The sequence below is a fragment of the Pseudophryne corroboree genome, chromosome 2 (assembly GCF_028390025.1).
Source record: "Pseudophryne corroboree isolate aPseCor3 chromosome 2, aPseCor3.hap2, whole genome shotgun sequence".
NCBI classification, from domain to species: domain Eukaryota; kingdom Metazoa; phylum Chordata; class Amphibia; order Anura; family Myobatrachidae; genus Pseudophryne; species Pseudophryne corroboree.
Window position 1 is genome coordinate 835,227,700 of NC_086445.1, and position 288,358 is coordinate 835,516,057.

Here is a 288,358-nt window from a genome sequence, read left to right on the forward strand (position 1 = left end):
CGGCGGCTTAGCATGTGCAATGCTGCTAAAAGCAGCTTGCGAGCGAACAACTCGGAATGAGGGCTAATGTCGGTTCGTGGATACAGAGGAGGTCAAGTTAGAGCAAAAAATGTGCTACTGCACATTTTTGAAGCTATAAATAAAATATTATAAATAAAAAAAAACCAAATACAATACTTTGCTGATTTGTTTATTGGGAAACTCCAAGTCAACTATCGCATGCTCTTTGATGAGACTGTTTCTCCCATTGTTCGCTCCCAGATGTGTGCCTCAGGCCATGAAGGACAAAGTGACAGTGGAGTTAAATCACGACAGCATTGTGCATCATTGTGTCAGTGGTAGAAGCAACATCATGGGTGTTGGCTATGGCTGCTGCAGTAAAAAAAAGATGATTTGGTACACCTCTGCATTAACCCTTTGTCTCTGACAAAGCTCTAATCAGACCTCATCACCCCCTGAGAACTGTGGAGCAATTAATAGCTGATATGCCAGATGCAAAGATATGTACTACAGTACTTTTGATACCAAATGTGGATTCTGGGCATTGGACAAGGAATCATCCATGCTCACCAAGGGGGTAATTCAGAGTTGGTCACAGCAGCAAATTTGTTAGCAGTTGGGCAAAACCATGTGCACTGCAGGTGTGGCAGATATAACATGTACAGAGAGAGTTAGATTTGGGTGGGTTATATTGTTGCTGTGTAGGGTAAATTCTGGCTGCTTTATTTTTACACTGCAATTTAGATTTCAGTTTGAACACATCCCACCCAAATCTAACTCTCTCTGCACGTTATATCTGCCCCCCCTGCACTGCACATGGTTTTTCCCAACTGCTAACAAATTTGCTGCTGCGATCAACTCAGAATTAGGTCCTATGAACCTAATTCAGATCTGATCGTAGATGTGCTAAATTTAGCACATCTACGATCGGTCTTCAGACATGCAGGGGACACCCAGCACAGGGCTAGTCTGCCCCGCATGTCAGGCCCGACCCCTCCGTACAAGTAAAAAAGCATCGCACAGCGGCAATGCTTTTGTACTGGAAGAGTAGCTCCCTACCAGTGCAGCTCCTGCACGCTGGCAGGGAGCTACTCGTCGCTGCCCGGGTCCCATCGGCTGCGTGTGACGTCACGCAGCCGCCGCCCCCCCGCCCCCCCCTTCCACCAACGGTCCAGGCTACGCCTGCGTTGCCCGGACCTCGCTCCCTAAACAGTGGCCAAACACCACCGGCCCGCCCACTCCCGCCCAGCCACAGCAGAGGCGCCTGTCAATCAGACAGAGGCGATCGGAGGGCTAAGACAGCACAGCAGCGAACAGGTCTGAATTAGCCCCTATGTTACTTAGGGGCAGATGTATTAACCTGGAGAGGGCATAAGGAAGTGATAAGCCAGTGATATGTGCAAGGTGACAAAGGCACCAGCCAATCAGCTACAATATGTAAATTAACAGTTAGGATCTGATTGGCTGCTGCCCTTATCACCTTGCACATATCACTGGTTTATCACTTCCTTATGCCCTCTCCAGGATAATACATCTGCCCCACAGTCTCTCATTTTTCAGTTTATATTTGTTCTTTGTTGCACTCTGTCTATGCATCCAACACGTGTTACACAGTCTAACAATCACATACCTGTTTATTGTTTATGTTTTAAAAGGGGGATTTAGATGTATGCTGTATTGTTTTAATGTGAAAGGCAGGAAGTTACATCACTGCTATAAACTTGTTATTCAGGAAATGCCTCTGCAACCATTGTTCAGCATGTATGCAGCTAGTAAAGACACACTTCTGCAGCTCTACAAAGTCCTGTGATTTACACGCAGTACACTTTACAGAGTCCATGCCCCGACGTGTTGCTGATGTTGTTATCTGATTGAAAGAGGGACTTACGAGTTACTAGGGGATGTAGTTATGTGACCAACGGTCACAATAGCTCGCCCTACATCCCTTCCCCTCAGAATCCCAACAGTCGGCATGCCGGCTAGCAGGGACTATTCCCACTCGTGGGTGTCCACGACACCCATAGAGTGGGAATAGAACCTGCACTCACCACTAAGCCTGCAGCGTGGCGAGCATAGCGAGCCCACAAGGGGCTTGTCGCTCTCGCCCCCCCCACGCCAGCCATCCCGATGCTGGGATCTCGGTGTCGGTATGCTGACCGCCGGTCGCGCATACTCAACCCATTACTAGACAGTTGTCTCAGTTTTTCTGGCATCATGTTGATAAGTCTATATGATTCTAAAACATTGACTTTTATTATATTTTATGCATATAATTAAAACTTGTGCTTCATCCAGGGGAAATAAACTATAGTTGCCTTTGATGCAAGATGTGTGCGCTGGACACTTAAACAGTAAGAGCAGGATTCTCTATGTACAGTGCTTGGTTGATACTGCATCTCCATCAAAAATATGTATTAATTTTCTTAATATCAAATGCTTTGTGTATAATGTCAAACTTCTAAAAAACGGTGATACATTCATATGCAAATATATATACAAAAATGTTTAAAAATGAGATATGTAATGAGCTTATATGACACCTAGTGACCATGACAAGTATAGCAGTAAGCTAATGCGTATTACAAGAATAAGAATGTTACTATGCCATATTTTGCAGCACTGTACATTGAGAATTGTAACCACAGTACTTCCTGCTCTAGTCATCAGGCCTACAATCTAATTTCTCTAGCATCCATAAGGGATATTGGGGACAGATTAGTACAATGGGGTATAGACGGGTCCAAAGGAGCCAGTGCACTTTAAATTTTTTCAACTGGGTGTGCTGGTTCCTCCCCTCTATGCCTCCTCCTACAGGTCAGTTTAGAAAAAAGTGCCCTCTGGAGAGGATGCACACTCTGCAAGCTCCAGAGTTTTTCTTCAATTTCTTTTAAACTTTTATTTCTTTCGGCCTCTTGAGGTGCAGAGCCGCATCCCCGCTGCAGGACCACCGTTCTGAGGGGCTGTTTGTTCAGTGGGGCATGGCGCCTTGGCTGTTGCAGCTGCAGCATGTCGCACACCCCTAATGCTGCCTGAAGGTGATCATGGTAGTGAGTACACACCGGGGACCCCGCTAGGGGAATCCCCCAGGTCACTGTGCGGCAAAAGCGCAGATGAGGTGTACGGGTACCTCCTGGGGGGGACCCGCTTTGAGCCCTGCGTGAGACTGGCTTATTACATGGTACCAAGCATTTATGTGAGGTTACTAACATTTAGGAGACCTGGCCAGTATAAAAAAAACACAGTAGCTCCGGTGCCACAGCAGGGGGCAGAGCTACATCAGAGCGAGCTCAGCTGAATTTTGGCGCCTTCCTCAGCATAAGCAGCAGCAGCCTCACACAGCTCCTCCACAACAGTCACATGCTGGATCACTGGTACAAGGTGTAGAAGGGGAGAGACGCTATTTGGTGCACAAATATCATACCTCTGAGGGATTTTTCATTAGATAGACTCACTGTTATATGTTTATAAAACACTAACAGCCTCACTGGGGCTGTGCAGCGCTGGGTGCGCTGGTGTCCTCTCTCCTGTATCTCCTCTCACATGCAATAGGACAGGCTTGTATTGTGTTTCAGGCTGTGTTACATGTGTATTGTACCTGTTTTTCTTTTCACAATGGTAAAACAGAAGTTACAGTATGCAGTGTTTGTAATGCTAGATTCTCTCCTAGTTCATCTGGCTCAATTTCATGTGAGCAATGTAGCCAGTCATCTCAGAATACTGATAACAATGTGGGGAAGAGTCCAGAGCCCTCCTGGCTGGGGGCTATCAAAAGTATGATGTCTGATATGTCATCTCAGCTCACTGCAAATGCCAAAAAAACTCAGGAACTGCAACAAGCAGTGGCAAATCTAGCTGCTAAACATCCCCCTGTCTGCTACAGGTGCACAAAAACATGCTCTACCAGCATTCCTATCAGATACTGATAATGATATACAGGATGATGGGGATGATGTGGACCCCATAAGCGGGGACTCCACCCCTACACAGGGTATTGAACTCCTTATATTGGCTATACGGGATGTGTTAAAGCTCCCCCTGGAGGATGCTACTAATCAGCAGTCATTTTTCCTCCCACAAGACAAACTGTCTGTCAGCTTCCCTGATTGTAAAGAATTGGATGATTTATTTAAATTAGCCTGGAAAAATCCAGATAAAAAATATCAGGTGTCCAAAAGGTTTTTAAATACCTTCCCATTTGCCCCTGAAGACAGCAAATCCTGGGAAGAATCTCCAGCAGTAGACGTCTCAGTCTCTTGCCTTTCTAAAAAGGCGGTGCTCCCTGCTCTGGGCTCTTTTACGGTAAAGGACCCGGGAGATATATTTTAGAGTGGTCTCTATTTTTCTATCTACACTGCTGCAGGTGTAGCTCAAAGGCCGGTCATTGCTGGATGACGCATGCCATTCATACATCCCGAGATGATCTCGCGGTGGGAGCTCGATTACGTCACTACAGCCACATCTGGGACGATTCCTGTCAAGATGCCTGGGTAAGGGACCTTATCTCTCAGGGTTACAAGCTGGAGCTTGACGGTGCTCCTCCCCAATGATTTTTCAAATCAGGCTTGCCAGGTTTGGAAAATATGCGTGTTACGCTACAAATGGCCATCGACAAGTTGGTCCAGTACCAGGTCATTGTTCCAGTACCCCTGCTACAACAAGGACAAGGTTACCACTCCAGTCTGTTTGTAGTGCCAAAACCAGACGGGTCTGTGAGACCCATTTTAAATCTGAAGTCCTTGAATCCTTACATGAAGGTTTTCAAATTCAAGATGGAATCTTTGAGAGCGGTGATCACGAGCCTGGAACAACAGGAATTCCTCGTGTCCGTGGATATCAAGGACGCCTACCTGCATATCCTGATTTGGCCTCCTTATCAGGCCTATCTACGATTCACCCTACTGAACGATTACTACCAGTTTCAGGTGTTGCCCTTCAGCCTGTCTACCGCTCCAAGGGTGTTCACGAAGGTGATGGCGGAAATTATGTTCCAGCTCAGAGTCCAGGGGGTCAACATCGTCCCTTACCTGGATGATCTCCTCATAAAAAGCAAGTTCCAGGGAGCTTCTATTGCTTCATATAGATCTCACTATCCAACTTCTGTCTCACTATGGGTGGCTCCTCAATCTACAGAAGTCTCAACTGGAACCGTCTCAACGGCTCATGTTTCTGGGTATGATACTGGATACTGTAGCTCAAAGAGTGTTTCTCCCAGAAGACAATGTTCTCTGTTCTATGTTACCTGTTCAGCTGTTGCTGTTACTGTTGCCATATGTTGCTGGCCTGGTTATGTTTTGGTGTGCTGGTGTGTAAATCTCACCACCTTTATTGTTGTTATATTCCTTCTCTCAAGTATGTCATTCTCCTTCGGGCACTGTTTTACCTATAACTGACCTGTAGGATGAGGGGAGGAGCCAGCACACCCAGTTGAAGAAATTTAAAGTGCACTGGCTCCTTTGGACCCGTCTATACCCCATCGTACTAATTCTGTCCCCAATATCCCTTATGGACTACAAGAAAAGGATATACCGGTAGGTATTTAAAATCCTATTTTCCTTACAACAGGTTTTATAGTACTGGTTAATGTGCTCAGAATGAACTTTATACCGGATTTGAAGACTTTTTACACAAAGTAAACTCCTGTTGTTGCATGTTTCAATCTATCAGAACACAAACAAAAAGAGCAGCCTCACAAAAACACTATAATGATAAAATCAAGGTCACCTTAATGTACATAGAAACATAGACATTTCTTGGCCCAGCTAGTCTACCCTAAACAGATGTTAATACACACACACACACACACTTACACACTAGGGTTAATTTTTGCCAGTTGACAATTAACCTACCAGTATATTTTTGGATTGTGGGAGGAAAGTAGAGTACCCGGAGGAAACCCACGCAAGCACGGGGAGAATATACAAACTCCACACAGGGATAGCAGTGATATGCGGTGAAGTAAATGGCTGGAGAGGCACTGGCTTGTATCACACAGATTTACACACACATATATGAACCTGAGGGTTCACGTGGGTATTATACAAAGGTGCAGAAGTTTGTACTGCTGGAAATTTGGTGAGTTTTGATCAGAGATGTGCAGACCAGGTAGGCATATGTATTTTTCATATCATTTTTATAGTCAAAACCCTGGAGTACACTGGAGTGTGACAGGAGAGGCTCTGTGTCACCTGACTGCACTCTACTGAGGGTTAGGGTGGGAATCGAACCCATGCCCTCAGTGCTGTGTAGCAGAAATGCTAACCATCACACCACCTATACTGCCCAAACCGGTGATTTCCATAGTGACACACTTCTCTCTCAAACACAACACACACGTGATCTCCACAGTGGCGTGCTACTCACACACAGCAAAACAAGGGCTTCATTATCTATGCCTCAGTTTACTCAAAGAATGGACTTTAGACGGGGGTACTTTTGACTCTTTGTCCTGCATGTCAAAGGAACAGGGTACAGCATGGCCCCAAGTAGGGGTTGCGCCGGAAGGACGGGGTGCCGAGAACTCTGTCCGGCTCCTAAATTGGCCAACTGCTCCTTCAGCAGCCAGGCAGTACTGAAAGAGACTCGGGAGACGCAGCAGGTATTGGAGACCTGCTGCGATCCCTCCTTCTTACATTCGGTGGAAACATAGTATTTGTGGCTAGCCCCTGAAAACATGCGTTTTCGGGGCCATAGCCACAAATATGGCTTAATAAATGGGCCCCTTAGTCTTTTGTTGCCATTGGTTCAGGGACTGCAAAATAGATATCACTACACCAAGGGAGCCTCATCTGGTCAAAATGGAGTGAAATGCAGCCCATTCTAGTGGTGCACTAAGCGATAGCTGGGTTGGGCTACCTGAGGAGATTGCCAGGCATCTAGGGGTTGATCCTCTACAGACTGGCACTGGAGGAGTTAACCACATCTGGAGCCAGATCCAGTTCACAGAGAAAAGAAATAAATAATTATATATATATATATATATATATATATATATATATATATATATACACACACACACACACACACACACACATAGAGACTTAGGGGCCCATTTATTAAAATAAATTTTTTTACTAAAATAATGTGAAAAAGGGTGTTTTCATAACCTTTTCACATTATTTTAGTATTACTTAAGAAAAATTTAAAAAAATCATACTTACCAGTCCAGGAGCCAGTGTCTGCTGCTCCGGTGAGCGCTGCCAGGCGCCAGGTTCTCCATATGCTGCGCTGTGACCCCGGTGCAGTAAAGTGATGCTGCAAAGCGGCAGCGCACTTTACAGCACCGGGGGTCACAGCGCAGAAGAATGACCTGGCACCCGGCAGCCTCCTGAAGCAGCAGACACTGGCTCCTGGACTGGTAAATATAAAATCCGGGGTGGGTGGCTCTTTTGCGCGCGGGTGGGAGTTCCAGCGGTGGCAGTAGAGATGGACGTTGGCACATGCGCAGCAGGACATTGGGGGTTTTCTTTTATGAAAAATACCCCGATGATGCTGCGGAGAAGCTTGAAAGCAACGCTGTCCCTGCATGCGATAATTGATACGTCCATGCAATGGACTCAATTATCGCAGTGCGAGTTGGGTTGAGTTTATCACCTGTACTCTGCTTCATCGGATGCGGATGATGATAAATAGGCCCCTTAAGGAGAACGGTCACTCAAAAGCTGGAGAATGGAGACAAGTAAATGTGATTGTGAGCTGAATGTAGGTAGTGGTGAGGGGTTATCCCGGTTATGGCTCTCACTGCACTGACTGGGGAACTCGAGGTCACAGGACAGGATTGTGAATCTTCTTTTATCCAGGATTCTCTGACGGTCTCTGGTTATTGTTTGCCCTCTGAAACAGGACTGCTGCCTTGCCTGAATCAACTGGAGAGAAGCCTCTACAGCATTAGATCAAGTTCGGAGCAGATATTGCAGAGTACGCTACTAATAGATCGGTGTAATGTATCCCGTATGTTTTATTATGTCCAATATTGTGTTATTATATTAAACATTTACTTCTTAACATTTATTTCTATAGCACCAACATATTGTGATTTTCTTTTGGAATTTCATAAATTAATATCTAGTTAATGCTTTTGTATTAATAAACAAAAATTATTATTTAGCCGGATATTTACCTTTGTGTGGCAGTGAAGCAGGTGGCCAGCAGTCGTGGTCAAGCCCAGCGCTGGGCCAAGGATCAGCACCCACATATGGAAGGAAAATAGTCTCTGTTTTCTGAGCCAGCCATAGAAAGTCACTCATGGTCCTGCTGCCTTCTTGCTTTGGCTTTTATTATCCGCAGCAAGTGGCATTAGGGAAGTGCAGTGGCGAAGGGCTACTATAGATCAAAAATTAGAGAAGATGCCACAGATGGGAGAAGACCAGGCTGGAAGAAGACAGAAAAATATGCAGAAAAGGAAGAAGACGACAGTTCAGGTCTGAAGATTCAAGTACAGGTGGTAAGGGGGCTCTTGAGTAAAGACAGCGTCAAGAGAGGATCTGATCCAAGAGGGATCCCCTCTGTGGCCGCCGAGGTTGGCTGGATCGGGTAAGGCCTCAGTTGAGCAGTTTCTCAGTTATCCAACTAGGCATAGACCCAGAGCCGGCCATAGACATAGGCAAACTAGGCAATTGCCTAGGGCATTTGATATGCCTAGGGGCATCATTAGCTTCTGCTGATTAAAATGATATGCGGCATGCCCATATTCTGTATGTAGCATTTCATATGCAGATACAGCCACAGTCTCACACAGTATATTGGCATGCTGCATATCCGTTTAATCAGCAAAAGCTGCTTGTGCATCCTAGCCACATATCAATGCAAATAAAATGCATTTTCATTAAAAAAAAGGTGCCCGACGTTAGCATTGATGCAAGATTTGTGAGGACACATCTGTATCCAAGCAGAGGCAGAGGTAGTGGAAGTGTGAGTGCTGTGTGCATGTGAGTGGGTTGGTTGTGCAGTAGTGTTCAGAATATGTGTAAGGAACATTATGTGTGTAATGTAAAAATGCATTAATAATGTGCAACATATGTGTAAAGGGCCACTACTGTATGTGTGTCATTATGTGTATAAGGGCATTAATAATGTGCGGCATATGTGTAACAGGGTACTACTGTATGTGTGGCATTATGTGTATAGGGGCACTAATAATGTGCAGCAAATGTGTAGGGGGCACTATGTGTGTCATTATGTGTATAAGGGCATTAATAATGTGCGGCATATGTGTAAGGGACATTATGTGTAAAAGGGCATTAATAAAGGTTGTCATAATGTGTAAGGTGCATTATGTTTATAAGGACATTAATGTGTCTCATATGTGTAAGGGGCATTACTGTGTGGAATTGTGTATAAATGCATTGCTAATGTGTGGCATTATGTGTATAAGGTGCTCTACTATGTGGTGTTGCATATAGAAAGGGCACTACTGTGTCGTCTAATGTGAATAAAGAGCAATAAGGTGTGGTGTAATGTGAATAAGGAGCAATTCAGTGTGATGTAATGTGAATAAGGGGCTCTACTGTGAGGAGTAACGTTTATAAGGTAAAATTATACTACTGTGGGATGTAATATGAATTATGGACACTATCGCAAGATAAAATGTGAATAAAGTTGCAGTACTGTGTGGCGTAATTGGAATTAGGGTTACTATTGTGTGGCCATGCCCCTTCCCAGCAAGAAGATGCCCATTTTTGGGCTGTGCGTCAAATGTGCGAACTGTTCCTATTTAAAATATAGGGGGTACAAGGACTGCTATGGGTGAGGGGTGATGGTGCTGGGAAAGAGATGCAAGGTCAGAGGCAGAACCAGCGGTGGTGCTAGGGGGCACCAGCCAAAATCTTGCCTAGGGCATCATATTGGTTAGGGCCGGCTCTGCATAGACCCAGGCTTTCTGCCATTGCGTGCACATTGAGGGTTAGACAATAGGCTCAGACCCTTTACCAGGCACTGTGAGATCAAACATTCTCTAGTACAGGGTTAAGTAACATGCAACAATCCAGCTGCGGTGGAACTATGGAACTATTTATGCCAGCATGCCATGTCTCAGTTTTAAATTTGTAAAAAAGAAAGAAAAAAAAGAGGTCTGTATTTGATGCACGATAAAGTATAAAATAAAACATTTATTACGCATATCAAAGCAGGGAAAATTTCACAGTATGCAGCGAAATATCTTTAATCCTGTCATGCATGAATTCTGATAATTTAATGCAAGATTTTTTACTATGTTTTTTGATTAGTTTTCAGGGCTTAGAAAAACACAAAGAAGTTTTTTTGTTAAAACTATAAAAATTGGGGGGCGTGGCTTGGATCGGCATGGAGTAGCTGTGTGCAGCCTTAGCTCTCCACTAATATCCTGAGATCCCAACCGTTTTACCCCAGCCCGTGGATCCTGCTCCCTGCCAGCTGGCCCCTGAGTGTGTGCTGCCTCTGCTGCTGCTCTTACAAGTCCGGTGTGCGGCGCGGTTCTGCAGCTGCGGACCTTCCAGCGTGACCCCCGGCTCCCTGCCTCTCTGCCGGCCGGCCGCCGCCGGAGCTCCGGGAACGGCGCGTGACCGCGCGTCCGGCGGTGTCTGTGCGCTGGTCCTCCAGCTGGGGGGCTGCAGAGGAGGAGGCCCTACCATCTGCTGGGTCCGGTGGGGTACATGTCCTGAGCCCCACTGCGGTAACGCTGGAGACCGGGTGCGGGTGAAAAAGCCCGCGAAAACCGCCATTTTCAGTCCTGCAGCTCCCTCCTGGGCTTAATACTTATCTACAGGGCTATACAAGGCCAGTGCCCTTTACATTTGGATGGACTATATATCTTTCACTGAAGCCAGCTGCCCTACATTAGCTGCCTGTTACCCTGCAGTGGCAGCCTGTGTGCCCACGACTCGGCTCTCATTCTGCAGCAATTTCTACAACACACACCTGTTTCCTGACTATTTGTAGTGTGCCCACATACTTGTTTTGTTATCTTGTTGTGCCAACTCTGCCCGGCCCGGGCAGCCCTGACCCCTGTGCTGAACCTATATTGTTGGGGATTTTTTTTTTTTTTTTGCTGTAATATCCCTAAGGTTCTGCCTTCCCGTCCAGTGATATAATGGTGAGGGGGGGGGGACAGATTGCGGCTAACGCTGCTGCGAAATTGGAGAAATTTGCCAGACCACAACAGACATCTACTTCGGCAAAGCGGGGTGATGCCGGCCCATCCTTGCCAGCGGCCGAGGTGGACACTTCCGACCCTGATGAGCAGGTGCATTCTACCCAGCAAATACTGCAGGCAATCTCTGCGTCCGAACAGAGGGTCACGGACCGGATTGGGCAAGTACAAATGGACGTTTCTCTGCTGCGGCAGGATATGCAGAAAATCCGAGAGCGTGTGGGTGAAACTGAACATCGGATATCGGCTTTGGAGGATGCTGCCCCACCCTTACAGTTGAAAGTGGCGGACCTGTCTACCCAAATGACATCTATGCAAGCTAAAATGTCAGATATAGAAGGGAGACTGCGGCGCAACAACGTTCGGTTTGTTGGGCTCCCTGAGAGAGCGGAGGGCACCTCCCCGGAGTCATTTCTTGAAGGTTGGCTTATGGATCTCTTTGGCAAGGAAGCATTTACCTCTCAATTTGCGGTGGAGCGGGCGCACAGGCTCCCGCCTAGGCCGCCGCCGGGGGCCCCGGCTAGAACATTTATTGCACGCTTCCTGCACTTTAAGGTCCGTGATGCTGTGCTCCGTCTGGCCCGGACACAGGGCCCTATCCAACTAGATGGACATAATATATCTGTATTTCCTGATTTTGGCCTGGAGGTGCAAAAGAACCGATCTCAATTTCTTCATGTCAAGCGTCAGCTCAGAGACCGCAATATACAATATTCTATGATGTTTCCAGCCAAGTTGCGGGTGGTGTTTAACAACAACACTAATTTTTTTACATCTCCTCAGGATGCTGGGGCATGGCTGGAACGACAACCTCGTTCTTCTCGATGATATGTTATTGCTCAGATGTTGATTTAATTCTTTTTTTACGGCTGTTTCCATCTATCTGATGCATATTCCTGTTAGTCTAAATGCAATGTGGGGATATGTGCAGTGTAGGGTGTATAGGAGCGGGGCACACTCATGTTACTGTTAGCTGTGCATCGTCTTGGTATAGCGGTGCTGGTCAGCCTCACGTTACTCTATTGCTATCTGTTGTTTTGTAATGGGGCATGTGCCTAGCTATGTTTTTTTCAGGGTTGGGGTACTACTTCTCTCTGCGCGATGTGGAGAGTTCTTGCCGAAGATAGTGTAGGGGCTTTTCCTTGGGCTCTTTGGTTAGGCCCCTATCCCTTAGTTTGGTCACTTAGTGGGAGTCCAGGTATGCCTTAGGTTTGCGAGGTGATACAGGGTGGGTGTGTGTGGGTGGGGGATTAGTTTGTTTTTTTCTAAGCCATCATTTTTTAGTTCTGTGCGTACTTTGCTGTGACACGTTATTTATGTATGATATTGGGGGACTGGTTGCTCCTGTCCCGGTTTACTGTTTGCTCAGCCTTGCTATGCTGCGTTGCCAGGTTTTGATGCATGTCTCTCTGTTCTATCCTGCCGCCCCTTTCCTCTGTGATTTCTATGTCTGCTGTCTCTGAGGGGCTCCGTCTGCTCAGCTGGAATGTTCGGGGCTGAACGAAAAAATTAAAAGATCACTAGTCCTGACTCAGGTTAAAAAATACCAGGCGGACATAATTCGTCTCTCTGAAACTCATTTGCATGGAGGTAGGGTGTTGGCACTTAAAAAACCATGGGTTAGTCACGTGTATCATTCCACCTTCTCTAGTAATGCCAGAGGCGTTTCTGTATTGATTAGAAAGTCCGTACAACTTCACCTGGACGAGTGTGAAACTGACCAATATGGCAGATACGTCTTCTTACGAGCCCATATTAATTGCAGATTGTTTCATATATTAGCCGTCTATGTCCCCCCGCCATATAACAATGAGGTTCTCCGTCATGCTGCCCGTTTCCTGGCCCGGTCCCCTGCTACCCCTGTAATATGTTTAGGGGATTTTAATAATGTTATGGATGGTGTCTTGGACAGGTGGAGGGAATCGGTTACGTCTTCCCCTCCCTTGGCGTCCCCTACTCCGTTCGCCAGACTGCTGGGGGAGCTGGGGCTGGTGGATGTATGGAGATGTCGTAATCCTACAGCTACTCATTTCTCCTGTCATTCCGCTACCCATCATGCTTTCTCTCGTATTGATTTGGTTTTAGTTTCTCCTGGTTTGTCCCCTGACGTGCTGGCAGTGGACTATCTCCCTAGGGGTATATCGGATCACTCTCCTGTCTCCGTTACAGTCAATGTTGGTTGGGAGCGGGGGTGCGAAAATGTGGAAACTTAATCCCTTTTGGTTAACTTTACTAGGGGAGGGTGCGGATCTGATTGCCGCTTGGGAAGGGTTCCAGGAAGACAATTTACTATACAGTGATCTGCCGCTGAAACATGATGCTTTTAAAGCGTTTCTGCGAGGCTCCTTTATAAAACGGATCTCTGAAGTTAAAGCGTTTAGTAAGAGGGAGGAGGTGCGATTGGAGTCTCTGTGCCGGCAGCTGGAATCTCAATATCTTATTACCCATTTGCGGTCTGATGAACTGTTGTGGAGGAGTGCGCAGAGCGAGTGGTCGGATTGTTTATTTGAGAAGTCCAGGCGTAGACTCCTTTTTGCAGGACATGAGCAGTATTTTCGGGCAGAGACGAATGGCAGTTACTTGGCCTCTCTGGCCCAGTCCGAATCCCCTAGAACTGTAATTCAATGTGTGAAAAATTCTGCTAGCCAAATGTGTTATTCTGGCTCAACGGTGACGGAGACGTTCCGTAGTTATTATTCCTCGCTTTATACCTCCCGAGCCAGTTACTCTGGTGATCAGCTTAGGGATTTTTTGGCTCAGTTGACCTTGCCATGTCTGTCCCGGGAGGACTCTGGGGCCCTGGATGCACCTATTACGCTGGAGGAGGTGGAGGCTGCGATCCTGTCTCTCCCGGCGTCTAAGGCAGCGGGATCCGATGGACTTCCGGGTGAAGTCTATAAAAAATACAGTAAATTTTTTTGCCCCCTATCTCTTACAATTGTTTGACTTACTCTTAGAGGGCGGGACTCTCCCACACTCTATGGCCGAGGCCAATATAATTGTCCTGTTGAAACCAGGGAAAGACCCCCTGCTCCCCGAGTCTTACCGGCCCATTTCCCTACTCAATACAGATGCCAAGATACTAGCAAAAATCTTGGCATCTCGATTGAATTTGGTAATTACAACAATAATTCACCCGGACCAGACTGGCTTTATGCCGGGTAAATCCACTGCCCAAAATTTACGTAGATTGTTCTGTCATCTCCAGAGGGGTGATTTGGTGGGGTCGGACGCGGTGGTGGTGTCTCTTGATGCGGCCAAAGCGTTCGATTCCGTGGAATGGAAGTATCTGTGGGGGGCGCTAGAGAAATTTGCTTTTGGCCCTCGATTTATTAGGTTTATCCAGTTGTTGTATTCCTTGCCTGTGGCTCGTGTGACGGCCAATGGTTTCACGTCTGAGATTTTTGCGTTGGGGAGGGGCACTCGGCAGGGTTGCCCCCTATCTCCTGCACTGTTTGCAATTGCCGTGGAGCCATTGGCCGGCCTGTTACGCACTAATAGCAGGGTTAGGGGTGTTGAGATTGGGGGTCACGTGGATGTAGTGGCGCTATACGCGGATGACATGCTTCTTTTCTTGCAGGACTCTGATGACTCCTTACAAGCAGTGTTACAGATAGTGGAGAATTTTGGTATCTTTTCCGGTCTGCTAATTAACTGGGATAAGTCCCACATTTTTCCCATTTCTGGTCTTCTCCCTGAAAATACACAGGGGGCGCATCCTTTGCAATGGACATTGCGGTTCAAGTATTTAGGCATCTGGATTACTCCTATGGCATGTAGCTATGTGGCCCAAAACATCGACCCCATTTTAGCGACATTTAAAGAGAAGGCTCATAGCTGGAAAAAATTACCGTTGACTGTCCTGGGTCGGGTTAACTTATTTAAAATGGTGATGCAGCCAAAATTCCTTTATGCCCTACACAACTCTCCAGTCTACCTCCCCAAGAAGATCTTTACTGTTATTGAGGGCGTTCTGTCCTCATTTATATGGGGTGGCAGGCCGGCGCGAGTCTCTGTCAGGACACTATGCAGATCTCAGCTTTCCGGTGGGGCAAGTCTTCCTGATCTCAGACTATACTATGTGGTGGCTCAGCTGTCACATCTGAGTGAATGGATTGGGGATTCTCTGGGTACCACAATGGGAGGGTTTCTGGCTGAGCGGGCGGAGTGCTCTCCTGCTTTCTCTCTTTCTCCTCTTCAGCTTCTCCTCTCTGGTCTCTCAGCTTCTGGCTTGCCTCCCCTGTTACGTCAAGCCTTGCTTATCTGGCGCTATGCGCACACTTTATATGACTGGGGGGGACACGACACCTGTACTCCATTGTGGTTCAGTAGTGCATACCCTGAGCTATATGAGATGTCGTTAGATAATATATGGATTACTAGAGGTGTCATAGTACTGAATCAACTATACCATAATGGAGTGCTGAAATCATTTCAGCAATTGAGGATCGAATTTGACGTACCTAACACTGCTTTGTTCCGGTATTTTCGGCTTAGGCATGCTGTACAGACCCAGTTCCCTCACGGCCCACCACTGATTGTTGAATCACCCGTTAGGACAGGGGCGGAACTCCCGGAGGCAACGGAGTCCGTTGCCGCCGGGCTCCAGCCCTGAAGGGGGCACCTGGCTCCAACACTGTCCCCCTACCATGCCCTTCTTGCCACCGAGCGGAGGAGCGCTGATCAGCATCAGCGCGGCGCTCCGCCTCTGTGACTGTCGGCTGTGCTGTGTGTGTGGTCGCGGAGGACCGCGACCTGGCAGCTGACAGAGCTTTGATTGAGGAGCCGGCCTGCCCAGCAGACTGAAGACGCACGCAAAGAGGAAGCAAGGAGGGGGATTTGTCGTTTAGAATAATTTACCCCGTAGCTCAGCAAGTCTGCCCGTCCGTCACCAGGACTCCCCAGCAGCCACAGGCAGATTGGCTGGCCCGGCCGTAGACTGCAGATGCCTCCAGCAGCTTAATATACACTTGCGGGTGGTTGGCCACTCCCCTGGGACCAGCGGCCGCCTCATCAGTTCTAATGCCGGATGTCAGACAGAGGGATCTGAGCTGCGGGTGCTGCGCATCACGTTACAGGAACCCCTGCATGGGACACAGGAGGTCGTGGGCAACGGGGCTGGCGTTGCCGCTTCTTCTGTAGGTCAGTCACTGTATGCCAGCTTGCACATCTGCAGGTTACAGCTCCAGCCTCATGTTCTGCGAAATTCTGCATCCCAGAGCTCTCACCTGCTGTGCCCCCTGACTGCTCACTACGCCCCATGATTGCTCCCTATGCCCCTTAACTGCTCATTATTCCCCTGACTGCTCCATATGCCCCATGACTGCTTTCTATGCCCTCTGACTGCTTTCTATGCCCCTGGCTGCCGTTTATGCCCCCTGACTTCCTCTATGCCCCCTGGCTGTCCTTTATGCCCCTAGACTGGCCCTATGCCCCCTGACTGCTTCCTATGCCCCCTGATTGCTCCCTATGACCCTGGCATACCCCTGACTGCTCCTTATGCCCCCTGAATGCTCCCTATGCCCCCTGACTGCTCCCTATGTTCTTGAAACACTGGCGTCGGAGTGCACCTTATGCCCTCTGACTGATCCCTCTGTCTGTGACCGATCCCTATGCCCCTGACACACCTTTGACTGCTCCCTATGTTTCTGAGGCACTGGCTTCTGACTGCACCAGATGTCCCCTTTTTCCTGCACCTCAGACCTAGCAGGAAAACTGCCTGACAGCCTCTCCCTCATTGCCTGTCATCCTCTCTGTAGCGTCATCCACTGCCTCCCCCAGTATCCCACTCCCCGTCACCCAATGCCACTCTGTCTCCGACTATCTATCCATGTCACCTCTTTCTTGCTTGTCAGCCTCTTCCTGTCATGCAGTGCCCCTCCCCATCATCCTCTACATCATCCACCTCCCCCTGGTGTTATCCACTGCATCCCCCTGTCATCCATTCCCTGTTATCCCCCACTGCCTCTCCCTGGCATCACCGACTGCCTCTCCGTCTCCCACTATCTCTCCCTGTCATCCACTGCCTCACCCCGTCATCCTCTACGTCACCCACTGTCTCTCCCTTGGGTCACCCACTGTATCGTGGCGAAAGCATGATGAAAACAAGGGCACTGGGGGAAGGGGGACATGGCTCGTGGGGGGGGGGGCATGGCTCACATGGGAAAAGAGGTGGACATTGCTAAAACACACTGGGGACAGGAGGATATAGCTCACACAGGGGGGAAATAGCTCACAAAAGGAGTAAGGAGGACATGGCTCACACAGGAGAAGGGGCAGCATATCTCACACATGTGAAGGGGGATGTGACTCACAAAAGAGGGAAGGGGTGATATCACTCACACACGGCAAGGGGGGAACATGGCTCACACAGGGGGAAGGGGACATGGCTCACACACGGACCAGGGGAAGGTGTTATATGGCTCTCGCAGGGGGGAAGGAATGGGACATGGCTCACACAGGGGCCAAGGGAGGGGGGACAACACAAGGACCCCTAGTTATAATAAAAGGGAGAGACCTGCCAAGCAGTCATGTGAGGGACGCCACAGCCTCAAACATACAGTAATTGAGTTTGTATGTCTTCATTTTCCTATCAGTGCCGATGTGGGTGTTATTTTTCCTATCGGCGCCATTGTGTTGTTATTTTCTTATGTGAAGCCAATGTGTTTTATTAATTTTGCTGTAGAGGCCTATTTTCCCCCCATTATTTTCACTGTGGTGGCCTGTTTATTTTTGTTCGCTCTGGTGGCCTATGTGCTGTATTATTTTCCTGAGGTGGCCTATGTTCTGTATTATTTTTCTATCAGTGCCAATGTGTTTTATTATTTTTCTACAGGGGCTTATGTGCTTTTTGTGGTGGCCTATGTGCTTTATTTTATATCAGTGCCAATGTGTGTGGTTTTTTTTCCTATCTGTGCCAATGTGCGTGTCTGTGTTTTTTAACTACAATAAGGTCTGCAATGTAGTGTAGAGTACAATGGGGTCAGTAATGTAGTGTAGGGTACAGAGGGGTCAATAATTTAGTGTAGGGTGTAAATGGGTCAATAGTTTAGGGTATAGAGGTGTCAGTGATTTATTGTAAGGTATAGAGGGGTCGGTGATGTGGTGGCGGGTATAAAGAAGTCAGTTAAAATACTATTTTTTTGAGGGGGGGCACAGCATTTTATCTTGCCTCCGGGCAACTGGGATGAAGTTACGCCACTGCGTTAGGACGATGCTTACTTCTCTGAGCCAAAGGGGGAAAATATCTACCATATAATGCTGCTTTGAATAATAGAAGTTACCCTGATCTATTGAATAATCTTCGTACTAAATGGGAGACTAATTTGGGACCTTTGTCCCATGAGCAGTGGCTCCAAATTATGGGCTCCCTTAAATACACTACGCCATGTATAAGATATAAGCAAGTTTTTTTCTATATTCTGCACAGGGTGTATCGTACTCCAGTCACTATGCAGAGGGCTGGTCTTAGGGAGGGTTCTAACTGCCCCAGGTGTCGGGCTGCCGATGCCGGATTCTGGCACCTACTTTGGGACTGCCCTGAGATTTCCCTTTTCTGGCGTAAAGTGTGGTGTGATGTGACCATGACAGCTCCGTCCCTCCCTACCTTAGATCCTGGTATATGCCTATTTGGGTTAGATCTTGAGGAAACGCACACTGTTTTAATGTACAAATATGTCCTGTGTCTCACTACGCTGGCAAAGGTTGTTATCGCTAGGGTCTGGTTCTCAGCTGATATACCTAGGGTGGAGCAGTGGAGGGCGTTGGTGAACGAGGTAATTCGTCATGAGAGACATATGTATAAGGTACGGGGTTCCACCTCTCGATTTACGGAGAGGTAGGATCGCTGGTGTAGCACATGGCTGGGCGGGCCGGTACTGAGCACTTGAGCGACATTCTTGATAATATTGATATTCTTTGTCGTGGATATCTATGCGAAAAGAATCAACACGCACACCGAAATGTCATCTGAAAATGTCTGTTTATTGATGGCAATTGTTACAGTTAATTTTACTGCTGTTGTTTTGTTATGTTTATGAGATGCAAAATTCAATAAAAATCACTTGATTTAAAAAAAAAAAACTATAAAAATTATTTAGTTATACACATGTCCAGTTGAGTGGAAATGCACCTGCAACATAAAAAATTGCCCTATTTTTGTGGAAGTGTTTTTAACAGTGGGGTTTAAAAAAAAAAGAAAAAAAAAAAAAAGGAAACATTAAAAACAAATGGTATGGTTCCAATTTGTTGACTTCTTGACAAAGAGGAGAGAATCCTTGAAACGCGTTGAAGTTATCCATGCTGTGACGAACACCCTTTGACTGCGGGACTTTTTTGTCACGGAATCCATGTTTGCTAATTTTTATGAATAAACCGGTGTATGTTTTTAACTACATCGGTCTATCAGCCTCCTGTCTGCAGTGAATGGGGGATGGAAAAAGAAACCTTTCAGTACACTCGAGACTGAATTTTAATGTAAGTGTGATTCCAATTACCCGTTGTCTTTGAAAAAAATCATCTGGTATTCTGCGATCAATATTAAAGATACCCTTACGTGAATGCGAGACTGAACTTTTATGTGAATGTCTCTCCAATTACGTGGATTTGTTCTGAGGATTATGTTCAGTTCGAGTACATGAAGCATTTCAGGCAGACGTTTTTTATTAATGTTTTAGATTGTTTTAATTTGTTAAAACATCAGTAGCGCTAGTTTGTATCTTCTATTGTACCTAAGTGTTAACGTTGGCCGGAGGGTGTAAAGAAAAGGAGGACTTCGTAGGAAGAGAACTGTAGTTTTAATGAATAATCAGGCTGTACACGAATATTGGAGAAATAGAAGAAACTGGAAGAATTAGAGTCTATGGTTAAATGACTTGAAGAGTGAAGCTGAAGAACTCGGGTAAAGAAGAAATGAAGACTGTGGTTTGTGACTGAAAGACGAGGCTGAAGAACTTGGACTTTGAAGAAATGAAGACGTCTGCGGGAACCGCCGTTAGCACCCGGAGCTCCTCTACGGCCTGAGACCCCGTGAGCGCTTCCACGAGTGGCAACAGACTTAGACAGCAGGACTGCAGCAGCGTTTAGGTAACATAGATGAGAGCAACTAAGACCAGGGAACCAGAAGTAACCTGGGAGCATAGAGCTGGAGAACCTTTCACAAGGAGGTAACTTGACGCACTGGCACTCTCCCTCTGAGCCAGCCCCCTTTTGTAAGGGGAGAACACGCAGGATTGGCTGGACAGAGATTGGGAACTTCATTGGTAATACTCTGGTCTCCAACATGGCTGCCCCCAGCACAGGAGACATACTTAGCTGTTAGCACACAGCTTTAGCCAGCTTCTGTCTCTGACTCACTATACTGTGTCACCACTAGAGGACCTTACTGCAGTGATCCACACCGCAGCGCCCGGCTCTCCAGACCCTCGGCCCTTGGCAGCCGCACATCCGTCCAGGAGGACCCGCCGCCAGCAGCTCTCTGCCGCCGCAGCTGCGCAAACCAGCAGGACGGTAACCCACGGGAGCACCCACCAGAGGTAAGGCTGTGGAGCCTGACATCCAGCAGCCTCATCGTTCTTCGTATTTTTATACTTTTCTAAATGTCCACTAAATTGCTGCAGATATCTATACATATTAGTAGTCTTGTAATTCCAAAGATAGTTCAAATGGATATACAGTATCTGCTAGCGTATTATAGTAAGAACCACTTGGAGGGTATCCAATTAGCTCTAAAAAAAATTTGGCGGCGAACATTTTTTATTTTTGTCCCCGACCATCCAATTATTCCCCATTTTATTCAGCTGAAAATGTTTCTAGTTTTTGGGTAAACCACATAGGAACCAGGATAAATTCCCGGTCTTACATGTTTTTGTGAACGGGGCTGTGAGGGCTGGTTATCGGGGATTTTTTTTTTTTTTGCATGCCTGAGGCACACGATACAAAATCCCCGATAACTGGTAGTATCAGGGCAATTAAATATCACCAAGGGATCAATTAACCACGGTAAATTACCGTGGCTAATTGGATATTGCCCTTTATATTTAATATACAGGCTGCATCTATCTATAAAACACTGTGAGTTTACCTCAATTAATGGGTTTGTATATGCTCCAGTTAATGTAATATTAATATCATGAAGGTAAAAACACTTTGCCTATATAAATAGGCAAAAATATAAGTGCACAACCTTTAATATATTGTTATAAAGGTAAGTTCTGTTAGCCTGTATCATTAGGCAAAAATATGGGAGTAAAACCTCCATGTATTACCCCAGAAGGGGAACAATACTGATATTTATGGGTTCTAAATCACATTCCTAATTCCAGCATTCTCATGGCTACATTTTTACATGCCCTAACAGCAAAACTGTGACAGGACATGCTGGGATGTGTAGTTCCAAAACAGTTGCAGTGCCGGACGTCGCCTTCACGACTTGGTTGCATAAGAAGCAAACATGTCAGACTGGGCTTTCCCTGACACTATCACATTAGGAAGCTAATCTTCCAGCAGCTGCTAGCCTTATCCCACTTGGCCAGACACTCGTTTGCTGCAGCAACTTCCCCGCTGCCTCCTACTAAAAGCATTGCCCTCCCATGGCTGCAGGGAAGCTGTGGTTTCCTATCTAGCCCCCAATTGTTGGAGGATAGCTGCGATAAGTGATCTTTATAGGATAGCCCAGCAGCCCTGTCTCCCTCTCCCAGCCAGTAGTGAATCATGGGTAATCCCACTGCTGGCTGATTTTCTTGCTGTGACTATTTTTTTTTTTTTTAACTGAAATGATACTGAATCTGGGTTAAATAGCTGTTATTTACATCATTTTATTAAAACAAAATACAATTCACATTTTTGTATAAAATATATTAAGACAGCTATGTGGTTAATTTCAAAAGCAGGACTTGGAAGCAGGAATGAAAGTGACTATGGTGGCCAAACCCCAGGATCAGGATCGGCGGGATCCCGGGATTTAGGCCAAAAATTGGCCAGGATTCAATACTGGGATTGGAACTTCGAGAAAAGGAATTACCGGTGGGTATTAAATTCCTATTTTCTCTAACGTCCTACTGGATACTGGGGAATAGTACTTTACCATGGGGATGACCCAAAGACCCAGAACGGGTGGGAGAGTGCCGAGACCCCTGCAAAACCGCCTGACCAAACTGAAGATCATCCTTGGCCAAGGTGTCGAACCTGTAGAATTTAATGAATGTGTTCACACCAGACTAAGTAGCTGCACGGCACAACTGTAAGGCCAAGACGACCCGGGCAGCTGCCCAGTAAGAACCCACCAACCTTGTTGAGTGGGTTTGAACAGAACTCGACAGCAGCAGAGCAGCCGAAGTATAGGCTTGTTGGATAGTCAATTTGAGCCAATGAGCAATAGACTGCTTGGAGGCAGGACAACCAATTTTCATAGCATCATAAAGGACAAAAAGCGAGTCAGATTTCCCGTGTCGAGTAGTCTTTTTGATGTAAATCCTCAAAACCCTCACAACATCCACTTTGGAGCAACGGAAGTGTCGGATAATACTGGAACAATTGATTTACATGAAAGGCCAACACCACTTTAGTAAAAAACTGTGGGCAAGTTCTGAGCTCCGCTCTATCCTCATGAAACAGCAAGTATGGGCTCTTACAGGACAAGACCCCAATTCCAACACTCGTCGAGCCGAAGCCAAGACCAGTAACATAACAGTCTTCCACGTTAGGCATTTTAATTCAACCCTATGAAAGGGTTCAAACCAATCCGACTGGAGAAAGGTCAATACCACATTGAGGTCCCATGGAGCAGTTGGAGGAACAAAGGGTGATTGAATGTGCAACACCCCCTTTAGAAAGGTCTGTACTTCAGGAAGTACCGCCATTTTTTTCTGGAAGAAGTTAGAGAGAGACGAAATCTGAACCTTGATGGAGCCTAACCCTGGGCCCTTATCCACTCCTGCTTGCAGGAACAGTAGAAAACGGCCCAGACAAAATTCCACAGGAGAACATTTTTTACCCTGATACCAGGAAACATATTTCTTCCAAATACGGTGGTAATGTTTGGAGGTAACCACCTTACGGGCCTGAACGATAGTGGAAACCACCTTGGATGGAAGACCCTTCCTGGTTAAAGGTATTGAGCATTGGGTACACATGAGGGATCCCTGTGAGGAAGGTGTAAACCTAGCCTTGCATAAAGCACACACAGACTTATTTGCAGATATGCTTGAGCAGAAAAACACAGTTAGTATGAAAGACAGTGCAGTATTAGTGAGATATGCACACTTATCCCAGACCACCCTGAATGGAGTGACAAAGAGAGGATTGGGACCAGCACACTACACCACAGACCAAGCAGCGCCCCCGCTGGGGTCTTTTTCCACACAGCAGTATAACCGCTGATTATATGCTCCCCCCTTCACTATAACTCCCTGGTACCAGTTACAATGGTGATTCAGTGGGTCCAGTGGAGGAGCAGTCTCTGCATGCAGCCTGTCAGATCATCATCAGCAGGAAATGGCGCGTTTAGCCTCTGGTCCCACTCTCCGGGAAGCCCCGCCCCATAATGGCACGCGGCCCCTGCATTTTATTTATACTGCCTTACTCCATTAAATGTGTAAAACGAGAGTACGCAACTCCCGTTTACCATACTGCCAGTCTGGGTACTCAGTGGGCACCACGGCCATAGCCGGGTGATCACTGTCCCTTCATGCCGCCAATTTGCACCAGGGACCCGCTAATCGGGTCCCCAGTGTAACACCGCACCGCGTCTCTTCAGCATGTTAGGGGTGGCGGCATGCTGCCGGCATGGGCTCACACCCGAGAAGTATGAGAAACATCACCTCAGAAGCTCAGTGTCCTGTCAGCGAGGATACGCACCATTAACTCTAAGGAAGTTGGTTCAGCCACAACCCCCCCCTTCCTCCCCAAGTCCAATGACGCAGGCAGATTGGTTGCCAACCAGTGCTGCCTGAAAATAACAAACCAAAAAAATTTCGGTAGAAAACTCTCTGGAGATCAAGAGAATGCACCCGGCTCCTTGGGCACATTTTCTAAACTGCTAGGAAAGGGCATAGAGGGGAGGAGCCAGCACACACTATTGATTGCTTAAACTGCCAGGCTCCAGTGGACCTGATCTATACCCCATGGTAATATACCATTCCCCAGTATCCACTAGGACGTTAGAGAAAATTCTTTATGTTAAAGGGGACTTTTATGCACTTTGATAAACCACTATGGGCTAAATGTAATAAGCTCCGAGTTGCCGGAGGGACTTTCTGCGAGTCTACCCGTTTTTTATGGCAGCAATCATTTACAAGGCATAACCAGGTTGGTTTTGCCTTCTAAATATTACCTGCTTTAAAAAAATGGGCAGACTTGCAGAAAGTCCCACACCTCCGGGGCTATTACATTTAGCCCTATGTTTCTTTAAACTGTCCTAGGGTTTCCACTATTTTCTTGGGTATTTCTAGCAGGCATATTCTTTGAACATATCAGTGGCTCATATGTTCCTTTCCTTATACTCGTAAATAAACTGAATAGTATATCTGAGCATTGATAGATGGAAGCCATCATACTAAAGAGGTTGAAAATAATACTGTAAACTTTCATTATAATCAAGGTGAAGCATTCTATAACCACATCTTATAAATATAATAAACAATGTGTGTAGATTAAAAGTCATTATTAGATCAGGAAGCAGAACATAAAGGAGTGTTCAACACAAAAAAGAAAATTGGTGTACCTTGACTTTTGGGGGTTATCCAATTAGCTGTTATTTTTCATCCAATAAAAACAGCGATTTTTGACCGATGGTCATTGTTGGGCTATCCAATTCTAAGCGGGTTTTTTTTTAATCGGCCGAAAAAGGACCCGCTATCATGCGATAACACATGGGATTCTGGGATAAGTTCCCAATGCAATAGTGTACATTGTAAAAGACTAGCCATCTTTTTCATACATTGCATGAAAATAAAACATTGATTTGTCTAGAAAATAAGATTTTACTTACCGGTAAATCTATTTCTTGTAGTCCGTAGAGGATGCTGGGACTCCGTAAGGACCATGGGGAATAGACGGGCTCCGCAGGAGATAGGGCACTTTAAGAAAGCCTTGGATTCTGGGTGTGCACTGGCTCCTCCCTCTATGCCCCTCCTCCAGACCTCAGTTAGGGAAACTGTGCCCAGAGAAGATGGACAGTACGAGGAAGGATTTTTGTAAATCTAAGGGCGAGATCCATACCAGCCACACCAATCACACCATATAACTTGTGATAAACTACCCAGTTAACAGTATGAACAACAACATAGCCTCGGTTCAACCGATAAACTATAGCATAACCCTTATGTAAGCAATAACTATATACAAGTCTTGCAGAAGAAGTCCGCACTTGGGACGGGCGCCCAGCATCCTCTACGGACTACGAGAAACAGATTTACCGGTAAGTAAAATCTTATTTTCTCTAACGTCCTTGAGGATGCTGGGACTCCGTAAGGACCATGGGGATTATACCAAAGCTCCCAAATGGGCGGGAGAGTGCGGATGACTCTGCAGCACCAAATTGAGCAAACAGGAGGTCCTCCTCAGCCAGGGTATCAAACTAACAGAACTTTGCAAAGGTATTTGACCCCGACCAAGTAGCAGCTCGGCACAGCTGTAGTGCCGAGACCCCTCGGGCAGCCGCCCAAGAAGAGCCCACCTTCCTAGTGGAATGTGCCTAAACCGATTTAGGTAACGGCAATCCTGCCGTAGAATGCGCCAGCTGAATCGTGTTACAGATCCAGCGAGCAATAGTCTGCTTTGAAGCAGGGCCGCCAACCTTGTTGGCTGTATACAGAACAAACAGTGCTTCTGTTTTGCAGATCCTAGCCGTTCTGGCCACGTAAATTTTCAAAGCCCTGACCACATCAAGGGACTCGGAATCCTCCAAGTCACGCGTAGCCACAGGCACGACAATAGGTTGGTTCATATGAAAGGATGAGACCACCTTTGGCAGGAATTGAAGACGGGTCCGCAATTTCGCTCTATCCATATGGACAATCAGATAGGGCTTTTAGTGAGAAAAGCCTCCAAATCCGAAACTCGCCTAGCCGAAGCCAAGGCTAACAACAATGCCACCTTCCAGGTGAAATATTTCAACACAACTGACTTAAGTGGTTCAAACCAATGTGACTTAAGGAACCGTAAAACCACGTTAAGGTCCCAAGGCGCCACCGGCGGTACAAAAGGAGGCTAAAAATGCAGTACTCCCTACACAAACGTTTGTACTTCAGGAAGAGAAGCCAATTCTTTTTAGAAGAAAATGGATAAGGCCGAAATTTGAACCTTTATCGATCCTAATTTCAGGCCCAAGTTCGCACCAGTTTGAAGGAAGTGAAGCAGACGGCCCAAAAGGAATTCCTCGATAGGAGCATTCCTGGCCTCACATCAGGAAACATATTTTCGCCATATTCAGTGATAATGTTTCAATGTCACTTCCTTCCTAGCCTTAATTAGGGTAGGAATGACCTCCTCCGAAATACCCATTACCGCTAGGATCCTGCGATGAACCGCCATGCAGTCAAACGCAGCCGCGGTAAGTCTTGGAACAGACAGGGCCCCTGCTGCAGCAGGTCCTGTCTTAGAGGAAGAGACCACGGAATCTCTGTGAGCATTTCCTGCAGATCTGGATATCAGGTCCTCCGTGTCCAATCTGGAACAATGATAATTGGTCTCACTCCTCTTTTTCTTATTATCCTCAACACCATGGGTATGAGAGGAAGAGGAGTAAACACAGAGACCGACCGGAACACCCACGGGCGTCCACAGCTTACTGCCTGAGGGTCTCCTGACCTGGCGCAATAACTCTGCGGCTTTGTGTTGAGGCGGGACGCCATCATGTCTATCAGTGGCAGTCTCCACCGAATTGCAATCTGTGCTAAGACTTCCTGATGAAGTCCCCACTCTCCAGGACGTAGGTCGTGTCCGCTGAGGAAGTCTGCTTCCCAGTCGTCCACTCCCGGAATGAACACTGCTGACAGTGCGCTTACATGATTCTCCGCCCAGCGAAGAATTCTGGTGGCTTCCGCCATCGCCACTCTGCTCCTTGTGCCGCCTTGGCGGTTTACATGAGCTACTGCGGTGACGTTGTCTGACTGGATCAGAACCGGTTGGTCGCGAAGTAGGGTCTCCGCCTGACGTAGGGCGTTGTATATGGCCCTTAGTTCCAAGAAGTGAAGACAAGTCTCTTGACTTGACCAAAGACCTTGGACATTTTATTTTTCCCTGTGTGACTGCTCCCTAACCTCGGAGGCTCGCGTCCGTGGTCACCAGAATCCAGTCCTGAATGCCGACCCTGCAGCCACCACAGGAGAGATACCCTGGCCCTGGGGGAGAGGGTGATCAACTGATGAATCTGCAGATGTGACCCGGACCACTTGTCCAGTAGGTACCATTTGAAAGACCTCGCATGGAACCTACCGAAGGGAATGATTTTCCCCGGACGCGGGTGCAGCGATGCCGACACCTGTCTTGGTTTCAATAAGTTCCTGACCAGAGTCATGAGTTCCTGGGCCTTCTCTATCTGAAGGTAAACCCCTTTCTGGTCCGTATCCAGAATCATACCCAAGAAGGGCAGACTAGTCATAGGAACCAACTGTGACTTCAGGATATTGAGAAACTAGCCGTGTTGCTGTGACACCTTCAGCGAAAGTGACACGCTGTTCAACAACTGCTCTTTTGATCTCGCCTTATAGGAGATCGTCCAAGTATGGGATAACTGTGACTCCTAGCTGGCATAGGAGCACCATCATTTCCGCCCATTACCCTGAAATTGGTAATGACAATACTGTACCGCAATTCTCAGGTACGCCTGATGGGGTGGATAAATGGGAACATGAAGGTATGCAGCCTTTATGTCTAGATACACCATCAAATCCCCCCTTTCCAGGCTGGCCATGATCGCTCTGAGCGATTCCACCTTAAGTTTGAACCTTTTCCAGTATAGGTTCAGAGGTTTTAATTTTAAATAGGTGTGACCGAACCGTACGTATCCGGGACTACAGCCAAGGTTGAGTAATAGCTCCTTCCTTGTTGCAGGAGGAGAACCTTGAGCACCACCTGTTGGAGATACAATGTTTGAATTGTATTTAATATAACTCCCCTGCTGGGGGAGAAGCCGGTAGGTCCGATAAGGAAAACCGGCGAGGAGGCACCTTTCGAATTCCTTTGTAACCCTGAGAACAATTTTTATTGCCCCGGGATCCACCTGTGAGTGAACTCAGATGTGGCTGAAGAGTCGAAGACGTGCTCCCCCTGGGACGGACTCCCTTAGCGGAGCTCCCGCATCCTGCGGTGGATGTAGTAGAGGCCGGGGAGGACTTCTGTTCCTGGGAACTAGCTGTGCCCCGTGCCCTTACCTCTGGTAAGAAAGGACGCTCCTCATACTTTCATGTTATTCTGCGACCGAAAGGACTGCATTTGATAATGTCGTGCCTTCTTAGTCTGTGAGGGAATATAAGGCAAAAGATCAGAATTACCAGCTATAGCTGTGGAGACCAGGTCCGAGAGCCCTTCTCCACACAATTCCTCAGCCTTGTGAGGTAAACCCTCCATATGCCTCTTTTAGTCGGCATCACCTGTCCATTGCATGTTCCACAGGACAAGTCTAGCAGAAATCGACATAGCGTTGACTCTAGAACCCAGTAGACTAACGTCTCTTTGGGCATGTCTTATATATATATATATATATATATATATATATGACAACATCTTTTACATATAAATAAATATATATATATCTATATACTAGGGACAATAACATGGCATCCTTATCTAGGGGTTAAACCACCGCTGATAAGGTATCCGACTACGCTGCTACAGCGCTATAAACCCATGCCGACACAATCGCCGGTCTGAGTAGTGTACCAGAATGTGTGTAAATGGACTTCAAAGTACTTTTACTGCATGCTATCTGCAGGATCCCTGAGGATAGCTGTTAAGTCAGCGCTACCTTTTTGGGTAAACGTGTCAATGCCTTGTACACCCTAGGGGAAGCTTCCCATCTTATCCTGGCCCCATTAGGGAAAGGATATTCCCTGAGAATTCTTTTTGGGAAGCTGCAGCTTCTTGTCTGGAGATTCACGCTCTTTTCCTTCATGAGAGGAGGGAAATTTACCTCAGCTTTCTTCCCCTTAAACATGTATACCCAGAGCCGGATTAAGACCATGGGGGGCCCGGGGTACTTAAGACAGTGGGGCCCCTATTCAAAGGGGGTGTGTGTGTGTGTGGGGGGGTGTATATATATATATATATATATATATATACACACACACACACACACAACACATATATATATTCACACACATATATATATATATATATATACATACATACATACACCCACATGTGTATATATATATATATATATATATATATATATATGATATATATATATATATATGATATATTTATATATTATATACACACACATATATATATATATATATATATATATATATATACACGATAAAAAGGGTGCTGGGCTGGCTGCTGCCTCCACAGAGTCCTCACGCTGCTGTCCTCCCTACTCCTTCCTTGCAGCCTGTGCGCCCAGCGGCAGCCAATGTCTGAGCCGCAGGCTGCTGCTGCTCCTCATGTTATTGGACAGCTGAGCCGTCGCTCAGCTGTCCTTCCATCACAGCCTGAGCCGCCAGGGACAGGACAGCCCTGCCGCTGCGTGTGTCGCCGGTTCCCGGGAGCGCAGCGCAATACCGCAGATCGGATCTCTGTTCCGATCTGCGGCGGCGACGGGGGGCCCTTTCAAAAAGGGGGCCCGGGGTACTTATCCCCGGGACCCCCCTCTTAATCCGGCTCTGTGTATACCCTGTCAGGGACAGATGAGTCATCAGTGATATGCAAAACATCTTTTATTACAATAATCATATATTGAATACTTTTCTGCCAGTCTTGGCTGTACTTTGCATTATCGTAGTCGACACTGGAGTCAGACTCCGTTTCGATATCAGTGTCTATTATTTTGGATAGTGAGCGTTGTGAGACTCTGAAGGTCTCTGTGACATAGGGGGAGACATGGGTAGATTCCCTGTCTGTTTTCTAATCTTTTGTAATAAGGTCATCTTAGCACTTAATTTCACATATCCAAGCAGGTGTCGACGGAGAGACCACGCACCCACACAGATTTGCTCCATCCTTCTGAGAGCCTTTTACCGCAGACATGTCGACACACACGTACCGACACACTCCACACACACAGGGAATCTCTTATCTTAAGACAGGTTCCCCCCTAGGCCCTTTGGAGAGACAGAGAGAGAGAATGCCAGCACACACCCCAGCGCTATATAGCCCAGGAAAAAACACAGAATGTTTACCCAGTAGCGCTGCTGTAATGTATAATCGCCAAATATGTGCCCCCCTCTACTTTAAAACCCTCTTCACCGTGTGTCAAGCAGGGGAGAGTCCGGGGAGCTTCCTCTCAGCGGTGCTGTGGAGAGAAAATGGCGCTGGTGAGTGCTGAGGGAGAAGCCCCGCCCCCTCGGCTTCTGTCCCGCTCAAACTTACTAAAATATGGCGGGGGCTCTTTTATATACATGTACAGTGCCCACCTGTACATGTATATATACTTTTTGCCATAAGAGAGGTGTTATATTGCTGCCCAGGGCGCCCCCCCTGCGCCCTGCACCCTTACAGTGACCGGAGTGTGTGAGGTGTATGGGAGCAATGACGCACAGCTGTGGTGCTGTGTGTTACCTCAGTGAAGCTCTGAAGGCTTCTGCCGCCTGAGACGTCTTCTGACTTCGTTTCTTCTGGCTCTGTGAGGAGAACGGCGGCGCGGCTCTGGGGGTGGACGCCCAGTAAGAACCTGTGTTCACCCCCTCTGGAGCTAATGGTGTCCAGTAGCCGAGGAAGCAGAACCTATCTTAGACAAGAAGGTCTGCCCCTCTCTCCTCAGTCCCTCGATGCAGGGAGCCTGTTGCCAGTAGTGCTCCCTGTAAAAATGTAGAAAAAATCCAAACAAAAATGCTTTCTAGGCAGAGAACTCAGGGAGCTCCCTGCAGTGCAACCATCTCGCTCTGGGCACAATGTAAAACCGAGGTCTGGAGGAGGGGCATAGAGGGAGGAGCCAGTGCACACCCAGAATCCAAAGCTTTCTTAAAGTGCCCTATCTCCTGCGGAGCCCGTCTATTCCCCATGGTCCTTATGGAGTCCCAGCATCCTCAAGGACGTTAGAGAAACACAGTTTACGGGGTACAATATATTGCTTCAGGCTTTGTACATTAGGTTGCATCATTGTACATAAAATGACTATTTCTGCTGAGTATTAGATTTATTATCAAACTATTGCGTGTATAAGTTATAATACATATGTTTTTTGGGTGTAACTACTTTAGCAGTGTAATCTAAATCACTGGAAAGTGTCAGAAAATCTTATGATTTGCTGACCACATGTAGACAGATGGTTTATGGTGATGTACAGATAAGGTGATTTTTGTTACTTACCGTAAAATCTCTTTCTCTGATTCCATCTGGGGGACGCTGCGCCATTACTTGTGGGTTAGAGGTGTGTGGTTGTGGAGTTTGGCACAGAACTAATAAAACCTGACTCCTCCCCCCTCTAACCCCTCCCATCTCCTTCCTGCCTAGCCAGTACCTCAGTTAACGTTTAGCCAAGCCAAAGGAGATAGATCAAAGAAAATTAACTGGTTAAACCAGACAAACATCTGGGAGGGATCGCAGCGTCCCCCAGATGGAATCAGAGAAAGAGATTTTACGGTAAGTAACAAAAATCACCTTTTCTCTTTCATCCATCTGGGGGACGCTGCGCCATTACTTGTGGGATTTCCCAAAGCAAGCTAATAAGAGGAGGGAGACGGGGACGGCATAGCCGTCTTTAATATACGACGCCCAACAGCGGCAGTCTCCAAACCAAAAGTATGAAAACGGTGAAAGTATGTGTGAAAGTATGAACTGACGACCAGGTTGCCGCCCTGCACAGTTGCTCAACAGATGCACCACCGCGAACAGTTCCAAGAGGCTCCAACAGCTCTAGTGGAATGAGCCCTAATTGAGTCAGGAACCGAAACATTAGCAGACACGTAAGCCCGTCTTATGGCCGAAGTTATCCAACGGGCCACAGTATTTTTGGAGGCCGGCCAACCTCGTTTCGGAGCATCAATCAAAATCAGCAAGTTATCCGTACGCCGGAATGACTCGGTGCGAGACAAATAGACACGTAAAGCTCGAACCACATCCAGGAGAGCTAAATGAGAGTCCTCCCCAGGAGAAGATGTCGGAGTAAAGGCCGGAAGGACAAGGTCCTGATTTAAATGGAATTTTGAAACAACCTTTGGAAGGAAAGAAGGCTTAGTCCGTAGAACCACCCGGTTCTCATGAAACACTAACAAGGGGGGTCTGCAAGAAAGAGCCGCCAACTCAGATACTCGTCTAGCTGAGGCAATAGCCAACAGAAAAAACAACTTTCTGTGTCAGATAACGGAGTTCAACCGATTCTAAAGGTTCAAATGGAGAGGTCTGAAGAGTCGTAAGGACCAAGTTTAAATCCCAGGGAGGAACCGGAGGGACAAAAGGTGGTTGAATCCGAAGTACTCCCTGCAGGAATGTTTGAACCTCTGGAATATTTGCTAGTTTCTTCTGAAAAAGAACCGATAAAGCTGAAACCTGACCTTTTAGTGAAGAAAGCTTTAGGCCCTTGTCGAGACCCTCCTGAAGGAAAGAGAGTAGGCGAGGTAGCCTAAACAAATGCGGAGTTAGTCTCCGTTTTTCGCACCATGCAATGTAAATACGCCATATCCTATGGTAAATGCCAGAGGTCACCGGTTTCCTAGCTCGAATCATCATCTGAACAACCGATCGAGAAAGACCTTTTGCCTTCAAAATCTTGGATTCAAGAGCCAAGCCGTCAAAGCCATCCGATGTAAATCTGGGTGGCGACAAGGTCCTTGAATAAGAAGATCTGGTCGCAGAGGTAGGCGAAAGGAGTCTCCGACGACCATACTGCGCAGTAGAGTGTACCACTGTCGACGCGGCCAATCTGGAGCCACTAGAATCACTGCGAGACCCTCTCGCCGAATGCGTTGAAGTAGACGCGGGATCAGTGGAATTGGCGGAAACACATATCCCAGTTGAAACTGCCATGGAGCAGTTAGAGCATCGATCAGGAATGCCTGTGGATCCTGAGTCCTTGCGCCGTAGTGAGGAAGTTCTGCGTTGAGGCGAAACGCCATCAGGTCTGTCTGGCATTCCCCATCGGTCCACTAGAGAGAGGAACACCTCCTGATGAAGTTCCCATTCTCCCGGATGAATCGTGTGATGACTCAAAAAGTCTGCTTCCCTCCTGGAATGTGGATCGCGGAGATCACCGGAACCCAACGTTCCGCCCACGCGAGGATCTGAGCGACTTCTCTCATTGCGGACCAGCTGCGAGTTCCTCCCTGTTTGTTGATGTAAGCCACTGCGGTGGCATTGTCGGACTGCACACGAACTGGTTGACCCTGTACCATGGTTTGAATGTGAAGGAGTGCATACCGAATCGCCCTTAGTTCCAGAATGTTGATTTGCAATTTTGACTCCTGATTGCTCCTGATCACTGGAAGTGATGAGTCTGGAACACTGACCCCCAACCACTGAGGTTTGCATCCGTGGTGACCATCATCCAAGACCAGATCGTGAAAGGTGTACCCTTTTTCAAATTCCGACTGTGAAGCCACCATTGAAGAGACTGACGAGTCTTTACCGACAAGCGGATCAACTGTAATTCGAGACGCGGTTCCGTCCGAGTCCAACAGTTGAGAATATGAGTCTGGAGAGGTCGGGCATGAAATCTGGCATATGGAACTGCCTCGAAAGAGGATACCATCTTGCCCAACACCTGCATACATCTGAGGACCGACACTACTGGTAAGTGTAACAGGGTTCGGATTCTGGACTGTAGTCCCTGAATCTTGTCCGCCGGAAGAAACACCTTCTGGCTGTTGGTGTCGAATAGAAGTCCTAGAAAAATCATTTTCTGAGAAGGAAGTAGAGATGACTTTTGGAAAGTTGATTATCCACCCGAACGACTGTAGCGTCTCCATCGTGAGATGCAGGTTCTGAGTGAGAATCTCCGCTGATGGTGCCTTGACCAACAGGTCGTCCAAATATGGAGTGATGTTGACCCCTTGACAACGGAGAACTGCGACTACATGACCTATGACCTTTGTAAAAACCCGGGGAGCCGTAGAGAGACCAAAGGGAAGAGCCTGAAACTGAAAGTGCTCCGGGCCCACTGCAAATCTCAGTAGAGATTGATGTCCTACCCAAATCGGGACATGTAAGTAAGCGTCTTTTATGTTCTTGAATTTTTGGGTTGAGGGATACGGGTTGAGAGCCTTCAGATTCAGAATGGTTTGAAACGAACCATCCGGCTTGTCTACGAGAAAAAGACCTGAGTAAAAACCCCGACCCCTCTGATGAGAGGGAACCGGAATGATTACTCCATTTTGTAAGAGGGTTGTTATTGCCTGAAGGAGAGCTTGACGTCTGGAGGGATCGTCTGGGAGAGGTGTTATAAATAGTCGGGTTGGGACTGTTTCTTCGAAATCCAACATATATCCTCTGGATATGACTCCCATTATCCACCGATCCGGTTTCGATAGGAGCCACACATCCTTGAACTGAAGTAACCGGGCCCCAACCTTCTTTGATCCCTCCAGGAGACCTGAGGCGTCATGGCTCAGGTTTGTCGGCAGGCTTACTGGCCGGCCTGCGAATAGCCTGGGATCCTCTTCCTCTGAAAGACCCCCGTCTTGGAAATCTGTAGGAAGCACGAAAGGATTGGAAACTACCTCTGCCCTGTGTACGAAAGGACCGAAACCTTGTAGGTTTTGGTTTGTGAGGTGCAGATGGAAGGAAAGGACTCTTTCCTCCAGTAGTGTCTGAAATAATCTTCTTTAACTCTGATCCAAAAAGAAACTCACCTTCAAAAGGCACTGCCGTCAAGGTTTGCTTTGAGTCAGAATCAGCATTCCAAACTCTAAGCCACAAGGAGCGTCTTGCGGATACTGTCAAGGCTGAAACCCGAGACTGTAGCGCAACCGAATCCAACCAGGCCTCACCCACATAAGTGAGGGCCTCCGAAATCTGCTCTGCTAATTGGATGGCTTCTGACGGATCGTCCGACTGCATTCCCGATACCACCTGTGCAAGCCATTCATCCACGGCCTTAAGTACCCAGGCACTCGCCAGTACTGGACGGAGGGAAACACCTGATAAAGAAAACATAGATTTTAGTAATGCTTCTATCTTCCTATCGGTAGTGTCTTTTAAGGTCACAGACTGTACCGACGGAATCACCGTAGCTTTTGCCAGATGTGAAATAGGAGCGTCTACCTTTGGGGCCGTCTCCCAAAATTTTGTATCTTCCTCCGTAAAGGGATATAGAAACTTTAACTTTTTAGGCGCCTGAAAACGAGAATCCGGCTTAAGCCAGGGTTCTTTTAAAATATCTGCAAAGTGAGAATAAGAAGGGAAGGCAGTAACCTGTCTCTTCTGTCGTTTGAAAAAAGGGGGAAGGAGTCTCCTCCACCGCCGCGTCCTGAATATTAAGAGTCTGACGAATGGCTTCTATTAGCAATCTAACTTCCCAAGCCGAAACTTCATCCCATTCAGGATCTACCTCCCCCTCCTCCAAAGGAGATGACAGAGTGTCCGCCTCCTTACCTGGAAACGCTATAGCTGGTAACGGCTGCGATCGCTTAGTAGCAGTCGAACTGCTGGCCGCATTTACAAACTTATTTAAGGACTGAGTTAAATCAGTGATACTCCTGCCCATATTCTGGGCCCACAAGGGCTCCACCTGAGTCCGAGCAGATTCAGTCTCTCTAGACTGACGCCAATCTGAAATTGCACCAGAACATGCTGTACATAGGGTACCCGCGTCAGTACTACCTTTTTCTAGCTTTGAGCCACACTGAGTGCAGGAAAATTTAAACCACTGAGGCCGTTTTTCCCTTTGAAGGTTTGTCCGGTTTACTAGTCATTTTCTCTATTCTGAATGTACTAAAGAAAGTAGCATACAATTGTGACTAGTGACCTTTCAATAGGAAATTTATAGCTTGAAGAGATCTCTGGGACTGTAACCCAGTATGCTGGCTCTCTTTGCTAAGTAATAAACAGCCTTAGCCCATTAGCTTGATTGTAATCTCCCCCTATGAATAGCCCCTCTATACTTGCGGTTTTGTAAATAAAGTCTCCCCCTGAGAGGCTCTCCTGTACTGCACAGCGTCCCCCTCGGAAGATGGCGTCAGGCAAAGTGACGCGCGCGCGGGCAGAGCAGGGCGGGAAGCCGTCCCTGCACTCCTGTTACTACGCGATCAACCGGAAGTTCGGGCTGCCGCGCGTTGCTAAGAATAGCGACTTACGCGGCGGCTTCTCCGGGATCCCCGTCCGTCCCCACAGCCCCTCAGACACTACTGGGGGTGTAGGGATACAGGTCTCCGGCATAGCTCCCGCTGGTGGGCTTGCGCCGGGGGAGAGGGGGTCGGGAGAGGGGGTCGGGGGGTGAAATATTAATAATCAATAAAATAAATCAAATAAAAAAAAATATATATATATTAAATAAAATAATAATAATAAAATAATAATAAAAGCAGTTTGGGGACAGCCCAATACTGTCAGTGACAGATTGTGGCTGTCCAGTACCTTTTTGATCTGTCGCTTTAGTGAATAAAAAGGCCCCAGTGACCAAGGTATGGTGGCCCTTTCTGACAGCATCCTTGTTCCATTTATACCTGTCACCTGTAGACAGGGACTAGGTATAGAAAAATAAGAAAGGAAAAAAAAAAAAAAAAAAATCTAAGGAGAAAGAAAAACTGTGTCTGTACTCCACAGGCACAAAACTAAAACTGAGGTACTGGCTAGGCAGGAAGGAGATGGGAGGGGTTAGAGGGGGGAGGAGTCAGGTTTTATTAGTTCTGTGCCAAACTCCACAACCACACACCTCTAACCCACAAGTAATGGCGCAGCGTCCCCCAGATGGATGAAAGAGAAACAGTATCAGATATGCATGCACACACCCAATGTGTAGGAGAAAAAGTACCAATTTGTTTTAGGAAATTACTAATTCTTTGTGCAGAAGCTATACATATACAGAGACAGTGGGGTAAATTTACTAACATTCGTAATTTTCCGTTTGAGGTCAAAGTTCAATCACGAATTACATCGAAAGTGTAAATATGCAACTTTTTGAATTTATTACGACTAATTTACTAAGCTGCCGTATTCTGCATTTTCCGTTTTTCCGATGTCGATGTCATTCGTTTTTTTAGGCAGTGTTTTACGTGAGTGACTTGTAAAACACTGCCGACTTTAATACAATGAATCTCGGCCGGATCTGAGAGATCCGTGATGGGCTTCATTGTGCACCATTGTAAAAAAAAAAAAAAATGTTTAAACTTTAAAAAAAAAATTGCGTGGGGTCCCCCCTCCTAAGCAAAACCTGCCTCGGGCTCTTTGAGCCGGTCCTGGTTGCAAAAATATGGGAAAAAAATTGACAGGGGTTCCCCCATATTTAAACAACCAGCACCGGGCTCTGCGCCTGGTCCTGGTTCCAAAAATTCGGGGGACAAAAAGCGTAGGGGTCCCCCGTATTTTTTAAACCAGCACCGGGCTCTACTAGCTGGCCAGATAATGCCACAGCCGGGGGTCACTTTTATACAGCGCCCTGCGGCCGTGGCATTAAATACCCAACTAGTCACCCCTGGCCGGGGTACCCTGGAGGAGTGGGAACCCCTTCAATCAAGGGGTCCCCCTCCAGCCACCCAAGGGCCAGGGGTGAAGCCCGAGGCTGTCCCCCCCATCCATGGGCTGTGGATGGGAGGCTGATAGCCTTTGTTGAAAGTGTTGAATATTGTTTTTAGTAGCAGTACTACAAGTCCCAGCAAGCCTCCCCCGCAAGCCGGTACTTGGAGAACCACAAGTACCAGCATGCGGCGGAAAACCGGGCCCGCTGGTACCTGTAGTACTACTACTAAAAAAATACCCCAATAAAAACATAAGACACACACCTTGAAAGTATAACTTTAATACATACATCCACACCACCATATACACATACTTACCTTATGTTCACACGAGGGTCGGTCCTCTTCTCCATGTAGAATCCATGGTGTACCTGTTGAAAAAATTATACTCACAAAATCCAGGGTAGAAGGCTCTTCTGCTTGTAATCCATTTGTAATCCACGTACTTGTCAAAATAAAAAAACGGACACCCGACCTCGAACTGAAAGGGGCCCCATGTTTTCACATGGGACCCCTTTCCCCGAATGCCAGAAACCCCCTCTGACTTATGTCTAAGTGGGTTTCTTCAGCCAATCAGGGAGCGCCACGTTGTGGCACCCTCCTGATCGGCTGTGTGCTCCTGTACTGTCTGACAGGCGGCACACGGCAGTGTTACAATGTAGCGCCTATGCGCTCCATTGTAACCAATGGTGGGAACTTTGTAGTCAGTGGTTGACCGAAAGAAACCTCACCGCTGACCACTTAGGCGCTACATTGTAACACTGCCGTGTGCCGCCTGTCAGACAGTACAGGAGCACACAGCCGATCAGGAGGGTGCCACAGGGTACCCCGGCCAGGGGTGACTAGTTGGGTATTTAATGCGACGGCCGCAGGGTGCTGTATAAAAGTGACCCCCGGCTGTGGCATTATCTGGCCAGCTAGTGGAGCCCGGTGCTGGTTTCAAAAATACGGGGGACCCCTACGCTTTTTGTCCCCCGTATCATTGGAACCAGGACCAGGCGCAGAGCCCGGTGTTGGTTGTTTAAATATGGGGGAACCCCTGTCAATTTTTCCCCCCATATTTTTGCAACCAGGACCGGCTCAAAGAGCCCGAGGCTGGTTTTGCTTAGGAGGGGGGACCCCACGCAATTTTTTTTCTAAAAATAAACACTTTCCCATCCCCTTCCCACTGATAAACATGCACGGATCTCATGGATCCCTGCATGCCTATCCAAACACGGGATAAAAAAGCAGGTCTGTTTTTTTTTAGCACTTTTTTACGAATTGTATTTCTGCACGGCAGTGTTTGGCTATTGTCGGCAGTGTTTGTGATTTGCACTTTTTAGTAAATTCCCGATTTCTACCAAATTGCAGGCGTATTTGACCGATGGTGTATTGATTCGTGATTTTTTCCTAGGACTTCCAAAATATTACGAATGCCCTCATCACTGCCGTGATTTTTGCTTAGTAAATTACCGAGATGACACTTTGAAGAAAAAACGGCATCTCGGTCAAAATCGGGACCTTAGTAAATATACCCCAGTGTGTAGTTTCAGACAAGAGAAATAAGAAAAGAGTAATTGCAGAATCTATTAATTGGCTGATTCAATTAGCCAGGATATTAGGGTAGTAAAACATCACTTATCAAAAATAAGCAATGCGTGAACTACTGTAATCCAGGGATGTGCACATAGTGCTCGAGGCTCTAAGCTTGTTTTCGACTCCATGTGCTTAGCTGTCACTGTCTTGGAAGCAATGAAAGGAGAGCTTTGTGTTGTCCACGGGTAAGGAAGGCAGATATTTCCTACATTTTTATCATTCTTCTTGAAAAACCACTGAATCTTAAAAATTGATTGTGGATCATTATTGGACTGCAGAGTACAAGTCCTTCTAGATTAAGGACTGGTATTTAGCTGAGCCACTCAAGGACAGTCACTTTCTTGACTAAGCCATGTCAGTATTGCTGTGAATTTATGCTTAAGTGTGAAACTTCAACTGAAATATTAAAGGACATTGTAATAATTAAAAAGAGATGCCCTAATACAAGCAATGACATTTCCCAGAATCCTTTGTGCACCACATTAACCATGCTTCACCATAAAGGTCACTTATGAATAGCAGAGCAAATACTTTGGTTATGCTAGTATTGAGCAATTGAACTCAAAAGGGTTGTACAGGTGTGCTGAAGTTTTCACTGGTCAATGGGGGACCTTGGTGGATGGTGGTGTTTCTTGCTGGGTGCCAGTTAAGGGCATCAATTCACCTACTTTTTGCCAAAATTTTTCGGGGAAAATTCTAAGCAGTGGTGGAACACCTAGAAACCATGGAAGCATTGGCCTCAGGGTGCAGCTGACACCGATAAATCCTTCATTCTTTGCTAATCTCTGCAGAGGCGCAGGCAGCAGTTACAGAGTGATTGATCTATGCTTTCCAGACAGACACTGTCACTTGCTAGTTTTTATTTATGAAATTTGGCTACATAGGAGCTCGTCTTTATGCAGTTTTTGGACCTGATAATATAACATTTATCGAGCACTGGTACCGCAGCGGAATTTATGTCTATTGGATAGTCTTACCGGCATGATAAGGAAGTTGCTATTAGCCACTATGCAGCTCCTCTCTTGATATTTCTACTAATACATAATACAACTGTTAATTAAATAGGACTTGACAATGGGCCTTATTCAGGTTTGTTAGCAATCCAAAAAATGTAGCAATTGGGCAAAACCATCTTGTACTGCAGGTGGGGTAGATATAAAATGTGCAGAGAGTTAGATTTGGGTGGGGTGGTTTCAGACTGAAATCTAAATTGCAGTGTAGAAATTAAGAAGCCAGTTTTTACCATGCATAGAAACAAAATAACCCACCCAAATCTAAATATCTCTGCACATGGTACATCTGCGACACCTGCAGTGCAACATGGTTTTGACCAATTGCTAACAAACCTGAATAACCACCAGAGGTCCTATATGGTTTGGACCCAAAAGAGCACAATTTCTAGATCTTCAGATAATGCTAGATGTTCTGTAATAATGGTGGTCATTCCGAGTTGTTCGCTCGGTAATTTTCTTCGCATCGCAGCGATTTTCCGCTAATTGCGCATGCGCAATGTTCGCACTGCGACTGCGCCAAGTAAATTTGCTATGCAGTTAGGTATTTTACTCACGGCATTACGAGGTTTTTTCATCGTTCTGGTGATCGTAATGTGATTGACAGGAAGTGGGTGTTTCTGGGCGGAAACTGGCCGTTTTATGGGAGTGTGAAAAAACGCTACCGCTTCTGGGAAAAACGCGGGAGTGGCTGGAGAAACGGAGGAGTGTCTGGGCGAACGCTGGGTGTGTTTGTGACGTCAAACCAGGAACGACAAGCACTGAACTGATCGCACTGGAAGAGTAAGTCTCGAGCTACTCAGAAACTGCTAAGTAATTTCTATTCGCAATTTTGAGAACCTTTCGTTCGCAATTTTGATAAGCTAAGATTCACTCCCAGTAGGCGGCGGCTTAGCGTGTGCAATGCTGCTAAAAGCAGCTTGCGAGCGAACAACTCGGAATGAGGGCCAATATTGGTGACATTGATTTATACGATCTGCTTATTCCCAGCTTCTAATCCACAGGGTTAATTTTGCGTATGCACTTTATTGTTTGGTAATAGTAATGCTTTTATGTTTTTCAGTAAAGTATTGTGATTGTAATAGATATATACCGCTGCCTGAGAGCTCTGCTTTTGTTTGATAGTGTTTATAACATTGAGTGACATTACGGGTGGTAGCCACATCCCCTAGAGAGCTCACGATGCCGGCACTGTAGCGTGTCTTGTGTCATCAGTGGGACCTCCGCTGGGTGCTGGCATGTAGTGTGGGGGAGCACTGCTTATTTAAAGGTATGTCTTTTGTGCACATTAGTGTCTTGATAAAGGGGTTTGCTCCCCGAAATGTTGAAAAAGCTGCCTATGGTGTCTGCATGACCTTTTTATGCTACTGTGAAGTCCTTAAGTGCCAGACATATCTATGCTGCCTTCATATACATATCTAAAAAAATATATCTATCTCTATATATATCTCTATATCTTTAATTAAGGTACCACAGGGGTTATGTAGCAAGCAGTGAAAAGAGTGGAGGAGTTGCCCAGAGCAACCAATCAGCTCTAAGGTAGCATTTATCAAGTACATTCTATAAAATGATGAGAAGATGCTGATTGGGTGCTATGAGCAACTTCTGCACTACTTGATACATCAACCCCCATATCCCTAGGCGACTGAGCATTAAACAATTACAGTTCATGAAATACTGATTATAGCATATTACATGTCATTGTTATTCTGTAACCAGTATCTGTATAATGCATGCACTGGCTTCAGAATCTAAACTAGATATGCAATCATAAAGCCGGCCATCAAAATGTCGACAGTTAAAGATTGACATTGATGATGTCGATATGTGGACATAAAGGGTGGAATTCAAATGTTTTTACCTGCGGCAGCCAGCAGATGGCGGCCAACAGAGCTATTTAATTGTAGCTCCGTTTGGCCGCGAACGGCTGCTGGCTCTGACATTTCAGCGCTGAAATGCATGAAAAATTATCCATTTGGGCACCCAAATGGCACTTTTCTGGATCGTGTCCATTCGTGTAATAGACACGAATGGGCACGATCAGCGCAATAGGAGGATTCAATTGAATATCGCCCCTGCAAACTCCTGTCACTTTAGACGGTCGACCGGGAGGCGATAACAATTGAATTCTGCCCAATGAATGTCAATAAAAATTACCCGCAGATCCAGGCTGGAGTCCCAGATATTCCTTGGTTCCCCACTCCTACTGCAGCAGTAACAAGATCAGGAATAGAGTAAAAGCCCTGAACAGCTGTGCTGGAGGTAGAGGGGGGGGGGGGGGACGGGGGACGGGACAGAACAGTATTAGCAGAAACTGCCATGCTAATTTTCTTGGTGTAGTTTTCTCCATAAAGTGACGGGGAACCCCAATTGGTGCACAGTGTTCGCACGCCATGCTTCGGGCAAGGTGCCTCACTGCGCTCGGCACAGGTTATCGTTCCCAGTTGTAGTCCACGTGGATTGTAAAGTAAAAAAAAAAGTGAAAAATCCGTGTCAACCTTTTTCCACGTCAACCTAGTGACCAAGTCGACCAATAGTGGTCGACCTAATGACTGTCGATATAAGTGCTGCCGACCTAATGACCGTATCCCCAAATTGCGATGTTAGCCCATTTTTGCAGTACGGTAAGACCTACTTACATTAGTCATTTCAACACCAATATATCTCATGAAAGAAGCCTTAAATACCACCTGCTATACAGTGACAGTGTTGCGTATCTTCCTAAAGCTCACAAGTAATTAGTCTTGAAGACTTGCAGGAGACCAAAGCAGAGACACTAAACAATTCAGGCACTTTATTACATTAATACACAAACTTCCCAACATAAACATTTCTATAATCAACAAAAGAAATCGGAAAATAAAACAGAACAAAAATAAAACAAAACATGCTTTTGTTAAGGAAAATGCATAATAAATAAGACACCCCAACATAAGGGATGACCTCTCCTTGAAAAATTTATTTCGTTTACTGTCATGAAGTCTTCTGCTTCTGCCAAAGAAGGGTTATGGGGAAATTAGCAATTTTCCATCTGAATACGGTCATTAAAAAACTTTGAAAACCGTAAAAAAAAGTTGTGCAGCATTCCACTACTGAAAAAATAGGTACTTTTTTATCAAGACTATTGTATCTTCAATGCTGATGCTCACAGTTGCCCAGGAAAGTCAAGCATCTACAAGTACATTAATAGGGTCTTCATCAAGCTCAGGGAAGTGCCTTATATTCTGGTAGCAGGGTTCCCCCATCCCTGCGGAGAGAAATGACAGAGGAAGACATGGCTGAAATGTTTTTCTATTAGGACACTATTGTGACATGATGACTCATACACTGTTACAGACTGTGTCTTCTCTATTAAGGTGTATGCACTGAGGGGGAGCAGGAGCTGGGCAGAATGAGTAATACGAACATGACTAATACCAGCAGCCCAAAGGAACAATGTGTGTTGTAACTGCTATCCCTGTATAAACAACAAATGTGAGACATAATGAAGACACATTACACATTTTTATATAACTCTCTAAGGCCCAGATTTATCAAGCCTTGGATAGTGATAAATTGCACATGATAAAGTACCAGCCAGTCAGCTCTTAACTGTCATTTTGCAAACACAACCTGTAACATGACAGTGACGAGCTGATTGGCTGGCACTTTATCACTCTCCACGCCTTGATAAATCTGGGCCATTTTAATCAGTGTTTCTCAACTGCAATCCTGAGGTATCCCAAACAGTGCACGTTTTCCTGGTCTACTGACAGAATCGCAAGTGGAATAATTAGTACCACATGTAGAACTTATAACATGTATCAGTCAGTGATAAATACACCAGTGCTCCAGCACAGAGTATGGGAAACATGCACTGTAGTGAGAAACCTTGCTCTGATGTGACAGAAACCTTCAAATACAGAGTGATACAGCGGCTAGCATTGCTGCCTCATATCAGTGAGGTCATGGGTTCAACTCCAAGCAGGGCTTTATCACTGTGGAGTTTGTATGTCCTCCATGGCTTCTCTCATGTACTCCAGTTTCCTGCCATAATCCCAAAACATACTGCTAGGTTAAATGGCTTCTGAGACACACACACACCCTAGCGTGCATGTGTGTCCATGTGGTAGTGAATATGGGGGCTAATTCAGACCTGGTCACTGCAGCGTACGCAGGCTGAGGCCCTGTGCTGTGTGCCCACGTGCATCTCAGTTGTGCGATCACCTCTGCCTGATTGACAGGCAAAGGCGGTCACGGGGCGTTGCGGCGGCGTTTTCGGGGCGCGGTCCGGACAATGTAGACGTTTCCAGACAGTTTGCGGGCGGGCCACGGCGGCTGTGTGACGTCAAACGCAGCCGATGCAGCCAAAAACAAGGGCTGGTAGCAGTCTGACTCCACAGCTAAGCTGCATAGGCAGAGAGCTACTCGGCAGGTGCGAAAGCATTACCGCTGTGCGATGCTGTCGCACGTCTGTGGGGAGGGGGGCTGGATTCGGCATGCGGGGCAGACTTAGTCTTTGCTGGGCGTCCCCCCGCATGTAAAAGATTTTGTTGTAGATGTACGTTTTTTCAAACATCTACAATCAGATCCAAATTAGGCCCATGGATTGCAAATTGCACTGGGATAGGGACTGATGTGAAGGATTACATATTAATAAACATACTAAAACCTAGACATTTGTCCCTTGCCAGTATGGCGACATTACTGCAATCATTAATAATGATCTCACTTGCTACATATATTGGAGTGTATGTATCCTAGCTGTGTGGAATGACAGCTACCCCGGCTGATTTACATAAACAAAAAGTTAATAAAGAAAAAGGTTCTTTCTTCAGGACAAATGTATATACATACATTTACATAAATGCTCTTTTTCAGTTCCATTTAACAATTCTACAAATCTGCTTTCAACTTTTACTAAATTATTTATACGGCTGTCTGCTTGCTGTGCTTTTCAGCTACGACTTATACAATCAGGCAGACTGTTCATATGACACAATGCTGCAATGTGAATACAACCGTATGCTAAGTACATAATACAGCAGACCTTAGTAATAAGGACAGAAAGATAAAAGTTTATAAAATGGGATAGAACAATTTCCAGCACAACAGATCCAGCTGTGAAGCTTGTGTTCTCTGCAGGCCGGAATGGACTGTGCGATGATTGCTCCATATTAGCTGTGACCCCCATGTCCTTCACACAACAAATCTCTAAATCCCTCTGTGATTCACTAGTCATTCAAAGAAAAAAACATGCTTTACAGGTACTGTATAATGTCCCTTAAGAAGTATTGTACATACAGTATGTGGAATATATTTTACAGGTACTTTAGCTTCCTATAGTCTTATTTAGCATTTGTAGAGATATTGATTGCAATAGTTTTCTAGCAAAGCGGAATGACAGGGAACATACAGTACAGGTATCTGGCAGTCAGCACAACTTGGCCTTCAGACAAGACCCTAGCTTGGCTTTTAAAATGTTTGAACACAGTGCCATCTACTGGCAACATATATCTACAGCTGGTATTGTCTCCTCAAACAATCTTGACATTATTATTGCCCTTTTTGAAGTGCAAATTCACACTGAAATGTGAGAACATCTTCCCTTCATTTGTTATATTATGTAATATTTTATGTAATCTAATGTAAATGACAAAGATATGAGTGAGAAGTTCTACAACAAGAAGACATTTATAGTATTTGTAGTAAAGCAATGGCAATACTACAGAAGGGACCTGGAACACTTCCTGTGCTGTTGGTATGCCGCAAAGTATGGTATAATACTGTAATCAATGTGTTTTCCAGACTGCTAATTTACTACACTGGTAATGGACGACTATCTCCCTACATAAACCTGCTTATTTGACACTGCATTTGTCAGGATTCTGCTTGTATTATCTTTATTTATAGGGAACTGTCCGCACAGTTCAAGTCTTGGTATTCTAAATTTAGCTTTTTCACATGGCCGCCACCCACCCAGGACAAACCCTGTCCAATGTCGGACAAAACCATCGGTCGGGAGTCAGATCTCCCGGGGATTGGACAAGTGTGTACCCAAGCTTAAGATCTGAGTAACCAGGAGCATGGTGTGTTTATTTTCTGACTAGGCTATAAATGAGCACTAGCAATACACAATGAGATTACAGGGCCCATATAGTTTTATAAACGCTAGAATGTTTTTTGAGCAGAATATTGTAATAAATTTTGCTTTAGGAGTAGAAATCTGTAGAAGAGACAGACATTGTCTAGTCCAGGATCCCAAACTGCACCATTACAGTCCAGGGTTTAAGGATTTTGATGCTTGAGAAAAGGTGACAAAATTAGTACCTCCGTCAATTTCATTTAACCAGCTGGACTTAAGCATGGACACTGTGCTGGCTTCCAGGTACGTTCGATCGGAGCGGCTGTGTGGGGTGCTGGGGTTTTAAGGGCGGCCGGCCATTTCTTATGTGGTGCCGGCTGTTAGCCAATCAGAGCTAGCGGACTGGCAGCGGCGGCTCCTAAATGGCTGCTGTATCACGAGCTTTGATTGGCTCATGTACCGGGCCAATATTTGAGATGGCCGCTGCCAGAGATAGAAGACCGGACTGAGGGACAAGAGAGATGCGCGCTGCGCTCTTCTCCCTTTAAACACGGAGCCCAGAGCAGCAGGACCCAGCAGTGGTGGTGGTGAGCAACACTACTGGGGGCATTGTGTGTAACTGGCACTACACTGGTGGCATTGTGTGTAACTGGCACTATACTGGGGGCACTGTATCTGGCACTACACTGGAGGCATTGTGTGCATCTGGCACTACACTGGGGGCATTGTGTGCATCTGGCACTACACTGGGGGCATTGTGTGCATCTGGCACTACACTGGGGGCATTGTGTGCATCTGGCACTACACTGGGGGCATTGTGTGCATCTGGCACTACACTGGGGGCATTGTGTGCATCTGGCACTACACTGGGGGCATTGTGTGCATCTGGCACTACACTGGGGGCATTGTGTGCATCTGGCACTACACAGGGGGCATTGTGTGCATCTGGCACTACACAGGGGGCATTGTGTGCATCTGGCACTACACAGGGGGCATTGTGTGCATCTGGCACTACACAGGGGGCATTGTGTGCATCTGGCACTACACAGGGGGCATTGTGTGCATCTGGCACTACACAGGGGGCATTGTGTGTATCTGGCACTACACTGGGGGCATTGTGTGTATCTGGCACTATACTGGGGGCATTGTGTGTATCTGGCACTACACTGGGGGCACAATGAGTAACTGGTACTACACTAGGGGAACTATGTGTATCGGGCACTAAACCGGAGGCATTATGTGTATCTAGCACTATACTGGGGGCATTATGTGTATCTGGCACTATATTGAGGGCATTATGTGTATCTGGCACTATGCTGAAATGTTATGTGTATCTGTCACTATACTGGGGCATTATGTGTAAGGCTGCTAATTGTGCGTGTGTGTAGAAGGGTTGTGATAGATGTGTATATATATATATATATATATATATATATATATAAAATCTATATATATATATATATATATACATACAGGTTGAGTATCCCTTATCCAAAATGCTTGGGACCAGAAGTATTTTGAATATCGGATTTTTCCGTATTTTGGAATAATTGCATACCATAATGAGATATCATGGTGATGGGACCTAAGTCTAAGCGCAGAATGCATTTATGTTTCATATACACCTTATACACACAGCCTGAAGGTCATTTTAGCCAATATTTTTTTTATTTTATTTTTCCAAAAACTGTTTTATTATAGTTTTTTGTCAGGTTGAATGAGTACTTATACATAATGATAGTTTTAACAGTAAATAAAGGAGATCATAACAGACATAAACGAATACTCAGTGAGATTGGGCCACAACTGGCCAATAACAATAGTGTACAACTAGGGCTGTCTTGGCGAAGACAAGCACAATACTAAATTGAAAAAGGGTAAGGGAAGGGATGGAGAGAGGGGGTGGAGAGTGGAGAAGGGGGAGGGGGGGGGGGAAGATGGGGCTACCAGAGTATGTGTGCACGGTGAGTAATATCATAATGAAGATAGCAACATGTGCATTAATAAAACATATTGAAGGCAAAAAAAATGTAAACAAGCATCTGTAATACGGGAGTCGGTCTGAAACCAGAAAGTAAGTGGAAGGAAAGAGAAAAGAGGACGCTCTGGAGGGGAATCAATACAATTTTACCTAAGTTTAAGTGACATTGCATTTCTCCTGTGATAGGATTGTGGGCGGCAAAGATCCGCTGGGGAGGGAGAGAGAGATAGATAAATATTGAAGAGGGATAGAGGAGATAGAGGGGAGACATGAGGGGGGCTGAAGCTCTGAAATTATCTGGCTATTGTCCAGGAAGTGTTTTCAAAGGACTGAGTAAACGTGGCGTAGGTCGGGGGGTCTAAGGTGGTGATATAGGGGTCCCATTTCCTATGATAGCTCACAAGACCTGGGTGGTCAGGGAGCTGCACGGTCCTACGGTCTTGGTAGAGGTTTTGTAGCATAATTTTTAAAACTTCACGTAGTGATGTGGCAGAGCTAACAATCCAGTGTTTCAGGATTGTCTTTTTCGCGACCGTGAAGAGCATAGTGATCATGGGGAACAAGGGTTTGAGGCCCTTGACGTCATGCCATATTTTGAAGTTTATGCAGAGACACGCCAGGGGGTCGGGTTTCAGGGAAAGCGAGAAGTGGCTGTTAATAAACCCAAAAAGCTTATTCCAGAAACGCCTAAACTTGGTACAATTCCAGAGACAGTGAAAGAAATTCGCTCTTGCTCCCTTGCTTTTTGGGCATCTGTCAGAGACAGTTGGGTCGATGTAGGATTGGGTACAGGGAGGGAGGTAGGCTCTATGTATGGATTTGAGATGTACCTCTTGCAGGTAGGCTGATCCCAGGGTGGACATGGTAGAGAGAAAATGTTGGGTGACAATTTCATATGGAGGCATTTCAGGAATATCTGTCTTCCAGGAGGCAGTCAATTTTTGTATGTAAGGCGTGGCGGGGTCATTTACTATAAGAGTGTATATGTTTTTCAGTTTATAGGGGTGAGATTCCCAGTATCTGAGGACTTTTGCTAAGGGGGAAGTAGGGATAGGGATATAGGACTCGAGAGGTAAGGAAGAGATATAATGTCTAGTTTGTAGGAACATGAAGAAGTGTGAAGAGGGGAGGGAGTACCTGTCTCTCAGTGTGGTAAATTGTGAAGTGTGGCCCCCAGGGTCAAATACCTGGGTGGCTGTACACAGTCCCATCTCCCTCCAGCGGGTGAAAAGAGAGTTGTGAAGAGATGGGGTGAATGAAGGGTTTCCCCATAGGGTTACATATGGAGAGGCTGTATGGTCGCTGCGCAGTTTTTTGTGAAGTTTCACCCAGCTAAGGTAGGTGTCTTTGAAGAGAGGGTGTTCCATTATGGAGGGTGGGATACAGGGTCGTTTAGAGTGTAGTAGAGCACAAGGGGAGAGGGGGTGGAAGATGGCAGAGTCCAGGGCTAAATCAGTATATGTGCTTCGTCCGAATAGCCAGTCTGCAGCGTACCGGAGAAACACCACTAAGGAATATGAGAGGAGGTCGGGGACGCCCGCTCCTCCCACAGCTCGATCCATCACAAGTTTAAGGAAAGCAATTTTAGGTTTCTTCCCTTGCCACAGAAAGTGAGTCATCGCCCTCCGCAATCTGTACCCGTCTGTATCCCGTAAGCGTATCGGGAGGGATTGGATGATGTAGAATATTTTCGGGAATATAACAGATTTAAGGACTGCGACTCTGCCCAACAGTGAGAGGGGCAAGTTAAGCCATCCCTCTAATCTGGTAAGTGTATCTTTAATGACTGGGGAGAAGTTGAGATCGTAGATCTTAGATATATCACAGGGTATGTTAACACCTAGGTATTTAAAATGTGACTGAGTAATCTTGAATGGGGTGGTAAGTGTGAGGGAGGAGAGGTCTGGAAGGGGGATGTTGATTGGTAGCATTTCAGATTTAGTGACATTGATTCTGTAGCCTGCCGTCTTCCTGAAATCTGAGATCAGGTGCATAATTTCAGGTATGGAGGAGAGCGGTTTAGAGATGAATAGCAGCATGTCGTCTGCAAAGAGACCGACCTTTAGTTCAATGTCACCAATATGAATGCCGTTATAAGATTTAGACTGCCTGAGGGCCAGGGCTAGGGGTTCTAGTGCAATGGCGAAGAGGAGGGGAGAGAGAGGGCAACCCTGTCTCGTGCCCCTTCCTATGGGGAAGGCATCAGAGAGAAACCCATTGCAAGAGACATATGAGGTGGGGTTAGAGTAAAGGGCCTTGATTGCTTGGATGAAGGAGTCTGGGAAGAGGAATTGACGCATGGTGGAATAAAGGTGAGGCCATTCAACGAGATCAAAGGCCTTTTCGGCATCCAGGGAGAGTATGGCATACCCTTCGGGAGACGCATGCTTGTTGCAAGTATGGAGGGCCGCGATCACTTTTCGTACATTTACTACAGAGTGTCTGCCCGTTATGAAACCAGTCTGGTCTGGGTGGATGATGTGGGGAAGTAGTACCTTGAGGCGTTCCGCTAGTATCTTTGCCAGGAGTTTGTAGTCGAGGTTTAGTAGTGATATTGGGCGATAGGAGCCCGGGAGCGAAAGGTCTCTGCCTGGTTTAGGGAGGACTTTGATAACGGCCGAGTTAAAATGTGGGGGAGGGGAGTTCGATGTTAATATTGAGTTGAAAACCGCAACAAGGATAGGGCTGAGGCGGGTAAGCAGCAGCTTGTAAAAGTCACCGCTATAACCATCAGGGCCTGGAGCCTTGTTGAGTTTTAATTGCTTAATCGCTTTTTGGACCTCAATGGAGGTGATAGGGGCTTGGAGTGTTGTGATCATGTCAGTCCCGAGGGTGGGGCGGGGGAGGCTGTCCCAAAAAGAGGGTAGGGATCGGGTATCCGTGGTGGTAGGAAGAGTAGAGGATGCGGCGGCGGGGGTGGGGGGTGGGGGGGGAGTCCAGCCGTTTATAAAAATTTTGCATGATGTGAGCTATTTGTTTGTTGGTTGTGGTTAACGAACCCTGGGGATTGCGTAGGGGGTGCACTGTGGATGGGGAGTAGGTTCCTCTTAGTAAGTTAGAGAGCAGACGTCCCGTTTTATTTTCGAATTTGTGAAACTTGTGATGGATCGAGAAGAGATATTTGTCACCCATTTCGGTCAGGTATTCCTCGAAATTAGTTTTGGACAAAAGATAGGCTCGTTTTGTAGAGGGAGATGGAGACAATTTGTAGGTTTGGAATGCCGCAGACAAAGCATCCTGCAGTGAGAGGTAGCGGGTTGAGTATCGTTTGTTAGAGGCTGCGGTGAACGAGATAATCGCCCCCCGGAGCACAGCCTTTGCCGACATCCAGAATAAAGAAGGGTCGGTTTCAATGTGCTCGGAGTTAGACGCGCTAAAGTCATCCCACGCAGCCTCCAACATGGTTTTAAACGTGGAGGAGCGGTTGAGTCTGGAGGGAAACTTCCATAGTTTAGGGGAGTTCTGCTCATCAGGGAAGTGAATTGTGGTGGAGACCAATGCGTGGTCAGAGAGAGAGATGGGAGCTATGTTGCAATCGGTGATGAGGGGGAACAGAGCATGGGAGACAAAGAGGTAGTCTATGCGGGAAAGGGTGCCATGGGCCGCTGAGAGACAGGTGTAATCCCTATCGGTGGGGTGTAAGGCTCGCCATAAGTCTACAACCTGCAGTGTTTTTGAGAAGAAAGGAACGCCTATTTTAGGGAGGGATGGTGGGGTACCGCGTGACATGGATTTATCTAACAAAGCTGAGGAGACCAGGTTAAAATCTCCCCCAATTATTAAATTATCGCCCATGAAGGGGGTCAGGAGAGTCATCAATTGTCGAAAGTAGGTCCTAGAATATGGGGTGGGGGCATAGATATTGGCTAGTGTGAGTTGTTTGCCCAGTATTGTGGCAGACGTTATAACGTATCGGCCTTTGGGATCAGGGGTATTGTGTGTAATCTCAAAGGGGAGAGAGCGTCGGATTAAAGTAACTACCCCACGGGCTCTGGAATTGTAAGAGGACGAGGCCATAACAGACCACCCAAACATGCCCAGCTTAGCAGTTTCCACAGTGGTCAGGTGCGTTTCTTGAAGGAATGCAACATCTACTCCGCTCTTCTGTATAAACAACAGAAGTTTTCTCCTCTTGGCCGGGGAGTTAATGCCTCCAACATTCCAAGTGGCGCAGCGTAGATCAGGCATGATTCAAGGAACTAGTGGGAAATGTAAGTAGGCCGCCATAACATAGAGCCAGCATGTTCCATCCTCATCATGAATATCTGGAGAGCATTGGACAGCGCATAAGGAGAGAGGGGAAGAGAGGGGAAGAGAAGGGAGGGAGATTGGAAATGGAAAAGAAGGGGGGAATAGACACCAATGAGAGAGAAAATCGGCACTCCAAGTGAAGTGCCGATAGACTTTCTAGACTTATAAAAAGCATCAGAAAAACATTATTACGAAACATCCAGGGGGAGAGTAGGCGCCCCAATCCTCTCCCTCGGGCACTTGAGAAAGATAACTGAGGCTCGGAGGCCTCCACACTAATAACTGTAACAAATACAACGAAATAAATAAGTATCGATATGAATTCCGTTACATAACATCTTGCTTCAGTATGAAGGTTGAGCTTACAAAATATGCAGAAAAGGTATTGTGAAGATGTTCATATCTTTGCAGAGTAATAAGGGTAAACTGTGATAATCCGAGAGAACATCTAGCATGCAGGTAATAACTTCAGCATATAGAGAGTAGTCAGAGGGTTTCTTTTACGTCAATCCGCAATGTCATTTATATCCGAGACTGTCGCATGAGCAAGTTCTTGAAGAAACGCCATAGCATCAGAGGGATTGGAAAAATCCTTAAAAGAAGTACCATCATATATGCGTAGCCTTGCAGGGTACAAAAGGCCAAATTTGCGCCCTTCCGCTACGAGGCGGGAGCAAACAGGGGAAAAGGATTTTCTGGCTCTAGATAGCTCGGCAGAGTAGTCCTGAAATATATGAAGTTTGTGACCTTCCCAGGATAGTGATTTCGTCTTGCGGGATGCTGACCAGATTTCTGTTTTGTGTAAATAGTTTAAACAGCGGAACAGGGTAACACGTGGTCTCGGCCTGTTAGGGGACGGTGTCGGTCCTACCCTATGGACCCTCTCGATAACCATGTCTTGGCAAACCGCTTCTATGCCTAGGAGCGAGGGGAGGGTGTTGCGGACAAAATGCGACAAAGCAGTACCCTTGATAGATTCAGGGAGGCCGACCAATCTAATGTTGTTACGACGCGAGCGATTTTCTAAATCGTCGATCTTGTTCCAAAGCTGATAATTTTCATTGGTAAGGCGTTTAACTGAATGGTGTAGGTCTTCAACCTCATGGGAGACTCCAGCAATGCGTTGCTCTGTTTCAGATACCCTGTGTGTGAGTTGCTGCAGCTGGCCTGTTATATCAGCCACTGCTTTAGATAATAGTGGGGACATTGTGGCTGTAATGGCGTCTACCACATCTTTATATGTAACTGGGCATCAGAGCCCAGACTCACATGACCGCTTGTGGAGTATCCCTCTGCTGCGGGCTTCTTATGTAGAGGGAGAGCGCTCTCTGCAGCGGTGTCTCGTTTCATGTTCTCCGCAGCGCGCCTTTTCTCCTGGCGTGGAGGCTGAGGCGGTTGCTGGGGAGACAGTGCGGGCGGCGTCGGCGGTGCGGCGGACCGATCCATCCGGATCGTAGGTGAAGCCGGAGGTAGTGTGGAGGACCCCGGGGTCAAATGGAGGCTTGAGAGCCTTGTAAAAGGTATGTGCCGTGGGGTGAGAGACGGAGCTCAGACACGGAGCTCCTCACTCCATGAAGCCGGAACCGGAAGTCTAGCCAATATTTTTAATAACTTTGTGCATTAAACAATGTGTGTCTACATTCACACAATTCATTTATGTTTCACATACACCTTATACACACAGCCTGAAGGTCATTTAATACAATATTTTTAATAACTTTGTGTATTAAATAAGGTTTGTGTACATTGAGCCATCAGAAAACAAAGGTTTCACTACCTCACGCTCACTCAAAAAATTCTGTATTTCGGAATATTCCGTATTTCGGAATACTTGGATATGGGATACTCAACCTGTAATATAAATATATATATATATATATATATATATATATATATACATACACACACACACACACACACACACACACACACACACATATATATATAAAAAACATCACATAAAGTTGCGAGGCCATGCGCACTTTCCCACAAGCGCATTAAGGGGGCATAAAAATTTCTCACTCAGGGTGTTAATAGGCCTGGGACTGGTCCTGCATGGACAGCCTTAAAACCTGGGCTGTAATGGCGGCGTTTGGGAACTCCGCAACACTGACACAGAAGGAGAAATTTTCTGTATGACTTAATGGAAGAACACTCTTTGGTTCAGCAAGGAGTTTATTTTCACTTTAAGGGGGAGATGTACTAAGCAGTGATAAAAGTGGAGAAGTTGCCCATGGCAACTAATCAGTTGCTCTGTATACTTTTATAGCATGCAAATTATAAATGTTACGTCAATGCTGATTGGCTGCCATGGGCAACTTCTCCACTGGCTCACTTCTCCACTTGTATCACTGCTTAGTACATCTTCCCCTAAGTGCCTACACATGTTCACAAAGGCTATATAAAGCTTTAAAGACAAAAATTCCAGTTTGTGTAGGCTGCCATCTTGATTTTTGGCAAAGCTACAATGATAAATCATCAATAGAGTGCAACAGAGCAGTGACACCCAAATTACCAAAATATTATGTCAACCGTGTTGCTTTTCCATCAGTATAGATGAATAGAGCATTTCTCAGACACTGGAACACCGGATAGTTTCAAGACTGCCAGTGATCACATTTATAGTCCTTTCATATGCCTAAAACTTTTATTTAGTTGTCATTACTCTTCGAAAATAGGCTTCAAAGATTTTTTACTTTCTTTATGGATTCATTTTGGCTTTTCCTTCTCTTCTTGGCTAGGTCTGTGAAAGCCTATACCCATAAGAGTTTCATGAATCACCACCTCCATGAAACGCTAGACATATTGTGGACAGCTAACAGCTAATAAAAATTTACATGTTTATGGTTATTTTGTTTTTATGTTAAAATGAGCTGAAAGTAAGCTTAAGAAATGTCTAAGCAGGTGAACGTAATGTCTGTGTGGTTACTAGTGGGTGTGGATTGTATTCCTGCTAAACAGCTATAATAGCCCAAAAAAGTGGCTATGGAAATGGAGAGAACTTGGGACATCTGTAGCAAGTGTTCTATTTGGAAGAGGGAAAAACATTACTCTTTATATAGGAACTCTGGCAGTTTCCCCATGATCGCTACAAGGAACTGATAAGCCACTGTACATTACGGCCATGTGCCTTCATTTGTTCACTACATACATTCACATTCCCTCACACCACAGTGAACAAAGCAAAAGTGACTGCAACATGTAAAATGTATTAGAGATCACAGGGAAAACATTCCGCTATCTGTGTTTGTCACAGTCTCAATGATATATGTAAAGTAAGTTTAGTTGCACCCCCAAAAAAAGACTGAAACATAGGCCACACTGCATGGTCAGAGCATAAATGTGCCTTATTAATGAATAATGTATCAGCGTATGTCTCCAATACATGGCTACCACACCAGCTTTAGATATCGCCATATCATATCACAGGGCCAGATTAACAATGCCTCTCCATAAAAAATAGGCCCATGGTTATGACAGAATAACAAGCCACACGATCAGCCATAAATCATAAGTATTAATATTGTATTTCTAGTTCTCTCACAATATTCTGGAATTTTTCTATTTTTTATGTATTTTGTGAGACAATGGGTCTGACAGTGTAGGGAGTGTACACACCTACATGGTACTGACCACACCCACACAGCACTGATCACAGCTCCTCCCCTTCTCAGTATAGGCCCATAAAACAGCCCCGGACCCATGTGGCCCTTCATTCAGCTCTGATCAAATCTGTTTCTTAACCATACTCTACAGGATAAAGGAGCAGATTTATCAAAGCTCGGAGAGAGAAAAAGTGGAGATAAAGGGGGTAATTCCAAGTTGATCGCAGCAGGAAATTTTTTAGCAGTTGGGCAAAACCATGTGCACTGCAGGGGGGGGGGGGGGGGGCAGATATAACGTTTGCAGAGAGTTAGATTTGGGTGGGTTATTTTGTTTCTGTGCAGGGTAAATACTGGCTGCTTTATTTTTACACTGTAATTTAGATTGCAGATTGAACTCACCACACCCAAATATCTCTCTCTCTGCACATGTTATATCTGTCCCCCCTGCAGTGCACATGGTTTTGCCCAACTGCTAAAAAAATTCTTGCTGCGATCAACTTGGAATTACCCCCAAAGTGCAAACCAATCAGCTCCTGTCATTTTTAAAACACAGCCAGTAACATGACAGCTAGGAGCGGATTGGCTGGTACTTTAGCCATCTCCAAGCTGTGATAAATGTCCTCCCAAAGAGAGACCTAGGGGTAGATTTACTCAGCCTCGGTGTGTAAAAACTGCCAATGATTGGCAGCTTTGACATATGGATTTAAAACGGCAACTGTAATAAATGCAAACATGCCATAATTAACATTACAGTTGATGTTTTGGCAGTTTTAACAAACTTTTGTTCAGTAAATCTACCCCCTTGTGTCCTTAAGCTCCTGACAATGGTTCTGGATCGGTAGACAACATGCTAAAAGTGAATGCACTCGAAAAGCCTATATTGTTATAAACAAGACAAATTCATGGACCCCTAAAATGTATTGGTGAGTTACCATAGGCAAATAAGCAACATGAAAAAGATCAACAGCTACCCTCTGAGTGACACAGCTTTGTAGTAGATAGTGACAAACACATTGTATGTACATGACTGACAAAGAACTAGCACTGAGGAGATATTGAGGCCTTCCAACAACAGAATTCTAGAATTTTGGCTTCAAAATCTCCCTTGGGTGCTCCACCTCACAATTTCTCCAACATTACATTGTTGGAAGCACTAAAGTCAAGACAGAAACATATACATACCTTTCCCATTTCACACATATTCATACTACTTCAGACTGGCCAGGCATAATTAATATATTGGTTTCAAACTGCTTTGGAACAAAGCTGTTGCTAGTCCTCTGGTAGGTACAGTAAATAGGAGGCTTCGTCCATTCCGGGAACTCACAGTCTCTCAGACTGTGAAATGCTACTAAACTGAGCTTTTTTTGATTAGCCTGGGATATCTCTACTTGCTTGTGGGAGAACCAACTCCCTTCTGAGGTCCTATGTGTATAGCTGTAGAGTGCATAGCAGCTTTCCTTATCCATACACAAGTTTCTAATTAAACCTACTCCAATAAGTCCTCCACACTGTGCATAAGCCTGGGAGAGTAATTTAGTGCACCAAAACGTTTAAAAATTACCCTTGCCCATTATTCTGGCACCCCAGTAGTGGAGAGACAGAACAAATACAGCATACTAAACTCCTCCTTTCCATCACTTCCAAATTCATGTTGGAAATGTAGTAATCTACTGGTACCCAATTTAACATCTGCCAGGAGTGCCCAATTTGAATAAGTCATCTTAGAGAAGTCATTAAAACCTCAACAGAATTCCAGACACTTATTATTCCACACTCCTCTACACTTCCTGAATCACCTGGTTCCCATCCACTAACATTCTTTTCTACTCTAATTAATGAGCAGCCAAAAATATATTGAAGCTGCCCTGCTTGCACCATTAATAAAGTAGTACCCATGGAATAAATGTAGCAGGGTTGTTACTAACCGAATATCATGGACATAGCAAACATTAGATACATTCCAGAATTGGTAAGACATGTAAACACAATAGAATAAATACTGCGTAAAAAAATTACGTTATTACCAGTGATCGCAAAGCAGCCACTTAATCGCCGGACTGATTGTCCTTATAGATGTTACTGGGTGCCAGACCAGCTTTCCTGTATAGTCAAGGATCATCCTAATATATCCCTTGAGGCATTAGTATCGCAGGATGTTATTTCAATGCAAGCAGTCCAGTATCTCATGTTAATATGCACGTCCTGCTGCATTAGTATTGGCTCTATAATTTATGCCTTACTGCCCCACCTCCCTTGAATTACACGGTCTGATCCAAAAATGGTGAATCATTTTATTATAAATGCCTATGTATAACAAATCTTGTACTGCAGACTTAGAAAAATGTATTTAAAGAATGAACTGGAGTTATCAGAGAGCTTACCTTATAAGGCCTTTTCATCTCATCAGTGTTTTCAAAATAGCTCTTTGAAGTGCCAAACTCATTAGGGTTTCCTCTATAAAATGAACCCTGCAATGGTAAACAAGGAGATTTATGGTAGACTTACCATGGTTAAATCTTTCTGCGAGGTACACTGGATTCCAAAGGGAATAACATCGGGGTGTAGAGTTGGATCTTGATCCGAGGCACCAACAGGCTAAAGAGCTTTGACTGTTCCCAGGATGCACTGCACCGCCTCCTCTATAGCCACGCCTCCAGGCACTGTAGCTCAGTTTCGTTAACCAGTGTAATGCAGCAGCAGGTAAAATAGAGACAGTAGAGGTTAGCCACATAGAACCACATTTTCACGACAGGAGAAGGTACCAGCGGCTAAAGCCATACAAACCCAAAGAAGCGAAGTGCGTCAGGGTGGGCGCCCTGTGGAATCCAGTGCACCTCGCAGAAAGATTTAACAAAGGTAAGTCTACCATAAATCTCCTTTTCTGCAGCAGAGTACACTGGAATTCCACAGGGAATACCATCGGGGATGTCCTAAAGCAGTTCCTCATGGGAGGGGACGCACTATAGCGGGCACAAGAACCCGGCGTCCAACGGAAGCATCCTGGGAGGCGGAAGTAACAAAGGCATAGAACCTGATGAACGCGTTCACTGAGGACCATGTAGCAGCCTTGCACAATTATTCTGCGGATGCGCCACGGCGGGCCTCCCAAGAAGATCCTTCAGACCGAGTAGAATGGGCTTTGATAGCAGCAGGTGCTGGGAGCCCAGCTTGCGCATAGGCTTGTGCAATCACCATTCCAATCCATCTGGCCAAGGTCTGCTTATTCGCAGGCCAGCCATGTTTGTGAAAACTAAAAAGTACAAAAAGAGAATCAGACCTGATGGAGGCAGTCCTCTCCACATAGATACGGAGAGCTCGTACCACATCCAAAGATTTTTCTTTGGAGGACAGACCAGAAGAGTTGAAGGTCGGAACCACAATCTCATGGTTAAGGTAAAAAATGACACCACCTTAGGCAAAAAACCAGGGCGAGTTCCGAGTACAGCCCGGTCACTGTAAAAAATCAGAAAGGGTGGACGACCGGATAAAGCGCGTAAGTTCGACACCCTCCTAGCAGAGGCAATAGCCAACAGGAAAACGACCTTAAGCGTAAGGCATTTAAGGTCCACAGATTCAAGAGGTTCAAATGGAGACTCTTAAAGGGCATTCAATACAACAGACAGATCCCATGGAGCCACAGGAGGGACATAGGGAGGCTGAATCCGTAGAACACCCTGAGTGAAAGTGTGAACGTCAGGAAGAGAGACAATTTTCCTCTGAAACCACACCAACAAGGCAGATACATGAACCTTGAGGGAGGCCAGGCGAAGGCCCAAGTCTAGGCCTTGCTGGAGAAAAGCCAAAAGTCTTGAAGTTTTGAAAGTATACACATCATAACTCTTAGCAGCACACCAAGTGAAGTAAGAATTCCAGACCCTGTAATAAATCCGAGCCGAAGATAGTTTACGGGCCTTCAACATAGTTTGAATGACCGCCTCAGAGAATCCATTTGCTCTCAGGAGTGATGCTTCAAGAGCCACGCCGTCAAAGCCAGTCTGGCCAGGTCTGGGTAGACACACGGGCCCTGAACGAGGAGGCCTGGGCGTTGAGGAAGTAGAAGAGGACGCTCTGTCGAGAGAACCCGCAGGTCTGAGAACCAATGCCGTCTGGGCTACGCTGGAGCGACTAGAAGTAGTACTTCTCCTTCTTGCTTGAACTCCCGTATTACCCTGGGCATAAGTGACCCTGGAGAGAACACACATGGCAGCCGAAAGTTCCATGGAATTGCTAGTGCGTCCACGAACGCAGCTTGAGGATCCCTTGTCCTTGCTCCGAAGACCGGAACCTTGTGATTGTGACGCCATCAGGTCTACATCTGGCAGGCCCCACTTGTCCACTAGGAGTTGAAAGACTTTGGGATGAAGACTCCACTCTCTGGTGTGTACAATACGTCCTGACGACTGAGGAAGTCCGCATCCCAGTTGAGGACTCCCGGAATGAACACTGCCGATATGGCTGGCAGATGGCGTTCCGCCCATTGGAGAATTTTTGACACTTCCATCATTGCCATGCGACTCAGAGTGCTGCCTTGATGATTTATGTACGCCACCATGGTGGCGTTGTCTGATTGTACTTAAACAGGCCTGTTCTGTACCAGAGGCAGGGCCAGTGTCAACGCATTGAGCACTGCCCACAATTCCAGAATGTTTATCGGGAGGAGAGATTCCTCCTTGGTCCACGGACACTGGAGAGAGTGTTGCTCCAACACTGCGCCCCAACCCCGCAGACTGGCGTCCGTTGTTAGGAGAACCCAGTTGGAGATCCAGAAGGGACGGCTCCTGCTTAACTGTTGGTCCTGTAGCCACCAGCTCAGTGACAGACGAACCTCCGGAGTCAAGGAGATCATTTGAGACCTGATCCGGTGAGGCAGGCCGTTCCACTTGGAAGGATTAATTGTTGCAGAGGGCGGGAATGAAATTGAGCGAACTCTACCATGTCGAATGCAGACACCATGAGGCCTAGTACTTGCATTGCTGAGTGTACTGACACTCTTTGGCGAGAGAGGAAGTACCTGATCCTGTCCTGAAGTTTCAGGACCTTCTCTGGAGACCAGAACAATTGTTGGTTGTATGTAACCATGCTCTGAGCAGGAACCAGCGAGGACTTCTTCCAGTTGATGAGCCACCCGTGGGCTTGTAGGAATTGGACCGTCAGTTCCAGATGACTGAAAAGAACCTCTGGGGAGTTCGCCAGGATCAGCAAGTCGTCCAGATACGGCATGATCCTGACACCCTGACGGCAGAGAAGAGCCGTCATGACTACCATGACCTTGTTAAAGTTCCGAGGAGCTGTGGTCATTCCGAAAGGGAAGGCCTGGAAATGATAATGTAGGTTGCCAACAGCAAACCGCAGATCTTGCTGATGCGACATGGCAATAGGTATGTGCAGGTAAGCATCCTGTATGTCCAGGGATACCATATAGTCCTTGGGCTCCATAGCGAGTACAATAGAGCACAGAGTTTCCATACGGAATTTGTTCAAAGATTTGAGGTTGAGTATAGGCCGGGAGGATCCATTTGGTTTGGCGACTAGAAACAGGGTTGAATAGTAACCCCTACCTCTTTGAGACAGAGGTACCGGCACAATATCTAGGAAAGATTGTACAACCAAGTGTAGAGTTTGTGCTTTCAGCGGATCCGAAGGGATAACAGTCGAGCAGAACCATTGAGGGGGGCGTCTCTTGAAAGAGATCGCGTACCCGGGAGAGACAACTTCCCGTACCCAGGCGTCCGAAGTGGTCCTTAACCAGGCCTGGGCGAATTGCAGAAGTCGGCCTCCCACCCTGGGGTCCTCCAGGGTGAAGCCCGCCCCGTCATTCTGCAGACTTGTCCTGTTTGGAAGCAGGCTGACGGGCGGCCCAAGATTGCTTAGACTTGGGCTTGGTGGTTTTGGAAGTACGAGCCTATCCCGGATACGCCTGACCCTTTGCTTTACCTGGAGGTCGAAAGGAACGAAAAGTGGTACTCTTAGCTTTTGGAGCAGAAGGATTGGTACTTGGGAGACATGCAGTCTTGGCTGTTGCCAAGTCAGTCACGATCTTGTTCAGATCCTCCCCAAATAGTATGTCCCCCTTAAAAGGGAGCACCTCCAAGGTCTTTTTGGAGTCCAGGTCCACTTTCCAGGACCTTAACCACAAAATCCGGCGAGCCAGGATAGACGTAGTAGACGCCTTGGCCGCCATTACACCAGCATCAGAGGCCGCCTCCTGAATATAGTGAGAGGCTGTGGTAATATACGACAGATATTGTCGGCAGTGTCAGAAATATTTAGAGGTAGCTCATCCTCAACTGCCTGAACCCATGCTTCAATAGCTTTTGCAGCCCAAGAGGCTGCCATAGTGGGTCTATGTACAGCACCGTTAAGTGCGTAGATAGACTTCAGGCATCCTTCCACACGCTTATCCGTCAGTTCCTTCAGTGAAGTGACAGTGATGACAGACAGAGTAGAAGACACCACTAGACGGGCGACATGAGAGTTCACCGGCGGTGGAGTTTCCCACTTGTTACTCAACTCCACAGGGATAGGATAATGAGCCAACATCCTTTTAGACAGGGAAAATTTCACTCCTGGAGAAGACCAGGCTTCTTGGCGTATGTCAATTAAGAGGTCAGTATGAGGTAAAACTACTTTAGCAACCTTCTGACGTTTAAACTTATCAGGTTTCTTAGACATAGTAGGAGGTTCAATCTCATCAATATGGAGAATCAGCTTGATAGCCTCTACTAGTTCAGGAACATCAACCTGAGTTGTAGATTCCTCATCAGAAACAACTGTACCTGTATCAGAAGTTTCAGTATATTCCCCATCCTCATCGGAGGAATCATCCGAAATATTAGTGGATTGTGAAGAAGAAATGGCCCGCTTAGGGACCCTTTGGTGATGCAGGAGCGCTCAAGGAATTCCCGCCCTGTGTAGCAGACATTAGAGGGAATGTAGCCTTAGGGCGCAACAGTACAATATAGCCAGACAAAAACAATACCTGCAAAAAAACAAAACCCTGTATTATGTGACATCAAATGTAAAGCACAAACAGAGGATTTAAGCGGTGTGAGGTGACAAACACATAGTGAAAATACAAAACAGTATATCCTGTGGAACACTATATGGTATATGAGGCCCTGACGCACTTAGCCCCCCAGGGTACAGAATATAGTGGTAGCAATATGTGTGATACACAGAATAGAAACCACACAGCAGATATAGGCACACACAGTCACAGGTACAATGCAGAAATTATTACATATAACCAATTCAACTGCACTGGACTAGTAATACTACATATAGAAATGTATGTATACAGATATAACAATGCACAGTAAACACTGAATGTATATCACAGAATACTTGTACTAAATATTCATACCGTAGTGCACTTGTTCTTAACTAACGCAGTCTAAACGACACGTAGAATACTTAAGTGTCCTGTAAATGCACAGCGCTGATGAGGCAGGCAGCTTTACAGAGGAGACAGTGCCCAGCAGTCCCAGGATCAGCATAGCTATGTGAAACGCTGACAGGGAGTGAGAGAAATGCAGCTCCAGGGCGGGATCACCTGCTGTAGATGGCGCCTCGAGCTGGGGGAGGGGCTACAGGTCAGCACCTTATTCCCTCTGCTGGACTTCACCACCGGGTACTATGGAGCCTATAACAAACGGATTTTTGTAAATCCGACCTGTGCTCACTGCCCTGGTGGATATAGTGGGGTTCCTGCACGGCCATAGTGTCCACGCCAGCGGCGCGGTCCATCTCCTGGGACCGGATCGTGATTTACCGGCAGATTCCACCTGGGGGACCCTCTTACCTCCTCCCTGAAGTGCGGCCACGCGATCCAGGAGAGCAGCAGCGGTGATGTGTGCCTGATGACCGGAGCGCCTCCGCTTTAAGTACCCGGGAACCAGGCCGCGGAAGTATACAGCGCCGCTGAGGGAGGTGGTGGAGCCGCAGCACAGAGTGTCAACATGACATACACTGCAACTAGTGCTTGTGCTGCGGCCCTTGATGTCTTCTAGAGGAGCTCCTTTCAGGGCTGCCTAGCGCAGCCCCCCCCGTTAGTGATCTGCACTGCAGGCACCAACTTACAAACTGCGCTCCAGTGCCTGGAGGTGGGGCCATAGAGGAGGCAGTGCAGTGCATCCTGGGAAAAGTCAAAGCTTTAGCCTGTTGGTGCCTCGGATCAAGATCCAACTCTACACCCCGATGTTATTCCCTGTGGAATCCCAGTGTACCCCGCTGCAGAAATACAGAGTATAAGTATATATTTTATATCACTACGGTTTATTTCAACAAGTACAGACAGTTTGGGCCTGGCGACTCTTTACTGTCTGGAACTAGGGTCACTAGGTTCATAGGGCCCATATAGCACCAACCTAGATGATTTAACAATTCTCCAAACACCCAATATGCACCCATACGTTACTGATATTTTTGGGGAATTTGCAGATCATTTTCATCCAATGATTAGATCTGACAAGTAGCACCTTTTGCTCAGCTTTTCTCCATGTCAATAACCCAGTCAACAGCTGACATGCCTAGATCACACTGCTTTCTCCCTCCCCTGCTGCCTACAGACACGGGGAAGACATTGCGGTACCGCCCCAGTGTGGTCGTAAGTGCTGTAGTAAACATGACATGCATCTGTTGATGAGGCCCATGGTGCGCACCACATGGCACTTCTCTGGTTTACAGATACACAGCTTAATGCTGATATTATAGAAGCAAACATTACTGCAAAGTGGAAGGAGTGTTAGTCCCACCCACCCCAAACACCCACTTACTGAAGTACACTTATCTGGAACATCTTATTCCTAACTTGCTGCAGACTGGAAAGAGTTGCCTGTCTGGCCAATTTATTGGATGAGCTTAAGACTTCCATACAGAGACAGCTTTTTCAAAGCCACACATCCAACATGTCTTGTTTATGTTCCTGATCTATTCGAGGCTACAACATAGGGGCAGTTATGCTGTCGTGGTTATCTGAATTTTGGACCTTATTCAGTAAGGATTGCAATTTCTTCTAAAAAGCACTTGCTGCGATCAAATAGTTGCCGCTCAGGTATAGAGAAAAAACTCCCATTGCAGAAACTGCGAATGCAACGAAATATGCAGCCTGATCGCAAAACCATACGCAATTACCAGAACATCGAAGATTTTTCCTATCTGCGCCAGGCAAGGTCATCCATAATTCTTGCGACACAAGAGGTTGGAAGTGGTCTGCGCTGACGTCAGAGGCCCTCCTTAAAAACACCTGGGCACGCTTGCGTTTTTTTAAGTCAGACCCAGAAAAGGCAGGTTTCTGCCCAGAAACGTTGGCTTCCTGTCAGTCAAACAGCAGCTGCATTGTTATCACGATGTGTACGCAATTTCTGTCGCTATTCTCATGCGTGTGCAATGCGAACGCTGCACATGCGCAGTCGTTCGATAATCGGATGGATTGCGAAACGCAATGCATTCCTAGATAAGCTTCGGACACTGGATGAAATGACAGAGGCCAGTAGAGGCCTCATTTGAGGGGAGATTTATCAAGTTTTGGAGAGAGATAAACTGGAATAGTTGCCCAAAGCAACCAATCAGTGTATAACGGTCATTTACAGTAAGAAGCCGACTGGTTACTTTGCACAACTTCTTCACTCAATCTCTCTCCAAGGCTTTAAACATGACCCAGTTAGAGTTAGGAGTACATCCAGCTAGAAGGAGTAATTCTGCAGCCTGGTAAAACCATGTTCAGCACATCAGAGTTCAAAATGTAAATGCAGCATTAAAAATAAGAATTTACTCACCGGTAATTCTATTTCTCGTAGTCCGTAGTGGATGCTGGGAACTCCGTAAGGACCATGGGGGAATAGCGGGCTCCGAAGGAGGCTGGGCACTCTAGAAAGATTTATGACTACCTGGTGTGCACTGGCTCCTCCCACTATGACCCTCCTCCAAGCCTCAGTTAGGACACTGTGCCCGGACGAGCTGACATAATAAGGAAGGATTTAGAATCCCGGGTAAGACTCTTACCAGCCACACCAATCACACTGTACAACTCGTGATACTATATCCAGTTTGACAGTATGAAAACAACTGAGCCTCTCAACAGATGGCTCAACAATAACCCTTTAGTTAACAATAACTATTTACAAGTATTGCAGACAATCCGCACTTGGGATGGACGCCCAGCATCCACTACGGACTACGAGAAATAGAATTACCGGTGAGTAAATTCTTATTTTCTCTGACGTCCTAGTGGATGCTGGGAACTCCGTAAGGACCATGGGGATTATACCAAAGCTCCCAAACGGGCGGGAGAGTGCGGATGACTCTGCAGCACCGAATGAGAGAACTCCAGGTCCTCCTCAGCCAGGGTATCAAATTTGTAGAATTTTGCAAACGTGTTTGCCCCTGACCAAGTAGCTGCTCGGCAAAGTTGTAAAGCCGAGACCCCTCGGGCAGCCGCCCAAGACGAGCCCACCTTCCTTGTGGAATGGGCATTCACAGATTTTGGCTGTGGCAGGCCTGCCACAGAATGTGCAAGCTGAATTGTACTACAAATCCAGCGAGCAATAGACTGCTTAGAAGTAGGAGCACCCAGCTTGTTGGGTGCATACAGGATAAACAGCGAGTCAGATTTTCTGACTCCAGCCGTCCTGGAAACATATATTTTCAGGGCCCTGACAACGTCTAGCAACTTGGAGTCCTCCAAATCCTTAGTAGCCGCAGGCACCACAATAGGCTGGTTCAGGTGAAACGCTGACACCACCTTAGGGAGAAATTGGGGACGAGTCCTCAATTCTGCCCTATCCATATGGAAAATCAGATAAGGGCTTTTACATGATAAAGCCGCCAATTCTGACACTCGCCTGGCTGAAGCCAAGGCCAATAACATGACCACTTTCCACGTGAGATATTTCAGATCCACGGTTTTTAGTGGCTCAAACCAATGTGATTTTAAGAAGCTCAACATCACGTTGAGATCCCAAGGTGCCACAGGAGGCACAAATGGGGGCTGAATATGCAGCACTCCTTTCACAAATGTCTGAACTTCAGGTACTGAAGCTAGTTCTTTTTGAAAGAAAATCGACAGAGCCGAGATCTGTACTTTAATGGAGCCTAGTTTTAGGCCCATATTCACTCCTGCTTGCAGGAAATGCAGAAATCGACCTAGTTGAAATTCCTCTGTTGGGGCCTTTTTGGCCTCGCACCATGCAACATATTTCCGCCATATGCGGTGATAATGCTTTGCCGTAACATCTTTCCTCGCCTTAATAAGCGTAGGAATGACTTCTTCCGGAATACCCTTTTCCTTTAGGATCCGGTGTTCAACCGCCATGCCGTCAAACGCAGCCGCGGTAAGTCTTGGAACAGACAGGGCCCCTGCTGTAGCAGGTCCTGTCTGAGCGGTAGAGGCCACGGGTCCTCTGAGAGCATCTCTTGAAGTTCCGGGTACCACGCCAATCCGGAACCACGAGAATGGTGTTTACTCCTCTCTTTCTTATTATTCTCAATACCTTTGGTATGAGAGGCAGAGGAGGGAACACATAAACCGACTGGTACACCCACGGTGTCACTAGAGCGTCCACAGCTACCGCCTGAGGGTCCCTTGACCTGGCGCAATATCTTTTTAACTTTTTGTTGAGGCGGGACGCCATCATGTCCACCTGTGGTTTTTCCCAACGGTTTACCAGCATCTGGAAGACTTCTGGATGAAGTCCCCACTCTCCCGGGTGGAGGTCGTGTCTGCTGAGGAAGTCTGCTTCCCAGTTGTCCACTCCCGGAATGAACACTGCTGACAGTGCTAGTACATGATTCTCCGCCCATCGGAGAATTCTTGTGGCTTCTGCCATCGCCATCCTGCTTCTTGTGCCGCCCTGTCGATTTACATGGGCGACTGCCGTGATGTTGTCTGACTGGATCAGCACCGGCTGGTGTAGAAGCAGGGATTTTGCTTGACTTAGGGCATTGTAGATGGCCCTTAGTTCCAGAATATTTATGTGAAGGGAAGTCTCCTGACTCGACCATAGTCCTTGGAAGTTTCTTCCCTGTGTGACTGCCCCCCAGCCTCGAAGGCTGGCATCCGTGGTCACCAGGACCCAGTCCTGTATGCCGAACCTGCGGCCCTCTAGAAGATGGGCACTCTGCAGCCACCACAGTAGAGACACCCTGGTTCTTGGAGACAGGGTTATCAAGCGATGCATCTGAAGATGCGATCCGGACCACTGGTCCAACAGGTCCCACTGAAAGATTCTGGCATGGAACCTGCCGAAGGGAATTGCTTCGTAAGAAGCCACCATCTTTCCCAGGACCCGCGTGCAGCGATGCACTGATACCTGTTTTGGTTTCAGGAGGTCTCTGACTAGAGATGACAACTCCCTGGCTTTCTCCTCCGGGAGAAACACTTTTTTCTGGACTGTATCCAGAATCATACCCAGGAACAGTAGCCGTGTTGTCGGAACCAGCTGTGACTTCGGGATATTCAGAATCCAGCCGTGCTGGTGCAGCACCTCCTGAGATAGTGCTACTCCCACCAACAACTGTTCCTTGGACCTCACTTTTATTAGGAGATCGTCCAAGTACGGGATAATTAAAACTCCCTTTTTTCGAAGGAGTATCATAATTTCCGCCATCACCTTGGTAAATACCCTCGGTGCCGTGGACAGTCCAAACGCCAGCGTCTGGAATTGGTAATGGCAATCCTGTACCACAAATCTGAGGTACTCCTGGTGAGGATGGTAAATGGGGACATGCAAGTAAGCATCCTTGATGTCCAGGGATACCATGTAATCCCCCTCTTCCAGGCTCGCAATAACCGCCCTGAGCGATTCCATCTTGAACTTGAATTTTTTTATGTATGTGTTCAAGGATTTCAAATTTCAAATGGGTCTCACCGAACCGTCCGGTTTCGGTACCACAAATAGTGTGGAATAGTAACCCCGGCCTTGTTGAAGTAGGGGTACCTTGATTATCACCTGCTGGGAATACAGCTTGTGAATTGCCGCTAGCACCGCCTCCCTGTCTGAGGGAGCAATCGGCAAGGCAGATTTTAGGAACCGGTGGGGTGGAGACGCCTCGAATTCCAGTTTGTACCCCTGAGATACTATTTGAAGGATCCAGGGATCCACCTGTGAGCGAGCCCACTGATCGCTGAAATTCTTGAGGCGGCCCCCCACCGTACCAGGCTCCGCCTGTGGAGCCCCACCGTCATGCGGCGGACTTGGCAGAAGAAGCGGGGGAGGACTTTTGCTCCTGGGAACCTGCTGTTTGTTGCAGCCTTTTTCCCCTACCTCTGCCTCTGGATAGAAAAGACCCGCCTTTTCCACGCCTGTTTTTCTGGGTCCGAAAGGACTGAACCTGATAAAACAGCGCCTTCTTAGGCTGTGAGGGGACATGGGGTAAAAATGCTGACTTCCCAGACGTTGCTGTGGAAACTAGGTCCGAGAGACCATCCCCAAATAATTCCTCACCTTTATATGGCAACACTTCCATGTGCCTTTTAGAATCTGCATCTCCTGTCCACTGGCGAGTCCATAAGCCTCTCCTAGCAGAAATGGACAATGCACTAACTTTAGATGCCAGTCGGCAGATTTCCCTCTGTGCATCTCTCATATATAAGACTGAGTCTTTTATATGGTCTATGGTTAACAGGATCGTGTCTCTGTCTAATGTGTCAATATTTTCTGACAGTTTATCTGACCACGCAGCGGCAGCACTGCACATCCAAGCTGACGCAATAGCTGGCCTAAGTATAATGCCTGAGTGTGTATATACAGACTTCAGGATCGCCTCCTGCTTTCTATCAGCAGGTTCCTTGAGGGCGGCCGTATCCGGAGACGGTAGTGCCACCTTTTTTGACAAACGTGTGAGCGCTTTATCCAGCCTAGGAGGTGTTTCCCAACGTGACCTATCCTCTGGCGGGAAAGGGAACGCCATTAGTACCTTCTTAGGAATTACCAATTTTTTATCAGGGAAAGCCCACGCTTCTTCACACACTTCATTTAATTCATCTGATGGGGGAAAAACTACGGGTAGTTTTTTCTCCCCAAACATAATACCCTTTTTAGTGGTACCTGTATTTATATCAGAAATGTGTAACACCTCTTTCATTGCCTCAATCATGCAGTGAATGGCCTTAGTGGGCATCAGATTAGACTCATCGTCGTCGACACTGGTGTCAGTATCAGTGTCGACATCTGGGTCTGCGGTCTGAGGTAGCGGGCGTTTTAGAGCCCCTGATGACCTGTGCGACGCCTGGGCAGGCACGAGCTGAGAAGTCGGCTGTCCCACATTTGGCATGTCGTCAAATTTCTTATGTAAGGAGTCTATACGTGCACTCATTTCTTTCCATAAGCTCAACCACTCAGGTGTCTGCCCCGCAGGGGGTGACATCCCTTCTAAAGGCATCTGCTCCGTCTCCACATCATTATCCTCATCAAACATGTCGACACAGCCGTACCGACACACCGCACACACACAAGGAATGCTCCAACAGAGGACAGGACCCACAAAAGCCCTTTGGGGGGACAGAGTGAGAGTATGCCAGCACACACCAGAGCGCTATATAATGCAGGGACTAACTGAATTATGTCCCCTATAGCTGCTTTTTTATATATAATTTATACAGCGCCTAAATTTAGTGCCCCCCCCCTCTCTTTTTTTACCCTTTTCTGTAGTGTAGACTGCAGGGGAGAGCCAGGGAGCTTCCTTCCAGTGGATCTGTGAAGGAGAAATGGCGCCAGTGTGCTGCAGGAGATAGCTCCGCCCCTTTTCCGCGGCCTATTCTCCCGCTTTTTTCTGGATTCTGGCAGGGGTATTTTCCACATATATAGCCTCTAGGGCTATATATTGTGGTATTTTTGCCAGCCAAGGTGTTATAATTGCTTCTCAGGGCGCCCCCCCCCCAGCGCCCGAAGTGTGTGTGAGGAGCAATGGCGCACAGCTGCAGTGCTGTGCGCTACCTTGGAGAAGACTGATGTCTTCTGCCGCCGATTTTCCGGACCTCTTCTTACTTCTGGCTCTGTAAGGGGGACGGCGGCGCGGCTCCGGGACTGAACACCAAGGACTGGGCCTGCGGTCGATCCCTCTGGAGCTAATGGTGTCCAGTAGCCTAAGAAGCCCAATCCGGCTGCAAGTAGGCGAGTTCGCTTCTTCTCCCCTTAGTCCCTCGCTGCAGTGAGCCTGTTGCCAGCAGGTCTCACTGAAAATAAAAAACCTAAGTCTATCTTTCTTTCTAAAAGCTCAGGAGAGCCCCTAGTGTGCATCCAACCTCGGCCGGGCACAAAATCTAACTGAGGCTTGGAGGAGGGTCATAGTGGGAGGAGCCAGTGCACACCAGGTAGTCATAAATCTTTCTAGAGTGCCCAGCCTCCTTCGGAGCCCGCTATTCCCCCATGGTCCTTACGGAGTTCCCAGCATCCACTAGGACGTCAGAGAAATAAAGCTGTCCCATATTTGTATGCTGTATGTAAATAGCTGGCAATAAATGCATTGCACCATGGCTTCTCCAAGTGTATACTGTAGTTGCATCTTTAAGTAGAATTTGTTCAGGACGGTTAATGAGGCTATGGTGAGAGCGTGGTGTTTTCAAGATCTGTGAAACCACAAGGTGACCCCACTTGGCATCCCCTCGTGCTAGCCACTTCTAAATCGCTAATACTACAAATTTATTACATACTGTACTGTGTGCATTACATTAAAAAAACACTTATTAAATGTTGGCAGGCGATTTCCATAAGTGTGACCTTATTCTTCTTATCGGTACTACAGCGTGACCGGCATAGTACTGGAAATGAGGTAACTGTATTTAGATACTGGTAAATAAGGGGTCTGCATATTGAAGGTCATGTTTAAATTGGCTTATCTACTGTAATATGATTAGGAGAAATGCATCAACTTATCTACATTCCTTCACACATCTTTTTTCTTCTTTTTTTCCCTGCACTTTATAAATGATATAGGGCGTCTAAATTTCTCGCCGTCTATTGGTCCTATTCAACTGCTGCTCCGACAAGACGCCCATTAGCCCTGGCAGTCACATTTCAGCTTGCACCCTATAGACATGTAGATCATCATTTGATCCTGCAGTGCAGATGGACAGTCTCAGCACTGTGGCCAGGCTATTCAATGCATATCAGTTATATTTCTCCACTCCCCTTTGTGGCCAGAACATTTAATTGTTTGCATCATGCAACGTAAGTGTTAAATAATGACCGTAAAGTAAAAAAAATAAAAACACAAAAAGTACAAAAAAAAAAAAACTGCTGCGACTCATGAAGAGGCGGCATCCAATGTTATTTTAATTCTTCCGAGACACTAATCCCCGTAATGAGGTTCTCCATCATAAAATACAGAAAAAGTCAGCACTGAGTAGGAAACGATGAGGCCACTTATAGGTCAGAGCGAGGGGTTTTACTGGGAATCTTATACTGAAATAAAGTACATAAGTGTAATGAAATGTATTTGGGTGTAGTTCACAGGGCTGTCATCAACGGTCTGACAATCAGGTCTACAAATTCAGTTTTAACATGCTCAGACCTGAACAGTGAAATGAAAGCATGATTTCCTATGTTAATTAGCGTTTCTTTACAGAGTCAAAAGGATAAACACAGAAGTTCATTGTTTTAGGCTATAGGCATTGCAAAGTAACTTGTACAAAAACACAGGTGATCTTATGTGATACCCCACAGGCAGGGAAGATGATGTAATGTGCTGCAAAGGAAAACAAGATTTACTAGTGGATTAACACAATTAGGTGCCGTTCCAAAGAACACAGTTTGCCTGGAATTGGTAAACAGGACAAACTTTCTCCAGACTAAACTTGGTTTACAATACATGAAAAACACTGTACTGTATACTCAAACACTGAAAATATAAAAACCTGCTAATTGTCAACTGTTGTAACATCCATTAAATACTTGCACCTTTATCAGATGTTCAATATGCAAGGAGTCCTAGTTGAACAAGTGCAAATATTAATCTGATATTAATTTACTACCGGTAAATCCTTTTCTCGTAGTCCGTAGAGGATGCTGGGGTCCACATTAGTACCATGGGGTATAGACGGGTTCCTTGGGAGCCATGGGCACTTTAAGAGTTTAATAGTGTGGGTTGGCTCCTCCCTCTATTCCCCTCCTACCAGACTCAGTCTACAAACTGTGCTCGAGGAGATGGACATACTTCGAGAGAAGGAAATACACAGATAGGGGTGAGATTCACACCAGCTAACCAGCTTGAAACAATTCAGCAACGGCTGAATAACAGTACTTAGTTAAGTACTGCATTGTTACTTGGTTAAGTGACAAATGCAGGAATATGAAGCGCTGGCCGGGCGCCCAGCATCCTCTACGGACTATGAGAAAAGGATTTGCCGGTAGGTAATTAAAATACTATTTTCTCTTACGTCCTAGAGGATGCTGGGGCCACATTAGTACCATGGGGATGTACCAAAGCTCCCAGTACGGGAGGTACAGCGCGGAGGCTGCTGCAGAACCGATTGACCAAACTTTAGGTCCTCAGAGGCCAAAGTATCGAACTTGTAGAACTTCGCAAACGTGTTCGATCCTGATCAAGTAGCTGCTCGGCAAAGGTGTAAAGCCGAGACACCCCGGGCAGCCGCCCAGAAAGAACCCACTTTTTGAGTACAGTGGGCCTTAAAAGATTTTGGACATAGCAAGCCTGCCATAGAATAAGCATGCTGGATAGTACACCTGATCCAGCGAGAAATCGTCGGCTTAGAAGCAGGCCACCCAAACTTGCTGGGATCATAAAGGACAAACAGAGCGTCAGACTTTCTGTGACGAGAAGTTCTCTTCACATAAATCTTCAAAGCCCTTAAAAAATCCAAGGATTTTGAAATAATTGAGGAGTCAGTAGCCACTGGCACCACAATAGGTTGGTTGATATGAAAAGCAAACACAACCTTCGGAAGAAATTGCTGAGCTCAGCTCCATCTTCATGGAAAATCAAGTAGGGGCTCTTGCAGGACAATGCCCCCAATTCCGACACACGTCTAGCGGATGCTAATGCCAATAGTGTGACCGCCTTCCAAGTAAGGAACTTGACATCAACCTCCTGTAAAGGTTCGAACCAATCCGACTGCAGGAACTGCAGCACCACATTAAGATCCCATGGTGCTGTAGGAGGCACAAAGGGAGGCTGGATGTGCAGAACCCCTTTCATGTCTGAACCTCAGGGAGGGCAGCCAATTGTTTCTGGAAGAAAATAGACAAGGCCGAAATCTGGACTTATATGGAGCCCAACCTCAGGCCCACATCCACACTAGCTTGCAGAAAGAGGAGAAACCACCCTACTTGAAACTCCACCGTAGGAAACTTCTTGGATTCACACCAAGACACGTACTTTTTCCAGATTCGATGGTAATGTTTAGACGTTACTCCTTTCCTAGCCTGTATCAGGGTAGGAATAACCTTGTTCGGAATGCCCTTCCGAGCTAGTATCTGGTGTTCAACCTCCATGCCGTCAAACGTAGCCGCGGTAAGTCTTGATAAGCGAACGGCCCCTGTTGCAGAAGGTCCTCTCGAAGAGGAAGAGGCCTCGGATCTTCCAGCAGTAACTCCAGAAGATCCGCGTACCAAGGCCTTCTTAATCCTTCTTGAGAATCCTTGGGATGAGTGGAAGCGGAGGGAGCACATACACTGACTTGGACACCCACGGAGTTACCAGGGCGTCCACCGCCACTGCCTGTGGGTCCCTCGACCTGGGACAGTACCTCCGAAGCTTCTTGTTGAGGCGGGAGGCCATCAAGTTTATTTGAGGTACGCCCCAAAGACTTGTCACCTCTGCGAACACCTCTGGGTGGAGGCCCCACTCTCCTGGATGGAGATCGTGTCTGCTGAGGAAGTCTGCTTCCCAGTTGTCCACTCACGAAATGAATATTGCTGACAGCACCACTGCATGCTTTTCAGACCAGAGGATGATTCTCGTTACCTCTGACATTGCAGCTCTGCTCTTCGTTCCACCTTGTCGTTTTATGTAGGCCACTGTCGTTACATTGTCCGACTGAACCTGAATGGCCTGATCTTTCAGAAGATGTGCCACTTGCAGAAGACCGTTGTACACGGCCCTTAGTTCCAGAATGTTTATCAGAAGGATGGATTCCAGATTTGACCACCTTCCTTGGAAGGTTTCCCCTTGGGCGACTGCTCCCCAACTTCTGAGACTAGCATCCGTGGTTAGGAGGATCCAATTCTGAAACCCGAACCTGCAGCCCTCTAGTAAGTGAGAAGTTTGCAGCCACCAGAGGAACGATATTTTGGCTTTCGGTGACAGACGTATCCTCTGGTGCATGTGAGATGAGATCCCGACCATTTGTCCAAGAGATCCAGTTAGAAAGACCGTGCATGAAATCTTCCGTACTGTAGAGCCTCGTAGGAGGCAGCCATCTTTCCCAGAAGGCGAATGCACCGATAGCTTGGCAGGCTTCAGGACATCCCGAACCATTGCTTGTATCACCAACGCTTTCTCCTCCGGTAGAAACACCCTCTGTACTTCTGTATCGAGGACAGTATACTTGTCGGCTCCAAATGCGACTTTGGAAGATTCAGGATCCATCCATGTTCCTGGAGTAGTTGAGTTGAGAGAGCAATGCTCTGTAACAGGTTCTTCCTGGAAGACACTTTTATCAGCAGGTCGTCCAGATAAGGAATTATGTTCACACCCTGCTTGCGGAGGAGTAGCATCATCTCCGCCATGACCTTGGTGAACACCCTCGGTGCCGTGGAGAGGCCAAACGGCAGTGCCTGGAACGGATAGTGACAGTCCAGCAGTGCAAATCTGAGATAAGCCTGGTGAGGCGGCCAGATCGGAATGTGAAGGTACGCATCCTTGATATTCAGGGATACTAGAAATTCCTCCTCCTCCAGACCTGAGAACACCGCTCTCAGAGACTCCATCTTGAATTTGAATTACCTCAAATAAGGGTTCAACAACTTTAGATTCAATATTGGCCTGACCGAACCATCCGGTTTCGGTTCTACAAACAGGTTTGAGTAATAACCCTTGTTTGATAAGTGAAGTGGAACTGGAACAAAAACATTTGACTTTAGCAATTTCTGAATGGCTTCCTGTAGGATAGCACAGCACTTTCTGTCAGCAAAGCTGGTAAGCCCGATTTGAAGAACCTGTGAGGTTGGAGTTCTTGAAACTCCAGTCTGTACCCCTGGGTAACAATATCTTGTACCCAGGGGTCTAGGCCTGATGACGCCCAGACATGACTGAAATTTCTTAATCTTGCTCCCACCTGCCCGATCTCCAGGCTGGGAGGTCCACCGTCATGCCGAGGATTTTGAGGAAGCGGAACCAGGATTCTGTTCCTGTGAACCTGTTGGTGCAAGCTTTCTGGATTTCCCCCTTTCTCCTCTAAAGAAAGTGGAAGGGGGTTTGGACTTTTTAACTTTCACGGTCCGAAAGGACTGCATTGTAGATGTAGGATAAGATTTCCTAGTAGGTGGTGTAGCTGAGAGAAGGAATGTTGACTTACCAGCAGTTGTCGTGGAGATCCATGCATCTAATGCTTTCCCAAACAGAGCCTGACCTGTGAAGGGTAGGTTCTCCGCACTCTTCTTGGATTCCGCATCCGCAGACCATTGGCGCAGCCAGAGTCCCCTGAGTGCCGAGACAGCCATGGAAGATGCCCTCGCATTGAGATGGCCAAGTGCCTACATGGCCTCCGCCATGAAACCTGCAGATTCCTGTATGGGACGTAAGAACAATTCAACGTCACTTCTATCCATAGAATCTAATTCCTCTAGTAATGTGCCTGACCACTTTACTATGGTTTTAGAAATCCACGCATAAGCAATAGTAGGCCTTAAAGCTACGCCAGTAGCTGTGTATAATGATTTGAGGGTAGTCTCAATCTTACGGTCAGCCGGCTCTTTTAAAGCGGTGGACCCTGGGATAGGTAAAACCACTTTTTTAGACAACCTAGACACAGAGGCATCTACTACAGGCGGGATTTCCCACTTTTTCCTGTCCTCCTCAGGGAAAGGGAAAGCAATGAGAACCCTTTTTGGGATCTGGAATTTTTTCTCCGGGTTTTCCCAGGATTTTTTCAAACAATGCGTTTAATTCCTTAGACGCAGGGAATGTAATAGAGGATTTCTTATTATCAGTAAAGTAAGTCTTCTCTACAGGCTCAGGTACCTTGTCAGTAATGTGTAAAATGTCCCTAATAGCCTCAATCATGAGCTGCACCCCTTTAGCAAGGGATGCATCTCCCCCTATACATCCCCATCCCCTGTATCAGAGTCGGTATCCGTGTCAACTTGCATTATCTTGGCAAGAGCACGCGTCTGAGGATAAATAATTGGGGTCTTTGAAGAGGTAGTGGGAGCTGAATACGACAAAACCTCAACAGACTTTATCAAAACCTGTGTTTCAGTCTCATTTTGAGCTATCCGAGATGAAATCTGGGATATCATTCCCCTAATAGAATCCACCCACGCGGGTTTGGATTCAGAAGGCTGAGATAGTATATTACAGTCCTGAGTACAAGGATTAGACTCTTCAGGAGAAGATACACACTCTGCAGTACAGGATACAGAGGTCTTAGACATGTTTATGTGAGCTATACAAACACACACACACAGGAAAATGCAGACACAGTTTCCCCCAGAGTACCTTCAGAGAGACACAGAGTATAAGGAGCCAGCCACACAGTGCCCCAGTAGGCAGTTTATACAGTAAACAGCCAGCGCTTCCTGAATAACCTTAATAGATTAAACAGTTAATATCTCACTCTCACCACCTGTCTATAACACCCTGGTACCGCAGAGGTATGCTGGAGTTATGTGGAGGGCAGCGCTCCCTGTCAGCGTCTCTTCAGTGTGATCTGCAGGGAGAAAATGGCACTGGTGAGTGCTGGATCCGCTCTGACGAAGAAGCCCAGCCCCCTATAATGGCGCATCTTCCCGCTTTCAGTGTTTATACTGGCCTGAGGTGATTTGGCTGCTAACAGTGGGATTAGCCCCTGATTGCATCTGTGACCAGTGTAGGGTATATGCGCTAGCCCAGGGCGCCCCTCACAGCGCCGCACTACAAGTACCACTGAGCCCTCCGGAGCGCAGCCTGTCAGAGCTGCGCTCCTACCCTTGTGCCGCCATTTCCCGCCGGTGACCGGCTTACCAGAGCACCAGCGTCATATTCACCACTCTGTTGGCTCTGTTAGAGGGTGGCGGCCGTGCTGCGGGAGTGACCGGTCGCCTCGTTGGCTTGCGATCAGCACCCTCAGGAGCTCAGTGTCCTGTCAGCGGAGACAGAGAACCATTAACCTCTAGGGTTGGTTCCTACTCCCCCCTAAGTCCCACGAAGCAGGGAGGCTGTTGCCAGCAGCCTCCCTGTACCTATCTCTTTTTAAAAAAATAATAAAACTAGAAAAACTCCTAGGAGCTCCCCTAGCTGTGACCGGCTCCACCGGGCACATTTTCTAAACTGAGTCTGGTAGGAGGGGCATAGAGTGAGGAGCCAGCCCGCACTATTAAACTCTTAAAGTGCCCATGGCTCCCAAGGGACCCGTCTATACCCCATGGTACTAATGTGGACCCCAGCATCCTCTAGGACGTAAGAGATAATAATAATTAACACAAGAATAATAATTAACAAAGAAATTGTGGTGAAATGTATTTCACCTGGAGAAATGGACACAGCATTTGTAGTTGGCGCGGTCAGAGCATGTCTGACAGAGTGCTGATTGGAGGAAAGCACAGGGGGTGGGGCATCTTCTCACAGACAGGGCAGTGGCCACTGTGTTCCCACTGCTGGAAATGATTTGTGTGCAGGTGTTGATATTGTAGAATTATATAGGCATACACCACTGGAGGGATCTGGTCATATGACCGGCGCTCGGGATCCCGGCGGTCACCATGCAGACGCTGGGATCCAAAGCGATCAAAAGACCTACAGTCTACATGCCAACTAACAGGGACTATTCCCACTCATGGGTGTCCACAACACCCATAGAGTGGGAATAGCACCTGAGGTAAACGAAGCGAGCCACCGAGCATACAGCACGGCTAGCGCAGCAAGCCTGCAAAGGGCTTTGTTGCGCTTGCCCCCCTCCGGTGATCTAAAGCTTGGGATCCCGGCGTCGGTATGGTTTCCGACGGGATCCCCATCGCTGGTCACCCAACCCCAACCTCCACTGAATGACAAACCATGAACAGCCTAGTTACTTAACCAGTGGTCTAAAGGTAAATGGTGGAAAGACTATGGTGGAAAGACTAGCACTTCAATAAAAAGCTAAGGTGCTCATCCATGCCTGCAAAAAGACAAAGCAAAGACTGAAAATGTAATTATGCACACCCTATAGGATACTTGATATTTCTTATATAAGTACTTCAACAAATATTAGAAAGGACTAGTTCTCTCAGTCCATAAATAGCCAAAGGGAATTTCATCAAAATCTTCAAAAAGGTAAATGTCCAATTCATATATACACCCACAGAGGTAATAATTCCCTTTTTTTTTTAAATTGCTCTGAAAGCTTCTGTTTGGTCATGTACTAATTATCTGTGAGACCTCTCAGAAACATACATTTTCAAATAAACTTAAACACTTTAATTGTGCAAAGGTCATACGGTCAATTATCTAACTACTTAAGAGAGAATAATATGTTTAGGGGTTTCTACTTACGCAACCATATTTTTTGTTAATATATGCTATGAACAGGCATAGTTCATGATAGACAGTACAAGCAGCCACTACTGCATACATATGTAACTTATCTTTTCACTTGAAATAAGGTAAACATTTTAGGGTACATTTTGAATATGAAGTATTTTGTATAGATCAGGCTTAAGAATTCCCAAGTAAATTTCTATTGAATAAATAAATGTGAAACTATATGTTAAAAATAATACTGTTTCAATAAAACACATTTATAAAAATAATAATAATGTTAAAAAAATCCAAAAGGCACGAGATCCTTTTAAAACTACTTAACTACAAGTCTCAATGAAAATGCATGAAAAAAAACTATACTCACTGGAGGTCTGCCTGGCTTTCGCAACGGTGGCCTAGACGACTTCTGAAATTCTCCTGCTTCATTGCCCTGTGATCTGTAATAGCTGCCAGTAGCATCACTGCAGGACACAAAAAAAAGGATTATTTTTTTTGACAATATAATTATTTAAAAAGATTTCCAGGATTATTAAAATTGTGCATAGATGTTTTCAGTTCAAAGCAAAAAATCGGAATGATTACAGATTACAACCAACGAAGATGAAATGGTGTTCCAGCTACAATTGGCGTAATGAATTTAATGACTGAAACAACAGAATTAATTTTCTTACATGGGATCCGGAATAACTTCCCTATTTCATGTGGTATCGCGGCTCTGACGGCTGCTAATCTTGGATTATGCTTCGGGTGCCTGATGCACCTGAAGCATAATTTTTGATAAATGCCGGTTTATGGGGCTAACTGGATAGTCCCCAGGCGTCTTGTTTGCCAAAAAGTTGACTATGACGCACCAGGAGACTGTGCTGATTAATGTGATAGGTGGCATTTGTATATCTGTGTGCACCTGTATCTGTATACGAAGCACAACACAGGTTGGCATGGAAAAAAAGCCATGGCCGCTGCATTGTAGAACTCCGTATACAAGTTCAGAGACTCAGTCGCACACAGATATACGCGTGTTGTATATCAAATTACTCAGCACAGTCTCCTGGTGCATCCTAGCAACTAAGACGCATTTTCAGCAAAAAAGTCACCCAACACTAGCAGAGTCTCACAGGACCTGGCGTGCCAAGAAGAACTGTTTGGCGTGAATGCAGCAATGATGTATGACATATCTGTAATGTTAATAAAATAATTTAATGTGAAAAGATCTTTCTGCTTCATCAACACTGCTCGTCTGAGGTCTTCTCACTGCAAACTGCTTTGTTTTGAGCCTTTTATCTTTCATACTGTCAACATAATTGATTATTTGCCTAATCCTTACTGTGTAGGGATTGGCTTTTCCACAGTGGAGCCACTTTAGCCCAGCCAAACGTAGCTCAGTAAGGCGAGTGACAATCAGACAAGAACACTCAATACAAGCAGTGATATCTTACACAGGGATCAGTATGATATCCTGGCAGGAGATTGACGCCACGCTTCAGGCCCGGTGGAGACTTTGGTTGACACAGGGTTATATTCCCCGAAGTGGGGATTCCAGCCAGCGATCGGGATTCCGACCGCAGGTATTTCACTGGGTGTCAGGGTTTCAGCGTCAGTATTCTGACAGCCGGGATCCCGACAGCCGGTAAATTGACTGCCTTCCCTTACACAACATGGCATTTATTTTAACACCAAAACTGTGATTTACATTTATGAAAATATTACAAATAAGGAAAAATGGGCTTGATGCAAAGCTGCTTTCAAGTCAGATGTAATTGGCATACACAGCACTAAATGCTTATATACATCTGAATGCAGAGCTCTGTAGGTGAATTGTGCCAATCCATACCTTCAGCAGGGTGCACTTGCACCAGTCTGTGTTTGGTGCAAATGATACTCCTGGAAACAGGTATATTTATGCGCCTATCTAAGTATGCATGGCCGCAATGCTGTCAGCACCCCATCAGTGGACATTATCTACATGAGCACGCTCCATCACAGCCTAGTTACGCCCTCTCAATTGCAAGTGAAGATGCAAATGAAATGGGTATAACTCTGCAGCACCCATACTTCCATATGCTTGGTTCCGATGCATAAGGAATGCATAAACACTGTGGGCTGGATGTACAGGTGCCCGAGTTTGGCAGCCGTACGTGATGCTGGGTGAACTTGGATGTTTTTTTAAAGGGGCAACCACTTACAAGGCATGGTTTTGCCTTGTAAGTGATTGCCCCATTAAAAAACGCCCAAGTTCGCTCGGCATCCCGCACAGCCGCCAACCTCGAGCGGCATTACATCTGGCCCATACACTGCAAAGAGACGTACGTTCAATTCTGCATCAGCTCCAGTACGAATCACTCGAGAGTGAACTTCACGCATAGTGAAAGAAAGGACACAATGTGTTGATTGTGGATTAACACTAACCTTTCATGGAAGTCAACATTAGTGGCACTGCCTTCTTCAGAGTGCAATCTCTGCCTCCTCCGCCTTTCAATATCATGTCTTAAATCATTTGGATCTTCAATTACTTTCTGGTTGAACTGAGAAAGGAAGAGAGGAAAAAAAATAAATAAATAGAATTTTACATAACTACAGGTTGAGTATCCCATATACAAATATTCCGAAATACGGAATACTCTGAAATACAGAATTTTTTGAGTGAGAGTGAGATGGTGAAACATTTATTTTCTGATGGCTCAATGTACATGAACTTTGTTTAATACATAAAGTCATTAAAAATATTGTATTTAACAACCTTCAGTCTGTGTGTATAAGGTGTATATGAAACAAATGAATTGTGTGACTGTACACACTTTGTTTAATGCACAAAGTTATTAAAAATATTGGCTAAAATAACCTTCAGGCTGTGTGTATAAGGTGTATATGTAACATAAATGCATTCTGTGCTTAGACTTGGGTCCCATCGCCATGGTAGCTCATTATGGTATACAATTATTTCAAAATACGGAAAAATCAGATATCCAAAATACTTCTGGTCCCAAACATTTTGGATAAGGGATACTCAACCTGTACCTGTAGTCTAAGAAACATGCGCAGGTTTTTACTTAGATTCCAGGCCCCATATAAGTGTGCCGGAAAACCTGCAATGTTCAGGGTATGGTACATGGTGAATATGTGCGCAGCCGCACATCGGTGTAATGTTTGGTGCATATAACAATGAAATGAACTGAAATCATAAAATATAAACACTAAGTAATGACAACTCTAGCTGAGAGTAGGCCACTGGGTAGTGTTGCAGCTATACTATATAAAGTCTCAGGCATTTATCTGCATTACTTAACTGACATTTAACATTTTAGTGCACTACAAGAAAAATTACCATTAGAATTCTCAAGGAGAAAACAACAACAGTGTATAGTTAAATTGTATTGTGTATCTGTATTTGTACTTGACTACATTTTATAAAGTAAAAATGCTTTGACATTTATTATTAACACAAATGGCACTATTTTCTCTTCTGTATATAACATTTCATAAATTTTTTTACATTGTGTATAAATTGTGTAATGCGGCTGTAGCATTTACTAACACTATTATGACGTGCAAGTACACACACTTTTTCCATCGGACACAAATGCTGCCTTGTTGGTGCTCAGGATGCATCTCACTGAACACATTAACGTTAATACACTGTTACTTGATGGAATGTTTTCCTGCGTAAGCTTGGGGTGCACTTGCATGCAACTGTAAATGAGCGTGCGTATATAAATTTTATTTTTTTAATTAGAATTGTTTTTCTTTTCCCATTTCAAATAGAGCTGAAAGTTATTAGATCTCTAAAGAGAGACACAGACTGTGACCTGCCTATTGAAGGGCAAAACAAATTATGTAATGGTATAACACTATATCCTGCTGTGTCATACTTGCAACCAAATGGAATGAAGAAAACTATTTTTCTAGAACTACACGTTCCTTACTTAAGCTGATTAACCTTAGCGGCAATAATCAGTTAATTGCTGGCTGCAGTCAAATTACACGCGAGCCCGGGTTCATAAAAAAAACTAAACAAATATTTATAAAGAGTTTCCAGTAAGTTCACAAAATGTCTGATCATAGCAAAATCACTACAGAAGAAAATCTATTTTACAAATCATGTAATTGGCATCATCTCTGTTTATACATAAGCTGGCTAAAACAGTATGTACTCACGTTCTATAAAATAATATATTGCAGTATGAGCAAAGCTCTGTTTTACAAGCAATGTGTTCTGTTCTAAACTGCGTTCTCCTGATATTTCACACATAGAAGAGGAGTGCTCCAAGGAAAATAAAGCAAATCCCTAATAACGGCATCACTACACACACACATTTACACTTTCTAGCACTACAGAAATAACTCCTATTTACCGGAGTGACTTCAGTTGTTTTGTGAAGAGACTTGTTGTGAAGATCTTCCAGTGAGATATCAATTCTCCTGCCATGAAAAAAATAAATAAAATAAATCTAAGAAAACCCCAAGAGGATTATATTTAGCAGAATAATGAGCATGGGTATATCCCGTCTGAGCATAACGAGACTGTGGTAATTAATTATGGCACAACCGGTGTCCTGTCCAGGCGATATTACACAATTACTCAGATACCTGACTTTTCTTTTTCCCATAATCTAAATGGTTTTCTCAAACTTAATTCACAATTATAGGTTTATTACATGAAAATTAATTTCTACTACGCAAAACATGGATATTGTGTGGATGGGAGTGATATTGTTCTGGACTATTCTTGCATCTATTGCCTTAGCAGTACATATTATAGATGGATGAGGTGTAATTATTTGTATCCGTAACATTATAAAGGGGCCTAGTTACATTTGCAAGGCTACCTCATATTGGCTTATTTTATAGAGAGCAGTCTGGGGTCCACTACAGATGTTGCTATGCTCATTTATGACCACACACACTAATGTATTATGACATGGGGGCACATTATTACGTAGTGGGACTGGCACATACTAGCTTACAGCTGCAACCCAAGAGGAAGGGAAGAGCTAACTAGCATTGCAGCCAGTGCTGGGACAGGGCTGTAAAAAATCATTACACCATACAGATGTGTCCTCGTACACCTAGCCTCAATAAACCATGTATTGGAAGATGCCTAGCGTAAGTGAGCCACCAGGTCCCATGCAACCCTGCTAGAACAGGCGTATTATTTTGCCACAAATGCAGTTTAGTAGCAAGACTGGGCTGATTGGTATGATATGCAACACTTTCATATCTGTGGGCAACTGAGTCTGCATACAGTATGAAGCACAACGGAACTTGGCAAACTAGCCAAGGCTGCTGTATCATAGCACTAGGTATGCAGATTCAGACTCAGCCGCACACAGATATACAAATGTTGCATATCAAATTACTCAGCAGTCTTCTAATACGACCTAGCTGCAATGCGCTGCGATTAAAACGCATTTTTGGCAAAAATGACTGCAGCAAAGATGTACGAGAAAACCTCCATAGTACCCCCTAAAAGGGTGTGGGAAGGGAAAATAATCTTTTATGTATACGTTTTTGACTTTATAAAATTTACCCTCATAATACAGTTAATGAGTTTTATATTTACTCTAGTCCAGTGCTTAGCCCATATTTACACATATATAAGATGAGGGTAAACGATACATCACTAAGAAAAATAATTCCGACTGCCAAACTACTGTCAGGTCCACTCAAAGTCATTTTCAGAGACCGTACGGCCAAGTGAAGGCAGACTGAGCAAACAGGACCCAGCCTGTGACGACATTAAATAGCTTGTGCCTGTCACATGGACAAATCTGCAGCTAGACCAGTTTACCTGTGAATCTTCGGATTGCTTAGTGGGGCAGGTATGTTAAGGTTCAAATCCGGCTTATTGCTCTCTGCTTGCAGCTTGGAAAAGCGTTCATGAAGGGACATTTCAGCTGACTTAAAATGGTTAGCTATAAATCAAAGGCACACAAAATATTAATTATAATTATTTCCATTTGAATTAAATGTCTATATTATATTTAAATGAATGGTTCACACATAAGAGCACTTTACAAATATCTATGATGTATTGAATCGGACTTCATAAAAAAGTGAACATTTAGAGCATGTGAAACTAATAAATCCACAACTAATAGTGAAGTTTATTTTGTATTATCCTGGGATCTATAGTCTATTATAATGTAAGTAAGCCAAGCTGAGTTGTCCATTGCCATATATCATGTATAAGTTACAAGGTCTTGTCAGGGCTGGAAAAAAAATAGGATTTTGGTTACCTACCGGTAAATCCTTTTCTCGTAGTCCGTAGAGAACGCTGGGGTCCACATTAGTACCATGGGGTATAGACGGGTCCACCAGGAACCATTGGCACTTTAAGAGTTTTAGAGTGTGGGCTGGCTCCTCCCCCTATGCCCCTCCTACCAGACTCAGTCTAGAAACTGTGCCCGAGGAGACGGACACTTTCGAGAGAAGGATTTAACACAGATAGTGGCGAGATTCACACCAGCTCACACATACAAGGCACATCAAGCTAACGTAGCTTAAAAACTCAGCAACCGCTGAAAACATTACTTACCAAGTAACAATGCAGTACTTAACTAAAACAAAGTTGTACTGAACCAGATAACAATTGCAAAAAACCGAAGCGCTGGGCGGGCGCCCAGCATCCTCTACGGACTACGAGAAAAGGATTTACCGGTAGGTAACCAAAATCCTATTTTTTCTTACATCCTAGAGGATGCTGGGGTCATCATTAGTACCATGGGGATGTACCAAAGCTCCCAGAACGGGAGAGAGAGCGCGGAGGCACCTACAGAACTAATTGGCCTCTGATGATCTGAAGTTCAGTCAAAGTATCGAGAACTTGTAGAACTTTGCAAACAGGTTCGACTCAGACCAAGTTGCAGCTCGGCAAAGTTGTAATGCTGAGACACCCCAGGCAGCTGCCCAGGAAAACCCCACCTTACGAGTAGAGTGGACCTTGATAGACGTAGGACATGGCGAGCCTGCCGTAGAATACGCATGCTGGATAGTGAACCTAATCCAGCGAGAGATTGCTTAGAAGCAGGACACCCAATTTTCTTGGGCTCATACAGGACGAACAGAGAGTCCGATTTCCTGTGATGAGCAGTCCTCTTCACATAAATTTTCAGAGCCCTTACAACGTCCAAGGACTTTGATGGAATTGATGTGTCAGTAGCCACTGGTACCACAACAGGTTGGTTGATATGAAATGCCGACACAAACTTCGGAAGAAACTGCTGACGTGTCCGGAGCTCAGCTCTATCTTCGTGGAAGATCAAGTATGGGCTTTTACATGATAAAGCCAACTCCGAAACACGTCTAGCAGAAGCTAAAGCCAACAAAGTGACAGATTTCCACGTAAGAAATTTTACTTCAACCTCCTGTGCAGGTTCAAACCAGTCCGATTGGAGGAACTGCAACACCACGTTAAAAGGTCCCAAGGCGCCGTAGGCAGTATAAAGGGAGGTTGGATGTGCAGAACTCCCTTCAAAAAGGTCTGAACCTCAGGGAGGGCAGCCAATTGTTTTTGGAAGAAAATGGATAGGGCCGAAATCTGGACCTTCACAGATCCCAACTTTAGGCCCATATCCACACCAGCTTGTAAGAAGAGGAGAAAACGTCCCAGTTGAAACTCTACCGCAGGAAACTTCTTGGACTCACACCAAGAAATATATTTTTTCCAAATTTGATAGTAATGTTTAGACGTTACTTCTTTCCTAGCCTGTATCAGGGTAGGAATAACCTTTTTCGGAATACCCTTCCGAGCTAGTATTAGGCGTTCAACTTCCATGCCGTCAAACGTAGCCGCGGTAAGTCTTGATAGGCGAACGTCCACTTTAAGCCACTGTTGTCACATTGTCCCACTGCACTTGAATGGCCCGATGTCTCAGAAGATGGGTCGCTTGGAGAAGACAGTTGTAGACGGCTCTTAGTTCCAGAATGTTTATCGGCAGGCCGTCTTCCAGACTTGACCACCTTCCTTGGAAGGTTTCCCCTTGAGTGACTGCGCCCCAGCCCCGGAGACTTGCATCCGTGGTCAGAAGGATCCAGTCCTGAATCCCAAACCTGCGGCCCTCCAGAAGGTGAGTTAATTGCAGCCACCAAAGGAGTGAAATCCTGGCCTTTGGCGACAGACGTATTCTCTGGTGCATGTGTAGATGGGATCCCGACCACTTGTCCTGGAGATCCAGTTGGAAGGACCAAGCGTGAAACCTCCCATACTGCAGAGCCTCATACAAGGCCACCATCTTCCCCAGAAGGCGAATGCACTGATGACTTGACACCCGGGCTGGCTTCAGGACATCCCGGACCATCGTTTGAATCACCAACGCCTTGTCCTCTGGGAGAAACATCCTCTGCACCTCCGTGTCGAGGATCATTCCCAGAAAGGACAACCTTCTGGTTGGTTCCAAATGTGTCTTTGGAAGATTCAGGATCCAACCATGTTTCCTGAGAAGCTGAGTCATGAGTGTTATGGACCGTAACAGCTTCTCCTTGGACGATGCTTTTATCAGCAGATCGTCCAGATATGGAATTATGTTCACACCCTGTCTGCGAAGGAGAATCATAATTTCCGCAATCACCTTGGTGAAGACCCTAGGTGCTGTGAAGAGACCGAATGGGAGGGCCTGGAACTGAAAATGACAGTCCAACAGCACAAATCGAAGATAAGCTTGATGTGATAACCAGATCGGAATGTGGAGGTACACATCCTTGATATCCAGGGATACTAGAAATTCCCCCTCCTCCAGACCTGATATCACTGCCCTTAGGTACTCCATTTTGACCTTGAACTCCTTTAGAAAGGGGTTCAGTGATTTTAAGTTTAGAATGGGCCTGACCAAACCATCCGCTTTCGGTACCACAAAAAGGTTTGAATAGTAACCTTTGTTCTGCATGTGAGGTGGTACAATGACCTGTGCACAATGGCACAATGTCCTGTGCCTCCACCAACTTCTGGACTGCTTCTTGCAGGACAGTTCTGTCTGCCAGCAGAGCTGGCAAGCCTGATCTGAAAAATCGGTGAGGAGGAAGATTGTGAAATTCCAGCCTGTACCCCTGGGACACAATATCTTGCACCCAGGGGTCCAGGTCAGAGGACACCCAGACATGACTGAAATGTCGGAGTCTCGCTCCCACTGGCCCCACCTCCGGGGCGTGCAGTCCACCGTTATGTGGAGGACTTTGGTGTACCTGAAGCAGGTTTCTGTTCCTGGAAACCTGCAGCCACAGGTTTCTTGAACTTAGGCCGATCTTCCCAAAAGAAGGTGTTGGACGGCTTTGCCTTTCTGGGCTTGTTAGACCAAAAGGGGTGTGACGTAACTGAAGAAAAGGGTTTCTTCAGAGCAGGTGTAGCTGAGGGAAGGAAGGGTGACTTACCAGCCGTAGCCATGGAAATCCACGCATCTAACGCTTCCCCAAAGAGAGCCTGACCTGTGTAGGGTAGGGTCTCCACTCTTCTCCTGGATTCTGTGTCGGCAGACCACTGGTGCAACCACAGCCCTCGACGAGCCGATACTGACATGGAGGAAATCCCCGCAGCCATGGAACCCAGGTCCTTCATGGATTCTACCAGAAATTCTGCCGAATCCTGAATGTTACGTAAAACAATTCAACATCACATTTTTCCATAGTATCCAAATCCTCAAGTAACGTGCCTGACCACTTTACTATAGCTTTGGCAATCCAAGCACTGGCAATAGTGGGACGTAGTATTGCCCCAGAAGCCATGTACATGGATTTGAGCGTATTATCAATTTTTACTATCAGCCGGCTCTTTTAAGGCGGTAGATCCTGGGACAGGTAAAACCACCTTTTTTGAGAGTCTGGATACTGAGCATCAACAATAGGCAGGTTTTCCCATTTTTTCCTATCCTCTGCTGGGAAAGGAAACGCTACCAGAACCCTTTTAGGTATCTGGAATTTTTTATCCGGGTTTTCCCAAGCCTTTTCATATATAGCATTTAATTCCTTTGACACAGGGAAGGTTAGTGAGACTTTCTTATTTTCAGTGAAGTAAGCCTCCTCAACCTGCTCGGGTGTTGTATCAGCAATATTCAACACATCCTTAAGAGCCTCCATCATCAACTGCACCCCTTTAGCAAGTGATGCAGCCCCCCGCAACCCATCCCCGTCACCGTCTGTAGTATCAGAGTCGGTATCGGTATCATCCTGCATGATCTGTGCAAGAGCACGTTTATGTGAATATACAGCAGGGAGCCCTGATGTACCAGAACTGGGCCATACTGCCATAGAGTTCTGTAAAGCCTGAGTTGCAGATTCATTTTGTGCAACCCTATTTGAAATCTGAGAAATCATATATTTGATAGAGGATAACCACTCAGGCTCCCTTGCTGGAATCTGAGCTAAACCAGTGCAATCTTGATTACATGGAATGGGATCATCCTGAGAGGACACATCCTCTGCAGCATATGACACAGGGTCCCTGGACATTGCTTAATGGAGACCACAAACACTCCACACACACACACACACACACACACACACACACACACACACACACACACACACGGGAGGGCAGACAGAGTTTCACCCCCAAGAATGGCAAGAGAGACACAGAGACTGGAGCCAACCCACACACAGCGCTTTTAATACAAAGGGAGACCCTTTATCAGCGCTGACTGTGTACCTTAATAGGTTAAACAGTCGTTTTGCAGCCTCTCCCCCCACCCCCCTTCTACAACCCCCTGGTATCGTGATAGCTAGCTGGAGTTGCTGTGGAGGGACTTGCTCTTCACTGACAGCGCTGTGCAGGCAGGAAAATGGCGCTGAACGCTGCTGGGTCCGCTCTGAGGAGAAGCTCCGCCACCAAAATGGCGCAGTCTTCCCGCCCTTCCCAGGATTAGACTAGCCTGAGGATTGATGCTGGCTGAGATCCGGGGACCCCGACAGGCTGTGTGACCAGTGTAGGGTGTAGGTGCTGGCTCAGGGCGCCCCTCACAGCGCCGCACTATGTACCGCTGAGCCTCCTGGAGCGCGGTTAGTACTGCGCTCCTACCCTAATGCCGCCATCTTCACACTGGCCCTCTGCTTGTGAGGGGGGTCGGTGACTCAATCGCCACAATCTTCAGCTCTGTAAGGGGTGGCGGCATGCTGCTGGGGTGAGCAATCCCCTGCGGCGGAGAACCATCTGTCCCCTCTGGAGCTCAGTGTCCAGTCAGCGGAGACAGTGACTCAGACCCAGCAGGGCGGACACTGCTCCTCCCATAGTACCTCGCTGCAGGGAGGCTGTTGCCAGCAGCCTCCCTGTAAAATAATAAACTCTAAAACTAAACTTTAACTAAAGAAGCTCTGTAGAGCTCCCCTAGCTGTGACCGGCTCCTCTGGGCACATTTTCTAAACTGAGTCTAGTAGGAGGGGCATAGGGGGAGGAGCCAGTCCTCAAACTCGTAAAGTGCCAATGGCTCCTGTTGGACCAAGCTATACCCCATGGTACTAATGTGGACCCCAACATCCTTTAGTACATAAGAGAAAATGTATATTTTGTTTAAATTCTTTTGTTTAAACCAGTTTATTTAATTGCATTATTTTTATGAAGATTTTTTTTTTTTAAATCCTGCTTATTATATTAATACTGTGAGACATTGCTATGTATTAGAAACCTTGATCAACCAGGTTTTAATGGTTTCTAACATAAAAAATCCAAAGTTATTAGGCTTTGATAGAGTTATTTTACATCTTACAATAAAACCATCTTTTTACATCTTACAATAAAACTGCTTATAACTCCTGTTACATCTGAATAAATGTAGATAGACTAAACATTTTAAAACATACAAAGTACACTCAGATACATCTCAATAGGGCTGAAAGTTTGAATTGAAATAAACCTGAAGATTAAAACCATGAAGTGTTCTCTATGTATTGGCTCTTTAATGTGTTGGAGTGGTTTACCCTTTAAGATTGAGAATGTCAGTTGTGGTTTCCTCCTGTCCTATAGAATTGTTAGGGTAGGCATTTGTGGAATCTTAACTGAGGCTAGGCAGATTTACTACCTGTATTTTTGCTCTACCTGCATTCTTGCTCTCACAAGAATGCCAGCGCCAGGTAGTAAATATGCCTAGCATCAGTTAAGATTCCACAGTAGCTGACAAGACTTGCAAAGGATCTGTTGGTCTTATCCAAACCAGAAATAAAAATTGCCAAAAGTATTGCCCTATTACATTGCTATATGTGGAACGATTTTATAATCACTTAATTGTGACCTTAAGGTAATATACCTAAGCAGCAGAATATTTTGTATGAATTTTTCTGTTTTTATTAACCACTTAACGGACGATTTTTCTCATAAAAACCCTTCAGAAAATATTAAAAGATAATATTATGCATATCTGCAAAACTGATCACCTCGTCAAAAACTGGGGGACACGGTGGGGCTGCACGGTCGCATGTGATCTGACCATGCCAGCTAAGTAGTAAATGTTTGTGTACACGGTAAATATATTTTTTTACTTGATACTTTTAAGCGCTCCCCCCGTGTAATAATAGCAATATTGTTACTAATTAGTAGATAGACGGGCAGATTTATTAAGCCTGGTGAAGTGATAAAGTGGAGGGTGATAAAGTGCCCGCCAAATCACCTACTAACTAACATGTTACAGGAAGGTTTGAAAAATGACAGTTAGGAGCTGACTGGCTTGTGCTTTATCACCGTGCAATTCATCACTTCACCAGGCTTAATAAATCTGCCCCTTAATACTTCTTTGATCTGGTTCAACCTCCCACCCTCCCTATATCTCGGGTGTGTGTAAATTGACCGCATTGGTTCAGCTCACTCAAATGAAGACCACAAGCAACACAAATGTGGAATAATACCAGGAAGATTTCATTATAATAGGCTTTTTTTTTTTTTTTTAAAGAATTCACAGCACGGTGCCTGTAATCACAGCATAATAATAATACTTTAAAAAAATTTTGGTTTAAACCAGCCAACCCTGGTCAGTGTCAAAATAATTCCAGAGAAACAGAGCCACATGCTGGATTTCTGGAATGTCTGAATGCCACTTATAGCAGCCATAGGCCAACAGCAGGAGGAGATATAAGAAATGTATAAACATCTAAACAACATAAGTAAAGCATAGAGGGAGAAAAGGACAAATAGCTGTAGTGATCTATTAAAGATTCAGAACCCTTCCATTTCAAAGACATTTGTAATGCACATACTGTACATCTTATTTATCTATATATATCATGTAGCAGATTTGATCCTTTTCTAAATGCAGTTTAGAAAATGTATGTAGACATATGATTGGCTATTTAATACGGCATATTTTTGCTGTGCACCACTTTCCATAATTATCTTCCAATATATACAGTATCTAAGGAAGGACACTGCTACATTACTAAGATGGATGGCAGAGGCACTCCTTCATTAACCTTGTGTAAAAGTCAATTCACAATACAGATTCCTTTACTAGAAGACTACTGCCATAACTTGGATGGCATATGTACTCCTTCATTAATCTTGTGTAAAAGTCAATCTACAATGTGGATAGTGACATTTAAATTAAGATGTGAAATTGCAAAACTGAATACGTTAAAAAAAAAAAAATATTTATAAAAAAATACTTTTAAACACAAATGTATATGTATTTATATGGATTTCTTATATACAGAAATCCATACCAAATATTATTCAACATCGCCTAAGACTCTTTTGTTTTATAATCAAATGTTTAGAAATAGATGTTTTAGAGGAGGTCATGTAAAACGAAACATCTTACCTTTCACTTCATGGATGATGGTAATAATTTCCTGAGTAAACTCACTGTTTGGAGCATTAATCCCACTTTGCTTTGAAAACTCAAGGTGTTCAAACACTGGGCGAAAATCCTCCTTTCCACCTATGGCTACTAAATCCTGAGACATCTGTCTATCATTGGAAGTTGCACTGTTCCTGAAATGGTGAGAGTAGGTATCTCTTTTATTATAAAACAAATTTTGCACCCCAAAAATAGCTCAATTAATTTCAGTAAAAAATTAGGCATCATCATCTTCTACTTTTATAGGATCTGTGTAGTTGCCACTACTCCTAAATTTCCATTTCAGTCTCTGATATTTTTTTATCATTAAAAATATCCCCTTGTTTCTGTTTTGCAACTTAAAAGGGGTAAAACATATCCAGATATGGCATTCAAGTAGGCTCCTCAATTACCCCGAAGGGATTTGCAACACCTTTCGTACTTCGTGTACAGCTTTATGTCCAGTTGGCAAATAATACCTTGAATTGTAAAATGGAATCGTTTTCAGTGGTAACCTGAATTAGAAAATATAAATGCCTCTTAAATCTACTTTAAAAGAACGTGGAATGCTTATATTTAGAGAAACTTGAAGTCATCTAGAGTGTCTCTATCTTGTCTCTTTGTAGGGTTGTTTACATTGTACAGAGGTCCAGAATCTAGCCACCGTAACTTCAGATAATATTTTATGGCACCCATAAAATGGGTACCCAGATGTTGGGCCTTCTACTAATATAAGGAACTTAATAAATGAAAGCACTACTTTTTATGAATGGTTACTTGAGAGGGTTAATGTATGTAATTATAATCCGTGACTAGCTGCAACAAATGTGTCAACCACAAGTGACAGCCTTAAAAGGAAAATAGAGAGGCAAAACATCCTCCCAAAGACTGCACATAATATGTTCCTCTTGCCTCTGTATTAGTTCATTATATCACATTCTGTAATTAGTATTCTACTTCAATAACTTTGCAGAGAAAAAAAAATCCTAAATAGAATGTCTGATTAATGTGTGCTGGGACAAAAGAAGTGGTAAAACAAATTAGCATACTCACATACCTTATTTTAGTGATGTGATAGTGAAGTAGGGTAATGTAATTAAAGGGTAATGTAATAGTCCAAAAAAAAAAAATGTTTTAATTCTTCGGGGCTCAATCTACTATTAAAGATCTGTCCGTGATTAAACCCACCACCATTGCAGCATTTTCATGTTTATCTTATGAAATGGTTTTGCAACAATATTATTATTATTATCCTTTATTTATATGGCGCCACAAGGGTTCCGCAGCGCCCGATTACAGAGTACATATGCACATAATCAAAACAGAAAAACAGTGACTTACAGTTGAAGACAATATAGGACAAGTACAGGGTAACTAAGCATAACTACACCAGTAAATGACAGAGATAAGTTCCAGGTGGCCAAAAAACTGCGTGATTTGGGCAGTTGAGGATTATTAAAGTAAGAAAAGGATAAGCACATGAGGGAAGAGGGCCCTACTCGTGAGAGCTTACATTCTAAGGGGAGGGGTAGACAGACAGGGGTGACACAGATGGGGTACATAGAGAGCGTGGAACAGAGGGTTAGGATGAGATTTGGCTGGGTTTGGTAAAGAAATGGGTCTTAAGAGCCCGTTTGAAGTTTTGTAGAGAGGTGGAGAGTCTGAGGGGGAGAGGTAAAGAATTCCAGAGGAAGGGAGCAGCACGTGAAAAATCTTGGAGATAGGAGTGGGAGGAAGTAATCAGAAGACAGGAGAGCCGGCGTGCATTAGCAGAGCCAAGAGGACGGGTGGGAGAGTAAAGGGAGATAAGGTCAGAGATGTAAATGGGAGAGGAGTGGGTGAGTGCTTTGTAAGTGAGTGTGAGAAGTTTGAATTGGATTCTGAAAGGGAGGGGAAGCCAGTGAAGAGCTTGTAGGAGAGGGAGGTGGACGTAGTGCGTTTGGTGAGGAAGATAAGCCAGGCAGCAGCATTGAGGATAGATTGGAGTGGAGAGAGATAATTGTCAGGGAGGCCAGTTAGGAGGAGATTACAGTAGTCCAGTCTGGAAATAATCAGTGAGTGAATAATGATCTTAGTGGCATCCTGGGTGAGAAAAGGTCTGATCCTGGAAATGTTTTTGGATGAAAATGACAGGTTTGTGTGAGGTGCTGAATGTGTGGTTTGAAGGAGAAGGAGGAGTCAAGGATTACACCAAGACAGCGTACTTGGGGGCTAGAGGAGATAGTCGTGCCATCAATGGATAATGAGATTGTGGGAGGTGAGGTTGTGTGGGAGGGTGGGAAGATGATCAGCTCAGTCTTAGACATGTTGAGTTTAAGAAAGCGCTGGGACATCCAGGAAGAGATAGCAGATAGACAGTTAGAGGTACGAGTGAGGAGATCCGTGGAGAGATCAGGGGAGGAGAGGTAGATTTAAGTGTCATCAGCATAGAGGTGATACTGGAAGTTAAAAGAACTAATGAGTTCACCTAAAGAGGACATATAGAGAGCGAAAAGGAGAGGACCAGGAACAGAACTTTGGGGGACACCAACAGTTAGTGGAAGTGGGGGCGAGGTAGCATCATGAGAGGAGACAGAGAAGGAACGATCAGAGAGGTAGGAGGACAGGAGAGGACAGTATCGCGTAGACCAAGAGAATGAAGGATTTGCAGAAGGAGAGGGTGGTCCACAGTGTCAAAAGCAGCAGAGAGGTCAAGAAGAATAAGCAGAGAGTAGTGGCCCTTAGATTTGGCTGCATGGAGGTCATTGCAGACTTTTGTGATGACCTGTATGTCTTTTTTTGTTGTTATAATGTATGTACATTAAGCATTGTGACTTTCTTTGTCATATTAATAAACTTGTGTTCTTAAAAAAATCATGTGCTTGCTGTTTTTTATATAAATCTATATTAAAAAGGCAAATAATTGGCTTGTTAACAGTAATGGATTAAAGAAGGTTGAGATTTTATGTTGAGATTGGTCAGGGAGTAACTGAATACCTCCACTAAGTGTCAGCTTTGGAACCAAATCTTAGTGGTGGCAGAACTGGTTAGATATTAAGGAGTGTGAAATATCACTTTTGGGGGATTTAATAATTTGTAAACAAAGTTTTCTTTTACACCCCTGTCAGACTTTCTTAAGGTGACTTTTGTTATGAAAAGTGGTAAAATGCAGAAAGTTGTTGCAGGACAATATAAAATAGGAAAACAAGACTAATTTATTAAAATGTTTGTATGAATACCTTGTTGGTATTGTTAAATAGTTCACTATGCCAACTGCCAGTTATTGAAAATTTTCATGGGATTAAAAGAAAATACCTTTTTTGCATGTCATCACCCAGCCTCTGCTTTCCTTCATAATGCTTCTGGCCTTCAACTGCTTCTGGCTTTGATGGAATTTCTTTATAGGTATTCCAGTGTTCATGGGGCAACCTAGAAAACAAGGGGCAGGGACAATGACTTCTGAAACTTTAAGGAACTTGTAAAATAAAGCACTGCCTAACATAGTGGGTTGGGAAGGCGTAGAGATATTAGGAAGGCTGTATAATAGTAGCATCATCAGGAGTTTGAGAGCCATTATGTTACATAGCTACAAAAGCAGAGGCGGTGGTAAGGCAGGAGAATGGCAAACAAAAATAACTTTGTTTAACCATTTGAGAATTGATAGAGAAATTATTATATAAGGGAACAACATGGCATCTCAACATTAAAATTTCATGATATGCTTTAAAACAAATATATAAAGTTTACAAAAATGAGTATGGTGTATAGCATGGAAGCATCCCCTTACCTTTTCGGCAATTCTTTTGCTCTTTCAGGTCATAAACAGGATCCAAATTGTTGCTGTAAATCTACATAGCAATATATGAAGCCACCCAATCATCAAATACTATATTATGCTTTTCCTCTTGAAATATACATTTCAGTAGTTAGGTTAGATTACTTTGTGCTACCAAAAATGTGTGAGGCGAGAAAAATTTCATGCGACTTTCCATACAAGGGCTGTTTTTAGAAAGCAGCTGACTTCGTCATCATCAAGTAGATGAATCTAACTGCAAAGTTGACCTCTTGTAACATTTTCATCATAAACTTCTTTAAAATTCCTTTGTTATTTTTATACAATATTCTAACTTGCTTAGCAGTTGATTTTCTGTATCCTCTCCAATTTAACAGATGGACTTCCATATTAACAGGGAAGTTATTATTATCAAAACTGAAGCCAAACATCGACTTAACTGATCCAACATAATTATTCGGTGACACACCCAAAGGCAAGAAACACTCCTTGTCCAATCCTGCTGTCTCTCCATACACATTCATATTACAGGCTCCTCCCACTTGTGTTGTCTTATTCTTTTAAACTGTGTTCTGTGAAGGACTGTATAGCAGACCTGCTGACATCCAAAATACTCACGACTAATAACTGCTAGATAGGAGGAAACCATCTTGTAGTTAATGAAGTAAATTTTAAACAAATGCAGGGGCTTCAAACTTAAATTTCTTTGTCTAAAACACGGTTTGTGCTTGTCACGCAGAATCGGATTTGACATGGCTAAGAATAAACAACATAATTAACTTTGATGACTGTAAAGAAATTAGAATTCTGTTTTTCAAATAATATGTCCATGGCATTTGCAGCACATCACTAGTTTCCACATAACAGTGACTATTTTGATTGACAGAGGCAACAATTTCTGTTCCAGTAACGTCGGTCACATGGAAAGTTTTGTAAAATTTCCCCTTGCTTTCTTTGGGGAGTAAAAACATTTATTCAATCATCAAAATCATCTAATTAGTTTCCACAGATTAATTGGAGTGTTTAGTCACTGGGCGCATTAACGATTACCAAGGATGATTTCTGCGAAAAATATTAGGCTTGGAAGAACAGTGTTCATATGATCCGTACGTCTGTCACGTATGATGGGAGCATGACCTTTTAAGCAAATATTATGATGATCCGGTTTCAGTTCCTTTTTTTTACTGGTAGGACTTTCATTTTTTTTATTTTCAACTTTTTGCAATGTGGTTATTTTTGTGTTCATGCACAACCCTACAATGATCAAATATCTATGAACAGCAACTACTTTGCTTCTCCAATTCCACAAATACTGAATTTTATTCCACATGTGAACAATTCTGGGCCGTTCAAACACACTTCAGAATCTGTGACTTTTCTCCCGCTTCCACAGATGAAAGAAGCATGAACATTTACCTCTGCCTCACAGAACCCCCCAAAAATATATATTCAAGAAAAATATTAAGTAAACACAATACCTATAATTATCTGTCGGATTCTTCAAAGCCAAATTAACCGTGATAGTTTCCTTTTCAGGACTGATCTTCGATTGGACTTTTTGGTTTGGAGATTTGGGGCTTTGGTTTCTCAGGTGACGTGGAGAACGCGGTTCCTTCTGGAAGTCATCTTCTTTCCTTCCTCGTTCTTTGTGCTTATGATTTGGGTGCCTCATATCAAAATCATTTTTGAAACTGGCCCTATCGTGACCCTTTCTTTCACTGTATTTAGTGGATGGCTCGCTTGAACGTTCAGAGTATTTTTCCCTTTCTTTGCTTTTTATATCTAGTAATTTGCTTTGATGGGAAGTTCTGGTAGGAATGTTTTTTCTTTCTTCATGCCAGCTGCGTTTCTCACTGCGGTCACTTGACAAAATCGGCTCAGCTTTTACATAGGATGGGGACCTGTGGCTATAGTCATATTCTATTTTTGTAAATTCTCCAGACGGTGTCTGGTACACAATAGGGCTAGGAGCTCTCAAATCCGTGTCCTGTGACCATTTCTTGTCAGGGTATGATTTTAATGACTGGTCATCCTTCCAAGTCTTGTCAGGGTATGGTTTTAATGAATTGTCATCCTTCCAAGTCTTGTCAGGGTATGGTGTTAATAAATGGTCATCCTTCCAAGTCTTGTCAGGGTATGGTGTTAATGAATGGTCATCCTTCCAAGTCTTGTCAGGGTATGGTGTTAATGAATGGTCATCCTTCCAAGTCTTGTCAGGGTATGGTGTTAATGAATGGTCATCCTTCCAAGTCTTGTCAGGGTATGGTGTTAATGAAGGGTCATCCTTCCAAGTCTTGTCAGGGTATGGTGTTAATGAAGGGTCATCCTTCCAAGTCTTGTCAGGGTATGGTTTTAATGAATGGTCATCCTTCCAAGTCTTGTCAGGGTATGGTTTTAATGAATGGTCATCCTTCCAAGTCTTGTCAGGGTATGGTGTTAATGAATCATCCTTCCAGTGTGAGTTTCTCAGCGATGGCCGACAATCAAGTCTCTCTGTTTCTCTAGTTCTCTTAGGATGTTGCTCCTGTTCTTGGAGATCACGATCCTCAGGATGCCTGTTGATGTAAATCAAAATTACAATTGTATTTGGAAATAATGTGAGCCATTCACAAATTCAACATAATATCTGCATTACTTTACAAGACTAGACTGAATTAGTAACATGCATTTTCAACATGAACAAAAATATCTATAAAAAACAAATCGAGGCGTAGCTATACCTAATGGAGCCCCATATCAAACTTTCAGGCCTAAACTAGCCCTCTTCCCTTTCTCCACACCGGAATACTTTGTGCAGGTTGGGCTACCCTCCTGAGCCCCGTGGCTTCTTCTTCTTTAGAAGGGTCCTGCTGCAGACGCATCTGCTGTCAGTTTTCAGGGTGACTTCTTCTCCCTATCCTCAGGGATGCTGATGCAGTGAGTACAGAGGGATGGAGCTGGCCAGCACACGGACAGAAAAGGTTTTGCAGTGAGGACATAGATACAGAGCTGGCCAGGTCATGGACAGCAGATGTGCCTGCAGCAGCACAATACTAAAAAAATTAGAAGTATCAGACTCAAGAGGTGAGTGCATCTCAGTCAGTGCGGATGCAAGCGTGAATGGATGCAGGGGGAGTGCCTGGCGCCAGCAATCGCACCCCCTGCACATACTATACCTACGGAAACAAACATGTTTACAAAAACATTAAATACAAGCCTCTACCTTTTCTGAAATGAGTTGCGATCGACAAACTCTTTGGATCTTCTTCTGGGTGGAGGCAAATAACGTTGTGTGTGATCTTGATGCTTCCACTGATTTTCAGATTCATGCCAGTCCCTATCATGTTCTCTATGGTATGGACTGTGAAAATTGTCCTCTCGCCTGGTTGATTTAAAACCATTTGCATCATTATGTGCATTCCTTACGTGATTTCTATGGTTATAAACATTTCTGTTGTGGTCTCTGTGAGGAGGATCTTCAGGATACTTTGCTGGGAATCTCCTACTGCCATCTCCTCGCCTTTCTGGTGAGTGTGTTCTCTTCGAACGATTGGATGCGTCAAAGGGAGACTTTCTTAAATCTGAAGCAAATGAATCAAGTTCATGTGATTTATCATTTAAGCGATTATATGGAGCGGTTTTAGAATTGTTTTGTCCATGTCTGTCTTCTTCCCAGTGTATTGGTCTTCTTGGATCTCTATGGAATCCATCATGATCTGGGTAATTATCTTGGACGCGTCTATGTCTCTTGTGCTCTGGACTTCTGTATGGCAGCGGTCTATAAATAAATAAAAAATACAATTGGACACCTTCTGTATGTACCATAAGCACGAATGTACGTCGCAATCGCTGTATGATTGTTTTTGTGGCATGAATAATATTTTGTTAGAATATGCGATAGCTATATAGCCTGAATCTGCGAATGGAGTAACTGCAATCCATCTCTTAGGCTTTCACATAGCATAAAATAGCAATATAAAAATAATTAACAGAATAACAAAAAAGCAAATCGTGTAAAAAATACATATTTTCCAAAAACTCTGAATAACAGATGGATCATATATATATATATAATAAGAATTTACTCACCGGTAATTCTATTTCTCGTAGTCCGTAGTGGATGCTGGGGACTCAGTCAGGACCATGGGAATAGCGGCTCCGCACGAGACAGGGCACAAAATTTAAAAGTTTGACCACTAGGTGGTGTGTACTGGCTCCTCCCCCTATGACCCTCCTCCAAGCCTCAGTTAGGATACTGTGCCCGGACGAGCGTACACAATAAGGAAGGATTTTGAATCCCGGGTAAGACTCATACCAGCCACACCAATCACACCGTACAACTTGTGATCTGAACCCAGTTAACAGTATGATAACGTAGGAGCCTCTGAAAAGATGGCTCACAACAATAAACAACCCGATTTTTTTGTAACAATAACTATGTACAAGTATTGCAGACAATCCGCACTTGGGATGGGCGCCCAGCATCCACTACGGACTACGAGAAATAGAATTACCGGTGAGTAAATTCTTATTTTCTCTGACGTCCTAGTGGATGCTGGGGACTCCGTCAGGACCATGGGGATTATACCAAAGCTCCCAAACGGGCGGGAGAGTGCGGATGACTCTGCAGCACCGAATGAGAGAACTCCAGGTCCTCCTTAGCCAGGGTATCAAATTTGTAGAATTTTACAAACGTGTTCTCCCCTGACCACGTAGCTGCTCGGCAGAGTTGTAATGCCGAGACCCCTCGGGCAGCCGCCCAAGATGAGCCCACCTTCCTTGTGGAGTGGGCATTGACAGATTTAGGCTGTGGCAGGCCTGCCACAGAATGTGCCAGTTGAATTGTGCTACAAATCCAACGAGCAATCGTCTGCTTAGAAGCAGGAGCACCCAGCTTGTTGGGTTCATACAGTATAAACAGCGAGTCAGATTTTCTGACTCCAGCCGTCCTTGAAATATATATTTTCAATGCTCTGACAACGTCCAGCAACTTGGAATCCTCCAAATCGCTAGTAGCCGCAGGCACCACAATAGGCTGGTTCAGGTGAAACGCTGATACCACCTTAGGCAGAAAATGAGGACGCGTCCTCAATTCTGCCCTGTCCGAATGGAAAATCAGATATGGGCTTTTATACGATAAAGCCGCCAATTCCGACACTCTCCTGGCTGAAACCAGGGCCTTTCACAAAAGTCTGGACTTCAGGAACTGAAGCCAATTCTTTCTGGAAGAAAATCGACAGGGCCGAAATTTGAACCTTAATGGACCCTAATTTGAGGCCCATAGATAATCCTGTTTGCAGGAAATGTAGGAATCGACCCAGTTGAAATTCCTCTGTCGGGGACTTCCTGGCCTCACACCATGCAACATATTTTCTCCAAATGCGGTGATAATGTTGTGCAGTCACCTCCTTCCTGGCTTTGACCAGGGTAGGGATGACCTCTTCCGGAATGCCTTTTTCCCTTAGGATCCGGCGTTCAACCGCCATGCCGTCAAACGCAGCCGCGGTAAGTCTTGGAATAGACACGGTCCCTGCTGAAGCAGATCCCTTCTTAGAGGTAGAGGCCACGGATCTTCCGTGAGCATCTCCTGAAGTTCCGGGTACCAAGTCCTTCTTGGCCAGTCCGGAGCCACTAGTATCGTTCTTACTCCCCTTTGCCGTATAATTCTCAGTACCTTGGGTATGAGAGGCAGAGGAGGGAACACATACACTGACTGGTACACCCATGGTGTTACCAGAGCGTCCACAGCTATTGCCTGAGGGTCTCTTGACCTGGCGCAATACCTGTCCAGTTTTCTGTTGAGGCGGGACGCCATCATGTCCACCATTGGTCTTTCCCAATGGACTACAATCATGTGGAAGACTTCTGGATGAAGTCCCCACTCTCCCGGGTGAAGATCGTGTCTGCTGAGGAAGTCTGCTTCCCAGTTGTCCACTCCCGGGATGAACACTGCTGACAGTGCTATCACATGATTTTCCGCCCAGCGAAGAATCCTTGCAGCTTCTGCCATTGCCCTCCTGCTTCTTGTGCCGCCCTGTCTGTTTACGTGGGCGACTGCCGTGATGTTGTCCGACTGGATCAACACCGGCTGACCCTGAAGCAGAGGTTTTGCCAGGCTTAGAGCATTGTAGATTGCTCTTAGTTCCAGTATATTTATGTGAAGAGACGTTTCCAGGCTTGACCACACGCCCTGGAAGTTTCTTCCTTGTGTGACCGCTCCCCAGCCTCTCAGGCTGGCATCCGTGGTCACTAGGACCCAGTTCTGTATGCCGAATCTGCGGCCCTCTAACAGATGAGCACTCTGCAACCACCATAGCAGAGAGACCCTTGTCCTTGTCGACAATTTTATCCGCTGATGCATCTGCAGATGCGATCCGGACCATTTGTCTAGCAGATCCCACTGAAAAATTCGTGCATGGAATCTGCCGAATGGAATCGCTTCGTAAGAAGCCACCATTTTTCCCAGGACTCTTGTGCATTGATGCACAGACACTGTCCCTGGTTTTAGGAGGTTCCTGACGAGTTCGGATAACTCCCTGGCTTTCTCCTCCGGAAGAAATACCTTTTTCTGAACAGTGTCCAGAATCATCCCTAGGAACAGCAGACGTGTCGTCGGGATCAGTTGGGATTTTGGAAAATTCAGAATCCACCCGTGCTGTTGGAGCACTACTTGAGTTAGTGCTACTCCGACCTCCAGCTGTTCTCTGGATCTTGCCCTTATCAGGAGATCGTCCAAGTAAGGGATAATTAATACGCCTTCTCTTCGAAGAAGGATCATCATTTCGGCCATTACCTTGATAAAGACCCTGGGTGCCGTGGACAATCCAAACGGCAGCGTCTGAAACTGATTATGACAGTTTTGCACCACGAACCTGAGGTACCCTTGGTGTGAAGGGCAAATTGGGACATGAAGGTAAGCATCCTTGATGTCCAAGGACACCATAAAATCCCCTTCTTCCAGATTCGCTATCACTGCTCTGAGTGACTCCATCTTGAACTTGAATTTTTGTATGTACAGGTTCAGAGATTTCAGATTTAGAATAGGTCTTACCGAGCCGTCCGGCTTCGGTACCACAAATAGCGTGGAGTAATACCCCTTTCCCTGTTGTAGAAGGGGTACCTTGATTATCACCTGCTGAGAATACAGCTTGTGAATGGCTTCCAATACCGTCGCCCTGTCTGAGGGAGACGTTGGCAAAGCAGATTTTACGAACCGGCGAGGGGGAGACTTCTCGAATTCCAACCTGTAACCCTGAGATACTACCTGCAGGATCCAGGGGTCCACCTGCGAGTGAGCCCACTGTGCGCTGAAATTCTTGAGGCGACCACCCACCGCCCCTGAGTCCGCTTGTAAGGTCCCAGCGTCATGCTGAGGCCTTTGCAGAAGCCGGGGAGGACTTCTGCTCCTGGGAAGGAGCTGCTTGCTGCAGTCTCTTACCCTTTCCTTTGCCTCGGGGCAAATATGAATGTCCTTTTGCTCGCTTGTTCTTATAGGAACGAAAGGACTGCGGCTGAAAAGACTGCGTCTTTTTCTGCTGGGAGGGGACTTGAGGTAAAAAGGTGGACTTCCCGGCTGTTGCCGTGGCTACCAAATCCGATAGACCAACCCCAAATAATTCCTCCCCTTTATACGGCAATACTTCCATATGCCGTTTGGAATCCGCATCGCCTGACCACTGTCGTGTCCATAGACTTCTTCTGGCAGATATGGACATCGCACTTACTCTTGATGCCAGAGTGCAGATATCCCTCTGTGCATCTCGCATATAAAGGAATGCATCCTTTAATTGCTCTATAGTCAATAAAATACTGTCCCTATCCAGGGTATCAATATTTTCAGTCAGGGAATCCGACCAAGCCACCCCAGCACTGCACATCCAGGCTGAGGCGATTGCTGGTCGCAGTATAACACCAGTATGTGTGTATATACTTTTTAGAGTATTTTCCAGCCTCCTATCAGCTGGATCCTTGAGGGCGGCCGTATCAGGAGACGGTAACGCCACTTGTTTGGATAAACGTGTGAGCGCCTTGTCCACCCTAGGGGGTTTCCCAGCGCGCCCTAACCTCTGGCGGGAAAGGGTATAACGCCAATAACTTCTTTGAAATTAGCAGTTTTTTATCAGGGGTAACCCACGCTTCATCACACACGTCATTCAATTCCTCTGATTCAGGAAAAACTACAGGTAGTTTTTTCAGACCCCACATAATACCCCTTTTTGTGGTACTTGCAGTATCAGAGATATGCAAAGCCTCCTTCATTGCCGTGATCATATAACGTGTGGCCCTACTGGAAAATACGTTCGTTTCTTCACCGTCGACACTAGATTCGGTGTCCGTGTCTGGGTCTGTGTCGACCGACTGAGGCAAAGGGCGTTTTACAGCCCCTGACGGTGTTTGAGACGCCTGTACAGGTACTAACTGGTTTGCCGGTCGTCTCATGTCGTCAACCGACTTTTGCAGCGTGCTGACATTATCACGTAATTCCATAAACAAAGCCATCCATTCCGGTGTCGACTCCCTAGGGTGTGACATCACCATTACCGGCAATTGCTCCGCCTCCACACCAACATCGTCCTCATACATGTCGACACACACGTACCGACACACAGCAGACACACAGGGAATGCTCTGATAGAAGACAGGACCCCACTAGCCCTTTGGGGAGACAGAGGGAGAGTTTGCCAGCACACACCAAAGCGCTATAATTATATAGGAACAACCTTATATAAGTGTTGTTTCCTTATAGCTGCTTAAATATATATAATATCGCCAAAAAATGCCCCCCCTCTCTGTTTTTTACCCTGTTTCTGTAGTGCAGTGCAGGGGAGAGCCTGGGAGCCTTCCTAGCAGCGGAGCTGTGTAGGAAAATGGCGCTGTGTGCTGAGGAGATAGGCCCCGCCCCCTATTCTGGCGGGCTCTTCTCCCGGTTTTTCTGAGACCTGGCAGGGGTGAAATACATCCATATAGCCTCAAGGACTATATGTGATGTATTCTTTTTAGCCAGAAAGGTATTAACATTGCTGCCCAGGGCGCCCCCCCCAGCGCCCTGCACCCTCAGTGACCGCCGGTGTGAAGTGTGCCTGAGCGCAATGGCGCACAGCTGCAGTGCTGTGCGCTACCTCATGAAGACTGAAAAGCCTTCAGCCGCCGGTTTCTGGACCTCTTCTTACTTCGGCATCTGCAAGGGGGTCGGCGGCGCGGCTCCGGTGACCCATCCAGGCTGTACCTGTGATCGTCCCTCTGGAGCTAGTGTCCAGTAGCCTAAGAAGCAAATCCATCCTGCACGCAGGTGAGTTCACTTCTTCTCCCCTAGGTCCCTCGTTGCAGTGAGCCTGTTGCCAGCAGGACTCACTGAAAATAATAAAACTATCAAAACTTTTACTCTAAGCAGCTCTTTATGAGAGCCACCTAGATTGCACCCTTCTCGGCCGGGCACAAAAATCTAACTGAGGCTTGGAGGAGGGTCATAGGGGGAGGAGCCAGTACACACCACCTAGTGGTCAAACTTTTACATTTTGTGCCCTGTCTCCTGCGGAGCCGCTATTCCCATGGTCCTGACGGAGTCCCCAGCATCCACTAGGACGTCAGAGAAAATATAAATTATGTATTTGTTGAAAAATAAATCCACCCAGTATCTTGTCTCATTCACTTACGTAAGGGAAATAGTGAATTTTGTGCAGGAAGTTCAGCTTTCCTACAGCATATGACATCATTCTGGAATTGAGGAATGAAGGGTGCACTCTCAGGTCGGAGTAACTGGCTAGTCATGTGTACAACTGGGTGGGCGCACGGAAAGGGGGGTGGTTAGTGCAGGGAGTCTGAATGCGAATAGCAGAAAATGACTGCGTGATGGGTACTGCAATTTGTGGGTTTTATTACAGGAGAACATACTGTACTTTTTAACAAAGCCGTGATAAAAACTCAATGTAAGGAAACATTCCAATAACCCTAGAACACAGATCCTATTCCATCTATAATCTCTGCGGTCGCTTGTCATGATATATTATACTGTTATGGTGTACAGTATGAGAAAAGAGGGAACATTTTTGGCTTCCAGCACATGACTACTGACGATCAGCAATGGCTGAGTAGGCAGAATTTACTTTTTCGGCTAAATTGTTGACATCAGGCTATTACATTTACACCTATACTGTATATTTACCTGGGTTTCCACCTGGGTGACCTTGACCGGGATTTTGCCATAGTTTATTCTGTGACCTAAAAAGTAACAGGCAAACCTTAATGATTAATTCATTAATTTAAGGCCAGCTAAATGGCCTTTCACTCTATTACACACAACTCTCATAATTTCTGTGCAAAACAGGTTAAAATTTCTTGATGAACTGGTGTTCGGAACATATTATGATTAAGTACGTGTAGTAATAATAATAATAATAATAATAATAATAATAATAATAATATGGTTTTACCAAACTTTGTGGGTTTACAGTAATCTTCTATGGTTTGTGGATCATCACTTATTCCGCAGTGCAGGTGCATACACATGGTGCGATGTAACCTTACGATTTTGACTATATAGGGGGTATTAAATTCTTGTCGGAAACTGCGGTCGGATTTCCCCGCTCATTGAATACTCAGATGTCGGATCCTTTCCGTTGGAAAGGATCCAACATCTATTGAATACACCTCATAGTCAAAATCGTAAGGAAAGTTAGTGCAAATTGCACCGTGTGTACACAGCTTGCGATACCGATGTGCACGGCCGTGGGGTTGGTATCGCTAGAAAAGATAGACTATATTGTGCACAATCTAGTACATATTATATTCAAAACTAGCACAAAAATCTCACATAGCCAAAACCTCAATTAAAGATAGTCAGTATTGGTGGTTCTGGGCTCCGGGAAGTTCAAGGGAAATCGCAAAAGTCACACTTGGAGACTGTGTGCTGTACATGCTACAAATGCCCACTGATCACACTGTCCTGCATGAAGGAGCTTGTGCAGGTGATACAGTGTTTCCTCACTGGTGTGCAGCATCAGTGATCTGTGCATGCCATAGGTAATGTATTTGAATGTTACACATCATATTTGTGTCTTCTTACTTCTATTGACAATTTCAGATCAAGCGTCCAAGCTGCCCAGATGAATTGAGAATAGTTCACTTCCTTCACCCAAATGCTGCGCAACGTATCATTCTTCAGGTTCACAATGTCAGACGTTTTGGGAACACGATAACCACATGGGCCTTACTGTTTTCTAGCACGGCCTATGTAAAAGAGCAGAAATAGTTATTTAAATTCAAAACATGGTTTTTACAGAAAAACTATCTATACAAAACACATACATATTTATTAAAAAGTACCATTCCCTATTTACACACTAGTGCAAGGATTCTCAAACTTGGTCCTAGGGACCCAAACAGGTCATGTTTTCCAGGTCACCCAGCAGGTGCACAGATGTACTCAATGATCACTGACAAAATTTTAAAAGACCCACAGGAGGAGCCAATTAATCACTTGTGATTTTGTGAGGAGACCTGGAAAACAGGAACTGTTGGGGATCCTGAGGACTGAGAGGCAGATTTATTAAGCTTGGTGAAGTGATAAACTGTAAGGTGATAAAGGACCAGCCAATCAGATCCTTACTGACATTTTTCAAACACAGCCTGTGATATGGCAGTTAGGAGCTGATTGGCTGGTCCTTTATCACCTTCCACGTTACCACTTCACCGAGCTTAATAAATCTGACCCTGAGTTTGGGAACCTACGGACTAGTGTATAAGCTCTGCCTACCCTGCACAGTGAACACAAGCATTATCATTTCATTGTGCTATGCAAGCGTCTGCCAAATTGGAGAAGTTTTTACTATTTGTTTTCTTAAGGCACAACATATGTTCTGCTTTCACACAGGATTGACAGTATGATCTGAAGATTAATACTGCTGTTTATTTATATAATGCTACATTAAGAAAAGATATAGAAAAAATATTTCAACATTCACACATGTCCCTTCAGAACTGGAGTTTAAGCCAATATGATATACCACATATCATTAGGGTACAAATACAGCATTGAAACCATGTTTTTGTCAGGAATATAAAAAAAAAAGCTTTCCTTGGCTTAAACACTTTTTTTGGGGGAAAAGGGTGCTTTAAACCAGTTTTTTTTTTGCATTAATGTTTTAATGAAGAAAGAAATTCAGTTATGTATATGAAACCTTGATCAACCATGTTAAATGCTTTCCAACATTAAAAAGGTTGTTAGGCCTTGATTTGATTTATTTTACATCTTTCATTAAAACCATTTTTCTTATGTGTCCACTAGGGGGCACAGGAGGTGCTTCTACGCTGGGTATTGGTGGTGTGGAGAGAGCAGGCACCAAAGAGTTAAATGAATCTTCAAGCATGACTCAGTCCCCCTTACCCTATACCCCGCCCCTCCGACCTGGGCCTGCCAGTTTTTGTCTTTGGTGCTAGCAGGAGCGGAACAGTTAAAAGTGGGGCTGGTGTTCAGCCCTAAAGTTTTTTTCCCCACTGAGCATCGGTATAGGCAGCCAGGGGAGGCACATACATCAGCTCCAACACCCGGTGGCGGCAGCCACGGGGAATCTCGGGGGGAGAGCACACACTTCTGGGAGACCCCACAACCGTAAACGGCTTATTGTTACCAGGGAACATAGCAGCAATACTCCCCACTGCGGAGAGACAGCGGGGCGGCAGGTGTGGTGGGGGTAAAGGGTACTGTGCAACGCCACTAGACCATCAGGGCATATGCTACAGGCCGTTGCAGGTCCTTGGGGGTTAAATTAGAACCTTAGGGAGAGTGGGTCAGGCTTGTAGCCCCTCCCCCGTCCCCGAGGCTCACTTGGAGCCTGAGATAACTGCCTGCCTCAGGGTGAACACGCCTCCCTCTTGTTCTCCGCCTTTTTAAGGCTAAGTAGACATTTTTTTTTTTTTTTAACACATGCTGTTGCTGCTTTGGTTTGGCAGAGAGGGATGCTCAGGGCTTTCTCTCTCCTGTACCTTGCTCCCAGAGCCTGGTCTTTTGCTAGACTCCTGCCTGCTTTACATGGCTGGACAGTTGAGTATGATTGCCCACTTCTTTTAGTGCTTTGAGAGTTATGTGTGCTTGTGGATTGTGCATGTGAATTTTTTCTTTTGCCACTCATAATATTTGAACAAACCTTGGAAAAAGGTGTAAAAATCTGAGGTGTTACTGCACTATCTGGTGTTGTTATAAGTTACCACACTGCTTGCAATTTGGGGTAGCTGTAATCTCTGGCACTACAATTGCTTCACTCTCAGCTGGGTCTCAGTTTGTGAAGTTTTTTTTTGTGGGGAAATATGCCTCCTAAAGTCAGAGTTGACAATGAGGTAACGTTACCTGTGCCACGCACTCTCAGAGTTTGTTGCAACATTCACTCCTCACAGGATCCGGACAAGGATAGCATGATCTCCCGATGTTTTACGGTTCCAAGGCGAGAGTCGCCAACAGTGGCACAGGTGCCTGAAAAACCAGCTTGGGCTTCTGCATTGACGCAGGTGATGTCACCAACAGTGGCACAAGTACCAGAAAAACCAGCTTGGGCTTCTGCACGGACGCAGGTGATATCCCAATTAGTGGATCCGTCAACAAGACCTGCTGCTATGACTCCTGGTACACCAGTAGACATGGTAGAGATTGCACAGCCTTTCCAGGCTTATGCTGAGCCACCATGGGTACAGTCGTTTGAGTAGTCTGTACAACGCTTGGCAGATATTTCAGCTGGAGCACGGTCTCTGGGTCAGAGATCCAGGAACAAGTCACTGACACAGGTGAGTTATCAGAGGGAGACTCTGAACCGAACTCTGAACAGGAGTCCTTTTCAGACCATGGGTCAGCCGGTTCGAACAGAGTTCACTACGGTTCCTGAGGACTCCATGTCACTCACAGATGTAGAAGCACTGGTCAGGGCAGTGAGAGCAGTACTTCAGATTGAAGAAGTAGACCGATCACCCTGGGATAAGGCTCCGCTTTTCAAACGTCAAAGGAAGGAAGCTATCATTTTCCATCATCGGCCCAGCTTGATGATCTTTTGGAAGAAGCATGGGCCCAGCTAGCTAAGAGGGTACAGTTATCTAAGCGTATGGCTTCCTTTTATCCTCTTCCACCTAAGGAGAGGTCTAGGTGGGAAAACCCTCCCCTGGTAGATGTGCATGTGGCACGCTTGGTTATATCCTCAGTGTTGCCTGTCCCAGATTCATCTTCATTAAAGGATCCCACAGATAGGAAGCTGGAGAATTTCTTAAAATCTGCTTATTCTCAAGCTGGACATATTACTCGCCCGGCACTGGCATCAGCCTGGGTGGCTACAGCTACTGGAGTATAGGCAGAGAAGTTGGAGCTTGGGCTTACAGGAAACTACTGACGCATGTATTGAATATTCAGAGGACAAGTATCTATTTGGGTGAGGCAGCTATTGATACCGGAGTATTAAACATCCAATGTTTCAACTTCTATGATAGCAGCCAGAAGGGCACTATGGCTACGGTCCTGGCGAGCAGACACCAGTTCCAAGAAGGCTCTTTCTAATGCAGGCGATACACTGTTCGGGAAGGAATTAGAAAAGATAGTGTCTAATCTGGCAGCATCCAAGTCAGCCTTCTTGCCTTCAGCAACACCTTTGCAAGCCATAATGACTTTTCATTCCTTTTGCCCACAGGGTAGAGCAAGGGGACAGGCATCCTCTAGTTAGCAGCCTCCTTCCAAGGGTTCCAAAGAAGCCCAAGGTAAACAATCCTGGGCTACCAGACGTCCAGCAGCAAAGAAGCCAAAAAAAAAGTCCACTGCCTTATAGGATGGGTAGGAGGCAGACTTCTGTCCTTCGTTCCAAGGTGCATAGATACCACAATAGATGCATGGGTCAGAAAGGTCATCTCACAGGGGTACGCACGTGTCCGGCCTACCTACTCAAGTTGGTTTCTGGGTTTCATGTAAACCAGAAGATAGTGGTCCCTGCATTTGTGGAGAGGTTCACGGTAGAGGCAAATCTGGATGTTGTCTGAGCTCTTTGGGTTTATGTAGAAAGTACTAAGGAGGTTCGTAAGTCGGACTTATTTGTTCTCTATGATTGTCGCAGATGGGGATTCTCAGCTTCAAAGCAGACCTTTGTCAGATGGCTTCGGTCAACTATTCGTCACGTCTATTTGGCGGCAGACCTTCCGGTCCCTTCAGGGGCCACAGCTCACTCCACCCGTTCGGTGGGAGCTTCTTGGACAGCTAGCCATGGAGCCTCTGCGCAGCAGCTTTGCAAGGCGGCCACATGGTCTTCTGCTCAAACCTTTATTAGGTTCTACGCCTTTGATACTTTTGCGTCAGCAGATGCAACATTTGTGCGTAGTGTGCTTAGTGTAGTCCAGGAGAATGCCCACCCAAGAGGGAACAGCTGTAGGATGTCCGAGCATAGAAGCATCTCCTGTGCCCCCTAGTGAATGCACAAGAAAGTTGGATTTATGATCTTACCTTGATAAATCCTTTTCTTGTAGTCCATTAGGGGAACAGGATGCCCTCCCTTACGCACCTGACTTAGAGGATCTTGTCCCTATACCAGTGAATATATGGTGTTTATTTACAGTAAGGTTGTTTCTGTCTGTGTATGGGTCTTCCTTCCTCTTTCTTCGCTCGTGCTTTGGGCTGGCTAACAAAACTGGCAGGACCGGGCCAGAGGGGCATGGTATAGGGGAAGGGGGACATTTGTTTATCTCTTTGGTGCCTGCTCAAAATAAAACCACTCATTTTTTTTTAGTATAACAGACTTTTTTTTTTTAAGAAGTCATGGCGATGTGGTAGTAGTTACCGCATAATGGCCCTCATTCCGAGTTGTTCGCTCGGTAAAAATCTTCGCATCGCAGCGATTTTCCGCTTAATGCGCATGCGCAATGTCCGCACTGCGACTGCGCCAAGTAAATTTGCTATGCAGTTAGGATTTTTACTCACGGCTTTTTCATCGTTCTGGCGATCGTAATGTGATTGACAGGAAATGGGTGTTACTGGGCGGAAACAGGCCGTTTTATGGGCGTGTGGGAAAAAACTCTACCGTTTCCGGAAAAAACGCAGGAGTGGCTGGAGAAACGGGGGAGTGTCTGGGCGAACGCTGGGTGTGTTTGTGACGTCAAACCAGGAACGACAAGCACTGAACTGATCGCAGATGCCGAGTAAGTCTGAAGCTACTCAGAAACTGCTACGAGGTGTGTAATCGCAATATTGCGAATACATCGTTCGCAATTTTAAGATGCTAAGATTCACTCCCAGTAGGCGGCGGCTTAGCATGAGCAAATCTGCTAAAATTCACTTGCGAGCGAACAACTCGGAATGAGGGCCAATATTAGAACCTGTGGTTTTGGGTTTTTTTTTTTTTTTTAAAACAACCCCATGTGGTTTAAACCAGCCAATCCTGTTTTTCGGACTGTGGGAGGAAACTTGAGAACCTGGAAGATACCGACGTATACATGGGGGAAGACATACAAACGCCTCCAGCGTTGTAAGAGCACACCAACTGTACATCCTGATGAACATAGACAAGCTTATAGTGATCATCTCTCAACCACATTTACCAATCTGTTAGATAATAAAGTGGTTGATTTCTAGGATAATTATCAGGCATTGCGATTCTTTGTAATAATAAGACTGCTGTAAGATACTGTCTGCAGCCAATGGAACCTAATATAAAAAGAGAGGGATAGACTTCGAGCTGGGGCTTTGTACCCAAACAGTACAAATTCCAGATGGCTTTATGCATCGAACAAAAATGTAAGACAAGAGTTGTTTAACAAAATGAAAACAGCATACACTTCCTTCTGTGCAGCCACTGCTGCTGAGCAAGCCAAAGGAACTGATCTTCTCTGCAATGCTTTTATTCAAAGAGTATTATTCAGCAAATCCACACACATGTGCCCTAAAAAATTTCAATGATAATTTTAATATCATCTTGGTCCAGCATTTTCAGGGCAGCAAAATAAAAGATTCTACTACTATTATTTTCAAATTTATTAATATCTATTATTATTGTTTAAGGTGTAAAAGCATCTCGGGTAGTGCTGAACAGAATAAATAAAACATACAGGGAATTCTAACAATAACAAACACCTTCTAAACAATTTACCCGCCATGTAGAACAATAGGAAAAAGAGGACTCTTGATGCAAGCGCTTCCAACATATTTAATAATAATGGGGCAGATGTATTAACCTGAGAAGGCATAAGGAAGTGATAAACCAGTGATATGTACAAGGTGATAAACGAACCAGCCAATCAACTCCAATATGTAAATTAACAGTTAGGAGCTGATTGGCTGGTGCATTTATCACCTTGCACATATCACTGCTTTATCACTTCCTTATGCCTTCTACAGGTTAATACATCTGCCCCAATGTGTGGTGATTTATAACAACCAGATTCCAGCTTTAGGACCCATCACACAAACAATAGTTATCCAGCTTGTAAGTGTAACATTCATCCATGTGTAACCACATCGCTAATATAGTACAGCATGGGGATCACTGACAACTTATCGGAAATAGTCCATCAACAGACAGCACAGTAGATGGGATTTTGAGAAAATGCATTCCAGATTATTATCAGTAGAAATCAGCATGCATTTTTCTAAAACCCCAAATACTCCGACTGCTGTGCGATTCTTCATGTATACTTTAAAATATATACAGTTTGTGCAAATACAAAGTTTTGTGCAGCCAGATCAATGAATAGCCAATATCTTATTTTTTTTACAAGTGATTAGCTCCATTTAAACCATTTATGAAATAAGAATTAAAATGAGAAATTAACTGAATAGTACGCAATCAACAGCAAAAACAACAAAATTGCTTATGCAGATACACTTGTTTTACAAGCGATTCCATACAAGCAGGGGTTTAAGATAAAGGAAACATGTTACATTCTTTCTTTACTGAATAATTAAACTGGAAGTTCCACCCAACATGTTTTGCTAATGAGGCATTAGATTTGAAGTAGAATGGGTTTGCCTTATGACCTGCAGTGGAATGGTTGATGGGATCATACACATGTCCTAGGAGAAGGACTGGTTGTTATCTAGTACACCCCAATAAGTCAGTTCTAAAGCTTTGTGTTTTCAGTAGGAACACACCTTTCTTGATCAAGGCTGACTAGGCTACAGTGTACTACAATTTTGCTAATTACAGTATATTTCACAATTTGTCAGAAGTCATAAATGTCTGACACACCCAAGAATGTGTTTATTTCCTGGTTCCTTGATAAAAACATCAAAAACAACTCTGTATTTATAAGTATGATTATTTCTGTCCCAAGTAGAAGGGATATGTGACCCCAGTAGAGATGCCCCCTGTAGATTTGCCTTCATTAGATGTGCCGCCAGTAGAGATGCCCCTGTTGCTATGCCCCCTAGTAGCGCCGCTTACAAACACAAAAAACAAACAAAAAACAAAACAAAAAACAACAATACTCACCAGCCCCGCTCCCCGACCGCTGCGGCTCCGTCTCTGGCCGCCCGATCCTCTCTATGGGAGAGACGTCATGACGTCTCTCCCATAGCGCCGCACAGACACTAGAGGTCAATTAAGACCTCTAGCATCTGACAATGGCGCTGGCTGCAGCAGGCGCCCACGGCGCTTGCTTCAGCTGGAGTGCCGGATGCGGGTGGGCAGCGTGAGCCTGTGTTTGTGGGCAGCAGCGCCCTGGGCGCCTGCCTTGCTTGCCCGTGACTAGATCCGATCCTGTTTATACTCTATAAATAGAATTGAGTAAACAACGATAATGTCAATTAAATTCAGCCCTGTGGTATGGTTCGGCTATAAGGATGATGTCTGGGTGGAACAAAAAAAAAACACATGGAATCGCTCTAATCTGACAAACAAAATGGCCTCTTCTCAGCTCAGACGGCAATTTCTATATACTTCCTGTTCAAGGCAGTGGTTAATTTCCAAGAAGAAGATTGAAAAATCAGAAACATTTTCTGCATGTTTTATTATACAAGTCAAAGGCAGAACCAAGGTAGTTGATGTTCATTACAATTTGCCCCTGGGCAAGTAAAACATTTATTTTGATTTACCGAAACTACTGGTTTAACATAGCTATAAATCACAGAGAATTTTCAGATGTCATCTGTTGTGAATGTACAGTAAGTGTTAAATATTTCTAAAAGCCCATACACATTAGACGATGTTGCTCTGTGAGCGACATCGTCTAATGTTTCCCCCTCCCGGGCCGGCCGGCGGCCGACTATACACACTGAGCGATATGACCGCTCATATCGCTCAGTGACGTCACGCCCCCGCCAGCCCTGCATGAAGGTCGTGGACGACAGTCCACATCCTTCATGCATGCCCTACCGACAGCGACGACCGTTGCCGACCCGCGGGGCTGCGCATTGGTCGTCGCTGGCGGTATACACACTTGACGATAAAATGAGCGACGTCGCTCAAGGAGGGGGAAAATGAGCGACGTCGCTCATTTTATCGTTAAGTGTGTACGGACCTTTAGTGTTGATTTTTCCAGGACCCCAAAACAGCAGGCTCTTTTTGTATTTTAGTAATAACAAAAACATAATTACTTCTATAGCAAAAATAAATAAGAAACTATAAAAAAAAAAGTTATGAAATGTTAACCAACCTGATTCATGTGTAAAATCTGTAAGTCTTTGCTCATTATAAAACAGCTTACACTCTGCTATTAATGTTATGTAATATCATGATGGTTTTGGATTGCAACAAACTGGTTAGAAATTACACATCCTAACTTTTACTAAGCTGCATATTTAAGGGTTTTTCTAAAATCAATAAATACTTATCTACAGTTTATCATTTTTTTTCTAAACCTCAACATATATTTTTAAACATTTATGGACTAAAAAATAAGATTTTACTTACCGATAAATCTATTTCTCGTAGTCCGTAGTGGATGCTGGGGACTCCGTCAGGACCATGGGGAATAGCGGCTCCGCAGGAGACAGGGCACAAAAGTAAAAGCTTTAGGATCAGGTGGTGTGCACTGGCTCCTCCCCCTATGACCCTCCTCCAAGCCTCAGTTAGGATACTGTGCCCGGACGAGCGTACACAATAAGGAAGGATTTTGAATCCCGGGTAAGACTCATACCAGCCACACCAATCACACTGTACAACCTGTGATCTGAACCCAGTTAACAGCATGATAACAGCGGAGCCTCTGAAAAGATGGCTCACAACAATAATAACCCGATTTTTGTACCAATAACTATGTACAAGTATTGCAGACAATCCGCACTTGGGATGGGCGCCCAGCATCCACTACGGACTACGAGAAATAGATTTATCGTTAAGTAAAATCTTATTTTCTCTAACGTCCTAGTGGATGCTGGGGACTCCGTCAGGACCATGGGGATTATACCAAAGCTCCCAAACGGGCGGGAGAGTGCGGATGACTCTGCAGCACCGAATGAGAGAACTCCAGGTCCTCTTTAGCCAGGGTATCAAATTTGTAGAATTTTACAAACGTGTTCTCCCCCCGACCACGTAGCTGCTCGGCAGAGTTGTAATGCCGAGACCCCTCGGGCAGCCGCCCAGGATGAGCCCACCTTCCTTGTGGAATGGGCATTTACATATTTTGGCTGTGGCAGGCCTGCCACAGAATGTGCAAGCTGAATTGTACTACACATCCAACTAGCAATCGTCTGCTTAGAAGCAAGAGCACCCAGTTTGTTGGGTGCATACAGGATAACAGCAAGTCAGTTTTCCTGACTCCAGCCGTCCTGGAAACCGATATTTTCAGGGCCCTGACAACATCTAGCAACTTGGAGTCCTCCAAGTCCCTAGTAGCCGCAGGTACCACAATAAGCTGGTTCAGGTGAAACGCTGACACCACCTTAGGGAGAAACTGTGGACGAGTCCGCAGCTCTGCCCTGTCCGAATGGACAATCAGATATGGGCTTTTGTGAGACAAAGCCGCCAATTCTGACACTCGCCTGGCCGAGGCCAGGGCCAACATCATGGTCACTTTTCATGTGAGATATTTCAAATCCACAGATTTGAGCGGTTTAAACCAATGTGATTTGAGGAATCCCAGCACTACGTTAAGATCCCACAGTGCCACTGGAGGCACAAAAGGGGGTTGTATATGCAGTACTCCCTTGACAAACTTCTGGACTTCAGGAACTGAAGCCAATTCTTTCTGGAAGAAAATCGACAGGGCCGAAATTTGAACCTTAATGGACCCCAATCTGAGGCCCATAGACACTCCTGTTTGCAGGAAATGCAGGAATCGACAGAGTTGAAATGTCTTCGTGGAGCCTTCCTGGCCTCACACCACGCAACATATTTTCGCCACATGTGGTGATAATGTTGTGCGGTCACGTCCTTCCTGGCTTTGACCAGGGTAGGAATGACCTCTTCCGGAATGCCTTTTTCCCTTAGGATCCGGTGTTCAACCGCCATGCCGTCAAACGCAGCCGCGGTAAGTCTTGAAACAGACATGGTACGTGCTGAAGCAAGTCCCTTCTTAGCGGCAGAGGTCATGAGTCCTCTGTGAGTATCTCTTGAAGTTCCGGGTACCAAGTCCTTCTTGGCCAATCCGGAGCCACGAGTATAGTTCTTACTCCTCTACGTCTTATAATTCTCAATACCTTGGGTATGAGAAGCAGAGGAGGAAACACATACACCGACTGGTACGCCCACGGTGTTACCAGAACGTCCACAGCTATTGCCTGAAAGTCTCTTGACCTGGCGCAATACCTGTCCAGTTTTTTGTTCAGGCGGGACGCCATCATGTACACCTTTGGTCTTTCCCAACGGTTCACAATCATGTGGAAAACTTCCCGATGAAGTCCCCACTCTCCCGGGTGGAGGTCGTGCCTGCTGAGGAAGTCTGCTTCCCAGTTGTCCACTCCCGGAATGAACACTGCTGACAGTGCTATCACATGATTTTCCGCCCAGCGAAAAATCCTTGCAGTTTTTGCCATTGCCCTCCTGCTTCTTGTGCCGCCCTGTCTGTTTACGTGGGCGACTGCCGTGATGTTGTCCCACTGGATCAATACCGGCTGACCTTGAAGCAGAGGTCTTGCTAAGCTTAGAGCATTATAAATTGCCCTTAGCTCCAGTATATTTATGTGGAGAAAAGTCTCCAGACTTGATCACACTCCCTGGAAATTTTTTTTTTTTTTTTTTTCTGTGTGACTGCTCCCCAGCCTCTCAGGCTGGCCTCCGTGGTCACCAGCATCCAATCCTGAATGCCGAATCTGCGGCCCTCTAGAAGATGAGCACTCTGTAACCACCACAGGAGAGACACCCTTGTCCTTGGAGATAGGGTTATCCGCTGATGCATCTGAAGATGCGATCCGGACCATTTGTCCAGCAGATCCCACTGAAAAAGTTCTTGCGTGGAATCTGCCGAATGGAATCGCTTCGTAATAAGCCACCATTTTTCCCAGGACTCTTGTGCAATGATGCACTGACACTTTTCCTGGTTTTAGGAGGTTCCTGACTAGCTCGGATAACTCCCTGGCTTTCTCCTCCGGGAGAAACACCTTTTTCTGGACTGTGTCCAGAATCATCCCTAGGAACAGCAGACGTGTCGTCGGAAACAACTGCGGTTTTGGAATATTTAGAATCCACCCGTGCTGTCGTAGAACTACTTGAGATAGTGCTACTCCGACCTCCAACTGTTCTCTGGACCTTGCTCTTATCAGGAGGTCGTCCATTTTCTTCGAAGAAGAATCATCATTTCGGGCATTACCTTGGTAAAGACCCGGAGTGCCGTGGACAATCCAAACGGCAGCGTCTGAAACTGATAGTGACAGTTCTGTACCACGAACCTGAGATACCCTTGGTGAGAAGGGCAAATTGGGACATGGAGGTAAGCATCCCTGATGTCCCGGGACACCATATAGTCCCCTTCTTCCTGGTTCGCTATCACTGCTCTGAGTGACTCCATCTTGATTTGAACCTTTGTAAGTGTTCAAATATTTCAGATTTAGAATAGGTCTCACCGAGCCTTCTGGTTTCAGTACCACAATATAGTGTGGAATAATACCCCTTTCCTTGTTGTAGGAGGGGTACTTTTATTATCACCTGCTGGGAATACAGCTTGTGAATTGTTTCCAATACTGCCTCCCTGTCGGAGGGAGACGTTGGTAAAGCAGACTTCAGGAACCTGCGAGGGGAAACGTCTCGACTTTCCAATCTGTACCCCTGGGATACTACTTGTAGGATCCAGGGGTCCTGTACGGCTCCAGCGTCATGCTGAGAACTTGGCAGAAGCGGTGGAAGGCTTCTGTTCCTGGGAATGGGCTGCCTGCTGCAGTCTTCTTCCCTTTCCTCTATCCCTGGGCAGATATGCTTATGGGGACGAAAGGACTGAGGCTGAAAAGACGGTGTCTTTTTCTGCATAGATGTGACTTAGGGTAAAAACGGTGGATTTCCCAGCAGTTGCCGTGGCCACCAGGTCCGATGGACCGACCCCAAATAACTCCTCCCCTTTATACGGCAATACATCTTTGTGCCGTTTGGAATCTGCATCACCTGACCACTGTCGTGTCCATAAACATCTTTTGGCAGATATGGACATCGCACTTAGGGTGCATACACACGGTGAGATTCGGACTTATCCGATTCTCACCGTGCGACAGGGGGCCGGGTCGGCACTTAGCCAGTATCGCAAGCACATAATAACTGTGCTTGCGATGCTGGCTATGTGCGATTTCAATCCTGACTATCTCTTCTATAGAGATAGTCAGGATTGACTTGCCTGCACAGCCTATTTTTTCTTCCGATGCCGACCGCGCGGGGCCGCGCATCGGCATCGGATCGGGATCGCAAGGTGACTGTCACCTTGCGATCTGCACTATATTTTCTTCCGATTCTGACTATATAGTCAGAATCGGAAGAAAATATCTTACCGTGTGTACACACCTTTACTCTTGATGCCAGAGTGCAAATATCCCTCTGTGCATCTCGCATATATAGAAATGCATTCTTTAAATGCTCTATAGTAAATAAAATACTGTCCCTGTCAAGGGTATCAATATTTTCAGTCAGGGAATCCGACCAAGCCACCCCCGCGCTGCACATCCAGGCTGAGGCGATCGCTGGTCGCAGTATAACACCAGTATGTGTGTATATACTTTTTAGGATATTTTCCAGCCTCCTATCAGCTGGCTCCTTGAGGGCGGCCGTATCTGGAGACGGTACCGCCACTTGTTTTGATAAGCGTGTGAGCGCCTTATCCACCCTAAGGGGTGTTTCCCAACGCGCCCTAACTTCTGGCGGGAAAGGGTATACCGCCAATAATTTTCTATCGGGGGAACCCCGCGCCTCATCACACACTTCATTTAATTTATCTGATTCAGGAAAAACTATAGGTAGTTTTTCCACACCCCACATAATACCCTTTTTTGTGGTACTTGTAGTATCAGAAATATGTAACACCTCCTTCATTGCCCTTAACAAGTAACGTGTGGCCCTAAAGGAAAATACGTTTGTTTCTTCACCGTCGACACTGGAGTCAGTGTCCGTGTCTGTGTCTGTGTCGACCGACTGAGGTAAAATGGGCATTATAACGTCCCTGGCGGTGTTTTAGACGCCTGGACAGATACTAATATGTTTGCCGGCCGTCTCATGTCGTCAACCGACTTGCAGCGTGTTGACATTATCACGTAATTCCTTAAATAAGCCATCTATTCCGGTGTCGGCTCCCTAGAGAGTGACATCACCATTACAGGCAATTTGCTCCGCTTCCCAACATCGTCCTCATACATGTCGACACACACGTACCGACACACAGCACACACACAGGGAATGCTCTGATAGAGGACAGGACCCACTAGCCCTTTGGGGAGACAGAGGGAGAGTTTGCCAGCACACACCAAAAACGCTATAATTATACAGGGACAACCTTTATATAAGTGCTTTTCCCTTATAGCATTTTAATATATGTAGTCATATCGCCAAATCAGTGCCCCCCCTCTCTGTTTTAACCCTGTTTCTGTAGTGCAGTGCAGGGGAGAGCCTGGGAGCCTTCCCACCAGCATTTCTGTGAGGGAAAATGGCGCTGTGTGCTGAGGAGAATAGGCCCCGCCCCCTTTTCAGCGGGCTTCTTCTCCCGTTTTTCTGAGACCTGGCAGGGGTTAAATACATCCATATAGCTCCCAGGGGCTATATGTGATGTATTTTTAGCCAGAATAAGGTACTATCATTGCTGCCCAGGGCGCCCCCCCCAGCACCCTGCACCCTCAGTGACCGCTGTTATGAAGTGTGCTGACAACAATGGCGCACAGCTGCAGTGCTGTGCGCTACCTTATGAAGACTGAAAAGTCTTCTGCCGCCGGTTTCTGGACCTCTTCATTTTTCGGCATCTGCAAGGGGGTCGGCGGCGCGGCTCCGGGACGAACCCCAGGGTGAGACCTGTGTTCCGACTCCCTCTGGAGCTAATGGTGTCCAGTAGCCTAAGAAGCCAATCCATCCTGCACGCAGGTGAGTTCACTTCTCTCCCCTAAGTCCCTCGATGCAGTGAGCCTGTTGCCAGCAGGACTCACTGAAAATAAAAAACCTAACAAAACTTTTACTCTAAGCAGCTCTTTAGGAGAGCCACCTAGATTGCACCCTTCTCGGCCGGGCACAAAAATCTAACTGAGACTTGGAGGAGGGTCATAGGGGGAGGAGCCAGTGCACACCACCTGATCCTAAAGCTTTTACTTTTGTGCCCTGTCTCCTGCGGAGCCGCTATTCCCCATGGTCCTGACGGAGTCCCCAGCATCCACTAGGACGTTAGAGAAAAAATCAATAAAAAAAAAATCAATATTTCTCTTTTTTACACTATATTTTCCAACTGTCCTGAAACATTTTTTCATACTTGACCACCCCCTGAAGAGAGTTCAATTTGGGCGTAACAGGTGCACAAGTGAATAACTGCGGCATTTACACTGCATACACAGAAACGCAGAAGTTGCAACCCCAGTAGCGGGCGGCCATTAGAAGTGGTATTTGACATACAGGGGTAGATGTATTAACCTGTAGAAGGCATAAGGAAGTGATAAACCAGTGATAAAGCAGTGTTGAGTGCAAGGTGATAATGCACCAGCCAATCAGCTCCTAACTGTTAATTTACATATGGGAGCTGATTGGCTAGTATGTTTATCACCTTGCACATATCACTGGTTTATCACTTTCTTATGCCTTCTCCAGGTAATACATCTGCCCCACAGTAACTGTTGAGACAGCTATGCAACATATGTATGTGCCTGCAGCTTTTTTAATGGTTGTCTTGTCATTGTATTTTAATGTCATTCAAAAAAATTGAAAATTACCTAGGTGTATTCTATGTTCTAAAGAAAATAAAAAAAAATCTCTTATAGCTGCTAATATTGTAATGTTTTCACATATACATAAACTGTCTTTACATCTACCATTCAGTCCCCCCAATACCCCTTTTCTACTTTCCTTTCTGACTATCTCCATACCCAGGGTCTGATTCATGTTTGTAAGTAAAGCAAAGAAGCAAGCAACTGGGCAAAACCATGCTGCACTGCAGGTGGGGCAGATGTAACATGAGCAGAGGGGAAGCAGTTAGCTTCCCGAAGGAGGATGCAATCCCGGTGTATAGATCCCTACAACTGCATGGGATACTGGCATCACAATACCGTCAGCCGGCATCCCGATCGTCCAGACATCCTACCGTAGGGTGGGGATGGGGGGGTGGGGTGGGGGTTAAGTTTAGGTAGGAGAAGGGGTGTTAGGGTGCGGGGCCAGGAAGATTGGGGTTAGATATTGGAGAGGGAGGGTTAGGTTAAGGCACATAGAGGGGGAGGTTAAGGTTGGGCACCAAGCAGGGAGGGTTAGGTTTAGGCAGCGGGGAAGGGAGGGTTAGGTTTATGCACCACCCGGGAGGTTTAGTTTTAGGCACCCACAAGGGAGGGTTACGGAAGGGGGCAGAGGAGGGTTGGGGTACTTTAGAGGGGGCTGTCAGGATTCTGATGGACGGATTGCCATCCATTGGAAAATCAGACCAAACCTGTGCAGAGAGAGTTAGGTGGGGTGTGTTTAAACTGAAATCCAAATTGCAGTATAAAAATAAAGCTGTCCAGTATTTGTGGGCTACATGCTAAAGCAGCCAGTATTTACCTTGCACAGAAAAAACAAAACGGATTTGCCCCCATTGTATGGCAACATAGTATGTTCCAGGTATAAAGTTACATGCTTTTTTTTTTGCTTTACTTACAAACATGAATCAGGCCCCCAAGTACTGTCCTATGTTTTCTTATTACTTCAGTAAAAACGTCACTCTCTCACCACCGTATTGTCCCTCTGTTCATCACCCTATCTATACACTGACTACCCACCACGCCTGCTCCACTTCAGTCTGACTTATGTGCCACACAGCTCCAGAGTTCAATATCAAAGGCATCCAGTTACTTCCCACAGTGCCCCTAGGCTACAAAGAGCTTAGTATCAACCATTCTGTAAAGTGTAGCGAATCGCAGCCCTGGAAATTTTTATATATATATATATATATTTGTTCAAACATCGATCGGTAACATCGCGCCTTTCATTTTCAAAGCTGGGACAGCCTCCAGGTACACAGGGGAGTCTGGGGGTGGCTTGGGAGGGTTAATTTACACTCCCCAGTGGCTGCCATTGTCTGCAGCTGCTGGAGGGGGGGTCCTGCTGTGCTGACCAATCAGCAGTGATCGGCAGCACCGCAATCAGTTCCAATCCCTGTGACAGCAGCAGTGGAGGGAAGTTTCCCTTCCCTGCTACAGCTAACACTCTCTGACTGGTCGCATCGGTGCGACCAGGTCAGATAGAGCACTTGCAGGCATGGTCGCATCTGATGCGACCATGCCAGTTAAGTGGTTAAGAGTCGAGAGGACCTGCGTGCAGGCTCTGTGTTGGCCCCCTCCTTTCTGACAGTGCAGTAGACTCTGGCATGTGCAGGTCTCCGAGAACATGGCAACCACGCCTTGTTCCTGGGGACATAATCTATAGCACACGCACAGCTCATAGTGTAAATGGCCGCCGCACTATTTTCCCGGTGATTTCTGTCTGCAGTACCGGCCACCTGTAGAGGCAAATATAATTATATGGGTGCAGGATGTGCTATGTGGACCCAGGGGCCTGTGTGCCCCACCGCATAGATACACCAATGCTTTGTGCTTGAAGTTGGGATTAATGAAGCAATCGCTGGCTGCAAACAGTCGCAGCCTGGCATGCCATGCAGCAAGCCGTGTTGCATCGCTACATCTGCAGTTGCGTATAAAAGACACCCATAGGACAGTCCCTGCCTGCAATTCAGCGAGAGGAGCACCTTGCTAGGGATGTATTATAGTATTGAGCTACTTCTTCTAGATGTGACATTGGTGATCAACTAAAACCAGGGACACATTTACATATTTCATAACTGGATTCATATTTAATGATACATGAGGAGATTTGTTTTTTTATTATGTTGCCTAGACACTAATAAATAGCCCAGTTAACGAACATGTACTTGTTTAGTTAAGATTCCTCTTAAATGTAAAACAACTGAACTTCTTGTTTTCTTTAGGTGTAATTATGTGTGCATAAGAACTTTAAAAGCACACTGCTACTAATGAAATGATAACACATTACATAGTGTAGGTTCAGTGCTGGGTCATACACACCTGTATAATTATTTAAAAAAGGAATGAAGTCAATGGAATGCCACCAGGGCATCTGTTAGGGTCTCCTGCCCTGTGCTGCCACGTCGTCATGGCAACCGGGAGACAAGTGCTAGCGGAGTAACCTGAACGCAGCTGATACTCCGGTTCGGGTCTTTTGCTGTGCAGTGGTTACAGGCAGGGGATCCGGTGCTGGTTTTTGTGCTCACAGTCTGTGAGGTCTGAGGGGGGCGTGGACAGCACCTGCTTTATAAGGCCTCTTCTCAGGTTAAGCAGATGCTGCTGAATCTTTGTTGGTTAGTCAGTTCCTGAAAGTTAGCCAGTACTGTGTAGCTTTGTATTTGTTGTTGCTTACTGCAAATAGGCCTGGGGATTTGGTACTACACTCTGCCAATCCAGACCTAGCAGTAAGACTGGAGTCAGTCGTTTAGCCTGCTGAGGTTCTTTTGATATTCTGTGAACCCAGCAGGTTTGTGGCTGTACTTTCAGACCTGCCTGCTTAATCCTCTCTCACTGTGCAGGGTGTCCATGTGTCAGTTTAGTGGCAGTAAGCTGTACCTGGGCCCTGCAAGTGAGAATTAGGATTGTGGAGACTCTCCTTGTGTCTATTATTCCATCTCTGACCAAGGAGTTTACTGCCACACCCGTTGGTAACCCTTTAGGGTTTTGCTGTTGCCCTTAGCAACAGCATTTCGGGTTCTCTACGTATTAAAACACAACATCTTGCTTTTTCCATCTGAGCATTTCTAATACTAGGGAGACACCCAGTTTCTTAGCCTCTGGGCTTCTCTGTTCACTCTGTGTTGGTTTTGTTACCCTATCACCTTCTGTGTACGTTATGTCATATTTCCCAGTCTGTCTGTGAGTTCATTTGTTTTGCATCCCTCTCTGTTCAGACACCAGTACATTCCTGCAGGCACTGGTGTGCATAACAGTTCAAACACCAGTACATTCCTGCAGGCACTGGTGTGCATAACAGCATCAGAGACATGCACTATGAGAATGGTACTCTGCACTAATAAAATGAATGGTGGATAAAACAGAACAAGACATTTTGAAAACAAACAAATAAAATTGCTATTGCACAATGGTTATGTAATAACATACCGCCAGAGTCCTATAAGAGAAAGAACGCTATATTAATAACATTTTTATTAATGTTTACTCTACTGAAAAGCCCAAATTTTAGGGAGTCCTCGCAGATGAGCAGGCCACAGTCACTACTCTTGTGAAGTAGCCAATCATATAATCATGGTCCGACCTCCCACTGTGTGATGCCATAAATTGCATCATCACACTAGTTGCTATCTGTAGTTACTTGCGGCAGAGGTCCATAAAGTAGGTTCAGTATGTATGAGTACAGATCACTAATGCCCGCCAACAATCACTATAAACAGCATTACTTAATAAGTAGGAAAGAAGTTATAAGCTTTTATCAACCTGTCCACCAATGTGACTTATTTAATGGCCAAGAAACTTATTCGGGGAAAGACACAGCTTGACCTCAATGTACTGTAAGAGGGGTTCGGTTTTTCGTGGTTAGTATCTACTGCTGTTAGTATGTATTTGATTTCTTCAGAAAAATAATGAGGTAAAGTTGGGAAAAAAACAAAACAAAACACGTAGGGTAATTTACTTAACACTGGATCTGATTCATAGAGCTACACTATTTCCACCACTGTTGTGTCTTTGTACGCAGTGGCTGTACTGAAATATACTAAAGCCCAGGAGGTGTCTAAAGTAAAAAGAGACTCACTGTCGGCTTCTGTGATCTGCTGCTGCTTCCGATCAACTGCATGAACATCTGGTTTCTCAGGTTGCCTGGCGAATTCACACTGATGGGGCGAGTGAAGACAGTGAGTGACGTTGCAGGAACAGATCTGTACATACGCAGTGTGGCTCAAAAGATTGCGCAAATCTTAAAACACTGGAGATTCGCATAAATCTCTGAATCAGACCCACTGATCGCATGTGCATATCGCTACAAAAAAATTGCACACAATGGGGACTTGCTTTCATAGTATAAAGGGGGGTACTCACAGAGCGATCGCTGCTTAAAATCTAAGCAATCTGACTAGATTGCTTAGATTTTTAGCATGATCTCTCCGTGTGTACCCCCCCACAGCGATAGCTCAATCTGGCAGGTCGCTCTTTTCACCCGCTGGTTGAAATGTGCGCCCCCCCCCCCATCTCCCCGCACGCTCAGCATACATCGTGCTGTGCTGAGCGGGGGTAGAGATGTGTGCCGAGTGGTTCGCTCAGTACACATCTCTCCCCGAATCGGGCCGTGAATGCGGCCCTTAACTGGCACAGGTAGATTGTGAAACGCTAACGCCCTGATAGTGTTGATTCTGTGAGTGCATAGCAGAGCCCCAGGTGTTCGCATACTATCCTTTACTGAACAATATATTTTGTTAGGGTGACAATTGTTTGGGCAAAACACCAGAGTATTGAAGACATGTGATCTAAGTGAAATTGGTTGTGAAATTATTGTTAGCGTCAGACAGTGTCGTTTGAGAATCTTCAAAAACTGCAGACCTGCTGGGAATTTTATTCACTACGGTCTCTACAGTGTACAGAGAATGTAACTAGTCACAGGCAGGGCTCTCTTTCCTCTTGCTCTCTCCACTACCAATGCAACCTGTACACCTTGTCCTTTTTGCCCTTATAGGGACTCTAATACTGTATGCTCTTCCCTTACCCTCTGTATCTGCTCATTAAGTTCCGAACTGCCTACCCTCCCTGCACTTACCCTGCAAGATAGCAATTTGCCCTATACTCGCCACGTGTCCTTGTCCTGCCTAGACTAATTTTGTTATTGCATGTTGTTCCTATATAAGTCAATTTACACTGTAATGCACTTATGTCAAGTTGCACACAAAAGAAGAAAGCACGGACAGTGTAATGGTTAGTATTACTGCCTCACAGCACTTAGGTCATGTGTTTGATTCCCACCATGGCCCTAACCGTGTTGGGTTTGTATATTCTACATGTGCTTTCATTGGTTTCCTCCCACAATCCAAAAATATACTCAATTGTCTCCCAACAAAATTAACCTTAGCGCATGTTTGTGTGTGTATGTGGTAGGGAATATAGATTGTGAGCTTCACTGCCCTGAATGACCACATCAGTCCCTGCGCTGTGGAATATGTGTGCGCTATATAAATAACTGGTAATAAATCATACTATAGTACCAGGCACTGCTAATCAGAATAATTGTAATAAACGCTATAATCTAACATAGAAGAAAATGGAGGTTCTTACCATAATTGTTAGGCAAATAATATGGGCCCACCAACCACGACTAGATGATCTCATCTGGTGGATCCCTAACACTAAGGTCAAAGTCTAGGTATAAATTTATACAATTTGTCTATTTTAGAGAAGAGTTTAGGATGCGGGGCCCCCGGGATTGATGCGGCCAGGCTACTTAGGGGCATCACACCTAATTATTTTACTACCTAACACTTTTCAACATTAATTACTACCTCTCACCCATGTAACACTCTTAAAACAGCTTATGCTTCTTACTTATTAACACTTTAACCTCTCCCTACTGTGGTGTCTTGGGGAAGTTTGCCTGTGCTGACTTGAGGGGTCCCATGGCCTGGACTTGAACCTTAGTGTTGGGAACCCACCAAATGCGGTCACCTGGAAGTTGATTGGCGGGCCCATATTTTTTTAGGTAAAAATTATGCTAAGAACCTTTATTTTGCTCTATGTTAGATTACAGCATTTATTACAATCATTCTGATTAGCAGTGCTTAGTATTATAGCGTGCATCTGCAATATTTCTTCTGTGTGGAACCACAAGTCTAAGCATGATAACACCTCTCACTATGTTTGAAATTAGGGTATGCAGTTCAAGGTCCCCTCCAATATGTCAAGCTGCACTGGGCCTGATTTAGAGGTGGACGCATTTAAAACGAGAGAAGGTTTTACGAGAGAGGTCTTGAAAAAGGCTTGTTGCGACTATGGTGAATTCATTTTTCCATTTCCTTTTTCATGCCTGGCGAGTGACCTAATTTTACGGATGCTTACAGAAATTAAGATTGTTATAGCAGCTTCTACGTTATTGTATCGATGATCACAGTTGGTCCTATACTTTTAATGGGACCTGTTTTGCTCATCCATGTTGTACTTTGGCAAAAAAGTGCATTTCAAGGTGCCCTACAAGCAATGTAATAAAATAATTACCACACAAAATACTGTAATAAAGACAGACAGCACCCATGTGCTGACACATATAAGAGGCTAAACCAATAATTATATTTAGGAGTACACGTGAAGAGTTTATGAGATTTAAAGCGAGATTATGTCCAAAGTTCAATTGAGTGTGGGTGAAAGGTCTGCTTTAAATACCAACATGAACCAATATATTCTACAACTCCAAAAATGTACGTCAGGGAACTATATATAAAAAAATTAAAAAAAGAAAAAGAAAAAAATAATAATAATAATAATAATAGGGCACAACTGCTGAGTAAACATAAGCTCACTGTCTTTCTGCAAAGGGCAAATGAATTATCAAATACATTCTGGCCACGTACAAAAGCAGAGGATGTGTGCGGTAATCATTAGTCAGCAGTATATAAAAATAGGACAATTAAATTAACCCATAATACTATTTCACTATTTAAATGTCATTTATGCCAAACAATTTCAAATCTAAATAAAAAATGTAGGCTCAGATTGATCAAGCCTTGGAGAATGATAAATTGTACGGTGATAAAGTACCAACCAATCAGCTCTTCTCATTTTTCAAACACAGCCTGTAACTTAGCAGCTAGGAGCTCATTGTTACCACATCAGGATAAAAATAGCTATAAATAGAAAACTTGTGCTTTTACATTAATATACTCAAAGTATCTTGGAATTTCATAATTTCCAGCGGCTGCAAAACGATGGATAGGTATCATGTCTTACATCTGTAGTGTTTACTCACACGTGTACTAGCCAAATGCACATTGCCCTTGGAAATATTTTCCAATGTTGGCAACAAACTTGGCACACAGTACTGAGAGTCGGATTATAGCCTCTGCTGTTCTCACCAGTAATCCTATATCCTTGAGTCTACAAAACAGATCATTGCAACTCAGCAATCTGCAGAAAGGGTTTGCACCTCCGCTATCATGTTCATAGTTTAATTAATAAAATTTCTGACAATGTCTACTGTCTACATCAGTGATGGGCAATCTGATACACTTCAAGCATGTGCAGCCCTCTAACCTTTAAAATGGCTGCATGTTACCCTTAATTAGCAGTAATTAGAAGAAAAAAACAACTCCAAAATGACCACCGTACACCCACCCAGCTTGCCACAAAATCACCCCCACACATCCCTTAGATCTGTCTGCATTTTATTGGGGAAGTCGTGGGATTCAACAGTACCTTCACATATGGATATAGATTTACTAAAAATTCTAAGATTGGAAAAATGGAGGTGTTACCCAAAGCATCCAATCAGATTCTAGCTACCATTTTCCTATTACAAACTAAAACATAATAGCTTTACTCCGATTGGTTGCTATGGGCAACACCTTCAGATTTCCCTTTCAGAAGCAATAGTAAATCTAACACATATTGGGAGATGTAAAATATTAAGCTTCTTTTGAAACTCAGAAGTTGCACACAGCAGCCAACCAATCAGCTTCTACCTATCATTTCATACAAAATAGGATTTTAAATACCTACTAGTAAATCCTTTTCTCGTAGTCCGTAGGGGATACTGGGAATCCATTTAGTACCATGGGGTATAGATGGGTCCACTAGGAGCCATGGGCACTTTAAGAAATTAAAAGTGTGTGCTGGCTCCTCCCTCTATGCCCCTCCCACCTGACTCAGTCTAGGAAACTGTGCCCGGAGGAGACGGACATACCTTGAGAAAAGGAAACAGATAAGAACAGTGGTGAGATTTTGAACCAGCACACCCATAACAAGAGGATAGGTATGCGAACCAGAACGTGAAAACAAGAACAGCAACAGCTGAACCAAACAACAGTTAACAAGTAACTTAGCAGGAAGAACGAAGCACTGGGCGGGCACCCAGTATCCCCTATGGACTACGAGAAAAGGATTTACCGGTAGGTAATTAAAATCCTATTTTCTCTTACGTCCTAGGGGATACTGGGAATCCATTTAGTACCATGGGGAAGTACCAAGGCTCCCAAACTGGGTGGGAGAGTGCGGAGGTTCCTGCAGAACTGATTGACCAAACTGAAGGTCCTCAGAGGCCAAGGTATCAAACTTGTAAAACTTTGCAAACGTGTTCGAACCCGACCAAGTAGCTGCTCGGAATAGCTGTAATGCCGAGACCACCCCAGGCAGCCGCCCAGGAGGAACTCACTGACCTAGTAGAGTGGGACTGAATAGATTTAGGAATCTGCAAACCTGCTGTAGAATAAGCATGTTGGATAGTAAGCCTGATCCATCTTGCAATTGACTGCTTTGAAGCAGGACACCCAATCTTGTTGGCATCACAGAGAACGAACAGTGAATCCGATTTCCTGGTACGAGCCACTCTCTTCACATATATCTTCAAAGCCAGCACCACATCCAAGGACTTTGAAACAGTAGAGGTGTCCGTAACAACCGGAACCACAATCGGCTGGTTGATGTGAAACGCCGACACCACCTTAGGAAGGAATTGCTGACGAGTCCTGAGTTCAGCTCTGTCCTCGTGGAAACTCAAGTAGGGACTCTTGTGCGACAACGCCCCCAGCTCCGAGACGCGCCTTGCCGAGGCCAAGGCCAACAGCGTGACTGTTTTCCACGCAAGACATTTTTCTTCCACCTCCAGTAACAGTTCAAACCAGTGCGATTGGAGGTACCATAGAACCAACTGGAGATCCCAAGGTGCCGTGGGAGGCACAAAGGGAGGTTGGTAGTGAAGCCAATTGTTTCTGAAAGAAAATCGACAAGCCCGAAATCTGAACCTTTAAAAAAGAGCCTAGGTGTAGGCCCACATCCACTCCCGATTGCAGGAACAGCAGGAAACATCCCAGATGAAATCCCACTGTAGAATATCGTCTACTTTCACACCAAGAGACATATTTCTTCCAGAAACGATGTAATGTTTCAACGTTACCCCCTTCCTGGTTTGGATCATAGTCGGGATGACCTTGTCAGGAATCCCTTTCTGAGCTAGAATCAGCCTCTCAACTTCCATGGCGTCAAACGTAGCCATGGTAAGTCTTGATAGACGAACGGCCCTGTTGCAGAAGATCCTGTCGAAGAGGCAGAGGCCATGGATCTTCGCTTAGCATCTCTAGAATGTCCGCATACCAGGCCCTTCTCGGCCAGTATGGAGCAATCAGGATTGCATGAACTCTTTCCCTTCTTATTCTTTTGAGAACCCTTGGGATCAGAGGAATCGGAGGAAACAAGTATACCAGTTGGCATCCCCACGGAGTTGTCAGGGCGTCGACCGCTACAGCCTGTGGGTCCCTCGACGTGGAACAATACCGCCTGAGCTTCTTGTTGAGACGAGAGGCCATCATGTCAATTTGTGGACAACCCCACCGATATGTTAGGCGCTGGAACACCTCTGGGTGGAGGCCCCATTCTCCTGGGTGCAGGCCGTTTCTGCTGAGGAAATCTGCTTCCCAGTTGTCTACTCCCGGAATGAAGATTGCCGACAACGCCACCGCGTGTTTTTCCGCCCAGAGGAGAATTCTTGACACCTCTGACATTGCGGCTCTGCTTTTCATTCCGATTAGTGTGGGTAGAGATATCATAATGGCACTAACTAAGCAGCAACAATTCTCTGTCGTGGTTATACCCTTTAACCAAATAGGGTACTCAAAACATGGGGTAGTGACAGAAAATAATAAAGATTTCTTGTTCCCACATATACGATTGAGATTGGAGCCGTTGGAAACAATATTGAAGACCTATGCATTAATGACATGCTTGAAAACTACATTTATCTGGTAAAGCCTCCAATTAAATATTCAACGTTGGGGATATACACCGTTTATCACCACACGTTTCTCGGCTTTTCTCACCATATATGGGACTTAGTTGAAACAACATTACACTATGTATATTGTTCTTATTTATTTACTTACATGTCTATTGATGCTTGGTGTACAAGAAGCATATTCGTTTGAATCACCCATCTCTACTACGAATTTAGCGCTTGGTTTGAGATAAGTATCAACATCATATTAAGGGTTGCATGCATGCACCTTCCTTGATAGAACCTTAGCGCACTTTATTTTCTGTCACCACCCCATGTTTTGACTGCTTTTCGTTCCGTCTTGTCGGTTTATGTATGTCACCGCAGTCACACTGTTCGACTGAACTTGAATGGCCCGATTTTGAAGAAGATAAGAGGCCTGCAGAAGGGCATTGTAGATTGCCTTGAGCTCCAGGATGTTTATGGGAAGTGTGGCTACCAGACTTGACCATCTTCCTTGGAATTGTACCCCCTGGGTGACCGCTCTCCAACCTCTGAGGCTTGCGTTGGTGGTTAACAGAATCCAACTTTGAATCCCGAACAGTCGACCCTTCACCAGGTGAGAAGTTTGTAACCACTACAGGAGGGAAATCCTGGCCTTTGGCAACAGACGAATCATCTGATGCATGTGTAGATGCGATCTGGACTATTTGTCCAAAAGATCCAGCTGTAAGGGCCTTGCATGAAACCTTCCGTACTGAACTGCCTCGTAAGAGGACACCATCTTTCCCAGAAAATGGATGCACTGATGTACTGAGATTTGGTTTGGCTTCAAGACAGCCTGCACCATCGAATGGATTACCATTGCCTTTTCCAAGGGAAGGAACACTTACTGAGACTCTGTGTCCAGGATCATTCCCAGGAAATGCAGCTTCTGCGTTGGTTCTAGGTGAGGTTTTGGCAGGTTCAGAATCCACAAATGATCCAGGAGCAATGTGGTTGTGAGACTAACACATGTTCCCTGGATGCAGCCTTTATCAGAAGATCATCCAGGTAAGGAATATTGTTCACTCCTTGTTTTCGGAGTAACATCATCATCTCTGCCAACACTTTGATGAACACCCTCTGTGCCATTGAGAGACCAAAAGACAGGGCCTGATACTGGTAGTGACAGTCCTGCAGTGCAAACCGCAGGTAAGCCTGGTGAGGCGGCCAGATTGGAATGTGAAGGTACGCATCCTTGATATCCAGAAACATAAGGAACACTCTTCCAGACTTGAGATCACCGCTCTCAGTGACTCCATTTTGAACTTGAATACCCGTAAGTACGGGTATTCAGAATCGGTCTGACCAAACCATCCGGTTTCGGTACTATAAACAAGCTGGAATAGTATTCCCTGTTTTGTAGATGAGGTGGAACTGGAACAATGACCTGAGTCGGTAACAGTTTTTGAACAGCTTCTTGTAAGGTTATTCTTGCTTCCTGGGAAGCTGGTAAGCCTGATTTGAAGAATATGTGAGGTGGGAGATACTGGAACTCCAGCCTGTAGCTCTGAGAAATAAGGTCTAGGACCCAGGGGTCCTTGCAAGATCTCACCAACGCGTGACTGAAGAATTTTAGCCGGGCTCCCACCTGCCTTGCTTCCAAGCATGCGGAAGGCTTTGAGGCAACAGAGCTGGAGCTAGGTTCCTGAGAACCAACAGTGGTTGGCTTGCGTGATTTCCCTCTAGCACCTCTGGCGGCGGTAGAACCACCTCTGGCTCTGCCCCAAAACTTCGCAGTCCGAAAGTTGGGTCCCGAGTAGGTCTTCCTAGCAGGACGTACTGCAGAAGGCAGATAGGTGAATTTACCAGCAGTAGCTTTTGAAATCCACTTATCCAGTTCATTGCCAAATAAGGCCTCACCTGAGAATGGCAGGCCTTCCACACCTTTCTTGGAGTCTGCGTCGGCAGTCCACGGACGTAACCATAAACCTCTGCATGCTGACACTGCCATAGCGGTTGTGCGTGCATTTAGCAAATCTATGTCCTTTGTGGCTTCAACCATAAAGTTTGCAGAAGTAAAATAATTTCACCTCGAGGTAAGGTGTCAAAACCCTCTATGATATTATCAGACCACTTTGCAATGGCTTTTGCAATCCATCCACATGCTCTAGTGCAGTGGTTCTCAAACTCGGTCCTCAGGACCCCACATGGTTCACGTTTTCCATGTCACCCAGCAGCTGCACTGTGTATCACCAACTGTCACATTTCAAAAATCTACAGGTGACCTGCCAAACATGAACTGTGTGGGGTCCTGAGGACCGAGTTTGAGAACATGTGCTCTAGTGGGTCTCTGAGCCACCCCTGCAGCTGTATACAAAGATTTCAGGGTACTCTCAATCTTCTAATCAGCTGTGTCCTTTAAGGAGGCTGCACAAGGAACAGGTAAAACAAATTTACGTGAGAGCCTGGAGACTTATGGATCTACAATCAGATTTTCCCACTTTTTCCTATCCTCGGGGGGGAAAGGGAAAAGTTGACAGTAACCGCTTAGATATCTGGAACTTTTTTTCTGGATTAACCCACAGTTGGTTCAAACAGGGTTTTTAGTTCTTTTGACACAGGAAACGTAGCGGAGGATTTTTTCTGTACATTAAAGTAAGATTCCTCACTCTCCTCAGTCACCTTGTCAGGAATATTGAGGACTTCCCTGATAGCGTCTATGAGCGCTTCAACTCCCTGAGATAGACTACCCTCCCCTACCGCCATGTGCACCTCACCTTCCTCCATTTCTGACCCTTCTTGATCAGAGTCAGAATGCAGGAACTGGGCTAAAGTACGTTTTTGTGAACAACCGGCAGAGGACCGAGACGCTGGTCTGAGTACTGAGTCCTTTTGCATAAACTCAGTCATAGACTTTAAGTATTGCGTCTCTTTCTCATTTCGAGATAATTTAGTAGAGATGGTGATCATCCCCCTAATGGAGTCCAGCCAAGCTGGCTCTGCTTCCTTTGTCTGAGAAGGGACACTACACTGAGTACACACTAGTGAACCCCCAGGAGAGGAGGAACACTGTGTCTTACATGTAACACACTGCTTGCTTTCTGACATCCTTGCAGCAGAATGGCATAAACACAGGAAATAGTTAACAGCACAATTAAACCCACAAAGAGTCCTTCATGAGAGACACAAAATGTAGAGAAACCAGCACACGGCGGCTAATATCGCTAAAGTAAGCTTAGCTGGGTCGCAGACTAAGTACCCTAATTGGGGACTCAGCTCCCTCCCTGCTATAACCCCCTGGTGCCACTGAGGTAAACTGGAGGCTTTATGGAGGAGCTGCGCGTCCCTGCAGTCAGTGTATGTGATGATGCCGTCTGTAAAATGGCGCCTGCGAGCTGCAGGATCCGGTCATAGGAGCTATGTCCTGTCATCGGGGAACAAGACCATTAACCCTTTGGGAGGTTGGGCCATCCCGTCCACCCTAAGTCCCACAAAGCAGGCAGGCTGGTGCTATCCAGTCCTGCCTGAATATAACAAACAGAGAAAATAAATGCAGAAAACGCTTCAGGAGCTTCCAGAAACGTGACCGGCTCCTCCGGGCACATTTTCTAAACTGAGTCAGTTGGGAGGGGCATACAGGGAGGAGCCAGCACACACTATAAATTTCTTAAATTGCCCATGGCTCCTAGTGGACCCATCTATACCCCATGGTACTAAATGGATTACCAGCATCCCCTAGGACGTAAGAGAAAGTACTTTAGAAGTGCTAGCAAGAGGGTGAATGGTTGCTATGGCCAAATTCCCCAAGTGTCCTCTTCTCCATTCTTTTGGAGGCTTGATACCTCTCACCCCAGGGTTGATGTTAATTTTGCCATGTAAATGATTGACACTTTAAAGATACGAGCACACTCACAGAAAGTCCCACACAGCCTGCAACGCGCAGGCTACTAAATTTCAGTGCAAGTCACCTTCTTTGCTTTATAATACACAACTTCAAATTCAGTCCAGGTCCTATTCAATAAGAGTTGGGACCGTAGGTGAAGCTAAGTGGGGCATAAGGTACAGTAATAGTCAGAGTAGAGTCACTAAGGCTAATTCAGCTAGCGTTGAGGCTCTTTTGGAGCTTTACACGCTACTACAATGTGAGTTGTCCGAGCAAGATAACTTTGCTTGTTTTGCTCACACACATAGAAGCTTGAGGAATACGGAGCAATGTTTGTCCCTCCTGTAATTACCCATGGGCATGATCATAATGTACTTATTTAAGGGTGTAGTATGGTATGCCGGCGGCCGGGCTCCCGGCGACCAGCATACCGGGGCCGCGAGCCCGACCGCCAGCATACCGACAGTGTGGCGAGCGCAAAGGAGCCCCTTGCGGGCTCGCCACGCTGCGGGCACGGTGGCGCGCGCCACGCTATTTATTCTCCCTCCAGGGGGGTCGTGGACCCCCATGAGGGAAAATAGCTGTCGGTATGCCGGGTGGCGGGATCCCCGCGCCGGTATACTGTGCGCCGGGATCCCGACATTCGGCATACTGAAGACCACCCCTTATTTAACCATTTGCTGCTCTTAATACAATGCAATTCATGGCAGAGCAAAATAAACAAATGTCTGCATACCCATATAATTATATACTACACACACACACACACACACACACACACACACACACACACACAATTCCTGTATTAGCGGAGGCTTAGCTAAAACTTCCTTGTTGAGGAAAAAACAAACAATAATGTGAGCAATGAGTGATGACTGGTTATAGGAGTTGCCTGCACAACAATACTTTAGCAATGAACCCTTATTATCTGACATTTACAACAAGGCATTGACATAAAGAGGGACTTCATTACAGGTGTATAAAGTAGTGTTCCATGCAAGATCAAAGCAAGGACGTCAGAGCTTGATGGATGGATGTCATTGGTATTTAACTCTGCTTTGGCCAGAAAATAAGAATTTACTTACCGATAATTCTATTTCTCATAGTCCGTAGTGGATGCTGGGGACTCCGTAAGGACCATGGGGAATAGCGGCTCCGCAGGAGACTGGGCACATCTAAAGAAAGCTTTAGGACTATCTGGTGTGCACTGGCTCCTCCCCCTATGACCCTCCTCCAAGCCTCAGTTAGGATACTGTGCCCGGACGAGCGTACACAATAAGGAAGGATTTTGAATCCCGGGTAAGACTCATACCAGCCACACCAATCACACCGTATAACCTGTGATCTGAACCCAGTTAACAGCATGATAACAGAGGAGCCTCTGAAAGATGGCTCACAACAATAATAACCCGATTTTTGTAACAATAACTATGTACAAGTATTGCAGACAATCCGCACTTGGGATGGGCGCCCAGCATCCACTACGGACTATGAGAAATAGAATTATCGGTAAGTAAATTCTTATTTTCTCTAACGTCCTAAGTGGATGCTGGGGACTCCGTAAGGACCATGGGGATTATACCAAAGCTCCCAAACGGGCGGGAGAGTGCGGATGACTCTGCAGCACCAAATGAGAGAACTCCAGGTCCTCCTCAGCCAGGATATCAATTTTGTAGAATTTTACAAACGTATTTGCTCCTGACCAAGTAGCTGCTCGGCAAAGTTGTAAAGCCGAGACCCCTCGGGCAGCTGCCCAAGATGAGCCCACCTTCCTTGTGGAGTGGGCATTTACAGATTTTTTGGCTGTGGCAGGCCTGCCACAGAATGTGCAAGCTGAATTGTACTACAAATCCGACCAGCAATAGTCTGCTTAGAAGCAGGAGCACCCAGCTTGTTGGGTGCATACAGGATAAACAGCGAGTCAGATTCCCCGACTCCAGCCGTCCTGGAAACATATATTTTCAGGGCACTGACAACGTCTAGCAACTTGGAGGCCTCCAAGTCCCTAGTAGCCGCAGGCACCACAAATAGGTTGGTTCAGGTGAAACGCTGAAACCACCTTGGGGAGAAACTGAGGACGAGTCCTCAATTCCGCCCTGTCCGAATGGAAAATCAGATAAGGGCTTTTTCAGGATAAAGCCGCCAATTCTGACACGCGCCTGGCCCAGGCCAGGGCCAACAGCATGACCACTTTTCATGTGAGATATTTTAACTCCACAGATTTAAATGGTTCAAACCAATGTGACATTTGGAACCCAAAACTACATTGAGATCCCAAAGTGCCACTGGAGGCACAAAAGGAGGCTGTATATGCAGTACCCCTTTTACAAACGTCTGAACTTCAGGGACTGAAGCTAGTTCTTTTTGGAAGAAAATTGACAGGGCCGAAATTTGAACCTTAATGGACCCCAATTTCAGGCCCATAGACACTCCTGTTTGCAGGAATCGACCCAGTTGAATTTCCTCCGTCGGGCCTTACTGGCCTCGCACCACGCAACATATTTTCACCAATTGCGGTGATAATGTTTTTGCGGTTACATCCTTCCTGGCTTTGATCAGGATAGGGATGACTTCATCCGGAATGCCTTTTTTCCTTCAGGATCCGGCGTTCAACCGCCATGCCGTCAAACGCAGCCGCGGTAAGTCTTGGAACAGACAGGGTCCTTGCTGGAGCAGGTCCCTTCTTAGAGGTAGAGGCCACGGATCCTCCGTGAGCATCTCTTGAAGTTCCGGTTACCAAGTCCTTCTTGGCCAATCCGGAGCCACGAATATAGTGCTTACTCCTCTCCATTTTATCAATCTCAGTACCTTGGGTATGAGAGGCAGAGGAGGGAACACATACCCTGACTGGTACACCCACGGTGTTACCAGAGCGTCTACAGCTTATTGCCTGAGGGTCCCTGGACCTGGCGCAATACCTGTCGAGTTTTTAATCATGTGGAAGACTTCTGGGTGAAGTCCCCACTCTCCCGGGTGGAGGTCGTGCTGAGGAAGTCTGCTTCCCAGTTGTCCACTCCCGGAATGAATACTGCTGACAGTGCTATCACATGATTTTCCGCCCAGCGAAGAATCCTTGCAGCTTCTGCCATTGCCCTCCTGCTTCTTGTGCCACCCTGTCTGTTTACGTGGGTGACTGCCGTGATGTTGTCCGACTGGATCAACACCGGCTGACCTTGAAGCAGAGGTCTTGCTAAGCTTAGAGCATTGTAAATGTCCCTTAGCTTCAGGATATTTATGTGAAGTGATGTCTCCAGGCTTGACCATAAGCCCTGGATATTCCTTCCCTGTGTGACTGCTCCCCAGCCTCGCAGGCTGGCATCCGTGGTCACCAGGACCCAGTCCTGAATGCCTAATCTGCGGCCCTCTAGAAGATGAGCCCTCTGCAACCACCACAGGAGGGACACCCTTGTCCTTGGTGACAGGGTTATCCGCTGATGCATCTGAAGATGCGACCCGGACCATTTGTCCAGCAGGTCCCACTGGAAAGTTCTTGCGTGGAATCTGCCGAATGGGATTGCTTCGTAGGAAGCCACCATTTTACCCAGAACCCTTGTGCATTGATGCACTGAGACTTGGCTCGGTTTTAGGAGGTTCCTGACTAGCTCGGATAACTCCCTGGCTTTCTCCTCCGGGAGAAACACCTTTTTCTGGACTGTGTCCAGGATCATCCCTAGGAACAGAAGACACGTCGTCGGAACCAGGTGCGATTTTGGAATATTGAGAATCCAATCGTGCTGCCGCAACACTACCTGAGATAGTGCTACACCGACCTCCAACTGTTCCCTGGATCTTACCCTTATCAGGGAATTGTCCAAGTAAGGGATAACTAAAATTCACTTCCTTCGAAGGAATATCATCATTTCGGCCATTACCTTGGTAAAGACCCGGGGTGCCGTGGACCATCCATACGGCAGCGTCTGAACTGATAGTGACAGTTCTGTACCATAAACCTGAGGTACCCTTGGTGAGAAGGGTACATTTTTGACATGAAGGTAAGCATCCTTGATGTCCCGAGACATCATGTAGTCCCCTTCTTCCAGGTTCGCAATCACTGCTCTGAGTGACTCAATCTTGAATTTGAACCTCTGTATTCAAAGATTTTAGATTTAGAATCGGTCTCACCGAGCCGTCCGGCTTCGGTACCACAACAGTGTGGAATAATACCCCGTTCCCTGTTGCAGGAGGGGTATCTTGATTATCACCTGCTGGGAATACAGCTTGTGAATGGCTTCCAAAACTGTCTCCCTGTCAGAAGGAGACATCGGTAAAGCCGACTTTAGGAAACGGCGAGGGGGAGACGTCTCGAATTCTAATTTGTACCCCTGAGATATCACCTGAAGGATCCAGGGGTCTACTTGCGAGTGAGCCCACTGCGCGCTGAAATTCATTGAGACGGGCCCCCCACCGTGCCTGATTCTGCTTGTAAAGCCCCAGCGTATACTGAGGGCTTGGCAGAGGCGGGAGAAGGTTTCTGTTCCTGGGAACTGGCTGATTTCTGCAGCCTTTTTCCTCTCCCTCTGTCACGGGGCAGAAATGAGGAACCTTTTTCCCGCTTGTCCACGAAAAGACTGCGCCTGATAATACGGCGTCTTCTCATGTTGAGAGGCGACCTGGGGTACAAACGTGGAATTCCCAGCTGTTGCCGTGGCCACCAGGTCCGAAAGACCGACCCCAAATAACTCCTCCCCTTAATAAAGCAATACTTCCAAATGCCGTTTGGAATACGCATCACCTGACCACTGACGTGTCCATAACCCTCTACTGGTAGAAATGGACAACGCGCTTAGACTTGATGCCAGTCGGCAATTATTCCGCTGTGCATCACGCATATATAGAAATGCATCTTTTAAATGCTCTATAGGCAAAAATATACTGTCCCTATCTAGGGTATCAATATTTTCAGTCAGGGAATCCGACCACGCCAACCCAGCACTGCACATCCAGGCTGAGGCGATTGCTGGTCGCAGTATAACACCAGTATGTGTGTAAATACCTTTTAGGATACCCTCCTGCTTTCTATCAGCAGGATCCTTAAGGGCGGCCATCTCAGGCGAAGGTAGAGCCCTTACAAGCGTGTGAGCGCTTTATCCACCCTAGGGGGTGTTTCCCAACGCACCCTAACCTCTGGCGGGAAAGGATATAATGCCAATAACATTTAGAAATTATCAGTTGTTATCGGGGGAAACCCACGCATCATCACACACCTCATTTAATTTCTCAGATTCAGGAAAACTACAGGTAGTTTTTCCTCACCGAACATAATACCCCTTTTTTGGTGGTACTCGTATTATCAGAAATGTGTAAAACATTTTTCATTGCCTCAATCATGTAACGTGTGGCCCTACTGGAAGTCACATTCGTCTCTTCACCGTCGACACTGGAGTCAGTATCCGTGTCGGCGTCTATATCTGCCATCTGAGGTAACGGGCGCTTTAGAGCCCCTGACGGCCTATGAGACGTCTGGACAGGCACAAGCTGAGTAGCCGGCTGTCTCATGTCAACCACTGTCTTTTATACAGAGCTGACACTGTCACGTAATTCCTTCCAACAGTTCATCCACTCAGGTGTCGACCCCCTAGGGGGTGACATCACTATTACAGGCAATCTGCTCCGTCTCCACATCATTTTTCTCCTCATACATGTCGACACAAAAGTACCGACATACAGCACACACACAGGGAATGCTCTTATCGAAGACAGGACCCCACTAGCCCTTTGGGGAGACAGAGGGAGAGTTTGCCAGCACACACCAGAGCGCTATATATATACACAGGGATAACCTTATATAAGTGTTTTTCCCCTTATAGCTGCTGTATAGTTAATACTGCGCCTAATTAGTGCCCCCCTCTCTTTTTTAACCCTTTCTTTAGTGTAGTGACTGCAGGGGAGAGCCAGGGAGCTTCCCTCCAACGGAGCTGTGAGGGAAAATAGCGCCAGTGTGCTGAGGAGATAAGGCCGCCGATAAGGGGGCGGAGCCTATCTCCCGTTTTTCTATGTATTCTGGCAGGGGTTAAATGCATCCATATAGCCCAGGAGCTATATGCGATGCATTTTTTGCCATCCAAGGTGTTTTTATTGCGTCTCAGGGCGCCCCCCCCCAGCGCCCTGCACCCTCAGTGACCGAAGTGTGAAGTGTGCTGAGAGCAATGGCGCACAGCTGCAGTGCTGTGCGCTACCTTGTTGAAGACAGGACGTCTTCTGCCGCCGATTTTCCGGACCTCTTCTGCCTTCTGGCTCTGTAAGGGGGCCGGCGGCGCGGCTCTGGGACCCATCCAAGCTGGGCCTGTGATCGTCCCTCTGGAGCTAATGTCCAGTAGCCTAAGAAGCCCAATCCACTCTGCACGCAGGTGAGTTCGCTTCTTCTCCCCTTAGTCCCTCGATGCAGTGAGCCTGTTGCCAGCAGGTCTCACTGAAAATAAAAAACCTAAACTAAAACTTTCACTAAGAAGCTCAGGAGAGCCCCTAGTGTGCACCCTTCTCGTTCGGGCACAGAGATCTAACTGAGGCTTGGAGGAGGGTCATTGGGGGAGGAGCCAGTGCACACCAGATAGTCCTAAAGCTTTCTTTAGATGTGACCAGTCTCCTGCGGAGCCGCTATTCCCCATGGTCCTTACGGAGTCCCCAGCATCCACTTAGGACGTTAGAGAAAATATGACAATGAGAGAGATTAAGAAAACAGGTCCATATCTGATCAATAAAAACGAACAGATTCTATGGCTTCATAGCATAGTTCCAGCTAAGACAGAACTACAGATGGAGCATCCTCTCATCATTGCTGTTTCTCCGCCTAAATGGAGGATTAGTCACGCCTAAGCGATAGCTCAGGTTGTTCAGGTGTTGCATGGACAGGCGCACCGAGGCATGACTACATACGCAGCATGCAATACACATCTGTCACGATCCGGTTAACTAGACGCCATTTCTTACCGGTTAAGTGCCTCCTGAGGTTGGCTCAGCGAGCCAGGGCCGGCCTGTAGTTTGTGTTGCCTGCAGAGCTGGCTTTAGCAGGTCTCCTCAGTGTTTGCACTGGTGGTGGTGCGGCATTCTCAGTCCCGTTGCGGCTGTCGCACCCGTGGTTCCCCGTCGGATGCGTGTCCCCCGACCGCCACTTCCATCTCTGTGGCCGCTGAACGCGTTGGGCACATGGACTTCTGCTGTTGCGGCCTCCGCCGCCATTGTTACCTCACACATGGGTTCTAAGTTCCTAATTCCCCTTCTGCATTCGTCTATGGGCGCAGCCATGTTGGGTTTGCATCACATGATACCGTTTCACCTATCCACAGTGCTGACAGAACCGGAGCCTAATTGCCCACCAATCCCAGTTATCCTACAGGTATAAATATCCTGTCCCAGCGCTTGGAGGGTTGTCAGTGCTTCAATTGTCTCCTGTGATTCCAGTGTGCAGTTCTCTGTGGACTCTCTCTGCATTAGCCTGACTCCCTGGCGGTTTCCTCTCCGGTGATATTCCAGCTCCCTGTGTTCGTGCCCTGTGGTGCACCCTGTCACCATTGTTCCTGCACCCAGTGCTAATAGCATTACATGCTCCGGCTTCCTAGTAGCCACTTCAGTGATCTACAGTCTTCCATCAAACCCTAGTTTCAACTACAGTTTTCAGGCGAACCCTAGTTTCAACTACAGTTTTCCGGTGAACCCTAGCTTCAACTACAGTTTTCCAGCGAACCCTAGCTTCAACTACAGTTTTCCATCGAACCCCAGCTTCATCTACAGTTTTCCAGCGAACCCCAGCTTCATTTATATTTTAACAACGATCTCCAGTATTATTTACAGCTTCACCTACTGTTCCCAACATTACGTTATTTCCTCACTTGGGCCCCCAGGCATTATACAGAACTTTCCTTCACATTCCGGATTACTGGTCTGACCAGTTGTGCTCCAAATAACCACTTGTGACGTTTTATTATTCTTTTGCACTTTATATAACTTTTATTTAATAAAATCCCTGAAAGATACTTTCAGTTGTCGTGGTCATGCCTTCGGGCATTCATTGCTACTGTCTTAGCGCATGTCTAGGAGTCTACTCACACCACCCAATTTCCGGTATCCGTCAGCCCCTACAACTGAGGCTTCCAGATACCCTCACCAGCCCTCAGTTGTGACAACATCTTCACCACTGGGTGGCTAATGCTCCACTAATCCAGTACTGTAGAGTGAATAGCGGCGGATTGATCTACAAGCTCTGGCAAATGGTCAGACGACCGCAATGTTACTGTATACTGTACACACAGATCAATGGTCAGACAGAAAGAGTACATTTTAAAAAAGAGAGACAAATAAATCAATCAATAAAAATAGTGTATACAGAAGCAAACGAACATGTTGAAGCAATGGTCCATTGACGTTAGGCATACAGTACTGTATATGAGCGTCCTAGTCCCGTAGCCAATACAGCAAAACCCATGGGATCACTTCCTACATTTACACATGAGCTTGTGTCTCTATCACCAGGCATCGTGGACAAGCGGTGAAGTGTCCCGCACCCCATGCTCAGAGTCCAGAGTTGGAGTCCCAAAGTGCGAATTACTTTTTTTTTTTTCTTAAACTTTGTTATTTATTTTTTATAACATTCATATATAAGAACCTTACATTTAATAGAATTATGCACCCAGGAAAAGACCTGTTTCCATAACTAACTGTTGGGGCGTCCGACCCGCAAATCCATAGCACAGCACAGTACTGTTTAATGTACATTCACTCTGGCCCTCTCTAGCCCTTTCCCCCAACCAAAGTGACTGTAGTATCAGCTCTTCATTTACATACTGTGTTGGCCACTTTGAAAAAAATTCAGTATCTCGGGGGAGGGGGAAGAGTGAGTGAGGAGATGGTGAGTTCAGAGACGCTGTCAAAAATATTTATTCTCTGTCGGGACCCAAAAAAACAAACCAATAAATAATAATATATACATACGCAAACGAATGTGTTAAAGCAATGGTCCATTGACATTAGGTTTATGTGAGCTATTAAATAAAATTAAATTAAAATGGGCTTAAAGCTTAGTATCTCCGGTTCTTGGGGTATGGAAGGGGAGATGATTAGCTACCAGATGATACCAACCCCAAGTTTGTATGACCCCCACAAGGCTAACAGCAAGCGTCGGAGCCCATGGTGGGCCTGCATTAACAGGCCCATTATAGTCTATGGGAAAATGGGTCCACTTTGCGCCCCGATATCTCCGGTTCTGGATGTCCCAGAGAGCCGAGACCAGTACCAAACGAATGAAGAGACTCTTGTCATTCGGAGCAGACCAGCTACTAGTTTATGTGACACTGCAAAAGAAAACAGCAAGCATCCATCCGTATGTCGGATCCCCTCCAATTGTCCGCACAGCTTGCACGGGGTGCGGGGATTCTGGCTAGATAGAAAATACTGTACAGAGATGCTAAGCACAGTGTTTTGGCATCCAGGAACTTAGGGAGGAGCTGTTCTCTCTCCCCATTATACTTATAAGGTTTTGGCACATAGAAAGGGAGGTTAGGGTTAGGCATCAAGCAGGGAGGGTTAGGCACCACCGGGGAGGGGTAAGGTTAGGCACCACTGGGGAGGGTAAGTTTACGAACCCACAAGGGAGGGTTAGGGTAGGAGGCAGAGGAGGGTTAAGGGACTTTACAGGGAGCTGTTGGGATTCTGATGGACGAGATGCCACTGTCGGGAAATCATACCCTGTTATGACTATAAGCCTGCCAGCCAGATAGTATAATACATGTAATGTAACATTATGTACATGCAGTCTTATAATAATGCACATATAAGGATTTAAGGGGAGATGTACTAAGCCTTGGAGTGTGATAAAGTGGACAGAGATAAAGTACCAACCAATCAGCTCCTGTCATTAATCAAACACAGCCTGTAACATGCCAGGTAGGAGCAGATTGACTGGTACTTTATCTCTCTCACGCTCCATGGCTTAGTACATCTCCCCCTTAATGTTGTCACAAAAGGAGAGACAAAATCTCACACTACAAAACATGTGGGAACACGAGACATTTAATTAGTTGCAGTAAATTTTCAAGATAAAAATAAGTTTTTGTTTATTTTGCCCGATGTTCATCATCAGGCAATTCAATTACCTCCACATTTTTATTGCGCAAAACACACAGATTTTGGGATAAGTTCCTGAATCCATGTGTTTTTTTCGATCACAGCCATAAAAGCACATCTTATCGCAGATTTTTTTTTCTCCTGCCTGGCAGTTGAAAAAAAAAAGTCAAGATACTGCCGGCTGTTGAGGCTAACTGAATAGCCCCGGAGGATCAATTAGCCACGGTAAATTATACCCCTTTTACACTCGCAGAAAAATCCCGGGATATTGCACATGAATGCGCATCATCCCGGGATTTTCCTCAGTGTGAAAGGGTAGAGGGACAATTTCCCGGGATGAGCATCCCCGGGATATCAACCCAGGTCTCGACCTGGGTTGAATCCGGGACCGTCCCGGGAAGCTGGGTAGTGTGAAAGGGCCCGTCCCGGGATTTTAAAAAAAAACCAACAACATGAAAACTTCCTAAGAAACATGTGTCGACCATATGTGTGTTGACCATTTGCATGTTGACCTTTTCAACCTGTTGATCTATTGTACCTGTTGACCATATGGTGTCGACCTATCACCCGCCATCGGTTACTACAAGTGAACCACACTGCCAGAAATAATAATAGTATATTTTCCATTTAATTGTGTATATATGGTAATCAGCTTCCAGAAGGAACTATCCAACACAGGGTGTCATTCAGACCTGATCGCACGCTAGTTTTTTTTTGCAATCAGGTCAGAACTGCGCATGCGTATGCACCGTAATGCGCAGGCGCGTCACACGAGTACAAAGCGGATTGTTGCTGTGCGATGGGTTGTACGAAGAATCCATTCGCACAGCCGATCGCAAGGAGATTGACAGGAAGAGGGCATTTGTGGGTGGCAACTGACCATTTTCTGGGACTGTTTGGAAAAACGCAGGCGTGTCCAAGCGTTTGCAGGGCGGGTGTCTGACGTCAATTACGGCCCGGACAGGCTGAAGTGCTCGCAGCGGCTGAGTGAGTTATGGGCAACTCAGAAGCTGCAGAAAGTATTTTTTATGTACCGCTCGGCTGCACATGCGATCGCACACTTGCACAGCTAAAATACACTCCCCGGTGGGAGGCGACTATGCAAACGCTGGACTGCAAAAAAACACTAGCGAGCGATCAGGTCTGAATTAGGCCCAGTCTTTAAAGGTCACAATGACCTCAAATCAATATGGTACAGAAGTGATAATAAATTTGATGAGCCTAATCAAAAATTGCTAAGGGGGATATCAGATTACAACTAGCGATACACTTACCACGTGGCAAATAAAGTGTACAATATTCAACCAGTAAATATTTGCACGTTCTGTGAGAATATTCTGTGATTTAATATGTTGCTACTTCCTATTTTTTGATATTTGATATGGCTGCCACGTGGCCCAAGTTAAACAGAGAGACTCAAAACCAAAACAAACAAGAGGAGAAAAGAAATTATTCACTAAAGGAAATGCTACAACTGGTAAAAATCCCAGGTTAAATATTTCCTTATTGTCATCACATAAGCATACTCAAAGCATAGTTAGACAAGTCAGTCAAAGCTATAATGCATTTAGGAGTTGTCCAGACAAGGAGTGTCACCCAAACAGAATGATGAATTAGAACAAGCTATACTGTAGGACAGAGGTGGCCAACCCGCGGCTCTCGAGCCGCATGCGGCTCTCTCCTTGTTGTGATGCGGCTCCCGCTCTCTCTCATTCAAGTGATGCGGCTCTTGACTCGCACCGGCACTTGTCTCAGCCTTCCAACAGCCTGCCTCCGTCACAGGAGGCTTGGGAGGCGCCGGCACTGCTCCGCTCTATGCGGGATGTGAAGTTAGGACGTCACATCGCTTAATGAGAGGCGGAGCCGCTGCCACAGGAGAGGATGCAGCTGCGGGACTCGTGGACGCCATTGTAAGTATGCAGTCTAGGCTGCGGCTGGTGTCTAAATGCCACAGCGGAGGAGGGGGTGGTGGTGGAGCCTGCCATGAGAGCCTGTCTGCATGATGAGGGGGACCCAGGTGCCGCTGTCATCTGTGCGGTGAGGGGGACCCAGGCGCCGCTGTCATCTGTGCGGTGAGGGGGACCCAGGCGCCGCTGTCATCTGTGCGGTGAGGGCGGCCCAGCCAGCACCACGCGCCGTGCGGTGAGGAGATCAGATGCTAAATACCTGCGGGGAGTGAGAGGGGAGGAGGAGGGAATACTCGGGTCTTGGATGTTATGCTGTGTGTGGAGCTGGGGGGAATGCTGACTACTGTGTTTGGATCTGGGGGGGATGCTGGGAACTGTGTTTGGATCTGGGGGGGATGCTGGCTACTGTGTGTGGAGCTGGGGGGATGCTGGCTACAGTGTTTGGAGCTGGGGGGAATGCTGACTACTGTGTTTGGATCTGGGGGGGATGCTGGGAACTGTGTTTGGATCTGGGGGGGATGCTGGCTACTGTGTGTGGAGCTGGGGGGATGCTGGCTACAGTGTTTGGAGCTGGGGGGGATGCTGGCTACTGTGTGTGGAGCTGGGGGGGATGCTGGCTACTGGGTTTGGAGCTGGGGGGGATGCTTGATACTGTATGTGGAGCTGGGGGGATGCTGGATAGTGGATACTGTGTCCCCTGTCACCCCACCTATAATCTGTCCCTGGGCTGGAATGACATGGGAGGGGCTAAAGTGACACATGGAGACGTGTACTATGTGAATCTGACTTTTTCAATTAATTTATGTGGTTTTGAATTTAAAAATTTATTTTATGTTTGTGGGTTTTAAAAAAAACATTTTATGTGGAAGTGTATTTTTCCAGTGTATTTTCTTGTGGAGTGTATTTTATGTGAAACTGGCTTTTTTCGGTGTATTTTCTTTTGATCTGGCTTGTTTCAGTGTATTTTATGTGAATATGGCTTTCTCTATGTTTGCAAAGTAAAAAGGTAAACAAAGTTTTATACTGGGAAGATTGTGTGCAGATGATGTGTTATTTTCTATGTGCTGGGCTCACCACCTGCGTGATTAAAAATGGGGGAGAACGATACACACGGTCATGCTCCTACGAACATCATACTGAAGGCATACACACAAAAATGGGGTGTAGCCTTGTGCCAGCTAGGCCACGCCCCATTTTTTGGGCGCGCCTTCGGCGCGCACATGACAGTGACTCTTTCGCTTGACTACAGATATTTTTTGGCTCTTTGCCTCTAACTGGTTGGCCACCCCTGCTGTAGGATCTAGGGATCTCTATGTTATGCCGTGTTTGCTGTCCACAAGTGACAGTAATGAGACACATTATGGACAGGAACCTGGGAAAGTGATGCTTGTCTGGACAAGTCTTTATATAGTTCTCGAAAAACCTGCTTCATATAACTGTGCATGTAATCTGCACTAAGAGCTGAGCTGCCATGGGGAACGCATTTATTGTCCAGTGGTCTTAACGCTAGGCTGGATTTTTAAAGGGCAAAATGCGCCCTGCCCCCTTAGTCGCACCCTGCCGAAACAGCCACGTAAATAGATTGTGCACGGCACCTATTCACATTAAAGGGTGGATGCCCAGCGCACGCCCCCATCAGTGCTTAGAAATTAAGTAAAAATTGCTCAATGTGTACCCCCCTTAGCTATACATGCTCAGAACTCTTTTCACAGCTACAGCAATTTTCTAATATGGTACTCATCCCAGCAGTCTACCAATAACTGTCACACAGCAGTGTAACCTTTCCTGTTCTAGGAGTGGAATCAACCCTCAATTCACAGACTAATCTTTACCTTCTCCTTACTTGGACCAGCAAGGAGAGAGATACTGAAGTACCATGGAGGTTTGTGTGAGTAAGGGGCAGCAAGGTAAGGCAAGTGTTTGCATACAAACATATTAAGCAAACAATTTGCTTTTAACAAGGATCTGTGCCTGCAAGCAATGTTTACATACACATATATATATTTACACACCTACATACATGCAAATAAGATCGGAATATGGATATATGCATTCTCCCATCTACATGAAAAACACACATTGAACTCCACGCATGAACAGACCAGTCATTTTCCAGCACTGTAGATACAATTAAATGTCATGATGAACAAGAGTTGGCTGGGTTAAACCAAATGTTTTTGTTTTGTTTTCAAAACACTCTGGTTTTTTTTTTTTTTAGTATGCTATGACTACAAGCAGAACGCTGTGACTTCTTAAAAAATAAAAAAAAGCCTATTACAATAAAAAAAAAAAATAAGGTTTTTATTCAAAATGTTTTATGCCAGTGGCATGCCCAGTGCGGATACATAACCGCGCGTGCGTGTGTGTGTTTTCTCTGAAAAGTGCTTTTGCACTTTCCATTTTGTATTACTATTCAGATGCATTTAATTAGAAGTTGGCTTACCATAATATCCCTTTAAAAAGTGACACTCATGAATTACACCAGTTTTTTGGCTGGCTGATTTCAAGCCTGCATTTATGCTGGTTGTAGTCAGCTACAGAACCTGTTTAATTCATAAGTGGGCCCCACTGGAGGAAGGCAATGGTAAGTTCCCATGCTTAAAGGGTGTGACCAGCAACCATAGAGGCTTGACTATAACCATTATAGAGGACATAGGGGGGTACTCAATTGAGTGAATTTTTTTTCCCAACTGTTTGAAAAACCGGCACTAATTCGACACAGGGTATTCAATTGCGGACATTTTCTCACTTTTTTTAATCCATTTTCGTCTATGCTGTTTCACTTTTGTTTGTCGAATTGGCATGGGCAAAAATTGCAACGAAAATGGTCAAAAAAGCCCATGAATTCGCCAAAACACGTGTATTAGTGGCGAATTTGCCGATACACGTGGCTTTCGCCAGTGCTGGATTTTTCAACCAGTCAAAAAAACTGCACGGGAATTGAATAGGTCGAATGTAAATTCGACCTAAAAACGGTCAAAAAGTGCAGTTTTTTTTCAACTTGGCGAAAAAAGGCACTAATTGAATACCCCCCACAGGCTGCTGACAACATAGATACTACATCGAATGGTCTGTTTAAAGTTGCACTACCTCCAAGTAAAAGATTAGCTGGAGCAGTAGAGGCTGTTCCTTGTAGCATTTCATCCCAAGGCTCTTACATTCCTCTGGAGGAAAATCAGGTGTAGAAGGTGGGTGAGTGGGAGTATCAATGGACCGTTTCTCCAGAGCCTGTGGTTTCAGTCTTTCTGCCAGGAACAAGTTTGTAGGGTGTGGTATATTTTGTAGACATTCATCACATTGGCATGAGAATATGGCTGCAATGCCAACATGCAGCATGTCGATACTAATGAAGTGTCGGCATGACTAGTATATTAAGAAAACATCCCATGTGGGTCCGGTGTCTCCAGCGATGTTTTCCGGGTCAGCTGATAAGAATTTCCTGCTTCCGGCAGCGAGTATCACTAACCCTAACCCTCTCCCTAGTGCCTAACTCTAACCCTCCGATGCCGGCCTATGCAGAATGTTGGCGTTTCACTTTTTTCGACATTGTTAAAATGATGACATGTGCAGAATGTGGACATCATTACTGGCAACATTGTGAATGTCAATATTTTGACTACATCCCATTTATACATTTAGTATAGGATACTATTCACAGCATTACCGAGGGAAATCCTGTGATGTCACATTATTTCATTAGTAGGACATCATCGTACGGAGAGGCAGGCCAGGTATGTGCAGATGATTCTGCAATCCATTTTCCTCTGCCAGCAATGATAATAATAATAATAATAAGAGGTTTCTCCACTTAATAGTCTTGGTTATACTAATGGAAATAGATTTTTTGAGTGACTGTAGCCTTTAGAGTATTGAGAAAGTGATGCTTTTTATGCCCTCTCGTTTATGCCGTTTACCGGTTTTATTACAATTTAAATAAAAATCATTCTATTCCCCAAGTCTACCATAAATGTCCTATTAGCCACCCAGCAAAAAAAAAAAAATACAAAATTGACAAAAATTTTTTTGCTTGGGTACATTGAGGGGAAAAAACAATAGAAAGTAATTGCCTATGACACAAGCGCATCAGAAATATGTGAGAATTGATTTCATCCTTCTGGTTCTAGTCACTGAGGAGATAATGTTGGGCTGTGGTAGTAGACAAGGTTTTGACACAACGTGATTACCGTTTCACCATGTACATTTTCAATCTGACAAAAATACACAGACACACTTTACAGGAGCAGTATTGTGTTAAATACAATACCATATGTATGTGCTAACTAGAGGCTTAGGGCAAAAATGTTTTGAAACTATTAAATATGCATGTGCCACACTAAAACCCACCACCATCTTTACTCACTGCTGCACTAGAGTGCAAGTTGTATCAATTTGTTTGGGAAACCAGGTACGCGACATTTATCTGTGTCCTGGTCCAGATCTAACATTAAGCATACAGATATGTCCTCATATGTCTAGCCTTAATACGGTAAGCAACCTGAGAAGCCTGGTGTGAGTGAGCTGACCGGTCCCGTGCAGCTCTAACATCGGGAGTCTTTTTTTTGCTAAAAATGTGTCTTAGTCGCAATGCAATGCGACTAGGACGCCAGTATGAAATGGTGCTGATTAATTTGATATACAGATGGAGCCGCGTTCAACTGAGGTGGCTCCATCGCAAACGGGCACTCCCGGCGTGACTAGGCGATCCAGCTTCCTAGTCATGCTGGGAGTGCACAGAGACACTCCCGGGGCGCGTGGACGGAGACGCTCTCCATTCAAGTGAATGGGGGCGCCTTTCCGTCGTGGGCACGGGCGCCCAGGCGGACAGTGACGCTCTCGGCGATCGGCGTGCCCGCAGCCAGCGTGGCTCCATCTGTAGGACACTCATTGTGTGTATTGTGTGTGACAGAGTCTGTATGAAGCAGACTGAACATGTATTAGAAAAAAAAGCTGCGGCTGCTACATTGTTGCATTTCGTATACAGATTCAGAGACTCAGTAGCACACAGATATACAAGTGTCATATCAAATTAATCAGTATAGTCTCCTCGTGCATCCTAGTTGCAATGTGTTGAGACTAATGGGCCCCACACACTTGGCGATTTAATTGATTTTGATGACCAACGATATTATCGTTGTGCAGATTTTTTTCATCAACGATTTTTGCTTACACACTGGACGATATTGATGGCCTATTTGGACGATATGACAGTACATACATCTATATCGTCCAAATTGACTTGCATGTATAAACGAGGATAGATCAACGATGAATGACTGCAAGGCCGCCCATCGTTCATCGATGCGACGCATACACACTGAACGAAATAAACGATTTATCATTCATTTTTTAACAATATCGTTTATATCCTTAAGTGTGTAGGGCCCTTTAGAAGCATTTTCAGCAAAAAATGGCAATATAAGATTCTCACACCACCTGGCGTGCCAAGAGGGACTGTTTGGCGCGACTGCAGCAAAGATGTTAGGACACATCGGTACTAGGCCTGCACCAGATGACAGCTGGATTACTGCCTGTACACCATTAAGATCAAACATACTTTCTATAGTCAGCAAAAATAAATGTAAATCTGAAGGAATGAAAAAAAAATAAAAAATTAAAAAAATCAGTAGACACAGATGTCTTGGATGTTGTATAGCAGTAATACATTCTGCCTGGCAGTTTACACACTAATAGAATGCTCTATATTAGGGGTGGGCAATTATTTCAGCAGAGGGGCCACTTGACACTTTCCTGTCAGTATTCGAGGGCCGCACACAAAATAGCAGCTCCCCCCCCCCCTCCATGCGACAAAAAAATAAGAATTTACTCACCGGTAATTCTATTTCTCGTAGTCCGTAGTGGATGCTGGGGACTCCGTAAGGACCATGGGGAATAGACTGGCTCCGCAGGAGACTGGGCACTCTATAAGAAAGATGTAGTACTATCTGGTGTGCACTGGCTCCTCCCTCTATGCCCCTCCTCCAGACCTCAGTTAGGATACTGTGCCCGGAAGAGCTGACACAATAAGGAAGGATTTTGAATCCCGGGTAAGACTCATACCAGCCACACCAATCACACCGTATAACTCGTGATATTATACCCAGTTAACAGTATGAAATATAACTGAGCCTCTCAACAGATGGCTCAACAATAACCCTTTAGTTAGGCAATAACTATATACAAGTATTGCAGACAATCCGCACTTGGGATGGGCGCCCAGCATCCACTACGGACTACGAGAAATAGAATTACCGGTGAGTAAATTCTTATTTTCTCTGACGTCCTAGTGGATGCTGGGGACTCCGTAAGGACCATGGGGATTATACCAAAGCTCCCAAACGGGCGGGAGAGTGCGGATGACTCTGCAGCACCGAATGAGAGAACTCCAGGTCCTCCTCAGCCAGGGTATCAAATTTGTAGAATTTAGCAAACGTGTTTGCCCCTGACCAAGTTGCAGCTCGGCAAAGTTGTAAAGCCGAGACCCCTCGGGCAGCCGCCCAAGATGAGCCCACCTTCCTCGTGGAATGGGCTTTCACTGATTTAGGATGCGGCAATCCAGCCGCAGAATGCGCCAGCTGAATTGTGCTACAAATCCAGCGAGCAATAGTCTGCTTAGAAGCAGGAGCACCTATTTTGTTGGGTGCATACAGGATAAAAAGCGAGTCAGTTTTTCTGACTCCAGCCGTCCTGGAATCATAAATTTTACATGACAAAGCCGCCAATTCTGACACACGCCTGGCCGAAGCCAAGGCCAATAGCATGACCACTTTCCACGTGAGATATTTCAGATCCACAGTTTTAAGTGGTTCAAACCAATGTGATTTTAGGAAACTCAACACCACATTGAGATCCCAAGGTGCCACAGGAGGCACAAAAGGGGGCTGAATATGAAGCACTCCCTTTACAAAAGTCTGAACTTCAGGCAGTGAAGCCAGTTCTTTCTGGAAGAAAATCGACAGAGCCGAAATCTGGACCTTAATGGAACCCAATTTTAGGCCCATAGTCACTCCCGACTGTAGGAAGTGCAGAAAACGACCCAGCTGAAATTCCTCTGTAGGGGCCTTCCTGGCCTCACACCACTCAACATATTTTCGCCAAATGCGGTGATAATGGTTTGCGGTTACTTCTTTCCTGGCTTTTATCAGCGTAGGAATGACTTCCTCCGGAATGCCCTTTTCCTTTAGGATCCGGAATTCAACCGCCATGCCGTCAAACGCAGCCGCGGTAAGTCTTGGAACAGACAGGGCCCCTGCTGCAGCAGATCCTGTCTGAGCGGTAGAGGCCATGGGTCCTCTGATAACATTTCTTGAAGTTCCGGGTACCAAGCTCTTCTTGGCCAATCCGGAACCACGAGTATCGTTCTTACTCCTCGCCTTCTTATTATTCTCAGTACCTTTGGTATGAGAGGCAGAAGAGGGAACACATAAACCGACTGGTACACCCACGGTGTCACTAGAGCGTCCACAGCTATCGCCTGAGGGTCCCTTGACCTGGCGCAATATCTTTTTAGCTTTTGTTGAGGCGGGACGCCATCATGTCCACCTGTGGCCTTTCCCAACGGTTCACCAACAGTAGGAAGACTTCTGGATGAAGTCCCCACTCTCCCGGGTGTAGGTCGTGTCTGCTGAGGAAGTCTGCTTCCCAGTTGTCCACTCCCGGAATGAACACTGCTGACAGTGCTAGTACGTGATTTTCCGCCCATCGGAGAATCCTTGTGGCTTCTGCCATCGCCATCCTGCTTCTTGTGCCGCCCTGTCGGTTTACATGGGCGACTGCCGTGATGTTGTCTGATTGGATCAGAACCGGCTGGTTTTGAAGCAGGGGCCTTGCCTGACTTAGGGCATTGTAAATGGCCCTCAGTTCCAGAATATTTATGTGTAGGGACGACTCCTGACTTGACCAAAGTCCCTGGAAATTTCTTCCCTGTGTGACTGCCCCCCAGCCTCGAAGGCTGGCATCCGTGGTCACCAGGACCCAGTCCTGTATGCCGAATCTGCGACCCTCTAGAAGATGAGCACTCTGCAGCCACCACAGTAGAGACACCCTGGTCCTTGGAGACAGGGTTATCAGTTGATGCATCTGAAGATGCGATCCTGACCACTTGTCCAAGAGGTCCCGCTGGAAGGTCCTTGCATGGAACCTGCCGAATGGAATTGCTTCGTATGAAGCCACCATTTTTCCCAGGACTCGTGTGCAGTGATGCACCGATACCCGTTTTGGTTTTAGGAGGTCTCTGACTAGAGATTACAGCTCCTTGGCTTTCTCCTGCGGGAGAAACACTTTTTTCTGTTCTGTGTCCAGAATCATCCCCAGGAACAGTAAGCGTGTGGAAGGAACCAGTTGTGACTTTGGAATGTTTAGAATCCAGCCATGCTGTTGTAGCACTTCCCGAGATAGTGCTACTCCGACCAGTAACTGCTCCCTGGACCTCACCTTTATTAGGAGATCTTTCAAGTACGGGATAATTAAAACTCCCTTTTTTCGAAGGAGTATCATCATTTCTGCCATTACCTTGGTAAACACCCTCGGTGCCGTGGACAGTCCAAACAGTAGTGTCTGGAATTGGTAATGGCAATCCTGTACCACAAATCTGAGGTACTCCTGGTGAGGAAGGTAAATTGGGACATGCAGGTAAGCATCCTTGATGTCCAGGGATACCATGTAATCCCCCTCGTCCAGGCTTGCAATAACCGCCCTGAGCGATTCCATCTTGAACTTGAATTTTTTTATGTATGTGTTCAAGGATTTCAAATTTAAAATGGGTCTCACCGAACCGTCCGGTTTCGGTACCACAAACAGTGTGGAATAGTAACCCCGTCCTTGTTGAAGTAGGGGTACCTTGACTATCACCTGCTGGGAATACAGCTTGTGAATTGCCTCTAGTACAGCCTCCCTGCCCGAGGGAGTTGTCGGTAAGGCCGATTTGAGGAAACGGCGGGGGGGAGGCGCCTCGAATTCCAGCTTATACCCCTGAGATACTACTTGAAGAATCCAGGGATCCACCCGTGAGCGAAGCCACTGATCGCTGAAATTTTTGAGGCGGCCCCCCACCGTATCTGGCTCCGCCTGTGGAGCCCCACCGTCATGCGGCGGATTTGGAAGAAGCGGGGGAGGACTTTTGTTCCTGGGAACCTGCTGTGTGTTGCAGCTTTTTTCCCCTTCCTCTGCCTCTAGATAGAAAGGACCCGCCTTTTCCCCGCCTGTTTTTCTGGGGTCGAAAGGACTGTACCTGATAATACGGCGCTTTCTTAGGCTGTGAGGGGACATGGGGCAAAAATGCTGACTTCCCAGCTGTTGCTGTGGAAACAAGGTCTGAGAGACCATCCCCGAATAACTCCTCACCCTTATAAGGCAAAACTTCCATGTGCCTTTTAGAATCTGCATCCCCTGTCCACTGCCGAGTCCATAAGCCTCTCCTAGCAGAAATGGACAATGCACTTATTCTAGATGCCAGCCGGCAGATCTCACTCTGTGCATCTCTCATTTACAAGACTGAGTCTTTTATATGCTCTACGGTTAGCAATATAGTGTCCCTGTCTAGGGTGTCAATATTTTCCGACAGGGAATCTGACCAAGCAGCAGCAGCACTGCACATCCACGCTGAAGCAATAGCTGGTCTCAGTATAACACCAGTGTGTGTATATATAGACTTTAGAATAGCCTCCTGCTTTCTATCAGCAGGTTCCTTTAGGGCGGCCGTATCCGGAGACGGTAGTGCCACCTTTTTAGACAAACGTGTGAGCGCTTTATCCACCCTAGGGGGAGTTTCCCAACGTGACCTATCCTCTGGCGAGAAAGGGAACGCCATTAGTAATTTTTTGGAAATCACCAATTTTTTTTATCGGGGAAAGCCCACGCTTCTTCACACACTTCATTTAATTCTTCAGATGGGGGAAAAACTATTGGTAGTTTTTTCTCCCCAAACATAATACCCTTTTTTGAGGTACCTGGGTTTACATCAGAAATGTGTAATACCTCTTTCATTGCCTCAATCATGCAACGAATGGCCCTAGTGGACACTAAATTTGACTCATCGTCGTCGACACTGGTATCAGTATCCGTGTCGACATCTGTGTCTGCCATCTGAGGTAGTGGGCGTTTAAGAGCCCCTGATGGCCTTTGAATTGTCTGGGCAGGAACGAGCTGAGAAGCCGGCTGTCCCGCATTTGGCATGTCGTCAAATTTTTTATGTAAGGAGTCGACACTTGCATGTAATTCCTTCCATAAGTCCATCCACTCAGGTGTCTGCCCCGCAGGGGGTGACATCACATTTATAGGCATCTGCTCCGCCTCCACATAAGCCTCCTCATCAAACATGTCGACACAGCTGTACCGACACACCGCGCACACACAGGGAATGCTCTTAAAGGAGACAGGACCCCACAAAAGCCCTTTGGGGAGACAGAGAGAGAGTATGTCAGCACACACCAGAGCGCTATATAATGCAGGGACTAACTGAATTATGTCCCCTATAGCTGCTATAATATTTACTGCGCCTAAATTTAGTGCCCCCCCTCTCTTTTTTACCCTTTTCTGTAGTGTAGACTGCAGGGGAGAGTCAGGGAGCCTCCTTCCAGCGGAACTGTGAGGGAGAAATGGCGCCAGTGTGCTGAGGGAGATGGCTCCGCCCCTTTTTCGGCGGACTTTTCTCCCGCTTTTTTCTGTATTCTGGCAGGGGTAATTACCACATATATAGCCTCTGGGGCTATATATTGTGGTTATTTTGCCAGCCAAGGTGATTTTATTGCTGCTCAGGGCGCCCCCCCCCCAGCGCCCTGCACCCTCAGTGACCGGAGTGTGAAGTGTGTATGAGGAGCAATGGCGCACAGCTGCAGTGCTGTGCGCTACCTTGGTGAAGACTGAAGTCTTCTGCCGCCGATTTTCCGGACCATCTTCTTGCTTCTGGCTCTGTAAGGGGGACGGCGGCGCGGCTCCGGGAACGAACACCAAGGACGGGTCCTGCGGTCGATCCCTCTGGACCTAATGGTGTCCAGTAGCCTAAGAAGCCCAAGCTAGCTGCAAGCAGGTAGGGTCGCTTCTTCTCCCCTTAGTCCCTCGTTGCAGTGAGCCTGTTGCCAGCAGGTATCACTGTAAAATAAAAAACCTAACATATACTTTCTTTCTAGGAGCTCAGGAGAGCCCCTAGTGTGCATCCAGCTCGGCCGGGCACAGAAATCTAACTGAGGTCTGGAGGAGGGGCATAGAGGGAGGAACCAGTGCACACCAGATAGTACTAAATCTTTCTTATAGAGTGCCCAGTCTCCTGATGAGCCCGTCTATTCCCCATGGTCCTTACGGAGTCCCCAGCATCCACTAGGACGTCAGAGAAATCAATGTGTACACACTCACTGCGCCTTAAAAGTGCCCCCCCCCCTCTTTTCAGCCCTCTGTCACCGAGTTCAGCAGGGGAGAGTCCGGGGAGCCAGCTTCTCTGCAGCGTTCTGTGGAGAAAATGGCGCTGTTAGTGCTGAGGGATCAAGCTCCGCCCCCTCCAGCGGCGGGCTTCGGTCCTGCTTCAATATACAAAAAATGGCGGGGGATCTCTGCATTTACTGCCTCCGCAGCCTAATGTACCCTTATTGCCAGTCCAGAGGTTTATTGCTGCCCAGGGCGCCCCCCCTGCGCCCATCAGTGCCTGTTCCGTGTGTGTAGTGTGTGGGAGCAATGGCACGCAGCGTTACCGCTGCGCGCTTACCTCAGTGAAGATCTGAAGTATTCTGCCGCCTTGAAGTCTTCTTTTCTTCTTTTACTCACCCGGCTTCTACCTTCCGGCTCTGCGAGGAGGACAGCGGCGCGGCTCTGGGACGAACGGCGGGGTGAGACCTGCGTTCCGACTCCCTCTGGAGCTAATGGTGTCCAGTAGCCTAAGAAGCAGAGCCTATCATTTCAGTAGGTCTGTTTCTCTCTCCTCAGTCCCACGATGCAGGGAGCCTGTTGCCAGCAGTGCTCCCTGAAAATAAAAAACCGAACAAAATTCTTTTTCAGAGAAACTCAGGAGAGCTCCCCTGTAATGCACCCTATCTCCTCTGGGCACAAAATCTAACTGAGGTCTGGAGGAGGGGCATAGAGAGAGGAGCCAGTGCACACCCATACTAAAAGTTCTTTATAGTGCCCATGTCTCCTGCGGAGCCCGTCTATACCCCATGGTCCTTACGGAGTCCCCAGCATCCTCTAGGTCGTAAGAGAAATATAGGGGCGTGGCTTCATGTGGAAGGGGCGTGGCCAAAAAATCATACAGATTCATATTAGGCTGCACAATAGTCTCCATTATTTAAATTACGCCACACAGTAGCACCACTTACACACATTACACCAGGTAGAGCCCCCTTTTACATTACAGCAGGTAGAGCTCCCTTTTACACATTACGGCAGGTAGAGCTCCCTTTTACACACTGTGGGGGGGGAGGGTTTGGGTTAGGCTGCGGGGAGGTTAGGGTTCGGCACCGCCCTCGGAGTGTTAGGGTTAGGCAGCCATGGGGGGTGGCTAGGCCTAGGCACCAAGGGAGGAGGTTAGGGTTAGGTTGCGGCGAGGGAGGGTTAGGTTGCGGGGAGGGAGGGTTAGGGGGTTGGGGAGAAGGGAGAACACCCCTTACTCACCCCTGTCAGTTTTGAGATATAGGGATCCCAGCGTCGGTATTTTGACCGACGGGATCCCAAGCGGCGGTGAATCATACTGATCCAACACATACACAGAGCTACATATACATAGTTACACAGAGACATATACAGAGCTACAGACACACATACAGAGCTACAGACAAATATAGAGGCATATAGGGGTCGATTCTATTCGGCAACTAATGAATAGCGCCGGGAATTAGCTCCCGACGCTATTCAATTCAGCAACTAGTTACGTCGGCGATGGCCCGTTCTCGCCGACAAAACAGGTTGAATTGTCGGGAGAACGGGCATTCTCCGACTTAACTCCCCGGCGCGAGGCTGATTCCCGACAGAATCAACCTCGCGCCGGCCGCGAGGCAGCACTTTTGTCGGGTTTCTCTTCTCATCCCCCGGGGATGAGAGAAGAATTCCCGACAATTGCAGGTAATTAGTTGCTGAATTGAATAGCGTCGGGAGCTAATTCCCGGCGCTATTCATTAGTTGCCGAATAGAATCGACCCCATAGAGACATATACAGACACATACACAAAGTTACAGGCACATTATCATATACAATTACACAGACATAGGGGTATATGCAATTGCGGTCGAATTCCCGAAATTGTCGAAAAACTGGACTTTTTCGCCAAAAAAAAAAAAAAAAAAAAAATCGACAATGCAATACAGTACTTTCCGTCAAAAAAACGGACTTTCCAAATTCGACTTTTTGAAATTCGACTTTTGTCAAATTCGACTTTTCTGCAATGGTACAAATGCGGCAATTCGACAAAAGTATATTCAATTGAAGTTTGGAAATTCGACAACAGTGCTTTTAGACAGTAAATTCGTCATTTTCAATCCGCCACACTTTGGTGGGTGAAACTAATAAAAAAAAATTAAAACGTTTTTTTGGTGTTTTTTTTATTGGTAATAGCATATATATTTATATTAGAAGGGATTAGGTACTTGGTTTGTCTTTTTGGGAGGCACAAGTATTATTTATATATTTTTTAAAATATATATATATATATATATATATATATATATATATATATATATATATATATATATATATATATATATATATATATATATATATATATATATATTTTTTTTTTTTTTTTTAGATGGAATGGTAAAACCACGGAAAAAAATGGCGTGGGGTCCCCCCTCCAAAGCATAATTAGCCTCGGGCTCTTCGAGCCGGTCCTGGTTCTAAAAATCCGGGGGAAAAATGGACAGGGGATCCCCCGTATTTTTAAAACCAGCACCGGGCTCTGCGCCTGGTGCAAAAAATACGGGGGACAAAAAGAGTAGGGGTCCCCCGTATTTTTTACACCAGCATCGGGCTCCACTAGCTGGACAGATAATGCCACAGCCGGGGGTCACTTTTATACAGCGCCCTGCGGCCGTGGCATTAAATATCCAACTAGTCACCCCTGGCCGGGGTACCCTGGGGGAGTGGGGACCCCTTCAATCAAGGGGTCCCCCCCCCCAGCCACCCAAGGGCCAGGGGTGAAGCCCGAGGCTGTTCCCCCCATCCAAGGGCTGCGGATGGGAGGCTGATAGCCTTGAGAAAATGTAAAGAATATTGTTTTTTCCTGTAGTACTATAAGTCCCAGCAAGCCTCCCCCGCAAGCTGGTACTTGGAGAACCACAAGTACCAGCATGCGGGAGAAAAACGGGCCCGCTGGTACCTGTAGTACTACTGGAAAAAAAATACCCAAATAAAAACAGGAGACACACACCTTGAGAGTAAAACTTTATTACACACCTGCCGACACACACATACTTACCTATGTTGACCCGCCGACTGCCACGTCTCCTGATCCGACGATCCGGGGTACCTGTGAATCAAATTATACTCACCTCAATCCAGTGTCCAGATATAAATCCACGTACTTGGCAAAAAAACAAACCGCATTTACCCGAACCAGCGGACTGAAAGGGGTCCCATGTTTACACATCAGACCCCTTTCCCCGAATGCCGGGACACCACGTGACTGCTGTCACCGAGGTCCCTTCAGCCAATCCGCGAGCGCAACGTCCTGGCACTCTGCTGATTGGCTGGACGTCTGAGCTGTCAGACAGCGCCTTGCAAAGCCTCTCCATTATACTCAATGGTGGGAACTTTGCGTCAGCGGTGAGGTCACCCGCGGTCAGCGGCTGACCGCGGGTAACCCCACCGCTACCCGCAAAGTTCCCACCATTGAAAGTAATGGAGAGGCTTTGCGATGCGCTGTCTGAGGTCACACGCGCATACAGCCAATCAGGCGAGTGCAACGAAGTAGCGCTTCCCGATTGGCTGAAGGGACCTCGGTGACAGCAGTCACGTGGGGTCCCGGCATTCGGGGAAAGGGGTCTGATGTGTAAACATGGGACCCCTTTCAGTCCGCTGGTTCGGGTAAATGCGGTTTGTTTTTTTTGCCAAGTACGTGGATTTATATCTGGACACTGGATTGAGGTGAGTATAATTTGATTCACAGGTACCCCGGATCGTCGGATCAGGAGACGTGGCAGTCGGCGGGTCAACATAGGTAAGTATGTGTGTGTCGGCAGGTGTGTAATAAAGTTTTACTCTCAAGGTGTGTGTCTCCTGTTTTTATTTGGGTATTTTTTTTCCAGTAGTACTACAGGTACCAGCGGGCCCGTTTTTCTCCCGCATGCTGGTACTTGTGGTTCTCCAAGTACCAGCTTGCGGGGGAGGCTTGCTGGGACTTGTAGTACTACAGGAAAAAACAGTATTCTTTACATTTTCTCAAGGCTATCAGCCTCCCATCCGCAGCCCTTGGATGGGGGGGGACAGCCTCGGGCTACACCCCTGGCCCTTGGGTGGCTGGGGGGGGGACCCCTTGATTGAAGGGGTCCCCACTCCCCCAGGGTACCCCGGCCAGGGGTGACTAGTTGGATATTTAATGCCACGGCCGCAGGGCGCTGTATAAAAGTGACCCCCGGCTGTGGCATTATCTGTCCAGCTAGTGGAGCCCGATGCTGGTGTAAAAAATACGGGGGACCCCTACTCTTTTTGTCCCCCGTATTTTTTGCACCAGCACCAGGCGCAGAGCCCGGTGCTGATTTTAAAAATACGGGGGATCCCCTGTTCATTTTTCCCCCGGATTTTTAGAACCAGGACCAGCTCAAAGAGCCCGAGGCTGGTTATGCTTTGGAGGGGGGACCCCACGCCATTTTTTTTCCGAGTTTTTCCCCGTTTTTTAAAAAACGGAACAAATCCGTCAAATCGGCCGTTTTTTCGGCAGCGGGACTGCCGAATCCGTTTTTTATTGCATATGGTCAATTTCGGCACCCACTTGCCGAAATTAGACTGTCGAATTGTGTCGAATTGAAAAACGGCCGATAATTTGCCGCGATTCGCCGCTAATTGCATATACCCCATAATATCATTTATGGTCCCTCATACCTTAAAATTAAAGACTGTCACTGCATGAAAACTTTGACTGCTTTGAAAGTCCATCATCCTACCTGCCATGCATGATAACGTGCAGGAGCATCAGGGCTGTGCTCCGTGCTGGGTAGCCCCGCCCCCTGCTGGGACACTACTTCCTCCTTCTTCCTTCCGATAATCAGGGATGGCCCATTGAAGGAGGGGGGCCCAGGACACATGCCCCGAGAGACCCATGCTACAGAGAGCCCACCACTCTCCACACGGCAAAGCAAGCAGTCCTTCCCCCTGTCTCAGAGGCGGAGCTTTGCCTGGCTGGCTGGGAGGGTGAGTGAGAGTAGCAGGGGGAGGAGGAGCTGCGCTGACAGGGGGCAGGGATCACATATGGGTGGGATGTACTGTACAACACGCACATTATCCCGCAACTTGTCGGGTACAGACCAGTGTTAATGGTGCCAGGGGCACGGACAACTGTGAAGGGACCAGGTAATATGAGGGGGCGTCACCAATGCAGTGATGTGTGGCCAACCCCCTCCTTTGAAAATATTTAAAAAGTTATGTTTCTGTGCAGCCGCGGAGCGGGCAGACACACTGGACAAGGGGGAGGGTAGTGGTGCTGGTTGAACAGCAGGTGGCGGCGGGGATGGCTGCTTGGGGGAATTGGCAGCCGAAATCACTCACCTCCCCCGCACGTCAAGCAGGGAGAGAGAGAGAGGACACTGTTGCAGCTTCCTCTCCCCAGCACAGCACACAGTAGCGGCTCTATGCCAGCGCTGTCTACATTGGGGGGGAGGGGAGGGGGTCAGCGAGACCTCAGTACATCCAGCCGATAGCGCCGGCTGCGGCTAATAGAGCCGCGCTGCCGCAGGCATCAGTTCGCAGCAGCTGCCGGTGACCTAGGCTGGAAGCTGGCCGGGACAATGACATTGCACGCGGGTGGGAGGCAGCGGGCCGGGCAGGATCGGTTCGCGGGCCGTATTTTGCCCACCTCTACTCTATATATTATGTGTATCTAGTTGATAGGGAGGTGCAGGGAACAAAAAAGTTTTGGAGACTACTGCCCTTATTTATCAATGAGTGATAAATTTCACTGTGAGTGATAAATTGCACCAGCCAATCAGCTCCTAACTTCCATGTCACAGGCTGTGTTTGAAAAATGACAGTTAGGAGCTGATTGGCTGGTGCAATTTATCACTCACAGTGAAATTTATCACTCATTGATAAATAAGGGCAATAGGGGGACATTTACTAAGCAGTGATAAGAGCGGAGAAGTAAGCCAGTGGAGAAGTTGCCCCATCAACCAATCAGCATCTCTGTATAATTTTATAGTATGCAAATTATAAATAAATGTTACTTCAGTGCTGATTGGTTGCCATGGGCAACTTCTCCACTGGCTCACTTCTCTGCTCTTATTACTGCTTAGTAAATGTTCCCCTTAGTCTCAAATGATGCATAACGTGCAAGTCTACATTTTAAGTTTATTCAATAGAATTTACAAAACAAAACAATAAAAGGTGTTACGCGAGTTTATTGTGTGCTAAACAAAAGCAAAAAACAGCAAATAGAACTTAGGCCTGTAGATCAACTACTCCCTCAGCCTAATAGAAGTCACTTTAGGTTATGCAACCTGCACTCAAGTCTTATCAACAATACAGTAGGTGACATGTTATTTTTACAAGACAGCCTTTTATAATGCATCTATAAAGCAACTTACGTCGGAAACATTGTAAATATAGTTGTGAGGTAGGAGCGGCCTAGTCCAGTTCTAAAAGGAAATGTAAAAATACAGCTGGCTAGGTTTTGCGTGCAGCATGCTGGATATTCCCCATATGCAAATATAATGCTGACCTTTGTATCCCTTGCAGTGCGTAATGGTCGCATCTAACTCTAAATTAATAGCTTTATTCACTGACCCACCATTTATATGAGCCAGGCCTATTAATTCTACAAGAACTAGTATAAGATCATTGAGGCGGTGCCTCATGCCTCAGTGGCTATAGTCTAATGAATTGATTGGCTGCATTTGATACATGTAAGAAGTTACATGCTAGACTCGCATTAGCACTTGTAATTTTACAAAGTTTAAGGCCACCATAGCCATAGGGAATGCATATATTCATGTATATCAATATACATGCAATCAATTATTTACTGCGATTTACAACAACCAAGCCAATATTAGGAGTATAGAAATCACCTTGGAGCTAAAATTCTACATTTAAAATCATTTACTGATGCCAGTGAAAACAGTGTAAACCTAAGTGCACCAAATAAGACTGTGTGTATTTGCACTTTTACATGTGTTTCAGTTCTGTTGTGCTGCAGTTTTTTTATTTATATTTACATGATTCTTGTTCCTTGTCAGACCGTCATTTTTTACATACACTGCTCAAAAAAATAAAGGGAACACAAACAACACAATGCAACTCCAAGTCAATCACACTTCTGTGAAATCAAACTGTCCACTTAGGAAGCAACACTGATTGACAATCAATTTCACATGCTGTTGTGCAAATGGAATAGACAACAGGTGGAAATTATAGGCAATTAGCAAGACACCCCCAATAAAGGAGTTGTTCTGCAGGTGGTGACCACAGACCACTTCTCAGCTCCTACGCTTTCTGGCTGATGTTTTGGTCACTTTTGAAAGCTGGCGGTGCTTTCACTCTAGTGGTAGCATGAGACGGAGTCTACAACCCACACAAGTGGCTCAGGTAGTGCAGCTTATCCAGGATGGCACATCAATGCGAGCTGTGGCAAGAAGGTTTGCTGTGTCTGTCAGCGTAGTGTCCAGAGCATGGAGGCGCTACCAGGAGACAGGCCAGTACATCAGGAGACGTGGAGGAGGCCGTAGGAGGGCAACAACCCAGCAGCAGGACCGCTACCTCCGCCTTTGTGCAAAGAGGATCAGGAGGAGCACTGCCAGAGCCCTGCAAAATGACCTCCAGCAAGCCACAAATGTGCACGTGTCTACTCAAACGATCAGAAACAGACTCCATGAGGGTGGTATGAGGGCCCGATGTCCACAGGTGGGGGTTGTGCTTACAGCCCAACACCCTGCAGGACGTTTGGCATTTGCCAGAGAACACCAAGATTGGCAAATTTGCCACTGGCGCCCTGTGCTCTTCACAGATGAAAGCAGGTTCTCACTGAGCACATGTGACAGACGTGACAGAGTCTGGAGACGCCAAGGAGAACGTTCTGCTGCCTGCAACATCCTCCAGCATGACCATTTGGCAGTGGGTCAGTAATGGTGTGGGGTGGCATTTCTTTGGGGGGCTGCATAGCCCTCCATGTGCTCGCCAGAGGTAGCCTGACTGCCATTAGGTACCGAGATGAGATCCTCAGACCCCTTGTGAGACCATATGCTGGTACGGTTGGCCCTGGGTTCCTCCTAATGCAAGACAATGCTAGACCTCATGTGGCTAGAGTGTGTCAGCAGTTCCTGCAAGACGAAGGCATTGATGCTATGGACTGGCCCGCCTGTTCCCCAGACCTGAATCCAATTGAGCACATCTGGGACATCATGTCTTGCTCCATCCACCAACGCCACGTTGCACCACAGACTGTCCAGGAGTTGGCGGATGCTTTAGTCCAGGTCTGGGAGGAGATCCCTCAGGAGACCATCCACCACCTCATCAGGAGCATGCCCAGGCGTTGTAGGGAGGTCATACAGGCACGTGGAGGCCACACACACTACTGAGCCTCATTTTGACTTGTTTTAAGGACATTACATCAAAGTTGGATCAGCCTGTAGTGTGTTTTTCCACTTTAATTTTGAGGGTGACTCCCAATCCAGACCTCCATGGGTTAATAAATTTGATTTCCATTGATAATTTTTGTGTGATTGTGTTGTCAGCGCATTCAACTATGTAAAGAACAAAGTATTTAATAAGAATATTTCATTCATTCAGATCTAGGATGTGTTATTTTTGTGTTCCCTTTATTTTTTTGAGCAGTGTACATCTCAATGGAAGTGCTTTGTAAATACAATGAAATGCGGTGAAGAAACAATTGCAATCATGTAAAAATAAACACAAAAACACAGATTGAACGCATGTAAGTACATCTAAACCCACGTCAACTGCACATTAAACGCATAAATAAGTTTAAAGCGGTTACCTTGGGGGTAATTCCAAGTTGATCGCAGCAGAAATTTTTTTAGCAGTTGGGCAAAACCATGTGCACTGCAGGGGAGGCAGATATAACATGTGCATAGAGAGTTAGATTTGGGTGTGGTGAGTTCAATCTGCAATCTAAATTGCAGTGTAAAAATAAAGCAGCCAGTATTTACCCTGCACAGAAACAAAATAACCCACCCAAATCTAACTCTCTCTGCACATGTTATATCTGCCCCACCTGCAGTGCACATGGTTTTGCCCAACTGCTAAAAAATTTCCTGCTGCGATCAACTTGGAATTACCCCCCTTATTTTTTTAAACATGCAACAAATGCTTTGCAGTTGCCAGAGTGTACGTACAGGTAGTTTTACAAAGTGTTTGCATGTAAAGTACACAATGTGAGATTGCTCCTTTCCCTTTAAATCAGCCACTGACAAGGATACAAAGGTCATTATGAATTTAGAGATTTGCCTGCACTACCTGTACTGTGCATACAAGCAGGTGAGGAACTATAGCTGTCCCATTTTTATTAATTATCAGTAGTGCTTAAAGTGGCCCTAGAGAGGAGGTGTCAACACTCCTAGCCCCTCCCCTACTTGCCCACCTGATAGATGCTACGCCCTTAGTCACTCTACTTCTCGCAAAACATTTATCTTCTGCTTCTACCCTCTGTCACAGTTCCTCCTTTGGCTGCCTGTATTTCCATATAAAATACTTCCACATAATTCCATTAAACCATACTACACCAACATAAATCTTTTCTTTTATCCCACAATAAAACCAAGCTCACCCTTCTCTGCTGCACAAGATCTGCATCTCTCATACAGGGTTGTCTTCAGTATGCCGAACGTCGGGATCCCGGCGCACAGTATACCGGCGCCGGGATCCCGACACCCGGCATACCGACACATTCTCCCTCGTGGGGGTCCACGAACCCCCTGGAGGGAGAATAAATAGCGTGCCGTGCCACCGTGCCCGCAGCGTGGCGAGCGCATCGAGCCCGTAAGGGGCTCCTTTGCGCTCGCCACACTGTCGGTATGCCGTCGGTCGGGCTCCCGGCGCCGGTATGCTGGTCGCCGGGAGCCGGCATACCATACTACACCCCTCATACACACCCATTACCTGCTCCCAGTCACAGTTACTGGACTTTTTTCATGCAGCACCCACTCTGTGCAATGCCCAAGAGCGTAGCTACCATAGGTGCAAGGAGTGCAGCTGCTATGGGGCACAGAGCTGAGAGGGGCCCACATTCCCTGGCAAAGTTACATGTGTTATGCACGTTCCACCACTGGAAGTACATAGTGGTCCTTACAAACTTCTGCCTTGGGGCCTACAAACATCTACTTACGCCCCTGGCAATGCCCTCCCATGCACAAGACTTTCCTCTAGGCTCCAAATCTTTAAAGCATTGACTGAGAATTCATCACTTCAAGCAGCTTATCATATTCCAGAACCACCCATATTACCTCCATTAGCTATCCGACACAATTACATTCTATACAGTCCATACATACCTTTAAATATTTTCTCTTTCTTCACCTACACATCCCACCATACCTAGGTCAACATTGTGTGTGTAACTGGATCATACAGCTCTGCCCCATAACACAACTCTTCCCTCACACTGCTCTTCCCCCTGACACATCTTACTCCTCATGCGGCTCTTCCACCTTACCCCTCACGCGGCTCTTCTCCCCGACTCCCCCGTCATCCCTCACGTGGCTCTTCTCCCTGACTCCCCCTTATCCCTCGTGCAGCTCTTCCCTGACAGTTTATACTTCACAGATTTATCAACATTCACAAAGCTTTCCCACCTCTCCTCTAATACAGCCCCCCCCATGTAGCTTATCACCCCTCATGTGCACCGCCCCCCCCCCCCCCCCCCATGTATTTTATCATCTCTCATGTGGCTCCCCCCCTTGTGTAGCCAATGAATGACTTCAGCAATTGGTAACACAGAATAGGGTTTGCACTACAACTCAATGTAATTATGGAAGGAATGAATGCTATTATTTACTTCATTATTATTAGAAAAATGTATACAGAGGGGCTAAAACGGTCCCAGTTTTAATATAACATTAACATGTTGGCATCCTGACTGTCAACATACTGGTGGTCAGAACACCGGCGCCAGAATCCCAACAACGCTGAGAATCTTGATGCCGGAATCCTAACAACCAGAATCCTGAGTATGCCGAGGAGGAGAGGGTTATGCTGCAGGAGGAGAGGGTTATGCTGCAGGAGGAGAGGGTTATGCTGCAGGAGGAGAGGGTTATGCTGCAGGAGGAGAGGGTTATGCTGCATGAGGAGAGGGGGTTATGCTGCGGAAGGAGAGGGGGTTATGCTGCAGAAGGAGAGGGTTATGCTGCAGGAGGAGAGGTTTATGCTGCAGGAGGAGAGGGTGTTATGCTGCATGAGGAGAGGGTTATGCTGCAGGAGGAGAGGGTTATGCTGCAGGAGGAGAGGGTTAGGGGACGGTAAGGGATAGGGTCCGCTTACCTTGTAAATCATCATCCCGACCGTAAAGATCCCGTACCCAACCCGGTCTACAAAATGCCCCCCCCCCCCAAAAAAAAAAAAAATATAGGAAACCTAGTATTCTTTGTGATCAAATCATAAGCAAATGCAAGGTGGGGTTCAAGGTGCCCCGGAAACACCCCTTCCCCACAGCCTAGCCGCGCCTACTACATGCAGTATAAAGGCCGGAATGGAGCTGCTGCATATGCCCAATGGCAGGAGATTTTCCTAACAAGTGTGTTGTGTGTGTGTCTGTGGATCAGAGTGCTCAATCATCGCACCAGAGAGAGAAAATCTAGTAGGTGGATTACCGTGATCATTGAGCCTGCATATGTCTGAATCACTATATTACATAGACTGCACTTTGGAGTCATTTAAAAATTCAGGAAGTAGTACCCGGAGCTATTCACTTAAGCACCCCACCAGAGGATTTCTGCTCCGAATAAACTTGTAACGCAAATTGATTTTTGCCATTAGCGTGGCGCAAACAGCATTGCGGCCGACACTTAAGTTGGAGAAAGCACGTTCTTGTAATAAAACACCCAGTTTAAAGGCACGAGAAACTGCATTTTCCGAAATAACAGCGTGGTCAATTGAATAGCTCTGGGACCTTCTTTCCAGGCGCTATTTATATCGCGCTTAATTGAATAAGGCCCTTTGTTTTGGGCAGACTATAATAAGCATCTTTCTTGGGCTCAAACATTTGGAAACCCCCCACCAGAAATCCTGCATTTTCCCTAGTAAATATTGGGCCGGATGTAATGACGCCCGAGATCGCCGGAGGTGCGAGAAGCCGGCCGATCTTGGATTTTTTTTTAAAGGGGCAATCACTTACAAGGCAAAGCCATGCCTTGTAAGTGATTGCCCCTTTAAAAAAAAACATCCAAGATCTGCCGGGAACCCGCACCTCCGGCGATCTCAGGTGTCATTACGTCCTGCCCATTGATGTCATTTTTTTTCTAAAATTGATATTTGTTATTAACTTGCCCTTCACAAGACTGTACAGGCCACAAACAGTGACGTTAGAATGTCTAATAGTGCTCAAGAGATATCTGTCATCAAATTTAAAATGTGCTCCGTCTTGTAACCTTAAAATAAAAACATGCTTCCAAAAACACCAAAAATGGCAAACAGAAAAAGCTGCTAAACTGATAACACACTAACAAACCTGCAATCTACCTTCATTCCCATAACGTCAGGCACACACCGAAACACATGACTAGGGAAGAATAAGAGTGGATTTTATCTGTCATGCAAAGTCTTCAAATGGCACTACCTACAAGGTAAACAGACACGCAAATGAAAGGTGTGATCTACAGTACCGAGTATGCTCACACTCCCAAATGGTCTCCAATATACAGGAAAGATGTTAAGTAAATAAAGCTTAATGTCAGATTCTTCGTACAAATAAAAAATATTAAAACCCATGAAAAGACTCAGGTTTGTCTGAACATTTTTTATAAGACACAACTATACACAATTATAATCTCTCCCATTTATCATTCAGGAGTTTAAAAAAAAATACATAAAAAAAATCCTTAAACCCTGGAGGGGTAAAACCTGTGCGAAACTTGTATACAAATAAACCAAATACATATATATCACCGTGGCAGGCGATAGTCACTTGTGGCGCAGAGTGCGAGTTACCGGGTGCCTATTACTATTTGCGCATGTCATATCAAAAACACACCAGGTTTAGTTGAAGAAAGATGTTAAACCCAGGCAACTATTCGGCGCGATACATTTGGATGCACAAAAGCTGGACTTTGGGTGAATTTCTGCTTGCCACTTAAGGACGGTGCAAGCAGAAAAAATTATCCCTGCGGCACTCGCATCCAGTGGCGCAAACAATAGCTCCCTGGGAGCTGCAGCTGTAATAAAACAATTGAATTCTCCCTTAAAAAAACTAAACCTATACCAGTAACCCGTTTTCATTCCCACTCAGGTCGTTACTGACACCCACTCCTGCATGAATTACAAATCACATACACAGATGCACACAGTGATCACATTGATCTCTATCGGTACAGGCATCTATGACGCCTGACAAAATCCAGACATTCTTTAGAATCCTACTCATTTGAATTTCTATGCATTCTACAAAGCAGCATCTAATTGTATACAGTACTTTACATGTTGCTTTTTTTGTAGCTATCATTTTAACACTGTGAAATATAAATATAGACTCATGTGTTGACTTTGAGATATCTAAATAATGTTTCTATTTACTTAATTTGGAGCATGTAAACTATACCAAATTATTGGTCAGCATCAATTTGTGTCTACCCCATCCCCGGGTAAACCCCCAGTCGCTGCTCATCTTTCCCCTAACCCACTAAGGGTTGATATCGATATCCCGGAACACAGGATCCAATGGATTTTGGCAAGTATTTTAATCCTAACCTTTACTCAACCCTCCAGCAGCCTAACCCTAAAGGGCCCCATACACTAGGGAGATGCATCTCAGCAATGACTTCCATGCAATTTTCCTGCAATCTGGCTGGGAGCTTCCCAGGAGGCCTGCAATTGCGATTTCATACTTGAGTGTATTTTTTAGTGTTGAGCGGATTCGGTTTTACTCGGTTCTCAAAACCGAATCTTATTGACTCACTGATGTCACGTGTTTTGGATAGCCAATAAGATTCGGTTTTGAGAACCGAGTAAAACCGCGTAAAACCGAATCCGCTCATCACTAGTACTATTTTTACATGTGATTTATCTCAGGCAATCTAATGTTATTAAACCTATTGCCATGCAATTGAGATAAATCTCACGTGCAGCACGTGTGATCTGCGATTGCGATTGGTGACACATGGGAGCGCGCAATCGCAAGAAAAGTACATGCAATTTGAAATTTTTCATGCTATTCATTTCAGGAACTCATCGCAATTGCACGAAAACGTGCAATATCGCACTAGTGTATGGGGCCCTTAACTCTCCCCCTGGTGCCACACCCTAACACTAACCACAGTACTTGCAGTCAGGATCCATTGGGATTCTAACCCGCCGGGATGCCGCTGTTTGCATTCTGACTGTCGGGATACTGAGCACCAGGATATTAACTACATCCCCCAAGGTCTTCCTTACTGGAGCATGATTTAGATTTGCTACATGTATATATTTCGTTCAAAATTTGTTACACAATTGATTAAGAAATTACTACTTCTATTTGTTGCTGTATTTTTAATCTTCTACTGTGTTGGTGGCCAACTGTCTTATGCGTTAGTATTAGAAAATTTGAAATAAATATAATAATCAGTTTTAAAAATGACCCTATTAGACTAAACAAAGGAAATATTTAAAGTATATACTTTATAAACATTGTACTTTATAATTACAACAATGTCACCTGGCTCAAATATCTCTTCATTTGACCTCACTGTCCTGCTGAAGAACTTTTTTTATTATTTGCATATGTACCACAACCCATAGACACATGCATTATCACACATATAACTTTTACACCCACACAAACACAGGGATGCGGTTATGTGACCGGCGGTATCGACGCCAGGATCCGGAACACTGAATAGCCCGCCGGTTGGAATGCCAACCAACAGGGACTATTCCCACTCGAGCCCGCAAGGATCTTTGTTGCGCTCAACCCCCCACCGACCATCTAACAGCAGGGATCTCGGCGTCGGTCACACGAGCACAACCCCAAACATACATGTATAGTTAGATTGGTACAGAGAAGGGAAAGGAAGGGCTCTATAGAAACTTTAAAATATAAGAAGGGTTTTAACAAGGTCCAGGAGGGAAACATTCTTCAAAGGAAGTATTATAACACGAGGACATGTACTGAAACTGGAGGGAAACTTGAGGAAAAAATATTTCACAGAAAGGGTAGTGGATAAGTGGAACAGCCTCCTATCAGAGATGGTAGAGGCTAAAGGGCCCCATACACTAGAGCGATAATGCCCGATTTCAGGCATTCGGCCCAATATATCGGATGAAATCGGTCATTTTGGAGGTGTTTCTGATCCGATGCACGTTCCCGTGAGCATCGGATCCTCCAGATTGAATGTGCTGCATATTCAATCAGGTCCGACCTGGGGGCATGGCTGGGATCGCCCAAGATACTGTACATCGTATGCAAAAGGACAGCATACGATGTATCTTGGGCGATCCTGCCCCCCGGGAGGCTGCCGGGGTGATCGCCTGCGACATGTGGTCGCATAAGTGTATGGGGTCCTTAAGACAGGAGAGCAATTTAAGCATGCTTGGGATAAGGATAAGGATATCTACAAAGAACGAAGTACAAACAGGTTTTGTGGTTATTATAAGGTTAAAAAAAGGCAAACTATACGGGCCAGGTGGTTCTTATCTATAGTCAAATTCTACAGTTGGCAAACACATCAGGAGGTGTTGCTGGAACAAGAAATATTCTCTCAGTAGGACACGGTGCCTTATTCTGCTTCAGTTGCAGTTTAGCAAAATCGCAAATTGGGCAATTATCGGATGACTGTGCATATGTGCTGCCACATTGCGTGTGAAGGCAAAAATGGGCCAGCAATCTGCGATCGCATAGCGATTGCCAGGAAGTATCCGTTTGTGGGAGGTTACATGGCGTATGCGGAGAGTGGTTGAAAAAATGCAGGCATGTCATGGCCATTTTCAGGGCATGCATCTGATGCGACTGCAGCCACGTATATCCTAGATAGGCATGGGTCAACCGATATTGTCAATGGTGGTCTATGGTTTCTGTGTATGCCGTCGCAAATTTGTGAATGCATCAGTAGGCGTCTTACCGTTCTGGGTGGCATTTCAAATGCGTTTTTTTAGCAGGATTGGGAAAAAACACAATTTCTGTCTTAATAGAGAACCAATTTCTGTCTTAATTAGGCCAACTGTCTATGATCGTAAGTCAATTATATATTTTTAATTTACTAAACAAACATTGTATTAACAAAGTATATGAATAAAGAAACTACATAAACATGGAAGATCGCTATGCACAAAATTTGGGCTAATAAATTATTTTTAACAAAAATAAAATCGTGTGAAAAAGGATCAGACTTATCCTATTAGCCAAGTTAACTTTTTGCAGAAAAACTGCCTCCTATCGCAATGTATGCCCATCTAATCAATTATAGTCCGTTTTTTCTGTTCAAAACATTACCCTTTTTCGTGCAGAAACACATACGGTCAGTGAAAAGCACTGATTAGGGAAAATAAGGCTTCTTATTGGGAATTTGGTTATGCCTGCTTCACCAAATCCCGATAAGAGTTAGCCCCGGGTGAGTCAATTAGCCACGGTAAATTATCGTGGCTAATTGGATACTGCCCTATGAGACAGTTATGAGAACCAGGATGTGCTGCCTACAACACCAGTCTGAAGCTATCATTTTCTCACGCGGTTTAGAAAAAGAAAGCTAACCTCTGATAGCATTATAGCAGTTGTTTGCGCTTGAGAGGGTTAACCTATGATGATGCTCTTATGAACGTCTTTGGTTTTATATTGTATGTAATAATATAATTATTAGCATTTAATAATAATGATAATAAATAATTTAATAAATATATTTTTATTGGCAACATCAGAGCTTTAAACACCTCTTAGAGGGCAAAATACAACGTTGCATGTAACGCCACAGATGCCCACGCTTTACATGCTTACTCATGGCGATGTGACTGAAAAGTGTATGTACGATTGGTCATGGACATGTGCAGTGTGATAAAACGCAAAATACTCTCCGCTGGCAGCATACGTTCAATTCTGCATCAAAGTCTAGTCGTTTATCAGAATATATGCCCTGTTATTTTGTGGTTTGTTTAGTAGATTGAAGGGGTTTTGGTAAATACCTACTGTCTGGCAGCTGCTTGAATCACTGTTTAAACAAAAATGATATACGAGGACTGAACCCAAATAGTGCCAGGACTACTCTTTTTGTGTAATGGACTGTATATGTAACTGTACATAACCTACTGGAGCATGCCATGCTATCTAATCCAACACTACATCACTCATTTTCGGACACAGGGCCTAATTCAGATCTGATCGCTCGCTAGGGTTTTTTGCATTGCTGCGAGCAGATAGTCGCTGCCCATAGGGGAGTGTATTTTTGCTGTGCAAGTGTGCGATCGCATGTGCAGCCGAGCGGTACAAAAAAGTTTTGTGCAGTTTCTGAGTTGCCCAGAACTTACTCAGCAGCTGCGATCACTTCAGCCTGTCTGGGGCCGGAATTGACGTCAGACACCCGCCCTGCAAACGCTTGGACACGCGTTTTTCCAAACACTCCCAGAAAATGGTCAGTTGACACCCACAAATGCCCTCTTCATGTCAATCTCCTTGCGATCGGCTGTGCGAATGGATTCTTCGTACAATCCATCGGCCAGCAACGAACTGCTTTGTACCCGTACGACGCGCCTGCGCATTGCGGTGCATGCGCAGTTCTGATCTGTTCGCAGAGCAGCGAAAAATCCTAGCATGTGATCAGGTTTGAATGACCCCCCTAAGCAGTTACCTGTCCCCGCCGTGGAAACACATTTGGAGAAGAAGTCACATTGGTGGTGTGTGAACATGCATATACGGCAGTACAACAGTGATGACGGAAGCTAAAGAGTGTCATTTCTAACTAAAACTTGTGGGAAAAGTCTTGTTATCTTAGGAGACAAGATCTCTCATGGGTGACTTCAGTGTGAGTGATGTTAATTATACTTCCCGTCAATCTTTTCATGAATAAGTCTGTCTGCGCTCTCTCAGTTTTGGGTGTGTCAAGTGCAGAAACTACATAAGCAACCAAAGAAGCCAAAGAACTCAGCTAGGTGTTCCTCTGGTAGTATATTGGACTAACACTCTCTATTTAATCAAGTCAACATAGCCCTTACACACACACACACACACACACACACATACAGTATATTTTATATATATATATATATATATATATATATATATATATATATATATATATATATATATATACATATACACATACATACATACATACACACACACGCATACATATACACACACATTGTATGTATGTATATGTATATAGAATGTGGTTGCGGGCGGCACTCTCGGCGTAAATGAAGACAGACACGTAAGTCTTTTAAGTCATCAACGTTTCAATGTCCAAAGTGACATTTTCGTCAGGATAAAACTTTTATCCTGACGAAAATGTCACTTTGGACATTGAAACGTTGATGACTTAAAAGACTTACGTGTCTGTCTTCATTTATGCCGAGAGTGCCACCCGCAACCACATTCTATACATCAGGATACAGGTGCACTGTATACCTCTGGGAGGGCACCGGCATTTAAACCATCGTTACATTTATTTAGGGGACTTGGGAGTGCCGTCGACTTTGCTTACCTGTATATGTATATATATATACTTAACTTAACCAGTATAGTATAGGACGTCAGGCCTATAAGGACGTTGCAGTGGCTAGTGTATAAAGTGGCTAGTTATTAAGTGGCAGCTAATATCAATAGCAGTGTTATACCTGTGTTAAACCGAAGGAAAACAGAAGTCAAACAAACTTACAAATTAACAGAAGGACTGCATTACAACCTAAAAACTCTGGAACTTTATGTGGCCTCTCCTCGCCTCAAACATGAGAACACCAAGACCAGGCTTACCACCTCTCTGGCTGAGAACATCAAGTCTGCCCCTGGGCCTAACCATCAAGATGAACAGGGAACTGTGGGGGCAGAGCACCAGGACCAGGATCAGCAGGGACATCCCCATTGCGTCTGAGTATGCCCCCCTCATTCTCCTACCCACCCGAACTAAGATCTGATCAAAATGTTATCCCACTCCTACTTCTGCCACTAGTTACCTGCTATTATGTTTTTTTTTTTTTTCTTTCCATTGCTCGCTTCACCCCACCATGTGTTTTTCCTGTAATGTTTACCTCCACTGATTGCACACTTTGCCATTGTGCCCTACATGCAGGGTACATCATACTACTACATAAGCATCAGTTTTCCCATATATGAACTTGGCCCTTGTATGGCTCACCTCCCACAGTGTAACCTTCAAAGTGCGCCCAACATGGCTGCCCCATATGGTACACTTGTGGATGGGATGAAAAATACATGGACCTTGTGGTTTTGTTGGAACCCTACTCTAAACTGTAGGACTCTGAAATCACCCCCATTTTGTGTCATCTCTTCTAGGGGTGGACTATTCCACCCTGGGTAATCCTACGCTTAGCGCCCAAGACGGCTGCTGCACTTGGTACCTATAAGGGTGGAATACACAATCCCTTGGAAGTTATTACCCAAAATGCCTGCACCAATCCTGCGTTATGCTTTCTGTGGGCTTAAGGTTTTCTTTTATGTCTGTGTTGCTTGTCTATTGTTGTATTACTCAAATCCTCTGTATTATGTGCATTGTTTTTGATGTCCGTAAAGCGCCTTGAGTCCTGTTGGAGAAAGAGCGCTATATAAATAAAAATTATTATTATTATATATATATATATATATATATATATATATATATATATATATATATATATATATATATATATATATATATATATATATATAGACACACACACGCAGAGTTAAATGCACGATGGCTATAATGCAGGGTGTGATACAGCAGATAGACATTAGTTCTACACCATAGGGTCGACACAAAAGATTTTTTTTAAACATTTTGTACCCAAATTTGTTGAAATGTTTTACTCGCCATGCCTCGGACTTGATTGGTTGCTCGCTCCGCTTTGTTCGCCACAAGGTTACTAAAGGTAATAGTGTGACATGGATAGTAAATGCAGCAAGACTTGTAAAAACATTAACAAAAAATAAGAATTTACTTACCGATAATTCTATTTCTCGGAGTCCGTAGTGGATGCTGGGGTTCCTGAAAGGACCATGGGGAATAGCGGCTCCGCAGGAGACAGGGCACAAAAGTAAAGCTTTCCGATCAGGTGGTGTGCACTGGCTCCTCCCCCTATGACCCTCCTCCAAGCCAGTTAGGTACTGTGCCCGGACGAGCGTACACAATAAGGGAGGAATTTTGAATCCCGGGTAAGACTCATACCAGCCACACCAATCACACCGTACAACTTGTGATCTAAACCCAGTTAACAGTATGATAACAGCGGAGCCTCTGAAAAGATGGCTCACAACAATAATAACCCGATTTTTGTAACTATGTACAAGTATTGCAGATAATCCGCACTTGGGATGGGCGCCCAGCATCCACTACGGACTCCGAGAAATAGAATTATCGGTAAGTAAATTCTTATTTTCTCTATCGTCCTAGTGGATGCTGGGGTTCCTGAAAGGACCATGGGGATTATACCAAAGCTCCCAAACGGGCGGGAGAGTGCGGATGACTCTGCAGCACCGAATGAGAGAACTCCAGGTCCTCCTTAGCCAGGGTATCAAATTTGTAGAATTTAGCAAACGTGTTTGCCCCTGACCAAGTAGCTGCTCGGCAAAGTTGTAAAGCCGAGACCCCTCGGGCAGCCGCCCAAGATGAGCCCACCTTCCTTGTGGAATGGGCATTTACATATTTTGGCTGTGGCAGGCCTGCCACAGAATGTGCAAGCTGAATTGTATTACACATCCAACTAGCAATAGTCTGCTTAGAAGCAAGAGCACCCAGTTTGTTGGGTGCATACAGGATAACAGCAAGTCAGTTTTCCTGACTCCAGCCGTCCTGGAACATATTTTCAGGGCCCTGACAACATCTAGCAACTTGGAGTCCTCCAAGTCCCTAGTAGGTGCAAGGCACCACAATAAGCTGGTTCAGGTGAAACACTGACACCACCTTAGGGAGAGAACTGGGGACGAGTCCGCAGCTCTGCCCTGTCTGAATGGACAAACAGATATGGGCTTTTTTGAGAAAAAACCACCAATTTGACACTCGCCTGGTCCAGGCCAGGGCCAAGAGCATGGTCACTTTTCATGTGAGATGCTTCAAATCCACAGATTTGACTGGTTTTAAACCAATGTGATTTGAGGAATCCCAGAACTACGTTGAGATCCCACAGTGCCACTGGAGGCACAAAAGGGGGTTGTATATGCAATACTCCCTTGACAAACTTCTGGACTTCAGGAACTGAAGCCAATTCTTTCTGGAAGAAAATCGACAGGGCCGAAATTTGAACCTTAATGGACCCCAATTTGAGGCCCATAGACACTCCTGTTTGCAGGAAATGCAGGAAACGACTGAGTTGAAATTTCTTTGTGGGGCCTTCCTGGCCTCACACCACGCAACATATTTTCGCCACATGTGGTGATAATGTTGTGCGGTCACCTCCTTTCTGGCTTTGACCAGGGTAGGAATGACCTCTTCCGGAATGCCTTTTTCCCTTAGGATCCGGCTTTCCACCGCCATGCCGACAAACGCAGCTGCGGTAAGTCTTGGAACAGACATGGTACTTGCTGAAGCAAGTCCCTTCTTAGCGGCAGAGGCCATAAGACCTCTGTAAGCATCTCTTGAAGTTCCGGGTACCAAGTCCTTCTTGGCCAATCCGGAGCCATGAGTATAGTTCTTACTCCTCTACGTCTTATAATTCTCAGCACCTTAGGTATGAGAAGCAGAGGAGGGAACACATACACCGACTGGTACACCCACGGTGTTACCAGAACGTCCACAGCTATTGCCTGAGGGTCTCTTGACCTGGCGCAATACCTGTCCCGTTTTTTGTTCAGACGGGACGCCATCATGTCCACCTTTGGTATTTCCCAACGGTTTACAATCATGTGGAAAAAACTTCCCGATGAAGTTTCCACTCTCCCGGGTGGAGGTCGTGCCTGCTGAGGAAGTCTGCTTCCCAGTTTCCATTCCCGGGATGAAACACTGCTGACAGTGCTATCACATGATTTTCCGCCCAGCGAAAAGTCCTTGCAGTTTTTGCCATTGCCCTCCTGCTTCTTGTGTCGCCCTGTCTGTTTACGTGGGCGACTGCCGTGATGTTTTTCCCACTGGATCAATACCGGCTGACCTTGAAGCAGAGGTCTTGCTAAGCTTAGAGCATTCTAAATTTACCCTTAGCTCCAGTATATTTATGTGGAGAAAAGTCTCCAGACTTGATCACACTCCCTGGAAATTTTTTCCTTGTGTGACTTCTCCCCAGCCTCTCGGGCTGGGCTCCGTGGTCACCAGCATCCAATCCTGAATGCCGAATCTGCGGCCCTCTAGAAGATGAGCACTCTATAACCACCACAGGAGAGACACCCTTGTCCTTGGATATAGGGTTATCCGCTGATGCATCTGAAGATGCGATCCGGACCATTTGTCCAGCAGATCCCACTGAAAAGTTCTTGCGTGAAATCTGCCGAATGGAATTGCTTCGTAGGAAGCCACCATTTTTACCAGGACCCTTGTGCAATGATGCACTGTTTTTAGGAGGTTCCTGACTAGCTCGGATAACTCCCTGGCTTTCTCTTCCGGGAGAAACACCTTTTTCTGGACTGTGTCCAGAATCATCCCAAGGCACAGCAGACGTGTCGTCGGGATCAGCTGCGATTTTGGAATATTTAGAATCCACCCGTGCTGTTGTAGCAGTATCCTAGATAGTGCTACTCCGACCTCCAACTGTTCCCTGGACTATGCCCTTATCAGGAGATCGTCCAAGTAAGGGATAATTAAGACGCCTTTTCTTCGAAGAAGAATCATCATTTCGGCCATTACCTTGGTAAAGACCCGGGGTGCCGTGGACAATCCAAACGGCAGCGTCTGAAACTGATAGTGACAGTTCTGCACCACGAACCTGAGGTACCCTTAGTGAGAAGGGCAAATTTGGGACATAGAGGTAAGCATCCCTGATGTCCCGGGACACTATATAGTCCCCTTCTTCCTGGTTCGTTATCACTGCTCTGAGTGACTCCATCTTGATTTGAACCTTTGTAAGTGTTCAAAAAATTTTTTTTTTTTTTTTTTTTTTAGAATAAGTCTCACCTAGCCTTCTGGCTTCAGTACCACAATATAGTGTGGAATAATACCCCTTTTCTTGTAGTAGGAGGGGTAATTTAATTATCACCTGCTGGGAATACAGCTTGTGAATTTTTTTCCCATACTGCCTCCTTGTCGGAGGGAGACTGGTAAAGCAGACTTCAGGAGCCTGCGAAGGGGAAACGTCTCGACATTCCAATCTGTACCCCTGGGATACTACTTGTAGGATCCAGGGGTCCTGTACGGTCTCAGCGCCATGCTGAGAACTTGTCAGAAGCGGTGGAACGCTTCTGTTCCTGGGAATGGGCTGCCTGCTGCAGTCTTCTTCCCTTTCCTCTATCCCTGGGCAGATATGATCTTATAGGGACGAAAGGACTGAGGCTGAAAAGACGGTGTCTTTTTCTGCAGAGATGTGACTTAGGGTAAAAACGGTGGATTTTCCAGCAGTTGCCGTGGCCACCAGGTCCGATGGACCGACCCCAAATAACTCCTCTTCCTTTATACGGCAATACCCTTTGTGCCGTTTGGAATCTGCATCACCTGACCACTGTCGTGTCCATAACATCTTCTGGCAGTTATGGACATCGCATTTACTCTTGATGCCAGAGTGCAAATATCCCTCTGTGCATCTCGCATATATAGAAATGCATCCTTTAAATGCTCTATAGTCAATAGAATACTGTCCCTGTCAAGGGTATCAATATTTTTAGTCAGGGAATCCGACCAAGCCACCCCAGCTCTGCACATCCAGGCTGAGGCGATCGCTGGTCGCAGTATAACACCAGTATGTGTGTATATACTTTTTATGATATTTTCCAGCCTCCTGTCAGCTGGTCCTTGAGGACGGCCCTATCTATAGACGGTACCGCCACTTGTTTTGATAAGCGTGTGAGCGCCTTATCCACCCTAAGGGGTGTTTCCCAACGCGCCCTAACTTCTGGCGGGAAAGGGTATACCGCCCATAATTTTCTATCGGGGGGAACCCACGCATCATCACACACTTTATTTAATTTATCTGATTCAGGAAAAACTATGGTAGTTTTTTCACATCCCACATAATACCCTCTTTTGTGGTACTTGTAGTATCAGAAATATGTAACACCTCCTTCATTGCCTTTAACGTGTGGCCCTAATAAGGAATACGTTTGTTTATTCACCGTCGACACTGGATTCAGTGTCCCTGTCTGTGTCGACCGACTAAAGTAAACGGGCGTTTTAAAATCCCTGACGGTGTTTTTGAGACGTCTGGACCGGTACTAATTGTTTGTCGGCCGTCTCATGTCGTCAACCGACCTTGCAGCGTGTTGACATTATCACGTAATTCCCTAAATAAGCCATCCATTCCGGTGTCGACTCCCTAGAGAGTGACATCACCATTACAGGCAATTTGCTCCGCCTCCTCACCAACATCGTCCTCCTACATGTCGACACACACGTACCGACACAGCACACACACAGGGAATGCTCTGATAGAGGACAGGACCCACTAGCCCTTTGGAGAGACAGAGGGAGAGTTTGCCAGCACACACCAAAAACGCTATAATTATATAGGGACAACCTTATATAAGTGTTTTCCCTTATAGCATCTTTTTTATATATTTCTAACGCCAAATTAGTGCCCCCCCTCTCTGTTTTAACCCTGTTTCTGTAGTGCAGTGCAGGGGAGAGCCTGGGAGCCTTCCCTCCAGCCTTTCTGTGAGGGAAAATGGCGCTGTGTGCTGAGGAGATAGGCCCCGCCCCTTTTTCGGCGGCCTCGTCTCCCGCTCTTAACGGATTCTGGCAGGGGTTAAATATCTCCATATAGCCTCCGGAGGCTATATGTGAGGTATTTTTAGCCAAAATAGGTATTCATTTGCCTCCCAGGGCGCCCCCCTCCCAGCGCCCTGCACCCTCAGTGACTGCCGTGTGAAGTGTGCTGAGAGGAAAATGGCGCACAGCTGCAGTGCTGTGCGCTACCTTTAGAAGACTGAGGAGTCTTCTGCCGCCGATTCTGGACCTCTTCTTACTTCAGCATCTGCAAGGGGGCCGGCGGCAAGGCTCCGGTGACCATCCAGGCTGTACCTGTGATCGTCCCTCTGGAGCTGATGTCCAGTAGCCAAGAAGCCAATCCATCCTGCACGCAGGTGAGTTCACTTCTTCTCCCCTAAGTCCCTCGTTGCAGTGATCCTGTTGCCAGCAGGACTCACTGTAAAATAAAAAACCTAAGCTAAACTTTTCTAAGCAGCTCTTTAGGAGAGCCACCTAGATTGCACCCTTCTCGGCCGGGCACAAAAATCTAACTGGCTTGGAGGAGGGTCATAGGGGGAGGAGCCAGTGCACACCACCTGATCGGAAAGCTTTACTTTTGTGCCCTGTCTCCTGCGGAGCCGCTATTCCCCATGGTCCTTTCAGGAACCCCAGCATCCACTAGGACGATAGAGAAATAAGAATTTACTTACCGATAATTCTATTTCTCATAGTCCGTAGTGGATGCTGGGGACTCCGAAAGGACCATGGGGAATAGCGGCTCCGCAGGAGACTGGGCACAAAGTAAAAGCTTTAGGACTAGCTGGTGTGCACTGGCTCCTCCCCCTATGACCCTCCTCCAAGCCTCAGTTAGGATACTGTGCCCGGACGAGCGTACACAATAAGGAAGGATTTTGAATCCCGGGTAAGACTCATACCAGCCACACCAATCACACCGTACAACTTGTGATCTGAACCCAGTTAACAGCATGATAACAGAAGGAGCCTCTGAAAAGATGGCTCACAACAACAATAACCCGATTTTTGTAACAATAACTATGTACAAGTAATGCAGACAATCCGCACTTGGGATGGGCGCCCAGCATCCACTACGGACTATGAGAAATAGAATTATCGGTAAGTAAATTCTTATTTTCTCTAACGTCCTAGTGGATGCTGGGGACTCCGAAAGGACCATGGGGATTATACCAAAGCTCCCAAACGGGCGGGAGAGTGCGGATGACTCTGCAGCACCGAATGAGAGAACTCCAGGTCCTCCTCAGCCAGGGTATCAAATTTGTAGAATTTAGCAAACGTGTTTGCCCCTGACCAAGTAGCTGCTCGGCAAAGTTGTAAAGCCGAGACCCCTCGGGCAGCCGCCCAAGATGAGCCCACTTTCCGTGTGGAATGGGCTTTTATAGATTTTGGCTGTGGCAGGCCTGCCACAGAATGTGCAAGCTGAATTGTACTACAAATCCAACGAGCAATCGTCTGCTTAGAAGCAGGAGCACCCAGCTTGTTGGGTGCATACAGGATAAACAGCGAGTCAGATTTTCTGACTCCAGCCGTCCTGGAAACATATATTTTCAGGGCCCTGACTACATCCAGCAACTTGGAATCCTCCAAGTCCCTAGTAGCCGCAGGCACCACGATAGGTTGGTTTAAGTGAAATGCTGAAACCACCTTAGGGAGAAATTGAGGACGAGTCCTCAATTCTGCCCTGTCCGTATGAAAAATTAGGTAAGGGCTTTTATAGGATAAAGCCGCCAATTCTGATACACGCCTGGCTGAAGCCAGGGCTAACAGCATTACCACTTTCCAAGTGAGATACTTCAAGTCCACAGTGGTGAGTGGTTCAAACCAATGTGATTTTAGGATCCCAACACTACATTGAGATCCCAAGGTGCCACTGGAGGCACAAAAGGAGGCTGTATATGCAGTACTCCCTTGACAAACGTCTGAACTTCAGGTACAGAAGCTAGTTCTTTTTGGAAGAATATCGACAGGGCCGAAATTTGAACCTTAATGGACCCTAATTTGAGGCCCATAGACAGTCCTGTTTGCAGGAAATGCAGGAATCGACCCAGTTGAAATTCCTCCGTAGGGGCCTTCCTGGCCTCGCACCACGCAACATATTTTCGCCAAATACGGTGATAATGTTGTACGGTTACATCCTTCCTGGCTTTGATCAGGGTAGGGATGACTTCATCCGGAATGCCTTTTTCCTTCAGGATCCGGCGTTCAACCGCCATGCCGTCAAACGCAGCCGCGGTAAGTCTTGGAACAGACATGGTCCCTGCTGGAGCAGGTCCTGTCTTAGAGGTAGAGGCCACGGGTCTTCCGTGAGCATCTCTTGAATTTCCGGGTACCAAGTCCTTCTTGGCCAATCCGGAGCCACGAGTATAGTCTTTACTCATCTCCTTCTTATGATTCTCAGTACTTTTGGTATGAGAGGAAGAGGAGGGAACACATACACTGACCGGTACACCCACGGTGTTACCAGAGCGTCCACAGCTATTGCCTGAGGGTCCCTTGACCTGGAACAATATCTGTCCAGTTTTTTGTTGAGGCGAGACGCCATCATGTCCACCTTTGGTTTTTCCCAACGGTTTACAATCATGTGGAAGACTTCCGGGTGAAGTCCCCACTCCCCCGGGTGAAGATCGTGTCTGCTGAGGAAGTCTGCTTCCCAGTTGTCCACTCCCGGAATGAACACTGCTGACAGTGCTATCACATGATTTTCCGCCCAGCGAAGAATCCTTGCCACTTCCGTCATTGCCCTCCTGCTTCTTGTGCCGCCCTGTCTGTTTACGTGGGCGACTGCCGTGATGTTGTCCGACTGGATCAATACTGGCTGACCCTGAAGCAGAGGCCTTGCCTGACTTAGGGCATTGTAAATGGCCCTTAGTTCCAGGATATTTATGTGAAGTGACGTTTCCATGCTTGACCACAAGCCCTGGAAATTTTTTCCCTGTGTGACTGCTCCCCAGCCTCTCAGGCTGGCATCCGTGGTCACCAGGACCCAATCCTGAATGCCGAATCTGCGGCCCTCTAGGAGATGAGCACTCTGTAACCACCACAGGAGAGACACCCTTGTCCTTGGAGACATGGTTATCCGCTGATGCATTTGAAGATGCGATCCGGACCATTTGTCTAGCAGATCCAACTGAAAAGTTCTTGCGTGGAATCTGCCGAATGGAATCGCTTCGTAAGAAGCCACCATCTTTCCCAGGACCCTTGTGTACTGATGCACTGACACCTGGCCTGGTCTTAGGAGTTTCCTGACTAGGTCGGATAACTCCCTGGCTTTCTCTTCCGGGAGAAACACCTTTTTCTGTACTGTGTCCAGAATCATCCCTAGGAACAGCAGACGTGTCGTCGGAATCAGCTGCGATTTTGGAATATTTAGAATCCATCCGTGCTGTCGTAGTACTATTTGCGATAGTGCTACTCCGACCTCTAACTGTTCACTGGACCGTGCCCTTATCAGGAGATCGTCCAAGTAAGGGATAATTAAGACGCCTTTTCTTCGAAGAAGAATCATCATTTCGGCCATTACCTTGGTAAAGACCCGGGGTGCCGTGGACAATCCAAACGGCAGCGTCTGAAACTGATAGTGACAGTTCTGTACCACAAACCTGAGGTACCCTTGGTGAGAAGGGCAAATTGGGACATGGAGGTAAGCATCCTTGATGTCCAGAGACACCATGTAGTCCCCTTCTTCCAGGTTCGCTATCACTGCTCTGAGTGACTCCATCTTGAACTTGAACCTTTTTATGTAAGTGTTCAAGGTTTTCAGATTTAAAATGGGTCTCACCGAGCCGTCCGGCTTCGGTACCACAAACAGCGTGGAGTAATACCCCTTTCCCTGTTGTAGGAGGGGTACCTTGATTATCACTTGCTGGGAATACAGCTTGTGAATGGCTTCCAATACCGCCTCCCTGTCGGGGGTAGACGTTGGTAAAGCAGACTTCAAGAACCGGCGAGGGGGAGACGTCTCGAATTCCAATTTGTACCCCTGAGATACTACCTGCAGGATCCAGGGGTCCACTTGCGAGTGAGCCCACTGCGCGCTGAAATTCTTGAGACGGGCCCCCACCGTGCCTGAGTCCGCTTGTAAGGCCCCAGCGTCATGCTGAGGACTTGGCAGAAGCGGGGGAGGGCTTCTGGTCGTGGGAAGAAGCTGTCTGTTGTAGTCTTTTTCCCCTTCCTCTGCCCCGGGGCAGATATGAGTGGCCTTTTGCCCGCTTGCCCTTATGGGGACGAAAGGACTGAGCCTGAAAAGGCGGTATCTTTTTCTGCTGCGAGGTGACTTGGGGTAAAAAGGTGGATTTCCCAGCCGTTGCCGTGGCCACCAGGTCCGATAGACTGCCCCCAAATAACTCCTCCCCTTTATACGGCAATACTTCCATATGCCGTTTGGAATCCGCATCCCCTGACCACTGTCGCGTCCATAATCCTCTTCTGGCAGAAATGGACATCGCACTTACTCTTGATGCCAGAGTGCAAATGTCTCTCTGTGCATCTCGCATATATAGGAATGCATCCTTTAAATGCTCTATAGTCAATAATATATTGTCCCTGTCCAGGGTATCAATATTTTCAGTCAGGGAATCCGACCAAGCCACCCCAGCACTGCACATCCAGGCTGAGGCGATTGCTGGTCGCAGTATAACACCAGTATGTGTGTATATACTTTTAAGGATATTTTCCAGCCTCCTATCTGCTGGCTCCTTAAGGGCGGCCGTTTCTGGAGACGGTAACGCCACTTGTTTTGATAAGCGTGTGAGCGCCTTATCCACCCTAGGAGGTGTTTCCCAACGAGCCCTAACCTCTGGTGGGAAGGGATATAGTGCCAATAATTTTTTAGAAATTAGCAGTTTTCTGTCGGGGGTAACCCACGCTTCATCACACACTTCATTCAATTCATCTGATTCAGGAAAAACTACGGGTAGTTTTCACACCCCACATAATACCCCTTTTTGTGGTACTTGCAGTATCAGAGATGTGCAAAACCTCCTTCATTGCCGTGATCATGTAACGTGTGGCCCTACTGGAAAATACGTTTGTTTCTTCACCGTCGACACTGGAGTCAGTGTCTGTGTCTGGGTCCGTGTCGACCCACTGAGGTAACGGGTGTTTAATAGCCCCTGACGGTGTTTGAGACGCCTGGACAGGCACTAACTGAGCTGCCGGCTGTCTCATGTCGTTAACAGTTTTATGTAACGTGCCGACACTGTCACGTAATTCCTTAATTACGGCCATCCATTCAGGTGTCGACTCCCTAGGGGGTGACATCACCATTATAGGCAATTGCTCCGCCTCCACATCATTTTCCTCCTCATACATGTCGACACACACGTACCGACACCCAGCACACACACAGGGAATGCTCTGATAGAGGACAGGACCCACTTAGCCCTTTGGGGAGACAGAGGGAGAGTTTGCCAGCACACACCAGAGCGCTATATATGTATAGGGACAACCTTACAATAATACCCCTTTTCCACTTACGATCACGGGTCGCAGCCGGGAGCCTGACACGGGAGCTGCCCCCTGCTGCGACCCGTGCTCGTCCCCTTTCCCATCAGCAGTCACAACCCGGCATATGCCGGGTTGGTGACGCTTCTAGTGACGCGGCAGGGGCGGCGCAGGGAGATCACATGATCTCCCAGCGCCGCCCTTCCATACAGTGTAAACGGGAGCCGTGTCGCATCGACACGGCTCCCGTTTACACTAGAACACTACCCGGATCATTCCCGTGTCCTACCCAGGCAAATAGCCGGGTAGGATTCACGGGTCACTTGATCCGGGTTGACCCTTTTCCACTTGCCAAAAACATGGGTAAATGCGCGCCCCCGTGCATTTACCCGTGTTTTTTGAGCTAGTGGAAAAGGGGTATAAGTGTCTATCCCTTATAGCTGCTTATATCTGTTATTTTGCCAAATAAGTGCCCCCCTCTCTTTTTTACCCTGTTTCTGTAGTTGCAGGATGCAGGGGAGATTCTGGGAGCCTTCCTACCAGCGGAGCCGTGTGGGAAAAATGGCGCTGTGTGCTGAGGAGATAGGCCCCGCCCCCTTCACGGCGGGCTCTTCTCCCGCTTTTCTCTGGAAAACTGGCAGGGGTTAAATACATCCATATAGCCCAGGAGCTATATGTGATGTATTTTTCGCCAACTAAGGTAAATTCATTGCTTCCCAGGACGCCCCCCCCCCAGCGTCCTGCACCCTCAGTGACCGGAGTGTGAAGTGTGCTGAGAGCAATGGCGCACAGCTGCAGTGCTGTGCGCTACCTTATGAAGACAGGAAAGTCTTCTGCCGCCGATTTATGGACCTCTTCTTGCTTCAGCATCTGTAAGGGGGCCGGCGGCGCGGCTCCGGGACCCATCCATGGCTGGGCCTGTGATCGTCCCTCTGGAGCTAATGTCCAGTAGCCTAAGAAACCCAATCCACTCTGCACGCAGGTGAGTTCGTTTCTCTCCCCTAAGTCCCTCGATGCAGTGAGCCTGTTGCCAGCAGGTCTCACTGAAAATAAAAAACCTATTTAAACTTTTACTCTAAGCAGCTCAGGAGAGCCACCTAGATTGCACCCTTCTCGTTCGGGCACAAAATCTAACTGAGGCTTGGAGGAGGGTCATAGGGGGAGGAGCCAGTGCACACCAGCTAGTCCTAAAGCTTTTACTTTGTGCCCAGTCTCCTGCGGAGCCGCTATTTCCCATGGTCCTTTCGGAGTCCCCAGCATCCACTAGGACGTTAGAGAAATAAAAAATAAATGAAAAACGTGTCGACCATATGTGTGTCAACCTTTTGACCCTATGGTGTCAACCTTTTAACTATCTATCAACCACTTCCTGTAATGCATATACAGTGGAAAGTCAATTGTTTTGCCCTGTGGCAGCGTCCATCTAAAGCGACGAGCAATATTCAATTGTCAGTTCGCAAGGAACGAGTACCATGGACACCCATTAATTGTGTTCGCACCCTTCTGAGGTGGCAAGCAGAAATCTGCCCAAAGATGGGCTATGAGCTGCAGTTTGGGCAGCACTCCCAGTATTTTACACGGGTTTAACCATTTACATGGCTAATCCCAGGGTATTTGGGTGCAACATGCAAGATAAGTAATGGCCGCCTCTGGCACTCACACCCAGCTACACATATAAATATTGCCCGTCACTTTAGATGGGAGCTGCGGGCGCAAGAAAACAATTGATTTCACCCAATAGAATGAAATGCCTTTAGTCCCCCACATGCAGAGCTGTTTGACTTATTCCACAGGAGGAGGGCGAACCTATGGCCTGGCACATCACTGGAGGGACTATCCACCTGTCTGCACCTGTCAGCGTGCTCTGGAGGTAGGGAGTGGATACTTGTCCTGAGCAACTCTCTGCAGCCGCTCCTTCAGGCAATCTCTGTGGCAGCACTTCAAACTCTGCCCAGCGCTGCATATCAGTCTTTCTGGCCCCTGGTTGACAGGCAACTGTCTGCCATCTCAACCACCAAGGTATAGACCGGCCGGCTGCTGCTGTGGATCTTTCCTTAGACAGCTCTCTCCTCTCCTTAACAGACAGCTGCGGCAGTTAGCTCTGATGGCTGTGCCAGTTAACCGTCCTTTAGCCGTTAAGCTGGGTACACACTTGTCCAATATTCGGGAGATACGACTGCCGACCGATTTGCCAGACATTGAACATGCGTGTGTACCCTCCGCCGACCAACCCGCACATCCGATCCGGTCCCCTGTCGGGTCTCCTGGTTTCTGAACCTACTTAAAAACTAGGAGACCCACTCGCCGACCAATATTATATTGTATAGCCCATTACACTATTAGCGCGCCGGCGATGCAGGATCCCGGCACCGCTCGCCACTGCTGCGGAAATCGCGGAGGGCAAGAGGTGCCGTGGGGTATGGCGGTGGGACCAGACACTGCTCCTTTGCAGAGCTTGGTCGCCGGTAGAATACTGGTGGCTGCAGTACCATTTTTTAAAATCCAAGATGGCTACAGCAAGCCAATCGGGTCTCATTACGTCAGTGTCCCGTTCCCTTGTACCGGCTAATATTAGCCAGTGCGAGGAGACAGTCCAACTACTACAGAGGAGCAATGAAGAGCTCCTGAAGAGAGAAGACATTGGGGAAGTCCTGGATGGGCGGTGGCCATGCAAAAGAGCTTTAAGGTCTCTACCCCCTAGGTGAAGGTGCTGGCTAATAAAATATTAAAACATTCAGTGTCTTTTCTTTATTTCAATATTTATTTTACAGGGGGACTGTAGGTACCAGTGAGCCCTTAATGCCCTGTCTGCTGGTACTTGTTGTTCTCCAAGCTACGGCATGCAGGGGAGGCTTGCTGGGAACTGCAGTTTTGCTGTAAGAGACAATATTATGCCATCACAAATGGACTATCAACTCGGCAGCCACAGCCCAGGGGTGCCGGGGATAGCCCCGGGCTTCAGCCCTGACCTTGGGTGCTCTGGGGAGGAGGGTCCCCTTTATTTGTGGTGCTCCCCACTTCCACTTGGGCTGCCTAGCAAGGGAGGATTAATGCTTCGGCCAAGGGACCCCGTCAAGTGTGTCCCCTGGCTGTGGTATAACCACCCTGCTAGTGGACCCCGATGCTGGTTCTGAAAATACGGGTACACCTACTTTTTTTTGTTCCCCATATTATTTGGACCAAGGCTGGCTCAATGAGTTTCATCACTCGTTGATAAATGGGCCCCTTAATTTGAATAATAAGTATGGTGAAAATAATAGATCAGATGCAATTATATGCAGATGATTATAAAAGTAATTTAATGACTAATAGTACCCAGACATTACAGTACTGGACAACTAGCTTCTACATCAATGCAAATGGATACTTTTAATATAAGATTTATTATTTATGGGTGCAGCACCCCAAGAGGGAGAATATTTGTCGGTATGCTGGCTGTCGGGATTCCGGCGCCAGTATGCTGAGCGCCGGGATCCCGACAGCCAGTATATCAAATGTCTCCCATTATTTATATAGTGCCAGCATATTTCACTGCACTTTACAATTGGGAACAAACACAATAAAGACTGTGTAATAATAGATAGACATAAGTCTAGACAGACATAAGTTAAATTGCTCATAATCGTGTAATGTAAACAATAACTGGAGTCTAATATATGAAGATAAGTGCTACACATTGCATATAGGTCTAGCAAGATTGCAAAGGTTCAAAGTGCTTGGGTTGTTTAAGTATAGTAAAAGAATACATGGCAGTTTTGTGTGAACTGTGCAGAGGCCTGGTATTGAGCTAGAATAGCTCAAGGAGGTTAAAAGAGGGTTCAGGAAATTGATAAACTTGTTTAAAGAGGTGACCTTTCAAGGAACGATTACAGACTAGAGGAAATTCTCATAGTGTGAAGGAGGGACTTCTGTAGACGTCCTGTAACTGGGAATGGGAGTATGAGGTATGTAAACCTTGCGTAGAGTGTTGGGGTTGAGTTGGGAGATATTTAGAATTCAGCAAAGAGATTTATGTTGGTGCAGTTTGGATGATAGTCTTGTGTTAGTAAAAACATATGGTAAACACAAGCAGCCAGTGTAGAGACTGACATAATGGAGCAGAAAAATGTTAGGTGAATAAAATCAGCCTCGCCGCTGCATTCAAAATAGGTCAGTGGTTTCCAACTCCAGGTGTCACGTTCCCCCAACGGGACACATTTGGGGGATTTCTGTCTGTGGTAACAGGTGGGATAATTAGAGTTGGGAATCTCTGAAACAGAATGCAGCAGTGAAATCAAGATTAGAGGAAAACCTGCACATGAATTAAGCTTCTGTAGTGTCTTTGTCTGGTATATGTATCTATGATGCACGTAACAGAATTGGAATAAGAATGTTGTGAGCAAGGATACCATGGGCAGCAAGCGATTATTCTGTTGTCAACAGAAATAGAAACATTAGGTAGGCAACGTCCGAAATGTTATTAGCAGTTTTTGAAAGACTGAGTTTGAGCTGGTGAGATACAGCCAAGATGAAGTGGCAGAAAGACATTAGGGTAGGTTTGAGTATCACCTGAATGGAGATGATAGTAAATCCAAAAAGGCTTATTAGGTTTCCAAAAGAAGTGTTGCAGATGGTGAAGAGCAGGGGGCCCTCGGACTGACCGATACCTGGAGTACTCTCACTGATAAACGAAGCAGAGAGGAGGTGGGCCCAGAGAAACAAGATCTACAACATCTGAAAGTAGGATGAAAGCCTGGATTGAATCAGATCCTGGAGACCAAGGGATTATAGCGTTTGTATAAGAAAAGAGTTATCAGCTTTAGTGTTAGTGTAGAGCTGTGCAAGTGTACATAAAAAATGGGTTTTACTAATGTTAAAGGATGCTCAACTTACCTGGCTGCTTACAAGACCCTGGGTCATAAAAGGGGTACGCACGGAGAGATCCGTGCTTAAATTCTAAGCAATCTGACTAGATTGCTTAGAAATTAAGCACGGAACTCTCCGTGTGTGCCCATAGAGATAGCAAAGTGCGGCCCAGCACGTCGCTATCGCTGACTCTAGATTTGGCAGGCATGCTAAATTTAGTTATATCGCTTATTTCATTGCCGGGTGAAGTGAGTGCGCCCCTGCCTCGCTCAGCACACATTGCGCTGTGCTAAGCAGGGGGAGAGATGTGTGCTAAGCAGTGCAATGGTATTAAATGGGGATCCCTATGTGAACTAAAATTTGCAGTTACTACTTCCATGAATTAAGTAATATATGTTTTATTTAACATTTAAAACATATACTCTCGCATATAATAATAACCATATATATTTATACTATACCCAGAAACACACAGTCTCACACATTATATGGTACCCAGAAACGTGCAGTCTCGCACATTGGGGGGTCATTCCGACCTGATCACACGCTAGATTTTTTTTCACTGCGCTGCGATCAGAACTGCACATACGTATGCAGCGCAATGCGCAGGCGCATCGTACGGGTACAAAGCGGATCATTGCTGTGCGATGGATTTAACGAACAATCCATTCGCACAGCTGATCGCAAGGAGATTGACAAGAAGAGGGCGTTTATGGGTGGCAACTGACCGTTTTCTGGGAGTGGTTAGAAAAACGCAAGCGTATCCATGCGTTCGCTGGGAGGGTTCCTGACTTCAATTCCGGTCCTGGACAGGCTGTAGTGATCGCAGCGGCTGAGTAAGTTCCCGGCTACTCAGAAACTGCACAAATCTTTTTTGTAGTGCTCGGTTGCACATGCGTTCGCACACTTGCAAAGCAAAACAACACTCCCCTATAGGCGGCGACTATCTGATCGCAGCGCTGCTAAAAATAGCGTGCGATCAGGTCAGATTGACCCCCATTATACTGTACCCAGAAACGTGTAGTCTCGCACATAGGGGGTAATTCAGACCTGGTCGCACGCAGGCTATTTTTTGCACTGCTGCGACCAGGTAATCGCCACCCACAGGGGGGGGGGGGATTTGCTGTGCAGCGCTGCAAACGCTTGTGCAGAGAGCTGCACAAACAAAAAGTTTGTGCAGTCTCTGCACAGCTTAGGACTTACCCGCTGCGATGGTCCGTCCTCGAGCAGACACTCCAAGAAAATAGTGAGTTGACACCACCCGACGGCCTCTTCCTGTCAATCTTCGCCGCTGCGAACGCTTTCTTTGCTGTTGCCGTCGCCAGCCAGAGGCGCGCCTGCGTATTGCAGCCCCCACACATGCGCAGTTCAGATCCGATCGCACAGCTGCAACAAACTGAGGCGTGCGATCGGGTCTGAATGACCCCCATTATACGGTACCCAGAAACGTGCAGTTTCACACATTGGCCCTCATTCCGAGTTGATCGCTCGCTGGCTACTTTCAGCAGCCGTGCAAACGCATAGTCGCCGCCCACAGGGGGAGGGGGGGGGAGTGCATTTTCGCTTTACAGTAGTGCGAGCGGCTGCAAACACATTTTGTGCAGAACAAGACCAGCCCTGTAGTTACTTATTCTGTGCGATGATTGCTGCGACGAATGACACGGTAATGACGTCAGATAGCAGCCCAGCCACGCCTGTGTTTTTCCAAACACTCCCAGAAACTCCCACTTTCTGTCAATCTCCTTGCGATTGGCTGTGCGACTGAAAGCGTCGCTAGAACCTGTGCAAAACCACTATGCTCTTTGTACCCGTACGCCACGCATGCGCATTGCGGTGCATACGCAGTTTTGACTTTTTTTTAACTGATCGCTACGCAGCAAACAACGGCAGCTAGCGATCAACTCGGAATGAGGGCCATTATACGGTTCCGAGAAACGTATAAGCTCACAATACCAAACACATCTTTTTAAAACAATGAAAAAGTAAAATTACTAGATTTAGTGTTTACAACAGGAAGGGAAATAAAAAAAAAATACATTTGTGAACTATGATTATGTGTGATGAACTAAACTGTTCCATTAAACTAAACTCTGGGGAAACTTAATTTGCCTGCATTTAGCAACAGCTATCAATATCTACATACAATTTCCAAGGACACTTTGATGTACCGGATACGCTGACAAATAAATCTTTCTAAATTAAGTGTATTTCTGAAGTATAAACAGTAAGTTATTAGAACGGATATGTACATCCTGAGCAATAAATCCAGAATAAGAGAAGTGGTGCAATTGCAAAATGGACCTTGCAACAGTGACAATCACAGATATCAAAAGAAAACTGTCACTGTCTCTACACATTAAGGAAAATGTTATTTATTCTTGATAGACATCGTTACATGTCTTCATCCAAAGAAATGAAGCTGTGTATATATGTTCTAATGATGTACTTTTCAGAAACGATAGCTGCAGTTACTAACACGGACAGCGTTCACTACTGTATACCAAAAAGGAAAGTGATTATTGCTGACACTGTACAAAGTGTGTCTCCAGAAACAATAAAACCATTAGTGAACAGGGGACATATATCAGAATGGAGAACAAAGGGAAACTGAGCAATGATGTGAAAAGAGGAGCAAATAGTGAAATCTTTCTGAGCTGCTAGAGGAGTAGGAAGAGGAGGGGGATTACAAAGGAAATACTAATAGCCTGGGCACATAGCATACCAACACTGTGCCTAATGAGCTTAGGAGGGGAGGCCTTGCCCAACACCAGCAGCACAAGGTGCTTTACCCTCACTCACCCCTCACTACTGCAGCAGCTGCTACTGGCACACACTGCAGGCGAGATCAGCACCATCCTGCCCATCTGCTGCAATGCTGATCTGACCCACTGCCACCACCTGGGCCCATAAATACACACTGTCACATGTCTTCCCCTATTGCCATGGGTGGTCTCCCGCAATCATCTCTTTCTTCCATAACGTGCACGGCGAGCCCTCCCCCTCTAACGCCAATGAGGGCTCACTTACCTGTGCGGCGGCAGTGGGTGCTCCCTATGCGGGGTGCTGCGGCAGTGGCGGTGTGCGGGAGAGAAGTGTGTTGCGGTCACCCCATCCGAGCAGCTGCTACTACTGGCACTAGAGCTGCTGCTATCGGCTGCTCAGTCAGTGTCCTCCCCCGGAAGTGAAAGCAGAGCTCAGCCCCGCACTCACACCAGCAGCGTGCTGCGGCTCCGGCCGGGGCTCACACTGTACTCACACTGCCTTGGGCACCGCTGCTGCCTGCTCGCTGTAGCTGGGATGGCACATTGCACACAGTCCCCGGCTCAGCTGACTTGGGGATACATGTGGAGGGGAAATAGTTGGTTTCCAAACGGTTAGCTGAGAAGACTGAACTAAGGGTTAATATTTAAAGACTACATCTATAATAAAACTGTAAGGGTAGTGTTTGTACATAGCATTTTATTTTTTGGGGGGGAAATTTACACCTAGGAGCCTTTTTGTTCATTCTGGTATGCCGCAAAAAGTACGGGATGAATTTGGATGGCGTTTTCACTGTATAGCTATATTATACCCTTTTCAGACAGCCAACAATAGCATGGTTTATTGCCCATGAGCACGCAGGAACCTGGGTTGGTGTGCTGTCTGAAAGGGTCCAGTTGAAACAATCTTGGTTATGCGACCCGGTATTTCAACTTGGGTCGAAACCAGGGTTAAGCACGTGTTCAACCCGGGTCACAGTGTGGTGTGAATGGGTCAGCCGGGGTCGATGCGACCCAGCATCTGTTGACACTATAGGAAGAGGCGGTGCTTGGAAATACTCAGCGCAGCCTCAAGGACGCATCACCGGTGACGTCACTAACCCTGGTCGGGCCGCCAGTCTCAAGAAGAAGGACCGGTGTACAAGTTCCGGGTGTGACCCGCTTTATGCGCTCTGAAAGGGGTATAAGTGACCTACTGTAGAAAGAAACTGAGGTATGTATTATCTCGATGTGACGTCATTGGGAGAGGAGCAATAAAGGGAAAACCAAACACTTGGCGTGCAGTGTGCAGGCTTCTCAAGTTCAAAATGACTAAGGCAGTGGTTCTCAAACTGTGTGCCGTGGCACCCTGGGGTGCCTCGAGACACTTGCAGGGGAGCCCTGTGTTGGTGTTCCATGACCAATTCAAATTATCTATATATTAGCCCAGATCTGTGACTCTGTGACTGTGTATATATCGCTGGGCGGAGTCACAATGTTGGGCGGAGTCAGGGTGGGATGTACTTACTTCTACCACTGTGGTATCTGGCTTAACGCATCCTGTGTGTTCTTCCCGGTAATAGGATCGCCGCCCGTCACTACCCGTAGTTTTCTCCTCACTGTTCTTCCGCCTCATCACCGCCGCGGCCACTCAGTCCTGAACTCTCCGTAGTGGTTGATCAGCCCTGCGCTCCCCCTGTAAGTCGCGCATGCGCACACCGGTTATGGCACACAGCAGAGACAAGTGCGCATGCGCGACTGACAGGGGGAGCGCAGCGCTGATCAACCGCTACGGAGAGTTCAGGACTGAGTGTCCACGGCGGTGATGAGGCGGAAGCGCAGTGAGGAGAAAACGACAGGCAGCGATCCTATTAATGAGATGCAATAAGCCTTCCGGCTTCCGCTCCTCGGCACTATGGGAGAGACGTCATGACGTCTCTCCCATGGCGCACACTGACAGAGCCAAGAGCCGGAAACCGGAGCTCAGTAGTGAGCTCCTGCCGCCGGCTTCCGCTGTGGAGAGGGAGTGGGGCCCGCGGGTAACACAATCCATAATCTCAGGAGGGCGCCTGGCATCTCCCTGCGGCGCCGGGCACACATCAGGTTAGGCGAGCTGGAGGAGGTGGAACTGCGTTCCGTCTCCAAGTGGGGCTGACAGAACACAGTTCCGCCTCGTTCCAGCTCACTTTAACCTCTGGTGAACACACAGAAGCAAATCCTGTCCCTCACCACACAACTGACCCTAAGGATGACAAATAAACACTATTTACTTAATTTAATATTTCTTTCTAAATTTCTCAATAATAAATTTTTGGCCTAGGTGTGGTGAGAAAACAATTTTGATACTCTAGGGCGCCGCGATTAAAAAAATGTTTGGGACCCACTTTGGACTAAGGGCCTAATTCAGACCTGATCGGTGCTAATCGGGATGGAGGGGGCGGGCCGGTGGCGTTTGGCTGCCATTTAGGGGGGGTGGTCCGGGCAACGCAGGTGTGCCTGGACCATTGGGGGGGCGGGCTGCGGTAGCGGTGTGATTTCACACGCAGCCGCTGCGACCCTTGCAGCGACGAGTAGCTCCTGCCAGCGCACAGAAGCTGTGCTGGTAGGGAGCTACTGTACTCTTCCAGTACAAAAGGTGCTTTTGTACTTGTGCGGCAGGGTAGGGCCTGACATGCAGGGCGGACTAGCCCTGTGCTGGGCGTCCCCCCCCCCCCGCATGTCTGTGTGACTGATCGTAGATGTGCTAAATTTAACACATCTTCGCTTCGGCCCGCCATTTCCATCCCTCTACCTCCCAGAGCGGAGCCCATTAGGTTGATTACCAGGGGTACTATGGAGCCTGGTATGGTTATTCCTGGGTCAGACTCTTCCCTTGATTATTTGGAGATTGCAGGTGTAAAAATAGGGACAGAGGGACCTGGTCCCCAAGTTATAATGTCTGACCCTATGCTGAACACGTTATGTCCCCAATATGTTCCTGATGGGGAATGCAGAACTTGTGGGACGTAAGACACTGCAGATGGTCAGATGTTCCCTTGTGCTGCAGGAGTTAATGTCCATGCATCAGGTCCTGATGTAAGGAGAGTGGCTGTGTCAGAGTCTCAGCTTGCACAGGTGAAAGCCCCGCCCCTTGCGCTGGCAACCCTGAAAGATGACCACAATTTTAAAAATATGGTGTCTGATGGTACTCTCTGGATGTAGGTAACAGGGGAGTAGATGTATACAGTGTTTATTCACAGAGGTTGTGTATGGAGGTGAGCGACCCCAGTCTTGTGTAGATGAGGCAGAGTGACAAAGGCCCTAGCTGTGACGCAGCTATAACACATACAGTGACAGCAGAGATAGCAACACAGGGAGCACAGTGTACGAAGGAGAGTGTTCCCATCACAAAACATATATTTGTCCTGACAGGTGGAACATTAACCAATGCCCACTATAGCCAGAAAGTAACTGAGGTGTAGAGGAGGCAGGTAGTGGACGCACTGCATCCCTATCAGGCACCTTTCCCAGGGAAATTAGAGAAATGCCAGTTTGGAATGGGAGATCCTGGGCTCTGTGTAGGAGGGAGTCCCTTTCCCCGAGAACTGGACTGTGAAAGAGGTTCATGGTATAGACTGATGCGCCTAACTATGGGTTAGGCGTTGTGCACAGTCTGGTTAATGAGCAGTAAGAAGAATATCCTGTCTTTTTTGTAAGTAAGAAAGTGCTTCCCTGGGAAGTGGCCTATGCCACCATTTTAAGGGAATGCTTGGGGATTGTGTGGGCTCTCCCAACAACTACAGCTATCTCTGTATGGACGAGACTTCACAATAATTACGGACAACAATCCACTTGTTTGGCCAAACAGTGAAAAAATCCAGCAACTTTTTTGATCTCTAGGTGTACGCAAGTTAATTGACAGGAAGCCGGCGTTTGAGGGTGATAACTGGGTGTTTTCTGGGAGTGTCTGGAAAAACGCAGGCGGGCACAATCGTTTTCAGGGAGGGTGTGTGTGATGCCAGCTCCGGCCCTGATCAACCTGATTCCATCGCACTGTAGGTGTAGGTCCTGGGCTATGCACAGGCTGGAAAAATCATTCGATGGTGAGTGAGTTGCGAAGAGATTTGCAGCTGGCCGTCGTTCGTAGAGATTTGCGCAAAGCGTACGCAGACTTGCATAGGGCGGGTTTTCAATCTGTCTGGGCGGCGGCTATCTGATCACAATTCGCAGAGGAGCGATCAGGTCTGAATTACCCCCAAAATCGCTTACAGTGTACCAGGTACACTAGATTAGTACTTTTATTGCAAAGTCTCAGATTAAGCGTAGCAATATGTGGCGCAAGGTATGGCGCAGTCACTTATTAGAGCTCTGTCTTTTGCCTTTTTACACAGTTTAGCGAGTCACACACAGAAGCTGCATGAAATGCCAGCGTCAGTAGTTAGTACCCTTGCATTGCACTTTTGCCACATTAGTGATGCAAATAGTACAATGGTAAGAAAAAGTCTATGATGGGATGCTTGGCATGGCTAAATCACAAAGGCCATTGTGCACCCAACAAGGCTATTTGTTACGATATGAACAAAGTGTATATGGGCATAGCTGTAATACCCGCCCCAACAATACCACTTTGAGTGCTCTGTCATGCTTCTTGAGCACTAGGCTGTGGATACAGCTATATCCCTACATGCATGCTCCCTACTTATATTCATGGGTTTAAATGTTGGTAGGTATGAATTGTAGGGTCAAGTAAATCTGTCCTTAAAATATGCAGAAATAGCTGTTTTTATATGTTTAACACAGAATTAATTATCACCCGTTTAAGAAAACTATAATGTTGGTTTAGCTGCGTAACGGGTTGGGTGCCCTTGCTACCGCGGGGAAAGCAAGCTGAAATAATTATACCACGCCCGTCAGCAGAAACAGAACGGTGTGGAAGGGGGTGAAAAGAATTGAATGCCGCCCTTTATCCGTCTCCACCTTATCACATGTTAAGGCTTAATACATTTGGGCCACAGTGTCACTGGCCCCAGAAGCTTAGTTGCAGCAGACATTCTGAGCGACTTTAGGGTTGATCAAAGGTCCAATGGTGCGACCGATGTTCAGCCGATGCTGCATCTTCATACTCCAGCAGTGGATCTGAGGAGCTTCTTGCAGGGATGTGCAGTCAGGGGAGGCAGTGCCCCCATAATATAAAGAAGATACTTATGACACATATTCTGTGTCATAAGTATCTTCTTTTATTTCATTCTAATAATTTTCCTGGCTTAAATGTGTTTGGGAAGCACTGATAGCAGTGCCTCCCAAACCTAATGTAAACGGGACAGAGCAGGGTGCGGGGCCAAGCACTGGGCTGTAAAAGCCCATTCAAATGAGATGGGGAAAGCGGCACTTCTACAAGTGCCTCACTGACAGGGACACCACCCCCATGTCAGCGAGGCACCTGTGATTGGACAGCGGATCCAGTGCTGGATCCGCTGTCCGATCACCCACACATGGCGCTGGAGGTGGCGGGTCCCGGCAGTGAGTGGCGTTGGAGGTAGCCGGGAAGAGCAGTGGGCCTGCAGTGTGTGCGGCTCTCCCCGACCTCCTCCTCCCTCCCGCTGCCCCGAGCGGCGGTGTGCGGCTCTCCCCCTCCTCTGCCGGCTCCGTCCTCCCACTGAACGGATCGACGGTGTGCAGCTCTCCCCCTCCTCGGCCGGCTCCGTCCTCCCACTGACAGGAGCAGCGGCGTGGCCCTGCAGTGTGTGCGGCTCTCCCCAGCAGCAGCAGGTTAGTGTGTGTCTCTCTCTCTCCAGTAACACAGTGGTAAAACCTATTACCAGCTCAATATCTTTTCCCCGTATGTTCAATTAAACCTCGTCAGTTGCTTCCGCATCTCCTGTTACACGTGACTTCTTCTGCACGATACCTGCTCTCATGGGCAGCCTATTGGTCCATTCCACCGCAGGCACTGTATGTACGAACGTATGGGACCCATCTCCTCACATCATTAAACAATGGCACATTGGAGGAGACGGGTCCTGTCCGTTCGTACATACGGTGCCCGCGGTGGAACAATAGGCTACCTATGAGAGCAGGTACTGTGCCGAAGAAGTCACGTGGAACAGGAGATGCGGAAGCAACTGACAGCGCAGTAGGCTGGCGATTAATAGAACATATACGGGAAAAAGACATCGGGCTGGTAAGTGGTAACAGGTTTTACCGCTATATTACTGCTTAGTACATCCCTCCCTCACTCACTCTCTCTCTCTCTCTCTCTCAGTTTGTAAGTATAATGTTCATTTTTACAGGTACCTCTACCCTATTGGATTCTACTGGACAAGTGGACGTGATCGGTGTGGGATGTAGGTAAGTATGTGTGAGTGTGTAAGTGTGTTTTAATACATTTTTACTTTCACGGTGTGTGAGTTGTGTTTTTATTTGGGTATTTTTTTGTTGTAGAACTACAGGTACCAGTGAGCCTGTTATTTCCCCGCATGCTGGTACTTGAGGTTCTCCAAGTACCAGCAAGCGGGGGAGGCTTGCTGGGCCTTGTAGTTCCACAACAAAAAACTATTTTCTTTTTTTTACACACATGGCTATCAGCCCGGCACCCACCGCCCAGGGGTGCTGGGGACAGCCTCGGGCTTCACCCCTGGCCCTTGGGTGCCTGGAGGGGGGTGACCCCTTGATTTACGGGGTCCCCACTCCTCCAGGGAACCCCGGCCAGGGGTGACTAGTTGGAGGGGTAATGCCACGGCCGCAGGGACCTACATAAATGTGTCCCCCGGCTGTGGCATTATGTCCCTGGCTAGTGGAGCCCGGTGCTGGTTTTTAAAAATATGGGGGACCCCTACATCTTTTGTCCCCCGTATTTTTGGAACCAGGACCGGACTAAGAGCCTGGTGCTGGTTGTCTAAATACGGGGAACCCGGGGGCGTGGCTTGTGGCCTGACTGAGAGGACGTGCCCCTGGAGAGCTCCTGCTAGTACAAGCTTCTATTTAACTTTAAAATTGCCCTCACGCTGCCTACAGATCCTAAATACTGTCCCACACTACTATCTACACATAAGGACACGTTGGGAGTGAGCTGCGGAGCCGGAGCACAGGCCTGCCCTGTGCTTGCAGGTTGCGGCCCTCCCCATGAGGTGAAGCCGGGACCTCAATTTCCGTCCACCCCCGCCCGTGTGAGATCGACCTCCGGCCGCCTTAAAATACTGCACCGAACCTACCCCGCCGTCCTGCTGGATGCCCCTTGCCTGGAGAGCCTTGGAAGTGGGGCTGAGGTGAGCCGGAGAGCCCCAGGAGCTGCGAGGCCGGAGACGAGCGGCGCTGAGAAGGTCCGGTGGCGGCGGCCATCTTGGTTGTGGCGTCTGCCGGAAAGCAGGCGCCGCACTGAAATAGCTAACCGGCGGGCCGCGGCGGTGACAGAGGGGACTTAGCGGAGGGTGCAGAGGACACCCAGTGATTAAATAGGGTCTGGCCCCACGGAAAATTGGATTAACTAAGTAGGGGAAAAAAAAAAAAAGCTGCACAATACGGACGGCGGCCATCTTGGAGGTGGCAGGTTAGGCCCCTCTCCCCTGAATTGTGCTGCCCCCGCTGGAGATAAATGGAAATACGCTCCTTATACCACCAGATCTACTTCAATTGATTTATCATCCCAGATCCCTCACCCTGCAGCTGCTGCTATACCTTTCCATAATTCCATAATTCCAGAGAAAGAGGTGTGTTAAACCGGGACGCTCTCCTGGGGATCCCTCTCACTGATCTCACAGATTATTAGGACCTAGGTCCTGTAAACGATGTAGCACTACGGATGCCTGACTTCCTCCCTCACCCGGACCAATTGTTGAACACGTAACATCCACGTAAACCTCTCTCGACACCAATCCTTAAACGGACGTTTTTATACTACCAGATATTATGAGCAGAGCGAACACCAGAGCAAAAAAACCGGGAGCTTCACAGGATATCTCGCAACATTTCTCACGCCGGGAAAAACTGTCTGAAACCTCATCTCCACCCCCATCAATGCCTACCCCCATCATGGATCAGACGGAAGCACCTTCAACCAAAGCGGATATTCATTCCCTTCAAAACATGATCTTAGACCTTAAAAACTCCTTCACGACAGCTCTTCAATCAGCGATCGGGGAAATAAAATCAGATATGGCGGCTCTAGACTCCCGCACAACCGCGCTGGAATCAAGGGAAGACCACCAACAGAACTTCCGTAAACAAGTGGGCGAAGACATGAGCTACCTATCCAGCGAGCTGGAAATCCTCAAGGATAAGGTTGAGGATAGCGAAAATCGCGAAAGACGGAACAATTTACGCGTCCGCAATATTCCAGAATCTGTCTCAACTTCCGAACTGGAACCATACCTCCGACGCTTGTTCCTGCAATTGGTCCCGTCGCTTACGGATTCAGCTATTTTGATTGAGAGAGCGCACCGTGACCTGAGACCTAAACCGAAGGATTCGGACCCTCCTCGCGACGTCATCCTACGGTTTCTGTCCTTTAAGATCAAAAATAGTATCACACTGGCGTGCAGGAATTCAACCACAATTTTATTTGAAGACTCCCGGATTCAGATCTACCAAGACTTGTCACCGGTGACCATTGCCAAGCGGCGTGATTTACGTGCCGTCACCTCTACACTGCGCGACAATGGATACAAATACCGCTGGGGTTTTCCTTTTCGCCTCATTGTGGAGATTGATGGCAAAGTTCACACCATCCGCTCTCCTGATGAAGGGGACAAGCTTCTTCGAAAATTGCAGTTGTCCCCGGTTGCTACTTCATAATTCTGCTGCTCATTACGTTTATGTTTGAACGCTGCGTTTTTACAACGTCTAGTATGATTGATTTTGCTCTCAACTTTGCTCAAATGCCATGTAATCCATGTTTTAGATATCGTATTAGTATATTGACGACCCTTTTACTGTTTTCACACAATGCTTTTGTTGGCGGACTTTTATACTCCGCGTAAAGCAGCGTTTTTGTTTGGTTTCGCCGGTCTGGCCGGCGGCTCAGAGACATGGCCCGGTGGCTGGTGTCCTGGATTGACCCCATTTTTGACGCCATGGAGCCTGTCTCCGGGTGCCGACCTGTTCGGCGACGTTACTGTAAGCTCTATTGTTATTAGGTTATTACCCTATTGATACTAGCTGTAACATGCTTACTTTTTTGCTAACATTTGGTATCTGGGACTGATCCGCCCCAGAGCTAAGTCTTGGATAGCTACATATAAGTCCATTATTATTATTTTTGGTGCACTTATGGTCTCGGGTGGGGGGTGTCGGGACTCTGTCTTGACACATCCTCCCCCGACTCATAGGGATCAAAGGTACATTCAAACATAGTGGGTTGATACCCTCTTTTGCTATACTGCATTTATATCCCGCAAGTGAGCTCTTTCTCTCATCTAGAGCTCAATCTTGGCAGTCAAGTATCCTGCCTACTGGATACTACGCCTGCTTATTTCTTTTCTTTTTCTCCTTTGCTTCTCTTTCTTCTATTATCTTCCTCCCTTAGACCCCCATCACGAGACAGTGGCAAGCTGACATATCTGTGTTCACCGACACATAGGCCTAGTTATTAAGTACTGTTCGTGTACAGTAACATACATTTTCATTCTCCTCTTTATATCTTTCTCTTTGGTTCTTCTTGTCTACCCTAGCAGAGTCCGGGATCTGTCTCTATTTAGATGGTATGTTATGTACACAACCTGTAACCATGTTTATGCCCTCAACCTGTACAACCTAACTATTGTTCATGTTATGGACACTGTTCATTCTCAATAAAAAATTCTAACTTTAAATACGGGGAACCCTTGTCCAATTTTTTCCCAGTATTTAAACAACCAGGACCAGCTCAAGGAGCCCGAGGCTGATTATACTTAGGAGGGACCTCACACATTTTTTTTTACATTTTTTAACCCATTCAGACCCTTCTCCATTAAGTTAATGAAAGCCCTGGACAACAAAATTGCATTCATGTCCTCCTCCCACTCCCAAACACTAATTATTATTATTTTTTTCTATAAAAATTTACAATGTACAACAAGTATGATGAGCAGGCAGGCAGTGGGCATTGGCGGCATCGGACTGAGATGCAAATTAGTGGCGGAGGGCTGGGTCAGTCGATGGTGGGCGAGTTTGTAAACCATAGGCGGTGGCAGCAGGCATTGGCTCAGAGGCAGTAGCGGGCATTGGCTCGGCGGCGGTAGGGGTCATCGGCAGGATTCGGCGGACATTATGGCTGTAGTGCATCACCAGCCACTGACCTCACCGCACGCCACTGGCTTCTTGTGGGAGTGTTACTGCAAAAGATGGCTCCTCCAGCATTTGCATATGTTCTCAGATACGCTGCACATGAAGACGCAGCACAGATTTGCATGTATCACTGAATCAGGCCTAACATAAGGTTGTTCCTGAATGTGGCAGATATAATGTAAGGTTATGGTGTAATGTTGAAAGTGTAAAGAAGTATATTGTAACGCTGTTCAATGTGTGAAGTACAGTGTAAGTTTGTTGTTGAATGTACAAGGTACAGTATAAGGCTGTTGAATACAGCTGATTGGCTAGAGATTGCTGCCAGCCAATCCACTATGGAGGTATTTGCTGCCAACTAATCTGCTACCAATGGAGGTATAGCTTAGTATATGTAGATGTTTGTACAAGGATTGGCTGGACCGAATTAAGCCTCGGGGGTGCCCAGGGGCCAGGGCCCTTAAGACAGGGGGCTCCGATGAAAGGTGGGAATGTATTTTAAATTGTGCATACCTCCCAACATGTGACATTCAAGGAGGGACAAAATGCTGTCTACCTGGACTTCCCACTTAATATACTGTATGATTGGCGTCACCTGTGTTGAACTATTTAATTGATAAGAAAGGTACTTCAACACACTGCAATCATAAATTAAGAAGGAAGTCCAGGTAGAGAGCATTATGTCCCTCCTAGAATGGGTCATGGTGGAAGATATAGATTGTGTATATGAAATTTAAACCAATGGTGTATATTAGTTTTAACCAAGTTTAATAATGCCTGAGTCCACCTAGTTGAAAGACAAATATTTTATAAACTTTTCTTGTAGTGGAACAAAGACAACTTAACCTTAAAATACACATAGAAAAACAAAATAATTTATCTTGTCACATGCAAGAATAGCAACAGCCTCTGTATTACTTACACACTGGGACAGGACTCAAGAGGACTTTCTGTGTGTGTCTATCTCTAGACCCAAATGGTTTAGTTGCATAACAGTTTATGCAGGACTCAGACACCCTGGCGGGGAGGAGGAGAAGCTGGGATCCCTGTGTCACTTACAGCTCTCTCCACCCTCCTATCTCTCCTCTGGTCAGAAAGCTCTGTCGGTAGCTCATGAAACATGATTTTCCTGTATCTCTGCCTGAACTGCATACTGTCCTGCTCGCATTCTGGCTGCCGGTTCTGCTGCTGCTTAAGAGGGAAAGCTAGTGATGTTAGTGTGCTCTGGCTGGGGGCCCCCTGACCAAAGGTGGGCCCAGGGTACAGTATGCCCTGCACCCCCCCCCCCCCCCCCTCTTCCCTTAATCTGGCTATGACTATTGGTCATGTATATCCTTCAGAGTACCTGAGCTAGCACTCATATACATGTGCATATTATTTACATTCAGTAAACCATGGCTATATTTTACATTTATAATATAGTAAGACTAATAGCATTCCTATTGGACAATAGAAATGATTCTGTGAAGTTTCAGTGACATTGTATTTACAGGTCGAATAAATGGATGAATACATAAGTGTCTAGGCAATACCTGATATTAAGCTCGGTACACGCCCTACAATTGTCGTGCCGATAGGACGATAATTGTATGATCGGACCAATAACTGTATGGTGTGTATGCAGGAGCACAAACAGTCGGATCAGGAGGTCGCATATTGGGGGTCATTCCGAGTTGTTCGCTCGCCAGCTGCTTTTAGCAGCATTACACACGCTAGGCCGCCGCCCTCTGGGAGTGTATCTTAGCTTAGCAGAATAGCGAACGAAAGATTAGCAGAATTGCGAATAGAAAATTCTTAGCAGTTTCTGAGTAGCTCCAGACTTACTCACAGATTGCGATCAGCTCAGGCCGTTTCGTTCCTGGTTTGACGTCACAAACACGCCCTGCGTTCGGCCAGCCACTCCCCCGTTTCTCCAGACACTCTAACGTTTTTTCCTGGAATGCCTGCGTTTTTCCGCACACTCACAGAAAACGTCCAGTTTCCGCCCAGAAACACCCACTTCCTGTCAATCACACTCCGATCACTTCAACGATGAAAATTATTTGTTCGGACATGAGTAAATCTACTAAGTTTTGTGCTAAAATACCACATGCGCACTGCGTACCATGCGCATGCGCATTTTTGCCTTAATCGCTCGCTCCGTTGTGAAAATCGTCAACGAGTGAACAACTCGGAATGACCCCCATTATGAGCTGCTCTCCCGATCCCATGGATGGAAGTACACACTGAGCTAAAAATAGCGGTGTGTACGGGCTTCACACTGACTAGATAATCGCTCTGAGGATCAAAGCAGTGGTGTTACTCCCAGAGACAATGGAGACATTTGCCATCGGGCACCAGCTGTCTGATGGACTCTAAGAAAGAAAGACCAAGGGGGCTTCTGAACTAGAAATGATCTCTCTTCACTCATTTCATAGTGACTTGCTGCAATCACTGCTGACTCCTGTATAAGCTCAGAAACATCCTTCGAAGACCCCTTCAGCTGAAGAGTCTGGAATGTGAGGCTAATTCAGACCTGATCGTAGCCGTGCAAAATTTTGCATGGCTACGATAAGCCACCCTGGCATGCGGAGGGACGCCCAACACAGGGCTAATCTGCCCCGCATGTCTGACCCTCTCCCCATCACATGGGCGTGATAGCATTGCACAGCGGCGATGCTATTGCACCCGGCAAGTAAGCACCCTACCTGCACAGCATTGCAGCGCTGGTAGGCAACTTTTTGCCGAGTCGCAGCATCTGCGTGTGACGTCACACAGCCGCAGCGGACCATCCCGCCCCCGCACGGTCCAGGCATGCCTGCGTTGCCCGGACCGAGCCCCCAAAATGGCGGCTGAATGCTGCTGGTCTGCCCCCTCCCGCCCAGTGAACGCCTCTGCCTGTCAATCAGGCAGAGGCTATCGCTGGGCTGAGATGCCGATTGCATCTCTGGCAAGCACATGCGCACTGCGGCGCATGCGCAGTTCAGACCTGATCGCCTGCTGTGAAAACGCACAGCAGCGATCAAGTCTGAATTAGCCCCAGTGTCTAATAACAGATCATAGTGTGTACAATAATCTACAGTTTTGTTGCTGTGTCTTATATGAGGAAAGAAAGAAAAGCAGAAGTTGATTATAAGAAAATGCACTAATTATTCTAATAAAACTTTTAAGGGGGGTATTCCTCAGAGCTTGAAGAGAGATAAAATTATGAGAGATAAAGTACCAACCGATCCGCTCCTATCAATTTTCAAACACCTGGTACTTTATCTCTCACAATTTTATTTCTCTCTGAGCTTTGATAAAACCCATCCTCAGGGCTCTATCTCTTATATAATAGCCCTGTGACTCTGTGCCTGGCGCTCTAACGCTGGGTGGAGTCACAGGGCTGGGTGGAGTTAGCAGCTCCTGCCCTGTCCCAGCACACCACTAGCAGAACGGAGCAGCAGCCACAGAATCCACCCACCATCCCCAGACACAAGCCACCAGGGGACGGACCCACCACAGTGCCAGGTAACCATGGACCCCTCCCTTGATTTCCCCACAAACACAGCCACCTACACCCCAATGCCACCCGCACCACACAACCCTAAACCCACCCTCCACCAGCTCCCACATGCAGCCACTGACGGCCCAGACACACTCGACGCATAACGATCCCACCCGCCGCACAGGCCCAGCATCTCCCACAGCCATCCGCAGCACGGACACGGTGGCCGGGCCCCGCCGGACGCACCACGGACGACCAGACAGCCGCAGGACGCACCACCCCTCCCGTCCTCCGCACACCCCCAGCGCCAGCTCCCGCACTGCAGACGCGCCTGGGACCCACTGTCCCGGCAGACACCGTCCGCACAACGGACGAAGACAGTGCAGTTACGGCGCAGCATCACCCGCGCCTGACTGCTGCCGCCTCCATACACAGGAGGGATGGGTGGCGCAGGAGAAGGCTTCATAGCCCTCCCTGCGCTGCGTACCGACACCCGCCACCTTCTCCGCACACCTAAGACAACGCTGCCTCCCACCATCCCCAGAGACCCGGACTGCACACCACAGGGACTGCGCTGCCGGCTCCACAGGCCAGAGACAGGGGACAGCGCTCCTGGTACTTTGGACGCTGCAACAACTGCACAGGTGAGAGTGTACAGGCAGCACCCTCCCTGCCGCCCCGCCTCTCTGCGTTCCCTCCCTGCCGCCCCGCGTCTCTGCGTCCCCTCCCTGGCGCCCCACATCTCTGCGTCCCCTCCCTGGCGCCCCACGTCTCTGCGTCCCCTCCTTGGCGCCCCACGTCTCTGCGTCCCCTCCCTGGCGCACCGCGTCTCTGCATCCCTTCCCTGGCGCCCCACATCTCTGTGTCCCCTCCCTGCCGCCGTGTCCCCTCCCTGCCGACCTGCCTCTGTGTCCCCTCCCTGCGTCTCGGCATCCCCTCCCTGTCGCCCCGCATCTCTGCGTCCCCTCCCTGCCGCCCCACGTCTCTGCTTCCCCTCCCTGCCGCTCTGCGTCCCCTCCCTGCTGCCCCGCGTCTCTGCGTCCTCTCCCTGCCGCCCTGCCTCTGTCTCCCCTCCCTGCCGCCGTGTCCCCTCCCTGCCTCTGTGTCCCCTCCCTGCGTCCCCTCCCTGCCGCCGTGTCCCCTCCCTGCGTCTCTGCATCCCCTCCCTGCCGCCCCGCGTCTCTGCGTCCCCTCTTTGCCGCCCCGCGTCTCTGCTTCTCCTCCCTGCCTCCCTGCCTCTGTCTCCCCTCCCTGCCGCTGTGTCCCCTCCCTGCGTCCCCTCCCTGCCGCCGTGTCCCCTCCCTGCCACCCTGCGTCTCTGCTTCCCCTCCCCTACCGCCCCGCGTCTCTGCTTCCCCTCCCTGCCGCCCGCGTCGCTGCGTCCCCTCCCTGCCGCCCAGCGTCCCTGCGTCCCCTCCCTGCCGCCCCGCGTCTGTGTCCCCTCCCTGCTGCCCCGCGTCTCTGTGTCCCCTCCCTGCCGCCGTGTCCCCTCTTTGCCGACCTGCCTCTGTGTGCGTCCCCTCCCTGCCGCCCCGCGTCTCTGTGTCCCCTCCCCCCCTTCTCTGCACGGGTTAAAGGGGTGCAGCCCCTTCCGACGGTGTGAAGAGCGCCCGTAGGGTGCGATGAAGCACCTAGTTTATTATCATTTGCATTCAGCATCTGAAAATAAAGATTCCATATTGCCACAATTAGCTGCAATAAGGGAATCTTTTTTCTCCCAGATGTAACATTGGCAAGTCACTGGGATGTCAGCACATGTGCAAGCCAGAACCACTGGGGTGGCACCACCTTCTTTTTAGCCTCCGGGCGCCTGGCATGAACTTATGCCCCTTAATCGAAGCATTTATCTGATCTGTAGAATTTATCTGCTAGTATGTACCTGGCTTTACTTATACTTTTTCCCCCTCTAGTGGCCAAGGATGGTAAGAAAAAATACGCTGCAAAACTTCACACAAAGGGCCTGGCGTATGTATAACCCACCCCTTAGTACCAGGGATATATGTGAGTTACTGATTAACTTAAGTGCCTCCACCCAGGTATGATAGTGTTGCTGTACACTAGAAAGGTTAGCCTGGGAAAACCCTGATGCATTAAATGGTGCCCAAATAATACCTAAGAATTGCATGTGATATAATTCAAAGAGTCATCAAATGAAGTTACCACTTGCTCAACTGGATACGGATCCCCAGAAGACAAGTTTATTTTTTATGAATACATCTTTGCAGTTCGAGTCAACATGAATAACAATAGCATCTACAATATACATTGACTTAGCAAACGGTAACTACAACAACTTTCTATGTTACCCCTCCCTCTACATATGGCTAACATCAGGGATTTTGCAGGTAATAACCCTGGGAGATAAAAAAAAAAAACCTGAAACGGTTATTGAGACTTTACTAAATGCCCACTTTAGTCACTTGCAGGAATTTCAGTTGTTAACAAGGAGTGTAAAATGTTACTTAGCTGTGCACAGTGTTGTTGACACTAAACATGTTCTAAACATCACATGGTATACGGACATATATCGTTTGGTGATAAAGTGGAGCTATATTATATGTGTGCTGACACAGCTTCTTCCCTATGTATTAAATTAATGCAGCTGTGCATGCTGAATGCATAGTTGCCTACTCTCCCTCATTCTGCAGGAGACTCCCTGAAATACCAGCAATCTCCCTGACTCCCTGAATAGATCAGCAATCTCCCTGATTGCACCTTAACCCCATTATGTAACTGTTATATTCTTGCGGGGGGGGGGGGAAATAAATCAGAGCTACATACATTCAGATGGGATCCTCAGTGCCATTTCCCTGCATTGCTTATAAGGCACAATCATCCCTATGGCTACATGCATTTTAAATAAGGTTTCTTGTGGCCACTTACAGTATATGGAGCCTCTTGTAAAACACAATACATGAACAAATTCTGAAAAATATCACTGTCTTTTCTTCAATAAGTACTTTGGGGCTCATTTACGTTTGGATGTAAGTCATTTTCATGACACGCCTCTCAGATGTAGCAGTACACGTCCGCACTGATAGATGTTACTTTCACAATCTCCCTGAAATGCTTTTTCAAAAGTACTCAAGTATAGCTGAATGACATGCATGCTGTATTTTGCCTGGCACAACACTGATTTGGGCATGAAATAGGCTGGCACAGTGGGCACGGACACCAGATTTTATCTTCTTGAGTAAGTAGCTGTAGTTTTGCAATGGTTAAATAGGTTTAGGCCACAAATTTGACACCTGAAACCAACAGAGAGTGGTCACTTACATACAGACGGAGCCACGCTAGGACTCAGGCGTCTCCATCCTGTCTGGGCGTGCGCACCCGTGATGGAGAAATGCCACATTCACTAGAATGGGAGAGCGTCTCCGTCCGGGCAGGTGTGTGCGCCCAGACGGAGACGCTCTCCTATTCTATGAATGGGAGAGCGTCTCTGTGCACTCCCGGCATGACTAGGTGGACAGATCGCCTAGTCACGCCGGGGGTGCACACCTGCGATGGAGCCGGCACAGATGAGCGCAGCTCCATCTGTATGACCCACTTGTATTTTGCCTTGCCCATCAATGCTTTTGGTCACAGAATAGTCTGGCAAAGTGGGCACATGTACTATTGATTTGAATAAGTAGCTAAAGTTTTGCAAGGGTTAAATAGTCTTAGGCCACAAATTTGACACCTGAAACCAACAGAGGTTGGTCAACTGGCGTCACTGCGTTAATAAGCATTTGGTCTCCAAACACCCAAACTGTTAGTCTATTTACTATGCACAGCGATGGGAATAAACTAACTGATAAATATACTGCAACATTGACTAATGTGGGGTTGGAATGCTTTTGAGATGTTTTTGCAACAATAAAAAACAACAATGGATATACCTACTATATCTTAATACAAGCTAGCGCAAATACGACGTAACTAATACAAGCTAGAGCCTATTTGGATTGTCAGCAGAGATTAACTATAAAGAAGGGATTCTGACAATATGAAAATCTTGACGTAAAAAAAAATGTAATCCCAAATTTTGTGGTCCATTTAAGGGAAAAAATATGAAGCACATTTGAAACTAACCAGGCTTGTCGATTAAGAAAAACAAAATAGATTTTTTTTTCTATTAGATTGCAAATTACTGGGTTACTCCCAAGTCGGCACAGAGGATACCCTGAGGATGTTTGTAGGGTGCTGAAACCTGGCTTTTGTAGACCTACTGTAGCCGTGTCTGTAATAGCGGATTCCCCTCACCCAATCCCCATTTACTTCTGCTGCTGGACCAGAAACTGATCACCTTATTGATAAACTGAGCCCCTTAGGGAACTACATGTTGCCCCAGGTTTATGATGTACTAGTTACTGGATTTCCTAATGCGACCAGCCATCAGCATGTGTATTGTGTAGGTGTAATTGTATCAGAAAAAACCTATGGCTCAGCAAGATAATTCCAATAGGTGTATATTTATTAACTGTTGTAGTGATGGTAAAAGGAATGTGTCATATACAGTAGAGAATGGTCACGTGGAAATATAGAGCATAGTTGCCTACCCTCCCGCATTCTGCAGGAGACTCCCTGAAATAGCAGCAATTTCCCTGACTCCCTGAATAGTCCAGCAATCTCCCTGATTGCACCTTATCCCTATTATGCAGCTGTTACATTCTTGGGAGGGGGAAAGACATCAGAGAAATGTACATTCAAATGGAATCATCAGTGCCATTTCCCAGCATTGGTATAAGGAACAATGGGGCAGATGTATTAACCTGGAGAAGGCATAAGGAAGTGATAAACCAGTGATATGTGCAAGGTGATAAAGGCACCAGCCAATCAGCTCCAATATGTAAATTAACAGTTAAGATCTGATTGGCTGGTGTCTTTATCACCTTGCACATATCACTGGTTTATCACTTACTTATGCCTTCTCCAGGTTAATAAATCTGCCCCAATGATCCCTATGGCTATATGCATTTTAAATAAGGTTTCACATGGCCACTTACAGCATATGGAACCTGTCAGTATTGTTCTAGCTGTGACTGATGGTTCCAAGCTGGGCTGTAGTTGGGAGACAGACTCTCTGGGATGGAAATGGCCTGAAGGGCTAAAGTTCTTAGCTACCCCTGAGGTGATGGCTGGAATTGGAGTCACTGAACTAAGTTCCAATTGAGAGACGGGGGTATATTTACTAAGCTCCCGATTTTGACCGATTTGGTGTTTTTTCATCAAAGTGTCATCTCGGGAATTTACTAAACTGAACTCTCGGCAGTGATGAGGGCCTTCGTATTTTTTTGGGAAGTCAAAGAAAAAAAATACGAATGAATACACTATCGGTCAAATACGCCTGTTATTGTATACAACTTGGTAATTTACTAAAAATTGGAATTCACAATCACTGTCGGCAATAGCCAAACACTCTTGTGGTTGGCCCCACTTAACCTCGCGGTCTACCGCAGACCGCAAAAAGTTCCCACCATTGGATACAATGGAGTGCCTATGCGCTACATTGTATCTACAGTGTGCAGCCTGACTGACAGCTCAGGAGCGCACAGCCAATCAGGAGAGTGCCATGACGTAGCGCTCCCTGGTTAGCTGAAGGGACCCTCTTTGACAGCAGTCATGGGGGGTCCCGCCAGTCGGGGAAAGGGGATCCATGTGTAAACATGGATCCCCTTTCAGTGCGTGGTTCGGGTAATCCGTTTTTTTATTTTACCAAGTCCCTGGATTACAAATTTAAAGAAGAGGACCGATCTACACAGGATTTGTGAGTATAGTTTTTATTTACAGGTACCCCGTGGATTCTACTGGAGAAGAGGACCGACTGCTTTGTGTCAACATAGGTAAGTATGTATGAATGTAAGTGTGCATGTATGTTTAATAAAATTTTACTATCACGGTGTGTGTGTTTTGTTTTTATTTGGATATTTTTTTTGTAGTAGAACTACAGGTACCAGCGGGCCCGTTTTCCCCTCGCATGCTGGTACTTGTGGATCTCCAAGTACCAGCTTGCGGGGAGGCTTGCTGGGACTTGTAGTTCTGCTACAAAAACCAATATTCTTATTTTATACACAAAAGGCTATTAGCCTCCCATCCGCCGCCCTTGGATGGGGGGGGGGGGGGGACGACACAGGCTCGGGCTTCACCCCTGGCCCTTGGGTGGCTGGAGGGGGGGACCTCTTGATTTAAGGGGTCCCCACTCCTCCAGGGTATCCCAACCAGGGGTGACTAGTTGGTGATTTAATGCCAGGGCCACAGGGACCAATATAAAAGTGTCCCCCGGCTGTGGCATTATCTCTCTGACTAGTGGAGCCCGGTGCTGGTTTTAAAAATACGGGGGACCTCTATGTTTTTTGTCCCCCGTATTTTTTGCACCAGGACCAGGCGAAGGGCCCGGTGCTGGTCGTTAAAATATGGGGGAACCCCTGTCAATTTCCCCCCCGTATTTTTACAACCAGGACCGGCTCAAAGAGCCCGAGGCTGGTTATGCTTAGGAGGGGGGACCCCAAGCAATTTTTTGGTGGGATTTTTAACACTTTCCACATTTCTTTTAATGTACACAATGAAGCCCTGCACAGATCACACTGATCCGGCCGGGATTCATTGTGTTAAGTCCGGCAGTGTTTTACTAATCACTCCCGTAAAACACTGCCTGACATTACGAATGACATAGACATCGGAAAACACGACAATGCAGAATACGACAGCATAGTAAATGAGGCGTGAAAAAAACAAAAAGTTGCAAATTATCACTCCCGATGTCATTCGTTTTTAATCTTCAACCAAATTACGAAAATTACGAATTTTAGTAAATATACCCCACGGTCTCTCCAGGATGGAAGCGGGCTGGTCGAATAAAGTTTCTTCGCATGAAGTGTTGACAACTTGATAATGAAGGAAAGGAGAATGACACTGGTTCTGGAAGTTCAGAGGAGAATCCCTGGAGAACCGTGGTATACCGTGATCTTGAGCAGATTCACCCTTAGCGGACTGGAGCGGCGACAGAGGCAACTGTAGCGAGGCGGTGTCAGCTGTTGGACTTACACGGTGCTGGTACAGAGCAGGGAGTGTTCGGACTTGGACAGGTGGATACGCTGAGAAACAGAGCCGCTATTAATAACTAGAGATGAGCGGGTTCGGTTCCTCTGAATCCGAACCCGCCCGAACTTCATGTTTTTTTACACGGGTCCGAGCGACTCGGATCTTCCCGCCTTGCTCGGTTAACCCGAGCGCGCCCGAACGTCATCATCACGCTGTCGGATTCTCGCGAGGCTCGGATTCTATCGCGAGACTCGGATTCTATATAAGGAGCCGCGCGTCGCCGCCATTTTCACACGTGCATTGAGATTGATAGGGAGAGGACGTGGCTGGCGTCCTCTCCGTTTAGAAAATAGATAGGAGAGTGAGAGTGAGACACTTCATTTACTTACTGGAGCTTAGGAGGAGTTATACTAGTGACTGATGACCAGTGACCTGACCACCAGTGCAGTTTTATAATTTATTATTATTTAATAATCCGTTCTGTTCTTGTTCTCTGCCTGAAAAAAACGATACACAGTGACTCAGTCACATACCATATCTGTGCTCAGCCCAGTGTGCTGCATCATCTATGTATAATATCTGACTGTGCTCACACAGCTTAATTGTGGGGGAGACTGGGGAGCAGTTATAGGTTATAGCAGGAGCCAGGAGTACATATTAAACAGTGCACACTTTTGCTGCCAGAGTGCCACTGCCAGTGTGACTGACCACTGACCAGTGACCTGACCACACTGACCACCAGTATAGCATATTGTGATTGTCTGCCTGAAAAAGTTAAACACTCGTCGTGTGACTTGTGTGGTGTTTTTTTATTCTATAAAAAACTCATTCTGCTGACAGACAGTGTCCAGCAGGTCCGTCATTATATAATATATACCTGTCCGGCTGCAGTAGTGATATATATATATATTTTTTATATCATTATTTATCATCCAGTCTATACTAGCAGCAGACACAGTACGGTAGTTCACGGCTGTAGCTACCTCTGTGTCGGCACTCGGCAGTCCATCCATAATTGTATACCACCTACCCGTGGTTTTTTTTTTCTTTCTTCTTTATACATACATACTACATCTCATTATCATCCAGTCTATATTAGCAGCAGACACAGTACAGTACGGTAGTCCACAGCTGTAGCTACCTCTGTGTCGGCACTCGGTAGTCCATCCATAATTGTATACCACCTACCCGTGGTTTTTTTTTTCTTTCTTCTTTATACATACATACTACATCTCATTATCATCCAGTCTATATTAGCAGCAGACACAGTACAGTACGGTAGTCCACGGCTGTAGCTACCTCTGTGTCGGCACTCGGCAGTCCATCCATAATTGTATACCACCTACCCGTGTTTTTTTTTTTCTTTCTTCTTTATACATACATACTACATCTCATTATCATCCAGTCTATATTAGCAGCAGACACAGTACAGTACGGTAGTCCACGGCTGTAGCTACCTCTGTGTCGGCACTCGGCAGTCCATCCATAATTGTATACCACCTACCCGTGGTTTTTTTTTTTCTTTCTTCTTTATACATACTACATCTCATTATCAACCAGTCTATATTAGCAGCAGACACAGTACGGTAGTCCACGGCTGTAGCTACCTCTGTGTCGGCACTCGGCAGTCCATCCATAATTGTATACCACCACCTACCCGTGGTTTTTTTTTCTTTCTTCTTTATACATACTACATCTCATTATCAACCAGTCTATATTAGCAGCAGGCACAGTACGGTAGTCCACGGCTGTAGCTACCTCTGTGTCGGCACTCGGCAGTCCATCCATAATTGTATACTAGTATCCATCCATCTCCATTGTTTACCTGAGGTGCCTTTTAGTTGTGCCTATTAAAATATGGAGAACAAAAATGTTGAGGTTCCAAAATTAGGGAAAGATCAAGATCCACTTCCACCTCGTGCTGAAGCTGCTGCCACAAGTCATGGCCGAGACGATGAAATGCCAGCAACGTCGTCTGCCAAGGCCGATGCCCAATGTCATAGTACAGAGCATGTCAAATCCAAAACACCAAATATCAGTAAAAAAAGGACTCCAAAACCTAAAATAAAATTGTCGGAGGAGAAGCGTAAACTTGCCAATATGCCATTTACCACACGGAGTGGCAAGGAACGGCTGAGGCCCTGGCCTATGTTCATGGCTAGTGGTTCAGCTTCACATGAGGATGGAAGCACTCAGCCTCTCGCTAGAAAAATGAAAAGACTCAAGCTGGCAAAAGCAGTAGCACCGCAAAGAACTGTGCGTTCTTCGAAATCCCAAATCCACAAGGAGAGTCCGACTCCAATTGTGTCGGTTGCGATGCCTGACCTTCCCAACACTGGACGTGAAGAGCATGCGCCTTCCACCATTTGCACGCCCCCTGCAAGTGCTGGAAGGAGCACCCGCAGTCCAGTTCCTGATAGTCAGATTGAAGATGTCAGTGTTGAAGTACACCAGGATGAGGAGGATATGGGTGTTGCTGGCGCTGGGGAGGAAATTGACCAGGAGGATTCTGATGGTGAGGTGGTTTGTTTAAGTCAGGCACCCGGGGAGACACCTGTTGTCCGTGGGAGGAATATGGCCGTTGACATGCCTGGTGAAAATACCAAAAAAATCAGCTCTTCGGTGTGGAAGTATTTCAACAGAAATGCGGACAACATTTGTCAAGCCGTGTGTTGCCTTTGTCAAGCTGTAATAAGTAGGGGTAAGGACGTTAACCACCTCGGAACATCCTCCCTTATACGTCACCTGCAGCGCATTCATAATAAGTCAGTGACAAGTTCAAAAACTTTGGGCGACAGCGGAAGCAGTCCACTGACCAGTAAATCCCTTCCTCTTGTAACCAAGCTCACGCAAACCACCCCACCAACTCCCTCAGTGTCAATTTCCTCCTTCCCCAGGAATGCCAATAGTCCTGCAGGCCATGTCACTGGCAATTCTGATGATTCCTCTCCTGCCTGGGATTCCTCCGATGCATCCTTGTGTGTAACGCCTACTGCTGCTGGCGCTGCTGTTGTTGCTGCTGGGAGTCGATGGTCATCCCAGAGGGGAAGTCGTAAGCCCACTTGTACTACTTCCAGTAAGCAATTGACTGTTCAACAGTCCTTTGCGAGGAAGATGAAATATCACAGCAGTCATCCTGCTGCAAAGCGGATAACTGAGGCCTTGACAACTATGTTGGTGTTAGACGTGCGTCCGGTATCCGCCGTTAGTTCACAGGGAACTAGACAATTTATTGAGGCAGTGTGCCCCCGTTACCAAATACCATCTAGGTTCCACTTCTCTAGGCAGGCGATACCGAGAATGTACACGGACGTCAGAAAAAGACTCACCAGTGTCCTAAAAAATGCAGTTGTACCCAATGTCCACTTAACCACGGACATGTGGACAAGTGGAGCAGGGCAGGGTCAGGACTATATGACTGTGACAGCCCACTGGGTAGATGTATGGACTCCCGCCGCAAGAACAGCAGCGGCGGCACCAGTAGCAGCATCTCGCAAACGCCAACTCTTTCCTAGGCAGGCTACGCTTTGTATCACCGCTTTCCAGAATACGCACACAGCTGAAAACCTCTTACGGCAACTGAGGAAGATCATCGCGGAATGGCTTACCCCAATTGGACTCTCCTGTGGATTTGTGGCATCGGACAACGCCAGCAATATTGTGTGTGCATTAAATATGGGCAAATTCCAGCACGTCCCATGTTTTGCACATACCTTGAATTTGGTGGTGCAGAATTTTTAAAAAAACGACAGGGGCGTGCAAGAGATGCTGTCGGTGGCCAGAAGAATTGCGGGACACTTTCGGCGTACAGGCACCACGTACAGAAGACTGGAGCACCACCAAAAACTACTGAACCTGCCCTGCCATCATCTGAAGCAAGAAGTGGTAACGAGGTGGAATTCAACCCTCTATATGCTTCAGAGGTTGGAGGAGCAGCAAAAGGCCATTTAAGCCTATACAATTGAGCACGATATAGGAGGTGGAATGCACCTGTCTCAAGCGCAGTGGAGAATGATTTCAACGTTGTGCAAGGTTCTGATGCCCTTTGAACTTGCCACACGTGAAGTCAGTTCAGACACTGCCAGCCTGAGTCAGGTCATTCCCCTCATCAGGCTTTTGCAGAAGAAGCTGGAGACATTGAAGGAGGAGCTAACACGGAGCGATTCCGCTAGGCATTTGGGACTTGTGGATGGAGCCCTTAATTCGCTTAACAAGGATTCACGGGTGGTCAATCTGTTGAAATCAGAGCACTACATTTTGGCCACCGTGCTCGATCCTAGATTTAAAGCCTACCTTGGATCTCTCTTTCCAGCAGACACAAGTCTGCTGGGGTTGAAAGACCTGCTGGTGAGAAAATTGTCAAGTCAAGCGGAACGCGACCTGTCAACATCTCCTCCTTCACATTCTCCCGCAACTGGGGGTGCGAGGAAAAGGCTCAGAATTCCGAGCCCACCCGCTGGCGGTGATGCAGGGCAGTCTGGAGCGACTGCTGATGCTGACATCTGGTCCGGACTGAAGGACCTGACAACGATTACGGACATGTCGTCTACTGTCACTGCATAGGATTCTCTCAACATTGAAAGAATGGTGGAGGATTATATGAGTGACCGCATCCAAGTAGGCACGTCACACAGTCCGTACTTATACTGGCAGGAAAAAGAGGCAATTTGGAGGCCCTTGCACAAACTGGCTTTATTCTACCTAAGTTGCCCTCCCACAAGTGTGTACTCCGAAAGAGTGTTTAGTGCCGCCGCTCACCTTGTCAGCAATCGGCGTACGAGGTTACATCCAGAAAATGTGGAGAAGATGATGTTCATTAAAATGAATTATAATCTATTCCTCCGCGGAGACATTGACCAGCAGCAATTGCCTCCACAAAGTACACAGGGAGCTGAGATGGTGGATTCCAGTGGGGACAAATTGATAATCTGTGAGGAGGGGGATGTACACGGTGATATATCGGAGGATGATGATAAGGTGGACATCTTGCCTCTGTAGAGCCAGTTTGTGCAAGGAGAGATTAATTGCTTCTTTTTTGGTGGGGGTCCAAACCAACCCGTCATATCAGTCACAGTCGTGTGGCAGACCCTGTCACTGAAATGATGGGTTGGTTAAAGTGTGCATGTCCTGTTTATACAACATAAGGGTGGGTGGGAGGGCCCAAGGACAATTCCATCTTGCACCTCTTTTTTCTTTAATTTTTCTTTGCGTCATGTGCTGTTTGGGGAGGGTTTTTTGGAAGGGCCATCCTGCGTGACACTGCAGTGCCACTCCTAGATGGGCCAGGTGTTTGTGTCGGCCACTAGGGTCGCTTATCTTACTCACACAGCTACCTCATTGCGCCTCTTTTTTTCTTTGCGTCATGTGCTGTTTGGGGAGGGTTTTTTGGAAGGGACATCCTGCGTGACACTGCAGTGCCACTCCTAGATGGGCCCGGTGTTTGTGTCGGCCACTAGGGTCGCTTATCTTACTCACACAGCTACCTCATTGCGCCTCTTTTTTTCTTTGCGTCATGTGCTGTTTGGGGAGGGTTTTTTGGAAGGGACATCCTGCGTGACACTGCAGTGCCACTCCTATATGGGCCCGGTGTTTGTGTCGGCCACTAGGGTCGCTTATCTTACTCACACAGCTACCTCATTGCGCCTCTTTTTTTCTTTGCGTCATGTGCTGTTTGGGGAGGTTTTTTTGGAAGGGCCATCCTGCGTGACACTGCAGTGCCACTCCTAGATGGGCCAGGTGTTTGTGTCGGCCACTAGGGTCGCTTATCTTACTCACACAGCTACCTCATTGCGCCTCTTTTTTTCTTTGCGTCATGTGCTGTTTGGGGAGGGTTTTTTGGAAGGGACATCCTGCGTGACACTGCAGTGCCACTCCTAGATGGGCCCGGTGTTTGTGTCGGCCACTAGGGTCGCTTATCTTACTCACACAGCTACCTCATTGCGCCTCTTTTTTTCTTTGCGTCATGTGCTGTTTGGGGAGGTTTTTTTGGAAGGGACATCCTGCGTGACACTGCAGTGCCACTCCTAGATGGGCCCGGTGTTTGTGTCGGCCACTAGGGTCGCTTATCTTACTCACACAGCTACCTCATTGCGCCTCTTTTTTTCTTTGCGTCATGTGCTGTTTGGGGAGGGTTTTTTGGAAGGGCCATCCTGCGTGACACTGCAGTGCCACTCCTAGATGGGCCCGGTGTTTGTGTCGGCCACTAGGGTCGCTTATCTTACTCACACAGCTACCTCATTGCGCCTCTTTTTTTCTTTGCGTCATGTGCTGTTTGGGGAGGGTTTTTTGGAAGGGACATCCTGCGTGACACTGCAGTGCCACTCCTAGATGGGCCCGGTGTTTGTGTCGGCCACTAGGGTCGCTTATCTTACTCACACAGCTACCTCATTGCGCCTCTTTTTTTCTTTGCGTCATGTGCTGTTTGGGGAGGGTTTTTTGGAAGGGCCATCCTGCGTGACACTGCAGTGCCACTCCTAGATGGGCCCGGTGTTTGTGTCGGCCACTAGGGTCGCTTATCTTACTCACACAGCTACCTCATTGCGCCTCTTTTTTTCTTTGCGTCATGTGCTGTTTGGGGAGGGTTTTTTGGAAGGGACATCCTGCGTGACACTGCAGTGCCACTCCTAGATGGGCCCGGTGTTTGTGTCGGCCACTAGGGTCGCTTATCTTACTCACACAGCTACCTCATTGCGCCTCTTTTTTTCTTTGCGTCATGTGCTGTTTGGGGAGGGTTTTTTGGAAGGGCCATCCTGCGTGACACTGCAGTGCCACTCCTAGATGGGCCCGGTGTTTGTGTCGGCCACTAGGGTCGCTTATCTTACTCACACAGCTACCTCATTGCGCCTCTTTTTTTCTTTGCGTCATGTGCTGTTTGGGGAGGGTTTTTTGGAAGGGACATCCTGCGTGACACTGCAGTGCCACTCCTAGATGGGCCCAGTGTTTGTGTCGGCCACTAGGGTCGCTTATCTTACTCACACAGCTACCTCATTGCGCCTCTTTTTTTCTTTGCGTCATGTGCTGTTTGGGGAGGGTTTTTTGGAAGGGACATCCTGCGTGACACTGCAGTGACACTCCTAGATGGGCCAGGTGTTTGTGTCGGCCACTAGGGTCGCTTAGCTTAGTCATCCAGAGACCTCGGTGCAAATTTTAGGACTAAAAATAATATTGTGAGGTGTGAGGTATTCAGAATAGACTGAAAATGAGTGGAAATGATGGTTTTTGAGGTTAATAATACTTTGGGATCAAAATGACCCCCAAATTCTATGATTTAAGCTGTTTTTTAGGTTTTTTTGGAAAAAAACACCCGAATCCAAAACACACCCGAATCCGACAAAAAAAATTCGGTTAGGTTTTGCCAAAACGCGGTCGAACCCAAAACACGGCCGCGGAACCGAACCCAAAACCAAAACACAAAACCCGAAAAATTTCCGGCGCTCATCTCTATTAATAACAGGAACCAGGATCAAGAGCACACTCTGGAACTAAGAGAACAGAGCACTAACATGCAGACTGGGCTGCATCAGACATTGCACTGACACCAGACTGCCCCAGAATGCTCCCAGAAATACCCTGTGATCTCCTGGGATTGGTGCAGCCTGAATTGCTAGCCTCTGCCCTCTGATTGATCCTTAGAGATCATGTGCCATCGAAGATGGTGGCACCCACAGTCCAGCGCTGCCGGGAGAGAGCTACACAGCACCCGCTTCTCCCCTCTTGCCTGAAGACCTCAGACCAGCCAGCCGCCGCCCGCTCCCGCCAGCCGTCTTCTGCCCACTGCAGTGCCGCCAGTGAAGGAAGCGAAGCGTCCAGAGAGGTAAGCTCCGGAATCCCCGCCGCCAGAGTCCCGCGGCCCATGACAGAACCTCTTGTAAAACACAGTACACGGGCAAATCTTGAAAAATATCAGTGTCTATTCTTCAACAGGTAGATCTTACTAAGTTTGGGGCTCATTTACATTTGGATGCAAGTCATTTTTATGACACCCCTCTCAGATGTAGCAGTACTAGTCCGCACTTATAGGTATTTCTTCACATCTGTCAAAAAAATTCCAGGGATATAAATGAGTAAGCATTAAGGCCATATATATTAAGACTGGAATATCAAAGGAAAGATAGTTAAATTTAGGTATACAGGTTGAGTATCCCATATCCATATATTCCGAAATACGGAATATTCCGAAATACGGACTTTTTTGAGTGAGAGTGAAATAGTGAAACCTTTGTTTTTTGATGTCTCAATGTACACAAACTTTGTTTAATACACAAAGTTATTAAAAATATTGTATTAAATTACCTTCAGGCTGTGTGTATAAGGTGTATATGAAACATAAATGAATTGTATGAATGTAGACACACTTTGTTTAATGCACAAAGTTATAAAAAATATTGGCTAAAATGACCTTCAGGCTGTGCGTATAAGGTGTATATGTAACATAAATGCATTCTGTGCTTAGATTTAGGTCCCATCACCATGATATCTCATTATGGTATGCAATTATTCCAAAATACGGAAAAATCCCATATCCAAAGTACCTCTGGTCCCAAGCATTTTGGATAAGGGAGACTCAACCTGTAATAAGATTGTAAAGAAATGAAACTCTTACAGTACTACATACACCATTCATATGAGGAATGTAATGTGTCTAGCCTGTGTGCGGTGTCTATAAGGAGTTCCGATGGTGTGTCTAGCCCTACTGGATGTTGGGGTGTTTCCACTTTTATTTTGTAAATGTGCTGTTCTCTAAAATGCTGCTTAGGTCTCTCCAATTCAAAATGCAATTTAAAATGTTGGTTATTTTCATTGAGAGATAGCTACACTTAAAATGGAACCATATTGTCACGATCCGGGTATCTGGACGCCATTACCTGCCGTTTAGGTGTCTTCTGAGACTGGCCCAGCGTTCCAAATCCGGATCTCATCTGTGTCAACACTCTGCACATCCCTCCTGTCATTCTGAGACACTACCACAGCGGCGCCATGTTTGAATCCAACATGGCGTCTCCCGTCCTCCGCGGCCTCCGCCACCGTTACTGTGTTATTGCTGCAGGTTCTCAGAATCATGTATCATGCCTGCCGCGGCCTCTGCTGCCCTCCAAGTGTCTCAGCATATAACTGTTATATAGCGTCTCCTGCCCTCCGCGGCCGGCGCCGCCATTATCACTATGTTTGCATATATCATTCCAAACCAGGTTTTCCCTCCAGGTTCCAGCATGGGCGCAGCCATGTTGGATTTGATCACATGCTCCAATTCCTCCAATCCACCATCTCTGGAATCTGCATAATTGCCCAGCCAATGCCTGCATAGCAGCAGGTATAAGTATCCTGTGTCTGGGCCAGATAGAGGTCAGTGCTTTGAATGTCATACCTTGTTCCAGTCTCTCTCTCCTGTGGCTTGTTTTTCCAGGTTCCAGTTCCTGTCTCCAGCATCCACAAAGAGACCCGCACCTGCTTTCCATCTTGCAGTGCAGCCTGACTCTACAGCCTTCCGTGGCTGTCCAGTTTCCAGCTATCTACTATCTGCTTCCAAGCAGCCAGCTTTCTACTGATTCCAGCTTCTACCAAACACCGGTGCTGATCCAGCGGATCCTATCTTACCAGCAGTATCCACTACCACCGGTAACCATCTTTCAGCTATTCTGTTTCTACGCTCCCTAGCATCTCACATCATTCACTCTGTGTTTTATCACCTGGCTGATTCCATTCAGCATCCACTCTGCATTTCATCACCTGGCTGATTCCACTCAGCATCCACTCCGTGTCTTACCACCTGGCTGGTTCCATCCAGCTGATACAGCAGCATACTCAAGTTACAGATTCACCTGCTACAACTACTGGCATGTTCCTTGGCTATTTCTACAACTACAACCAGGCCTGGTAAGGTGATTCCATCAAAGGACTTTTACATCTGTTCTAAACCTACCAGTGCTCTGAGAAACCTTCTATGGTTATGTATTCCAGGAACTGTGTTATTTGCCACTGTCTTTGCTAAACTTGAATACTGCTTGTTATCACACGGAGTCTGTTAATAAACTTTTATTTTGAATTTTAAACTGGTTGTCATGGTCACACCTTCGGGTAATCATTCTGCACTTACATGTCCAGGGGTCTGATTAAACCTCCCAGGTTTAATTTCATCTCAGCCCTACAACTGAGGCTTCCTCTCGTCAGCCTAAACCCTCAGTTGTGACAGTAAGCACTGACCATATGAATCCAGCCGGAGACCAGGATCAAGCGGCTAGACCTATGCAAGAACTGGCAGCCAGACTCGAACATCAGGAGGCTGCACAAGGTCACATCATCCGCTGTCTCCAGGATTTCTCTACTCGGCTGGATGGGATTCAGACGACCCTCCGTGGACCTGACACGTCTGATGCGTCCACCACAGTGACTCTAGCTGTAACCCCACCCACCTTACCCATTTCCATACCACGTCTTCATCTTCCAACGCCAGCAAAATTTGACGGATCTCCAAAGTTCTGCAGGGGCTTTCTCAACCAATGCGGAATCCATTTTGAGCTTCAACCTGGCAACTTCCCCAGTGACCGTACCAAAGTTGCTTATATTATTTCTCTCCTCAGTGGCTCAGCCCTTGATTGGGCATCACCGTTATGGGAGAAGTCTGATCCCCTGCTGTCCTCCTATACTGACTTTATAGCATCCTTCAGGCGCATCTTCGACGAGCCGGGCCGGGTTTCCTCTGCTTCATCTGAGATTCTCCGTCTACGCCAGGGAACACGTACTGTGGGACAGTATCTTACACAGTTCAAAATCCTGGCATCTGAACTGGCCTGGAACGACGAGGCCCTGTATGCTGCATTCTGGCATGGCTTGTCAGAACGCATTAAAGATGAGTTAGCTACCAGAGACTTACCTTCTAAGTTGGATGAGCTAATTTCACTATGCACGAAGGTTGATCTACGGTTCAGAGAGAGAGCAACCGAGCGAGGAAGATCATCCGTTCCTAAATCTTCTGCTCCTCCTCCTCGTCAACCATCTCCATCCAAGGATGAGCCTATGCAAATTGGTCGTTCCCGTCTATCTCCCGCTGAGCGCCGAAGACGCCTCTCCGAGTCTCTATGTCTCTACTGTGCAGCTCCGTCGCACACTATCAACGCCTGTCCCAAACGTTCGGGACTCCAGATCCTAGCTCGCCAAGGAGAGGGCAGGCTAGGAGTAATGATCTCCTCTCCATCTCCTCATGATTGTAACCTCCCAGTGTCGCTCCAAATTGCTCAACGTTACAGGAACGTCATTGCCCTCCTTGATTCCGGAGCAGCTGGGAATTTCATAACCGAAGCTTATGTTAAACGGTGGTCCCTACCCACCGAGAGACTGTCCTCGTCCATCTCTTTGACTGCCGTGGATGGCAGCAAGATTTTTGACGCAGTCATTTCCTTAAGAACTCTTCCAGTTCGTCTGAGAGTGGGAGTTCTTAATTCTGAGTATATTTCTTTTCTAGTGATTCCAAGAGCCACACATCCAGTGGTTTTAGGCCTTCCATGGCTCCGTCTCCACAACCCATCGATTGACTGGACGACTACGCAAATACTGGCATGGGGTCCCTCCTGTGCTGAGACTTGTTTAGCCAAAGTTCTTCCTGTTTGTTCTTCCTTCCCCAGGTCATCTGATGTTCCACCTCCTCCATATCAAGACTTCACGGACGTGTTCAGTAAAGCCTCTGCTGATATCCTTCCTCCTCATAGAGAATGGGACTGCCCAATCGACCTCATTCCAGGGAAGGTTCCACCGCGAGGCCGAACTTATCCGTTGTCTCTGCCTGAGACACACTCCATGGAAGAGTACATCAAAGAGAACCTGGCGAAGGGTTTCATCCGACCATCTTCTTCTCCAGCCGGCGCAGGCTTCTTCTTCGTTAAGAAGAAAGACGGTGGTCTGCGTCCGTGCATCGACTACAGAGGTCTGAACGACATTACTGTCAAGAACCGATGCCCTTTACCCCTGATTACAAAGCTCTTTGATAGAGTTAGTGGTGCAACCATTTTCACAAAGCTGGACTTGAGGGGTGCCTACAATCTCATCCAAATCCGTGAGGGCGACGAGTGGAAGACCGCCTTTAACACCCGTGACGGACATTATGAGTACCTCGTCGTGCCCTTCGGATTGAGCAACGCTCCAGCAGTCTTCCAGCACTTCGTGAATGAGATCTTCAGGGACATCTTATACCGCCATGTCGTGGTTTATCTAGATGACATCCTCATCTTTGCTAATAATCTAGAAGATCATCGTTTCTGGGTAAAGGAGGTCCTTTCCCGTCTCCGTGTCAACCACCTCTATTGTAAATTGGAGAAGTGTATGTTTGAAGTTAAAACCATTCCGTTTCTAGGTTACATTGTGTCCGGTTCCGGACTAGAGATGGATCCTGAGAAACTCCAAGCAATCCAGAATTGGCCTATACCCTTAACCCTCAAAGGGGTCCAGAGGTTCTTAGGGTTCGCCAATTATTATAGAAAGTTTATACGAGACTTTTCCACCATTGTGGCGCCTATCACTGCATTTACCAAGAAAGGTGCTAATCCGTCCAAGTGGTCCGAAGAAGCTACGCAGGCCTTTCACCTTCTGAAGGAACGGTTCATCTCTGCACCAGTTCTGAAACAGCCCGACACCGACTCTCCTTTTATCTTAGAGGTAGATGCCTCCTCCGTTGGAGTAGGAGCGGTGTTATCCCAGAGGGCCAAAGATGGACATCTACATCCTTGCAGTTTCTTCTCCCGGAAGTTCTCCCCAGCTGAGCGCAACTATGCCATTGGCGATCAGGAGTTGCTAGCCATCAAGCTCGCTCTGGAGGAGTGGAGATACCTGTTGGAGGGAGCTTCTCATTCAATCACCATACTTACTGACCACAAAAATCTTTTATATCTCAAAGGCGCACAATGTCTGAACCCTCGTCAGGCCAGATGGGCACTTTTCTTCTCTAGGTTTGACTTTAAACTCCAGTTCTGTCCGGGTTCTCAGAATCGTAAGGCCGATGCCCTTTCCCGCTCATGGGAGCAAGAAAATGAGTCCGAGTCTGCAGACAAGCATCCTATTATTAATCCGTTGGCATTCTCCACGGTAGGGATGGACTCTATGTCCCTGCCAGGGAAAAGTTTTGTTAAGCCAGTTCTAAGGAAGAAGCTCATGCATTGGGCCCACGCTTCCCGCTTTGCTGGACATACAGGCATTCAGAAAACCCTGGAGTTTATCTCTAGGTCCTACTGGTGGCCAACTCTGAAGAAGGACGTTATGGAATTTATTGCCTCCTGCCCAAAGTGTGCCCAACACAAAGTCTCCCGCCAGTCGCCTGCGGGGCAACTGGTTCCATTATCTGTTCCCCGTCGACCATGGACCCATTTGTCGATGGACTTTGTTACCGATCTACCTATCTGCAACAAGTTTAATACCATCTGGGTGGTAGTTGACCGGTTCACCAAGATGGCACATTTCATCCCTCTCACCGGTCTTCCGTCAGCTTCCAAGTTGGCTCAAGTGTTTATACAAGAGATCTTCCGACTTCACGGTCTTCCTGAAGAGAGTATCTCGGATCGTGGAGTACAATTTGTAGCCAAATTTTGGCGAAGTTTGTGTCAAGCCCTCCAAGTCAAGTTAAAGTTTTCCACAGCTTACCATCCTCAGACCAATGGTCAAACCGAGAGGGTGAATCAGGACTTGGAGGCCTTCCTCCGTATATATGTGTCTTCCTCTCAAGATGACTGGGTTCAACTCCTTCCTTGGGCCGAGTTCAGCCACAACAATCAATACCATTCCTCATCTTCTTCGACACCATTCTCCATTAATTATGGATTCCACCCTAAAGTCCCAGAATTTTAACCGCTTCCCGCAACTTCTGTTCCAGCAGTGGATGTCACCTTGCGTCAGTTTTCAAATAACTGGAAGAACGTCCGCGCAGCCCTGCTTAAAGCCTCATCCAGGTATAAGAAGTTTGCTGATAGGAAGCGTAGAGCGGTTCCTGCTCTCAAGGTGGGTGATCGTGTGTGGTTGTCCACGAAGAATTTGAGGTTGAGAGTTCCCAGCATGAAATTTGCACCTCGCTACATCGGTCCCTTCAAGATTGAACAAGTCATCAATCCTGTTGCCTACAGATTACAGTTACCACCCTTCTTGAAAATACCCAGGACATTTCATGTTTCCTTGTTGAAACCGCTGATCCTGAATCGGTTTCATTCCGCACTCCCTCCGGCTCCCAAAGTTCAGACTCAATGGGGAGTCGAGTACGAGGTGGCCAAGATTTTGGACTCACGTTTCCGTTACGGTCAGTTACAGTATCTCATTGACTGGAAGGGCTATGGTCCTGAAGAACGCTCTTGGACCAATGCCTCAGACGTCCATGCTCCTGCCTTGGTCCGAAATTTCCACTCAAAGTTTCCTTTAAAGCCTAAGAAGTGTCCTGGGGCCACTCCTAAAGGGGGGGGTGCTGTCACGATCCGGGTATCTGGACGCCATTACCTGCCGTTTAGGTGTCTTCTGAGACTGGCCCAGCGTTCCAAATCCGGATCTCATCTGTGTCAACACTCTGCACATCCCTCCTGTCATTCTGAGACACAACCACAGCGGCGCCATGTTTGAATCCAACATGGCGTCTCCCGTCCTCCGCGGCCTCCGCCACCGTTACTGTGTTATTGCTGCAGGTTCTCAGAATCATGTATCATGCCTGCCGCGGCCTCTGCTGCCCTCCAAGTGTCTCAGCATATAACTGTTATATAGCGTCTCCTGCCCTCCGCGGCCGGCGCCGCCATTATCACTATGTTTGCATATATCATTCCAAACCAGGTTTTCCCTCCAGGTTCCAGCATGGGCGCAGCCATGTTGGATTTGATCACATGCTCCAATTCCTCCAATCCACCATCTCTGGAATCTGCATAATTGCCCAGCCAATGCCTGCATAGCAGCAGGTATAAGTATCCTGTGTCTGGGCCAGATAGAGGTCAGTGCTTTGAATGTCATACCTTGTTCCAGTCTCTCTCTCCTGTGGCTTGTTTTTCCAGGTTCCAGTTCCTGTCTCCAGCATCCACAAAGAGACCCGCACCTGCTTTCCATCTTGCAGTGCAGCCTGACTCTACAGCCTTCCGTGGCTGTCCAGTTTCCAGCTATCTACTATCTGCTTCCAAGCAGCCAGCTTTCTACTGATTCCAGCTTCTACCAAACACCGGTGCTGATCCAGCGGATCCTATCTTACCAGCAGTATCCACTACCACCGGTAACCATCTTTCAGCTATTCTGTTTCTACGCTCCCTAGCATCTCACATCATTCACTCTGTGTTTTATCACCTGGCTGATTCCATTCAGCATCCACTCTGCATTTCATCACCTGGCTGATTCCACTCAGCATCCACTCCGTGTCTTACCACCTGGCTGGTTCCATCCAGCTGATACAGCAGCATACTCAAGTTACAGATTCACCTGCTACAACTACTGGCATGTTCCTTGGCTATTTCTACAACTACAACCAGGCCTGGTAAGGTGATTCCATCAAAGGACTTTTACATCTGTTCTAAACCTACCAGTGCTCTGAGAAACCTTCTATGGTTATGTATTCCAGGAACTGTGTTATTTGCCACTGTCTTTGCTAAACTTGAATACTGCTTGTTATCACACGGAGTCTGTTAATAAACTTTTATTTTGAATTTTAAACTGGTTGTCATGGTCACACCTTCGGGTAATCATTCTGCACTTACATGTCCAGGGGTCTGATTAAACCTCCCAGGTTTAATTTCATCTCAGCCCTACAACTGAGGCTTCCTCTCGTCAGCCTAAACCCTCAGTTGTGACATATAAGTATGGCCTTCATATACGTATATATAAAAAATTGATGGGTATAAGTATGTATTAATATGAGCTGTAAATAGTGGTTTCATGTATAAGAATCAAACTGTAAGAAATGTATTTCAGTTATAACGTGTAAGTGCTTTTAATGATTGCTTTCCAGCAAGTTGAAACAGCTTCATTAGTAACAGATGCTGTGTAAATAAAACAATGAGTAGCGCACGGAAGGGTGTATATAGGGGATGTGTAACGCCAGGAAATCCAGCCCTCTGACAAAGTGTATGCGAAATGCGTTAGGGCGAGATTCCCTGAAGTCACCAGGTGCAATGTCTTTCACCCAACTCACTCCTACTGTGGTCAGACATATCCGAGCCAGCTGTGAGAGAGCTGGCAGCGTGGTACAGGTATCCGGGAGGAGGAAAGCGGGGAGTGATTGGAGCATTGCCTGGTGCAGTATGATGTTTTAGCCATGTGGTAATCAGCCCACAGAGATTGTTTTTACGCTACGGGAGAGGATAACCCTGAGAGATTATTTACCTGTAATTCACAATAAATCTTTTAAATGCACAATGGAGTGCTACCTCTTCTGTTTTTACCAGAAATTGTCACCGTTTGGACATCAGGTTTGAGGAGGTTTAGCTGCGGTTTACCTGCTTGATTGAATATCGGATGGACATTGTGCTTTATAAATTGTAAAAAGGTGGAAGGACGTCTTTTGCCACCTTACTGTGATTTTATATTGTTCCTTTAAGCGCATTATTGGGCGCAGAGTAATTTGTTTAAAAGTGTGATTACTTTCTCATCTCCCTGAAATGCTTTTTCAAAAGTAGGCAAGTATGATATAGAGACTCTAGAGCAGAGGTTCTCAAACTCGGTCCTCGGGGGCCCACACAGTGCATGTTTTGCAGGTCTCCTCACAGAATCGCAAGTGAAATAATTAGCTCCATCTGTGGACCTTTTAAAATGTGTCAGTGAGTAATTAATACACCTGTGCACCTGCTGGGTTACCTGCAAAACATGCACGGTGTGGGCTCCCGAGGACCGAGTTTGAGAACCTCTGCTCTAGAGTATATGACAGGTTAATGAGGGGGATACATATAGTAATTAGAATTACACATATAAGCATAGATATGTAAAAAAAATGATACATGTTGAGAACTAGCTAGTTCCTATGTTTTAAAAATACTTTGAGATTGTTTCAAGCTTTAAATATTTTGGTTCTATTTTAAATAGGTGATTAAAACTTGTATTAATAATGCAGAGCAACCTACTACACCAGTAGTTCCCAAATGCGGTCCTCAAATTAACCCAACGGTTCTAAATTAGTGTTATTTAATTATCAGGTACCATAGTGAGAACCAACATTATACAGTTATACTCCAAATGGGTTAGTCTACTTACTCTGTTGGTGGTGCACCCTAGAGTTAGAATTGTAACTGGCAACAAGGAAAGTAAAGGAAAACTCTTTTTGTTGGGGCACACTTGGAAGCAGGGACAATTATTCCTACTTTTATCTATATCATGACTATTTTATACCATTTAGCAATTTGATATAATTTTATTAAAAAGTTTCTAAAAGAGAATATTAGAAATTGTTTCATTAGAACTATTTAAGTAAAATCCTCTTGACTTCAGTAAACAGTACATTTTATTTGGGTTTCAGAACCTTAGACAGGGATACTATATACAGTTCTATCCCAGAACATATCCCAAATTACTTAAATTAGCCATACACTAAACAATTATCATTCTAGTTGGCTGGTTGGAAGGATAATCTGTTGGTGTTTGAAAGTGGATGATAATCTGTTGTTTGCTGTCACATGCTGGAGAATGGATACTCCAATTAGCAGGAGTAATGGCTTGTTTGATTTCTCCCAACTACAGTAGTTGGACAATAATCGTTTCAGTGTAGCAGGAAAATTGGACACTGGCCTGATGCTGGAAGGTATTGTGGAGGGGGACCTCCAGTTTGCGGGGACAATGTCTATGATTTAAGCAACCCAGGGTGGTTTCCCACACTGATTTTGTGGTATCCAGTAGTGGGCTGTTACGCGCTAGTGCTGTTTAGAAAATTGGTGGGGGACAACCATACATTATTTTTTCAAATTACAGGTCCCAGCTGGCCCTGATGCCATTAACTCAACCATCAAACTGTTCAAGCTGTAATAGAAGAAATTCCATAGACAAATTGTTTTACTAATGAAATACCAAGTGCCTTATGTATGTGAGATGCAGTCATGGTTCCGAGCCAGGTGAGTTAGCCCTATTTTACATGTGGTGATAATTTAAAAGGCAAAACCAACCTGGATAAAAATATGTGTTAACCCCATCACTGCTGAAGGTTTTCTCACATTTGTGCTGAGACCATCAGAATCACCTTTAGTAATGTACTACCTACACAAATTATACCTTTTTTTTTTTCCGTAAGACTTGGTATTTTCAGTAAGTACCATTAGTCCTTTTACCATACTTCCCAACTGTCCCGATTTTCGCGGGACAGTCCCGTTTTTTTGGGACTGTCCCACCCACGGGCCGCAGTGTCCCGCGGTGGGGGTCAGTTGGGAGGCTCTGTCTCTCGCTGCCCTGCTTAGCAGAGCAGCGTCTATTCACGAAAACGGGGAGTGACTCGCGATCACGGACCCTCCGCAAAACCACGCCCCTTTCCCATAGGCCATGCCCCTTTCCCATAGGTCACACCCTCTTTTTGGGTGCGGGCGCGCTGCGCACGCCAAAATATCCCTTTTTCAAGTTCTTAAATGTTGGGGTGGTATGCTTTTACTCATTGTAACCTGTTAAACCCCATTGGACAAAAAATAGTTTTTTATGGAAATTTCAAGAAAGGGAACCAAAAGTAAACTTTATTTTCATCTTATTAAAACCACGAAGAAAAACTTTGTGGTTTTCATTTAGCCAACAAACTACCTTTACAATATAGGAAAAAGCAGGATTCTATGGGCCGAATTCAAATGTTTTTTCCAAAGCATTGGGCAATATTGTAGGTGATAACCAGACAGTAGCTGCTAAAAGGGCCACATAATATTATATGTGATCGAAGATAACAAAAATGGCAGCGCTTAAAAGAGAATGATTGGATTGATATAGGTTAAAATATATAACAATTTATTTTCTCAATGAACACAATTTCATATTTAAAAGACCATTATCGCATCTTTGTGCCAAAGTAAATTAAAAATATATATAAAATACAATGTAATATACACCTTTTCCACTACCTTATATATCTGTTTGTATACAGACCAATGGTGTCTGTTCCTAATAATTGTCCCTCATATGTCCACAAGTCTTTGTAAGAGGCATAAAGTGCGACACAGTTCGATAAGGTTGATATATTTACCGGTCACCATTTAGAGGTAGGAAAGTTTCCATTAAAGTGAATCTTTCTTGGATTATTCAGCTCTGGCCTCATTGGATAGGTGAATGCCACTGTTGTCCTCTTTGGTATGTGCTATAAGTGGAACGCTGTTAGTTGTAAATCCGGGGCTGGTTCAGACACCTGAAGTCGCGGCCCGTGGAGTTTGGATGGTGATAAGGAGTACCCCGTTTTGCGAGACTCTGTAAACAAGAAATCTTCTGGATGTTTAAACTGGATTCACTGTATCCGAATGGGTTAAATGAATCAGTGGAACTTAACACAGTACTTTAGAATACTCCTTCTGCTCTATTTGTTGCTAGTTTTCTGGATTCGATGCCTTTGTAGCCCCTAAAACTCCCTATGCCCCTCGCTATGTCTCCAGATTTATTTTAATATTTTCATCATTAAAAAGAGCTACTGAACTTTAAAATAATATACAAAAAAAAGCTGTAAAATGTGTTGAAGTATGATAGAGATATAAATAAACATATCCTCTGTTTATAATTAATAATTTTTTAATTGTTTATTAATAAAATGTTTTATTTCAATATGTTTAGGGCATTCACATGATAATATCTGTTTGCCTTGAGTTGCCATAAGATAAGGGCGGAAGCGAGATGGGATGAGCCTTTGTTTTTGAGTTACTTTCGCCCTCATAGACTCAGAACATTCTCTTGAGAAGTTATGACAACAAGAGCGGAAATGAGACCGGGATATTGTCCCTCCCGCTGTTAGAGATCTCCAACCACAGAGTTATTGTAGAGATGTGGGCGGAAGTTAAATCAGTATACGGCTTGCGCTGTTTCCTTCCGCCCTTAGAAATCACTACATACGTAAACCCATCGGGACTGTTTTGTTCTCTGCTTGCAATCGATGTGATTATGAGGTCAAGTTATAGATATTGTTTTTATTTGAATTGGATCCCCTTCTCTCCCAGTTCCCCTTTTCCCTTTCTCTATTTGTTTCCCCTCCATGCATCTGATCATGTGATCCACAAGCACCTGATCATATGACCAATAGGATCGGTGGCTATACATATTGGTTGTATTAGAGGTATTGTAAACTGTTGAAACTGCTAATATTATATAAAATACACAAACCAGTGATTTATAACCTCTCTCCACTAGTTATAAAATCATTGTTTCTAATGTGTTTTATGTCTCCAATGAAATATCTATTGTTAGAGTAATCATGGAGTCATGCGTCTGGATTACTAGGTCACATGACCGCTACAATAAGGATAATAATAGTAACTCAAATGAATGAAATATATGAAATTTTATTATTTTAATAGTGATTTGTGCTATACATACATGTTTGCCTCCATTTACTGTATATATATATATATATATATATATACATACATACATACATACATACATGTGTGTGTTTGAATGTATGTATACATGCTGAAGTGGAATTTAATTCCAGGTGTAACAATTAGCAGCCATATTGTTTTAGGTACCCCAGTATCTGCACCAGCATGACACCTTTGAAAAAGCTGGGAACCCACAGCGAAACGCGTCAGACACGCTGCACCCCAAAATTTGATTGGATTTCCACTTGAACTTTCCTTCTGGACCCTTTTCTTATTACCTTAACCAGACCTGCACCAACATGTTGAATATGGATGGAAAAATCCAGGGTCACCACTAATACAGCTGCAGATCCATTGCTACAGGGGACTCCTGCTACTACAGCTTTTGCCATCTGTTGTTTGCAGACACCCCATTTCCCAAGTTGGGTAAGCAACGCACAGCCAGGACCCACCATCTGCAACTTGTGTTTTAATTCACATCCCAAGGTCTTATTTAAAGGAACACTGCCAATAATTCCGCCAGAGTGTGGATGTGGAATTCTCCAACAATAAGGGGTGACTATTACATGCCATTGCTCATGCACTTTGTTTTCATACCTTTTTATTGGTTGCTTCATACATAATTTTATGTATGCATAGATTTCTTTCATGGATACTATGTATATCATACACTAAAATAGTATTTTAAGAAAAATGAAATTACTTTTTATTCTTATTATTTTTTAATAAATATTTAAATTCAATTTCACTTCACTGTAAATTCAGTTCTTTCCTCAAGGAAGCTCTGTGTTGTGTTTGTTTTTGTTGTTTACATTTTACAGGAGTGACTATCCCTTTGTTTTACACAGCAGCTTGGAGAAGTGAGCCCACTGTAGCGCCTGTCTTTGAAATACCAGCTTATTTCTCTCTTTCCACACTCACACGGGGAGGATGCTAGGGAAGTAATGAGTTAGGAGTGTAATGGGCCGGACAGTGAAGGAAGGTGGAGGCTGGACTATTAGTTCTCTACCAGCCTCCCAGAGGGAAGATGCTAGGGAAGTAATGAGTTAGGAGTGTGATGGGCCGGCTAGTGAAGAAGAGGTGGAGGCTTGGCTATTACTTTTCTACCATTCTCTCATGGGGGATAATGCTAGGAAAGTAATGAGTTAGGAGTGTGATGGGCCAGCTAGTGAGGGGAGGTGGAGGTCAGACTATTACCTCTATACCATCCTCCCATGGTGGGAGGTCACTAAGGAAGTATTGAGTTAGGAGTGTGATGGGCTGGCTAGTGAGGGGAGTAGGAGGTCGGACTATAACCTCTATACCATCCTCCCATTGGGGGAAGATGCTAGGGAAGTAATAAGTTAGGAGTGTGATGGGTTGGCTATTGAGGGGAGGTGGATGCTGGACTATTACTTTTCTACCATCCTCACACGGGGATAATGCTAGGGAAGTAATGAGTTAGGAATGTGATGGGCCAGCTAGTGAGGGGAGGTGGAGGCCAGACTATTATTTCTAAACCATCCTCCCATGGGGGGAGGATGCTAGGGAAGTAATCAGTTAGGAGTATAATGGGCCAGCTAGTGAGGGGAGGTGGATGCTGGACTATTACTTTTCTGCCATCCTCCCACAGGGATAATGCTAGGGAAGTAATGAGTTAGGAGTGTGATGGGCCAGCTAGTGAGGGGAGGTGGAGGCCAGACTATTATTTCTAAACCATCCTCCCATGGGGGGAGGATGCTAGGGAAGTAATCAGTTAGGAGTATAATGGGCCAGCTAGTGAGGGGAGATTGAGGCCAGACTATTACTTCTTTAACATCCTTCCACAGGGAGGATGCTAGGGAAGTAATGAATTAGGTGTGTGATGGGCTGTCTAGTGAGGAGAGGTAGAGGCTGGACTATTACTTCTTTACCATCCTCCCATGGGAAGCATGCTTGGAAAGTGATGAGTTACAGTAGGAGTGTTATGGGCCGGCTAGAGAGGGGAGGTGTAGGCTGGACTATTACTTCTCTACCATCCTCCCACGGGGAGGTTGCTAGGGAAGTAATGCGTTAGGAGTGTGATGGGCTGGCTAGTGAGGGGAGGTCAAGGCCGGTCTATTACATTTTTACCATCCTCCCACAGGGGATAATGCCAGGGAAGAAATGAGTTAGGACTGTGATGGGCCAGCTAGTGAGGGGAGGTGAAGGTTGGACTATTACCTCTATACCATCCTACCATGGGGAGGTCACTAGGGAAGTAATGAGTTAGGAGTGTGATGGGCTGGCTAGTGAGGGGAGGTGGAGGCTGGATTATTACTTTTCTACCATCCTCCCACGGAGGAGGATGCTAGGGAAGTAATGAGTTAGGAGTGTGATGGGCCGGCTAGTGAGGGGATGTGAAGGCCAGACTATTGCTTCTCTACTATCCTCCGACGGGGGAGGATGCTAGGAAAGTAATGTTAGCAGTGTGATGCTCCAGCTAGCAAGGGAGGTGGAGGCCGGACTATTACTTCCCTACCATCCTCCCATGGGGGAGGATGCTAGGTAAGTAATGAGTTAGGAGTGTGATGGGCCGGCTAGTGAGGGTAAGTGGAGGTCAGATTATTACTCCTATACCATCCTCCCATGGGGGAGGATGCTAGGGAAGTAATGAGTTAGGAGTGTGATGGGCTGGCTAGTGAGGGGAGGTAGAGGATGGACTATTATTTCTTTACCATCCTACCACGGGAAGGATGCTAGGGAAGAAAATTAGTAAGTAGTATGATGGTCCGGCTAGTGAGGAGAGGTGGAGGCAGGACTATTACTTCTCTACCATCTTCCCATGGAGTTGGATGCTAGGGAAGTAATAAGTAAGGAGTGTGATGGGCCATCTAGTGAGGGGAGGTGGAGGCCGGACTATTACTACTCTACCATCCTCCTACAAAGGATAGAGATGTAATAAGTAGAGAGTGGAAGGGATGGTTATAAATAAAGAATTGTATTGTTCTCAAATATACTAGATACTGTATAACACTTTAATTATAAAATAAGTTTAATTTATTATAAAGATTTTGAGGTAGTTGGAGTCTTTTTAACACTTCTAAAGGATATTTGCAATAGTATTTACTATATCCATGTAGTTAGAAGTAGGTATATGATTTCTAACTTTTTCAGAGTTAAATGTAAAATACGGTCCAGTGGTACTGATGATGGCACTTGCAAGCACTGCCTACCTTCTCCTGTATTCAGGGTGTCCATTGATCTTCTTGATGTGCCATAAAGATCTAATTATGCCTGTACTTGAGCAGGTTTGCTTGTAAGAGAGCTCCAGGATCCAAAATATCCTAACAAAATAACAATTGTGACTTATTTTTTTTTTAAAGTAAAAGGAATGCATCAGGACACAATGATGAAACTTGCTTGTACACTGAGGAACTCATTAAGGATTCCTACTAATCAGGTCAAAATTTCCATCACCAGAAATGGAAAACAAATGTCCTTTAGTCCCACAAAGCAGGGTATGCCCTCTGAATGTATATTTTCCATCCAATTAACTCATTTAAATAATTCAAGTCCCCCCAAAAAAATATATGAATGTGTGTGCAAAACCGCAGTCGGTGCACTTAGACCTTATTCAGTAAGAATTGCCTTTTCTGCTAAAAATCAGTTGCTGTGATCAAGTAGTTACCGCCCAGAAATAGAGAAAAAAATGCCTATTGCAGAAATTGCAAATGCATCACAATATGCAGGCTGATCGCAAAAGCATGCAAAATTACTGGAGCATCGAAGATTTTTCCTATCTGTGCCAGGCATTGTCGTCCACAATTCTTGCGAAGTGGAAGTGGAAATCGCTGAAATCAGAGGCCCTCCTTAAAAACAACTGGGTTTTTCAGACACGCCCAGAAAACGTCAGATTTCCACCCAGAAAACGTCAGATTTCCACCCAGAAAACGTCAGGTTTCCACCCAGAAACGCTAGTTTCCAGTCAGTCAAACAGCAGCTTCTTTGGAATCACAATCTGTACACATTTTTGTTACTATTTTTGCACACGTATGCGCAATGCGAATGCTGCACATGAGCAGTCGTTTGATAATTGGGCAGATTGTGATTCTCAAATTTTACAATCCTTAGTGAATAAGGGGTCTAATTCAGACTTGATCGCTGTTGTGCGAAATTGCACAGTGGATGATTATTGAATGACTGTACATGCATGTGCAGCACAATGCGCAGGCGCAAGCCCAAACAGCGACAGAACGGTGCAAAAATTTTGATCGCTAGGCGTACACAAAGTGATTGACAGGAAGTGGACGTTTCTTGGTGGTAACTGGCCGTATTATGGGAGTATCAGGAAAAACGCAGGCGTTCCCAAGCGTTTCAGGGACCCTGTGACGTCAGCACCGGCCACGATCAGCCTGTTTGTATTGCACTGTAGTAGTAAGTCCTGAGCTATACACAGACTGGAAAAATTATTCGATGGTGAGTGAGTTGCGAACGGATTTGCAGATGTCCACTGTCTGGCGAAGTTTTCGCATGGCGTACGCATGCATTCGCACACATGCACGGGTCAGGTTTTCACTCTCTATTGGCTGCAACTAGCTGATTGCAGACCTCTGCAAATTTGCAGAGGAGCAATCATGTCTAAATTAGGCCCCAGGTCCTTAATCTGCTTTCACCATTAAATGCTCCCCACTGGCCCACATCACAATCGTTGTGTGCTAAGCCATCTCGGCTGCAAATATTTGCAAATTGAGTACAAAAACAGGCATGACTTACTAACATCATTTTCACTGTGTGTTTGTAAATCTCTTAGGCTAATTAGTCATAGCAATACAACTGCACATATAACATGTGTTGGTAATGCATGTTAAATCCATGTAAACATATGTGAAAATAAGTCATTGTACTAAGCAAGACTACACACATTCGCATACCTCCCAACAAGAAAAAAAAGGGGATGTTTAAAGAAGCGCCATCCATAAAGAAAAGGTGTAATTATTTGATTTATTCAATAGATCACATATGTATTGACATACCACAAATATTAATCGCAATATCCCCCCCAGCAATAGACATGTATTAAGCAATTAAAAAGGTCACGTGCATTAATAACTGATTTCAATTTATCCAATGATAACTGAACAGCTGTGAATATATAACCAGGAGGAAAAGCGCTTTTCAAAAATTAAAATGAGTAAAAAATAAAAAAATAAAAATGATAAAAGGTCTATAATGATAAGACTATCCGAAAGGAGCCAACACTGCACCAGTCTTTTTTGGTTCCACAATGGGCTTGAATCAGACTCTTTATGATAGGAATTACAATGTGGCAAGCATTTCCAGGACAGTTCAATTTAAGCAGATTCCTGCTTCAACAGTTCCATATGTTAAGATACCCCTCACCTGTCGTTTAAAGATGAATACAAGTGAATTGCTGTATCGGGGTTAGAAATCTCCTATGCAGGAGTGATGTACTTTAAGTTGAATGGAGTCGTGGTTAGCAGATGTCTGTAAGAAGCTGGAATGATGGAGCTAGCCGCATCCGTATGTGATGACTGGCAACCACCTGTGTCTACTGGTCTGCTCGTGCTGCTGCACTGACGCCAGCTGTCAGTACGGAGCGCTAAAAGCCTGTGCTGTGGCTCTGGGTGCAGGGTCAAGAAATCGTGAAAACAGGGCACTGCTTGACCGGTTTCTCAGCCTTGGTAATGAGGCTGTTTCATTGGATGGCGCTTCTTTAAACATCACCTTTTTTTTCTTGTATAATATTGAGATTTAGCAAACTCAATTTAGTAGCTGCAGTCCGGGGAACAGGTGTAATTTATTGACAAATACCTATAGACAATTGTGTAGTAGTTTTTTAAGTGTCTCCAAGTCATTTCACTAGCGCCCACACTCTCTTCCATTACCTCCCAACATGACCCTCTCCAGGAGGGACAGAATGCTCTGCTCTTGGACTTCCCTCTTAATTTATGATTGCCATCACCTGTGCTGAAACACATTCTTATACACTAACCTGTTCAACACAGATGCAGACAATTATAAATTAAGGGAAAAGTCCAGAAGCAGAGAATTGTGTCCCTCCTGGAGAGGGTCATGTTGGGAGGTATGCATTTGCACTTTGCAGTGCCATAACTAGACATTTTAGCACTGTGTGCAAGAAACAGCATCGGCGTCCCCCATATACAAAACAGGGCAAGTGTGCTCCATAGGGGTATGGCTTCATGGGGCAGGGGTGTGGCCACAGAGCTCCCTTTTACACATTACAGCAGGCAGAGTCCCCTTTTACACAGTACGGCAGGCAGAGTCCCCTTTTACACAGTACGGCAGGCAGAGTCCCCTTTTATACAGTACGGCAGTCAGAGCCCCCTTTTACACAGTACAGCAGGTAGAGTTCCCCTTTTACACATTAGGCAGGTAGAGCTCCCTTTTACACATTACTGCAGGCAGAGTGCCCCTTTTTACACATTATGGCAGGCAGAGTCCCCTTTTTACACATTACAGCAGCAGAGTCCCCTTTTTACACATTACGGCAGCAAAGTGTCCCTTTTTACACATTTCAGCAGGCAGAGTCCCCTTTTACACAGTATGACAGGCAGAGTCCCCTTTTACACAGTACGGCAGGCAGAGACCCCTTTTTTACACATTACAGCAGCAGAGTCCCCCTCTTTACACATTAAGCAGGCAGAGTCCCCTTTTTACACATTAGGCAACATAGTCCTCCTTTTTTACACATTATGGCAGGCAGTCCCCCTTTTTTACACATTAAGGAATGCAGTCCCCCTTTTTACACATTAAGCAGCGCATCCAGCACAACTGCACTATGTGCCAGACACCACTGTCACAAACCTAGTTACGGCCCTGGGTCACGCATGCGCACTGAAGCCAGTGCGCATGCACAGACCCACCAAATGCAGCTGCTGCATACAGACGCGAGGCTGCATTCAGCTCTGAATAGCCCAAATAGGTGTAGATTGACAGAGGATGGTGCTGCAACACTCTGCAATATGTGCATCCATCCTCACTGGTTCCAGCGAGCAGGCAGTTGCTCAAAATTTTCTGCCACAGCTCCAGAACACTGTTAAAATAGTGCATACAAATATATAAAATATCTCAAACAACATGAATTAATCCCTGCAGGTTCCGGCCCCAGCTCACACAAGTGTATCTCCAGCCACCATATTTACCATCTTTGATGTCTTCTGGCCACCTGCCACTGTCTTCTGACTGACCACCCCCATGGCTTCACTGCTCTGCCTTTCTCATGGGTGCGGCATGATATCATGACATCACGTATGCTGCACCGCAATGAACAAAAACAAAACTTTATTGCACCACTCACCACAAGTGCAATGAAGCTAACATCATTTTCACTGTGTGTTTGTAAATCTCTTAGGCTAATTAGTCATAGCAATACAACTGCATATATAACATGTGTTGGTAATGCATGTTAAATCCATGTAAACATATGTGAAAATAAGTCATTGTACTAAGCAAGACTACACACATTCGCATACCTCCCAACAAGAAAAAAAAGGGGATGTTTAAAGAAGCGCCATCCATAAAGAAAAGGTGTAATTATTTGATTTATTCAATAGATCACATATGTATTGACATACCACAAATATTAATCGCAATATCCCCCCCAGCAATAGACATGTATTAAGCAATTAAAAAGGTCACGTGCATTAATAACTGATTTCAATTTATCCAATGATAACTGAACAGCTGTGAATATATAACCAGGAGGAAAAGCGCTTTTCAAAAATTAAAATGAGTAAAAAATAAAAAAAATAAAAATGATAAAAGGTCTATAATGATAAGACTATCCGAAAGGAGACAACACTGCACCAGTCTTTTTTGGTTCCACAATGGGCTTGAATCAGACTCTTTATGATAGGAATTACAATGTGGCAAGCATTTCCAGGACAGTTCAATTTAAGCAGATTCCTGCTTCAACAGTTCCATATGTTAAGATACCCCTCACCTGTCGTTTAAAGATGAATACAAGTGAATTGCTGTATCGGGGTTAGAAATCTCCTATGCAGGAGTGATGTACTTTAAGTTGAATGGAGTCGTGGTTAGCAGATGTCTGTAAGAAGCTGGAATGATGGAGCTAGCCGCATCCGTATGTGATGACTGGCAACCACCTGTGTCTACTGGTCTGCTCGTGCTGCTGCACTGACGCCAGCTGTCAGTACGGAGCGCTAAAAGCCTGTGCTGTGGCTCTGGGTGCAGGGTCAAGAAATCGTGAAAACAGGGCACTGCTTGACCGGTTTCTCAGCCTTGGTAATGAGGCTGTTTCATTGGATGGCGCTTCTTTAAACATCACCTTTTTTTTCTTGTATAATATTGAGATTTAGCAAACTCAATTTAGTAGCTGCAGTCCGGGGAACAGGTGTAATTTATTGACAAATACCTATAGACAATTGTGTAGTAGTTTTTTAAGTGTCTCCAAGTCATTTCACTAGCGCCCACACTCTCTTCCATTACCTCCCAACATGACCCTCTCCAGGAGGGACAGAATGCTCTGCTCTTGGACTTCCCTCTTAATTTATGATTGCCATCACCTGTGCTGAAACACATTCTTATACACTAACCTGTTCAACACAGATGCAGACAATTATAAATTAAGGGAAAAGTCCAGAAGCAGAGAATTGTGTCCCTCCTGGAGAGGGTCATGTTGGGAGGTATGCATTTGCACTTTGCAGTGCCATAACTAGACATTTTAGCACTGTGTGCAAGAAACAGCATCGGCATCCCCCATATACAAAACAGGGCAAGTGTGCTCCATAGGGGTATGGCTTCATGGGGCAGGGGTGTGGCCACAGAGCTCCCTTTTACACATTACAGCAGGCAGAGTCCCCTTTTACACAGTACGGCAGGCAGAGTCCCCTTTTACACAGTACGGCAGGCAGAGTCCCCTTTTATACAGTACGGCAGTCAGAGCCCCCTTTTACACAGTACAGCAGGTAGAGTTCCCCTTTTACACATTAGGCAGGTAGAGCTCCCTTTTACACATTACTGCAGGCAGAGTGCCCCTTTTTACACATTATGGCAGGCAGAGTCCCCTTTTTACACATTACAGCAGCAGAGTCCCCTTTTTACACATTACGGCAGCAAAGTGTCCCTTTTTACACATTTCAGCAGGCAGAGTCCCCTTTTACACAGTATGACAGGCAGAGTCCCCTTTTACACAGTACGGCAGGCAGAGACCCCTTTTTTACACATTACAGCAGCAGAGTCCCCCTCTTTACACATTAAGCAGGCAGAGTCCCCTTTTTACACATTAGGCAACATAGTCCTCCTTTTTTACACATTATGGCAGGCAGTCCCCCTTTTTTACACATTAAGGAATGCAGTCCCCCTTTTTACACATTAAGCAGCGCATCCAGCACAACTGCACTATGTGCCAGACACCACTGTCACAAACCTAGTTACGGCCCTGGGTCACGCATGCGCACTGAAGCCAGTGCGCATGCACAGACCCACCAAATGCAGCTGCTGCATACAGACGCGAGGCTGCATTCAGCTCTGAATAGCCCAAATAGGTGTAGATTGACAGAGGATGGTGCTGCAACACTCTGCAATATGTGCATCCATCCTCACTGGTTCCAGCGAGCAGGCAGTTGCTCAAAATTTTCTGCCACAGCTCCAGAACACTGTTAAAATAGTGCATACAAATATATAAAATATCTCAAACAACATGAATTAATCCCTGCAGGTTCCGGCCCCAGCTCACACAAGTGTATCTCCAGCCACCATATTTACCATCTTTGATGTCTTCTGGCCACCTGCCACTGTCTTCTGACTGACCACCCCCATGGCTTCACTGCTCTGCCTTTCTCATGGGTGCGGCATGATATCATGACATCACGTATGCTGCACCGCAATGAACAAAAACAAAACTTTATTGCACCACTCACCACAAGTGCAATGAAGCTACAGTGCTGCAGTAAATCTAGAGCCAAAAATTGCTAATTAGAATGTAGATATCCAGCCTGCCCAACTGCTCGTAGGCTTTTCAGATGCTCCTAGGCATTTGCCTATACAACTTATGCCTAGGACTGGCTCTGTGCCTCATGATCCTACTATCTTTAAATAATCTAGCAAGGGGCAATGTGATTTTTAATACTTCTGGGAGGAAATTAATCTCTTGTTGCCTGAATAGTGATGAAATTCTGAAACTCATTAAATAATTAATGGCCCCCTAACTGTTGTATTTTTATTCTAATACACTTTTATCTGCATTCCCCATAGTGTCCTCTATGCTGTTTTTAGCATAAATGTGTGCATACAGTATGTGTATAGACAGACAGACAGACAGACTCTGTACTTCACAATATAGAGAGATGAGTGCTGCTGCTGTGTGAAAGGGAAAAGAAGGTACTGTATATAACTGCTTAGTTTCCATGTTGCAGTTTATTTATGAGCTGTAAAACCCTCCTTGTCAGAGATAGCCACTATCTCTACTTCTGTGCTGTAAGTCACTAAACATGCTACTGTTGTGTTACAATATTACCTGCGTACCAGCATGCAGTATCGAATCTCCACTGTGTGAGTGACATAAGTGGAAGAATTCCTATCCACACAACATTATAGCCTTCTCCCTCAGGAATTAGTAGCCTCATACATTACATGTTTCTGGCCTACAGCTGGGTACACACTAGCAGATAGATTCTGCGGGATCCGGTCTGAAGATCGACAGTGTCTAGGTCGACAATGTTTAGGTCGACAGTCACTAGGTCGACATGTTTTCAAGGTTGACAGGGTTTCTAGGTCAACATGTTATAGGTCGACAGGTCACAACGTCGACATGAGTTTTTAAAAAAAATTCTTTTCTTGAACTTTTTCATACTTAACGATCCATGTGGACTACGATTGGAACAGTAACCTGTGCTGAGCGCAGAGGTAGCATAGCGAGGCACCTTGCCCGAAGCATGGTGAGCAAAGCAAGCCATGCGAGGGGACACGGTGCACTAATTGGGCTTCCCAGTCACTGTACGGAGAAAACGACACCCAAAAAACATGAAAAACTCATGTCGACCTTTTGACCTGTCGACCTAGAACATGTCGGCCTAGAAACCCTGTCGACCTATAGTGGTCCACCTAAACATTGTCGATCTAGGCACTGTCGATCTAATGATCCACACCCAGATTCTGCAGATCAGCAAAATACTCAGACCCGACAGAGCGATTATCGGATCTGTGTGCATCCGTACACACTGAGCAGTTTCTAGCTGTGTGTACTTCCTTAAGTTCTTTTCAATGGTATCCATAGGCGTGCGCAGCACATTTTATTAGGGGGTGAACGACTGGAGTGGCGTGGCGTGCCTAGCATTGCCTACCGGGCGGGTCTGGCATTGCCTACTGGGCTACAGTGTGTGTATGTATATATATATATATATATATATATATTTTAAAATAAAAAGTAGCCATTTTTCTGCGCTATACCACTAGTCTCAAACCACTGAGAAATACCTTCTGTCAGATGAGGTATAAAGAATAGATATGAAAAGGAAAAAGGTTCTAGTGGGAGCCAATACGCCTTTAGAATAACTATGTTTAAAAGTTTTTATTCATACACAAACCGACGACATTTACAGCCTAAACATTCGTCTTTGGTACAAATTACTAAAAATTCAGTAAAATGATATAACAATCTTATATAAACACATATTTCAGTTGATGTGAGGATTTTACAATCAGGTGATCACAATCAGAATTGTGAAGAGATATATCTCCAACCAGAAATCTGTGGTGAAGGCTTTATGAATCCAAGATCGCGAAAGCCAACGCGTTTCGTCCATTAGGACTTCATCAGGGGTTAACAATCAGTTCTTACAATAGATTGGATTACCACTGGTTATGAACGGCTAGGGTTCTCAATGTTATATCCAATCACAAGTATGTATTCAATTAATTTGGTATCTAAATAGATTTCATCATAACAGAGAATGGCATTTTAAGTCGAAGTTAGGTGATGTTATATTCCCTAATCTCATCAGGGGTAATGAAACTCTACAGTCCACCTCGGCTTCAATAAGTATCACCAAAAGGGTTTTAATAAATTCCCAATCCTGAACAGTAGTTTGTGGTTGTGATCCTGTGAGGGTGTGCATGTCCCAGTAAGAAGGTACAGTACTGTTCAGGATTGGGAATTTATTAAAACCTGCCTAGCGGAATCGCTCTGTTTTAGCTCCTCCTTCAATGCCTCCAGCTTCTTCTGCAAAAGCCTGATGAGGGGAATGACCTGACTCAGGCTGGCAGTGTCTGAACTGACTTCACGTGTGGCAAGTTCAAAAGGTTGCAGAACCTTGCACAACGTTGAAATCATTCTCCACTGCGCTTGAGACAGGTGCATTCCACCTCCTTTGCCTATATCGTGGCCAGATGTATAGGCTTGAATGGCCTTTTGCTGCTCCTCCATCCTCTGAAGCATATAGAGGGTTGAATTCCACCTCGTTACCACCTCTTGCTTCAGATGATGGCAGGGCAGGTTCAGGTGTTTTTGGTGGTGCTCCAGTCTTCTGTACGCGGTGCCTGTACGCCGAAAGTGGCCCGCAATTCTTCTGGCCACCGACAGCATCTCTTGCACGCCCCTGTCGTTTTTTAAATAATTCTTCACCACCAAATTCAAGGTATGTGCAAAACATGGGACGTGCTGGAATTTGCCCAGATGTAATGCACGCACAATATTGCTGGCGTTGTCCGATGCCACAAATCCCCAGGAGAGTCCAATTGGGGTAAGCCATTCTGCGATGATCTTCCTCAGTTGCCGTAAGAGGTTTTCAGCTGTGTGCGTATTCTGGAAAGTGGTGATACAAAGCGTAGCCTGCCTAGGAACGAGTTGGCGTTTGCGAGATGCTGCTACTGGTGCCGCCGCTGCTGTTCTTGCAGCGGGAGGCAATACATCTACCCAGTGGGCTGTCACAGTCATGTAGTCCTGAGTCTGCCCTGCTCCACTTGTCCACATGTCCGTGGTTAAGTGGACATTGGGTACAACTGCATTTTTTAGGACACTGGTAAGTCTTTTTCTGACGTCCGTGTACATTCTCAGTATCGCCTGCCTAGAGAAGTGGAACCTAGATGGTATTTGGTAACGGGGGCACACTACCTCAAGCAATTGTCTAGTTCCCCGTGAACTAACGGCGGATACTGGACGCACGTCTAACACCAACATAGTTGTCAAGGCCTCAGTTATCCGCTTTGCAACAGGATGACTGCTGTGATATTTCATCTTCCTCGCAAAGGACTGTTGGACAGTCAATTGCTTACTGGAAGTAGTACAAGTGGTCTTCCGACTTCCCCTCTGGGATGACGATCGACTCCAAGCAGCAACAACAGCAGCGCCAGCAGCAGTAGGCGTTACACTCAAGGATGCATCGGAGGAATCCCAGGCAGGAGAGGACTCGTCAGACTTGCCAGTGACAAGGCCTGCAGGACTATTGGCTTTCCTGGGTAAGGAGGAAATTGACACTGAGGGAGTTGGTGGTGTGGTTTGCGCAAGCTTGGTTACAAGAGGAAGGGATTTACTGGTCAGTGGACTGCTTCCGCTGTCGCCCAAAGTTTTTGAACTTGTCACTGACTTATTATGAATGCGCTGCAGGTGACGTATAAGGGAGGATGTTCCGAGGTGGTTAACGTCCTTACCCCTACTTATTACAGCTTGACAAAGGCAACACACGGCTTGACACCAGTTGTCCGCATTTCTGTTGAAATAATTCCACACTGAAGAGCTGATTTTTTTTGTATTTTGACCAGGCATGTCAATGGCCATATTCCTCCCACGGACAACAGGTGTCTCCCCGGGTGCCTGACTTAAACAAACCACCTCACCATCAGAATCCTCCTTGTCAATTTCCTCCCCAGCGCCAGCAACACCCATATCCTCATCCTGGTGTACTTCAACACTGACATCTTCAATTTCACTATCAGGAACTGGACTGCGGGTGCTCCTTTCAACACTTGCAGGGGGCGTGCAAATGGTGGAAGGCGCAAGCTCTTCCCGTCCAGTGTTGGGAAGGTCAGGCATCGCAAACGACACAATTGGACTCTCCTTTGGGATTTGGGATTTCGAAGAACGCACAGTTCTTTGCTGTGCTTTTGCCGCAAGTCTTTTCTTTTTTTCTAGTGAGAGGATGAGTGCTTCCATCCTCATGTGAAGCTGAACTACTAGCCATGAACATAGGCCAGGGCCTCAGCCGTTCCTTGCCACTCCGTGTCGTAAATGGCATATTGGCAAGTTTACGCTTCTCCTCAGACGCTTTTAATTTTGATTTTTGGGTCATTTTTTTACTGATCTTTTGTGTTTTGGATTTTACATGCTCTGTACTATGACATTGGGCATCGGCCTTGGCAGACGACGTTGATGGCATTTCATCGTCTCGGCCATGACTAGTGGCAGCAGCTTCAGCACGAGGTGGAAGTGGATCTTGATCTTTCCCTATTTTTTTAACCTCCACATTTTTGTTCTCCATATTTTGCGCACAACTAAAAGCCACCACAGGTATACAATGTAGATGGGTGGATAGTACACTATTATTACTTATACTTATGGACGACGAGTGACGACACAGAGGTAGGTACAGCCGTGGCCTACCGTACTGCTGCTTATATATATAATATACTGTATAACGGACCTGGTGGACACTGTCAGCAGACTGCTAAACTAGTATGAAGAAAAAAAAAAAACACCACAGGTATACAATGTAGATGGATGGATAGTATAGTATTATATTACTTATGGACGACGAGTGCACTGACGACACAGAGGTAGGTACAGCCGTGGCCTACCGTACTGCTGCTTATATATATAATATACTGTATAACGGACCTGGTGGACACTGTCAGCAGACTGCTAAACTAGTATGAAGAAAAAAAAAACACCACAGGTATACAATGTAGATGGATGGATAGTATAGTATTATATTACTTATGGACGACGAGTGCACTGACGACACAGAGGTAGGTACAGCCGTGGCCTACCGTACTGCTGCTTATATATATAATATACTGTATAACGGACCTGGTGGACACTGTCAGCAGACTGCTAAACTAGTATGAAGAAAAAAAAAAAAAACACCACAGGTATACAATGTAGATGGATGGATAGTATAGTATTATATTACTTATGGACGACGAGTGCACTGATGACACAGAGGTAGGTACAGCCGTGGCCTACCGTACTGCTGCTTATATATATAATATACTGTATAACGGACCTGGTGGACACTGTCAGCAGACTGCTAAACTAGTATGAAGAAGAAAAAAAAACACAGGAGTGTTTTTCAGGCAGACAAACGTATACTGGACTGGTGGTCACTGTCAGCAAAACTGTGCACTGTACTCCTGCTATAACTGCTCCCCAGTCCCCACAATTAGGCAGTGTGAGCAGAGCAGTGCACTCAGCACAGATATATCATGCAGCAGTGCAGCACACTGAGTGAGCACAGATATGGTGGAGCGTTTTTTTCAGGCAGAGAAACAAAGGATTAAACTCACTGGTGTGGTATAATCAAAACCCTGCACTGTACTCCCTAACAGCTGCTCCCCGTCCCCAATCCTCCCCACAATTATAACTGACTAAGTCACTCTGTGTTCTACTATAACGGAGAGGACGCCAGCCACGTCCTCTCCCTATCAATCTCAATGCACGTGTGAAAATGGCGGCGACACGCGGCTCCTTATATAGAATCCGAGTCTCACGAGAATCCGACAGCGGGATGATGACGTTCGGGCGCGCTCGGGTTAACCGAGCAAGGCGGGAGGATCCGAGTCGCTCGGACCCGTGTAAAAAAAAGGTGAAGTTCGGGCGGGTCGGATCCCGAGGATCCGAACCCGCTCATCACTAATCAAAATGTGATCAATCAGAATGGACACTCAGGATTTTTCAAAGAATAACTTCAAAACATCAAAAAGTAGACTGCCGAAGCTTCAAGCCAGTCTCATATATTCGATTGATCAGAATTCAGCTATTTCCTATGTTTCTAACTTTCAAAAGGAAGGTGAAAACAGCAAGATCCTGCCAAAAATGGACCTCATGTGCAAAACACAAACGTGAAATACAGATACGGGTAAGCTGTCCATACAGATTCACGCAGGAAAAAACTTTCCAAACAGACAGCCAGTGGTACTCCAGTGTCCTTGCAATATGTATATATGTTATCTGTTTTTTTTTTTTTTTACTTGCAGCTCTGTTCAAACTGCATGCAGTCACAGGGCTTTGAACAAAGGACACTACGGAAAAGCACACCAAACAGTACAAATAGATAGATTGATATATATATATTTTTTTTAATTTGCAGCTTGGTTCAAAGTGTATGAAATCACAGGGCTTGTAGATGCACATGAATAAAGCACACCTACCTGTACAATTTATACTAGAGTAGAGCGCAGCATACAGCAGTCACTTTATACAGCACAGCCACTTGTGAGTCCAGTCTCATTACAGCCACTACAGCAGAGTATAGCGCAGCTTTCAGCAGCGTGCCCCCTATAAACAGTCACAGCACAGCCACCTGTGAGGCCAGAGTTTTAATACAGCCACTACAGCAGAGTATACTGTAGTTTTCAGCAGCATGCGTTAGTGCGAAATGGCACCGAGTCCTAATGTGAATTGGGGGTACTGTCTGGTGATACTCCAATGAAATGGGCTAGAGACAACATCACATACTTAGGAGTCAAAATTCCTCGTCAGCTATCTAACCTATATACATTTACTTACACACCCATCATTAAGCCGATCTCAGATGAGCTTGAAAGCTGGAAAAACCTTCCCCTGTCATACTTAGGATGATTAAATCTGATCAAAATGATTTCTTTCCCGAGACTAATGTATCTCATTCAGGCCCTCCCCCTATTTATCATGCAAAAAGATGTGCAACTTCTTTATACACTTTTTAGACATTTTATCTGGCATGGTAAAAGGACAAAGATCAGCTTGATTAAATTACAACAGCCTAAGTGGAATGGAGGGGTGGGGTCCCCAGTATACAGCAATGTAATAAGGCAGCAATGTTTAGGTATTTATCCGATTGGCTCTCTAGATGAGACAACTATGCTAATACCTCTCTGGAGAGGGAATTATTAGGAAGGGGGTAATTTGATTTTCTTTCAACATCTCCATGACCAGGATGTCCCCTTGCATACACAAGATTAACCTTTATTATGGAATACAAAAAATCATGGCATTGGGTCAGAAATAAAGCGGGCTTAAACTCCCATAAATCATTGTTTTTTCCGTTCATAGGCAATCCCGACTTTCAGAATGGCCAGGCAATGCATCTGGTCACGATATGGGAGGTAAGTGGTATTGGTAATCTGGGATGCCTGGTTGATATCAGGTCCTTACAGTTACTGAAGCAGTGGAGATACATGGCACTTTGATGGGATACCCTCTGGCCTTCCTGCAAGCCAAACATTATACTACATCTATGATACGGATGTTCTCGGACAATGACTGAGAAAATCCAGAATATGCCCTTCTAACTAAACCTCATATGTTGAAAAAAGCTATTTCCCATTATTATCAACATTTCAGAATCAACTTAGATCAGGGGTTCTCAAACTCGGTCCTCAGGACCCCACACAGTGCATCTTTTGCAGGTAACCCAGCAGGAGCACAGGTGTATTAATTACTCACTGACCCATTTTAAAAGGTCCACAGGTGGAGCTAATTATTTCACTTGTGATTCTGTGAGGAGACCTGCAAAACATGCAGTGTGTGGGGTCCTGAGGACCGAGTTTGAGAACCTGTGACTTAGATCATTTGGCTTCAACTAAAGGGCTGGCACAGTGGTTGTGTAAATTTCCTAATTATGAAATCAAAGATTTTCTTGCTGCTCTTTCAACTTCATGCAGAATCTTGCCCTCTTCAACATACAGTAAACAGACAGGGTTGGACTGGCCCACAGGGGTACAGGGGAACCACCGGTGGGCCCTACTACCTGGGGGCCCACCCCCTCCTCTAGGGATCAGGTTCCAGACTGTGCTGTTACTAATCTAGTACATTATCTTGCACAGTATTTACTGTATATATTTATCTAGGGGACCAACACTTGAAAAATGGTTAAGCAAACCAATGTGGTGGCTGGGCACCCCCCCCTCTAGATACTGGCCACACCCCTGAACATGGGCCCCTACCACTGCATTCCCCCGGCGGGCCCTACATGCCCCAGTCCGACACTGTATACAGAAATGTTTTTAGACATTTTTCACAGACCTTATCTGTCACCACATAGGAGTTTCCTCATGGGAAGATCTCATACCCATGCCTGCTATAGATGTGGGGAACCCAATGCAGATCTTTATCACTGTCTTTGGCCGTGCCCGTTAGTTAGGAGATTGTGGTTGCAAGTTAAACAATATGCTGAAGCATCATTACTTACCTATGTTCCCTTCACAGCAGAATGGGCAATATTTGGCATGTTTACTTTCCACCCTCAATGAGAGTCAGCAAGGATGTAGATGACTTCTTTTAGTGGTCAGTGCGGCAGCCCGCAAGACAGTACTACAGCAATTTTGAGATATCTTCAATTCATGGTAAAACACGGTATTTAAATTTGTCTTGGTGATGATTTAAATTGTATCTTTTTCATTGCCAGATATTGAAATTCTATTTTAAACAGACTCTATCCGCGACCATACATGTTATGTATTTGCATATTGTCTTCTTTTTTGAAAATACTGTATCTTATCTCCCTACAATGAAGAGACTGTACACTGAAAATGTTGTATTTACAATGTCTTTATTGTATGACATGTAGTGTTTTAATAAAAACTTCTGAGATAAAAATATGTAATTTATATATTTACTCTGTAATAATAGGCAGAGCTGTAATAAATATATAGGTATATAAGTTAAAATTAATTTGTATACAAAATTATGTTACAACTGAATAATCTTCTCTCAGAAGGGTTTGTTGCCCCTGAAGATCTTCTGGACAGTGACCCTTGTACACCCTGGGTTAAGACTCGTAGAACTCACCAGCAGGTCTTCTTGCCTATAATAGCCGCTTTTCCCATAAGGCTTTATGTGCCTACCGGTACTGGGATGCCATCAGGACTTACGCCACTGGTGGTAGTATGAGCTTAACCTTTGACTGAGTGACCCGAGTCAATGCCGATAGAATAAAAGAACCAAAGAAGAGAGGAGCTGCTCAAGACAGAAAACAAGAGAAAGAGGGTGGTACTATAGTGCCAGGGAAAAACGGGGAGATCCAAAGAAGTAAACACTAGAGTCTGCGATCAAGGACAAGACAGGAGTAACTAGGTCTAGAATACAATAGGGATATGAGAGCTCAGAACCAGTACGTGGAATACTGGAAATGGTAGTGGCGTGTGACAATTTTACAGGGGAGCGCAGCCATTACATGTATATACAGTATAAGGGGAGTGGGATATTGGAGCTTTGGATGTAGAGGCTCACAAGCTCACGCAGAGTGTAAATTTACATAAATGATGGTATAATAGTTGGATGACTTATTATATCCCTCTCCTTTGTGGGAGGATGATAGAGAAAAAAAAGTCCGGCCTCCACCTTCCCCATAGCCGGCCAATCACACTCCTGATGTTACTTCTCTATCATCCTCTGATGGATACTGGAGCTTGGGACGTAGAGGCTCAGAAGCTCACTGCAGTGTACATTTAAATAAATGATGTTATTATGGCAAGGATGTTTAAAGATCTTATCTTCACTGAGGAAACATCAGATGATATAGTTACTGGTTACAAGGGCCTCAGAGAATGGATGGGTGATGTTATGCCATATCAAGTGCAGCAGAGCTCATGAAGGGGTCCCCGATGTTATCTGCAGCAGGACAGCTATATCCTGGTCTCAAATGATAATCCCCGGAAGAGTTCCTGGTGGACGGAACTAATTGGTGACTCACAGGCTGATGGTGTAGCTGACAGAAGACCTGAGAACGCCAGGTGTGGAAGCGACTTCTTAGGTGGCTGCAGAGAGAAGAAAATAAGAATTTACTTACCGATAATTCTATTTCTCATAGTCCGTAGTGGATGCTGGGGACTCCGAAAGGACCATGGGGAATAGCGGCTCCGCAGGAGACTGGGCACAAAAGTAAAAGCTTTAGGACTACCTGGTGTGCACTGGCTCCTCCCCCTATGACCCTCCTCCAAGCCTCAGTTAGGATACTGTGCCCGGACGAGCGTACACAATAAGGAAGGATTTTGAATCCCGGGTAAGACTCATACCAGCCACACCAATCACACCGTACAACTTGTGATCTGAACCCAGTTAACAGCATGATAACAGAGGAGCCTCTGAAAAGATGGCTCACAACAATAATAACCCGATTTTTGTAACAATAATTATGTACAAGTATTGCAGACAATCCGCACTTGGGATGGGCGCCCAGCATCCACTACGGACTATGAGAAATAGAATTATCGGTAAATAAATTCTTATTTTCTCTGACGTCCTAGTGGATGCTGGGGACTCCGAAAGGACCATGGGGATTATACCAAAGCTCCCAAACGGGCGGGAGAGTGCGGATGACTCTGCAGCACCGAATGAGAGAACTCCAGGTCCTCCTCAGCCAGGGTATCAAATTTGTAGAATTTAGCAAACGTGTTTGCCCCTGACCAAGTAGCTGCTCGGCAGAGTTGTAAAGCCGAGACCCCTCGGGCAGCCGCCCAAGATGAGCCCACTTTCCTTGTGGAATGGGCTTTTGCAGATTTTGGCTGTGGCAGGCCTGCCACAGAATGTGCAAGCTGAATTGTACTACAAATCCAACGAGCAATAGTCTGCTTAGAAGCAGGAGCACCCAGCTTGTTGGGTGCATACAGGATAAACAGCGAGTCAGATTTTCTGACTCCAGCCGTCCTGGAAACATATATTTTCAGGGCCCTGACTACGTCCAGTAACTTGGAATCCTCCAAGTCCCTAGTAGCCGCAGGCACCACAATAGGCTGGTTTAAGTGAAATGCTGAAACCACCTTAGGGAGAAATTGAGGACGAGTCCTCAATTCTGCCCTGTCCGTATGAAAAATTAGGTAAGGGCTTTTATAGGATAAAGCCGCCAATTCTGAAACACGCCTGGCTGAAGCCAGGGCTAACAGCATTACCACTTTCCATGTGAGATATTTTAAGTCCACAGTGGTGAGTGGTTCAAACCAATGTGATTTTAGGAACCCCAAAACTACATTGAGATCCCAAGGTGCCACTGGAGGCACAAAAGGAGGCTGTATATGCAGTACTCCCTTGACAAACGTCTGAACTTCAGGAACTGAAGCTAGCTCTTTTTGGAAGAATATTGACAGGGCCGAAATTTGAACCTTAATGGACCCTAATTTTAGGCCCATAGACAGTCCTGTTTGCAGGAAATGCAGGAAACGACCCAGTTGAAATTCCTCTGTAGGGGCCTTCCTGGCCCCACACCACGCAACATATTTACGCCAAATACGGTGATAATGTTGCACAGTTACATCCTTCCTGGCTTTGATCAGGGTAGGGATGACTTCATCCGGAATGCCTTTTTCCTTCAGGATCCGGCGTTCAACCGCCATGCCGTCAAACGCAGCCGCGGTAAGTCTTGGAACAGACATGGTCCCTGCTGGAGCAGGTCCTTTCTTAGAGGTAGAGGCCACGGGTCTTCCGTGAGCATCTCTTGAAGTTCCGGGTACCAAGTCCTTCTTGGCCAATCCGGAGCTACGAGTATAGTCCTTACTCCTCTCCTTCTTATGATTCTCAGTACCTTGGGTATGAGAGGCAGAGGAGGGAACACATACACTGACTGGTACACCCACGGTGTTACCAGAGCGTCCACAGCTATTGCCTGAGGGTCCCTTGACCTGGCGCAATATCTGTCCAGTTTTTTGTTGAGGCGGGACGCCATCATGTCCACCTTTGGTTTTTCCCAACGGTTCACAATCATGTGGAAGACTTCTGGGTGAAGTCCCCACTCCCCCGGGTGGAGGTCGTGTCTGCTGAGGAAGTCTGCTTCCCAGTTGTCCACTCCCGGAATGAACACTGCTGACAGTGCTATCACATGATTTTCCGCCCAGCGAAGAATCCTTGCAACTTCCGTCATTGCCCTCCTGCTTCTTGTGCCGCCCTGTCTGTTTACGTGGGCGACTGCCGTGATGTCGTCCGACTGGATCAACACTGGCTGACCCTGAAGCAGAGGCCTTGCCTGACTTAGGGCATTGTAAATGGCCCTTAGTTCCAGGATATTTATGTGAAGTGACGTTTCCATGCTTGACCACAAGCCCTGGAAATTTCTTCCCTGTGTGACTGCTCCCCAGCCTCTCAGGCTGGCATCCGTGGTCACCAAGACCCAGTCCTGAATGCCGAATCTGCGGCCCTCTAGAAGATGAGCACTCTGTAACCACCACAGGAGAGACACCCTTGTCCTTGGAGACAGGGTTATCCGCTGATGCATTTGAAGATGCGATCCAGACCATTTGTCCAGCAGATCCCACTGAAAAGTTCTTGCGTGGAATCTGCCGAATGGAATCGCTTCGTAAGAAGCCACCATTTTTCCCAGGACCCTTGTGCATTGATGCACTGACACTTGGCCTGGTTTTAGGAGGTTCCTGACTAGGTCGGATAACTCCCTGGCTTTCTCCTCCGGGAGAAACACCTTTTTCTGTACCGTGTCCAGAATCATCCCTAGGAACAGCAGACGTGTCGTCGGAATCAGCTGCGATTTTGGAATATTTAGAATCCATCCGTGCTGTCGTAGTACTACTTGAGATAGTGCTACTCTGACCTCTAACTGTTCTCTGGACCTTGCCCTTATCAGGAGATCGTCCAAGTAAGGGATAATTAAGACGCCTTTTCTTCGAAGAAGAATCATCATTTCGGCCATTACCTTGGTAAAGACCCGGGGTGCCGTGGACAATCCAAACGGCAGCGTCTGAAACTGATAGTGACAGTTCTGTACCACAAACCTGAGGTACCCTTGGTGAGAAGGGCAAATTGGGACATGGAGGTAAGCATCCTTGATGTCCAGAGACACCATATAGTCCCCTTCTTCCAGGTTCGCTATCACTGCTCTGAGTGATTCCATCTTGAATTTGAACCTTTGTATGTAAGTGTTCAAGGATTTCAGATTTAAAATAGGTCTCACCGAGCCGTCCGGCTTCGGTACCACAAACAACTTTCCCTGTTGTAGGAGGGGTACCTTGATTATCACCTGCTGGGAATACAGCTTGTGAATGGCTTCCAATACTGCCTCCCTGTCGGGGGGAGACGTTGGTAAAGCAGACTTCAGGAACCGGTGAGGGGGAGACGTCTCGAATTCCAATTTGTACCCCTGAGATACTACCTGCAGGATCCAGGGGTCCACTTGCGAGTGAGCCCACTGCGCGCTGAAATTCTTGAGACGGGCCCCCACCGTGCCTGAGTCCGCTTGTAAGGCCCCAGCGTCATGCTGAGGACTTGGCAGAAGCGGGGGAGGGCTTCTGTTCGTGGGAAGAGGCTGTCTGCTGCAGTCTTTTTCCCCTTCCTCTGCCCCGGGGCAGATATGAGTGGCCTTTTGCCCGCTTGCCCTTATGGGGACGAAAGGACTGAGCCTGAAAAGACGGTGTCTTTTTCTGCTGAGAGGTGACCTGGGGTAAAAAGGTGGATTTCCCAGCCGTTGCCGTGGCCACCAGGTCCGATAGACCGACCCCAAATAACTCCTCCCCTTTATACGGCAATACTTCCATATGCCGTTTGGAATCCGCATCACCTGACCACTGTCGCGTCCATAACCCTCTTCTGGCAGAAATGGACAGCGCACTTACTCTTGATGCCAGAGTGCAAATATCCCTCTGTGCATCTCGCATATATAGAAATGCATCCTTTAAATGCTCTATAGTCAATAATATATTGTCCCTGTCCAGGGTATCAATATTTTCAGTCAGGGAATCCGACCAAGCCACCCCAGCACTGCACATCCAGGCTGAGGCGATTGCTGGTCGCAGTATAATACCAGTATGTGTGTATATACTTTTTAGGATATTTTCCAGCTTCCTATTAGCTGGTTCCTTGAGGGCGGCCGTATCAGGAGACGGTAACGCCACTTGTTTTGATAAGCGTGTGAGCGCCTTATCTACCCTAGGGGGTGTTTCCCAACGCGCCCTAACCTCTGGAGGGAAAGGGTATAATGCCAATAATTTTTTAGAAATTAGCAGTTTTTTATCGGGGGAAACCCACGCTTCATCACACACCTCATTTAATTCATCTGATTCAGGAAAAACTACGGGTAGTTTTTTCACACCCCACATAATACCCTTTTTTGTGGTACTTGTAGTATCAGAAATGTTCAAAACCTCCTTCATTGCCGTGATCATGTAACGTGTGGCCCTACTGGAAAATACGTTTGTTTCCTCACCGTCGACACTGGAGTCAGTGTCTGTGTCGACCATCTGAGGTAACGGGCGCTTTAGAGCCCCTGACGGTGTTTGAGACGCCTGTACAGGTATTAACTGATTTGCCGGCTGTCTCATGTCGTCAACAGTCTTTTGTAAAGTGCTGACACTATCACGTAATTCCTTCCATAAGACCATCCAGTCAGGTGCCGACTCCCTAGGGGGTGACATCACTAATACAGGCAATTGCTCCGCCTCCACACCATTTTCCTCCTCATACATGTCGACACAACGTACCGACACACAGCACACACACAGGGAATGCTCTGATAGAGGACAGGACCCCACTAGCCCTTTGGGGAGACAGAGGGAGAGTTTGCCAGCACACACCAGAGCGCTATATATATACAGGGATAACCTTATATAAGTGTTTTTCCCTTATATAGCTGCTGTATATATTTATCTGCCAAATTAGTGCCCCCCCTCTCTTGTTTTACCCTGTTTCTGTAGTGCAGGACTGCAGGGGAGAGTCAGGGAGCTTTCCTCCAACGGAGCTGTGAGGAAAAAATGGCGCCAGTGTGCTGAGGAGATAGGCTCCGCCCCCTTCTCGGCGGCCTTTCTCCCGCTTTTTTATGGAAAAAATTGGCAGGGGTTAAATGCATCCATATAGCCCAGGAGCTATATGTGATGTATTTTTTGCCATATAAGGTGTTTTTATTGCGTCTCAGGGCGCCCCCCCCCAGCGCCCTGCACCCTCAGTGACCGGAGTGTGAAGTGTGCTGAGAGCAATGGCGCACAGCTGCGGTGCTGTGCGCTACCTTATTGAAGACAGGACGTCTTCTGCCGCCGATTTTCCGGACCTCTTCAGTCTTCTGGCTCTGTAAGGGGGCCGGCGGCGCGGCTCTGGGACCCATCCATGGCTGGGCCTGTGATCGTCCCTCTGGAGCTAATGTCCAGTAGCCTAAGAAGCCCAATCCACTCTGCACGCAGGTGAGTTCGCTTCTTCTCCCCTTAGTCCCTCGGTGCAGTGAGCCTGTTGCCAGCAGGTCTCACTGAAAATAAAAAACCTACTTTAAACTTTTACTCTAAGCAGCTCAGGAGAGCCCCTTAGTATGCACCCTTCTCGTTCGGGCACAAAAATCTAACTGAGGCTTGGAGGAGGGTCATAGGGGGAGGAGCCAGTGCACACCAGGTAGTCCTAAAGCTTTTACTTTTGTGCCCAGTCTCCTGCGGAGCCGCTATTCCCCATGGTCCTTTCGGAGTCCCCAGCATCCACTAGGACGTCAGAGAAATAAGAGATATGTATTTTATCTAAATAGGGAGAGAAAACGCACTTATTGTATATATGTCAGACGGGATCCGGTCATGTGACCGGTGCATGAGATCCCGGTGGTCACCATGCTAACTCTAGCATCCTGAGAGATCAAAAGCCCTATACAGTCGGCATGCCGACTAACAGGGACTATTGTTACTTGTGGGTGTCCACGACACCCATAGAGCTAGAACAGAACCTGTGGCGAACACAGCAAGCCATGAGCCCGCAAGGGGCTTTGTTGCCCTCGCCTTCACCCTCGGTATTATGTGGCCGGGTTCCCAGGGTCGGTATGCTGACCGATGGAATCCCCACCGCCAGCCCCAACACTGTCAAGACAATACAAGTATATAATGATATTGTATTCATATCAGGAGAATTCACATTCGCCTTTACCAATTATCATCTGGCTGCAATCTATATACCGACTACAAAAAAGTCAGTAAGAAATGAGCCATGGCAGCTTTATACATACACACCACAGACACACACAGTACAAGACTCTTAGACCGCCAGCTTTTAACATGGGTTATTTCACATGAGCGCGCATAACCTGTGTTGCTGTGTGGTCTGAAAGGGACCAGTTGGAATAAACTGGGTCAAGTTACCCGGTATTCCAACTCGGGTAGCGAGCAGGGTTGAACACGTGTTCAACCCGGCTCGCTGTGCTGTGTGAACAGGAAGCCGGGTCAATGCAACCCGTTTCCCGTTCACTCTGTGTGGACAGGCAGTGTTTGGAGATCATGTGATCTCTAAGTATAACCCCCACCGCATCACTGCTGAAGTCACCGGCGGCGAGGGGCCTGAGGCAGGTTGCATGCAGGAAGCACCCGTGTCAGGCTCCTGTGTGCGACCCGCCTCAGGCAGTGTAAAGGGATATAACAGTGCACTTACTTTGCTGGGTATGAATGGGGGTGGTATCTTGCGGGCCTCTAGCCTCTCCCAATCCATACTCCAGAAGAAGGGATGGTCTCTAATTACACCATCCACACCCAGACGCTTATCAGGATCTTCACACAGGAGCTGAAAAGAGCAACAAGACCATAATTATTTAACAGCTGAGCTGCAAATTAAATTGTGACCCATATATATCTAGACATTCATTAGATATTATTTACTTGCAGCATCAAACAAGTGACAAACAGACTTTTGCCACATCATATTCAAGAATAAATGTGCGATAGGTAAAAGGTCATTTACACTGAATCATTTTTTAGACTTCAAAAGAAATGTGTATATGATATCTGTGTTTTAAATGATGTATGTTGGGTTCTCAGGTCAGTCATTTAATACATGGCACAGATATGAAATACACATGCTGTGTGTCTGCGCTGGGGTTACCCCCATACATAATGCTTAACACACATAGCAGTAACCAGGGCTCCCATCAGTAAATGTGGAGATAAGTAAAAAAAAAATCAGACAAGGCCGATTCTGTCTACCCCTCCCCCTTTCCTCTTACTGGGTATCAGATAGGAAATGCTCCATGCCTGACCATCAGGAGGGATCAGAGTAACAGGAGTAAGACATACACCCAGGGCAGAGAAATGTAACTTGCACCTTATGTAGAAATTGGAAATTGTCTGTGAACACTGATGCAGGACACTGAAAAGTAGAGATGAGCGCCTGAAATTTTTCGGGTTTTGTGTTTTGGTTTTGGGTTCGGTTCCGCGGCCGTGTTTTGGGTTCGAACGCGTTTTGGCAAAACCTCACCGAATTTTTTTTGTCGGATTCGGGTGTGTTTTGGATTCGGGGTTTTTTTTCCAAAAACACTAAAAAACAGCTTAAATCATAGAATTTGGGGGTCATTTTGATCCCAAAGTATTATTAACCTCAAAAACCATAATTTACACTCATTTTCAGTCTATTCTGAATACCTCACACCTCACAATATTATTTTTAGTCCTAAAATTTGCACCGAGGTCGCTGTGTGAGTAAGATAAGCGACCCTAGTGGCCGACACAAACACCGGGCCCATCTAGGAGTGGCACTGCAGTGTCACGCAGGATGTCCCTTCCAAAAAACCCTCCCCAAACAGCACATGACGCAAAGAAAAAAAGAGGCTTTTTACTGATATTTGGTGTTTTGGATTTGACATGCTCTGTACTATGACATTGGGCATCGGCCTTGGCAGACGACGTTGCTGGCATTTCATCGTCTCGGCCATGACTAGTGGCAGCAGCTTCAGCACGAGGTGGAAGTGGATCTTGATCTTTCCCTAATTTTGGAACCTCAACATTTTTGTTCTCCATATTTTAATAGGCACAACTAAAAGGCACCTCAGGTAAACAATGGAGATGGATGGATTGGATACTAGTATACAATTATGGACGGGCTGCCGAGTGCCGACACAGAGGTAGCCACAGCCGTGAACTACCGCACTGTACTGTGTCTGCTGCTAATATATAGACTGGTTGATAAAGAGATAGTATACTCGTAACTAGTATGTATGTATAAAGAAAGAAAAAAAAACCACGGTTAGGTGGTATATACAATTATGGACGGGCTGCCGAGTGCCGACACAGAGGTAGCCACAGCCGTGAACTACCGCACTGTACTGTGTCTGCTGCTAATATATAGACTGGTTGATAAAGAGATAGTATACTCGTAACTAGTATGTATGTATAAAGAAAGAAAAAAAAACCACGGTTAGGTGGTATATACAATTATGGACGGGCTGCCGAGTGCCGACACAGAGGTAGCCACAGCCGTGAACTACCGCACTGTACTGTGTCTGCTGCTAATATATAGACTGGTTGATAAAGAGATAGTATACTCGTAACTAGTATGTATGTATAAAGAAAGAAAAAAAAACCACGGTTAGGTGGTATATACAATTATGGACGGGCTGCCGAGTGCCGACACAGAGGTAGCCACAGCCGTGAACTACCGCACTGTACTGTGTCTGCTGCTAATATATAGACTGGTTGATAAAGAGATAGTATACTCGTAACTAGTATGTATGTATAAAGAAAGAAAAAAAAACCACGGTTAGGTGGTATATACAATTATGGACGGGCTGCCGAGTGCCGACACAGAGGTAGCCACAGCCGTGAACTACCGCACTGTACTGTGTCTGCTGCTAATATATAGACTGGTTGATAAAGAGATAGTATACTCGTAACTAGTATGTATGTATAAAGAAAGAAAAAAAAACCACGGTTAGGTGGTATATACAATTATGGACGGGCTGCCGAGTGCCGACACAGAGGTAGCCACAGCCGTGAACTACCGCACTGTACTGTGTCTGCTGCTAATATATAGACTGGTTGATAAAGAGATAGTATACTCGTAACTAGTATGTATGTATAAAGAAAGAAAAAAAAACCACGGTTAGGTGGTATATACAATTATGGACGGGCTGCCGAGTGCCGACACAGAGGTAGCCACAGCCGTGAACTACCGCACTGTACTGTGTCTGCTGCTAATATATAGACTGGTTGATAAAGAGATAGTATACTCGTAACTAGTATGTATGTATAAAGAAAGAAAAAAAAACCACGGTTAGGTGGTATATACAATTATGGACGGGCTGCCGAGTGCCGACACAGAGGTAGCCACAGCCGTGAACTACCGCACTGTACTGTGTCTGCTGCTAATATAGACTGGTTGATAAAGAGATAGTATACTACTAATATTATATACTGGTGGTCAGGTCACTGGTCACTAGTCACACTGGCAGTGGCACTCCTGCAGCAAAAGTGTGCACTGTTTAATTTTAATATAATATTATGTACTCCTGGCTCCTGCTATAACCTATAACTGGCACTGCAGTAGTGCTCCCCAGTCTCCCCCACAATTATAAGCTGTGTGAGCTGAGCAGTCAGACAGATATATAATATATATAGATGATGCAGCACACTGGCCTGAGCCTGAGCAGTGCACACAGATATGGTATGTGACTGAGTCACTGTGTGCTGTGTATCGCTTTTTTTCAGGCAGAGAACGGATTATAAATAAAAGTGGTGGTCACTGGTCACTATCAGCAAAACTCTGCACTGTACACTACTGAGTACTCCTAATGCTCCCCAAAATTAGTAAATCAAGTGTCTCTCTAATCTATTCTAATTCTAAACGGAGAGGACGCCAGCCACGTCCTCTCCCTATCAATCTCAATGCACGTGTGAAAATGGCGGCGACGCGCGGCTCCTTATATAGAATCCGAGTCTCGCGATAGAATCCGAGCCTCGCGAGAATCCGACAGCGTCATGATGACGTTCGGGCGCGCTCGGGTTAACCGAGCAAGGCGGGAAGATCCGAGTCGCTCGGACCCGTGAAAAAAAACATGAAGTTCTGGCGGGTTCGGATTCAGAGAAACCGAACCCGCTCATCTCTACTGAAAAGTATTAAAACCTTTCCTTGGGAACCTGTAAGACCAATATAGAAGCTTTTCCAAGGGTAATTTCTTCTTCATTGAGATTATAGACTAAGAGGCCCATTTATCAAAGAGTATTTGCGGGTATGTCACCAAAAACACCGGTTTCCGGGAGCTAGCCGCAAATATTATATATCCCTGGAATGTATGAAGGAGGGATCGCTGTAGGTATCTCCGGTACCTGCTGCGATCCCTCCATTGCTATGGTGGATGCAATGCTGCCCAATGTAACAATATTGGGAAACACAGAATGTGTCGGCAGATAAGAACCATTGATCATTATTTCTTTGTAAGGATATCCTTAGGTCTATCCCATGCATGCTTAAATTGCTCTACTGTCTTACTCTCTACCACCTCTAATGGGAGGCTATTCCACTTGTCCGCTACTTTTTCTGTGAAGTAATTTTTCCTCAAATTTCCCCTGAACCTACCTCCCTCCAGTTTCAGTGCATGTCCTCGTGTTCTAATACTTCTCTTAATTTGAAGAATGTTTCCCTCCTGGACTTTGTTAAAACCCTTGATATATTTGAAAGTTTCTATCATGTCCCCCCTTTCCCTTCTCTGCTCCAAACTAGACATATTGAGATATTTTAGTCTTTCCGGGTAAGTTCTGTGATGTAGGCCATGCACCATTTTAGTTGCCCTTCTTTGTACAGTCTCTAATGTATTAACTAATATCCTTCTGAAGATATGGCCTCCAGAATAGAACACAGTATTCTAGATGAGGCCGCACCAAGGACCTATACAGTGGCATTATTACTTCTTTCTTTCTGCTGCTGATTCCTCTCTCTATGCAACTAAGCATTTGACTAGCCTTCCTCGTTGCTTTGTTACATTGCTTACCTGCCTTTAAGTCAACTGAACTAGTGACTCCTAGATCCCTTTCCTCCTCAGTAGTTTCCAGTATAGTGTCATTAAAACTATATTTAGCTTTTGGACTTTTGAGACCCAAGTGCATGATTTTGCATTTTTTGGTATTAAACTGTAATTGGCACACTCTTGACCATTCCTCTAGTCTACCTAGATCCTCATTCATTTGTTTTACCCCTCCTGGTCCTCCTGGTGTGACTACCATGTTGCATACCTTTGTGTCATCTACAAAAATACTTTCCTTTTAATGCCATTTGCAATGTCACCAATAAAGATATTAAAATGCACTGGTCCAAGTACAGATCCCTGGGGTACTCCACTGGTAACATTTCCCTCCTGTGAATGCACTCCATTTACTACAACTCTCTGTTTTCTATCCTGCAAGAAAGACAAAGAGTGATCTGGCAACCTGAGCTGCATACTCAGCACTCACTCACACTCACCTTTTCAATGATGTCTTCAGCATCATGATCTAATGAAAAGTCCTGTATGCCAACTAGCCTGCTATCTTCCGGGGATTGTCCGGTCAGCATTTGGAATAGGACAACTCCAAATGAGAACCAGTCTGCCGAGGTGTTATACCCGAGGAAATCTTCTATCTGCCAAAAGAATGACATCATTTACTATATGCTATAGGTTTATTCACAATAATGTTTATATTAGTCAGAACAGTATACACTGTACTAACTCACATACATTGGTGTAAGAGCAATTTTTCATTGGGGAATTCACATGTATCAAAGGAAATAATACATACTGTAACGCATCACTGATTAGAATAATTATACTGGTAAATGTTATAAACATAAAAAGTAATATATTTTATTTACTGATTTTATTATCACTTTATGGGACCTATTTATCAATAAATATTTGAAGGAAATCCCCCCAAAACACTTGTTGTCGTGAGGTACCTGTAAGTAATAAGTATTCAAATAATATATGTGCAGGGGAGCACAGCAGATATTGGAGATACAGTGCCTGCTGTGGTTCCCTGTTTTCACTCACAAAAGCAGCCCCATAAGTTTCTATAGGGACTGGTGTTTTGCTGAATTTACCAAGCTCCTTGGCCCCATATCTCATGCCATATCAAGAGTAACTGGAGAGGGATCCTATGGATACCTATACATCATAAACCTATGGATCAGTACAAATTAGAAACCTATATGAGCTGCGTTTGTGAGCAAAGAGGAGGCCGCAGCAGATATCTCCGATACTGGCACACTCCACTTGTCCTGGCACAGTCAGCAGACCGCGCATGTGTAATAGTGCGCCCAGATCCTGAAGATCATTCCTCTTACATGTTGGTGGGGATGATAGTAGTATCCCTTAGTGGTACCAGCTTTTCTCAAACATTTACAACCAAGGGGATCATTCTACACACTCTGAATCTTCTTTCAAATGATAACAGAGCTAAACACCATCTGAAGATGGCGTTTACTAACGCTGTCAAACTCCACAAACGTTTACTTTTCTGAGCTTGATAAATAGCACAACCTTAACATTTCCACACATTGTAGTGGGACTGCAGTGTGCGCAGTCGCACTGAGGGAGCAATGGCCAGTGACTTGGAATGAGTTAATTTGACTCATTACAAGCCGCCTGTGCCGGAGGAGGAGAGGGAGTAGCGGAGAAGGAGGAGGAGGGAGAGGGAGGAGGTAGCCGCAGCAGCACTATGTAATTGGTAGCGGCGCTGATCTATCTATCTATCTATCTATCTATCTGTCTACCTAATGTGTAAAAGGGGGACGCTGTCTGCCGTAATGTGTAAAAAAGGGGGACGCTGTCTGCCGTAATGTGTAAAAAAGGGGACGCTGTCTGCCGTAATGTGTAAAAAGGGGAATCTGTCCGCTGTAATGTGTAAGAGGGGCTGTATGTGGTGTAGTGGTGCCTCTATGCGGCGTAATTTGAATAATGGAGACTACTATAATATGTAATGTGAATTGGTATTATTTTGTTGCCACACCCCTGCCCCATGAAGTCTCCGAGTTGATGGACTTTGTGCGTCTGCCCGTTTTTTAAAGTAGCAATCATTTATATGGCAAAACCAAACTGATTTCGCTTTAAAAATTATTGCTGGATTAAAAAATGGGCAGACTCGCACTAATGGGCAAAACCAGATTGCACTGCAGGTGGGGCAGATGTAACATGTGCAGAGAGAGGTAGATTTGGGTGGGGAGTGTTCAAACTCAAATCGAAATTGCAGTGTACAAATAAAGTAGCCAGTATTAACCCTGCACAGAAACAATATAACCCACCCAAATCTAACTCTCTCTGCACATGTTGCATCTGCCCCACCTGCAGTGCAACATGGTTTTGCCCATTAGTGTTTTTTTTTATTTGATAACAAACCTGAATAACCCCCTCAGTCAACTCGGGAGGCTATTACATTAACTCCTATATATGAGAAATCTACTAATATCCTTTATAACTCACCTCGGGGGCAATATAGCCTGTTGTTCCTGCATATTATTCAGTGGCGACGTCTCCTTCATGCATGTTGTTTAATGCAAGGCCCAAATCTGCAATCTTAATATGGCCGTCTCCATCGATGAGAATATTCTCTGGTTTGATGTCTCTATAAAAAGGAAGATCCTCTAAGTAAAACAAGCTGCTGAGATGGACCAGCACGTGACATAACTTACAATTACATCTTTCAATATGTAATTAAACACTTCAAAGGGTTTTCCCATAATCAATGCGCACAGTGTCTATTCACAGGAAGCAGAGAGCCTGGGGGCATGGTCTGCAGCTCACAGAGCACTGGGTATGCCACCATAGTGGCAAAAATGGGTCCGTGGCTCGCGATCGCGGGCATTCCCACAAAGCCACATACCTTTTCATGAGGCCACTGCCCCTTTTCGTGGGTATGTGCCTTTGGTGCGCAGCAGTGTCCCTACTTGGACAGTGACGATGTTGGGAGGTATGTCTCATATAGATCAAGATCAGTGAGGGTGTATCACTGTGGCTATTCTAGGTGTAAGAGTAAATATGGCTGTGACCAGGCGTATCTATTACACCTAGTATAGGGTAGGTACAAGTGTGCACTGATAGCGGTGACTAGAAGTAAACCAATCATACACATAGGAGGCGGGCGCACAGCAAGATGCCTACAGCTCTACATATGGAGAATATACACATGTCTTCCATCCATGCAGCTGAGGGTGATTTCCATACAACCCAGCATCAGGCCCTATAGTCTCCTGCACTCATTGTAAATAAGACACAAGTGTACAAAGACATATAATAATAGCGTCAGAATTGAGACAGGAAACAATGATCTACTACAATGAGAAGACAAATGTACTTACCGATGGATGTAGCCCTTGGAATGCAGATGTTCCAGTCCACACACAATCTCCGCTGCATAGAAACTGGCAGAGAAAGAAAGGAAACCGCTGTAACCATATGTAACAGGCTCAGAAAGAGGCTACACACAGAATTACACCTGTACCATGTGTTGTGACACTGGGATGTACAACTCACTACATAAATACATAACACACTGATAACACCTCTCCCCGACTGGGAGCCATTTATCATAGATTGCATATTCAATGTGATCTGAGCGGGATCTTACCTCCCAGGATCACACTGCAATATGCAATCACAACGAGCTGATGTATCAATCAGCACCTGCAGGGACAAGGGCTCTGAAAGGATCTCATCCCTGCCATGTGCTGTGATGGCCGCCGGGGCTCCTGCGCATGCGCGGTCAGCTAAGATCACACAGCGGCCACTTCCGGGGAGATTCCTGCTGCGATCCCTCCTTCTTACATTGCTGGGGCACATAATATTTGTGGCTAGCCTCAGAAAATGAGTGTTTTCACGGACACAGCCATAAATATTGTTTGATACATGGGCCCCTGTCTTATGGGATATCCCACATTCAGATGTCACCTGGTTGTGTCTGACAATAGAAGGCAGAATAGGCCTTTGTACCAGCCAGTGCAGAGATGTAATGCTGACATGAGGATATTAGTGCACACACCAATACCAGTGGAGGCTTTCATGCATGACCATGACACAAATGTGATGTGTATGGGCCACCATATGAATGTCATTCAGCCAATGCTGATCCAGAATCATCATTACATGTCTGACTTTTACATATTACATATATTATATTAATACAATGCCTCCATCCACCAATCCCTGTAACCCTGAATATATTCTGTGGCCAGACACTCATCCACTCAGTCTCCTTTCAGCTCTTACGTTGCCGTGTTTAGGTCCAAGGCACCAGTTCTTTCCAATAGGTCATAAAGGTCTCCTCCATTGGCATACTCCATTCCCAGGAAGAGGAGCTCCTGTTAGAAGACATATTATGATATATTAATGTTCCTAATCATTGGCATCTACAGACAGCACATAACTCACTGTGATTCCCAGTTTTCAATTGCAAAAGCAGCCTCCATAGATTTCTGTGGCGATTGCTTCAATGCCAAATTTACCTAGTCCCAGAATGTAAAGCATGAAATTGTTTGGCCTCGGTAACTAACACCATCTTGGCCCCGGTAGGTAACACCATCTTGGCCCCGGTAGGTAACACCATCTTGGCCCCGGTAGGTAACACCATCTTGGCCCCGGTAGGTAGCACCATCTTGGCCCCGGTAGGTAGCACCATCTTGGCCCCGGTAGGTAGCACCATCTTGGCCCCGGTAGGTAACACCATCTTGGCCCTGGTAGGTTAGCCGTTGTAGCCTATGGGCTATATTCCACAAAAGGTACTAGGAGAGGGATCTATAGGATCCCTCCCTGACACTCCCTGCTCACACATGTGCAATCAGCAGACCGCACATACAGAGCAGCGTGTCCGGCCCTACAACATGAAAGTAAAGAGATCGTATTAGTGATCTCTATACTATTACATATCACTAGAACAGGCACCTATCAGAACCCCTATAGCTGCAAGTGATTTTTAATACATGCCGCCAGTCTTCAATTTCTTGCGGCGATAAATTAAAACTATAGGGTATAATTAATAAATTTGCTAATGAGTAAATTATGTGATGAGATGGATAGAGACAGAATATCTGAATTTCCTGTGGATTGTGCATTGTCTGCATCAAATCCAACCGCAAAATACAGTTTTAGATTTTTTTAGTCAGGTTAAACATATGTGCTGAATTACAGATGCAGTGTGTAATAGAGTAGAGGTATGATACTATAATAAAAGTACTACATAAAATAGTTTTCTACATAAAAGTCATCTTAGTATTATTATTATAGATGGAAAGAAGCCCAGAAATAGCTTCTGCTCCAGTACCTGAGGATTCCCAGGAAGGAAAAAAATGCCAGGTTGCAGCGGCCGCATGTGACCTCATGCAGCGGTTGCGGGCCGCCCCCGTAATGGCCTGAACACGCCTGCGTTGTCCGGACCTCGCCCAGCCAACGGCGTTCTAATGCCATTGGCACGCCCCCTCCCGCCCTGTGACCGTCTCTGCCTGTCAATCAGGCAGAGGTGATCGCCGCCTAGAGATGCTTTTAGCATCTCACTGGGCTCCCGGGGTGCGGATGCGCTGTGCGCCCCCCTGCGTGTGCGCACTCCACAAAGACATTAAGACTACGATCACTGCCGCTGCAGCAATCCAGTCTGAATTCTCCCCCAAGACCAAGAGGGTTAGTAGAATATACACGAACTTACCTCAGTCTGGAAGGCAAAAAGCCCTCGGACGACAAAGGGCGTCCTGACAGCCTGCAGTGCCTCTCTCTCCACCAGCACAGATCTTATCACATCGTCTTCCACCACAACTCTTTTCTTAATGACCTTCACTGCAAGCTGCCTTCTGGTGACAGTGTCAGATGCCAGTAACACCTGTACGGTACAGAGAGACGTTACAGAAGCAGGAGGAAAGAGGTATGGGTCATACAGTAACTAATGATAACATTCTGTGTCAGGAGATAAGAGAATGTAAGCACAAATGCCTGGAATGAATAAAGTAAGATATGTTAAGGGCCCCATACACTAGAACGATGATGCCCGATTTCAGCCAATTTCAGGCATTTGGGCCGATATATCGGGTGAAATCGGGCATTTTGGAGGTGTTTCCGATCCAATCCGATCCAATGCGCATTCCCATGAGGGTCGGATCGGCTTCCCTAGATCGCTAGTGCTGCACTCGTGATATGCCTGTTCCCGCAGGCATGGCTGGGATCACATATGATATATTGCGTGCAAAATATACCAAATCGTTTGGAATCGTATGGAACAACTCCCGAAAGCTCACGGGAGAGTTCAAGGGAAATTGCCTCCGACTTCAGCCTCGAACATATCATTCTAGTGTATGGGGCCCTTTAGTCTTGATTACATTGCATTGTCCATGTTGTGGGGTAATTGAGGAGGTCTGTTCACTGCTGTTCTGTGTAGCAGAGGTGAATGGGCGCTGCACACACCTGCCACTGGTGCTGAGGATAGTGAGAGGTCATTATGAAGGAGACCAGATGGGGATAAAGGGCATCCTTGTGCTTTCCATGCACCCATCCATGATACAGACATACCCTATATATGACATAATGCCCCTGTCCTGTTCCAATCCCCTCCAGTATTGAGTTGTAAGCTATAGTGTGGCATTTGGTAAACACGCTAACCAGACAGTGGGCCTAATTAAGATCTGATCGCTCACTAGGGGCTTTTTGCAGTGCTGCGAGCAGATAGTCGCCGCCTATGGGGGAGTGTATTTTCAATTTGCAAGTGTGCGATCGCATGTGCAGCCGGGCGGTACAAAAAAGCTTTGTGCAGTTTCTGAGTAGCCCAGAGCTTACTCAGCCTCTGCGATCACTTCAGCCTGTCCGGGGCCGGAATTGACATCAGACACCCGCCCTGCACACGCCTGCGTATTCCAACCACTCCCAGAAAATGGTCAGTTGCCACACACAAACACCCTCTTCCTGTCAATCTCCTTGCGATCAGCTGTATGAACAGATTCTTTGTATAATCCATTACTGGCCAATGATCCGCTTTGTACTTGTACGATGCGCCTGCGCATTGCGTTGCATATGCATGCACAGTTCTGACCTGATCGCAGCGCAGCGGAAAAACCTAGGGGTAAATTTACTAAGATGGGAGTTCTATTTAATATGGGATGTTGCTCATAGCAACCAATCAGATTCCAGGTATTATCTTCTAGAAGGTGCTAAATAAATGAGAAGTAGAATCTGATTGGTTGCTATGGGCAACATCCCATCTTAAATAGAACTCCCATCATAGTAAATTTACCCCCTAATGTGTGATCAGGTCTGAATGACCCCCAATGCCATATGTTTGGTGCTGGGACAGTATGTGGGTAACTAGGAGATGTATATGATGGGCACTTTCATATTATGTGTACAGAAATATTGTTACCACAACATGCACATACAGGATTTATTTTTGTGCTATAGTAAAAAGTATTATTTTTCTCCAGAGTATTCAATTAAATGTAAATGTGCCAACTGTACTGTGCAGTGACTATCAAGGTGCTGCCCGCTTCCCTTACCCAGTAGCTGTCTCTGTAAATAGTTCTGTATAAGCAGCCACACTGCCTGACAGGCATGTGGGAGACACCAATGTCACTTCAGTGCAACCTACTACCCCATCATTAATATAAACATATAACATTTTCTACGTTGCATTCTCCTATAATATTGTTTGAATGAACGTATATACTATAGGTATATCAGCAGAGATATCAGTACAGACCCCCCAAATCTGCCCAAATCCTCCCTGCAGAAAATACAAACCCCCCACTCACACACACACCACCTTTTCCATGGTTAGCAGTTGATTTACCTGCGGACACAATACCAATGGTCATAATCCCGACAGCCATTGACCGACAGTCAAAATACCGACATGGTCAAAATACCGACATTTATTATGCCGACATGTCAAAATGCTGACATGCTTTTTTAAGGACTTTTTGCCCCAAAACAGACTTATTCATACTTTACCATCCCAGTGGACCTGGAGGGGGAATATAATAGGGTGCCGAGTACAGAACACTTAGACGGTGACCATGTCGACCTATGTCGACATGGACACAAAACACCCCAGGAAAAATCATGTCTGTATTGTGGCATGTCGGTATTTCAAATGTCGATATTCTGACTATGTTGGCATGTTCATCATGTCGGCATAATGGATGACGGTATTTTGACTGTGTCGGTATTTTGACTGTCAGTCAATGGCTGTCGGGATTATGACCGTCAGTATTGTGTCCGTCGGTAAATCACAATGAACCCCTTTTCCACATGTAACATTTTTCACATCAGTAAAGATAGGCTGCATTTACACACAGACACAAATGGGATTTGGACACAACCCTATATAAATGACTATTGTGTAACCAATGTCACTATGGCAGGTTTGTTATTATATATAGCTGTGTATATATACAGTTAGCATAATGGCGACAACATGAGAAATCAGACAGAAAACACAAATCTTACTCTTCCGTAGCTGCCCCGGCCGAGCTCTTGGTGGTAAATGAACCGCCCGATGGATAATGGGGTTCTGCAGCCGGGGCCGGCTGAGGAGACTCCGCTGCCTCCTATTGGGGTAATAAAAGAAGAGGTTATACATTTACTCTTTATATAAATAATGAGTCAGACAGTGGATATTATACAAATCAGTATTCAGCTGCTGCATCGGGGCCTATGGGATCTTGTATTTTAAGGCCCATTGTGAAGGATATTTAAACCAAATACAAGTTATTTTTGTTTTCTAAAAGTGCCACACATATAATTTCCACACATTTACATGTGTTATTAGTTCTTTTATTTTATTAAATACAATTTGTATTTTAGTTTTAGTGCAGCTACAGATACCTTTACATCATTAGCAAAAGTCCCCAATTCACAGTCACTTACAGCAACATATTGTCACTGTGATGTGTAACACGCTCCCAATTCCTAACAACTATTAGGGTGTATTATACATACAGGGCTCTATGGGGTTTATAACACAGAGCTCAGTCACTCAGCACAGTCTCTTACTCCATATTATTCACTGATTTTTTTTGGGGTAGACATACTGTATCTTAATTATTACAGGTAACTATTATATCCTCTGCGTTTATATATATCCTGTCTGGGGTTTTTTTATTCAGTGTATAACAGGAAAAGCCTGCTTCATCTACCTGAGAGATACAAGTTATATTCCACTATATACTATAAATCATGGGTCTTCAACCTGCGGCCCTCCAGCTGCTGTGGAACTACATATCCTAGCATGCTCTGCCTCAGTTTTAGCATACCTTAATATCAAAACTGTGGCAGGGCATGCTGGGATGTGTAGTTTCACAGCAGCTGGAGGGCCACAGTTTGAAGACCTATGCTAAATGATAATTTCAACTCAGTGATAAAATGATGATGAGGAGTAATCAGTAGTGAGGTGCACGGGGACCTGCATTTTATACACACACAATAAATATATATATATATATATATATATATATACACACACACACAAATTGCTTTCTAACATTTTTTCATATTTTTTAAAAAGAAATTAATATAACAGCCATTTGACCTAATTTAATTACACCAAATAGTTTTTGTATGGCCACTAATAGATTTCTATAATGTTTTCCTATGTTAGTTTGGCTTTTTGCAGGGTACAGGCAGATTTCCCCATTTTCTCCTACACTTATCTCTGCTTTTGCCAGCTTGAATTATTTTGTGAATCCTGTTTTTGGGAGCGCACAGGGTGTGATAAGTGGATTTTGGGAGCAATAGGTGTGATAACATTAGACACGATGGATACCCCCCTAAGTAGTGCTTGGTATAACTTGGCCACAAGCAGGTTCCAGGTAACAGCTGGGGGAGGGGGCGGGGCTAGGCAGCACAACCGACCAACTGTCATTTTCGTGCCCCAGGGAAGCAGCAGGGATCATTATCTGCGTTTAATATAAAAGGCCGATCACAGGTAATCCCAGGCAGGGCCTCTAGCAGCTAAGTACCCAATAGTGTAACAGCCCCCATCACTGGTACACTGAGAAAGTACCGCAAAAGAAGTAGATTTGTTATTTTAGATGTGATGAAATATACTCTATATGAGAATTTGGCACTATTCTGTAGCACATTTAATAGCTGACTGTAGTGGGGATCGCTCCAAGCTTACAGGCCTCTAAAGACCCATTTATCTGGCAGATCGAATCCAAACAATGTACTTCAATCTCTCATATAATTTCTGGATGCCACAATACCACACTCTGGGGTAGATGTATTAACCTGCAGAAGGCATAAGGAAGTGATAAACCAGTGATATGTGCAAGGTGATAAAGGCACCAGCCAATCAGCTCCAATATGTAAATTAACAGTTAGGATCTGATTGGCTGGTGCCTTTATCACCTTGCACATATCACTGGTTTATCACTTCCTTATGCCTTCTCCAGGTTAATACATCTGCCCCTCTGGGTCTTATGTACTAAGCCTTGGGGAGTGTTACATGGAGAGAGATAAAAGTACCAGCCAATCAGATCCTAACTGCCATGTTACAGCCTGTTTTTGAAAAATGACAATTAGTAGCTGATTGGTTGGTACTTTATCCCCCTTCTACGCTTAGTACATCTGCCCCTCTATGTGAAAGAAACACTGAAATAAATTAACAGTCAGCTACAGTTAGTAGCAGTGGAGCAAGTTCTCCATATTAAGAAAGAGTTTTCTGTGAAAACCATTAATACCTCCTTACCTGGTCTGTCCAATGGAGGAGTGAAATCACTGCCCTTGACCTTCTCTTGGACCATGGCCACATCCAGATATCTCCTTTTCTGCTTTCTATGCTCATCATCTTGGTGTTTCACCCTTTTCTGCTGTCCTGTTCCTTCTTTTATCTGATGTTTCCTCTTTTTCTTGCCAGTCACAGCCTCATGGGAAGATGGTTTCTCCCTTTTGTACAGATGACCCTCTGCAGTGAGACTCGGCCTGTTCCCTGCTCCAGTCGGGGGGTTCTCATATTCGCCAAGCTCGTTGATTGTAATGAGCTGGAACTCGATGACATCTTCCCCATTGGGATTTTGAGGACTGCTGGATGGTACAGCATCTCTGCTATTTGCTCCTCCAATATTTCTGTCTCTGCTCTTCTCTCCACTTCTCTTCTGTCTGCAGCTCTCCTGTGCGCTCCTCTTCACTCCACGCCTCTTCTTTATGCTTTTCTTCTCTTCTCGCATCGCTTTTTGGGGTTGGGGTCGCCACTTTCCTTTACTGTGCTCCATCGCTGGCTGCTCAGCTCGGTCCGTTCACACCAACTGTCATTCTGCCTCACGGAATCCTGGGATGGCAGTGGCGGTGAGACCAGCTGCATGCCCCCTGTACTGGCTGTCTTGTATTGCTGAGGCCCCCATATCATTTAATAGGAAGTTATCAGTAATGCTGGTTATTAAACTTTTTTTTCAAACTTTTCACCAAAAGTTAAAACCATTTATATATAGTGTTATGGTGGGAGAAAGCTGAAAAACACAGAATTATTGGACAGGCTGACAAAAAAACTTTGGCGAGATGTGTACACACACCACTGCCTTAGCTATGGGACTTAAGAGGACTAAGGACTGAGGGCGGAGTGAATAGCTGACTTGACCCGGGTCCATTATTTTCTTATATATTAAGCAAGGATGGTGTGGCGCTCACGGCTGTATAGGAAAAAGTAAACTCACAGAACCACCATGGTTATCAACGTTTCAATCTTAATATAGATTTTCTTCAATACCATACAAAATCTACAGTAATATTGAAAAATTGATAACCATAGTGGATCTATAAGTTTTTACCTCCTACACAGCTGTGAGTACTGCACCATCCCTGCTTAATATGTGACTATTTATGTGAGGGCACCAGGTTCGGCTGCATATATATATTTATATATTTTAGTAAATAATGTATATATATATATATATATATATATATATATATAATATTGGACCCTTATTTTAATGATGTCATCGTGCGTGCATACCTGTGCCTTGTCTATCACTTTGTGCACCAAGCACATACAGATGACCAGAAATGGAGGAGGGTAAGAGAGAGAGAGAGAGAGAGAGAGAGAGAGAGAGAGAGAGAGAGAGAGAGAGAGAGAGAGAGAGTAAAGCTAAATGTTACTATACATCTACATATATATTCCTAAGAAATGCACTGGCAGGGATTGTACCTTTGGCCTTTTTACATATTCTCCTACACTTAAGGGCCCTACAGACTGGGTGACCCGCCACTGAGCTGCCCGACCACCAATGCGGCAGGCAGGAGACCCGGCGGCGGGGGGACGTGAAGGGGGAGTGAAGTTTCTTCACTCCCCCATCACCCGGCGCCATAGCAATGCATGCTAATTTGGCCAATCTCGTTCATCGTTGGTGCCTACACACTGCACGATATGAACGAGTTCTCGTTCCTATCATGCAGTGTTATCTGCCAGTGTACAGGGCCCTTTACATTTTCTGTATTATCCACTAGGACTTGAGGGGAGAGATTCAGCAGCAGGACCCATTAATTGCCTTAATGTAGCAGGTCCTGCCAAGCATTCTCATACCTCTCAAGCTGGGTCTAACATCACATGACCAGTAGTGCAACTTTGCTATGACAGACCTTTAAGTTTCATATAAATAGCACAATAATAATTTTGAAATATTTCAAACTCCTGCTGCATGTTTTACTAAATAGTAATATATCTATCTATATATGGAATGTAGTTATGATCCAGGTGGTCAGAATACCGACGCTAGGATCCCGGCTACCAGAATGCCGACAGGGGGCCAAGGGCTATTCCCACTTGTGGTTGTCCACGCTTAGAGTGAGAATGAGCCCGCAGCATGGCATGGGCAGTGAGCATAAATCAGTTATGCTAGAAAGCATGTTAACACATGTCAATGGACATGCAGTTGCCCAGTATACACATCATAGGAGAGTCATCTCTCACTTACGGTGTATACTGGGCACCTGCATGTCCCGAGGAAGGGTCCCACTGCGGTCCCGAAATGCTGCATAGACGTTTTGCATGTGCTAGCAGTTTTGCCTTGATATGTACCATTGACATGTGTTGACATGTGTTCTAGCATGACTGATTTATGCCCATTGGCTATGGATAATATAATGTGATTAATTGGATTGGATAGCTATGTTATATATAAAATATACAGGATTGCTTGATCGATAGATAGATAGATAGATAGATAGATAGATAGATAGATAGATAGATAGATAGATAATGTGATCAGCTACTGGGGTGTACGCTACCAAACCATTAATGCACCTCCGGAGTGCGGGGCTCAACAGTCTAAGCTCCAATATAAAAAGACAATTTTCACGTCACGCCATTTACAACAGTTTGAATTTTATTACCCATCTTCAGGCAACATACAAATAGTAAATAATAAAATCCTACCTTATATAACAACACTGGGTGGTGGGGAATGTAATAGGGTGGGAGAATCAGGAACTGAGAGATTTTGTGAGAGTTCTCCTGTTTCTTTAAAGTGGCGATCATTTATATGGCATAATCAACCTGGTTTTGCCATGTAAATGATTGCTACTCTCACTTTCTGATTCTCACACCCTATTACATTCCCCTCCAAGTGTAGTCCTCCGGCAGTGATGCGGGACTTCCAGGATTTCCCCGACTCCGGCTCCATAAGCTCACTCCCCCAGTTGTCCCAGCAACCCGCCATCTGTAACAAAAGTGAAATATGTTATCACCACATACATGCATGTATATAAAGTGCCAAGAGTGTAATAATATATCTATATAAACATTCATAAATGTAAATAACCATAATAAAAAACTAATTACTTAATATCTATTAAAATACTGAAACTACATAACACAATCTATACCAACAAATTTTTATTGAATATTCTAGAAAGAAGGGACTATTGTATAGAGTAAATTATGCTATCCCATCTATTATCTATAAAAAATCATAATAGGATTCCTATTTTGATATATTTATATTTTTTAATGTCGTTTTGCAGCTTTACGGATTACTTCTAAGCCCAGGGCTGGCTCCATGCTTACCAGTGTCCTGAGCGTGAAAATTTCTAAGCGCCCCTCCCCCCATGGAAAAGTGGGCACGGCCTTGCAACTGTACATTATCAAACTAAAAATATAATTTCATACCCCCTATACACACAATTAGCAGCCTTACATATAACGCCCACAGTAGCGTTCCTTACAAATAATGTCTCCAGTATAGTGTCAGATACACATAAGGACCCCAGTAGTGCCAGATACACATATGCCCGCAGTAGTGCAGTGCTAGATACACATATGCCCCCAGCAGTCCCAGATACACATATGCCCCCAACAGTGCAGTGCCAGATACACATTATATGCCCCCCACAGTGCAGTGCTAGATACATTATATCTCCCCACATTGTCAGATACACATTATATACCCCCAGCAGTGCCAGATACACATATGCCCCCAGTAGTGCAGTGCCAGATACACATTATATGCCCCCAGCAGTGCCATATACACATGATATGCCCCCCTCCACAGTGCAGTGCCAGATATACATTATATGCCCCCAGCAGTGCCAGATACACATTATATGCCCCCACAATGCAAGATACACATGATATGTTCCCACAGTGCCAGATACACATTATATGCCCCAACAGTGCCAGATACACATAATATGCCCCCACATTGTCATATACACATTATATGCCCTCAGCAGTGCCAGATACACATAATATGCCCCCACATTGTAAGGTACACATAATATGCCCCCACATTGTCATATACACATTATATGCCCCCAGCAGTGCCAGGTATGCATATGTCCCCAGTAATGCAGTGTCAGATACACATTATATGCCCCTAGCAGTGCCAGATACACATTATGGCCCTCACTCCGAGTTGATCGCTCGCAAGGCGAATTTAGCAGAGTTGCTCACGCTAAGCCGCCGCCTACTGGGAGTGTATCTTAGCATCTTAAAATTGCGAACGATGTATTCGCAATATTGCGATTACAAACTTCTTAGCAGTTTCAGAGTAGCTTCAGACTTACTCGGCATCTGCGATCAGTTCAGTGCTTGTCGTTCCTGGTTTGACGTCACAAACACACCCAGCGTTCGCCCAGACACTCCCCCGTTTCTCCGGCCACTCCTGCGTTTTTTCCGGAAACGGTAGCGTTTTTATCCACACGCCCCTAAAACGCTGTGTTTCCGCCCAGTAACACCCATTTCCTGTCAATCACACTACGATCGCCGGAGCGAAGAAAAAGCCGTGAGTAAAAATACTATCTTCATTGTAAAATTACTTGGCGCAGTCGCAGTGCGAATATTGCGCATGCGTACTAAGCGGAATTTCACTGCGATGCGAAGAAAATTACCGAGCGAACGACTCGGAATGAGGGCCTATATGTCCCCACAATGCCAGATACACATTATATGTCCCCACAGCACCAGACACACATTATATGTGCCCCCACAGTGCCAGATACATATTATATGCCCCCACAGTGCCAGATATACATAATATGCCCCACATTGTCAGATACACATAATATGCCCCAGCAGTGCCAGATACACATATGCCCCCAGTAGTGTGGTGCCAGATTCACACTGTATGCCCAAAGCAGTGCCAAATACATATATGCCCCAAATAGTGCAGTGCCAGGTACACATTATATGCCCACACAATGCCAGATACACATTATATGCCCACAATGCCAGATACACATAATATGCCCCCAGCAGTGCCAGATACCTTTATGCACCAATTGTGCAGTGCAAGATACACATTATATGCCCCCCACAGTGCCAGATACATGTTATATGTGCCCCCACAGTGCCAGAGACACAGTATATCCCCACAGTGCCCAGGGTCGGCGATGGGGGACGACAACAAAGGGGAACTAAGGATCAGAGATACCCCAAATATATACCATTTTATGCACGGCTGGGATGTGAGCCATCTTGTCCAAATATGGCAGCGAGCTGTAGTCACACAGTGACTGTGCAGCACGAGTGTGTGCTCGCTCCTCTGGGTACAGCTCTGTTGCAGCCAGTTACAGGACATATATTAACAGTTATTAACAGCATATTCCATTGCGAGTATATATATACATATATATATATATATATATATATATATATATATATACACACATACATAAAACGAGTTTTATGGTAAGAAATTACCTTTGTTAAAACTCTTTCTGCGCGGTACACTGGGCTCCACAAGGAATGGACAATGGGTGTAGAGTAAGATCTTGATCCGAGGCACCAACAGGCTCATAGCTTTGACTGTTCCCAGAATGTATAGCGCCGCCTCCTATATCACCCCTCCTCCCTGCACAGGACCTCAGTTTTTAGTCAACCAGTCCAATGCAGTAGCAGGAAAAGAGACGACAACGGTTAGTAGCCACAACACCGCATTCTTGCGACAGGAGACGTGTCAGCGGCTAATGCCATACCAACCAAAAGAAGCTAAGTGCGTCAGGGTGGGCGCCTTGTGGAGCCCAGTGTACCTCGCAGAAAGAGTTTTAACGAAGGTAAGTTCTTACCATAAAACTCGTTTTCTGCTGCGGGGTACACTGGGCTCCACAAGGAATGGACAATGGGGATGTCCTAAAGCAGTTCCTTATGGGAGGGGACGCACTGTAGCGGGCACAAGAACCCGGCGTCCAAAGGTAGCATCCTGGGAAGCGGCAGTATCAAAGGCATAGAACCTTATGAACGCGTTCACCGAGGACCACGTAGCCACCTTGCACAATTGTTTAAGGGTCGCACCACGGCGGGCCGCCCAAGAAGGTCCAACAGACCGAGTAGAATGGGCCGTAATGTGATCAGGAGCAGAAAGACCAGCCTTCACATAAGCATGTGCAATCACCATTCTAATCCATCTGGCCAGAGTTTGCTTGTGAGCAGGCCAGCCACGTTTGTGAAACCCAAACACAACAAAAAGAGAATCCGATTTCCTAATAGGAGCAGTTCTCTTCACATAGATACGGAGAGCCCGTACCACATCCAAAGACCGCTCTTTGGGAGACAGATCAGGAGAAACAAGTGCCGGAACTACAATCTCCTGATTAAGGTGGAACGAAGAATCCACCTTAGGTAGATAGCCGGGACAAGTCCTAAGAACCACCCGGTCATGGTGAAATATCAGATATGGGGAACTACAGGACAAGGCACGCAAATCCGACACTCTTCTAGCTGAAGCAATAGCCAGCAGAAACACCACCTTAAGGGAAAGCCACTTAAGGTCAGCTGAACCAAGAGGTTTAAACGGAGACTCTTGTAACGCCTCCATAACCACCGACAAGT

General features: G+C 46.0%; 2 protein-coding genes across 11 annotated transcripts; both read right to left on the minus strand.

Annotated features, from left to right (window-relative positions):
• Window positions 1–43,260: 43,260 nt before the first annotated feature.
• BCLAF3 (BCLAF1 and THRAP3 family member 3) lies at window positions 43,261–199,687 on the minus strand. 10 transcript variants are annotated; one of them, XM_063955742.1, is made up of 14 exons: window positions 199,398–199,686; window positions 127,842–127,920; window positions 108,554–108,717; window positions 107,654–107,709; window positions 100,715–101,269; window positions 98,991–100,067; window positions 97,035–97,148; window positions 93,723–93,895; window positions 85,784–85,907; window positions 84,348–84,414; window positions 82,405–82,520; window positions 80,363–80,459; window positions 58,767–58,853; window positions 43,261–43,728 (listed from the first exon to the last, which is right to left on the minus strand). In XM_063955742.1, the coding sequence occupies exons 4-14, from the start codon at window positions 107,692–107,694 to the stop codon at window positions 43,699–43,701; spliced, it is 2,481 nt and encodes an 826-aa protein (XP_063811812.1). In that variant the 5' UTR covers window positions 107,695–107,709; window positions 108,554–108,717; window positions 127,842–127,920; window positions 199,398–199,686; the 3' UTR covers window positions 43,261–43,698. The 10 variants fall into 10 exon arrangements, with proteins under 10 accessions (XP_063811812.1, XP_063811809.1, XP_063811811.1 ...); XM_063955739.1 differs by lacking the exon at window positions 199,398–199,686 and adding an exon at window positions 193,377–193,615; XM_063955741.1 differs by lacking the exon at window positions 199,398–199,686 and adding an exon at window positions 193,367–193,615.
• Window positions 199,688–259,038: 59,351 nt separating this feature from the next.
• LOC135051296 (protein kinase C theta type-like) lies at window positions 259,039–282,374 on the minus strand. The gene is made up of 9 exons (XM_063957360.1): window positions 281,789–282,374; window positions 279,547–279,647; window positions 276,764–276,934; window positions 275,335–275,426; window positions 274,428–274,490; window positions 273,553–273,694; window positions 271,560–271,715; window positions 266,766–266,894; window positions 259,039–260,197 (listed from the first exon to the last, which is right to left on the minus strand). The coding sequence occupies exons 1-6, from the start codon at window positions 282,309–282,311 to the stop codon at window positions 273,586–273,588; spliced, it is 1,059 nt and encodes a 352-aa protein (XP_063813430.1). The 5' UTR covers window positions 282,312–282,374; the 3' UTR covers window positions 259,039–260,197; window positions 266,766–266,894; window positions 271,560–271,715; window positions 273,553–273,585.
• Window positions 282,375–288,358: the final 5,984 nt, after the last annotated feature.

Coding starts and splice junctions, on each gene's coding strand:
- BCLAF3 (XM_063955738.1), bottom strand. CDS start 107,694: ATGGCAAAATCCCGGTCAAGGTCACCCAGGTGGAAACCCAG. Junction 85,908..93,722: donor CATCATCCATGAAGTGAAAG/GTAAGATGTTTC, acceptor TTTGATTTATAG/CTAACCATTTTAAGTCAGCT. Junction 80,460..82,404: donor AATGTTGACTTCCATGAAAG/GTTAGTGTTAAT, acceptor TGTGTCCTGCAG/TGATGCTACTGGCAGCTATT.
- LOC135051296 (XM_063957360.1), bottom strand. CDS start 282,311: ATGGAGCACAGTAAAGGAAAGTGGCGACCCCAACCCCAAAAAGCGATG. Junction 274,491..275,334: donor TTGGACCTAAACACGGCAAC/GTAAGAGCTGAA, acceptor TTTCTCTGCCAG/TTTCTATGCAGCGGAGATTG. Junction 273,695..274,427: donor TCCAAGGGCTACATCCATCG/GTAAGTACATTT, acceptor TCCTTTTTATAG/AGACATCAAACCAGAGAATA.